At 37.9% G+C, this 288,358-nt stretch overlaps 2 protein-coding genes and 2 pseudogenes across 7 annotated transcripts; all 4 read left to right on the forward strand.

The window, feature by feature from the left end:
- The first annotated feature begins 3,901 nt into the window (after window positions 1-3,901).
- On the forward strand, window positions 3,902-193,792 carry MAP4K3 (mitogen-activated protein kinase kinase kinase kinase 3). Of its 4 annotated transcripts, XM_079940535.1 has the most exons (34): window positions 3,902-4,909; window positions 66,663-66,720; window positions 96,647-96,737; window positions 107,500-107,564; window positions 117,487-117,542; window positions 118,132-118,179; window positions 121,204-121,246; window positions 122,774-122,846; window positions 134,694-134,825; window positions 135,023-135,085; window positions 135,171-135,252; window positions 135,354-135,464; window positions 140,016-140,094; window positions 143,615-143,673; window positions 144,948-145,010; window positions 153,186-153,244; window positions 158,885-158,923; window positions 159,172-159,225; window positions 161,689-161,731; window positions 162,937-163,096; window positions 163,963-164,075; window positions 167,090-167,131; window positions 169,437-169,521; window positions 170,936-171,015; window positions 176,329-176,389; window positions 176,471-176,588; window positions 178,354-178,412; window positions 179,418-179,521; window positions 183,756-183,927; window positions 185,749-185,817; window positions 185,896-185,988; window positions 188,887-188,957; window positions 191,457-191,512; window positions 192,186-193,792. In XM_079940535.1, the coding sequence occupies exons 1-34, from the start codon at window positions 4,814-4,816 to the stop codon at window positions 192,271-192,273; spliced, it is 2,685 nt and encodes an 894-aa protein (XP_079796661.1). In that variant the 5' UTR covers window positions 3,902-4,813; the 3' UTR covers window positions 192,274-193,792. The 4 variants fall into 4 exon arrangements, with proteins under 4 accessions (XP_079796661.1, XP_079796662.1, XP_079796663.1 ...); XM_079940536.1 differs by lacking the exon at window positions 144,948-145,010; XM_079940537.1 differs by lacking the exons at window positions 3,902-4,909; window positions 66,663-66,720 and adding an exon at window positions 74,197-74,264.
- A 3,911-nt stretch (window positions 193,793-197,703) lies between these two features.
- Window positions 197,704-252,615, forward strand: CDKL4 (cyclin dependent kinase like 4). Its single transcript, XM_079940390.1, is given in 12 exon segments — window positions 197,704-197,753; window positions 221,511-221,734; window positions 225,148-225,269; window positions 235,567-235,597; window positions 235,601-235,639; window positions 241,575-241,665; window positions 242,778-242,870; window positions 244,291-244,419; window positions 245,851-245,933; window positions 247,642-247,698; window positions 249,942-250,076; window positions 252,277-252,615. Coding segments are annotated over 11 exon segments (1,050 nt in total). The 5' UTR covers window positions 197,704-197,753; window positions 221,511-221,566; the 3' UTR covers window positions 252,379-252,615.
- On the forward strand, window positions 219,756-220,604 carry LOC307196235 (rho-related GTP-binding protein RhoQ-like; annotated as a pseudogene). Its single transcript has one exon. The product of its transcript is annotated as a rho-related GTP-binding protein RhoQ-like (transcript).
- A 16,880-nt stretch (window positions 252,616-269,495) lies between the features above and the next one.
- LOC307196325 (large ribosomal subunit protein eL31-like) lies at window positions 269,496-270,126 on the forward strand (annotated as a pseudogene). Its single transcript has one exon. The product of its transcript is annotated as a large ribosomal subunit protein eL31-like (transcript).
- The last annotated feature ends 18,232 nt before the right edge of the window (window positions 270,127-288,358 follow it).

Consider the following 288,358-nt stretch of genomic DNA (forward strand, 5'->3'; position numbering starts at 1 on the left):
GATAAATAGTTCGGTGTGGGTGATAGTTTTCCAAAGGGACATGATAGGCAAACATTTTCAATCTAGTCACTACCTTCACCCCCCAGCCCAACCCTAGGCATATGGAAATGTTGATGTCAGTATGGCTGGGAGCAGTACTGATGGCGGGGCAGGGATGTTATAATGCTTGGGGACAGTCCCATGCAAGCAAGGACTACCCAAAATGCTAATGAAACCTCCACTGAGAAACACTGTGCTAGGATGTATGCAAGTCTGGAAGCAGAGCTGAATTGCTCAGAATAACAGAGAGGAAGCTGAGAGCTGACACCTGAGGACTTCCATCTCCACCCACTCCCCATGCAGGGTTCCACCTCATCTGTAAACAAATGTCGAGTACATGCTTTCAAAAATATCCATTTACTATCTTAAAAAAATTAAGAAATTCATTTAAAGAAATTAAAAATATATATATAGGTTGAAAAAGAACCAAATTATTAGCCCGAGTGGCATCTAGTATCTTCTTCTTGCTTTGCTTCTCTGCACCTCAGTACTTATCTCACCGTCAAGAAATTATATGAGAACTTGTCTGTAGCCCCAACTTGAGTTCAGGGACCTACTGCATTGCCAGAACCTAATATATGTTTGGCACTTAACAGATGCTCAACAAACATTTCTGAACTATGGCTCTCCAAATTTAAAAATTAGTCCCGAAATTTTTTCTAAGTTTCAACCCTAATTTTTACTAGTGATAAATGTAAAATTTATCACTTATTTCACATTTCTATTTGAGCACCTCTAATTTAACAGATACAAAACAGAATCATCTATTTTGATCCAGTGTTATAACCCTCCCCCAAATAACTCCAGTTCCTCTTACTATGGGAAATGCTATTACCTTTTTGGGATCTTCCCAATAGTCTGAGCCAGAAACCTGCTTGTCATTCATGTCACTGTCCGCTTCCTCACCGTCCAATTATTTCCTAGTTTCCTTCCCTTTTCTCCATCCTAGGCCTCCCTGGCTTTAATTCAAGGTCTCTTATATTATTGCATTTGCTTCCTAAATCGTATCTCCATCCCCATCCTCATAACTGTCAGCCTTTAAAACATTCTAAAATGTACTCAAAATAACAGTAATTAATACTTTGTGGGATTACTATGGTGCCAGGTACCGCTGACTTCTACAGGTATTTTCTTTTCGACTCTTCATAATAGCCCCAGTTTGAAATAACTTCCCAAGGTTGCTCAGTAAGGAGACAGAGACAAGATCTGAACCCAGGTAGCCAGGCTCAGAACTGTGTTAGGCTAGGTTATATAACCTCCTGGAACTTTCTGCCATATTGTTTCACAGACATGTCTGAGTCTGATTCTCCTTCCCTGGCAGATGTAATGAGTCTTTTCTGAGTGAAGTCTGGCTCAGTATTCCTTTCCCAGAGCTGGTGGTATACTGAAAATGTGAATGGTGGCTATATGGTCAATAAACCAAAGAAGTGGATCCAGTGGGTTATTAGACAAGAGGTCCTGAAGATGAAACTGAAAGCTGGGGTGAAGACCAAGGAATTTTTAAGCCACAGATGCACGAGGGATGGGCTAACAGAAAGGTGGTCTGGATATGGTGGCAACTGTTACTGTCCATCTTAGCCTTACATGCTCCCTACTGTGTGATGCTTATGTGGCTGGATGCTTTAAGGACCTGGGGCTAAGTGGTCAGCCTGGAGTATACCACCTCTCCCCTGTTTGTCTGGCAAATTCTGACATATTTTTCAAAATTTACTTTAGCATCATTCCTACATCTTCCTGTCTACATTTAGGTCCCTCCTTTGTTTTTCTCACACTGTTTTGTGAGACTGCAAATTCCTTGAGGTCAGGCACCCTGGTTTTTCTTCTTTGTACTCTACACCACTAGAATCTAATAATCACTGACTCCAATTGAGTAACAGGGAGGCAGATTTTGGCTTAGCATAAGAGAAATTCTTTAAAGTATACTTTAACTACAGACTAGTGGCTAAGAGCTTGGCCTTTGTGTCTTACTACCTCTATTCAAATTTCAGCTTTCTGTATTACCTTGAGTAGCTTAATCTGTCTGTGCCTCAAAAAATGGAGATAATAATATCTATGTCATCAAGTTGTTGTGAGAATTAAATGAGATAATACATGGAAAGTACTTGGCTCAGTTCCTGGCACGCTGTAAGCACTTGGTAATTTAGATTTTTTTTATTATTGTTATGATTATTCACTAGCACTATCCTATACTGAAGCAGGGTACTTCGGAAGCAGTGAGTTCCCTTTCACTGAACGTATTCAAGCAGCAGTAAACCCAGGAGAGATGCTGTAGAAGCAGTTTAGGACTTCTAAGGATGCTTCTAATCATAGAAGAGGGAAGTTATTTCTCTGATTCAAAGAAAGTGTGATCATTAGTGTTACTTCTAGTGAAGCTGAGGAGTGTTAGAATAGAAAAAAAGACATCAGATTTGGCTGTATGTATGTATTACCAACAGCAAAATATTTTATTCTTTGTTGATTGCAAAAGCCCTTTTATTTATGTTGTAACCCATACGGCAAATCAGGCCCTTACATGCAAATCCATGTCTTTTCAAAAGGACTAGCTTGGCCTTGCCAAAATGGAACAAACAAAACTTTAAAGACTGTTTCAGCCCTACTGAAATGTCTTTTCCCTTTGAAAGAAGTCTATTAGTGATGCAAATGCAAAGTTATCTGCACAGAAGATAATCCTTGCAAACAAAACAGTGAAACCATTAGAACGTTCTTGTGCAGCATTCAATCCTGAGAATTTGGCTTTCCAGCATTAAAAAGGCAGAAAAAGAGAGCAGAACTGGTTCCTATTTGAGATCGTTTATTAGGTCTGCTTATCTGAACCCTGGGCTAATTATCCTCATGTTTGGCTTAAGGAGGCCAAACAATTCTCCAAAAGTGGACAGGCTGAAGGAAGTCTTGCCTCTGGGCGAGTGCCTTAAACAGGCAAAAAAGAGGGTCCTTAGCCATGGAATAATATTTATAGTCAGGAGTTTAATTCTCAAGATACCAGAGTCTTTTAAGGTGGATCCATCTAGAAGAAACCCAATGATAAGCATTCACAGGGCAGCAGTGTAAGTAATATGCTCCTAGTACTGATGCTTTAAAATAATTAAAAACTAGATAATTGAAAGTCTACTTGTATAGGTGAAGAGATGGTCATTTTCCAACATCTTTTAGTCAACAGATAGGGCAAACAACTTCTTTAAGAATTTAGTAAACATGCAATCTTACTGTAGGCAAAGAGATGGAAAAGATAAAAATGTACGTGGCAGTTAACTGTAAATAGTTCGCTTGACTATTATTTGATTATACTTATTTTATATTTAACGAGTTTGATAAGACCTAGTTTTTCGGGGAGCCACGAGGCCTTAGGGAATATTAAGGGTCAGAAGGTGTGGTGCCTAAGGGTACTAGGAAACAGCTTCTGAAGCAAAACTCCAAAGCGGTATTGCCGAAGTGGCCATCACCTACCTACTTGATTAAAGCTTTTGGAAATGCCTAGTGGGCAGTTTATTGAAAACAGAAAAATAGCCCTCCATACCCACGGGCTTTCTTGGACAGATAATAAGAGTTGAAGCTGGTGTCCACAAGGCTTGCAATCTGGGTCTGAAGCAGGGTGGGGCTTTGGGTAGTTACGCTGTAGAGCTTGCGGACCATCACAGGTTGACATTTCAGGTATGGGAATGGATCTCGTCCACGCTCCACCCTTCACCCCCACCCCACCTCTCCTTTGCAAGGTTGCTAGACAGCTTGCTGGTCCCCTCCCCCGTCTTTGATAATCCACACGCCTCTGGTGAAGGTCAAGCACTGCTTTAGTTCTGGCCTCTGGCTGCCTCCCACGCCCTCCACGCGGAAGGGCTGGCGGCCGTTTGGCGTGTTTTTCCTCCAGAGCTTCCCATGGCCTACCCACTCCACACGCCTCCCTGGCCGCCCTCCTGACCTGTCCTTTTTTGCACCCTGTCAGGTCAACTCAAAGGGCCCGAGTGTCAGGGGTCGCAGCAAGCGCAGCTCACTTTTTTCAGAGGATTTCCTCAGGACAACAACCCCTTCCCCGCAATCCCAGAAAGTCTGTGGGACTCGGCTGTGTCCTATGTATAGTTGCTTCTAAAAAAAAGTTCGGGACACGGGCCGTCTTGCAAATTAAAACTATACTACCTGCTTAGGATGGGGACCTGATGCGGCGACGTCAGACTTTGTCGCTGGGTAAATGAGAAGCGAATAGGAGCTCCTTTCTGCCTGCCCCCCCTCCGCCGTCCCGGGGGGCAGGCGAGCCTTTTCTGGCACGGCACAGCGGCGGTCGCGCGCGGGTCCCCAGCGCGGGGAAGCCGCGGCCGTTTTGGCCGAATAGGGCCCGGGGACCGGGCCTCGCCAGGCAAGCGCGGGGAGCCGGAGCGCGCACGGGGAGGGCCGCGCGCGGGTCCGGGGAGCGCTCCCTCCGGGCTCGCGGCTGCGCAGTCGGGCGGGAGCCGGGAAAGGGGAGGAGGGTGGAGGAGCCGGAGTAAGGGGAGGGGGAGGAGCGGCGAAGGCGGAAGCCATGTTGGAGTTTCACCCCGAGCGAGGGGCTGCGAGCGTCCTCGGCTCCGTGTGGGTGTGACCCGGGTTCGGCGCCGCGGCGGGCTGCGGGGGGCGGGGACGGTTAGGCCGGTCGTCGTCGTCCGCGGCGGCGGCCGCAGCGTGGAGCCGGGCGATTGTGACCGCCGGGGGAGCAGGGGGCCCGCCGCGGCTCCCACTCTCCGTGTGGCCCCCTGAGCGCCCCCCCTCCCCTGCCCGGGAGGGAGGCTGGGGGCACCCGGGGCCCGCCATGAACCCCTGCTTCGATCTGTCCCGCCGGAACCCTCAGGAGGACTTCGAGCTGATTCAGCGCATCGGCAGCGGCACCTACGGCGACGTCTACAAGGTGAGGGCGAGGGGCCGCGCGCCGCTGAGGCCGTGGGGCGCTGACCCGCCGCGGGGAGGGCGAGGGGCGCCGGCGAGTCGGGGCGCCCGAGTCCGCGCTGCCTGTCGGCGGCAGACGCTGGCGCCCGGGAGCGGTGGGCGAGGAGGAGCGGCGGGTGCCCAGGGCTCCGCGACCGTGCAGAGAACAAAGGGCCAAACGTTTAATCCCGAGATCCCCGGGTCCTTACCTGAGCCTCCCCCGGACGCGCGTTTCCCGGGAAGTGCTGAACGGCGGCGGCAACTCCGCTCCTCACCGCGCGGAGAGGGTCTGCGCGTTTGTTGCATTGGCAGGGTTAGTGCGACGAGCCGGACAGCAGGGGTTTGGCTTATGTCAAACCTGCATGCTCTCCACGGACCTGGGATTGTTCGCGGTGGGTTGGCATCTGCTGCCCACCAGGCCCGGCGATAGTCATTTCACTGGGCAGCGTCCATCGACAGCCCCTCAACCTTAAGCCTCCTAGCATCCGCATACCAGTTTCTTTTAATTTTCCAAGTAATGACTTTCTTTTGTAAAAGAGATCTGGTTAGCATGACTTCTTTCTTCCTTCCTCCCTTCCTCCCTTTCTCCCTTTCTCCCTTTCTTTCTTTTCTTTTTTTCTTTCTTTCCCTCCCTACCCTCCCGTCTTTCCTTCTTTTTTTCTTTCGAAAGAGCAACTTTTTCTCCAACTCGAATTGGACCGTGATGCCTTATTAAACTTGTTTTTGTCAGTGACACATAGGATTCAGCTTTTTTATATATATATATATAAGTGAATTGAATACTTAGGAAAGGTACTGGTTTGGCAAGGTTAGAATTCAAAGCCCATTAGTAGCATAGCATTCCTGTTGTAGAGGGACCACTTCTAAATGTGGCAGATAAATCATGCTCCTCTGGCCAGCTCAACTCTTGGCCTCACAGAGACTGCCAAGAAGAGCAGGCTTGTGCCAAATGTGGCAGCAGTCTTGATTTGGTTGTGTATCTTCTTACTGGTAACTGAAGTGGAACTCCGCCTGTTTCACATAACACCTGAGGATGCACAAAGAAACTTAACTTTACTTTGGAAAGTTGAGTCTTAACTTTATCTTGCCCACCTTTAAGCAGTAGGTTTTTACTTTTACTTCACTTGTAATGCATATGGTAACTTAGATATTTAATACAGTGCAGCCAGTATTCTGCATTAGTCTTGTTTTGTGGATGATTTGCTTTCCATCATCAGTTATATCACCACTTTTCTCCATAGACAACACAGGTGTCTATGTTGTCACCTATGTGACACATCTACTGTGTATAAGGTACTGTGCATCTATCTAAGCACTTGGGTTGTAGCGCTAAAAGAGAGACATGTTCCCAAGTCTTACTTGTTTATATTTTTTGGATAAGAACAACATTAAACAACCATTTAAACAATTATTTTATTGAGTTTTCTTTTGTGCTGCCGAGAGGAGAGGATTAGGATTAGGGTTAGGAGAGTGTATAACAGGAGGACTTCATCTCCGCTGGGGAGTCAGAGGCAATGGGGAGAGGGAATTATGCCAGATAGAGGAAGCATGATCTGTGCAGGCTTGGAGGCCCTAAAGAACAGGGTGAGGATTTGAAAGAAGGCCTATGTGGCCTCAGTAGCCGGAGAGGGAGGATGACCCTAGATCATGCAGGCCTCTTTGGTCTTGTAAGGAGGTGGGACTTCTCTTTAGGACAATAAGGAACCATTGCAGGGTTTTAAGTAGGAGAGTGAAATTAGACTTGGATTTTTACAAGCTTTCAAGCTTTACCTACTGCAGTGTGGGGAGTGGAGATGGGGGGGCAGAGGTAAAGAGCAGTTAGGAGGCCACTGTAAGCATAACCATTACGGTATTGTGCTTGGAATTTGTAGTGATTGTGAAAGTTGAAGTGAGTGAATCCAGGTAGCTTAGAGTTGGTTAAGGGAGTCTGGTTAGGGCTTCCCTGATGGCACAATGGTTAAGAATCCACCTGCCAATGCAGGGGACACAGGTTCAAGCCCTGGTCTGGGAAGATCCCACATGCTGGGGAGCAACTAAGCCCATGTGCCACAACTACTAAGCCTGCGCTCTAGAACCCGTGAGCCACAACTGCTGACCCCACGAGCCACAACTACTGAAGCCCGCGCACCACAACTACTGAAGCCCGCGTGCCTAGAGCCCATGCTCCTCAACAAGAGAAGCCACCGCAATGCGAAGCCTGTGCACCACAACAAAGAGTAGCCCCCGCTCACCACAACTAGAGAAAGCCTGCGCACAGCAACGAAGACCCAACACAGCCACAAAATAATAATAATAATAAATAAATAAATTTTTTAAAAAGGGAGTCTGGTTATATTGAGATGAAAAGTTAACTGAAACTTTGCTAATGTGTCAGGCTTAGGTGGCAGTGTAGACAGTAAGTTCTTTTTCAGTTCTTTACAAGAATAATTGGCCATGTATTTACTATATTTAGAAAAAACAGCTGGTAGTTAAGCCACATGATTAAAACGTAAAAAAATTAAGGCCTGTAATTTCCTAAGGACATCTAAGTGCAGTGCAGGTATAAGTTGATTAATCTTGTCATCTGTTTAAAATAATGATAATGGAAACTAACATTTATAGAGTGCTTATTACTTGCCAGGCACTGCTCGAAGACTTCTCCATGTATTACCTCAGTCCTTACAATAGCCCAATGAAAGAGATGCTGTTATTCACTCCATTTTGCATCAGAAGAAACTAAGGCGCAGGGAAGTTACAGTAACTTGCCAAAGTTCGTAGGTGGCAAAGCCAAAATGTGAACCAGTTTGCTCTAGCTACTGTGTCCTTAACCAGCATATGGGCAGATAATGTATTATCGAATTTCCAGTGGAGAAACGGAGGCACACACTTAGTTTAGCATGTTAGTTGCAGCCACACTCCGAGTTAGAGTGGATCTTTAGGTAGTAGTTAGAATACCTAACTCCTGCTGTGCAGCCAGGCCTCACTGTTTTTGTAGAGTCTGCCAAGTGGACATCAGATAATAGATACTTGATCCCTGCCTGCCAGACTCTTCTAATATCAGGGGCCCAAAGCAGAGAAACTCTGTGTGGTTTTTGGCGTCATATCCCGTTTGCTGAATGACCCAAAGCTTAAACTATTTGTATTTTTGTCTGTATATAGTCATGTTCATGCTATAAAGATAACAGATTTTTTTGTATTTTGCTGTTTTCGATTTTCATTATTTTTACAAATGGTGTTGATTAGAGAGTAGTGCCTTAAAGAATTTTTTTCAAAAGCCGGTATATATAATTTGCTCCTTAATTTGTCAGTATTTAGGTGCTAAAAATGGAATGGTCCAATTAAGTAAGTAAGTTAGAGGCCTAATTATTTATAGTCATTCTTAGAAGGTTGGTGTTTTTAGGGATTTTTATTTTGAAAACTATATCCTATGCAGTGTAATAATATGCTTATTATATTTAAGGTGGCATGGTTTAGTTAAAAAGTACTGAGCTAGGATGTGGAAGATCTAGAATTTATTAGCTCTTTGGCCTTATAAAATCACTTAGCCTCTCAGAGCTGTTTTGTCGTGAAGATATTATTACCATCATATGCCCTTCTGTTTATGGTGTTGACTTGTTTCACTCAACAAATACGTTTTAATTTTTTTGAGGCCAAAAAAATGCAAATATACATTTCCTCTGCACTGTCTTAAAGTACATGAAAATATAGTTTAAAAAGAAAAGGCTTACACACTTTTAAATGTGCTGTAACTCTGGGCTTTGTCTGTCAGATGAAGTATCTGTAGCAGGAGTTACTCAGGGGCTTAGGAGTTGACAGCTAGAAAGGGCTCTGGTTGAGCCGCAGGGGGCCCACAAAACCCTTGGAAATTTATAGGCTTAATGTTGTATGTGTGTGTGTTTTTCTGGAGAGATGGCTTTTGGTATTCATTACATTCTCAAAGAGTTCCATGATCCCAAAAAAGAGAATGAATGAGCTATAGGTTTGTCACTTGAAAGCGATTACTTGGAGAAGCTTGGAGAAGTTAGGTCTTTGTATACCATATCACATTATCAACATTTATCAACATTAGTATGATTTTCACATGCATTATGCTATTTTTTTCTCAGGCAGTTTTCCAGTTTAATTTGTATTATTCCTACCCTTAGAGTCTTCATTTACGGATGTCTTTCTAGATTTATTGCTAGAGAGACGATACTAAAGCTAGAGGTAGGGTAAGGCAGGGTTGTTTTGAAGTACTGGTCTTCATGTGTTTCTCAGGGAGTATCTCATCTGGTCTTGTGGAGTTAGCTTTGTCCCTGTGAATGACTCCTAGATGCCTCCAGCTTGTGCCTTCTGAGTTCTAGCCCATTATCTCCAGCTGACAAATGGAGACAAGGTCAAAAGCCCCAGTAGTGTCAGTTTGTTAAGGCTTGAAGCCTTGGAATCATCTTTTACTTCCAGACTGGACTTCATAAGCATTTTCCAAACTGTGACTAGGGGGCTTCCCCGGCAGTCCAGTGGTTAGAACTCTGCACTTCCACTGCTGGGGGCGCGGGTTCGATCCCTGGTCGGGGAACTAAGAAGATCCTGCATGCTGTGGGATGCAGCCAAACAAGCAAACAAACAAAAAACTGTGACCAGGATGGTCCAGGGAAAGCAGTACTATGAGTGTATCAGAGGCCGAGGAGTCCTATGGTAAAGAAACCTGGTAAACTTTGCTTAACCCAGCAAACTCCAAAGTTACTTGATGATGGGATTCTTCTCTGTAATACCGATTGCTTGTCCTTAGAACTGGTGTCTTGCAGAACATGCTTTGGAAATGTTGATATTGATTTTATCTATGTGTGTTTGGAAGCCATTCCCTCTGAAGCAGAGGCTGTAATGTGGCTAAGCTCCAAGGTAGCACTCACATGGTGATCTATGTAGAGAGACTCTGAAAGCTGACAGGAGAAAAATTGAAGGTTGGACAGTGAAATCAGGAAATTAATTTGTATGTGCAAGTATTTAGTGAATTATGTGTTGACCTGTTTGTAACTCTGCGTCTCTCATGGTATTCCGATTAATATCATCAAACACTAATTCTTTCATTATAGTCAGGATTTATAAGAACTTTTCTGGAAAACTCAGTTCTGAAACCTCGCCTCCTATGAGGGACATGAAGACCTTAAGCATTTAGAAAAGAACAGCTGAAGGAAAATAAAACATGTGTATCCGGATTATGCCCATTTTTACTTTCATGGAGGACAAAGTCTAGAGGGACCAGAGGAAGTGGTCCTAACTTCAGAATGATTGAGTATTTAAGGTAAAGTAAGGTAGAGTTTTCTCGTATCAGTAGTTATTTTAGGTGGAAAATGACAGTGGAACAGATTGTGGGATAATTTCTGTAGATACAAACAGCTTACCTGACTTTGATATGGATCTGATTCCCTAAAGGAGGTACTTACCTCCAAGATTTGATTTGTATGTATATTTACTTGTGAAACAACATCTAATTATTTTGTATTGAGAGTGAGTAGTTAGTCATTCTCTCATGAGAGTCCATTTAACATTCATCCTACACTGAATAGCTGTAATATGAAAGGAAAGGTCCTAGGGACTGTGTGTGGAGTAGGAAAAATGACAAGACTTGGTACTTTATTTACAGGGACATAAATTGTAAACCTACTTTTAGCTATCATAGTTTGAGATCAAAACTGTGTTGATTTCCTCTTTTCTAGCACATTAAATCTCTTACTGGCTGAGAGATTGTCTTGACACTCCATAATCTAGACAACCGACTTCTCTGTAGCACAGCACAGTGATTTTTTTTTTAACATCTTTATTGCAGTATAATTGCTTTACAATGGTGTGTTAGTTTCTGCTTTATAACAAAGTGAATCACGTATACATATACATATATCCCCATATCTCCTCCCTCTTGAGTCCCCCTCCCACCCTCCCTATCCCACCGCTCTAAGGTGGTCACAGAGCACAGAGCTGATGTCCCTGTGCTATGCAGCTGCTTCCCAGTAGCTATCTATTTTACATTTGGTAGTATATATTCAGCAGTGTGATTTAAGAGCAGGTTCTGGAGGCAGACTGCCTAGTTTCACCACCCACTAGCCAATTACCTAATCCTTCTCTCTGTGCCTCAGTTTCCTCAGTTGTAAAATGGAGATGCTTAGAAAAGTACTTGGGGGACTTCCCTGGTGGTCCAGTGGGTAAGACTCTGCACTCCCAATGCAGCAGGCCTGGGTTTGATCCCTGGTCAGAGAACTACATCCTGCACGCGTGCTGCAACTAAGAGTCTGCATGCTGCAACTAAGAAGCCCGCGTGCCACAACTAAGACCTGGCACAGCCAAAATAAATAAATAAATATTTTTTAAAAAGTACTTGGGACAGTGCCTGTCACATAATACTCAGTAATTGTTAATTGTCGGTAATACTGTTTATTATTATGTATTTCTCCTGCTCCTGTCTTCCTGACCTACTCTGCTCCTCGTGCTGCTGCCTCAGTGGTTCTACACTTGCTGTCTGTGCTCATAACCCCGCCCCCCCAATATCTGTATGGTTTGTTTCTTCATTTCCCTCAGGTCTCAGCTCAAATGTCACCTTTTAATGTGCCTGTTCCTTATCATCCTATAAAAAACAGCTCCTCCCCACTTCTGTCTTTACCAGGGATGGATCCAGATTTTGTAGGCCCTGAACTTTATACAGTAATTTGGGTACCCTCATTGAGAAAACAAATAAATTAGAATAAAAAGTTTGGTGTGAAAGTGAATAATTATTTGGAGTTAGAAAAGATGTCCCAACAAAATGCTGTAACCTTAGAGTCAGGTCCCTTTCTTCTGAGGCCTCTTTAGGCATTTGATCAAAAATGCTATCATGTAGTGCTTCCACTGGACTTCTCTTCCCCACCAGAAACATTCTACGTGTTCCAGTAACTTTCAGCACTCATAGAGGCCCCGGGGAAGTGAGGAGGCCTGAACTGTAAGTTTTATTAGCTTTATAAAAAATTCAGCTTTGCCTCCTACTCTCCCTAATTTTCACTGTGGCATGTATCACCTTATATTTATTTGTTTATTGCCTTTCTTTTCCCACTAGAGTGTCAGTCCGGGAAGCTGGTGGTTTTGTTTTGTTCATGGCTGTATCCCCAGAACATAGAAAAGTGCCTAACACATATTTAGACTCTCAGTAAATATTTGTGGAATAAATGAATGAACTGGCATGAGAGGAACAAACCGTGTGCTACTACCTAAGTTTAGAGGAAGGAGATCATTATTTCTGGTTGGGAGAAATCATAGCAGGTTTTAAAGTGGAGATGACATTGGGCTTGACCTAGATCTCTGGCCATAGTGGGTATAGAATGAATTAAACATTGTGGTTTATTATTAGGTCTAAACTAAATCAGTAGGTTTAATGTATCTTCTGCATACTAAGCAATGTTCATAACTTACATGCATATGAGAATACTCTGTCATTTTAAAGTAAAGACATTTAGTGACTAGTGAATATATATAGCTATTACATACTGGTTTTTGTTTTTCGAAAATATGATTAAATTGGACTTCTAATCAGGAAGAGGACTTTGTTCACCAATACCAGAAGGTCTTAGATTTGAGAGATGAAATCATGTTTGTTTTCCACTTTTGTTTTTTACAGTTTTTTTGGTTCTGGAAGATGCCATGTTTCAGAGTTCCAGTTGCCTTGACCTGAGATTTTAGGTTTGGATTCCTAATGTGCCAGTGTATCACCTCCCTTAGTCCTTAAAGTCTATTGGAAAAATCTTAGATTTGACCGTAAATTTAGGTATGTCCAAAGAAGACATTTATTTAGTTTGTTTAAACTCTTCTTAGAAACTTGAGATGGTAAGAACATTCTTTCTGTATAAATCATCCACCTTCTGCTCAAAGAATCTTCTCTTCATTGCCTATAAACTAAAGTACACACCTTTTTTTTAAATTGAAGTATAGTTTCTGTACAATATTATGTAAGTTACAGGTATACAATATAGTGATTCAAAATTTTAAAGCTTATACTCCATTGGTAGTTTAAGCCTGACATTCAAGGCATTGTCCTTTTTGCTCTCTGGGCCTTTACGATGAGAAAGTTTAGATTGGAGGAGGCAGAGAGAGAGGAGGAAAGCAGAGGAGGGAATAGGGGCTGGGGGTGCTTTCCAGGTGAGCATTTAACCACAGGAGTAAAGGGTTAGAGACTGAAAGGGAGGATTAAGTAACATGGAGACTTGTGTTGGGGAGCATGGAGAAGTAAAATTTGCTAGATAAGGCAGGGCCAATTTATAAAGTTCTTGAAAGCCAGGTAAAATTGTGTAGATAGGAAGTGACAGGATGTTGGGAACACTAAGGCTTTTGTGCAAGAAGTAATAATGTTGAAAGTGCCCAGGATTATTCTGGCAATCGTAATGAGAGTGAACCAGAGAGGAAGGACAGAAATATCTGTAAAATAGAGTCTGTTTCAGAATCCTTTTGTACTCTTAAAAATTATTGAGAACACCAAAGTTGTTTATGTTAATTATATCTATTGCTATTGACTATATTAGCAATTATACCTGAGAAATTTTTTAAAATATTAATTTATTAAAAAGAAAAATAAACCTATTACATGTTAACATAAATGACATTTTCATGAAAAATAACTATTTTCCAAACAAAAATTGAGTGAAGGGAGTGGGATTGTTGTACATTTTGCAAATGTCTTTAATATTTGGTTAAATAGAAGACAGCTGTTTCTCAGATGTGTTTCTTCATTCATCCTATTGGGATATTTTGTTTCGGTTGACATGTGAAGAAAATCTGGTCTCTCACATGTATTTATTTGGAAAAGGAGAATATTTTAATAGCCTTTTCAGGTAATTGTGGGTATTTTCCTCTTCTGCATCTCTACAACTTGACAATTAAAAGTTAGTTGCAGGGCTTCCCTGGTGGCACAGTGGTTGAGAGTCCGCCTGCCGATGCAGGGGACATGGGTTCGTGCCCTGGTCCGGGAAGGTCCCACATGCCATGGAGCGGCTAGGCCCGTGAGCCATGGCTGCTGACCCTGCACATCCGGGGCCTGTGCTCTGCAATGGGAGAGGCCACAACAGTGAGAGACCCGTGTACTGCAAAAAAAAAAAAAAAAAGTTAGTTGCAGAGAGAAGATGGCGGAAGAGTAAGAGAGAGAAGATGGCCGAAGAGTAAGATGCGAAGATCACCTTCCTCCCCACAGATACATCAGAAATACATCTACGCGTGGAACTGCTCCTATAGAACACCCATTGAACGCTGGCAGAAGACCTCAGACCTACCGAAAGGCAAGAAACTCCCCACGTACCTGGGTAGGGCAAAAGAAAAAAGGAAAAACAGAGACAAAAGAATAGGGACGGGACCTGCACCAGTGGGAGGGAGCTGTGAAGGAGGAAAGGTTTCCACACACTAGGAAGCCCCTTCACTGGGGGAGAGATGGGGTGGCGGGGGAGAAGCTTCGGAGCCACGGAGGAGAGCGCAGCAACAGGGGTGCAGAGGGCAAAGTGGAGAGATTCCCACACAGAGGATCGGTGCCGACCAGCACTCACCAGCCCGTGAGTCTTGTCTGCTCAGCCGCTGGGGCGGTTGGGAGCGGGGAGTTGAGGCTCAGGCTTCGGTCGGAGCGCAGGGAGAGGACTGGGGTTGGCGGTGTGAACACAGCCTGAAGGGGGTTAGTGCGCCACAGCTAGCCGGGAGGGAGTCTGGGAAAAAGTCTGGAGCTGCCAAACAGGCAAGAGACTTTTTCTTGCCTCTTTGTTTCCTGGGGCACGAGGAGAGGGGATTAAGAGCACTGCTTAAAGGAGCTCCAGAGACGGGCGCGAGCCGCAGCTATCAGCGCGGACCGTGGGGACGGGCATGAGACGCTAAGGCTGCTGCTGCCGCCACCAAGAAGCCTGTGTGCGCGCACAGTTCACTATCCACACCCCCCTTCCAGGGAGCCTGTGCAGCCCGCCACTGCCAGGGTCCCGGGATCCAGGGACAACTTCCCCGGGAGAACGCACGGCGCGCCTCAGGCTGGTGCAACGTCACGACAGCCTCTGAAGCCGCAGGCTCGCCCTGCATCTGTACCCCTCCCTCCCCCCAGCCTGAGTGAGCCAGAGCTGCCAAATCAGCTGCTCCTTTAACCCCGTCCTGTCTGAGCGAAGAACAGATGCCCTCTGGCGACCTACACGCAGAGGCGGGGCCAAATCCAAAGCTGAACCCTGGGAACTGTGTGAACAAAGAAGAGAAAGGGAAATCTCTCCCAGCAGCCTCAGAAGCAGCAGATTAAAGCTCCACAATCAACTTGATGTACCCTGCATCTGTGGAATACCTGAATAGGCAACGAATCATCCCAAATTGAGGAGGGGGACTCTGGGAGCAAGATATATTATTTTTTCCCCTTTTCCTCTCTTTGTGAGTATGTGTATGCTTCTGTGTGAGATTTTGTCTGTATAGCTTTGCTTTCACCATTTGTCCTAGGGTTCTGTCCGTCCGTTTTTTTCTTTCAAAATTTTTTTCTTAATAATTATTTTTTATTTTAATAACTTTATTTTATCTTATTTTATTTTATCTTCTTTCTTGCTTGCTTGCTTTCTTGCTTTCTTGCTTTCTTTTGCTTTCTTGCTTTCTTTTTTTTCTCCCTTTTATTCTGAGCCTTGTGGATGAAAGGCTCTTGGTGCTCCAGCCAGGCGTCAGGGCTGTGCCTCTGAGGTGGGAGAGCCAACTTCAGGACACTGGTCCACAAGAGACTTCCCAGCTCCATGTAATATCAAACAGCGAATATCTCCCAGAGATCTCCATCTCAACAACAAGACCCAGCTCCAGTCAACGACCAGCAAGCTACAGTGCTGGACACCCTATGCAAAACAACTAGCAAGACAGGAACACAGCCCCGTCCATTAGCAGAGAGGCTGCCTAAATTCATAGTAAGTCCACAGACACCCCAAAACACGCCACCAGACGTGGACCTGCCCACCAGAAAGACAAGATCCAGCCTCATCCACCAGAACACAGGCACTAGTTCCCTCCACCAGGAAGCCTACACAACCCACTGAACCAACCTTAGCTACTGGGGACAGACACCAAAAACAACGGGAACTACGAACCTGCTGCCTGCGAAAATGAGACCCCAAACACAGTAAGATAAGCAAAATGAGAAGACAGAAAAACACACAGCAGATAAAGGAGCAAGATAAAAACCCACCAGACCTAACAAATGAAGAGGAAATAGGCAGTCTACCTGAAAAAGAATTCAGAGTAATGATAGTAAAGATGATCCAAAATCTTGGAAATAGAATAGAGAAAATGCAAGAAACATTTAAAAAAGGACCTAGAAGAACTAAAGAGGAAACAAGCAATGATGAGCAACACAATAAATGAAATTAAAAATACTCTTGAGCTTCCCTGGTGGCGCAGTGGTTGAGAGTCTGCCTGCTGATGCAGGGGACGGGGGTTCATGTCCCGGTCCGGGAAGATCCCACATGCCGCGGAGCGGCTGGGCCCGTGAGCCATGGCCGCTGAGCCTGCGCGTCCGGAGCCTGTGCTACGCAACGGGAGAGGCCACAGAAGTGAGAGGCCCGTGCAAAAACAAACAAACAAAAAAAAACCCGAAAATACTCTAGAAGGGATCAATAGCAGAATAACTGAGGCAGAAGAACGGATAAGTGACCTGGAAGATAAAATAGTGGAAATACCTACTGCAGAGCAGAATAAAGAAAAAAGAATGAAAAGAACTGAGGACAGTCTTGGAGACCTCTGGGACAACATTAAACGCACCAACATTCGAATTTTAGGGGTCCCAGAAGAAGAAGAGAAAAAGAAAGGGACTGAGAAAATATTTGAAGAGATTATAGTTGAAAACTTCCTTAATATGGGCAAGGAATTAATCGAGTCCAGGAAGCACAGAGAACCCCATACAGGATAAATCCAAGGAGAAACATGCCAAGACACATATTAAACTATCAAAAATTAAATACAAAGGAAACATATTAAAAGCAGCAAGGGAGGGTTTCCCTGGTGGCGCAGTGGTTGAGAGTCTGCCTGCCAATGCAGAGGATGCAGGTTTGTGCCCTGGTCCAAGAAGATCCCACATGCCGCGGAGCGGCTGGGCCCGTGAGCCATGGCCGCTGAGCCTGTGCGTCCGGAGCCTGTGCTCCACAATGGGAGAGGCCACAACAGTGAGAGGCCCGTGTACTGCAAAAAAAAAAAAAAAAGCAGCAAGGGAAAAACAACAAATAACATACAAGGGACTCCCCATAAGGTTAACAGCAGATATTTCAGCAGAAACTCTGCAAGCCAGAAGGGAGTGGCAGGACATATTTAAAGTGATGAAGGAGAACAACCTACAACCAAGATTACTCTACCCAGCAAGGATCTCATTCAGATTTGATGGAGAAATTAAAACCTTTACAGACAAGCAAAGGCTGAGAGAGTTCAGCACCACAAACCAGCTTTACAACAAATGCTAAAGGAACTTCTCTAGGCAAGAAACACAAGAGAAGGAAAAGACCTACAATAACAAACCCAAAACAATTAAGAAAACGGGAATAGGAACATACATATCAATAATTACCTTAAATGTAAATGGATTGAATGCACCCACCAAAAGACACAGACTGGCTGAATGGACACAGAAACAAGACCCGTATATATGCTATCTACAAGAGGCCCACTTTAGAACTTGGGAAACATACAGACTGAAAGTGAGGGGATGGAAAAAGATATTCCATGCAAATGGAAATCAAAAGAAAGCTGGAGTAGCAATTCTCATATCAGACAAAATAGAGTTTAAAATAAGAACTATTAGAAGAGACAAAGAAGGACACTACATAATGATCAAGGGATCAATCTAAGAAGAAGATATAACAATTGTAAATATTTATGCACCCAACATAGGAGCACCTCAATACATAAGGCAAATAGTAACAGCCATAAAAGGGGAAATCAACAGTAACACAATCATAGTAGGGGACTTTAACACCCCACTTTCACCAATGGACAGGTCATCCAAAATGAAAATAAGGAAACACAAGCTTTAAATGAAACATTAAACAAGATGGACTTCATTGATATTTATAGGACATTCCATCCAAAACAACAGAATACACATTTTTCTCCTGTGTGCATGGAACATTCTCCAGGATAGATTATATCTTGGGTCACAAATCAAGCCTTGGTAAATTTAAGAAAATTGTAATTGTATCAAGTATCTTTTCTGACCACAACGCTATGAGACTAGATATCAATTACAGGAAAAGCTCTGTAAAAAATACAAACACATGGAGGCTAAACAATACACTATTTAATAACGAAGTGATCACTGAAGAAATCAAAGAGGAAATCAAAAAATACCTGGAAACAAATGACAATGGAGACATGACGGCCCAAATCCTATGGGATGCAGCAAAAGCAGTTCTAAGACGAAAGTTTATAGCAATACAATACTACCTTAAGAAACAGGAACCATCTCGAATAAACAACCTAACCTTGCACCTAAAGCAATTAGAGAAAGAAGAACAAAAAAACCCCAAAGTTAGCAGAAGGAAAGAAATCATAAAGATCAGATCAGATATAAATGAAAAAGAAATGAAGGAAACAATAACAAAGATCAATAAAACTAAAAGCTGGTTCTTTGAGAAGATAAACAAAATTGATAAACCATTAGCCAGACTCATCAAGAAAAAAAGGGAGAAGACTCAAATCAATAAAATTAGAAATGAAAAAGGAGAAGTAACAACTGACACTGCAGAAATACAAAGGATTTGAGAGATTACTACAGGCAACTCTATGCCAATAAAATGGACAACCTGGAAGAAATGGACAAATTCTTAGAAATGCACAACCTGCCGAGACTGAACCAGGAAGAAATAGAAAATATGAACAGAACAATCAGAAGCACTGAAATTGAAACTGTGATTAAAAATCTTCCAACAAACAAAAGGCCAGGACCAGATGGCTTCACAGGCGAATTTTATCAAACATTTAGAGAAGAGCTAACACCTATCCTTCTCAAACTCTTCCAAAATATAGCAGAGGGAGGAACACTCCCAAACTCCTTCTACGAGGCCACCATCACCCTGATACCAAAACCAGACAAAGATGTCAGAAAGAAAGAAAACTACAGGCCAATATCACTGATGAACATAGATGCAAAAATCCTCAACAAAATACTAGCAAACAGAATCCAACAGCACATTGACAGGATCATACACCATGATCAAATGAGGTTTATTTCAGGAATACAAGGATTCTTCAATATATACAAATCAATGAACGTGATACACCATATTAAGAAATAGAAGGAGAAAAACCATGTGATCATCTCAGTAGATGCACAGAAAGCTTTCGACAAAATTCAACACCCATTTATGATAAAAAGCCTGCAGAAAATAGGCGTAGAGGGAACTTTCCTCAACATAATAAAGACCATATATGACAAACCCACAGCCAACATTCTCCTCAGTGGTGAAAAACTGAAACTATTTCCACTAAGATCAAGAACAAGACAAGGTTGCCCACTGTTATTCAACATAGTTTTGGAAGTTTTAGGCACAGCAATCAGAGAAGAAAAAGCAATAAAAGGAATCCAAATAGGAAATGAAGAAGTAAAGCTGTCACTGTTTGCAGATGACATGATACTATACATAGAGAATCCTAAAGATGCTACCAGAAAACTACTAGAGCTAATCAATGAATTTTGTAAAGTAGCAGGATACAAAATTAATGCACAGAAATCTCTGGCATTCCTATACACTAATGATGAAAAATCTGAAAGTGAAATTAAGAAAACACTCCCATTTACCATTGCAACAAAAGGAATAAAATATCTAGGAATAAACCTAAGGAGACAAAAGATCTGTATGCAGAAAATTATAAGATACTGATGAAAGAAATTAAAGATGTTACCAACAGATGGAGAGATATACCATGTTCTTGGATTGGAGTAATCAAAACTGTGAAAATGACTCTACTACCCAAAGTAATCTACAGATTCAATGTAATCCCTATCAAACTACCACTGGCACTTTTCACAGAACTAGAACAAAAAATTTCACATTTTGTATGGAAACACAAAAGACCCCGAATAGCCAAAGCAATCTTGAGAACGAAAAACAGAGCGGGAGGAATCAGGCTCCCTGACTTCAGACTCTACTACAAAGCTACAGTAATCAAGACAGTATGGTACTGGCACAAAAACAGAAATATAGATCAATGGAACAGGACAGAAAACCCAGAGATAATCCCACGCACATATGGTCACCTTATCTTTGATAAAGGAGGCAAGAATATACAATGGAGAAAAGACAGCCTCTTCAATAAGTGGTGCTGGGAAACTGGACAGGTACATGTAAAAGTATGAAGTTGGAACACTCCTAACACCATACACAAAAATAAACTCAATGGTTTAAAGACCTAAATGTAAGGCCAGACACTATCAAACTCTTAGAGGAAAATATAGGAAGAACACTCTTCAATATAATCAGAGCAAGATCCTTTTTGACCCACCTCCTAGAGAATTGGAAATTAAAACAAAAATAAACAAATGGGACCTAATGAAACTTAAAAGCTTTTGCACAGCAAGGGAAACCGTAAACAAGATGAAAAGGCAGCCCTCAGAATGGGAGAAAATATTTGCAAATGAAGCAACTGACAAAGGATTAATCTCCAAAATTTACAAGCAGCTCATGCAGCTCAATAACAAAAAAACAAACAACCCAATCCAAAAATGGGCAGAACACCTAAATAGACATTTCTCCAAAGAAGATATACAGATTGCCAACAAACACATGTAAGAATGCTCAACATCATTAATTATTAGAGAAATGCAAATCAAAACTCCAATGAGATATCATCTCACACCGGTCAGAATGACCATCATCAAAAAATCTACAAACAATAAATGCTGGAGAGGGTGTGGAGAAAAGGGAACACTCTTGCACTGTTGGTGGGAATGTAAATTGATACAGCCACTACGGAGAACAGTATGGAGGTTCCTTAAAAAACTACAAATAGAACTACCATATGACCCAGCAATGCCTCTACTGGGCATATACCCCGAGAAAACCATAATTCAAAAAGAGTCATGTACCAAAATGTTCATTGCAGCTCTATTTACAATAGCCAGGACATGGAAGCAACCTAAGCGTCCATCAACAGATAAATGGATAAAGAAGATGTGGCACATATATACAATGGAATATTACTCAGCCATAAAAAGAAACGAAATTGAGCTATTTGTAGTGAGGTGGATGGACCTAGAGACTGTCATATAGAGTGAAATAAGTCACAAAGAGGAAAACATACAGTATGCTAACACATATATATTGACTCTTAAAAAAAATGGTTTCGAAGAACGTTGGGGCTGGATAAGAATAAAGATGCAGATGTAGAGAATAGACTTGAGGACACAGGGAGGGGGAAGGGTAAGCTGGGATGAAGTGAGAGAGTGGCATGGGTATATATACACTACCAAACGTAAAATGATAGCTAGTGGGAAGAGGCCACATAGCACAGGGAGATCAGCTGGGTGGTTTGTGACCACCTAGAGGGGTGGGATACGGAGGGTGGGAGGGAGGGAGACGCAAGAGAGAAGAGATATGGGAACATATGTATATGTATAACTGATTCACTTTGTTATAAAGCAGAAACTAACACACCATTGTAAAGCAATTATACTCCAATAAAGATGTTAAAAAAAAAAGTTAGTTGCAATGTAGAATCCAAGACCTACCATTATGGTAAAACACTTATTATTGGTCTCTGACTTAAAATGGATCATTTTTACCCACGTATGATTTTTTTAACATCATGAACTGGTCATTTGGAAAATATGGATTCATGATGTTATCCAGATCTTCCCAATGTTGCCATGTTTCATTACACAATATCATAAATCATCACTCATCTCATCAGAAAAGTCTTAAAGTATTGATGGTAGATACAAGTTTTCCAAGATTCAAATTTCTCTTTGAAAGTGCTAAATGCATCACATGCAGCAAATACTGTTGTTTTTCATTGAACTGACAGGTTCATTTAGTTTATTTTCAAGAGAATGTCAGATACCTAAACATGAATAATCATGGTTTGTCAGCTGTTCTCTCAAGTAACAACAGTGTTCTGTGGAAAAAGTGGCTTGTTTGGTTTGCAACTCAATCACCGGTGCTGTTCTCTGAGATAAACCAGTGTACTTGGTATGCAGAAGTGTTTATGCATTTCATCAAATAGAATATTAAATTGATAAGTATTTAAGGGTCAAGATTTAATAAAATTAACAATGTTTATGCTTCAATAAGGGGATTCTTAAGTGAAACTGGCTTTTTTTTTTTTTTTTCCCAGCAAGTGCATCGCAGTGAAGAATACACTTGACTGCTGTACATTGTGGGTCTGCTGCCTTGATTTGTGCTAAGGCACCAGCAGTTTTACCACCATTGCTTTTGTATTATTAGTACAGATGTCAACATGGTGAAAGGGGGCCAATAGCATTTCAGTATTATTATGGAAATAGTTTTGACTTTTTGAGACCCTCAGAAAGGAATCCCAGGGACCTCCACAGTTCTTCTCCACAGAACTGTGCTAGAAGATTATGTGGAGTAAGCTAAGGGTAAGGTAAGTGGTGATGGATCAGACAAGGCAAACAGTAGTGAAGAACAGAAAGGAAGAACAGATAGGTGAGAAGCATCTTGGAGAGAAATTCGACAAGGCTTTGTGGAGAAATACAGGGATGGAGAGAGATGATTCAGAGAGGACTTAACAATTTTAAGCCTGATGGAGGAGCACGTAGTTGGTGCTTTATAAATACTTGTTTAAATCAATTAATAGTGGGAGAATGGCATCAATTACAAAGACAGTAAAGTTGAGAAGGGGGAGCTCTGTTGGAGATTGGATTTTCTGTTAGAAAATAGGTATCTTTGAGGTTTTTGGTTTTTTTTTTTTCATTATTTTCTTACTGTGGTTACTCTGAAGAAACAGTAGTAATAATTACTTCCCTTCATTTTTCTGTGGAGAATAACAATTCTTTAACAGTGTCTTTAGGACTAATAGAGGCTGATAAGAGCCAGAACCTTTCTCCCAGGTCTTACTGAGGGATTATCAGGAGGACGTGTAAAACACGTCCTCCTATTGAAGAAAAATGCTACAGATTGGGAGGGTAATTGGTATAGGGGATTAGTGAACGGAACAGTAAAGTATGAGCTAGCTATTTTTATTCTGGCATAAATTTGCAGAGTGTGTTGTATTCTGATTATAACATGTACATTTTTAAAAGAAAAAATAGACAATCAGAAAACTATAAGAAAACAAAATGATGAGTAATCTTACTCCCAAGAGGTGGATACTCTTAGTATTTTGATGTTTCTTTGTAGACAGATATTTTAGAACACTTGTATGTTGTTGCATATTTTAAAAATTAAATTATGGCTTACTTAGAGTGAATGCACAGATCGTAAATCTTTCAGTTTGACAAATAATACAGCTGTGCAACCCATGCCTTTATTAAGGTAGAACATTTCCTTAACCTCAGAAAGTTCTTTTATATCCCTTCCCAGTCATGCTGTCCCCCCTCTTCCCCCCAGCCATTGCAATCACTGTTCTGATTTCTATCACTATAAAAGCTCTTCTAGGATGTGATATAAATGAATCATAAATGGATTACCTTGGCACCTTTGACAAAAATCAGTTGACAGTACGTGTGTAGGTATATTGCACTCTGTCTTGTCCTGTTGAGCTGTTTGGCTATATTTTCAGCAATACCTCAGTCTTGCTTACTGTAGCTTCATAAAAAGAAAGCCTTGAAATCGGGTAGTGAGTCCTACAACTTTATTCTGCTTTTTCAAAATTGTTTTATCTATTTTAGGTCCTTTATTTTTACCATACACATTTTAGAATCAGCATTTCAGTTACATGAAAAAGCCTTCCAAGATTTTACTTTTTATTTTAAAGTAATTCAAAATTCATAGGAAGTTGCAAAAAAAGTACAAAGAGGTCACATGGACCCAACACCCAGCTTCCCCCAGTGGTGATATTTTTGCCTAAATATAGTGCATTATCAAAACCAGGAGATTGATTGACACGATGCAGTTAACTAGACCTTAGTCAGATTTCATCACTTTTTGCAGGCACTCATTTTTTTCATGCCTGTGTGCATAATTTTGTGACATTTTATTATGTATATAACCTACTGGGATTTTATTGGGATTATGTGGGATCTGTAGCTCAATTTGTGGAAAATTGAGATCTTAACAGTATTGAGTCCTTTGATCTGTGAATACAGTATGTCTCTCCATTTATTTAGCTCTCCTTTAACTTACTAATGTTTTGCCTTTTTTTCTTTTTAATTTATAAATTTCATCCTTCACCTTTTCTACTAATATTGTAGTAAAAGATAACTATTATGTAATACTTCTTCAAAGTGGTACAGTAATTGTAATGTGAGGCACATTTTCAGTTTTTATTAAAATCTTCACTGTACTAGTGGTGTCTGACTTCCTTTGATTTAACCTTGAACATTTTTAGCCCTGAGCATATGGACTCTTTTTAAAGTTGGCAAAATGAAAACAGGGGAAATGACTATTTAAAAAGCTGTCCACTTCACCTATATTGTCTAAAGATTAAAACAAAGTCCTTAGAACCTGATTTGTTTTTATGTATGAGATGTATCTGTTTATTGGTGCATATTTTGCAAAATTAATATCTTTTGTGCTTATTAAAGGAAAATAACTTAAAGTTTTCTTCATCCTTAAGTGAAAAATAAACAACATTGTGCTTGATTGTTTAGGAGATCCTAAAGAATTTCGTTCTGATCTTGACGAGCTTATGATCTGATTTGAGGAAACAAAATATGCCTAAATGGAACATCTAAAGAACATTTATAAGGCAGTATTTTAACAATTAAAAGAGCAATCACGGGCTTCCCTGGTGGCGCAGTGGTTGAGAGTCTGCCTGCTGATGCAGGGGACACGGGTTTGTGCCCCGGTCCGGGAAGATCCCATATGCCGCAGAGCGGCTGGGCCTGTGAGCCATGGCCGCTGAGCCTGCGCGTCCGGAGCCTGTGCTCCGCAACGGGAGAGGCCACAGCAGTGAGAGGCCCGCGTACTGAAAAAAAAAAAAAAAAAAAAAAAAGAACAATCACATGTTTTAAATACTACAGAAATTCAATTCAATTTAAGGGAAAGGTGAGTTGGTGTTAATTTGATAAAGATTTTCTGGAAGAGTGAATCTGATTTGGGATCAAAGAAATAATTGGATTTTCATTTGTAGAGAACATTTCATTTATAGAGGATCTTTCATTTGTGAGGGAAGCCATTCCAAAAGAGTAGATATGGATAAAAATACAGCTGTGGGACAGAAGTGGGCAAAGAGATACTAGATATTCTGACTAAAGCAAGGGTCCACATTTTTGAGATGTGATAGATAATGTTTCACATATCCAAGATACAGACAAACAAATGCTTGGAGAACGTGCAACTCATTTGATTTACAGTATAATATTTTCCAGATTCGTTAGGGCCACTCTTGTCTTTCTGATCTTCTTGTGTCACTATTTGGATGGTATCAGTAAGTTTTATTTCCCCCCTTTCCCCTCTGTTGGGTTAAAAGTTATACATTTTATTTTTATACTTTTGGTGTCAAATTTCAATATGCATAATAAACTAATACATCTCTCTCTGTTCCCTTTCTGGTCAGTACATGGACTTGGGAATGATTCACTTCAATTACCACCTTCCTATTTTGTGGTGTTGTCTGTTATTTTGGTTCTATATTGCTTTCTTGTCTCCCAGATGAGTGTTTATTATCATTGTTTTATACATACAGTGCTGTTTTACGGTTACCCATATGTGTTTTCAATTTCTTTGCTCACCATTGTTTCTTGGCATCTTGCTCCATCATTCTGGCTTCAGTTTTCTTCTTCCTAGTGAGCATTATTTGGTAGGGTTCTTCCTCCCTCCCTCTCTCCTTTTGACTGTGTAAAGGTAAACTCAGTCTCTTTTTTTCAAAAATGTCTCTTTTGTCTTAACCTTTAAATCATAATTGAGTGTAGTGTAACTAAGTTGACAGTTATTTTCTCTCAGAACTTTGAAGATATTCTGTTGTTGATGCTAAGAAGTCTGTGGTCAATTTAATTGTTACTTGTAGCTAGCTAATCAGTGTTTTCTTTCTAATTGTCTTTTAAGATTTTTTTTCTTTGACTCTGGTGTCCTTCAGTTTTACATTGATGTTTCTAGATACGGATTTAAATTAAAATATTTGTTGTTTTTCTTTAAAGAGTAACTTGTTTCATCAGTCCTGGAAAATTCTAAGCTGGTGTGTCTTTGACTATTATTTCTTTCCTGTCCCTCTGTTGTTCTTTCTTTAGAACTCCTATTGTATTTTCCTTCTATTTCTTCATGTCTCATAATGTCATGATTTTTTCAGCTCTGTATTCTGTCTTGTATTATTGAAGATATTACTTGAAGATATTACTTGAAGATATTACTTCATATCTTCAGTATCTTCAATTGTATCTATGTCTCATCTGCTATTCAAAATGTCTGTTGCTTTAAAAAAATAATTTGAACTCACAGGAAAAATAGAAGAATAATATAAAGAACTCTTATATATCTTTTTCCAAATTCACCAGTGGTTAACACTTTGCCACATTTGCTTTATCATTTTTCTCTTCTCTCTCTCTCTCTCTCTCTCTCTCTATATATATATATACATATACACACACACACACACACACATATTGTTTTTCTCTGAACCATTTGAGAGTAAATTACAGACATCATGCTCCTTTACCCATACACAACTCAATGTATATTTCTCAAAATAAGTATTTTCACTTAAATAAAACCACAGTACAGTTATCAAAGTCAGAGACTTTTAATATTAATATAATAATATTATCTGATCTATAGACCTTATTCAGATTTCTATCAATGGTCTTAATAATGTCCATAAGAGCATTTTTTCCTCCTAGTTCAGAAACTAATCCAGGATCATAGATTGCTTTTAGTTTTCAATCTCTTTTCATCTAGAATAGTTTTTTTAGCCTTTCTTTGTTTTTCTAGACACTGATATTTCTGAAGAGTATGTGTCATTTATTTTGTAGAATGTTCTTCATTTTCAGAGTGTCTGGTGTTTCCTTTTGGTTAAATTCAGGTGACACATTTGGGGCAGAAGAGTATGTAAGTGATGATGTGTTCTCAGTGAATCATATCAGGAGGCACATGATGTTGATTTGTCCCATTATTAATGTTAGTTTTGATCACTTGGTTAACTTGGATCTGCCAAATTTCTTCACTATAAAGTTGCTATTTTTTCCTTTTTTTTAAATTTTTTTTATTTTGCGTCACGCGGGCGCCTCACTGCTGCGGCCTCTCCCGTTGCGGAGCACAGGCTCCGGACACGCAGGCCCAGCGGCCAAGGCTTACGGGCCCAGCCGCTCCGCGGCATGCGGGATCCTCCCAGACTGGGGCACGAACCCGCGTCCCCCGCATCGGCAGGCGGACTCTCAACCACTGCGCCACCAGGGAAGCCGTATTTTTTTCCTTTTGTAATTATTATAATAAGTAATTTGTGGGGAGATACTCTGAGACTATATAATATCTCCTTCCTCACCTAACTTACACCCATTAGTTTTAGCATCCATTAATGAGTTTTACTTGAATTATTAACTATGACGGTTGCAAAATAGTGGTTTTCTAACTCCATTAATTTCTTCTATATTTATTGGTTGGCATTCTGTTGTGATGAGGAGCTTTTACTTCTTGATTTATTTATTTTTGGACTTACGGATTCTTATTTTATTCATTGGGTTCCAATTAATCACTGTCACTTGTTTTGATGGTCAAACTATTTAAGCTTTAGTTAGCTGGATTCTATCTTAGCTCAGGCTGCCAAAACAAAATTCTATAGACTGGGTGGCTTAAACAACAGAAATTTACTTTCTCACAGTTCTGGAGACTAGAAGTCTAGGATCAAGGTGTGCCAACACGATTGGTTTCTGATGAGGGCTCTCTTCCTGGTTTATAGCTGGCCCTCATCTGCTTTCTTACTGTGTGCTCACGTGGCAGAGAGGGAATGAAGCTCTCTTGTGTCTCTTCTCTTAGGGCACTAATGCCATATGAGGGTCCCTACCCTCATGACCTCATCTAAACCTAATTATCTCCCCCAGGCCCTGTCTCCAAACACCATCACCTTGGGATTAGGGTTTCAACACATGAATTGGGGAGAGGGGGGGACACAGTTCAGTCCATAGCAGATTCAGTTGCTTTTTAAATTTTAATAATTATATTTCGAGAAATTATATTTCTTTTTCAAGTCTGTATTATTTTTGCATAGTTTCTTGTTTTTAGAGTTTTGACCCTTTTTTATAACTTTGATTATTTTAACATACTTATTAACATTCTCTTTCAAATTACGATTCTGTCTTTTCAAATTGGGGGGGATGTTAATCTTTCTGTGTGTTGGTTTGTTGTGTTTGCTGACTCTCACTTGTGGATTTTTATTTTAATTTTGAATTCATCTGAAATTTCTCTAAGAATCTTTTGTGGCTTAAATTATGGAAGTGTCCTTCCAAAACAGTTTTGCTTTCACTCCTATCAGGAACCTCATGAGTCTCATTGGTCTGGGACTAATCTTTATGTTAAGTGCTCAGTTTGGAATTTCCCGCACCTCATGGGTAATGCAAATTTGAACCCCAGACCCAAATGAGTAGCAGGCTCTTGGTTTTGAATTCTTTAAGGGGCTTTGTTCTTTCCTCCCTGCTTTAAGCATCTGTGTACAGAGGTTTTTGTGTGGACATAACTTTTCAGCTCTTGGGTAAATACCAAGGAGTGCAGTTGCTGGGTTGTGTGGTGAGACTGTGTTTAGCTTTGTAAAAAACTGCCAAACTTTCTTCCAGAGTGGCTGTACTGTTTTGCATTCCCACCAGCAGTGAATCCTGTTCCTGTTGCTCCACAGCCTTGCCAGCATTTGTGTTGTCTGTCTTTTGGATTTTGGTTATTTTTAATAGGTATGTAGTGATTTATCTTGTTTAATTTGCAGTTCCCTAGTGACGTTGATCATCTTTCCGTGTGCTTATTTGTCATCTGTTTATGTCATTTGGTGAGTTGTCTGTTCAGATCTTTTGTCCTTTTTAAAATTGGATTGCTTGTCTTCTTATAGTTGAGTTTTAAGGGTTCTCTGTATATTTTAGATACAAGTCCTGTATCAGATACGTGTTTTGCAGTTATTTTCTCCCATCTGTGGCTTGTCTTTTCATTCTCTTAACAGTGTCTTTAGCAGAGCAGAAGTTTTTAATTTAGTGAAGTCCAGCTTATTGATTATTTCCTTCATTGATCGTGCCTTTGGTGTTATCTAAAAACCCATTGCCAAACCCAAACCAAGGTCACCTAGGTATTCTCTTCTAGAACTTTTTTAGTTTTCCATTTGACATTTAGATCTATGATCTATTTGAGTTGATTTTTGTGAGAGGTGTTAAGATATGTGTCTAGATTTTTTTTTTTTTTATTTTTTGCATGTGGATATCCAGTTGTTGCAGTAACATTTGTTGAAAAGATCATCCCTTTTCCATCTAATTGCCATTGTTCCTTTGTCAAAGATCACTTGACTGTATTTGTATGGGTCTGTTTCTGGGTTCTTGTGTTAGTTTGCTGGGCTGGCAAAACAAAGTATCACAGACTGGATGGCTTAAACAACAGAAACTTATTTTCTCATAGTTCCTAGTTCTGGAGGCTAGAAGTCTGAGATCAAGGTGTCAGCAGGGTTAGTTTCTTCTGAGGTCTTTCTCCTTGTCTCATAAATGGCTGTCTTCTCCTGGTGTCTTTACATGGTCTTCCCCCTGGAACTGTCTGTGTTCAAACAAGGGTAGTTTGAGAGTATTAAAGAGTGGTAATTTGGAGTCAGGTATAGCATAGAACTAAGGGAAGTAAGGACTGGGTGTCCATTGAGTCTAGTTAGGAGGACTCACTTGCTGTCTTTAGAGTTGTTTTCTGGAGTGGTTAGAATGGTTGGCAAAGTATCCTGTTTACAAGTGATTCAGAAGGTAAGAGGAGGTGGTGACATCTTCTGTAGTCTCTTGTTGAGGAGGTTGATCCTGTTACTTCCTCCTAGTATCATATCATTTATATCCTTCTCTTAGTGTGTTCCCCAGCAGTACTTATTGAGCATCTCTGCTGAGCTCTGTACCATGGCTGATGGAGATGGTGTGAGCCCTCTTCTCAAGGAGGTGGCAGACTAGGTATATGGGCATAGTACTAAGTAGTTTAATTACAGCATTAACTTGAAGCATTCTTTGATTTATGTATTGAGTTATGTGATTCTTGATAGACATTCAGAAGATCAGAAAATGATTACAGTCCATGGCCAAATAGAAAAGGCTTTTTAGAAGAAACAGAATGAAAGCTAGTCTTTAAAATGTGATTTAGATTTAAATTGGTGAAGTGGAACGACGTTGTAGTTGAGGTGAATATTGGAAAATGAAGACCTGCTGGGGGGAGGAATAAGTAAGAAGGGATCATGCAGGAAACAGGTCAGACTGCATCAAATGATTTGTATTGGGGAATAATGGAGAATATTGGATATTAATAACAACAATAATTATAATAATAGCAAATAGTGTTTATGGAGTACTTACTATGTACCAGGCATGCCCCTGTGTAAACAATGCCTAAACAATCCAAGGGTGAATGGTAATGATGTGAATTAGATTAATGACAGGGCAAGTTTTGGGCATGGGTGGCCTGGAGAGATGGGAAACTTGAGTAGAGTAGAGTTAGATTTTGCACAGATCGATTGAGAGAATATATTTAAGTAGAAAGGTGTTGTCCCATTACCCTCCCCATCCCTACCCCCACCCCCTGCAGTGGTAGACTAGCAGATTGGAAGGGACCAGTGGGGACATGTGGTAAAGAAGGAAAGAGTGCACATGAGAACAAGAATTCTTCAGTGATGGGAGCCAAGAGAAGGGACATCTTTTGCCTGGAGTTTTGAAATGAAGAAGAGCTCGCATCTGACTTCCTCCTCACCTTTAATGTCTAAGGAATTCAAAGGATTCAAGATTCGTGGTTTCAGTCTTTCTTTTGAGGTGTCATATTTGAGTGAGTGAGTGAAATATGCCATGAAAGACCTATGCTGTAAGTACACATGTATGTGAAAGTCGTGGTCTTTTAGGGAAAGGTTTGGTATTACAAGTTACTGAATATGTTCTAGTTGAAACCGTTAAGAATAATGGAGAGATAGTAAGAGCTTACCCACCATTGTTATCAGAGTTTTCTTTCAACACCTGTGCCTCCTTAAAATCCTTTTTTGGGTTCCGTATTCCTTTCAGTGCCTCAGGAATTGGTGACTTATGATCTCCCACTGTCCCTACACAGGAAGATTCACACTTCTCTCCCTCCATGTCATCCTTAGGAGGTGACACAGTTGATGGAAAGAAGAGAACATTGAAGGTACCAAGTGATAGGAAACCCAGATGGACATGGTCATTATTAAAACTTGCTCATCTTTCCCTTCTCTGCTTCTTGCTGCATCTATCCCCACCCCCTGCTCCTTCACCCTTTCTCCCTTTAATGAAAACTCAAACCCCAAACCTTTAAAGAGGGTTGAGTAGAGACTATAAAGCTTTTTGCAGAAACAGGCCACACACACAGTTATGTTTACTTTTTGTATGTCATTCAGTTTGAACAGTAATAGGCCAGTCAGTCACTGTCATTTCTATTTCATAATCATTATGTTGACATTTTTCTTTGGGGTCTCATGTTTCTAGTTAGTGCTGTGATGTTCATTCGCTAACACTACTGGAGTCTGCTAATCGTATAAGATGTTTTGATTTGGAACGTAGAATTTTTTTCTTCAGTAAGCTGTGGTTGCATGAGGCTTGACAAACTTTTTTCTTTTAAAAACCAAAATTGAAGGTTACTGTTAATTACTGGGCAGAGTTGCTATTTTTACAAAAGGTTTGTATTGTTTGTGTTGAGATTTCCTTAGCTGCTTCTATCACATTATAATATAGTATTTGAATTAAAACTTAAAGAACATTTCTATAACATAACCTATATTGTTGTATAATAAGTGATCATATAAAAGGTGTGAAATTTAAATCTGTTTTATAAGATTTCAGACAAAGTACTTTAAAAGTATAATTTAACTTATTTTGGTGGGTTTTAGAAAAGTCTGGAAACCAACTTTACTTAATACATCAGTAAAGGGATCTGGGTTTTCTAGCAACATTGTTTGCAGAATATGATCAGCTGTTTTAGGAGACAAATACCTTTTTGTTTATCTGGCCAAGGTTTAAACTTACCTTTTTAAACTCATACCATTTTAAAAATTTAGTTTATTTTTTAATTCTTTGATAATTGAGATTAAAAATACTTATTTTAGAATATTTTTAGATTTATAAAAAGTCACAAAAATAGTAGAGAGTTTCTGTAAACTCCTCACCCAGTCTCCCCATTTGTTACCATCTCACACGACCATGGTATGTTTGTCACAACTAAGGAACCAACTTTGGTATGTCACTATTAACTGAACACCACCTTTTATTTGGATTTCACTGTTTTTTCCCTAACTTCTCTTCTCTGTGCCAGGATCCCATTCAGAATAGCACGTTACATTTTCTCATCATGTTTCACAGACTTTGTGATGACCTTAATAGTTTTGAGGAGTGCTGATCAGGTATTCTGTAGTGTGTTTCTCCATTTAGGTTTGTCTAATGTTTTTCTCATGGTTAGACTGGGGTATGAATTTTGGGGAGGATGAAGTATCCACGCTATTAATTTGACTTATCCCTGTTGATGTTAACCTTGATCACCTAGCCGTGGTGATGTTTTCTAGGTTTCTCCACTATAAAATTACTTCTTCCCACCTTTCCATGTTGTGCTGTCTGAAAGCAGATCAATAAACATGGCCCCACACTTAGTGGGTGTCGAGGTAAGCTTCATCTTTTTGAGAAAGGGAGTAGCTACATAAATTACCTGGAGCTTTTTTGTATGGAGATCTGTATCTTTGCCCCTCAGTTATTTTATATCAGTATGGATTTATCAATATTTATTTTATATCCTGGGTTATAATCCAGTACTCAGATTGCTCAAATTGTTCCAGCTTGGCCATTGAGAGCTCTTTCACATTACCTCCTATATCCCTTTGATATGTCCCCATCATTTTGTTTTGAACACTTCCTTACTCTCTGGCAGTATAAGATATTTCAGGCTCATCATGTATATTCCCTGCCCCCAGCCTTATGATCAGCCATTTTTCCAAGGACCCCAGGTTCCTTTTATTGGAGAGTAGTGTAAGAAACCAAGATTTGGGCTCTGGGTGTGCTTGTTCTTACTGGTGTGTCATTTCTTCTAGGACCTCTCAGTAGATGGATCTAGGAAATATATATATTTATATATAATGTATAGTTAATATATAAAGTATGTATTATATAATATATATTTATAACATGTTGTATATAAGTATATGTATTACTGGTTCGTGTATACATACATATCTATAGTTTTTTCTGTATTTATATAACTGTATCCATTTTAAGCTAAAGGTGAATTTGTACTGATGTCTTTGAATCTAATCCAGTCCCACATGGTTCATTCTAGCCTTCCCCAATGCTATCTGTAGCCTTCTTCTCTAATAGTAAGAAATCTGGCTCCCACCATCCGCCATCCACTTATGTTTTTGTTCAATTTTAGTATATCTGTACAGCTTTTGAGGAATTGTCACAACTCTGTTTTACAAATTTTCAAACCAAACTGTTCTCATACTTTAAGTTGCTCATTTACTCTTTGAAATAATAATTATTATATATCATGTGCTAAGCAGTTTTCTATGAACTTTTACCGATAATAACCAGTTTTAATCTTAATCTATACTATGATGTGGGATCTTTAATTATCCCTATTTTACAGATGAGAGTAGAGGGACACAGAGAGCTTTAGTGATTTGCCCTAGAGTTCCCAGCTGGTAAGTGGCAGAGTGGCAGTTGAACCCACAGTCTGCCTGTGGAGTCCGTACACTCAGCTACACTGCCAAAATTAGGTGTGTGAAAACACAGAGCTATACATCTGTTATGTTGGTTTCTACTTTTTTAAAAATAATATTTTTTTTGCCAAGGAAGGAGGATTGGAAGTGATTCAGTGATACCAGGAAAACCCCAAAGTATCTCACTGGACATGAGAGGTGACAGTGGTTAGAAAAGAGTACATTTCCTTAAAAAGGCAACCATACAGTGGGACTCTATATTTACTAAAGGAGAAGGTTTGTTATCTTCTGGTTAGTTGAAATTGAGTTTCTGAGGAAAGTAGTTTACGCTTTTGAAAATGTTCTGGTGTGAAACATGGACAGCTCCCCCTTCTCCGCCCCAAACCTTCCTCCATTATTACCAGAGTATTATTTTTTCCTTCTAGTAGAAGCTTGTGGTTCTCACCCTCTTCAAATATGTCCCTTGCACAGAGGGGAAAGGAGTGGGTCAGAACTGCAGTTACCAAAGGTGTTCAGCTGGCCACTGATCAGGTCAAGAACCCAATCAATTGAAGGGATTTCTTTATTAAAAGACCAGAAGCATTGGGCTTCCCTGGTGGCGCAGTGGTTGAGAGTCCGCCTGCTGATGCAGGGGACACGGGTTCGTGCCCCGGTCCGGGAAGATCCCACATGCCGTGGAGCGGCTGGGCCCGTGAGCCATGGCCGCTGAGCCTGCGCGTCCGGAGCCTGTGCTCCACAACGGGAGAGAGGCCACAACAGTGAGAGGCCCGCGTACCGCAAAAAAAAAAAAAAAAAAAAAAAAAAAAGACCAGAAGCATCAAATCTGTTCTATTTCACCAGAGCCTTTCGGTTTCATTGGTCAGCTTATATAGAAAAGCGTAGTTATTCTGGAGCTTTATTTTCAGACACTACCCGTCCACCCCCCTCGCCCCCTTCTCCCAACCCCAACTTTTGACTTAAATTTTTTTAACTGCTTGAGATTAAATTCACATACCATACAACTCACCCCTTTAAAGTGTACAATTCAGTGAGTTGTACAATGATCTGACTTAAATTTGAGTTTTAAAATCAGAGACAAGATAGAGATAGAATTTATTCTTCCGAATTTATATATTTTATATAATATTTTATATAATTCATAATTCTGTTTTTACATTAAGTACTGTTAAGGCATACCAAAGGTGACTATTATTGCCTAACTTTGTTAACTTTTAAGGATTGGAGAGACATTAAAAGCCATTTGAAACGATCAGAATGTGGCTTTTTTTAGTGCTCTTTGAAATAATGTACATAATTGCCTTGTTTTCATCATAATTCCATTTTCCTTTCTTTACTGGCTGTCTCCTTTTCTCCCACTCAGTTTTAAAGGGCATTCAATCCTGTAAACGTGTTTCAGCTAAGTCATAATTAAGCTGAAGCTAGATTCTGTTTATTACTTGTCTACCAGTAGGTGCAAAGGGAAGAGATCTGAAAATTCCCATTTCTTTAGTGTGGAACATGCTAAATTTCTCCTGTTGCTTAAGAAGAGTCAGATCAGTTAGCATAGCAAATCTGAAGGAAACTTTAATCATTAATTCTGATGCTTGTTCAGGTGGGCAACATGCTTTTAAAATGACGACCATACATTTGGAACTGTTTGAGAACCGTATCTTTTCATAAAGCACCTTACTTCCTAGAAGGAGTTTGGACTTTACAAGTACCAGCTGTCATTTCACAGAAAAGAGAACCTGATTGTGAACCACACCCAAGTTGTGGGCCATTGCCCCTGGCTCGTAGAATTACTTATAGACTCTTGAAATTCATAGTTGTTCCCAAAATTGTTGGTGACATTAGTTAGGATTCTCTATGAATTTGGTGGTTTCATTTCAGATAAATGAATTACCATTTATGTAATGAATTACCATTTACATGATATTTGGTTTTCATACAACATTCAAAGTATTAGATTGGTACATACTCTTAAAAGAATTGAGGCACAGTAGGCAGGGTAGGAAGTAGAGATCTGCAAGCAGGTGGCAGTGAAGGTGGGGCATGGGGGCAATTTCTCAAAAACATTACTGACAGATTTTCTTAAGAAAACGTATTCTTCTGAAAAGTTTGCCTAATATTTTTGTAAGTAGCGATTTTGAATTACTGCTTGCCTCTCATTTCCCCCAGAATGATATGTAAAAACTATTTAATAGAAGATTTTAATGTAAAATTCTAAAATTCCCATACACTGGGATTTGACAGTAAGATATTAATGTTAAGAGCAGGATTTTCTTTTTCTATTTCTTTTTCTATTTCTCTTTCTCTTTTTCTTTTCTGCATCTGGGCACCACTAATGTTTAGAGAAGATTGGTGCCTCTCTTTGCTTCTTGTTTCTGGCTTCTGATGCAGAGGTTGGGGGTTATGTTTCTGGTTTCCAGACTTGTCTGTTTCTGTAAAGATTAGCAACACTGCTTGTTGTAAATGTATCAAGACAGAAAGGAACAAAATCATATTTAACTGTGACAGAGAGTTTTAATGCTGACCATGATAGTCGTGTTGTTCGGCTTGCAGATACTCCTCGAGCTTCTCTTCTTTTGGGGTCACCTTGGGAAAGTATAATGGGAAAGTGTGAATCACTGTGTGTGCTGTCAATTTAAAGATGCAGAAACTGATATGAGGGGGAAAGGAATGATGTGCTTTGGGAATGTATCAGAGTCTTGTACGTGCTCTGTAAGAAGCAGGAGATTAAAGCCCCCGTGAGTGGCAAAGTGATCCAAAGCTGGGCTTTCCCAGGAACTTCTTAGTCAGCGTGTATGTGGTGCAGCCTGGACATCTTAATCCAAGAACTCTCCAGGTAGCTCTGGGAAAGACAGTTGCGAGCAGACTCCTTTGTCTGGTGGCACAGTGTGCCTGTCTCTACCTGGTCTTGCCTTTCTTATGAATTTTTCTGATTGTGTTCTCTTCTGTTTAGTCCCTGTTCCTGACACCTGCACATCTACCATGTTTGCTGTTCCATGTGCAGCAAATGGATTCTCACGGTTAATCTCAGTCTTTGTAGTTACTGGCTATGACCCACTTTTGGCTGTTCGTCTTTGGTTTCATGTATTTTGTGGTTGCGCTTGTTTTTATCACCAATACCAGTATCTGACCGCTGACTATCCCCAGTGCGTCCCCCAGGCTGCTCTGGAGTTATCAGATTTCTGCCCTGATCTGGGCCCCATCCTCCAGGTTGTGAGGATAATGGTGGAGAGACATTGAAGAGAACCTTGGTTCCGCTCCTAGCTCCCGCAACACTTAGATAAATGATTGTGGTTCAGTTACTTAACTACTCAGGACTATCGTCTTCTCATCTCTTGCTAAGTCCTCTTTAGTGTGTGTTGGAACTTGGTCGTTCGTGTCATTCATTATCTTCTGGTCCGAGGATGTTAGCTTGGCTCTTTCACTGCCACTGTGTGCTCTTTGATGAATTCCTTTATATCCTGGGTAAAACTGAACATCGGGATACAGTTTCTCCTTTTGCTAAGAAAAAAACCGTATAATCTTTTGTTGGGTCTCCGTACTGGTAAATTCAGGGAGGTAGACAGGAGTTAGTTACGTGTGATAGACAATGAGAAGATGCAGGAATCTTTGGCCGCGCGGCACCACTTGCGGGATCTCAAGTTCCCTGACCGGGGATCGAACCTGGGCCATGGCAGTGACTGCGGTGAATCCTAACCACTAGGCCACCAGGGAACTCCCAAGAAATCTTAAAAACTGTTGAAATAGCAGTTTCATATCAGACAAGTAGATACTGCTTGGTTAGATGGCCACATAGTTAGGAAGTTAGCCTCTTGAACTGGTGAGTTGGATTTGATTTTAAGCTCTGCTAGTTTTTTAGCTTTGTGACCTTGGACACTTAATTTATCTTCTCTATACCTGGTTTCATTTGTTAGATGAAAATGATGAAATAGTACTTACCTCAAAAGGTTATTGTGAGGTTTAAATAAAGCATTTAAATCTTAGTATTTGTTCCTATTACTAATTATGTAAATTTGAGCCTGTATTCATGGGTCTGTTTAGCAAAGCCCTTCTTAGTGTTTCCAGGGGGTTTTTTGGTTTATTTTAGTGTCAGCCTGTCTCAGTCATACTCTCTCTGTCACATCATCCAGGTTTTGTTTGTTTGCTTTTCCTCCTACATAGGACTAATCAGTCTGATTTTTTTTTTTTTTTTTTTTTGCTTGTTTGTTTATTTCCCACAACTGGAATGTAAGCTTTGTGGGATCAGGGACCTTCTGTGTCCTCTTCATTGTTATATCTCCAACTTCTCGTGTAGTCCCAGGAACAGTAGAAGCTCAGAGGAAGACATTAATTGCAACAGTTACCTGTTCAGTGTATCGCTGCAGGGAGATGGCAGTGACTGCAGCTAGGAATTGCGGGCATTTCGCCTCCTCTAGAGCTATTTTGTCATCTTCTTTCCAAGTCCCTGACCTTCTGGCCATCAGGTGACTTTGCCTCTGGAAGTATGTTCTCTGACACAATTCTTACCTCATTTGGTACATTAGTGTACCAAGTTTCCCCAAATTTCTTTTCTGGAACATTAGATTCTTAAAGTGATCCTTAATTAAAGGATTAAAGATTCTGTGATCAAATGAATTTGGGAAACGCTGCTATTCCCTTCCTCCACATGGAGATTCACATTATATATTGGCGTATTAAAGACTCTGAAAAGTCCTATGATAGATGTACTTTCAAACTTTGATCAGTTATTTTCCTAAATTAATTGATCCTAAATGTAAACACATTAATTTCTTAATTTTTTAATTTAATGACTATAATATCCCAATTCCACAGAACACACTGGGAAATGCAAGGCTAGCCTACTTCTAAAGGCCTGCTTTACCCTCTCTCAGTTCCTTCCTATGTAAAATTATAAGGCCAGGAAAATTAAAATGAAGTGCCTTAAGGCATTCATTGTTGTCAAGCATTTAAACCTCCTTCTTTAGCCACCATGTGAATATGGTAACCAATATCGTTGGAATCTGAAGGTGTTATGTCTCATGTCTCCCTATCTGCAGACCTCCAGATTTTTTCAGTGCTAGTAGTCCCAGTTGTTCTTTCCCTTAGATTTGTTTTTTCAACTCGAGAAAACTTCTGTGCCCATGTGTAGAACAGAGATACCTGACATATCTAGAACAAAGTGAATGATGAGCCCTTGACAGATAAAAGTTCATTGGTTCCATCCACTTTCTCACCAATCTCACATGGTCATCCAGGGGAATGGGCTTTCAGAATTTTAAAATTATAGTTTTACCATTTAAGAAAGACACTAAGCATATGCTAACAGTAGCTTTGTGTCCCAACACCTAGCACCATACCTGGCATGTATTTGGCTCCCAATAAATATTTAGTAACTGAACTAGACACTGAAATCATACACCACTCTTTCCTCGTTCTCATGTAGTGAAGTGGAGACACTGGTTAGAGAGGGAATATGAATTGGTGCACTCAATCTGGAATATGCATCACAAGTTTAAAGTATAATTTAAGAAGGAAAAATGTAAGCAAAACACCTGCATTTATACCAGAAGTAAGGGAGTCAAACTTACTGTCTCTCTGTACTGTGCTTTCAAGTTGGATCTCACATAACAGCCTTTGCTAAAAATAGAGGTCAAGAAGATTTTCTTTTCAGATGTAGATGTCCATTTATTTCCCAGTCCTCTTAGGAAATCCACTCTCAATTTAAGGCATAAAATTATATGGAGTATATCTTGCTTTAAAAAATTACTGTTTAGGGGCTTCCCTGGTGGTGCAGTGGTTAAGAATCTGCCTGCCAATGCAGGGGACGTGGGTTAGACCTCTGGTCCGGGAATATCCCACGTGCTGCGGAGCAACTTAGCCCGTGTGCCACAACTCTCTAGATCCCGTGAGCCATGACTACTGAGCCCCCGTGCTACAACTACTGAAGCCTGCACGCGTAGAGCCTGTGCTCTGCAATAAGAGAAGCCACTGCAGTGAGAAGCCCGCGCACCACAACAAAGAGTAGCCCCTGCTTGCCGCAACTAGAGAAAGCCTGCGCACAGCAATGAAGACCCAACGCAGCCAAAAATACATAAATAAAATAAATAAATCTTTTAAAAATTACTGTTTAATTACTGTCTTATATTTAAGAGAATGTTGGCTTCTGTCCATTTTTGTATAACTTTAAGTAAAACAGTATAATGACATAAAAATCTGCTGTTCTTTTAAACACATTTTATTATTTCTAAAAGGTGAATGCCTATGTGAATGATATGGCATGGTCATATTTCATTTGAATGAAAAAATAATATAGAAAAGCATTGCCAGAACATCAGTGTCATATATGAGATATATATATATATATATATGCATCTTTAATGTCATTATTTCATATAGCCTTTTATATATTTCAAATGACTATTCTACACTTTGGTTTAATTGCTAGAATAAGAAAGTTTCATTTTTGAGAAGCTAGAAAGAGTTTCAAAAGTTAGAAAAATGTAAAAAAAAAAAGTTAGAAAAATGTTATTATATTTTATATTATTAAAAGTACTAGTTTATGATATTTACCCGGTCAAAAGTCTTAAAAAAAATCCTTTAAATATTATTTTCATTATTAATTAATGAAATTAACGTTTACCTCTTGAAGACAAATTCTGGTTTTCTTCACACATTGTGTGTTTGTTCCAAAATCAAATAATAAGATTTTTGGCTATTACAATTAAATGGCTATAATGGTTTTCAGTAGAGTGTGTTATTACAATATGTGGGCATAGAATCAAAATTTATATAGATACAAAGTTTTACAAACACTTCTAAGATTTTTTTAATAATACCACTTGGCTTTATGATTATATTACTCTTAATTTTCTAGAACTGTGAAATTCTGTTATTAAAATGTGTGCAAGTTGTTGCATGAACACAGGGCACTCAGAATTCTTGATTCCAGCTCTTTGTGGTATGTCCTGCCAATCCAGCGAGGGTTCTTCTGCTTCTCTTACCTTAAAGCAGTGGCATGTCCTGGAACTGCAAATGAGCCTTGTTGTTAAGACAGATCAGCAGCCTCTCCTCCAGCTAAAAGAAGCCCCCAGCTTCTTTTACTTACCTTCATTATTGTGAAATTTATCCATGTTGTTGAGTGTGTCAGTATTCCTTTTTATTGCTGAGTATTGTTTCACTGTAGGGATAGAAGACAATTTGTTGGGGCTGCCCTGATGGCCCAGTGGTTAAGAATCCGCCTGCCTATGCAGGGGACACGGGTTCGAGCCCTGGTCCAGGAAGATCCCACATGCCACGGAGCAACTAAGCCTGTGAGCCACAACTACTGAGCCCACATGCCGCAACTACTGAAGCCTGTGCGCCTAGAGCCCATGTTCTGCAACAAGAGAAGCCACCGCAATGGGAAGCCCGTGCACCACAATGAAAAGTAGCCCCCACTCTCCTCAACTAGAGAAAGCCCATGCACAGCAGCGAAGACCCAAACATAGCCCAAAGTAAATAAATTTGAAAAAAATTAGATATTTAAAAAAAATAAGTTTGTTCATTCATGGTTCTTATTCATGCTCTTTTTATTTTATTTTAGAAATATTTGCCAAACTCAAGTTCACTAAGCATATCTCTTATGATTTCTTCCAAAGAATTTTTTGAAATCGTTTTTCAGCTTTGTTGATGTATAGCTTACAAACCATAAAAATTACCCAGGACTGTATGCAGTTGTGCAGCTATCTCTACAGTCTAATTTAGAAGGCTTCCCTCACCCCTGAAGGTTTCTTTATGTGCCTTTGATCTCAGTTCAGTTTGATTATGATGTGCTTTAATGTTTTTCTGCATGTTTCTTGTGCTGGGAGTTAATTAAGGTTTCTTGGATCTGTGGATTTATAGTTTTCATCAAATTTGGGGAAAATTTGACCATTATTAAAAAATTTTTTCTGATGACCTAGGCTGCTTGAAGTTGTCCCACAGCTAACTGATACTCTGATCATTTTATTCCAGTGTTTTTTCTCTCTGTATTTCATTTTGCATAGTTTATATTTGCTATTTTTTCGAGTTCATTGATCTTTTTGTCCATGGTGTCTAATCTGCTGTTATTTCTATCCAGTATATGTTTTACCTCAATTACGTTAGTTTTCATCTTTTACCATGATTTGTATCTCTTTCATATTCCATGTTTGTAGTTAATTTGCTCAATCTTTGCTTTCTTTAACATATGGAATTTAGTTATACTGTTTTGTTTCTTTTTGTCCTTTACTATCCTAATAAATTATTATTTATTATCTTATTATTATATCATTTATTATTCTTTATTATCTTATTATTTTCTTGACTCTTTTTTTTAATCAATTTTCCTTCTCATTTTACGGGCTGTATTTTCCTACTGCTTTATGTGCTTAATAATTTTTACTGGATTCTAGACATTGTGAATTTTGCCTCAAGTGTGTAAGATGTTTTTGTGTTCTTATTAGTGTTCTTGAGCTTTGTTGTGTGTTGCAGTCAAGTTACTTTGGAAGAAGATCCTTTTGAGGTTTGTTTCCAAGCTGAGTTAGGTGGAAACAGCAGCAGCCTGTAGCTTAGGACTAATTTTTCCCAATACTGGAGTAATATCTTTCTGAGTACTTTTACCCACTGCCTCTTAAATTATGAGGTTTTCTGCTAGTGGGAACATGAGCTATTCTGCCCCTTAATGAGCTTTGGGAGTTGTTCTTTTTCCTCCTTTCTGGTGGTTCTGTTTTAGGCCTTATGCACTGGGGATCAGTACTGAGCTGAAAACTTAAGATGCAGATGGACTCTCTACAGATCTCTGAAGCGGTCTCTCTGTGTAGTTCTTGGGTACTTGTCCTATGAATTCTAGCTGCCTTGGTTTTCCCATGTTCCCAGCTCCATCTCCTCAACTCAGGGAGACCATCAGACTCCACCTGGATTCCCCCTCCCTGCACTGAGACATGAAAATTATCTCTAGGCTATAAGCTGGGACAGTTGTAGAGCTCTGTAGGGTTTTGTTTTTCTATTTTCAGGGAACAGTGTAGTTTACTGTCTGATGTTCATTGTCTAAAAACCATTGTTTAAGATTTTACTTTTTTAGTTTTTTCAGAGGGAAGGGTAAAACTGGTCCTGGCTACTGTATCTTGGCCAGGTACCATACTTCTGGAAGCTAAAAAACCACTCCATTACTCATTCGTTAAAGGAAGAATTACAATAAAAATTAACAGTAATCTTGTCAGTGAAAAATTGTCAAAACTATGGATAGATAAAGCAGGATAGATAGATAATTTGCAGTTGCTAATTTATTTATTAAAAAACAAGAAAGAACAAAAAAAATAAGCATTCACCCCAGGAATTAGAAAAAGAGCAAAGTCATAGACACTGGAAGACATGTAAACAAAAAGGAGAGACGGAAATTAAATAGAAAAAAAAATAAAAAAGAGAGAGAGGGACAATTGATCAGTAAAACCTAAAGCTGGATATTTGAAAAGACATGCCAAAATGACAAGTCTCTGACAAGATCACCTAAGAAATGAAAGAGAAGCATTCACCCCAGGAATTAGAAAAAGAGCAAAGTCATAGACACTGGAAGACATGTAAGCAAAAAGGAGGGACAGAAATTAAACAGAAAAAAAAAAAGAGAGGGACAACTGATCAGTAAAACCTAAAGCTGGATATTTGAAAAGACATGTAAAAATGACAAGTTTCTGACAAGATCACCTAAGAAATGAAAGAGAAGGCATACATAGTATTTATTGATTGATTATTATTAAGGAAAAAAAGAGGGCATACCTACTAATCTAGCAGATGCTTTAAAACTCATAAGGAAATACTATGAGCAATTTTTGCTGATAAAAGTGAAGGCCTGCTAGATGCATAGATTGTAAAAGTCAAGACAGAGTCCACGCTGGAGATAATCACAGTATTCCAGAGAAGAGATGATGGTGGCCAGAAGCCTAGGGCACTAGGAGTGGAAATGGAGCAGTAGAAAGATTCAGCAGACATTTATAATCCTGTGAGTGGAGAGGTGGAGAGTGTCAGAGAAGAGTTAAGGTGTTGGGTTATAGGATCCTGTCTTGGATGGTATTGTACAATATCATTACACCTGAGGAATAGCAGAAATTGGGGGGGGTGTTGAATTTGAGGTATATGGGGGACAAGTGGCATTGTCTAGTTGGTTTATATGGGTCTTGAACTTTGAAGAGGGGTCTGGGTAAATTGTCTGCTTATGTTGCCACTGGATTGGGTTCTTGTTTCTAAACTCACCAGCTTGTTTTTGTTTTTGTGAACATGCCTTTAAAAGTTCCCAGAAATATAAAATACCTTTTTTATCAGATTAAACCCTCCTCCATATAAGTATTATTTACCCAGTTAGATCTTAGATACAAGAACAAAGATCCTACTTAGAGCAGTCTCTTCTAATAAACACTGAAACGTATGCCTGTAACAGGAGCCCTTACATTTTTGGCACAGTTCTGTGTATGTACTCAGATTACTCTAAGTGATGTGGCTGTGACTTAGATTCTGATTCTCTGGAAGTCATTGCCAGGCTTATCTGACCCTGATCCTAGGCAGCTGGGGCAGCCTTTACTAGACTATAGTCCTTTCATTTTTACCTTTCATTTCACTAATTGGTCCCAAAAATACTTTTTAAATGAGCCACTTTCACTTATGCTAGCAAAGTGCTAAATGTAGACTTTTCTTTCCTCTCTTTCTGGTCCTAAACAAAACTCCCAACCACCCCAAAGATGGAAGCAAGATGGTTTCCATCTTCTTTTTTGTTCTCTTTGGTAGAAGAGACTGACAGATATTGGAAGTGGCCTTTCCTCATGCTTTCATTCCTTCACTGGATTGAAGGCTACAGTTTACCGCCTCCACCCTGCCAGTTGTAGCATCATCCCAGCCTGAACTGCACTGAGCTGGCTGTTATTAAAACCTTTATCTACACTGTCACAAGTATTTACTGCCTGTCCCAAGCGTTTGCTCTTACTGCTGACTTCTTGTTGACATGTAAAGAGCAACTGTGTCTCCGACCAGGCGAACAGTGTGCTTTTGGCCACAGAGTGCAACGTGAATTTTCAAAGTACAAGACGTTCTCTGAATTTAATAGATTGCTTTGAAATTTGCTATGAGCATACAGACAAGTGTGAGTGTGTTTGTGATGCTGATGTTTCACACGATGATTAGTATTGCTGTCATTTTAGTTATTCCTTTAAATATCACTCAGAAGAAGGGCTTACACAATGGTCCAATAAATTTTTTTGACCAAACATTAACCAAGTCACCAGTTTCTTTTTCTCTCTTTATTTCAAATGTAATTGTTAACTTGTAATATTTTGAATAGGGAATATATTTATTTACAGTGTTCAAAATCAAAATGCTATTTAAAAAAATGTATAGGGGCTTCCCTGGTGGCGCAGTGGTTAAGAATCCTCCTGCCAGTGCAGGGGACACAGGTTCGAGCCCTGGTCCGGGAAGATCCCAATGCCACGGAGCAACTAAGCCCGTGTGCCACAGCTACTGAGCCCGCGCTCCTAGAGCCCGTGCTCTGCAACAAGAGAAGCCACCGCAATGAGAAGCCCGCACACTGCAACGAAGAGTAGCCCCTGCTCGCCGCAACTAGGTAAAGCCCGCGCGCAGCAACGAAGACCCAACGCAGCCAAAAATAAATAAATAAAATAGTAAAAAAAAGACTAAAATATAATGAAAACAAAGCAGTGTTATTAAATTCCAGCCTATGAAAGCAGAGGCCAAAATCACCTCTTTTTAATAAAAAAAAAAAAGGATATACCCTGAGAAGTCTTGCTCCTACCCCTCCCTATCTACCACTTCTCCCTAGCCCATTACATGGAACTGTTTTTACAAATTTCTATTTATTCTTTCCGACTTCCTTTATGCAAACAGCTAATTCAAATATATATTCTTGTTTTCCTCCTCCTTTTACTCAAAAGGTAACATACTGATATTTTTCACTTTGTTGTTCTGTTTTTCATTTTTATACCTTGGAGCTTTCTCCATATTAATACAATAAAATCTTCCTTTTTTTTTTGACTGCATAGTATTCAGTTGTGTATATGCCATAGTTTATTCAACTAGTCCTCTGTTGCTGAGCCCTTGAATGTGTTCGATCTTGTGCTATTACAAGCAATTTTGTAGTGAATAACCTTGTTCATGTGTTATTTCATATGTGTGTAGGTGTCTTGTTTAGATTCCTAGAAATGTGTTTGCTAGGTGAAAGGGTAAATGTATTGGTGATTTGGGGATTATTACAGTCCCTTCATATAAGGGTTGTACGTTTTGCATTTACACCAGCAGTGCCTGAAGATCCTTGGAGCACCTGATTCTCCATAGCTTGATGAGAGAGTGGTTGGACTTAGATCAGATTTTGCCTCTGATAAGAAATGCTGTCTCATTTCTGTTTTCATGAGTTACGTTAAGGATTTCATGTTTATGTTACCTTATTTGTATTTATTTTTTAATGTAATCTGTCCATTTTTCTATCAGATTGTTTCTCTGTTTCTGAAAACTATATTGGTCTATTTCTGGACTTTCTATTTTGTCCCATTGGTCTGTCCATTCATTTGCCACTTCTACACTGTTTTAACTCTTGAGGCTTTAAAAAATATGCTTTAATATCTATTAGAGTCGTTTGCTCATCTTTTTCAGAGTTTTCTTGGTGATTATTGCTTATTCGTTTTTCAGTAATTAGTGCAGTATAATTAGTGAAAACCTGATTGTTGACTGTATGTAATGATTGACAAAGTAAACCAAAGCCAGTATCATCAGTAATGGAAAAAGCTACTTACTACGGCCTGGTTAAAACAATTATGAGTTTAAAATGTGTGTGGAAGAGCGAGGGCAGTTGTGTGGTAAAATCTACTTTTTATGTACTTGTTTTAGTTTTGTCAACGGCAAGTTATTAGTTTCCACTCTTAATTTCTGCAATATTTTTAACACGTTGAGAGCCCGGTGCAGGTGAGTTTATTGCACATTATGATATTAGTACTTTATTATGAGTTGGTATTATTTCTTGAATGGAAACAATGGCATCAGCTTTTTTTTTTTTAATGAGTGTCAGAATGCTAGAAAGTTGATTAATTTCAACAGTGTATGGCTGAACTACTAGTATTTTGTCTGCTCTTAATACGAACTCAATTGGACTTCCCTGGTGGTCCAGTGGTTAAGACTCTGTGCTTCCAATGCAAGGGATGCGGGTTCTATCCCTGCTCGGGGAACTAAAATCCCACATGCCATGTGGCGTGGCCAAAAATTTAAAACAAAACAAAACAATAACAAAAAATCCACTGACTCAAATGATAGATTCTGGTTGCTGTCACAGTGGAATCAATACTTTGTTTTTTGCTTCAGATTATTAAGAATTAGGAAATAAAAATGTTTTTTATTTTTGTGTGTTTGTACTTTAAAGGTACAAAATTTCGGTCAAAAAACATGTTTTACACATAATATCAGATCACAGTTGTATCATTAGGGAATCCCTCCCCGACTTCCTTAGTATCTAAATAAGATTCTCTCCCATTTATTCTCACAGCACACATCACGATTTCCAGTCCTGTATCTGTTTTTCTTCCACGTTAGACTATCTTCCCCTAAGAGCTCATTGTAAAGAACATCTTGCACAGAGCTTGACACTCTGTATTTGTTAAGTGAAGCAGTTGATGCATTTTTAAGCTTTCGCTAATGTTTTCCTCAAAAATGAAATCTAGGCACAAGTGACATTCACAAATGAATCTTTAATTTTTATGCCAGGCACTTGAAAGTGTATATGGTGTCTGCATAATGAATATTCATTTCCAAAGAATCTTTTCTGAGTAACATTCTTGGTTATGGGTAACTTGGTGATTAAAAGCATAACTTTTTGGAATCAAGACAGCCTGGGTTCAAATTTGTTAACTTATCTGAGTGCTAGTTATGTCATTTATAAAATAGATTTAATAATGGTGACTACCCCATAGGGTCATTGTGGAATAAGTGAGCTTTACACATAAAGCTCTGACACAATGCCTGGCACATAAGTGCTTGGTAAGTGCTTGGTAAGATGCCGTTCTTTAGTGTTTACTGCTGGTATGGTATCATCATCCTCATGATGTTCTGAGCAGTACTACCATAATTCATATGTTGAATCAGGGACAAAACATTCCCAGGTAGGAAAAGTGTAAAATTACATAAAATGAATATCCTGCTGGGTTAGGATGCTAAAAATATACCATTGGTATGAGTTAATATTTTATTAAAGATATCCCCTCCGCCAAAAAAAAAAAAAAAACCCTTTTGGGAACAAAAAACCCACCTTGTTCAAGCATCATTAGCTTGTTCTAAGCAGATGTACTTTTTGAAGGTTGTAGGATATTTTATAATCCTCAAAGATTGATTATCCTTTTTGAGCTCCTCTGATATTACTAACACACATAAAAGAGGTTACTGGTTTTCATCTGCTTCACACTAGGAATTGTTACTAGAGTGGAAGTTGGCAAAAATCGCTTTAAGAGCCTGGTATCTGCATTGCAAAACTGTTGAAGAGATAGACCATGATCTGAAATGAGTACGTTGACAAACTAACATAATCCTTCTGTCAGTCTTATGAGTTGTTTTTTGCCTTATAATAGTTAATCTTTAAATATGCTTACTTTGAAATGCCAAGATTACTAACTGGAAAATACACGTATATTACTAACTGGAAAATACACGTGGTTTAGTAAAGTTGCATTTCTTCATATAAATCTTTGCCTTTTCAGTTAGAAGCCTTAGGGACATTCTCTCATGTTTTCATGGAAAACCATAAAACTAAAATCTTTGTGCTTTTATTTGGCTCTATGCGAGATATGGTACCACTTAAAGCCTTCAGAGACTGAGAACCTGCCAGTACTCTGAATAATTTCGCTTAAATTGTAGCTGAATTGCATCCTCAGTTTCTTGTGTGCAATTCTTTATGTTGTATGTAGATTGTTGTGGTGCTTTTAAAAGTTATTAGCACAACTTTTTTACATTTTTGCTTTTCTCTTTTTGTTCTTAATCACATTTTACAAAAAAATTTTAAAAATAAAAAATACTGAGAGTCCCTTCCTTTCACCTCCTCCTTCCTGTTACCTATATGTAACCACGGGTTACTGGTATGTGTACATTTGTAGAGCTTTTCTATATGTATGTGAACTGTCTGTGTGTATGTCTGTGTATGTGTATGCTGCATTCTCATACATGTAGTTTTATTTTTAATACTGTATTATCATGCAACTTGCTCTTCTAATTCAACACCATGTTATGGAAATCTCATTATGTCAGTACATAAGGCTTTACTTCTGTGGTGTTTCATAGTATGAATTTCCTATAATTTTATTTGATCATTTTCCTAATGACATTTAGATTTTTAGTTTTATTATAAATATTGCTGCAGCAAACATTTATGTACATATATCTTTGTACATTTTTTAGAATATTTGTGGAACGATTGTTAGAAGTGAAATTGTCAGGTCAAAGGGTTTGTGTTTTTAAATGGTGATATTAAAAATTGTTCCTTTAAAAATTATTTTTCCAACATATACCCCCATCCTGATTATGTGGGAATGTCCATTTTCCTCATATTTTTTCCATCCTTTCATGTCCTTCATTCATGTCCTTCGTTCATTTGAATTTTGCCAAACTGATGTGCCAAAATAATGTGTTAAAAGTGTTAATTTACATTCTTTGATTTTTGCTGAGGTTGATAATTTCTTAATAATATTTATTGTTTAGATTTCATCTATAAATTGCTATTTAGTATCTTCTTTTGTCCATTTTCTACTTAATTATTTTACCATGTAGAATTCTTAATTCGTATGTGGTCAAGTATATTGCTATTTTTCTCTGTGACTTCTGGGTTCATGTTACGTTTGAGAGGCCCTCACTCCCTGATTATCAAAATGCACTCTTTTTCTCTAGTATTTCAGTAATTTTTTTTAAAATTCATTTTTGGCTGCGTTGGTTCTTCGCTGCTGCGCGCGGGCTTTCTCCAGTTGCGGCAAGCGGGGGCTACTCTTTGTTGTGGTGCGCGGGCATCTCATTGCGGTGACTTCTCTTTGTTGCAGAGCATGGGCTCCAGGCACGTGGGCTTCAGTAGTTGTGGCGCACGGGATTAGTAGTTGTGGTGCACGGGCTTAGTTGCTCTGTGGCATGTGGGATCTTCCCGGATCAGGGCTCGAACCCATGTGCCCTGCATTGAGAGGTGGTTTCTTAACCACTGTGCTACCAAGGAAGCCCCTATTTCAATACTTTTGCTTTTTATGGTTAAGTCTTAAAACATCCGAATTTATTTTTGAGTATAACATGAAATAGGAGTTTAACTTTTTTTTCCCAACTGAATAGACAGTTGTTCTAAAAATGTTTTTCATCAGTGATTTAAATTGCTATCTTTATCATATTGTAAATTTGTTCCATTGATCTGTTTGCTTATTCCTGTGCCAGAAATACACTTTTCTAAATACTGTATATTTTTAGTATATGTTTTAATACTTGGTAAAGCATTTTATCCTCTTCACTAATCTTTGAAAAATTTTCCTTGGTTAATCACACATTTTCACTTCCAGATGTGTTTAGAGTTTGTGTAATGGGATGTCACGCCCTTAGGCTATTTGCGAATGTAAGACTTTTAGGCTCAGGTACTCTGCACTTATACAGCAAGGCTTTGATCATATTTATTCTCTGACTTATTTCCCATGTCTGTTATCACTGGCTGTTACTGCCTCTTAACCTTTTCTGTTTACCATTCCGTTCTCTAGCTGCTTACCAGTACATCCACTCGATTGGGTTCTTTGCTTCTGCTTTTCAGCTTTTGTGTGGAGCATCTAAGCTTCTCTACATCTCACTGGCCAATCAGCAAACAAACCATCATAGTATATCTAGTTATGATCTTAGGTTTCTTAATTCTCAGCCCTTTCATTATTGCTGACTACTTAGAGCACACTTCACAAATGCCAAACAAACCTTCTTTAAAAAGAAATCATGCTTTTGGAGCTATATCATTGCTCAGATTTGCAGGAAGTCTGTTCTAATAACTGAGATGTTATTGGATAGTCATTATGGTAGCACGTTTCTGTCATGCACAATTTGAGATAACATACTTACTTGTTTTGCTACCCTTGCCCTAACTTTTCAACTAAGTCCTTAAATGTTGTATTAGGATATAATAGGCCAATGAAATCAGACCAAGTTTGGAATTAACTGGTACGATTAACTACACAGTCTCTACTGTTGGGTAACAGCTTCATGTAAATTTGTCTTTCCAAACCAGATAATTTTAAAAGATTTTAAAAATTTTATCTAATGATTATTTGGTTTGCACAAATGTTATCTAACTAGACACCTATGAAGCTCCTACTTGATTTTAAGTGCTTTCTTAAAGAAATTGGAATTAACTGTTTTTCCTAAATTCACCTAGTATAGTCCATTTAAAGCATATAGATTTTTCAGTATTTTCCCAGTTTATCCAAATTTTATCCAGTGAGTTGAGACAGTGGAAGACAAAACTACTGACTAATCCTCACAACTACAATGAGGTCGTTTACCTCACTTATTATCTTCATTTTGCAGATGAGGAAACTGTAAAAGGTTAAAGAACTTGCTCGATGTCATATAGGCTGCTAAATGTGTTATGTATGTATTCATAATAAATGATGGAGCTGGATCCAACCTCGTAGAACATACCAAGAACCACAATGCTGTATTGCCTTTGTATATATTTGTTTGCAGTTTAATGGATTCAAATTCCATCTGACTCAGGAACGTCCCTTTCCGGACTTTGGGAGGAGGATATATAACTGGCCAAGGGTGTCAGAAACTCATCGTCCAGTTTCCTTACTTTAGCCCTTGCAGACCTGTGTGAGATTATCATGGGAGACCACAAGCTGTCCCGCCAGAATGTGGTACCTGAAAATAATATTCATCAGTACTGGCGAGATCAGTTTCAGTTATTGTCAACAATCTGCGTTTCTAGCCACTGCCATGCCTGTCTCTGTTTGGTCTTGTCTTTGGCCTCATAACTACATTCTCCCTGTCTTAGTCTCTGAACTGGTCTTCTTTTTTCCGTAATCTGCTCTTACATTTCTTTTTCCTGTCCATCTGGCCAAGCTCTTTTTGAGGATATGCTGTCTTCATACTTGGCAGCCTGCGTGAGCTCAGGTCCAGCTTTGTTGGAGAGGAACGGCCCTGCTCCATTATGGTCCTTTCTTGGAGGACTGTCTTAAACACCCTTGGACTGACAGTGCAGCAGAAAACATAGCTATTTATTCCTGAAAATAACTGCTTAAGCAAATAAAATGTGGGTCTTGTTAATTTTGGCTCTGGACAACCACAAACTGGAAAACATGGAATAAAGTAGAATTTTAACCATTTCTGTCCACTCCCATTAAATTACTTTAGTTCAGGCAGTCATTGTTTCAGGCCTGCTCTAACACTGTGTCCTTAGAGATTGTCCTGCCTTCTCTTGGCCCCTCTTTTCAGTTTATCCCCTGAGATCACCAAAGTATAATTGAAGTAAAAGCCTAGCAAGAACAGAAGCAAATAAGATGAGGTTGAAGGGTTCGGGGAACAGAGGAGAAATGTGAAAAAAGTGGTGTATTCATATTGGTCATTCTCCTGTAATAATAGATGGATTTTTAGTGCAAGGAGGAATAATAGTAGAAAAAATTTTATATACTATGATAACAGAAAAAAATGTTTCTAATATCATTGCTAAGAGTGCTTTGTGAAAGTAACATTCATAGATTTCATGAAGCTAAGTTCGTCTATTTGTCTTATAAATATATTTAAGTTTGAAATTTTGTGTCAGGCATAAAGCATATGTATGTTCTACTAATAGCACTGTTTTTAGTGAAAGATAAAAACTAGCCCTCAGATAAAGGCACATTTTCCAGTAATTTGTTCACTCATCCCAGATCTAAACAGAATTTTAAATTTAAAAGATGAAGTTGGCTTTTCCATTTTTTTTTTCATGGATAGATTCTGATTATTACAGGCAAAAATGGGGTTCTCAAATGGATAAGTGCTAGGTTTCATGACTGATGTATTTGAAGGATATATTCTTTTGTAAGATAGAAATTATCTTAACATATTTAAAAATAAACAGAAGGCTGCTAGTGAGACAAAGATTTTATTGGGTAGAATATTTTGTGTCTTTTTATAATTAATCTGTACCACCAATTATCTGAATAAATAAATATTCAGTTTATTTGACATAATATTTGCCACCAGTCAGTTTTCATGGTTTTATTTTCTTATTCACTATATTTGTAGGTGAATCCCTCAGTGATTTAATGAAAACACATTTTCTAACAAGCTCACTTATTTTAGCCCAGAGCAAATTAGGAGGTAGACATGCCCTAAGCAGCACACTGACAGTAAGAAGTAACCGTCGACAACCTGATGACACAGGAGGAAACCGAAACCCTTCAGATTCAACAAGCAGAGCAGTCAGATTTATTTGGAGAAGCGCATCTTAAACCTTGGGTTATGTACACCTTTGAGATACCTGATGGACGCTGTGGACTTTCTTCCCAGAAAGATGCATAAACATGTATCCGGTTACATTCAGTGTCAGGGGATTCTTGGGTTCCCTGAAGCCCATCCTTGGGCCCTTACCCTTACCATGGGTAAGAATCCATGATTTAGTAAATGAGCAAATAGCTTTACATACCTCTGTAGCCTTTAAGAGCATCACTGTATGACGGTTTATGGATAATTGACAATACTAAGTTTACAGAAAATGTTAACATTTGTGCCACACTCTTAATAAATATACAATATTTCTTCTTTGAATTAAAAAATATACATTCTCCACTTAACGTTTATCCCATTATCTGGAAAACTCAGTCTTCATTCCTTAGGGGTACTGGTTAGTGAGGTGGTATTCTGTATTTGCATAAAATAAGCTACATTTTAGCATTTTAGTAATTGATGTCCCAGAGCCTTTTGGTGTTAGTGAGATTATGAGCATCTCTTCCCAAGCCAGTGTTCAGAGCTGTCCAGTTGGTACCTTGTGATCGCCATGGTGGGAATGTTTACAGTGCTGAAATATGTACTGCCAGTCAAGGCTTGCTCTGCCTCTATGCCCCACTCTGGTTTTTAAACATTTACTACATACAGTTGATTTCAGTTACCCATTCAGCAAACATTTTTTGAGGGCCTTTTGTGTTCCAAATACTGTTCTAGGTACCAAGGATACGGCAGGGAATAAAAAGCATTTACTTAAGTGAATATAGTTTTCTAAATCTTAAATTCCCAAATAAAGACAGGGAAGTATTGGGAGTTCCTTAATCAGATCATGGAGGGAAATGTGGAGTCAAACAAAAGTAAATGGATGTCCTTGCTATAGATCTTCAGAATCTTTTAATGTGCTGTTGTTCATTGTTATGCTCTAGGAAGAAAATATAGTATGTACTATTTTCAATACTTACTTACCCAAGGAGCTCTTTTTTTTTTCTTTTCCCAGAACATATCTAACATCTTTTAGAAATATGTTCTGCTGCTCCATGGCAGACACATCCCAGATGTTAGGAATTGATGTATGAAGGGCCTTTACCCAAGGGGTGTAGATCAGAGTGTGGCCAGGATTTCTGAAGACAGACCTTCTCACCATCTGGTTTATGGGTGGTCCATTTGTAGGTTGTAGATTGAATTATTTTACTGATGGTGTCCTGAACCATTCTATTGTATTTTCATTTCCAGTATTTAAATGAAAAAGCATCTTATATAATGAAAAAGCACTGTTCCACTTATACTGTTATTAATTTTAGAAAAATGCTTTCCCTTCTACTCTGCAGTTTCTGATTTGGGGACACCTAACGGTATGTGTATGTGAACTTCTGCCCCCACCTACTCCCTGCTGCTAGATTTCTCCTCAGCACTGGGTATCGCTTGCGCCAGATCCTCTTCCTATATGGGGGTCTCTGAAACCCCATTCATCTACCACTTCACCCTCACTAGGCTGTAGTGTTTCTCAGAAGTGTGGTTGATGGACAGTTGCATCACAGTCACCTGTGTGGTTATTAAAATCATAGGTTCCTGGGTCTCACCTCAGAACCTGTTGATTCAGAATCTGTTATATATGGAGCCCAGGAATCTGTGATTTCAAGTACATCTGCAAGTGATTGTTATTGAATTAATTTCCATGTTGAATTGGAAATCCATTTTTGGCCAGTGTATACAGTATTTCTCAGTTGTAGGTGCTCTTGGCATTTTGGCCAGGACTGTGTCACTGTGTGGCACATTGCAGGCACAGCAGGACATTTAAAATCCTTGGTGCCTACCTGTCAAATGCCGTTGTCATCCCCAGGTACTGGTACGACCCACAATGCTTTCACACATTTCCAAAGACTTCTTTTTCTACCATATGGAGGTAGAATCCTCCTTAATTGAGAATCACTGCTATATACTACTTTTATTACTCTAGAAGTTACTCTTAATAATTTTATACGTATATCTAACCTAAGACCCCAAATTACTAACTGTGCACTTCCCAAGCAATACGAGGCCCTTAGAACATTTTAACGTCAATCACACCTCATTTACATGCTGTTTTGTTCAATATTTGAATTCCAGCTTTTTAAAAATGACATAAATTAGACATTATTATTATTATTGCCCTGTATAGTCATCAATATTTGTTTATATTGACCCAAGATTGCCATTTTATTTGATTTTTACTCCTTGCATTTTAAACTTTCCTTCTGAGTTTTTTTTAATCTTGAAATATACTTTAGAAGAATGTATTGCATGCTTTTTGGTGGTAAGCTTGGTTTTTGTTTGGCAAATAATATCTTTTTGGGAATGATGTTTTTACCTGGGAATATAATTCTAGATTGACTTAATTTCTCTTAGCACAGTATTGTGATTTTTATTGTTTCTCCGAGAAGTCTAATTTATTGTTCCTTTGTAGATAATCTGACTTCTTTTCTCTGACTGGTTTTAAACATCACCTCTTTATCTTTGGTGTTTTGCAGCTTCATATGATGTGTCTGGATATAGATTTCTTTTTTATTTATCCTCCTTATGACTTGTGTCTCCTGAATCTGAGGTCTTATGTCTTCTGTCTATTCTGGAAAATTTTCAGCCGCTGTCTCTTGAAATACCGCTTCTCTCCATTTTTTTCTGTTCTTTTCTTCTGAAACTTTAATTAGATGTATGTTCATCTCTCTTTCACGACATGTCTTTATGAGATAACATGATTTTAAAATGTCTCTTAATCTCTCACATCTTCTGTCTTTGTCTCTTTTTGCTGTTTCAGATCTGTCATTTGGTTTACTAATTCTGTCTTTGTGTCTGCTCCAATTAGGTTTTTTTTTTTTTTTTTTTTTTTTTTTTTTTTTTTTTTTGCAGTACGTGGGCCTCTCACTGTTGTGGCCTCTCCCGTTGTGGAGCACAGGCTCCGGATGCGCAGGCCCAGCGACCATGGCTCACGGGCCCAACCGCTCCGCGGCATGTGGGATCCTCCTGGACTGGGGCACGAACCCGCGTCCCCTGCATCGGCAGGCGGACCCTCAACCACTGCGCTACCAGGGAAGTCCCCAATTAGGTTTTTAATCTCAAGAATTATATTTTTTATTTCCAGAAATTCTGTTAGGTTCTTTTTTTCCTATCTTTCAAGTCATTTTTGTTAGCCTCTTGTTTCTGGTCCATGTATTTAATACTTTCCTTTAGTCCTGTAAACTTCTAAAGCATACTTAACTGTAATTTTATATTATGTATCTGTTAATTCCAAAATTTGAACTTCCTGCAAATTTAATTTGTTGTTTATAACTTTTGCTGCTCTTGTAGTTTGTTTCCTTATGGTTTGATAATTTTGTTTTAATTTCATATTTGGCTAAAGTAATTTAGGAATCTCCTGGGGCATGGATTGAAGGTGCATTTCTCTACAGAAAATTTGCTTCTCTTTCTGTCAGGTGCCTTTCATTACCACCAACCCAGAAACAGCTTAAATTCATTTCTTGGCTTGAGGTTCCTGGTCCTTGCAAGAAGTGTAAATTTATACTCAACTGAGAATAGGCTGTAATTATGAATTTGAATTTTCAGGGAACCCCCCCCCATTCTAGTGATTCAAGCAGTTGTTTTTTTATTCAATCATTTTGTCAATCGACAGACACCCCCTTCCTCCCCTCCGATCACTGAGAGGTGTGGCCTTTCAGGGGCATTGTTGGTTTTATGCAGTGGTCTCAATTCCAGCTTTCACTACATCCAATAAAAATCAAAATTTAAGTCTCTCGATTCTAAGTTTAAGCTAAGGTCATGGCTTTATCTCTTGCTTACCACTCTGATTTCCTTCATTAAATGCATTCAACAGATACTTTTCGAGCGAATGACTGTTTTCTCTTTGTTTTCGCTTCCTGTGGATTTCTTTCCTTGTGTGTCCAGCAGTGCATTTAAAAGAGTACTTGTTCTATCTTATCTGCCATATCTAGGTATTTGTAATGGGAAGGGTTTTCATATCTAGTCTTACATATTTCAAAAAGCAAAACCTCAGGTGATTTTTATACATACCGGAGTTTGAGCACCTTTGGGTTAGAGATGCTGCTTCTGTCACTTCTGTAGTGGGAAGTGGGAATGTGGTTACATGGTCCCTTATGTTTTCCCAAACTTAAGACCGCTATTAAGTTTTATCCACATTATTAGTTCATTTGACATTTGTGGTCTGCCAATTACCATTTAAAAGTGGTTTTTTTTTTTTGTTTTTTTTTTGCGGTATGTGGGCCTCTCACTGTTGTGACCTCTCCTGTTGCGGAGCACAGGCTCCGGACGTGCAGGCTCAGTGGCCATGGCTCACAAGCCCAGCCGCTCCGCAGCATGTGGGATCTTCCCGGACCGGGGCACGAACCCGTGTCCCCTGCATCAGCAGGCGGACTCTCAACCACTGCGCCACCAGGGAAGCCCAAGTGCATCTTTTTTTAAAGTTAATGTGGTAGTCTCAATCTGTTTTTTTTCTTTTTTGAAATTAGCATCATACAGTCCTAGAAATTTAGATCTTTAATCATCTGCTTTTAAGAAACAAAGAGCCATTCAAGTTAATTCAAGTAAAGAGAGGCTATTGTGAAGATACATGTGATAGGGAACTGGAAAGCTGTCAGGAACTCAAGGCAGCTTTGGAGATATGTTTCTTTCTCATGGTCTCTTATTTTTTTCTGTGCATTTGTTCTGTTCTCTGCTCTTTATTGTCTGTCTGCTCACTGTATCTTTCCTGTTTCTTCAAATCTTTATTTGCCCAAGGTCCTACTTGCTAAGACAGTGGCACAACTTTATGGCATCATTTACACACCGGGTTATATTGCATGGTGGTTCAAACTTCTTAGAGCTGTGATGTCTAATACAGTTGTCACTGGCCACACACTGCTTTTAAAATCAAAATGTGTAGGATCTATATGCTGATAATGTTTTTATAAAACATTCATGAAAGATATCAGAGAAAACCTAAATAGAGAGTAGTGTTCATGGATTGAAAGATTCTGAATAGTCAAGGTGTCAGCTCTCCACAAATTGATCTATAATTACAATCAGAATCTCAGCAGGGTTTTTAAAAATTAAATATAGACAAGGCAATTCTAAAATTTCTGTGAAAAGGCAGAGGACCTAGAATAGCTAAAGGAACTTCGAAAAAGAAAAATAAAGTTGGAGGAATCACAATATCTCATTTTTAAGACTTACTGTAAAGCTCTAGTAATCAGGATTGTGTGTGGTATGGGTAGAGAATAGACACAAGATCAATGGATCAATATAGGATCCAGAAATAGACCCACACAAATATGGCCAATTGATTTTAACAAAGATGAAAGGCAATTCAATGGAAGAAAGATAGTCTTTTCAACAAATAGTATTGGAAGAGTTGGACATATACGTGCAAAAAAGAAAAAAAGGAAGGAACATTGACCTAAACTTCACAAAACAAAATTAACTTAAACAGAAATTAACTCAAAATATATCATAAATCTAAATGTAAAACTTCTTCTTTTAGAAGAAAGCATAGGAAAAAATCTTTATGACTTGAGGTTAAGTAAGGTCTTGGACATGATACCAAAAGCATAATTCATAAAAGAAAACAGTTGATAAATTGGACTTCATCAAAGGTAAAAACTTTTGCTCAGTGTGTTAGTTTGCTAGGTCTGCCATAGCAAAATACCACAGACTGGGTGGCGTAAACAATTGAAATTTTATTTTCTCACAGTTCTGGAGACTGGAAGTCCAAGATTAAGGTGTTGTTAGGGTTGGTGTCTCTTGAGGCCTCTCCTTGGGTTGTAGGTGGCTGCCTTCTTGCTGTGTTCTCACATGGCCTTTTCTCTGTGCACACACAACTCTGGTCCCTTCCTCTTATAAGAACACTGGTCCTATTGGATTAGAGCCCATCCGTATGGCTTCATTTAACCTTAATTACCTCTTTAAAGGCCGTGTCTCCAAATACAGTTACATTCTAAGGTACTGGGGCTTAGGACTTCAACGTCCGGATTTGGGGGGCACACAATTCAGTCCATAATGCTCTGCAAAAGGCACTGTTAAGAGAATGAAAAGACAAGATATAGACTGGGAAAAAATATTTGCAAATCATATGCCTGAAAAAGAACTTGTATCTAGAATATATAAAGAACTCTCAAAACTCAACAATAAGAAACATCCCAATTAAAACATGGACAAAAGATAGAAGACACTTCACCAAAGGATGGCAAATAAGCACATGAATAGATGTTCAATGTCATTAGCCATTAGGGAAATGCAGACTAAAATCACCATGAGATACCATCACCTACCTGTTAGAAATGGCTAAGAAGTACAGTTCCAACTTCTAGCAAGGAAGTTCTGGAAGAACTGGAGCTCTCATACATTGCTGCTGGAAATGAACAATGGTACAGCCACTCTAGAAAGAACTTGACTGTTTCTTTAAAGATTATACATATACCCACTATATGGCCCAGTCTCTCTCCAAGGTCTTTTTATAATCTGTACACAGATGTTTATAGCAGCTCAATTCACATTTACCTAAAACTGAGAACAGCCAATATATCCTTCCAATGGTGGTGAATAAACTGTGGTATATCCATACAGTGGAATACTGCTTAACAATAAAAAGGAATAAATTAATGATACATGCAGCAACTTGGTGAAAGAAAATAGTCTCAAAAAATTATATGATGATTTAATTTACATGAAATTCTTGAAAAGACAAAACTGTAGTGGCAAAGAACAAATCAGTAGTTGCCAGAGGTTGGACTGAAGGGAGAATGTAACTTTCAAGGGAGGTTTTGCAGTGCTGGAACTTTTCTGTTTCCAGATGGTTGTTAACTCATTTTATGCAAATCTATGCATGTGTTAAAACTACTAGAACTATATTTTTAAGAGTTGATTGTTTTCCAGTTAAAGCTAAACGAGTCTTGGGGATGTAATGTACAGCATGGTGACTGTAGTTAACAATACTGTATTATATATTTGAAAGATGCTAAGAGAATAGATCTTAAAAGTTCTCATCACAAGAAAAAATTTGTAGCTATGTGTGGTGATGAATGTTAACTAAACTTACTGTGGTAATCATTTAGTAATATACACATATATCAAATCATGTTGTACACCTAAAACTAATACAATGTTATATGTCAATTATATCTCAAATTTTTAAATATTTAAATATCTCAAAAAAATTTAAAGCCTTTCCAATTTAAATGTTGCGTACACAAATAATTAAATACAGCTCAGTTCTTCAGTTGTATTAACCACATTTCAGTTGATCAGTAGCTCCATGTGGCGTGGGACTACAGTAGTGGACAGCGCAGGTATAGAACATTTCCATTAATGCAGAAGGTTCTACTGGATAGTGCTGCTTTAGAGTGGGGGTCAGCCAGTTTTCTCTGTAAAGGGCCAGATAGTAAATACTTCAGGTTTTGTGGGCCACATGGTCTCTATCTCAGCTGCTCAACTCTACTGTTGTATTGTGAAAGCAGCCATAGACAATACTTAACCAGATGAACATGGCTGTGTTTCGGTAAAGCTTCATTTACAAAAACAGGCATGTTTGCTGACCCCTATTTTCGAGAATCTGATTGGCCTATTTCCTTTTTCATGTCAGCTCACGGTTTATTGGTAGAGTGACCTTATAATTTACCATCCAAGTTAAATAAAATTTTAATTATAAATTTGAGAGTGAAAGTGGGCATTGTTAGTAATTCTGCTAGGACAGCTGGCATAACCTGCAAATGTCCTGGGCAAACCAGGAATGTACATCACCCTGGCTATCAGTCTTCCTATGAAGTGGTTGCCTTTGTAGTAGGCTCATACCTAGTCCAAGAAACTGTGGAAAAGCAAACAAAACTATTCCTTCAGCAGGGGCTGTGGGTTAGCCATTTTTCTCTGAAATGAGTATTTATATGGGAGGCACCCTGAGGTTTGGCCCGCCCAGTACACTCAAAATAGCCTGTTTTCTGTCCCTGTGCCTTTGTTCATGCTTTTTTTCTATGCCCTCTTTCCCATCCCTCTTCTGTGTTTGTTGTAATCCAGCCCATCTCTCAAACCTCTGCTTAGGTGGTATCTCCTTCATAAAGCCATCCCTGTAAACAGCCCTTGCAGACTTAAAAGTCGGTACTTATATTTTATAAAATTCACATGGCACAGTGCCTTAGACCAGGTGCCCAGGCCTGGCTGAGCACCAGAAGCAGCACTTCAGTAGCTTTAAATACAGATTCCTGTGTCTCATTCTAAATCTGTTGATTCAGAAATCAGTGGCAGTGTTTTTATTGTTTTGTTTTTAAACTCCTCATATGATTCTTGTGTAACCAGCCAGCTGGTTCAGTATTTGGAATCTGTTAATTTAGAGTTAAATTATTTGATGTAAACATTGACTTTCAGAATTAGAAGGAACCTTCTTAGAAGTAGTCTTTTTTCACTTTCTTGTTTTTAAATTGGGGGGAGAAGACACAAGGAGATTACTTGCTCAGATCCCGTTGCGTGTTACTGGCAGAGCCAGCACTAAACTTTGCATTTTTTCACTCCCATTTCAGAACCTTTCTTCATATTCTCGTTGGACAGCCCCTTCTGAATAGTAAGCTTTGGGTACCAGAAGGTGCTTGTATATCGTAGATGATCAGATTTGTTATTGATAGTTATTTAACTCACTTTATATAACACATAGCACTTTTTTTTTTTTTTTTTTGCTGCTTAATGATCCATTCTTGATTATGTTGTTTACTCCCATTCCCACACTCAAGGAATACTTTTCTGATAATTGGAGATAACTCAGCAGTTTGCATGAAATCATCTTAGAAAAACCTTTTACCAAATTAATGCTAATATGAATGGCTTCTAAAAGTCTGACAGAATCAAACTGAATTTTGGGACAGCTTTGAAATGTAATAGTTTCCAAGAGCTCCTCTAAAACTGAGATCAGCTCTAGATCCGCAGGATTTTTCTCACCAGGTCTAACCTTTCCCATTTGAGAAAGGTTACTGAGGATCTGTGGGAGTGTGTGTATGTGGGGGGGGGGGGGTGCCTAAACTTGAATGGGGATCAGGAAAATTCTTGTGGGAAGTGATAATAACCTAAGTTGAGCTTTAAAAGACGTCTAGAAGTTAGGCCAGGGGAGGGAGTTAGGGAGAGCGTTTGTCTAGGCATTAAGTGCCAAAGGGCAAAAAGTGTGGATAGCATTGGAGATGGCCAGTTGTTTAGTTTGGTTAGAGCATAAAGTGCAAATTAAGGAATGACTGGAAATATAGACAGGAGCCAGGTAGTGAATGGTTTTACAGTAAAATGTTGTATTTCGCAATTGGCTGTCCACATGCAAAGGAGTGAAATTTGAGCCCTGCCTGACACCATATAAAAAGTCACTCAAAATGGATCAGAGACCTAAATGGAAGACCTAAACTATAAAACTCTTAGAAAAAAACATAGGAAAAAAAATCTTTGTGACCTTGGGTTCCAGGCAGTGGTTTTTCAGCTATAATACTCAAAGCACAAGTAACTAAAAATAGGTAAGTTGGACTTCATCAAAATTTAAAAGTTTTGTGCTTCAAAGAACACCATCAAGAAAACAAAGACAACTCAGAGTGGGATTAAATATTTACAAGTCATGTAATCAATAAGAGGCATATCAAGATTTATAAAGAACTCTTACAAGTCAACAATAAAATTGACAATTAAAAATGAGCAAAGAATTGGATACACATTTTTCCAAAGAAATTCAAATGACTAACCAGCATATGAAAAGATGCTCAAGATTGTTAGCCATTAGTGAGTTTTAAGTCAAACCACAGAGAGACAGTACTTCACATTCACTAAGAAAACAAAAGTTAAAAAGCCAGGTAATAATAAATATTGGCATGGATGTAGAGAAATTGGAATCCTCATACATTGCTGGCGATAATATAAAATGGTGCAGCCACTTTGGAAGAAAGTTTGACAGTTCTTCAAAAAGCTAATCATACAGTTACCGTGTGATTCAGCAATTCCACTATTAGATCTGTATCCAACAGAATCGAAAACGTAGGTCCACACAGTGTTCATAAAAGCATTGTTCATAATAGCCCCAAATGGAAACAACCCAAATATCCTTCAACTGATAAAAGGATAAACAAATGTGGAATTGCCATGCAATGAAATATTGTTCAGCAACAAAAGGAATAAAGTACTGATATGTGCCGCAACATGGATGAACCTGAAAACCTTATGCTCAGTTAAAGAAGCTAGTCACAAGGGACCACATTTTGTATGATCCTATGTATGTGAAATATCCAGAACAGTCAAATCAATAGAGACAGGAAGTAGACCAGTACTAGTTGTCAGGGTCTGGGAGGGGGAGGAGTAGGGGAGCGACTGCTAATGGGTCTGGGGGTTTCTTTCTGGAGCAATGAAAATGTTTCAGATTTAGAGAGGAATAATGGTTACATAATTATGTGAATATACTAGAAACTGCTGCATTGTACACATTAAAAGGGTGAACTTTATGATATGTGAATTATATCCCAATAAAGCTGTTATAAAAAGTGCTGTATTTAGTAAGTAATTTAAATTCTCTGATAGGGAATTTGAATTTGTGTCTTTAAAGCAATGGTGTGTACTCCTGAAGAGTTTTAAACTCAAGAACAACGTGATCTGAACATCACTTTCAGAGCATGTGAGAATGGTGGTCAAATCAATGATGTGGCAGAAGAGTGGGTCTAGAAGCTGAGAAATACGTATCCTCAGTTTTCTGCCCTGGGCAGATCTGTAAATTTTATGTTACTGATACTGATTTAGAAATTTTTAACTTTATACGTGGTAATATGTTATAATATTTACTTTGCTCTCATTTTTTTCCTAATCAGTTTCTCTAGGTGATTGAAAAAAGAATAGTAGGTACAGAGTATTAGAGTTAATATTAATTTTTAAATTTACCTGTGTGTAACCTTGGCTGCTGTGAGTTTAGAGACGGCAAAATATGACTTATTTTAGCCAGAGGACCAAGATTCTTGATGAACCATAATGCTTTAAACATCTTCCATTAATAAACGTAAGGATTTTGATGGGGAAAAAGCTCAGAAATTCAGGTTTACCGAGGGTTTTCTGTTATTCTTCTTCCCTTTTTGTGATTTATCTTGTCTGTCAAGTAAGTTACATATTGGAGAATTCCAATATTTTAAAACTTTTTATCCTTTAGAAAATTCTAGACTGATTTAAATTTTGAAAAATTGTATTCATAAGTCAAGCCTATAGTAAATAATTGACTTTAGTAAACTAGTTATCACTCGTTTACTGTCATAGTTTTTCTGTTAAATATGTGCTGGTGTAACCATTAATAAATCTATTTTTAGAAGAGTACATTGTGTACTGCAGCCATTTTGGACACTTTGTGTAACTTGTGTTGTCAGTAGAGATCGTGCCCTCTTGTGGTAAGCTGGGAACAGAATTTCAGCTGTAAAAGTAATCACCCTAGCTTTCTTTGAGTTCATATTTTTTGCTAGTGCATACTCTGAGTTTATTTTCAATAAACAGAAAACAAAACTATAGCAAAATTTTTAAATGGAGAATTGAGAATTGGAGAGAGTAGTATGTTTTCTCTTATTTTATTTGGAGAAGTGCTAAAAAAAGATGTGGGTTAACGGACAGAGTATCAAGGAGGAGCCTAACAGGGAAAAGATTTCTCAGTGTGGAAAGGCAACGCGTTCTGAGAGTGTTTGAGAAGGTTTATGACTAACGTTGATGTGATACCCTGAATATTTTACAGGTACACTGTGCCCCATCCTCCTTAGAAAATGCGCCCAGAATGTCTATTCCGTGTGTGTGTGTGTGTGTGTGTGTGTGTGTGTGTATACCTTCTCATCCTAGGGAAGGGAATAAATATGTGGCACTGTTTGAACTGTCTGTCTCATATAATGGAAATTAAGTTTAGTTTGAAATAAATGTTGAAATCTGTTTTGAACTGCCTGTAATAAGTTGGCATCCTAAGTGTTTATTAGTCATGGGGATATTTTTTCCAAAAGGAATGAATTTTTCCTGAAAATTTTATTTTAATGTTTTCTTAATTTATATTTTTTAATACCTTTGTTCTTCTTTGAGTTTAAAGGTTAAATTTTATATTTCAGCAGTGACTGTGTCCCATATATATCTTCTTAGAAACTGATTTTTTTTGTTTTTTAATGCCCCAGTATTCGTAGAAGGATTCCGATGTTAATGCTGTTATCATCCCTTGTGGGTGATTCACTGATCTTTACCAATCCATTAATAAGAAGTGTTACAACTAAGTATTATTCTCATCACATGAATGAATTCTTCTGTGATCAGGGAATTGCATATATTGATCTTCATTGGTTGATATGAAAATCAGTTTATTAAGTTTCAGTTCATAGTTTAAAATATTATTTTGAAAATTCTGATTCAGTTATAGAACATTTTAAATTGACAAAAATAACTGCCATTTTTATACAAATTGAAAAGACAATTTCTGCTTATTTATACCTAATTACAGCTGTAAACACCGGCAATCTAACATTATGGATTGATTTTTTTTAATATTTATATTTTTAATATGTGGCTTGTAAAGATATATTTGGTTTGTATTAACTGCACTTATTTCATTGTACTATCAGGTGTGTTTAAACAGATGCAGGGAGGTTGTTTTTACAGTTAAAAAATGGTGCTTGCTTTTCATATTATGAAGTTTTTTAATTTACAAGTTTAAAGCTAGTTAATTCAAGATTTTAACAAACCTTTGAATGAATGGCAGTAGAATGTAATGCTTAGAAAAGCTCAGACTCTAGCGTTAGACTGCCTGGGTTAGAATCCCAGCACCGTCACTGACTAGGTAGATGGCCTTGGCAAGTTCTTTAACTTCTGGGTGCTTCAGATTCCTCATCTGCAACAGGGGAATAGTATTAGTACCTACCTCATAAGATTGTTGTAAGGATTAAACGAATTAATATAAAAACACTTAGAGGGCTTCCCTGGTGGTGCAGTGGTTGAGAGTCCGCCTGCCGATGCAGGGGACACGGGTTCGTGCCCCGGTCCGGGAAGATCCCACATGCCACGGAGCGGCTGGGCCCGTAAGCCATGGCCGTTGAGCCTGCGCGTCCGGAGCCTGTGCTCCGCAATGGGAGAGGCCACAGCAGTGAGAGGCCTGCGTACCGCAAAAAAACCCAAAACACTTAGAATAGTGCCTGATGTATGTATACTAAGGTCTGTGCTTCTGTTAACAATATTATTATCACCATTATTAAATTTATACATAGATTAATGTTGAAATTCATTTTGAAGAATGTACTGTTTGTTTTGTAAATATAAATCACTTTCGCAATTCTTGCTTTAAAAGACTTTTCTGAATAATTGAAAATAAATAAAAGCTAAAATTACATTTTATGAAGTTTTTATGAAAGCTTTTTTCACAATTATCTTTTCTTTTCTTTTAGGCACGAAATGTTAACACCGGTGAATTGGCAGCAATTAAAGTAATAAAACTGGAACCAGGTAAATTCATTGAAATTTGGTGTTTCTTATTGCTCTCAACCACTGGATAGCTTTCAGGCTTGTTTTAATGATGTTTGGTCAACCTTCTCTTGTTCCCAACATCTGGCAAATAGGACTAGTGTCTACTCTTTCCTTCACCTCTTTGAGACCTGTAGACTTGTTGCCCAGTTCTTCCCTGAAAAATAGCTAATAATCGCGGGAGGGAGGGGAGCTCCTGAGGAGACTTTGTTCCTTCTGGACGCAGTTGAGCTCCCTTGTCACACGTCGTTAGTGGTGTATTTCCAGGTTAACACTGTCCAGTGATGAGGGGCAGTGTGACGCAGTGGAAGGAATGGGACTGAAATTTGCTGGTTGTAGTCCAGCTCTTCGTGTCCCACTGTCTTGCTCTGTGAACTTGAGCAGGTAACTTAAGCTCTGAGTCTCGGTTTCCTCAATAAACCTAGCTCTCATATTTCACAGGTCGTTAAGGTTGTAATAGCTACCTTCCACCTTTAGTAGCTTGTCAAGCCTCTAGGACTGCTCCATATTTTTCATCTGCTTCAACTGTATTCTATCCCTGAATTCCCCCTGCTACCTGCAAACATACCCTTCCCTCTTTTTCTCCCTCCCACCATAAGTAAGTAAGTGTACTAGTGTCTAGACTGAGTTCCACGGCGATGATAGTGCCTTTCTGAGGGTGCCTTTCAGTATGGGCACAAATACATCCAGTAATTTTTTTTTTTTAAGTGTAGGCAACTTTTTCTATGAAAGTTGAGATAGTAAAATATTTTAGGCTTTTTGGACCACAGGTAGTCTCTGTATACAGTTCTCTCTCTCTTCCTCCCTCTCTCTTTTCATCCTCCTAAAATATAAAAACCATTCTTTGCTGAAAAACCATTCTTAGCAAACCAGGCCACCTGCGCTTGTAGTTTGCCCACCCCTGATTTAGATCATCAGTAGACTTTTTAGAAGTGCTATTAAGATGAAGTTTGAAGGATGTGTTGACTGACTGTGATCAAACCACACTCAAATATAATGAATTAAAAAAATACTTTTTAAGTTACAGGTATTTACAGATTTTTTTATATTCTAATTATATTCTAGCATCACATGACAAAGCTTTTTCTGTTCTCTGAATCTCCTGTTGTTTAGCGGAAATTTGAAATTGACAAAATCTGAGGTTAAGAAATTAAAGGTTTGACATTTGAAGCAGGGCCTCCATTTTTAATCATTAAGAAGTGGCTATGTTATTGATGAAGTAGTCTCTAACTGGTAGCAGTATGTACATACATCATTCCTTCAAATCAGTTTAGTGCCTCCTCTTTCAGGAAGCCTTCCTCCCCTGACCCCTGCCCTGACTAAGATGACTCCTGCAGGAATAGCTCTGGAATACCACTTACCACAGCTGTGCTTCCAGAGTCGTCTTTCTTTGTTCCTAAGTTTTAATTGAATTTGTGTCCACAGCACTCAGCTTAGCGTCGGTGCATAGTACACATTCAGGACATCTTAAAATTTCCTTTAAAAAATTAGGAACTTAAAATCTTATTGTTCATCAAGTCATTTGTTTACTGATTAGTGAATTTTTTGTGTTATGTTCATCTTGAACACTGCCTTGTATATATAGATCATTGTAATAAAATAAAACACAATTAAATAAAAAGAAAAAAGCTTATTCCTATTCTGCCACTCAGAGATAACAAGAGTTACTACCATATATGTTATTAGTTATACACTTAAATTTAGTTTATATTGGATTCCCTACTTGTGTGTTCATAGAAGTCACCTGAATTTTTTTTTTGGCTGCGTGTGTGGCTTGCAGGATCTTAGTTCCCTGACCAGGGATTGAACCCCGGCCCCCTGCAGTGGAACCCGGAGTCCTAACCATTGGACCGCCAAGGAATTCCCCCTGAATTTTTCCGTTTAATTTCTTTATTTTAATTTGTTTATATCCTGTGAGAAATGTTTAACTTGTTGGTGAGCTTGAAGTATATGGCACAGTGGTTAAGTGCACAGACTCCAAAGCCAGACTACTTTGATTCTAGTCTGGCTTGACCACATTGCTTAAGCTTTTCGGATGGACCTCTGTTTCCTCATCCCTAAAATGGGGATAATAATAGTAACTTCCTCTTAACGTTGTTGTAAGGATTAAGTAAGCTAATATATCTAAAGCACTTTAAGAGTTTCTTTAAAAGTTTCTTAATTTGCCATAATGACGTAGCAATTCCACTCTTGTGTATCTACCCACACAATTTTCACACACAGATGTTCACAGCAGTGTTATTCATAATAGACAGAAGCTGGAAACAACCTAACTGCCCATCAACTGGTAAATGAATAGAGAAAATGTGTCCATACAGTGGAATACTGTTCAGCAATAAAAAGAAACAAACTGTTGATACACGCTGTGACATAAATGAACCTTAAAAACATGTAAAAAGTGGAAGAAGCCAGATAAAAGAGACTACATATTATATGATTCCATTTATGTGAAATGTTTAGAAAAGGCAAATCTACAGAGTCAGAAGGTGGATTTGTGGGCTGATGTATGTGGCAGGAGGATTAATAATTAATGGGCATGAGGGATCTTATTGGGTAATGGAAATATTCTAAAACTGATTTATAGTGAACTTGGTGAATTTACTAAAAAAAAATCATTGAATTATGCACTTGATATAGATGAATTACATGATTTTAAAATATGCCTTAATACAGTTATAAAAAATAACCACAATACCATTGTAGTCTCTTACAATATTAATAATAGCTTCTTAATAACAAATAAGTTTCACACATTGTAATTAGTTGATGTGTCTCAAATTTCTTTTATATCCATAGGTTGTGCCTTCATCTGTGTTTGTCTTTTTCTTTGCCTTTTGTTTGTTTGAAGAAACTTGGTTATTTGTCCTGTAGGATTTTCCCTTAGTCGGGGTTTTGCCAGCTGCCCCCCTGTAGGATCATTTAGTGTGTTCTTCTGTGAGTTAGTGGTTAGTTCTAGAAGACTGGTAAGATTCAGGTTTGATTTGGCATGTGGTGGAAGAGGACAGCTTTGTTGGTGGTATTATGTTCTCATTTTTCTAAATTACAATTCTGATATCCAGTCTTTGACATTTTGAAAAACAGAAACTAAATCTGAAATAGTCAAGTGTAGTGGGAATGATTTTAAGAATTTGCATCCAAAGTTGTTTTTTTTTTTCCCTCTTTTTCTTTATAAGTGATATCCAGTTTGAACGTGAAGCTAGATGAAAACTTCTTTGGACATTTGGACAAAATTGTTTACTTAAGTGTGAATTTGGTCTAAGTATCTCACTGGGGCTTCTAATCTTATTCCTGTGGCTTTAATTTAGATTTGATTTTCTCAATTGTTCTTTGATTAAGCATCAGTCTATAACATTTTTTAACTTAAGTTGCAAGGACAATGTTTGATCATTGTAATAAAAGTTAAAAAAATACAATTAAACAAGAAGAAGAAGCTAAACATCATTCATCATTCTGCCACCTCTATAAACACTTGACTTTTAGTGATTTTCTCCAGATTTTTTTGTGTATTTATGTACAGGCATACCTAGTTTTATTGGGCTTCACTTTACTGTGCTTCACAAATACTGTGTTTTTTACAAATTGAAGGTTTGTGGTGATCCTGCATTGAGCAAGTCTGTTGGCACCATTTTTCCAGTAGCTTTTGCTCACTTTGTGTCACTGTGTCACATTTTGGCAATTTCCATAATTCAAACATTTTCATTATTAGTATAACGTGTTATGGTCATCTGTGATCAGTGATGTTAATGGCAAAAAGATTACGACTTGCCGAAGGTTCAGATGATGGTTAGCATTTTTTAGCAATAAAGTATTTTTAAATTAAGGTATGTACTTTTTTTTTAGATATAATGCTATTGCTTAATAGACTACAGTTAGTGTAAACATAACTTTCATATGTACTGGGAAACCAAGAAATTAGTGTGACTTGCTTTATTGCAGTCTTCTGGAACTAAACCCACAACATCTCTGAGGTATGCCTCTACAAACACCTAACATATATACTGCACACACAGAGACACATACACTTACCTACGCAGACCACAAAGGGCCGGGCAGAGTTCAGAGATGGATAAGAATGTACTGAGATCAGCTTGATTTGCATGCTTACTGCTGAACCGGTAAACAAGCATTGCAAAGGATAAGTAAGAGAAGAATACCATGAGTGGGCACAGCTCCCCAGTGCTTCCCCAGGTCCTCAGAGGTGACCCAGACTGGTAGTCCGTGCAGTGCGTGATTTGGCAACCACAAAACGCCTGGCTTGCTGCCATTTATGCTGTCAGGCTTGCGGGTGGACAGCATCAATACTCAGCGAGTGGTGTAACTCTTCTTAGAAAAGGCAATTATTTGTTGTGACACTGTTCAGTAGTTTTGTGTTCCACTTCTTACTATGTCCTCACATCTGTAGCTGGCCTGGCCATTGCCTACCAAAGATGCAAACACATGTGTATGTACATGAGTGTGTTTTATCCATAAATGCGTTGATTTTTTACATTTTCTTTTCATTTGAAAAGCATTTCATGAATTTTTTCTATGTTAGTATTTCTACGCCACCATTTTTTAGTTGGCTGCATAGTATTCAGCAGTATAAATTATAGCTGTTTAATCAGTCCCTAATGATTATAACACTTAAGTTTTTACAATTATAAACCTTGTACCTCTATTTATTATGTATCATGTACCTATGAGGACATCTTTTGTCCTTGTACATATGATTATTTTGTCATGATAAATTAATTAGCTGGTCAGAGGATATGTACATTTTTAGGAGTTTTGACATATACTAGGGATTATGCCTGACATTCCAGGGTTTGATTTTTTGTTTTTTGGTTTTTTTCCTATACCTTTGCCCACAAAAGGATATCATTATAATAAAATCTTTACTCTTGATCAAAAACTGATGCCTTACTGTTAATTAACATTTCTCTGTCTTCCAGTGATTAGGTATCTTTTTTCCCCATATACTTCTTGGCCTTTTATTTTTATTTTATGAAGAGCTTGTTTGTGTCAGTCATTTAACAAATATTTATTCATTGTCTGCTACGTGCCAGGCATTGGTCTAGGTGCTGGGTACAAAGTGGTGAATAAGGCAGACTCTTACCCTTGAGAAGCTTATATTTTAGTTCAAAGTGACAGGAAACACGTAAACAGATAAGATAATTCATGAACTAAAATGAGGTAATGTTGAAAGTGGCCAGAGGCTACTTTAGCCAGTGTGGTTAAGGGAGACCTTCAGAGCAGGTGGCATTTGGGTTGAGACTTGAACGATGAGAAGGCAATAGTCCTGTGACAGTGTTGCAGGGGAGAGCATTCTAGGTGGTCAAGGGCAAGTGCAGTGACTCTGAGACAAGAATGAGTGCTGCAAGGCTGAGGACAGAGAGAAGGCCTGTATGGCTGGATCATTGTGAGCCAGTGGGAGCAGGGTGTGCAAGGGGGCTGGAAAGCTAGTCAGGGACTAGGGTTATAGATGGCCTTGGGCACTGTGGTAAGGAGGTTAGATTTTACTTGAAGCTCAGTGGAAAGCTTTTGGAGGATGTTTGGCCTGAGCAACTGGGTGATACCTTAGGTTCTGTTTACTGACATGGGGAAGACTTGAAGTGTGGATGGAATCAGTAATCCTCTATTTATTATGTATGTTTTAGGCATCTGCTAGATATCTAGTTGGAGATGTTGAATAGGCAGTTTGACACATGCGTCTGGAGCTTTAGGAGAAGTTACGTTATACATACAGATTTGAGGGTCCTCAGCATGTAGGTCGTCCATGAAGCCGTGGAAGTAGATGAGGTTACCTGAGAAGAAAGGAGAGATAGAGAAGGATGGCCCAGGTTGTAACCCTGGGTGATTTCGATACTAGAGGTCCGCTAGAGGAGGAGGTCCCAGCAAAGAAAACTTGAAAACAGGTAACAAATTAGGTAGGAGAAATATCTGCTGAGGGTTTTGTCAGTGAAGCCTTAGAAGAAAGTCTTTCAGGCAGGAGGGAGATTAAACTGTGTCAGATGATGCTGAGGTATGTGGAGTAAGATGAGGACTGAGAATTGGGCATTGGTTTTGATGACTTTGATAAATCAGATTAGTGGTTAAGGAGTGAATGAGAGGAAAGGAAGTGAAGATAGCAAGAAAGATTCTCCTCTCAAGGCCTTTTGCTGAAAAGGTTAGCAGAGAAATGGGGCATTAGCTGGAGTGGGACCTGGAGTTTATGGAAGGTTTTTCTAGAATACATGATACTCAGTTATGTTTTGTGCCAGTGCAGTGAGAATAAACCAGTAGAGAAGAAGAAATAGATGTTGCAGAAGCTAATGCAGATAACTCCAGGAATAAAGTCCGAGAAAATGAAGAGACAGTATCCAAGGCATAAGTCTAAGAGCGAGGAGACTTGATTCATTTTAACAGGAGATAAGGCAGAGGATGAGTATATAAGCAGGTAGGAGGACAGAATTGATAGTGGAAAGATTGGTTATTACCTGATTGTGCCCCTTTTCCTTTTGAACTATAGGACATGGTTATCAAAGCTTTATGCTTTGAAAGGCTTGCCAATCCCACTATTTATTTATACGTATGTGTATATTTTATATACACATATAAACTTCTGACTTCCGTTGTACTTTTTTTTTTTTAACATTTAGATCTTAGATCCATGTAGAATTAGTTTGATGTATGATGTGAAGTAAAAATCGAACTTAATTTTTTTTTCTCAAATAGTTAAATCTAGCTCTTTGGTATAATTGGTTCTGTTCTGGGCTTTCTGTTTTAATTTAAGGAATTGCCTATTTATTTTGTTGCCAATACCACACTGAAGCTAGACTTTAAAATAATACTTGTTCCTGAGGTAGGTTGTTGCAAAGAATATTTTTTATAGAACCTGATGAAGATTAACATAATGATTGATGATGCCATATTGTTTGGATATCAGAGATAGATACAATAATGTAAGATACTCAATGACATCGGAAAATAAAGGATTCCATAAAGGTGAGTTTTCTAAAATCCTCTTTAAATTGCAAAAATTGTTTTAACCATTGTGTTTGTAAATATTTCTCAAATGCATTTCACCTCAAATAACATACTGAGAGTAGTGTAGTTATCATAATGTAACCAATAGTTATAAGTTGTCCTCAGCAGCTCATGACAAAGAGAAATATTGTGGTGCCTCTCAGAAAAAGGCTCTAAATGACAGTGACTGAACGACAATGACATTTCCCCCTCTCTCCGTGTCACTAGTGGCTTTTTTTTGGCCACACTGAGCAGCTTGTGGAGTCCTAACCACTGGACCTCCAGGGAATTCCCTAGTTGCTTCTCTTTAGGTTGGTAAACATTTACTGACATACATTAAGATAGATGGTAAGGCACATTTCTTGATTTTGAAGTCTAGCCCTTTATATCTGCCTCCTCTGTCTCCTGTTTCTGTTGTGTTGTTGGCCAGGAGATTGGACAATCAGATTTGTTAGAATTGCATCTAATGAAAAAGTGAATATGCTGTGAGCTTATCAGAAGAACTTTCCTTTGAACTTTGAGTCATCTCTTACCTTCTCAAGGTACTTTTTGTCCATGCCTGGTTCTCATTTATGTCCTGAAAAGTTAAAGTTAACTAAATAAGTGCTTAGTTTGAAACTTAATCGTCTCTACAATGGGTAGTGGAAGTCAAAGAGAGAGCATATAGCGTAGTGGTTAAGAATGCGGACTTTGGACCCAGAGTGCTTTGATTAAAATTGAGGCTCCATCATAGTAAACTGTGTGACCTTGGAAGATTATTAACTTCTCTACCTATTCTTCCTTTCTGCAAAGTAGGGGCAGTAATAGTTCTGCCTCATAGGGTTGTTGTAAAAATTTAGTAGTTTAATGTATTTGAAGTACTTAAAATAGCTGTAATTTTTATTAATAGGGACTTAAAACTGTTATAAATACATTGATGTATTGTGCAATTAAAATGAATAAAATTATAAGCTATTATGTTTTCTTGTTCTAGAAAACAAATGCAACAACTGATTTCTTATACTGTCTACTGACTTAATCCTCTCTCTTACTATCCACTCCCCCACCTCTCCCCGCAGTACACATGCATACACTCTTACACATGCCATAGAGCTGCTAGAGATACTGAACATGCTTTGGGTGTTAGACTTTTCTTTGTGATACTCTGGGGGCTGTGGAATGAGGCAAGCTTATAAAATTATTTCCTTAAACTTACCTTCTTTCAGTTACTACTCATGTACAGTGAAATAAAGTTCAGGAATTGCCTTTTTTGAACTTAAATATTATGCCTACAGTAGACTATAAAATCCTCGATGGAGGAGGCTTTGTCTCTTAATTATAACCTTGAGACATTGTACAGCTCTATGCACATAAATGTTTGGTAAATATTTTACTGAATGAATATTGTATATGATAAACTAAAACATCCAGAATGATTTTTTTTTATGTGAAAACATTTTTTTATGTTCAAAAAACCCCACAACTTACGAGTTCTGTTCCTAGAGTTCTTATACTTTGTGGAACAAAGCAACTTTCTAACCTTTTGAGCATACCCATCCTACTTGCTGGAGAAAAATATTTATTATTTGTAAGATAAAATAAAATCAATCTCCAGGTAAACAAATTAACCCTTTTTATATGTTTAGTTTGGATCTTTGATATATACATATGTAGTCTTAAAAGTCTATAGGTGTCATGTATATAAGTAACATTAATAGGCTCTGAAGTACTGACAGGTCCTTTTAAAATTAAAAACTAGGGGAAACACAGCTATCATATTGAGTTTGCTTTCTATGTCAGAGGAGGTACAGGGGAGAATTTGTCAGCAGAATTCAAACGGGTCCAGAAATCAGTAGAAAATGATGATGTGCAGAACTTGGCTTAACAGGAATCCACTTTCTTTTTTAAAATATTGATTTATTTATTTTTGGCTGTGTTGGGTCTTCGTTGCTACGCGCGGGCTTTCTCTAGCTGCAGCGAGCAGGGGCTACTCTTCGTTGCGGTGCGCGGGCTTCGCATTGCGGTGGCTTCTCTTGTTGTGGCTCACGGGCTCTAGAGCACAGGCTCAATAGTTGTGGCGCATGGACTTAGTTGCTCCGCGGCATGTGGGATCTTCCCGGACCAGGGCTCGAACCTGTCCCCTGCATTGGCAGGCAGGTCCTTAACCACTGCACCAGCAGGGAAGTCCCAGGAATCCACTTTCTTATTAGTGTTTTTCCAGATGGTAGAATTATTTTTCTTAAATTCACATATCCACATAGCAACTGCAACAGCAACACTAATGGTGATAAAAGTCACAGCAGCCACGTTTTGGATACTTGCTTAGGACAGTGTGCCAGACCCTGTACTGAGCTCTTCATCTGCGTTGTCTCACAGTAATCACGCTGTGCAGTAGGTGTGGTATTATCATCCCCATCTCACAGGATAGAGGCACAGAAAGATTAAGTAATTTGCCTAGGGCTGTATGACAGAGGAGCAAATTTAAATCCAGGTTTATGTCTCCCTAGAGCCTGTGTTATTATGTATGTTGCTTTACAGATGCTTCCTGGAATTTTTAGAATAATTCCCAGTTCTCCAGCAATATTTTTTGAAAGTTTGCCTCTCTACTATAGAGCTCATTATTCATTTATTTTCAATGTTAAATTAAATTTTAAGTTTTTATAGTTTTTAAGAATTTATTATATTTATTTATTATTTTTGGCTGCATTGGGTCTTCGTTGCTGCGCGCGGGCTTTCTCTAGTTGTGGTGAGCGGGGGCTACTCTTCGTTGTGGTGCACGGGCTTCTCATTGGGGTGGCTTCTCTTGTTGTGGAGCATGGGCTCTAGGCGTGCGGGCTTCAGTAGTTGTGGCTCGCAGGCTCTAGAGCGCAGGCTCAGTAGTTGTGGCGCAGGGGCTTAGTTGCTCCACGGCATGTGGGATCTTCCCGGACCAGGGCTCGAACCCGTGTCCCCTGAATTGGCAGGGGAATTCTTAACCACTGTGCCACCAGGGAAGCCCTATAGTTTTTATTTAACATAATTTCAGACTTTAGGGGAAATGTTGAAAGAATAGTACAAAGAATTTCAATATTTCATCAAGATTTCTCAGTATTAATATTTGCTACATTTGCTTTATCTTTTCTTTATCTTATCCACTTAAAGATACCCTCTTCCCCTGAATAGTGTGTATTTCGTTAGAGCAATGAAATGTCATTCATTGCCTTACGTAACAGTACAATCATCAAAATCAGGAAATTAATGCTGCTACAGGGTTGTTATTTAATGCACAGACCTTATTCAGATTTTGTCAGTTGCCCCAATAATACCTTTTTAGGAAAAAGAAAATCTGGGATAATGTGTTGCATTCAGTTGCCAGGTCTCTTCAGTTTTTTTTGTTTGTTTGTTTTTTAATCTGAAAGAGTTACTGAGCCTTTGTTTTGAATGCTAGGTCTGTTTATTGCTACTGATGCATAGTTTCTACTAGGTTGTCTTAAGGGATAGAGCCAGGAAATAGATGTATGTATGCACACATAAATATGTACATACCCACACACCTCTCCCTTCCCTACCCCCCATCTATCTTTATCGAAAACTATGACTTCATGCTTATACCTCCAATACCAGTCTAACACCATAAAGTTCATTCTCTCTTTTCTTTCCATATGTGTAACTTCCTTCTCCAACAGAGGGAAGCCTGGTTTCCATTATCGGTAGTATATTTACTTACTTGCTTAATCCTTGAACATAAAAGTAATTTCAGAATTGTTAACCTATGCCTCTGAGAACTCAGCTACTAACTGGAGGTCATCGTTTGTTTAGAATATTTATCTCTAGGCTGAGGACATATATTGTTCTAAAATCTGGTTCTCCTTTGTCTCTCCCTTTGAAAATTGCATATGTTATTCTGTTGAAGTTTGTATGGTGTATTAGTTTCCAGGCTGCCATAACAAAGTAGCACAAACTAGGTGGCTTGAAACAACAGAAATTTATCCTCTAACAGTTATGGAGGCTACAAGTTGGAAATCAAGGCGTCAGCAGAGTTGGTTCTTTCTGAGAACCCTGAAAAATATGTTCCCTGCTTCTCTAGCTTCTGGTGATGGCCAGCAGCCCTTGGTTGGCGTCCCTTGGCTTTTAGGTGGTTCCAGTCTCTGCCTCCGTCATCACAGAGCAAACACCCTGTGTCCAAATTTCCCCTTCATATGAGAACACCAGTCCTAGAGACTACCATAAAGGCCTCATCTTAGCATGATTACAGCAAGACCCTGTTTCCAAATAGGATCACGTTCACAAGCACTGGAGGTTCAGTTCACCATATCTTTTGGGGGGACACATTTCAACCCATGATACATGACCAATTTATTTGTTTCTGTTTGTATTCATTTTGGGGATGCCTCCTTCATCTTTGATTTTATTTCTTTTAGAGTATTTTTTTAAGTATGTGCAACTTGAACATGATTCAGGGAAGTGTCATTCTTTCATCTTTTTTTATCCTATTCCCACTCATCCGCTGTTGATAACCACTATTTTTGGTCTCAGGTTTATCCTTTCCATGTTTTGTTTTGTTTACCCAAATGAGCAGATACATGAATATTTTCTTATTTTCTCTTCTTTTCTTTTACAAAAGGTAGCATACTATAGCTATCCGTTTGAATTTTGCCCTTTTCACTTAACAGTCTGTCTGGGAAGTCATTCCACATTAATTCTCATTCTGCATAAAACTCCATCATATGAGTCAGTCACTGTTCTATGTGTGCACCTCTAGGCTGGTTCCAATACATTACATTTACAAATAACGCTGCTTGTAAAATTTATGTCATCCATATTGATAAATGCTACAAAACGTTGAACCTCGGAAACGTTATGCTAAATGAGAGAAGCCAAACACAATAGGTCACATACTGTGTATTTCCATTTATGTGAAATATACAGCATAAGTAAGTCCGTAGAGACAGAAGGCAGATTTGTTGTCGCCAGGGGCTCTGGGGAGAGGGGGATGGGAAGTGACTGCTTAGTGGGTATGGGGTCACCTTTGGAGGTGATAAAATGTTTTGACTTTAATTTAAACATCCTCTTGTTTTTCTTGCTGATGTTGGTGCTGTTGACATTTAGGCCACTGGATAGTCAGTGCATCTTTAAACGCCTCCCACAAAGAACAGACCCTGAAGTTTATCATTTTAATGACACTGTGTGTAAAGTATACACTGTCTGTTCACATCTTTTTTTGATTGCCCCGTCAGAGTTAATTTACCTCCTCTGTCTTTCACTTTACAGAGTTTTGTTTTTCTGTTGCCCTGGAGAAAGTTGAAGTCTGATGATGCTGGCGCTAAAGTATCTGTGTGGGAAAATGGGGGGCATGGTCCAGGATGGGAGTGGGTCATAAAGGATGTAAGCCAGAAAGATACTTAGGGCCAGATTGTGTACCATGATACCTTCTATTTCATGCCAGAATGTCTAGAGCTGTGGGTCACTGAAGGTCATTAGAGAGACGACTAATATTTAGTCTGTGTTTTAAAAGATAACAGGCAGTAATGTGGTGAATGTACTGAAATGTAAGTCAGTACTGGAAACAGGGAGACCAGTGAAGAGGTATACTGAGAAGGGTATTAGGAAAAGAATGTGTATGTGTGTATAACTGAGTCACTTTGCTGTACAGCAGAGATTGGCACAGCACTGTAAATCAACTCTACTTCAATAAAAAAAATTTTTTTTAAAGAAGAGTATTAGAGTTCAGGTTAACTGCTATAACAAAGAAACCCCAAAATAAAGTGACCTAAACAAGATAGACATTTATTTCTCTCTCACGTAACAGTTTTGAGGTGAGTCCAAGTTGGTAGTTCAGTTCTGTTCCATGAGGTCATTCAGGGATACATGTTCCTTCCATTTTATGCCATCACCCAGTAGAGCACTCATTCATCTGCTTATGTGAGGTTAGGTCACTGGTATGTCCATCTTTAGCTCGCTGGAAGAGAGACAGGTATTTTAAGGCAAGCAGCTTTTCTTTTAAGGAAGTGAGGTTGGAAGTCACATACCAGTCACATGCTCATTTTTGTGCTAGAACTTAACTTCCATGGCCACACAAATGCAAGAGAGGCTGGGAAATGCGGTCTTTAGCTAGGCAGCTACGTGTCCAAGAAGAAGGAAAGAATGGCCATTGGAGGCACAAATCGCAGTCTACCCCAGGAGGCAATTGGGGTATTATTATGAGGATTTGAACCAGGAGAGTTATAATAGGGCTAGAACTGAGATGTGTTTAGGAAGTAGACTGAAGAGAAGGAATATATTTCCATTCATCTGAGACATCTTGATTACGAGGTGTTTAGAGACTGTGTAGTTGTGTGCAGTTGTTAATTCGATCTACAGGTCTGGAGCTCAGGAGAGAGGTCTTGGCTGAAGGGGTGGGTTTGGAAATCATTGGTGTTTGGTAGTAGTTGCAGTTGGAGAATTTTAAAAAGAAAGAGGGGGTCACTAGTACCAGATGTTGCTGATACGTCAGGTAGAATGAGAATTGATAAGAGGCCTTTGATTTGGCTCTTAGAATGACATGGACCTTTGCAAGAGTAATTTCAGCAGAGTCATGGAGTGAAAAATAGATTGTAGTGGGCTGAGGAATGAATGGAAGTCATGAAAAGGAAGCAAAGCTCAGACAGTTTTTTGAAGAAATTTGACTGTGAAAGTGGGGACTGGTTTAATATAGGAGGAGCAAGGTTAAGGGAAGGTTTTTCACGTTTTTAAAAAAATTAATTAATTTTATTTTTGGCTGTGTTGGGTCTTCATTGCTAAGCGTGGGCTTTCTCTAGTTGCAGGGAGTGGGGGCTACTCTTCGTTGCAGTGCGCGGGCTTCTCATTTCAATGGCTTCTCGTTGTGGAGGAGGGGCTGTAGGCGTGTGGGCTTCAGTAGTTGCAGCACTTGGGCTCAGTAGTTGCGGCACGCGGGCCCGAGAGTCCGTGGCCTTCAGTAGTTGTGGCTCGCGGGCTCTAGAGTGCAGGCTAAGTAGTCGTGGCACGGGGGCTTACTTGCTCCGCAGTATATGGGACCTTCCCAGACCAGGGCTCGAACCTGTGTCCCCTGCATTGACAGGCGGATTCTTAACCACTGCGCTACCAGGGAAGTCCAGGTTTTTCACTTTGAGGTAAGTTTGAGCATGTTTGTAGGCTGAGAGGAAAATGTGAGTGATGATAGAGAGAATAAAGGTATCAAAGACAATATAAATGATGGAGCAAGGTTCTGAGAGGGCTTGGAAGGAGATAGGATCAGGAGGTACCTCTTTTGAAAAGAAAGAAAGTACCTCTTTTGGGATCACAACTTTGTAAAGGGCCAATAGTGGGCACAAAAAAAGATCAGTTTTAAGGTTGAGGAGAAGGTAGCGAAAGAAGATCTTTACATCAGGTCTCCATTTTCTCAGATGTAGGAAGCTAGGTCCATAGCTGTGAGTGAAGTTGAGGTGGGTAGGTATGATATCTGAGGAATAATGGACATGACTTTTTATTGTTGTTTTAAGAGCCGTTGTAGGAAATAGAAGAAACTGACTGGTTAACAGTGGTGGGACTGTTGTGCAGTGTTACACACCTAATTGAAGTTAGAAATCAACCATTTTTATTATTCCCATTGACATAGCTATGCTACTATTCAAAAGCTGTTGCTAGAACATCACCTAAAAACAATATGTAATTAATTTTCACCTATTAAAAGATCTTTTCTCTAGAAATTAGAGTTATGGGGAAATTAGTATTAAGAGAATTAGACAAGGTACTACCCCACGGTAGGTACACTTGTCTCTATTTTATTTTATTTTTATTTTTATTTTTATTTATTTATTTATTTTTGGCTGCATTGGGTCTTCGTTGCTGCATGCAGGCTTTCTCTAGTTGCGGCAGGCGGGGGCCACTCCCTGCCGCGATGCGCGGGCCTCTCATTGTGGTGGCCTCTCCTGCTGCGGAGCACGGGCTCAACGCACACAGGCTCAGTAGTTGTGGCATGTGGGCTCAGCAGTTGTGGCTCGCGGGCTCCAGAGCTCAGGCTCAGCAGTTGTAGCACACGGGCCTAGTTGCTCCACTGCATGTGGGAGCCTCCCCGCCCAGGGCTCGAACCCATGTCTCTATTTTAAAAACTGCTCATTAGTGCATTTCCTGCCCTGTTACATGAATTATCCATCCATGTTACCTTTTCCCCAAAGTCTCAGAGGATAACAAGCATATATTCGTAAATTTATCTTCAGCCTTCCTCATAAAGTGGGTAAAAAAACAAACCTGAGAAATGCTAAACAGTTGTTTAATGAGAGATAGAAAAGAGAAAAACAGTACCCAGATATGTCACTTGATGATCTCATCCGCCTGCAGAAAGTCTTCTTGATTCCCAATGTGTAATGCAAACCATTGACTTATGGCATTTTACTTAAAATGCTGTTAATATAAAATTAATATTTATTGCACTCCCATAATATACCACTATAGAAGCAAGTCCAGTTTCCATTTAAGACTATTGCTTCTAACAGGGCTTACATTTTCTTGATGTTTTATGAATTACATTGTAGTCCCAGAGATCTTAACAATAAAGTACTAACCTACACTTGTTATCTCATATTTTTTATGATAGCCATTCTGACAGGTGTGAGGTGATAATCTCGTTGCGGTTTGATTTCTGTTACCCTGGTGACTAACGATGTTGAGCACCTTTTCATACACCTTTTGGCCATTTGTGTGTCTTCTTCAGAAAAATGTCTATTTAGTTCCTCTGCCCATTTTTAAATCAGATTGTTTGGGGTTTTTTGCCATTAACTTCTGTGAGTTTTTTTAATATATTTTTTGGATATTAACCTCTTATCAGATGTATGATTTTTAGATATTTTCTCTCATTCTGTGGGTTTCATTTTCTTGATGGTCCCCTTTGCTGTACAGAAGCTTTTTAGTTTTTTATCATAAAAAAGGCAAGAGATAAGTGTTGGTGAGGATGTGGAGAACAGGAAACCCTTGTGCACTTTTGGTGGGAATGTAAATTGGTGCAGCCACTGTGGAAAACACTATAAAGATTCCTTAGAAATTAAAAACAGAGCTGCCAGGTGATCCAGCAATCCCACTTCTGGGTATATATCCAAAGGATATGAAAGGATATCAAAGAGATATGTGTACTCCTATGCTCATTGTTCACAATAGCCAAGATAAGTAAACAACCTAAGTGTCTGTGGATCAATGGATAAAGAAGATGTGTATTTATATATACAATGGAATATTATTCAGCCAAGAGAAAGAAGGAAACCCTGCCATTTGCAACAGTATGCATGGACTTTGAGGGCATTATGCTAATTGAAATAAGCTAAAACATTAAATGAGTACATGAACTTCACTGAGGTAAGATATGTTTCTTCAAAACCAGTGTATCTGCCCAAATTGGATATCTTTTGTGGAGAAATTGCTACATAATAAACAAACCAAAAGATAAATCAGCAAGTAACCTCTTTTCTGAAGAGCATAATGTAATCAGTTTAATTAGCAAGCTGTTCTTTACACTCTGACATAAAGTGGAGACAGGAAACTCAAATAACAAGAAATTAAGAATCTGACCATTTATCAGGCTGGAATAGCAGACACAGATAAAACCTCAAACTTAACAGGAAACGGTATTTCTCACAAGAATGATAGAGCTGTAAAGTGTCATAACAAACCCTGTCTTTGAGTGACTATGGCTTGCCTACTCACTGATAAACTTTGCTCTGGAAAATCAGACTATCAGAAACTTCACTTGTGTATAATTATAGCAGCAAGAGTGAAACATCCCATTCTTGCCTGGAGAATTTGCCTGGAGAATCTAAGTGTTTTTGACATAGAGTAGCAGTCTTGATTTACAACCAAGACACACAGCTTCAGATAAGGGGTTTCTGGACACAGCATCCACATCTATCTTAACTTCGTAGTTCCTAAGGAAAGAGGACCTTGGTTCACTTTGCAGTCTAGTCCCTTTACACACAGCTCTGCTTTGCTCTAAGCCTATCTAAACACTGCTTCATGTAAATTTCACTTATACTTTACTCTTTCCCAAATCTTTTTTTTTGAACTTTATTTTATTTTTATACAGCTGGTGGTTCTTATTAGTTATCTATTTTATACACATCAGTGTATACATGTCAATCCCAATCTCCCAATTCATCCCCCCCCCACCGCTTTCCCCCTTTGCTGTCCATATGTTTGTTCTCTACAACTGTGTCTCTATTTCTGCCTTGCAAACTGGTTCATCTGTACCATTTTTCTAGATTCCACATAGATGCATTAATATATGATATTTCTTTTTCTCTTTCTGGCTTACTTCACTCTGTATGACAGTCTCTAGATCCATCCACGTCTCTACAAATGACCCAATTTTGTTCCTTTTTATGGCTGAGTAATATTCCATTGCATATATGTACCACAAATTCTTTATCCATTTGTCTGTTGATGGGCATTTAGGTTGCTTCCATGACCTGGCTATTGTAAATAGTGCTGCAATGAATATTGGAGTGCATGTGTCTTTTTGAATTATAGTTTTCTCTGGGTATTTGCCCAGTAGTGAGATTTCTGGGTCATATGGTAATTCTATTTTTAGTTTTTTAAGGAACATCCATACTGTTGTCCATAGTGGCTATATCAATTTACATTCCAACCAGCAGTGCAAGAAGGTTCCTTTTCTCCACCCTATCCAGCATTTGTTGTTTGTAGATTTTCTGATGATGCCCATTCAAACCGATGTGAGGTGATACCTCATTGTAGTTTTGATTTGCATTTCTCTAATAAGTAGTGATGTTGAGCAGCTTTTCATGTGCTTCTCGGCCATCTGTATGTCTTCTTTGGAGAAATGTCTATTTAGGTCTTCTGCCCAATTTTTGATTGGGTTGTTTGGTTTTTGGATATTGAGCTACATAAGCTGTTTATATATTTTGGAGATTAATCCTTTGTCCCTTAGTTTGTTTGCAAATATTTTCTCCCATTCTGAGAGTTGTCTTTTCATCTTGTTTATAGTTTCCTTTGCTGTGGAAAAGCTTCTAAGTTTCATTAGGTTCCATTTGTTTATTTTTGTTTTTATTTCCATTACTCTAGGAGGTGGGTCAAAAAAGATCTTGCTGTTATTCATGTCAAACAGTGTTCTTCCTATGCTTTCCTCTAAGAGTTTTATAGTGTACAGTCTTACATTTAGGTCTTTAATCCATTTTGAGTTTATTTTTGTGTATGGTGTTAGGGAGTGTTCTAATTTCACTCTTTTACATGTAGCTGTCCAGTTTTCCCAGCAACACTTATTGAAGAGACTGCCTTTTCTCCATTGTATATCCTTGCCTCCTTTGTCATAGATTAGTTGACCATAGGTTCGTGGGTTTATCTCTGGGCTTTCTGTCTTGTTCCACTGATCTATGTTTCTGTTTTTGTGCCAGTACCATATTGTCTTGATTACTGTAGCTTTGTAGTATAGTCTAAAGTCAGGGAGTCTGATTCCTCCTGCTCCATTTTTTTCCCTCAAGACTGCTTTGGCTATTCGGTGTCTTTTGTGTCTCCATACAAACTTTAAGATTTTTTGTTCTAGTTCCATAAAAAATGCCATTGGTAATTTGATAGGGATTGCATTGAATCTGTAGATTGCCTTGGGTAGTATAGTCATTTTCACAGTATTGATTCTTCTAATCCAAGGACATGGTATATCTCTCCATCTGTTGGTATCATCTTTAATTTCTTTCATCAGTGTCTTACAGTTTTCTGCATACAGGTCTTTTGTCTCCCTAGGTAGGTTTATTCCTAGGTATTTGATTCTTTTTGTTGCAGTGGTAAATGGGAGTGTTTCCTTAATTTATCTTTCAGATTTTTCACCATTAGTGTATAGGAATGCAAGAGATTTCTATGCATTAATTTTGTATCCTGCAGCATTATGTGGTTTTTCTCTTTATCAGTTATTTTCATCAGGTGAAATATTTGAAGAGTCATTTTCTTCATTCTCAATCCTTAAAAATACAAATACTGCTATTATAATTAATTTTTCCATATGTTGAAATATCAAGAAGTCAGTAGGATTATTAAACACTTCCTTTATATTTCTGTGTGGTATTAATTATAGTTTGACTATTTCTCCAAAAACTAAAAATTAGGTGCTGGTTCTGTGGTTTTACAAAAAATATTTTATAACTATATGTTGTAATTACTTAAAGCCAATTTTATCTTTTTATTTTTATTCATTTATTTATTTATTTATTTATTTATTTGTGCCGGGTCTTAATTGCAGCTCACCGGCTCCTTAGTTGTAGCATGTGAACTCTTAGTTGCGGCATGCTTGTGGGATCTAGTTCCCTGACCAGGGATCGACCCGGGCTCCCTGCGTTGGGAGCATGGAGTCTTATCCACTGCGCCACCACGGAAGTCCCAATTTTATCTTTTTAAAACCAGCCATTGGATTTCATGGTACCTAGTTTAAGATAGTAATTGGATTTCCTGGTATTCTTGTAGTTTGAGATAATAATTGACAGCTTGTTTAAGGGAATCAGCTCTGGGTAGTGAGCTGTGGTTTTACTGAAAAATATTATTTCCATTTATTGTTTCTGTAGTATGAAATGGAGTTTATAAATTGTGTATTTCGAATGGTACCACGTATCATATTAAAAGGTAAATTAAAACTCGTCTTATAGTTAAAATACTTTTACATATAGCATAAATGGATATTCCCGTTTCTCTGTGTTTAAAATAGAGGAAGATTTGTGAGTGAGTACCCATAACATGGGCATGAGAAATCTTATTTGTTCCCCATAGTTTAAATTTAAATTTTTTCCTCTGGCCATAGGACAGTGTGTGTGTGTGTGTGTGTGTGTGTGTGTGTGTGTGCGCGTGCGTGTGCGTGCGTGTGCGTGCGCGCGCGCGCGTGTGTGTTGAAAAACATAACATTAGATCTACCCTCTTAATAAATGTTTAAGTGTAAAGTGCAGTATTGTTAACAATAAGCTTAATGTTGTACAGAAGATCCCCAACATGATTGAAATTCTAGCCCTACTGAATAGCAGCTCCTCATTCACGCTGCACCCACTACCCCCCGCACCCCCTGCCCAGCTCCTAGAAACCACCGTTCTACTTTCTGTTTCCATGAGTTTGACTACTTTAGGTACCTCATAAGTGGAATCATATAGTACTTATCCTTCTGTGACTGGCTTATTTCACTCAGCATAATATCCTCAAGGTTCATCCATGTTGTTACCTATGCCAAGATTTCCTTCTTTTTTATGGTTGAATAATGTTCCATTATATATATAAGTACAAACACCACATTTTCTTTGTCCATTCCTGCATCTCTTGGCCATTGTGAATAATGCTGCAGTGAACATAGGAGTGCAAATATATCTTTGAAATCCTGATTTTAATTCTTTTGGTTAAATACCCAGAAGTGGTATTGCTGGATTATATGATGGTTCAATTTTTAATTTTTTGAGTAGCCTCCATTCTGTTTTCCATTGCAGCTGCATCATTTTACATTTCCACCAAGAGTATACAAGTGGTCCAATTTCTTCACATCCTTTTCAACCCTTGTTATTTTCTATATTTTTTTTATAGTGGCCATCCTAAGAGGTGTGAGTTGATACCTCATTGTGGCTTTGCTTTGCATTTCCCTTCTGATTAGTGTTGTTGAACAACTTTTCATATACCTGTGGGCCATTTGTAACGTCTTCTTTGGAGAATTGTCTATTCAAGCCCTTTGATTTTTTAATCAGGGTTTGGTTTTTTGGTGGTGTTTTGTTTGTTTTGGGGTTTGTTTTTTTTTTTTTTTTTGCTATTGAGTTGTAGGAGTTACTTATATAGTTTGGATATTAATCTCTTATCAGATATATAGTTTGCAAATATTTTCTCTTATTTTTTAGGTTGCCTTTTTACTCTGCAACAGCTTTCTAGATTAATGTAGTCCCACTTGTCTATTTTTGCTTTTGTTCCTTGTTCTTTTCATATCATATCCAAGAAATTATTGCTAAGACCAGTGTTAGAGATGTTCCCCCCCATGTTTTCTTTTAGGAGTTTTATTGTTTCTGGTCTTGGGTTTAAGTCTTTAATCCATTTTGAGTTGATGTTTGTGTATGGTGTAAGAGGTGGGTCCAGTTTCATTTTCCTGCCTGTGGATATCCATTGTTCCCATCACCAGTTGTGGAAGAGACTATTCTTTCCCCATGCTGTAGTCTTGGCACCTTTGTTGAAAATCCGTTAACCATATGTGTGTGGGTTTATTTCTGGGCTCTCCATTCTGTTCCATTGGTCTATATGTCTGTCTTTATGCCAGTACCATAAGGTTTTGATTACTGTAACTTTGTAATATGCTTTGAAATCAAGAAGTGTGAGGCCTCCAGTTTTGTTCTTCTTTCTCAAGATTGTTTTGGATATTCAGGAACCTTTGTGGTGGTTCCATGTGACTTTTAGGGTTGTTTTCCTATTTCTGTAAAAAATACCATTGAGATTTTTAGAGGGATTACATTGAATCTGTAGATCACTTTGGGTAGTATGGACACTTTAACAATATTAAGTCTTCTAATCCATGAATATGGGGTATCTTTCCATTTATTTATTTTTAATTTATTTCATCAGGATTTTGTAATTTTAAGTGTACAGGTCTTTCCTAAGTATTTTATTCTTCTTTTATGAGATTGTAATTGAGGTTTTCTTAATTTCCTTTTCTGATTATTCATTGCTTGTGTATATAAACACAACTGATTTTTATATGTTGATTTTGTATCCTGCAACTTTGCTGAATTCATTTATTCTAACAGTTTTCTTGTGGAATTATTAGGATTTTCTACATGTAAGGTCATAACATCTGAAAGCAAGAGATAATTTTACTTCTTCCTTTCCGACTTGCATGATTTTTGTTTCTTTTCCTTGTCTCTCTGGCCACAGGACATTTAACATGATCCACAATAGACAAAGAATCAAGAAGATGAGAATTCTTCTGGGTATATCAATTCTTAAATAAGAGCTACTTATTTTAAAATAATACCTATTACAAAACTGTTCCCTCATGTTTATTTTTCCCAGATGAATTTAATTATATTTTTTTATGTTCAAAAATGATTCAGTTGGTATTTTGATTGGAATTACATTAATTCAGAGATTAATTCATGAGACAATTGCCATCTTTACCATAGTAAATTCTTCTGTTCACAAGTGAAGTGTCTTTCCTTTTTTTTTTTCAGGTCTTTTAACTCCCAAAATACTTATAAATAAAGTATTTTATTAAAATGTGGCCTACACATTTTAAAGCTTCTCCTTAGATACACAATTTAATTTGATGTATGTATTCTCATTTGTTAACTTGAGGATTTTTTTTTGTTTCTGGTCATTTTTTTCAGCTGATTTTTGTTTGCTTGCTTTCTAGGAACACAATCATATATATTGCAAATAGTGAGAATTTTGTATTTCTACTGTTCATACCACCTTATTTTTTTCACTTGTGGGTTTCAATTGCTTCATACTTCTGGAATAATTCATTAACTCCTTCAGATTAAGTGCCCCTATTATGTGTTGGGAGACAGTGAATAAATAAACATATAGTATATTAGATGTGATAAGTGCAGTGGAGAAAAATAAAGCAGAGTAAGGGTGTTGTGGAGTTGTTGTGGGTTTCAGTTTTATGTAGGGATATCAGAGATGGTCTCATCTTAAAGGCAACGGTTGAGTAGAGCCCTGGAGGAAGTGAGAAAGCAAGGCAGCTGGGTGGAAAAGAACACTGCAGGTAGCTGAATAGAAAGTGTAAAGGTTCTGAGTCAGGAGCTGTGTATGATATTCAAGGAAGAGCAAGGAGGCCAGTGTGGATGAAGCAGAGTAAGAGGGAGAAGAGTAGGAGAAACGATGTAGGAGTACAAATAACAAATCATACTGGGTGATAATAATAGAGGTAATAGTTATTAAACATTATGTTTGAGGCCTTGTTCTATGTACTTAACAAGTATTCTTTCATTTAATCCTTACAATAACCTTAAGAGGGAGACGCTGTTATCTCTGTTTCATAATGAGGAACCTGAACTCAGAGAGAGAGAATATGAATACGAATGAATTTGCCCAAGATCATACAACCAGAAAGTTGTGAAACCAAGTTTCATAGTTCAATATATTTATTTTTTGGCCGCACCACGCAGCATGAGGCATCTTAGTTCACCGACCAAGGATCTAACCAGGGCCCCCTGCAGTGGAAGCTTGGAGTCCTAACCACTGGACTGCCAGGGAAGTCCCCATAGTTAAATATTCTGATTCCAAAATATATGTCCTTAAACATGACACTGTGCTAGACATGGTGAGTCCAGCAGCAAAGTATAGATTTAATGTTATAGAAATGAGGGAGTTATCCATTTCAGTGAATGACAACTCCATCTTTCCAGTTGCTCAGACCATAAATTTGAAAGTCATATTTAACTCATCTCATTTTCCCGTACTCCACCCCCAACCAGACTGAACCGGTTAGCTCTGTCTTCAAAATAGATCCAGTTGCTGATCACATTTTGTCATCATCTTGCTCCCACCCTGGTGCAAGCCACTGCACATCTCCAGGGATTAATACACAGTCTTCTAGGGACTTCCTTGGTGGTCCAGTGGTTGGGACTCTGCGCTTCCACTGCAGGGGGCACGGGTTCGATCCCTGGTTGAGGAACTAAGATCCTGCAAGCTGAGCAGCGGGGCCAAAATAATCTTCTAAATGATTTCCCTGCTTCCACCGTTGCTCTACCCAGCAGTCAGAGTGATACTTTTAAATCAGATTAGCATGTCAGGTCTTTGCTGAAAGCATTTCAACAGATTCCTGTCTCAGGGTAAAAGCCAAAGTGCTCATATATGATGTGCCCCCTCTTCGTCCTCATCTTCTACACTCTCTCCCAGCTCACTCCGCTGCAGTCACAGCAGCCTGCTCACTGTTCCTAGAAAAAGCTGAGCAGCTTGAGCCTTTTCAGTGGCTCCCTTCCCTCATTTGTATCTTCAGTCAAATCTCATCTTCCTCACCTGCTCTCTTTAGCCATTCCTACTAAATCCCTATTCCCTCCTGAGCTTCATTTTTCACCTTAGTACTCAACACCTTCTGATGTGCTATACAATTTTACTGATTTATTTTGTCTATTGCCTGTCTACTTACATTAGAATATAAGCTCTGAAAAAGTCAGGGATTTTTGTTTGTATTATTTTTTACTGATGCAGTCCCATTGCTGGCACATAATTGTTCAGTAACGATCTGTTGAATAAATTTTAAAAAAAGATAAAGAAAGAAGGGAGTTATTTAAGGTTTGACTTTAAGCTGTTATAGTTATGACTGTGCACATTTTATGTCTCCTGTAAGTTTCTTAAAGTCAAGGAAAGTCTTGTTCATTTCTGGAACTCTACTCATGGTCTCCAGTACGTTCTCTTTTATATCATATTAGCTGCTCAGTGTATGGTGGTTGTTGAATGTCTTCTCAGCAGGGAACGTCCTAAGAATAACTATTCATCTTTACCCAAATGAAAGCATTAGATATTTTCACAAATAATATATATACACAAATACACACTCACACACATATTTCTTTACATACTTACATGCTAAAAGGTAAATCAGATCTATAACAAGTTAGCTTCCTTTACACTCTTTAAAAATTATAATTAAAAGTATTTTCAATTCTAATCTCTATTGTTAGTTACCATGTAAATTAACTTTTGATACTGCAAAGAATTATTTCATTATCATGACACTTGTCAAGACACTTCTGGAAAACCATGGCAGCTTCTGAGAGTCATGAACATGTTAATCATTTAGAAGAGAGATATAAAGATGACTAAAGGGACATAAAAAAACAAAGAATTGAAATAAGAAACAACAAACAAAAGGTAATTGACGGTGACATGTAAACTTGTTTCCTTCATAGGGGAAAGAACTACAGAAACAGAAGATACACAGTTTACAAATAGACCAAGAGTTGGTTTCCTAAAGACTTGTCTGTTGTTTCACCTCCCAATACAGATAATCCTTACGTTTCCCCTGTTTGTTTTTCATATAACCTCTACTTCCACTCAGTGTGCAGATACACATCAGTTGCTTTCATTACAATTACTCGGACTTAGATACATAAACTGTTAAAAAGCACAAAATGGTAACGCTACCTCCCAGCCAGTAGTTCTGTTTCAACAGCTTTACCATATTTATCTAACAAGAGTGATTGTGTAATTATTTGCTTTATTGAATTTTTTGCTTATTTTTAAAAAATGTGAGTGGATAGTTTATTGTCAACGTGCTTATGTTAATGATAAGAAGAGTAGGTCTTATAAACTTAATACAGTTGATGCCAGTGAAAATAATTAGGCATACCAAAAAGGCAGTTAGTTGGTTATCAGTTTGATCTAAGATTATGTATTATTTCGTCAAAAAAAAAGTAAATAACTGTATGAAATGTTGGAAATACCGTGATTGTCAGTTTGTATCTAAAAAGGCAAGAGGGCCTCCCCAGTCGCGCAGCGGTTAAGAATCCACCTGCCAGGTGGACATGGGTTCAAGACCCGGTCCAGGAAGATCCCACATGCCACAGAGCAACTAAGCCCAGGCGTCACAACTGCTGAGCCTGTGCTCTAGAGCCCATGAGCCACAACTACTGAGTCCACGAGCCACAAGTACTGAAGCCCACACACCTAGAGCCTGTGCTCCACAACAAGAGAAGCCACCCCAATGAGAAGCCCGTGCACCGCAACAAAGAGTAGCCCCTGCTTGCCGCAACTAGAGAAAGCCTGCGTGCAGCAATGAAGACCCAATGCAGCCAAAACTAATAATAAATAAATAAATAAACAAACAAACAAGGCAAGGAAGTATTAGGGAGTCTATGTTTTATTGTAGTTTTCAGGGAGAGACCCACCCCCATAACATTCAAGTGTCCTTTTGCTCTCACATATTTGACTAAATATAGCTTTTTACAGGAAAGCATTGTATTAAAAAATAAATTGTATAAAAAATAAAAGCAAATAGAAATGCCTATGATCTTGTTCATTATATCTGTGCTCTATTAGAGGGACAGAGTCTCGTGTTTGTTAACCCACTAAAACATTTGTGAAGCCCCTCCTACGGTTTGGACAACCTTTTTCGTAAATGGATGGTAATTATATCAGTTTAGGATAATGCTAACTACTGTAATAACTAAGCTAGATCATAATATAATTTTATTTCAAGTTTATGCAATAGTTTAGAGCAGATGTTCAAGTTGTTGGATGACTTTCTTTCTTTGGGTGACTCAGGGACCCAGACTTGCATTTTCTGGGACCTCACAGTGTCATGTAGCCTGCTAATGGGAAAAGAAAGAGTAGGAAAATGACACATTATTTTTGCTCGCATTCCATTGGCAAGAACTGTTCTCTTTGGCACGTCATGTTGACTGGGAAATGTCTTTTGATGGGATAATTGCCTCCCACCAGTAACTTCCACATTATGGAAGGGAGAGCACAGATTATTTGTGAATGGCTAGCCAGCTCTGCCAAAGTGATAATGTTGATAGTAATCACGTATTAGTTTCCTGTGGCTATGTTAACAAGGTCTACAAACTTGGTGACTTGAAACAGCACAAATTTATACTCTTAAAGTTCTGGAATCTAGAAGTCCAAAGTGTGTTTCACTGGGTCAAGATCAAAGTCTTAGCAGGGCTGCCTTCCTCTGAATACTCTAAGGGAGAATCCATTTCCTTGCCTTTTCCAGCTTCTAGAGCTGCATTCCTTGCATTCGTTCATTCTTGGCCTCTTCCTCCATCCTCAAGGCCAGCAACATAGCATCTTGCTCCTTGCCTTCTTATAGTCAAGTCTCCCTCTGCCTCTTCTTATAAGGACACTTGTGATTACATTAAGGGCCCACCCAGATAATTCACGATAAACTCCCCATCACAAGATCCTTAACTTAATCATACTTGCACGCCCCTTTTTGCCATGTATGGTAACATTCACAGGTTTCAGAGGTTAGGACCTGGCCATCTTTGGGGCCATTATTCGGCCTACTACAGATAGTTAACATTTATTGAACACGTAGTATTGTGTCATGTTTATTCTGAGAACTTTGCATGTGTAAATCTGTATTTTTCTGCCTGTCTACTTGATTTATTCATGATCTGCTCTACTTGTAGGCTTGCTTATTTTTCTCAATTAGGTTTTGTTTTTATTTTTGCCATCCTTTGGAAGATGTATTCTTCATTTTAATGTCAAAAATTTTACCGAAAATTCATAATCTCTCAGAATTGGAAAGAATTTTTCAAAATTATCTAACCATCCCATTGGGGGGGCTATTAATTTATCCTTTAGAATGTATTTCTCTTGAACTTTGAAGAAAGTCCTTTAACTCTGTTAGGCTCCTTTGGATTAATTAATGTATTAAACTGCTTTCTTTTTTCCTACCCAAATCTACCTTTTTTCAGTTACCTTTAAAAATCAAATTGTGGAATTTTTCTTTGGATTTTTTCCCCACAAAAATACTGAATTTAATTTGGCCATTGTCATAATCACGTGGGGATGACTTAATAGGACAAAAAGGATGCACTTTGTATCAACAACATTTCCTGGGAAAGACATGGTTGAAGGCTTAAAAAGCCATTCATAGATTTTAGTGAAACCACAGGAGTAGCAAACAAACAATTGTATAAAACATGCTAATAACTGGATGAAATTAAACCCAAAGCAGATGCTCCTGATTTAGAGTCATCATGTAGTAGAATTATGTGCTATGATTATGATTATGCTCTTATTATGATTCATTCAGGTAACAACTTCATTGATTGCATATTAGGTGCTAGGGATACAGAAATGATGAAGGTATCAGTCCTGTCCTAGATGCTGTAACATTCCAGTGAGGACATAGACATGAAGACATTGATGCAGTGATGCTTACAGGTATAATAGAAACCACAGCTCAAGGTGGCTTAAACAGTACAAGGAGTTTATTGGTCATGAACAGGTATATCTGAAAATTACCAGGCAGATGAGGCTTCCTGTAGTAGCTCAATTACACTGGTCATGTGCCTTCCTTCTTCCCCCCTTTTCGTGTTTCTTCTCAGTGTTTTCTGCAGGTCAGTGTTATTCTAAAGCTGGCTGCCTTGGAGGTTGTGTGACGACTAACAGCTTCAGGGCTGCTCCTAGAAAGAGAGCTGCTGTCCTCTAACTATTAAACTAGTCCTAGAGTTCAGGCTGACTGTATCAACTTTGATCTCATGTAACCCAGTCACTGAATTGGGGAAAAGTATAATCGAAAGGCAGGTGAAAAGCAAAATTTAGAACTTTCAAAGTATTTCATATATCCCTGAAAATTGGAGTTCGTCTCATTATGGCCTTATTATGTTTATCTTGGATTTTTCTTAATATACTGAATCAGAAATTCTTACTGGTGGGAAGTAAACCCAGAAGATCCTAGTTCAGTGATTTTCTTTTGAGATTTTGAAGGCATAAAAATTTTCTATTCTCCCTTTGGAAAACTTTGATTTTGTACCCATTTCATTGCAGAAATTACGAATCTGACATACTGTATCTTCTCTACTACTTCTTCCCTTGTCACTGGGGCAGTAAGGTTGGTTTTGATACTGAGTTCAGATGGTTCATGGTTAGGCTACTTTCAAGCCTGTTACATTTACAGTAGGAAAATGCCAGGCCAGAAGTGTCAAGGGCTTGCCATAACAACCTCATATTTACAATTTAAACTTTAGTTTGGGAAACCTGTTTTTGATTCTGCCACTAATATACATTTAATCAGGCTATTCATAGTATATAATGCTTGAAAAACTGAGTTAGTAATACAAAGCTGCTTTGATTTCAATGTAAGCACGTCCACGTGTTCTCTTTCTGCTTAGTCTCTGGTTTACCACATTTGCATTCATGGCAGTTCTGTCTCTCTCCATGACAAATGTTCATTCAGGAACCAGGAACATGTGTGACACTGTTACAGGACTGCCAGATCTTATTTTGAAGAATTTGGGCAGGGAGGGAGTAGAAGGAGAGAGATACTTGCTGATAGTCTGACCAGACTTAAATACAATCCCATTCTACATCCCAGCACAGCTGGAGCAAGGCACTTGAATACAGGATAAGCCTGTGGCAGGGGTGGTGGTGCGGGGGGGGGGGGGGCTTCTGGTAAACCAGTACTGCTAGAGTAAGGCCTCTCAGCTCTACCAAAAGAGCTGTGGAGGTACATTTGATAGTCTCAGTGTATAAGGGTTCCTGCCCTAACTTAAAAAAGAATTGCTTCCTTGTGCAAAATTATATTAAATGTTGGGACTTCCCTGGTGGCGCAGTGGTTAAGAATCCGCCTGCCAATGCAGGGAACACGGGTTCACGGAGCAACTAAGCCCGTGTGCCACAACTACTGAGCCTGCGCTCTAGAGCCCGCGTGCCACAACTACTGAAGCCCACGTGCCTAGAGCTCATGCTCCGCATCAAGAGAAGCCACCACAGGAGAAGCCCGCACACTGCAACGAAGAGTTGCCCCTGCTTGCCACAAGTAGAGAAAGCCCACACGCAGCAACGAAGACCCAACGCAGCCAAAAATAAATAAATAAATAAAATTATATTGAATGTTATTTGCTAAGAAAGGGAAAACATAATGTATTTCTAGTGAATTATATGATGGCATAATTGTAATAATAGCAAATGCTTATCTAGTGCTTACTCTGTGTCAGATACTGTTCTAAGCATTTTACATACATTAGCCCACCTAACCCTTACAATAGCCATATAAGATAGATTATTATTAGTTTTATCCCTATTTTACAGAGGAAGAAATTGGCACAGAGAGGTCAAGTAACTTGCCCAAGTTCACACAGCTTAGTAAGGGACAGAGTTGGGATTTGAATCCAACATAGTCTGGGACCAGAGTTCATACTTTTTAATCATTGTACTTTACTTTCTGTCAAGATAGGACTGAAATTGTCATTAAAAATAATATCAATAACATTTTTTATGTTTTGAAAGAAATCGACATTTTGAAATTTACCTACTAAATATTCAACTTGCTTATTTTTTATTCTAGGAGAAGACTTTGCAGTTGTGCAGCAAGAAATTATTATGATGAAAGACTGTAAGCACCCAAATATTGTTGCTTATTTTGGAAGCTATCTCAGGTACATTGTTTGTTTCCCTTATGAAAAGCAGTAATGATTTCCATCACCTAATACATTTAACAAAATAAAGTTAGCTCTAATACCAAGTTTTGTAGTTTTCTTCATGCTTTGAAAATAAGATATCTTCATATGAATGGAATTTTTATTTATGACCTCTTTATGTTAATTCTGTACCCCATACCATAGTCCATGATTTGTCTGTTATACTCTTGGGAATTCTGGGTGTAGTTTCAGTGAGGAAGCTGGCAAGTAAAAACTGACTTTTATGGTTAGTCTTCCTGTGGTAGACCAGAGATCTAAATACGCCATTCTGTTGCCCCTTTCTTCTAGTCTTGGGTGAATTTACAAAGTATATCTGTTGTTTTTATTAGAACCTTTAGAACGTTTTTTTTTCTTTTGTGCTTCTAGCCTCAAAGTATTGCATCATCCCTTCCCTTCATTTTATCCAGAGGACTAGGAATTATAATTATTTTACTAACTTCTTATTTTCCCAGGTCCTAAAGTGAACTTAGAAGGACTGAATTTGCCGCCCCTTGTTTTGGTTTGGCAGGACCAAGCCAGGTTCCCCAGGTCATATTCCATAGGGGATGACCTCAAGGCCAGATCTTGCGTTTCCATTCACTTCTGTATGCAGTTGAGTTGAGCACTGTGACCTAGTTGTTTCCAAGGTTCCTTCCAAAGGGGAAGGATTAGAGAATGTTTTCTTAGGTATTTAAAAAACTCTTCTGTTTGGTTCCCATATACTGTAGGGTAAGAATAAGGATGTATCTTATTACAGCTCCCATTCTGTCTGTGAGCCAAGTACAAAACACTTCTTTTCTGATGCAGGCACAGCATATGGAAAAGACGGGGCACTTCTGCCCTCTCTTCCTTCCAGCTTGTGAAAGGCCAGGCGGACCAGCTCTTCTTGATTCTAACCGCTCTTGGATAGCTTTGATTGTCCACCTTCATCGAGGTCAAAGGGTGGGTTTAATGGGACTTTAGTTCACGTAGGGACAGGTGCTACCCCGAGGTCAGTGGCTGTTAAACATTTTGAATGGGTTCTTTAACAGCCAGTTTAAAACTGTTTTAATGGTGGGTGGTTCAGACAACAACCTAACAACAGTTTCTGCATCAGTTTTTATCTTATGGACAGACCCAGCACAGGCAGTTACTCCATCAGCTCAAAGAAGTCCCTTACAATCATTTAAGCTCATGATACAAATAACTGATTTCTGCCAACACATGTAAATTGTCACTTCAAAACAATTTGTTTCACTGTTATTGGTCCTAACAAAATGATCCTACTTAGACTCATTTGGGAGAAGCATTACAAAGTTTTCTTCCCCCAAGAGCAAACAGATCTTTTTTTAAGAGTTTTTGTGTTTCCCCAGGGACATTGAACTGAGAATTTCTCAAACATGTTCTGAGTCTTCCAGAAATATGGGACCATCCAAAGCCTAACCTGTTATTCCAGGAGATCCCCACCCACTTACATGGCAACCTTGGTGTGGTGAAATGAGCATGATCTTTTTGCCACAGAGACAGTAGTATAGTTGGTAGTTTAGAGCTTGAGTTCTGGAGTCAGGTTGGTTGGGTTGGTTGAGTCCTGACTCCATCACTTACTAACTTTGTGACTTATGGCAAATTACTTAACCACTCTGTGCCTCCATTTCCTCATCTATAAAATAAGGATAATAATAATAGATACATGATGTGATAACTACAAGGGTAGTTGGTAAGTATAAGTAAAGTGTTAAGAACAATGGTTAGAGCATATAATAAATGCTCAATAAATGTTAACTTGTATTGCTACTACTATTGCTATGATTACTATTACTGTTAACTGTTTTTTAAATACCGTCAGGTTAGTGCCTAATTTGATCTTTTCAACAACGCTCTTAGGAATATTACTCTATGGTAAATATTATTTCCATTTTACAAATAAGGTGTTTGAGAGTTTCACATCGAGTATTTAGTTCACAGTCTCATTTCAAGTTATTGACAGAGGAGGGTCCTAGTTCTTTCTGTGGTATTGTGCTTATGGATCACATGACTTTTGACTTGGCCTTTCTACTGCCTTGCCAAAAAAGCTGACCAAATAAACTTCCAGTACTTCACACCCACCCACCCCACCCCTCAAAATTCAAAAAGTAACATTAAGCTAAACTGGACATTTGACTTTCTGGGTTACTTAGGCAAGAGCCTTCCCACACAGGTTAGGCAGCAAAACGTTTGATCTTGTTACCGGAATACAGAATTCCTTCTGGGTTTGTATTCATTTTTGTTGAGACTTGGGGCAAAATAGCACAACTCTGTAGTAACACACTCTTTAACCTTAACCATGAGACATGCTACAAGAGAGCCAATTTGAGGTTATGCCTAACAACAATTGTACTTACTTTTAGATATCAGGAACCATGTATTCTGACTGTATTTTGAATATCCTTTTTTTTACAAGTAAACCTTTTAAATTGAAGCATAGTATACATACAGAACAGTGTGCAAGTTTCTGTTTTGTGTGTAACTCGATGGATTTTTTTTAGAGGATACTTTTATTTTAATCTAAGTATAAGGATACAGAGAGCAAAACTGCCCAGAAACCGTCGTGAAACAGACAAAATTAGGGTCATTCTTTTTTTTTTTTTAAATAAAGCGTGTTCATTTGGAGTTGTATGATCTGATATAGGAAAACTGATTTAAACATATAATTTTATTCTGTAACGTATAGTTGATGAAAGTGATACAAAAGCAATTGGTAGTATAATGTGGAACAGCGATTAATCCTCTCTTTCTTTAGCTCTTTTCTTCTATAGAAATTCTTCCCTGCTTCACTAATTAAAGTCTAGACTCAGGCAAATTTGGACTATGGGATAATGATTAGCCTTGTGGGGTGTTAGAGCTAGAAGGGACCAAGAGGTCTTGTCACTTAGCCCACTTTTTTTTTTTTTTTGCTGATAGAAGAGAGACTGCTGGATAAATGACTTCTTTAGGTTATCCAGCTACTCATTGTTGGTGCTGGGATTTAAACCTGGCTCTGCAGGTACCTAGCCAGCAGTCTTTTTGGTGTACATATTACTTAGTCCAGAAATGGCAGATTTAGTCTCAGAGGGAACATGGTTTCTTGGCTTCTTTCTCATTACTGAATGAGTTTTCAGAAGGCAATGAGCTTGTTTGTTTGAACTTGATACAAACCCCCTAAAATATATACTGTTCTTATTGACCTTCTTCCTTCTATCTTGTTGCATTATAGCCTATTATAACAAATTTGGACCAAAAAATTGAGTAAACTGAAGTAACGTGGTTTGACCATTAATAAATTTCCCCTCCAGGAAATCAGACTTAACCCTATGAATTTACTGAATAGATGACCAGCAAATAATTAAGTTCAGAAGCGTATTTTATAACAGGGTTATAGTGAGCTATGCTCACTTCCCAAAGGAATATTGAGACTGAGCTCCTGTAAGAAAGAGAAGCCTGATACTCTTGATGGGGCCGTCCTTACTTGCTCTTCAACATCATTAAAAGCCTGTGTTTATTAAGTGCCTAATTACACATACTGTAAAACAAGAACTGGATAGAGAAAACTTTTTTCTGAAAGTTTAGAATTTAAAGTAAATAGACCTGGTGTGGTAAATATTTTTATCTGTGTATTTCTGTGTGTATATTTACAAAACAACAGATTTAAATCACCATAGACCTATTCTTTATTCTCAGTAGAGCTAAACGATTGCTTCTTTTAAGCAAAGAATGATCTTAACTTCAGATTCTTCTAAGCATTCCTTCGCCCAGCATATCCTTTAAGAATAAATTAAGAAAATTGGAACATTCCTTTCTAGTCTGAACTCATAATGCTCAGCTTTGACGAACAGCAAATGATCCTCAAAAGATGAGCTGTCAGAAGGTCAGATCCATGCACCGAAAACACTTTTATTTAGATCAGATATTTTAAACCTTTGAAATCCAGAGTAGTAGTTTAGATGAACATGATTTAACTCATAGTAATAATATATTTATGAATCATCACCACTTACAAAGTGTGTTTACATTATTTCTTAGGATGTCTAGAGTGCTGTATTGATTTCTGGAGATGTTAAGATAGATAAAACAGTCCTTGCCTTTAAGGAGCTTACTATTGAATAGAAAAAATAGACATGAGCAAATAATTGCAATGCTAGGTGCAGTAATCATTTTGACGTAAGATATAAAGTGATAAAGATGTGGTAGAATATCTGATTTTGTCAAAGGGAATCAGAGAGAGCTCTTTGAATGATGTTATTCCCAAATACTGGGTGTTAGAGGATTAGTATGCATTTACTGTGGTGTGTATATGTATGTAGAAAATTGTAATTTCTGACAAAGGAAATGGATGCATGAAAAAATCATGAAGTGTTCAGGAGATAGCAAATAATCTCATATTACAGTTTAAGGGGAAAGGGTGTAGTTCAGCAGGTTAAGGCTGTGGAGATTTAGGCAAAAAAGAAACCTTTTATGCCTTAATTAGGACCTATATGTATTGAGCATACTTGTTGGAAGGTTTTAACACAGAGGTAGTATATTCTATGGGGGAATGGACTTGGGGTGTAGGGTATTGAGACAAGGAGTCAGTTAATTTTATACGGTACATTTATTACAGTAATCCAAGAAAGAGATGGTAGTCCCCTGAGTTATATAGAAACTGGAAGAAATTTTTTTTCTAGAGCCAGAGACAGGACTTGCCAGGACTTGTAGTCCCTTGAGTTATATAGAAACTGGAAGAAATTTTTTTTCTAGAGCCAGAGACAGGACTTGCCAGGGAAACCACAGAATCTTAACTGAAAATGCGTTTTTGAATGCTCACACTATGAAAATAAAGTAAGTTAAGTCACTTTAGTTTATACCCAGCTACTGTCTTTTTTTAAAAAAGGAAACTTAATCTTGGAATATGTTAGATTTACATAAAAGTTGCAAAGATAGTACAAAGAGTTCTCGCAGCTTTCCCTGGTGTTAACATCTTACATAACCCTGGGACATTTGTCAAAACTAAGAAATTAACACTGGTACAATATGTTAGCTAAACTAAGATACTGCATTTGGATTTTACCAGTTTTTCACTAATGGTCCTCTTTAAGAAATTTGGTGGAACTACCTTATGAGATACTTCTTTATACCAGTATTGCTGGGGTATTTCTACGGAACATCTGTTCAGAGGGATGCTGATATGTGAAAAAATGGGTCTATGGAAAAAATAATTGGGGGATGTAGCGAACTAAACAAAATTAGAGAAGTTGTATTTCTTCTTTCTCTTCTTCATTTTCCCTCTGCCCTCTGCTCTGTTATCTTTTCCCCTTCTTCCTCTTCTCCATTCTCCCCTTCCCAACATTCCATCCCCTTTCTTCCCCTCTTTCTAATCTTCCTCCTCCTTTTCCCACCTTTTCTTCCCTCTCCACACCTCCTCCTTCCCTTTCTCCTTCTATTCTGTGCCCCACTCCCCCCCCCCCCACAGGATTTCTCAGAGACCTTAAAATACCAGTGGCGTTGTTAATTTCCAAGAGAAGAGAAGACTGTAGTATATGACATTTCTAAAACTGATTTAACTGTGCAGTGGTTTCTTTTGGGGAACATACTTCACATAGGACTGCTGTCCAGTGACCCGTTCTTTGTCAAATATTATGCCAAACTGGGAGTGTTAAGTACAATTATAGAGAAATAGGTCACCTTGTATCCTCTGAATACATAGCTACCCCTCATTGTTAAAGGGGAAGAAGGTGGATGGGTTACGTATAACTTTTTGGAATGCGGTCGTTTTTGCCTATTTGTTTAAAAATGAACCACAACATTTTAATTCAGCACACATTAACATGAGCTATCCTAAACTAAAACATCTAGCAGTTATTAAACTTTTCGTTTTTCACATTGACAGTTGAGGTTACAGTTGAATTATTTTGCTGAATGTGATGGAGTAGCCATTGGCAAGTGCTTTGGTCAACAAGATAGCCTACAGTAAAGTACAGGGTACAGCAGTGTGGGGCATGACTAGGCATCCTGTCCCGGGAGAGTGACTGGTCTGCTAGTTTCTAGCAGACGTTTGAGAGCTGTTTATCCTTGGTGATCATGCTCATATTTTATTTTTCTTTTTAAATCATGTTATATTTGGGCAAAATACATAAATAATTATACTTAGTTCAGTGTGGGAAGATTAAAAGGTGTGTTTTAGAAATGATAACCTCTTTAATTTAATGAAATAGTTATTAGAATGTTAGTTCCTATATGCTCTAGTAAACATTGAACTAGAAGATGAAAATAGTGAACTTTTCCCCCCTCTACTTATTTTTTTATTCCTTGTCATATAGAAAGATAATTTTACAGAATAAGAAAGAAGAATTATAAGGATTTGTTGAGCCAGAGAATTAATAGTGATATATTGTATATTTACCTCAGTGATTAATTTTATTTTAGTTCAGATACCCAGGGACAAAGATTTTGTAATTTATTGGCCTGCATCAAATGGACTGATCTGATTCAAGTCCTTTCCCGTTAGGCAGATGGCTTGGTGAGTGACCAAAAGCAAATGCAGATTTACCATCACAAGAGAGACATTCTTAGAACAGATGGAAGTCATTTTTCTAATAGACTCTAAATATTCAGGCGTTTTTGATAATAGCAGACTTAACTAAATAGAATGTTGTAAAGGTAAAGTGTTTTAGGCATCTTAAAAGGTAAAGTATTAAATATATAATTATGATTTTTTTTTTCTCAGTCTGTAAGTTGGAAAGTCATTTTACATAGAGTGAACAGAAAATTGTGTTTTTAAGCAAGGTGGGAAAGGGGGTAGACCAGCTTCAAGTAGAGGATGGTATAATATTGAAATATGTAAGAAAGCAGAGAACTCATTTCCTGCATCCATTTTCTTTACAAGGAGAATTGTTTTCAAACTGGAAAGGGTAGGAAAATAATGCTTAATAAAAGCATTATTAAGAAGGAATTGAAGTACAGATAGGTGACTAGATAATTATAGAGCACCAGACACTTTAAATGAATGTAAGCCTTTTAGATTTATATAAATTATATCTCATTACTATACTGAAAATATAGCAGACATGATTGTCATCCACTGTCGGTGAGTGTCTTGACAAATAGGAGGGGTGTCAAAAGATTAGTGATCAGCATTGACCAATTTGCAAAGGAAAGGAAAAGGTGATTTCTAGAAAATACAGACTGTTAAACTTGATGTCAGTCATCTGTCCCCAGCAAACATCTAAGATAAATTATTAATCACATAATTAGTGAGCGCTTATAGGAAGGAAGTGGTGATTAGCATTACTTTAGTAAGAAGTTATGTCAAATCAATCCCATCTCTCTTCTATTTTTTTTCTTAAAAAAAAGAAAAAGGCAAGTTTACTTAATTACACCTTCGCTGAGTTCCAGGAGCAGTTTAAGGTGCCTCACATAAATAAAACACAACAAGACAAAATACAACAAAAGGAGTAGAAAACAGCTTACGTTCATTGGGCGTATAGTCCAGGTCCTTTACTAAGCAGTTTACTTATCCTGAGCAGACCCCAAAACAATTCAGCCAGTTTCTGTGAGATGTGAGAAGTCCCTGCTGCCTGTTGCTTAAGCCCTTGAGGCAGGAATTTTATATGAAAGTTTCATGTGCAGCAGATGTGAAAATATTTTAGAGCAGTAGTTCTCAAGCACTTTGGTCTTAGAACCCCTTTTATTTTACACTCTTAAAAATGATTGAGTACCCCCAAAGAGCTTTGGTTTGTGTGGGTTATATCTATTGATATTTACTATATTAGATATTAAAATTGAGAAACATTTGAAACAAGAATACATAAGCACATATTCCAGTAACTGTCAGAGGGATGACATCATCATCACACTTCCTGCTCCTGTAGTGTCTGGAAAACTCCACTGTATTTTCAAGACAGAGTGCAAAGGGCAAATAATTTTTAGTGTTGTTATGAAAATGAGTTTGACTTTGCTGACCCCCTGAAAGGATCTCCAGGACTCTCAGAGGCCTCCAGACCGCACTTTGAGAATCACTGTTCTAGAGGAAGGACTCAGTCTAGAGAGATCAGGCTATGAAATCCTGCATTACACATATTAAATTGGAGTCTAAGCATCATTTCAAAGAATATTGGTTGATAGACTTGCCAGTTTTATACCTCAGTTTAAGCAGAGGCACAGAGAGGTGCCAAATGGTCATTCTGAGCAGTCTACGTAGTTAGAGTGCCATTCATGTCACCAGTGGAAAAGTTACTCCTAATGCTCCTTAAGCTCATTAGTAAACTCAGTAGTGCAGGTCCACATAGTTTATACGCAAAGCTCTTGCTCCTGATTAGGGGCTTTCTAACCAACGACTTCTGGAGCGTGGGGTAGGAGGGGTGTATTTACACTTAGAAATAGTGTCACAATAGTGTCTCCAATTATTTTAAGTAAAATAATTGGAGAGCTAATAAGATGCATGTGAAAACTTCTTTTTTTTTCCTTTTAAGGATGAAATTTAACAAATAAGGACAAGGTCCTGTGCATAGTTTCAGTGAACCAGATATACAAATAGGGAGCTAGAAAGGAAACTCATCTGACCACTTCTATGTAAAAAAAGATATAGAGGTTTTAGTTAACTTCAAACTGCAAACCAGCAGTTGAATGCAGTTGCTAAGAAGCTGAAGTTAATAAGAAATAGAAGTGTTCATATAAAGGACATAATTGTTTGATTCTCAGGGGGATTTAGATTTCTCCCTGTGTAGCAGTCACCAGTCATAAATGCCTTCATCGTTTCGGATGAGACCATGCATCTGCCAGCCCCCAGGCATCCATTCTGTGAGTTATTCAAACCAGGCCACTGGGCAACTAGGTCATACTTTACCGTCAGCAGTCATGACTCAGTTTCACTGGTATGTGGACCACCTGTGAATTTGAGGTCCTGATTTCTTTCTCTGGGCTTCACTATCTTCAGCTTTGCCTCTAGAATCATGGTACTTTTTACTCTGTACTCTTTTAACTTTGCTGACCTTCACACTGACAGGTTGTGTTCCCTTGATATATGGTGCATGGTCCATCACACCCAACCAAGTCAGCTCACCTCTCAGGTCTGCTTAATCACACCACCACTGCCGTATGTGGTCCAATCCTGATAACAGCTCCACTTGTTAATGCACTGTTCATGCAGTATTCAGACTAGTACTTGATTCTGGGTGCCACATTTTAAGAGACATTGACAAACTAGAGACTATCCAGATGAAAGTAACTAAACTGAGGAATATACAAACCAACCACTGTTTTACAGGATGACCTCAGCCTATTCTAGCTTCACTTCCTGCCATTCTCTCTTCAGGTAGCCTGAGTTCAACTCACGCTAAATCACCCACGGTCTCTAAAATGTGTCATCAAATTTTCATTCTTTTGCACAGGCCCTTTCCCTGTCTCTTAGTGGTGAATTCCTACTTTAACTTCAAGACCCAACTCAAATGTTATTTCCTCCCTTAAAATTTCCATTGACTCTCCTAATTATTTTTACCTCTGGGTTCTCACAGAACTTTATACATGCCTGAATTGTGCATTAATCAAACTATAATACAGTCCAAGGGTCAGCAAACCTTTTCTGTAAATGACCATATAGTAAATATTTTAGGCTTTGTGGACTTCGTATGTTTCTCTGTCACAGTTGCTCACCTCTGCTGTTTTAGTACAAAAACAGCCATAGATAATATGTAAATGAGTGAGTGTGACTGTATTCCAACATACCTTCACATGGACACTAAAATTTGAATTTCACAGAATTGTCACATGTCAAGAAATAATATTCTTCTTTTGAAACCACCCCCCCAACCGTTTAAAAATATGAAAACCATTCATAGTCCCTGGGCTATACAAAATCAGGCAGCAGGCTAGATTTGGCCCACTGGCCATAATTTGCTGATCCTGGTACTAATCGATTTGTTTATTATTTCAATTACTCATGCATTCATTCATTTATGAAATAAGTATTCATTTACTGGTATCCTTCTAGGCACTGTGAATGCAGTGGTAAGAGACACCAACATATTATTAAGGCAGAATCTTTCTTCCGTGTTAGACTGAGCTTGCTGAGTTCAGAGACTTTCTATTCCATCTCTGCCCCCCAAGAATAGTACATTTCCTGTTACATTTTGAGATGAAGTAATGAATGATTCAACAAAGGAATAAGAGATTATGGTTTTGCTAATTATTTCTCCTGTGGCTATGTGGTTATGCTGTCTTATAATGTGAATGTGAAAGAGAAATGCTACTAAAGACAAGTGAGTGATAAATTTTTAACAAAGGTTATTTTGGAAAGATCTTTGTTGAGTCTAGATATGAGGGTAAAGTTTACATTTTGTCTGTTTTGTCAATGAGAAGAGCCATCAAAGTGGTACACTTTGAGATGTATTGGCTATTCTCTGATGAATCTTCTCTATGTAATTTTTGGTATGAACCTTTTAATTAACATTTAACTTTTATAATGCAGTCATAGGGTAGATGGATAAACTGTGAGGGAGGGGACTTTTTAACTAAAGGGACATTTTCTCTCATTTGGATGTGCCAAATGACATCTTTACATCCTACAAATTGTGTATTTTAAGGATTAAATCCTTGGTTTGAGTTACAGCAACACATTATGTTAAGTAATTCGTTTACTCATAGATATTAGCTTTTCTCTTAGCACATTGCATTTATGTGGTTTTTCAAGGTATTGGCATATGACCTTAAAATACTTGTTACTTCAAATAACTTTAATCATGAAAATGTGATAATGCTTATTTTCTTTTTATAGGCGAGATAAACTTTGGATTTGCATGGAGTTTTGTGGAGGTGGTTCTTTACAGGATATTTATCATGGTAAGACCAAAGTATATGTGAAAGAGATTAAGTAGAATTTCTTAAAATACAGTTATTTACTATGTTAAACATTAATGTTGTTTTGAGGAAAGTGTGTTTTATCATTATGCTATTTGGATACATAAGGATATTTAAGATATATACAGACGAAAGGAGCATTCACTTTATAAGTTGAGAAATTACACGCAGTTGAATTATTTGCTAATTCTAAAGAAGGTATATTATATATAGTTAGTTCAGTTGGAATAGGAAACAGGAAAGGATAGATTTTCTGGAACTGTTTTAGAAGGCTTAATGAAGAAAGTGGGCTTTAAATTGGTCTTTAAAAGATAGGTAAACCATGGATACAAAGAAGAGACACAAGTGTACTCTAGCAGCACAGTGATGTGAAGGTGTGACATGTTAGATCACTCTCACTGGTCTGTCTGGGGTGTATTTGGAGAGTGTGGTCAGATCTAGAGAGCCTTGAAAGCCAGAAGGAGAGACTTGCCTGGTGGTCCGGTGGTTAAGACTCCACACTTCCACTGCAAGGGGCACAGTTTGGATCCGTGGTTGGGGAACTAGGATACTGCATGCCGTGCCACATGGCCAAAAGAAAGCCAGAAGGAAAAACATGGGAACATTTCTGCTTCATGAAAAGTTATTTCTGAGACTTCCCTGGTGGCACAGTGGTTAAGAATCCACCTGCCATTGCAGGGGACATGGGTTTGAGCCCTGGTCTGGGAAGATCCCATATGCTGCAGAGCACCTAACCCAGGTGCCACAACTACTGAGCCCACGTGCCACAACTATTGAAGCCCACGTACCTAGAGCCCATGCTCTGCAACAAGGTAAGCCACCGCAGTGAGAAGCCCATGCACCGCAACAAAGAGTAAGCCCCGCTCGCCACAACTAGAGAAAGCCCACACACAGCCACAAAGACCCAAAACAGGCAAAAAATAAATAAGTAAATAAAATAAAACAATTTTTCAAATGTATTATTAAAAAAAAAAATTGAAGGGCAGACAGCAGAAGCAAGAAGAACTACAGTCCTGCAGCCTGTGGAACAAAAACCACAATCACAGAAGCACAGACAAAATTAAAAGGCAGAAGACTATGTCCCAGATGAAGGAACAATATAAAACCCCAGAAAAACAATTAAATGAAGTGGAGATAGGCAACCTTCCAGAAAAAGAATTCAGAATAATGACAGTGAAGACGATTCAGGACCTCAGAAAAAGAATGAAGGCAAAGATCGAGAAGATGCAAGAAATGTTTAACAAACCCTAGAAGAATTAAAGAACAAACAGACAGAAATGAACAATAAAACAACTGAAATGAAAAATACACTAGAAGAAATCAATAGGAGAATAACTCAGGCAGAAGAACGGATAAGTGACCTGGAAGACAGAATGGTGGAAATCAACCGCAGAACAGAATAAAGAAAAAAGAATGATAAGAAATGAAGACAGCCTAAGAGACCTCTGAGGCAACATTAAATGCACCAACAATCACATTATAGGGGTCCCAGAAGGAGAAGAGAGAGAGAAAGGACCAGAGAAAATATTTCAAAAGGTTATAGTCAGAAACTTCTCTAGCATGGGAAAGGAGATAGCCACCCAAGCCCAGGAAGCACAGAGAGTCCCAGACAGGATAAGCCCATGGAGAAACACACAGAGACACATTGTAATCAAATTGACAAAAATTAAAGACAAAAATTATTAAAAGCAACAAGGGAAAAACGACAAATAACATACAAGGGAACTCCCATAAAGTTAACAGCTGATTTCTCAGCAGAAACTCTACAAGCCAGAAGGGAGTGGCATGATATATTTAAAGTGATAAAAGTGAAGAACCTACAAGCAAGAATACTCTACCCAGCAAGGTTCTCATTCAGATTTGACAGAGAAATCAGAAGCTTTACAAACAAGAAAAAGCTAAGAGAATTCAGTGTCACCAAACCAGCTCTACACGAAATCCTAAAGGAACTTCTCTAAGTGGGAAACACAAGAGAAGAAAAGGACCTACGAAAACAAACCCAAGGGCTTCCCTGGTGGCACAGTGGTTGAGAGTCTGCCTGCCGATGCAGGGAACATGGGTTTGTGCCCCGGTCTGGGAGGATCCCACATGCCACGGAGCGGCTGGGCCCGTGAGCCATGGCTGCTGAGCCTGCGCGTCCGGAGCTTGTGCTCCGCAACAGGAGAGGCCACAACAGTGAGAGGCCCGCGTACCACAAAAAAAAAAAAAAAAAAACAATTAAGAAAAAGGTAATAGGAACATACATATTGATAATTACCTTAAACGTGAATGGATTAAATGCTCCAACCAAAAGACACAGGCTCGCTGAATGGATAAAAAAACAAGACCTGTATATATGCTGTCTAAAAGAGACCCACTAAAGACTTAGGGACACATACAGACTGGAAGTGAGGGGATGGAAAAACATATTCCATGCAAGTGGAAATCAAAAGAAAGTTAGAGTAGCAATACTCATATCTGATAAAATAGACTTTAAAATAGAGAATGTTACAAGAGACAAGGAAGGACACTCCATAATGATCAAGAGATCAATCCAAGAAGAAGATACAACAATTATAAATATATGTGCACCCAACATAGGAGCACCTCAATACATAAGGCAAATGCTAACAGCTATAAAAGAGGAAATTGATAGTAACACAGTAATAGTGGAGGACTTAACACCTCACTTACACCAATGGACAAATCATCCAGACAGAAAATTAATAAGGAAACACAAGCTTTAAATGACACAGTAGACCAGATTTAATTGATATTTATAGGACATTCCATCCCAAAACAGCAGATTACACTTTCTTCTCAAGTGTATATGGAACATTCTCCAGGATAGATCACATCTTAGGTCACAAATCCAGCCTCGGTAAATTTAAGAAAATTGAAATCATATCAAGCATCTTTTCCAACCACAACACTATGAGATTAAAAGTCAATTACAGGGGAAAAAAACCGTAAAGAACACAAACACATGGAGGCTAAACAATACACTACTAAATAACCAGGAGATCACTGAGGAAATCAAACAATACCTAGAGACAAATGACAATGAAAACACGACGATCCAAAACCTATGGGATGAAGCAAAAGCAGTTCTAAGAGGGAAGTTTATAGTAGTACAATCCACCTCAAGAAAAAAGAAAAATCTCAAACAGTCTAACCTTACACCTAAAGGAACTAGAGAAAGAAGAACAAACAAAACCCAAAGTTAGTAGAAGGAAGGAAATCATAAAGATCAGAGTAGAAATAAATGAAATAGAAACAAAACAGTAGCAAAGATCAATGAAACTAAAACCTGGTTCTTTGAGAAGATAATCAAAATTGATAAACCTTTAGCCAGACTCATCAAGAAAAAGAGGGAGAGGACTCAAATCAATAAAATTAGAAATGAAAAAGGAGAAGTTACAAGAGACCCCACAGAAATACAAAGCATCGTTAAGAGACTACTACAAGCAACTCTATGCCAATAAAATGGACAACCTGGAAGAAAGGGACAAATTCTTAGAAAAGCACAACCTTCCAAGACTGAACCAGGAAGAAATAGAAAATATAAACAGATCAATCTCAAGCACTGAAATTGAAACTGTGATTAAAAATCTTACAAGAAACTAAAGTCCAGGACCAGATGGCTTCAGAGGTGAATTCTTTCAAACATTTAGAGAAGAGCTAACACCCATCCTTCTCGAACTCTTTCAAAATATTGCAGAGGAAGGAACACTCCCAAACTCATTCTACAAGGCCACCATCAGTCTGATACTAAAACCAGACAAAGATACTACAAAAAAGAGAAAATTACAGACCAGTATCACTGATGAATATAGATGCAAAAATCCTCAACATAGTACTAGCAAACAAAATCCAACAACACATTAAAAGGATCATACACCATGATCAAGTGGGATTTATCCCAGGGATGCAAGGTTTCTTCAATATACACAAATCAATCATTGTGATACACCACATTAACAAATTGAAGAATAAAAACCTACTGATCATCTCAATAGATGCAGAAAAAGCTTTTGACAAAATTTAACACACATTTATGATTAAAACTCGCCAGAGGGCTTCCCTGGTGGCGCAGTGGTTAAGAATCTGTCTGCCAATGCAGGGCACACGGGTTTGAGCCCTGGTCCGGGAAGATCCCACATGCCACGGAGCAACTAAGCCTGTGTGCTACAACTACTGAGCCTGCACTCTAGAGCCTGCAAGCCACAAGTACTGAAGCCCACGTACCACAGCTACTGAAGCCCACACACCTAGAGCCCGTGCTCCACCACAATGAGAAGCCTGTGCACCACAACAAAGAGTAGCCCCGGCTCGCCACAAGTAGAGAAAGCCCGCGTGCAGCAATGAAGACCCAGTTCAGCCAAAAACAAATAAATAAGTAAATGTATTAAAAAAAAAAATACTCTCCAGAAAGTGGGCATAGAGGGAACCTACATCAACATAATAAAGGCCCATATATGACAGACCCACGGCAACCATCATTCTCAATGGTGAAAAACTGAAAGCATTTACTCTAAAATCAGGAACAAGACAAGGATGTCCACTCTCACCACTCTTATTCAACATAGTTTTGGAAGCCCTAGCCACAGTAATCAGAAGAAAAAGAAATAAAAGGAATTCGACTTGGAAAAGAAGTAAAACTTTCACTGCTTGCAGATGACATGGTACTATACATAGAAAATGCTAAAGATGACACCAGAAAACTACTAGAGCTAATCAATGAATTTGGTAAAGTTACAGGATACAAAATTAATGCACAGAAATCTCTTGCATTCCTATACACTAACAACGAAAGATCAGAAAGAAATTAAGGAAACAATCCCATTCACCATTGCAGCAAAAAGAATAAAATATCTAGGAATAAATCTACCTAAGGAGGTAAAAGACCTGTACTCAGAAAACTATAAGACACTGATGAAAGAAATCAAAGATGAGACAAACAGATGGAGAGATATACCATGTTCTTGGATTGGAAGAATCAATATTGTGAAAATGACTATACTACCCAAAGCAGTCTACAGATTCAGTGCAATCCCTATCAAATTACCAATGGCATTTTTTATGGAACTAGAACAAAAAATCTTAAAATTTGTATGGAGACACAAAAGACCCCGAATAGCCAAAGCAATCTTGAGGAAAATAAAACGGAGCTGGGGCTTCCCCGGTGGCGCAGTGGTTGAGAGTCCGCCTGCCGATGCAGGGGACATGGGTTCGTGCCCCGGGCTGGAAGATCCCACATGCCGCAGAGCGGCTAGGCCCGTGAGCCATGGCCACTGAGCCTGCGCATCCGGAGCCTGTGCTCCGCAACAGGAGAGACCACAACAGTGAGAGGCCCAAGTACTGAAAAAAAAAACGGAGCTGGAGGAATCAGACTCCCTGACTTCAGACTATACTACAAAGCTACAGTAATCAAGACAGTATGGTACTGGCACAAAACAGAAATATAGACCAGTGAAACAGGATAGAAAGCCCAGAGATGAACCCACACACCTATGGTCAACTAATCTATGACAAAGGAGGCAAGAAAAACAAAAAAAAGTTATTTTCTGAGAATATTTTTTTTAGGTGTGTGGCTATTCTTCATATTTGAGAAAATTTTCCTTTTTATTAATGACATTTTGATTTCAAAGTTTTAGTGAAAATTGAGAAATATTTGTCATCATTTTGCATTGCAGAACATACACGGTATTTCTGGAAGCTTGTTATAAATTCAAAAAGCTGTTTTCCCCTTTTTTTGTCTTCATTTGGACTAATTTCTCTACTATTGTTTCCACACTTACTGATTTAATTTCCTTCTTCCTGAAGATTTTTTCAGCTAGGCCTCTAGTGGTAAACTCTCAGTCTTTGATCCTCATTCTTAAATGATAGTTTAAGTGGGCATAGGCACATTTTCTCCGTTGACAGGTATTTTTGTTAGCATTTCGAAGATGCTGGACTATTGTCTTCTAGTTTCTGTAGTTCTTGGTACTTTCTGCTGACTTGATCCTTTACAGGTAATCTTCCTTTCTTTGTAATTGCTTTTAAGATTTTTCTCTTTATTTCTGGTGCTTCTAGTATCTAAATGTAGATTTACTTTCCCTGCTTGGCACTTGAAGTGCTTATGTCCAAGATTTTAGTTCTTTTTTCAAGTCTGACAATGATCAATTATTATCCCTTCAAATATTTTCTCCTTCAGGTTCTCTGATCTCTCCTTCTAGAATTTCAGTTCGATGTACGTTAGCTCTCCATGTCTCTTAAAGTGAGCTTCATTTTTCCACTTTTTAATCCCTCAGAGCACTGAGGGTACTCGTAACCATCTTCCAGTTCACTGATTGTACACCTAATTTGGTGACCATATTTTTCATTTCTAGAAATTGTTTGGTTCTATTTCACATCTCTTTCCATTTTTTGTCTTATTCTTTCCTTGTAATTTTTCATCCCTTCTTTTATATCTTTAGTTTATTTAAGCATACTTATTTTTTAGTCTTAGATTATCTGGTAATCCCATCAGATATACATGATTGGTCTTAGGTGTCTGATTCTGTTTTCTTCATTAAGAAGCAAGAAAGCCAATTTAGTTACAGAGATAGGTTGTCATGATTGTTATTCCATTTCATCCCTCTGATGGAAGTAACATAGTGATATGAATCTGTTAGTACTGATTTGTTTATACAGCAACTGGGTCAGTGGAAGAAATAATTTCGTATTAACTTGGATGCTCTCAAACATGCATGCTAAGAATATACAGGCTTATATGCAGCCCCAAACCCTGTCTTTCTCTGTATGCACACCTCTGATTGCACCCAGGTTTCTACCAGATAACCTCCTCATGGCAACGTATACTCCTCTTTGGCTGTAGTCTACACTGCTGTCTACTTGCATCACCATATAAAACATACACCTCCATTTCTCTGTGTGTGTGTCTCTTTCCTCCTCTCCTCTCTCTCTTTCATCATGTTGTCATTCTATGGGGAGTAGAATAAATATCCTGGATTACCTTATTTGGTGAAAGACAAGTTCTACTTTTCTAATTACCACAGTGCTTGTGGGTTTTTGTTTGTTTCTTTGCTGGTGTATACAAACCAAATTTGATCCATCATGCAAAAATTTTTTTGATTAAAGCCTCCTTTTTAAAATTATTTCCACTTATTTATAAAGTACCATTAAGCCAAATTTTATATTTTCTCTTACGTCCATCATTTACTCCAAATGATTGTTTTAAATTTAACTCTCCTGAAAGGAGAACTATATTAGTTATCTATTGCTGTATAACAATGATCTTAAAATTTGTCATCTTAAAACAAACATTTATTATCTCAGTTACTAAGGGTCAGGAATTCAAGAATGGTTTAATTGGGTGATTTCCCTTGCAGGACAGGGCAAAACATGCATAAGACATTTGGTCCATGCCAAAAATCCTTGAAATTTGGTCCTGTCCAGAATGTCCATGAGCATATTTGGTTCATGCCACATGGTTTTGGACAGGACCAGATATCAAGGATCTTTTGGCATGGACCCAATGTCTTATGGACATTTTGGGCAGGACCAAATATGAACAAATATCAAGAGCCTTTTGGTGTGGACCAAAAGTTTTAGGGAGGTTTGGGGCAGGACCAAATGTCTGCAAACTGGATGATTCTAGCTCATGGTCACTCGTGAGGGTGCAGTCAAGCTCTTGGCTGGAACTGTAGTCATCTGAAGGCTTGACTAAGGTTGGAGGATTTGCTTTCAAGATGATTCACTTACACAGCTATTGGCAGGAGGTCTCAATTCCTTGCCACAAGGATCTCGCTATAGGACAGCTTGAGTGTCTTCACAGGATGGCAGCTGGCTTCTGCCAGAGGAAATGATGCCAGAGAGCAAGGAGGAAGCCATAAAACCTTTTATGATGTAGTCTCAGAATTTGCATTCTGTTACTACCACCACAATTTGTTCTTTAAAAGCAAGTCATTTCTGTCCAGCCCACACTCAGGAAGGGAATTAAGTTCCAGCTCTTGAGGGGGATGTATTAGAGAATTCATGGACATATTTTGACCACGAGGGTGAGGGCAGCAGGGCAACTTTTGACTTTACATTTTTTCATGAGTTCCTTCTCCTCTCCTTCTGCTTACTTTTTCTTTGAGAACTAACATTAGAACCTTTTATTGTTCCAACATAATAGATTTTTTGTCTCTATTTTTCACTGAACATTTTTCTTTCTGTTTAATATTGTCCTTTAACAACTTTATGCATTGTTATATCATTTATGGTGAATTTTTTTTCTCATTTGTTTCATAATTTTGAGATCATCTTCAGGGGGAATTCCATATGGCTTTTGAGAGTGTGTCCTTCCGACAATGTTGGATTTTTTTTTCCCTGGGACCCCAGTGACCTCATTGTTTTCTATATATATTTGAACCCTAAACCTGAGTGAAGAAGAGGCCTTTTAAATTCTAAGAGGAAACATTTTTTCTCCTGTCCAGATCCCAGGCCGTGACACACAAATCCCTAGTCATCTGCTGCTAGTCCACTATTTTAATGAGGGTGTAGCCCTTTAAGGATTCTGGTTTTATGTGGGTGTTTGTTTTAACTCTTCTTCTACAGAGCTGTAACCTTTTCTTCTGTGCCCATGTAGGGGATAAAACTAAAGCCCTAGCTTACTGAGATTGGCCTTCCCCTAAGAGACAACTAGACTATTTGTCATTTTTACCATTCTGTTTTACATTTTTGTTTTTGCGTTTGGCTTCTGGACAAGTCTCTGACTGTTTATGAGCTTAGCTAGGCATTTAAAAGATTATTTAAAATTTTTTTTCCTGGTGTTAACTTTCAGGGTTTTCAGGTTATCTTATTTGCTGTATTGTGGGAACACACATCTCAAGAAGGCCTATCTTACTGGATGAGAGTAGGCTTACAAGCCACGGAAGTTAGTTTCTATATGGTTTATCCTCATTTAAACTTAGTCTTGTCCCCGAAAGAATCTAAGTGAAATAGATTTCTCTCTTCCACCATTGTAAAATACAAGTACTCTGAACTACGCATCTTTACAAAGCTGTTAAGTTTAGGTAAATGGGAGATCGCTGTCTAGCACGTGATTTCATGGTTGGAATTTGATTCAGTTTCTAGAATAGTTTTTCCTGCCTAACTTAACTTCTTTATTCTAAAGTGATTTAATAGCGAGAAAGAGAAAACTATTTAAATGTTTTTCATAAGTCGAAAGATGTGCACAGAGGAAATATTCAAATATTATATGGTTAAGCTATGTATATTGATATGGAAAGATGTCCATGATAAGTGAAGAGGCAAGTTTCAGAATTGTATGTGTAATATGATTCCATTTATGTTTATGTGTTTGTGCACTACATACCTGTACTATATAAAACATGTATGCATTGAGTCATCTGGTAGACTATAGGCCAAACTATTGGTATTGTTTATTATTGAGTAATACTGGTTTGGATAAGGAAAAGACCTGTCTCTGTTGATTGGAATTTTTTTATATTGAACATGTATTAATTTTATATCTATAAAGCTAATAATTTTAGGGGAAAAGTATTGATTTTTAACCTAGTCAATGTTACATGTCAGTTTTTTTAAAAAGCTTTAATAAAAACTAGCTAAACGTCTTGGCCATGCTTTCTTTCTTTTAACATTTAAGAGGTAATATGATCAGGTGTAAACATGAAAATGTAATTAATTTCAGTGACTATTTCAATGTTTTATTCATTCCACAAACACTGAATAGCTTTTCCATGCCAGGCACTGTTCTAAACACTGGGGATACAATAAGCAAATCAGATTTTTTAAAATTCCTTCCCTCATGAAGCTTACTTTTTAGTAGAATTTAAGTATATTAAGTCTATTGCTTAGTGGAACTTGTAATCTTTGTCTCTTATTGAAAAACATACTTTGACTAATTTTATTAACATTAATTTTTTTCCTCTTATAGTAACGGGACCTCTGTCAGAACTGCAAATTGCATATGTTAGCAGAGAAACACTACAGGTAAATTCAATGTTAATTAAAAAGTAATGTTCTTTATTAAATTAAATGTTTAATTATTGTGCATTACCTGTTAAGCAGAGTAAGGATTTAAATATTCTAGTTTGGTAAACTCTTGAATTTAATACATTTCAAAGTTGTGTAGTAAACTCAAATTATATTTGCAAATAAACACGTTAAAGCTTCAGTATCATAATGTACCTCCTAAAATTTAAGCACTATGGATTGGTTATTTATTTTTATGTTCCTCTTAATACCAAAGAAAAGCTTGAAAATTAAGCATTCTTATGGGATTGAAACTCATTCTGATACAAATTGGATATTTACTTTTAAAAAGTTATTTCAAACTATTTGCAGAGTTTAGTGAAAATTATTTCTCTTAGGAAAATTAGTGGTTCAGACTGAGCTCCGCCTCTCATTTTCTCGATTCTTTTATCTTTTCGGATACTCTGGTAAAATAAAATGATTATCACTAGTGCTTTCTGTGATGAGTAAATAAATAAGACAGAATACTACTCATTGATGACTTTAAATCCCAAAGGGTGTCTGTAGTAAAGTCTTGTTAATTTTTCTTTTTTTTTTGAAACTCCAGGGATTATACTATCTTCACAGTAAAGGAAAAATGCACAGGGATATAAAGGTATATATCATATGTTTACCTAATGGCCCTCTCTTCATTTTTAAATATTCTGACCCCAAACTGTTGAGCAAAATTGTATCAGTTATTCTGTTTGATGAATTTGTTATCTTAATATGTTACTATAATAAAATTGAGTGATACTTTGAAGGGTTTATTAATTTTTTTAAAGCAACTCTATTGAGATACAGTTCACATACAATAAAATTCACCCTTTTAAAGTGTACAATTGTGGATTCATGTTTTAATAACACATTTTAGCTTATTTGTAGTTATTTATTTATAAAATGCAAATTAGGTCCATAGCTTCCATTAAGTTACAGTCTTTAGGAAGTTTCATGCTTTGAATATTGTAGTAAACTTTGGCAATCTTAAGGAACTGTCATTAATAATGTATAAAAATGGATAAACTAAGCCTTGACCTTTTCTGCTGGTCTTTAACTGGCAGAGGAGAGCAGGTACACGGGCCATGCTGTGGTAAACCACCCCTATCCTGGGACTCTGAGGTTATTTCCAAAGATACTGCCGTCTTCCCAGCCTGGATATTTTCTCTGTTGTTTATTTTTTCTTTTCTTTTCTTCTTCCTCATTCATCTTACCTCCTGCTTTTTCTTTCCCCCTTTTGTTTTCTCTAACATAAAGGTTCTAACCCTTCTTTGCAGGGGATGTGGGTGTGGGAATCATGTGCTCTTTGAGTCTGATGAAAGCCATGGACTCTCTCCTCCAAAAATGCTCTTGTGCACATGCCTTCAAATTTTGCATGAAATTTCAGTGGACTCTCAGATCACCTGCTGAGATCCTCTACCCTAAGTATTGTTCATAAACCACTTAAAAGACATAAGCAAAGAGCCTTGGATTCAAAGGTGGGAGAGATCCTAAGAAGATAAGTGTATCAAGAAAGATTCTGTGTCATTGGCACTTAAATGATCTGGAAGGATTGATAGATTTTTGTCAGAAATGGAAGTTGGAATGCCTTCTAAGCAGAAGGAACAGTGTGAGCAAAGATACAGAGGTCAGAAAGTGTGGGGTCATTTTAGGGGGTATAAAGGCTGTACCATATAATTGAAGAGAAGAGAATGTAGGAGAGTGATAAGAGATGGTGTTGGCCAGGAGGTTTGGTGCTCCACTATGCAAGAACTCGTGCGCTGGACTTCAGAGTTTGGGCCTAATTGGATAGATTCTAGCCATCACCACTATTTCTACCCTGTCTAAGCCACCATTATATTATATCTCACCTGGACTTCTGGACTAGCCTTCTAACTGGTTTCCCTGCTCCCATTCTTGAGTGATCCTACAGTCAGTTCTCTACCTCACACCAAAGTGACCTTTGTAAATCAGATCTTGTCACTCTCCTGCTTATAAACCACGGTTGGCTTCCCACCATACTCAGTACAGTATTCAGATGTTTTTACCGTGGCCATTAAGGTTATGCATGATCTGGCCCCTGCTTTCCTCTCCGACCTCATTTCATACTCTTCTTCGTTTTACTCATTCTGTTCTAGGCACACTAAACTTGGAGTTCCTGGAATATGTTGAGTTCATTCTGGTTCCAGGACTTTGTATTTGCTGTTACCTCTTTCTGGAATGTTCTTCTAGATTTTGGCATGACTCTGCACCCTCTCTTCAACTAGATCTCTGCTTAAATATTCCTGCCTTAGGGAGGCCTTCCCTTCCTGCTTTATCTTCAGAGTGCTTATCTCTACCTGGCTTTGAATCATTTATTGGTTCATTCATTCGTGTGTGTGTGTGTGTGTGTGTGTGTGTGTGTGTGTGTATGTGTATTTGTTTTTAGATTTTCTTTCTCTCCTGCTTAGATGTAAACTCCTTGAGAGCTGGAACTTTTTCATTACTATAACCCCAGAGCTTCAAGTAGCATCTGGTTGCTAGTAGTCTCAGGGAGAGAGGGATGAATGGACACCTAGATGGATGGATGGAAGAATGCATTATAAGTGCAGGTGACATGATATAAACTGTAATTTAGAAAAATTAATCTGGAGCTGGGGAAAGACCAAACTGAAGACTCTGGCAGAAGTCTAGATAGCTAGGGCCTGATTCAAGTTGAAATCCCTACTCTAGTTTCTTTTTCCTTTTTCTCATTTCTCCCATTACTCCTTAGAGTTGCAGTAATATCAAGGGGTGCAGGTTTGGGTTATTTCTTCCTCTTTTGGGGGCTGGAAGGGGCTTCCTAGTATTTGTTACCCCGACCTTATACTTACAAAATTGATTGCATCCTGAACCATAGCGGATTACTTTTGCTTCCTCATTTAAAAGTTGCCCAGAGGCGGGACAGGGGTGGGGAGCCTGTAGTACCTTTGAGAGGCAGTATTTCTACCTCCTCCAAAAGCTCTCAGTTTTTTGAAGATGAAGTCATTATTATCACCTTCTTCTTTGAGCTTAGGTCAAGAAGCAAAAGTGGATAAAAATGCTGCTAGGTCATGCAAACAGGTGACATTTTAATTCTGTGGGACTGTGCCTAGTTGTTTATGTATTGAATGGCCCCATACTCTGGGCAGAGACACATTAGGATAGACAGCCCCACAGACTAAGTAGTAAGGTTCAGTCTTACACATTAGCATTGGTTCAACTGATGTTAAGTACCTAGAAAGGGAGATGTGTTTTGGTGGATTTGGACAGGAAATGGCAATGAAGTTTAACATGTAATTCAAGGAACTGAATAATGCCATTGTAAGGTAACAGTTTAGTATAGTGACAGCACTTAATCAGTAAGAAAATAGCATTCAGATTAAAACTAATATGCCACTTTCATAATAACATTCATATTATTTTAATAGCAGCTTTTTGCAAGGCAGAACATTATGTAGGGATAGTCAAATTGCCTAAAAAGTGGACAGTAAATTTTCCTATGAATGTAATGGTTTAACATTTTAATTGGGCCTACTATAAATCGTCAGTATTTCTAGGGTTAAGCCTGCCACTTGTGATTATTTTAAATATATATATTTAATCTTCTATATGTGCTGTCTGATAAAATGTTTCCTACTTTAACTAAAATGTTCTCACTTTGAAGGGAGCTAACATTCTGTTAACGGATAATGGTCATGTGAAATTAGGTAAGTAAATTTTAATTTCGTCACTTGCACAAATTTATTCCAAAACATAGTAAGTTTATGTTTTCCTCTCCAGGACTAGGTTTCCCCTCCCTCAGCAGCATCTATATATCTTTAGGTGGAAATCTCACTGCGGGACATGACATATGTAATCTCTCTGTATCTATTTCTTCTTCTCTTAAGTGGGGATAAAGTCTATCCTTCACATGGGACAGATTCATTATAAAGATATAGTGAAATAATATCCCTTAAAAATTCTTTCACCTCTAACCCTAGGAGTGGGACTTCTAGTAAGAAATCTATACGAGATTACCTTGTGACCAAAAAATAAGGCAAACAAACAAAAGCCAAAAACTCAGTAATGCAAAAAATCCTACCTGCTTACACAAGCTTTTAAAATGAAACACTGTATTAGTTATATAAGAACGTAATTTAGATGCTGAATCGTGCTTTATTTGAAACTGTAACTTTTATTTTGTAACTTTTGATTGTCAAGTTATCAAAATAGTTCAATACCTAAATAATAACTTAATCTGAAAGTTTAAGACAGGAAACATGTACAGTATAGTAACTTTATAAACAAAGTTATGTCTGTTAGATATTAAATGAAGTATTTAATAACAAATATGAAAATTATTTTGAACTACATATCACTATAAAATCAAAATTCAAGCAAATATTTATCTTCTAAAAATATGATTAAACTATTTTGACCTATAGCCTATAATAGGGACTAATCAGATTTAAAAGTATCATAATTTACGTATAATAAAATTTTCCTAAGCTACCTCTAAATATGAGAAAAGCAGTTATCTAACTGTTGATGGCTTAGTGAACAGTTTCCATCTGCAATTTAAAATTTGTGTCAATATTATGTGCCTTACTCAAAGGCATCCTATATATAATATGTCTTAGTTTATAAAGATTTAGAAATCATCATTAAAAAAACTAGAAAATATTAGAACTCAATATACTTAAAAAATAGCAACATAAAAATAAACTGACATAAAAATAAATTTCTTGATAGTGATTGTTATTGGTATTAGAATATATTGCTAAGGTAAGATTTTGGGGAATATTCTGTTTGTCTTTTCACGGTAGATAGATTTACCAATAGAGATTTTGTTTTTTTTAATGTCAGTTGTTATGTGTCTGGCAGGAAGTGAATGGAATGTATTCCTACTTAAGGTCCCTTCCAGTGATTTTCCTTGAATTTCAGGTCCTGGGAATTAGAAATTATAACATTAAATCTGGCAGGTTAGATTCTCTCAGTTGTCTCTTCCTCATCAAAATTATTTGATCTTGACTTTTGTTGTCATTTGATTCATGTGGGGATGTATGGGAATCCATTTGGCTATCATACGCACTATTTTGTGATATTTTAATGCTAGTCCATTAGAGTTACAAATTTTAATGTGATGTTTGAGAATATCTCATTTCTGTGAAATTAATTTAATGGAAATAATTATATGTTACTTTTAAATAATTTTACTTTATTTTATTTTCTAAACGTGTCTCTTTTTTTAATAGCTGATTTTGGAGTGTCTGCTCAGATAACAGCTACAATTGCCAAACGGAAGTCTTTCATTGGTACACCATATTGGTAATTGTATTTTAATTGATAATTTAACTTTTTGTTTTTCTATCATTATTGTATGCAGTGTTTATTAAAAAATAGACTGAATGGTCAAAATTATTAGGACTAAAACAGATTAAGGAAGTCAGCAACAGGCTAAGTAATTTAGGCATATATACTTTTGGATGAATTACAATACATAGCCATAGAATATTCTCCATACTATTTTTTTTTTTTTAACATCTTTATTGGGGTATAATTGCTTTACAATGGTGTGTTAGTTTCTGCTTTATAACAAAGTGAATCAGTCATACATAAACATATGTTCCCATATGTCTTCCCTGTTGCGTCTCCCTCCCTCCCACCCTCCCCATCCCACCCCTCCAGGCTGTCACAAAGCACCGAGCCAATATCCCTGTGCCATGCGGCTGCTTCCCACTAGCTATCTACCTTACTGCGCTACCATATGACCCAGCAATCCCACTACTGGGCATATACCCTGAGAAAACCAAAATTCAAAAAGAGTCATGTACCAAAATGTTCATTGCAGCTCTATTTACAATAGCCCGGAGATGGAAACAACCTAAGTGCCCGTCATCGGATGAATGGATAAAGAAGATGTGGCACATATATACAATGGAATATTACTCAGCCATAAAAAGAAACGAAATTGAGCTATTTGTAATGAGGTGGATAGACCTAGAGTCTGTCATACAGAGTGAAGTAAGTCAGAAAGAAAAAGACAAATACCGTATGCTAACACATATATATGGAATTTAAGAAAAAAATGTCATGAAGAACCTAGGGGTAAAGCAGGAATAAAGACGCAGACCTCTTAGAGAACGGACTTGAGGTTATGGGGAGGGGGAAGGGTGAGCTGTGACAGGGCGAGAGAGAGTCATGGGCATATACACTCCATACTATTTTTTATTATGTGGAAAGGGCTTCAAAGATTGATATGCTTTTAGGAACCTTGATATAGTTCCAGTTTTGCCAAAAAAAAACCCAACTCCTGGTCCTACACATATTACATGTATTTTCACAGATTAGTCTGTATTCTGACGAATTTTTTAACATTATCTTATTCACAGTATTCCCTAGCTCAAAACTTTTTGACATATCTTGGTTGCACACAAGATCAAGTACATATTTCTTGGCATTTGGAGTCTTCCGGTGTCTGGCCTCTGTCTGCCTCATTAACTTTATTTTTTTTTAATTAATTTATTTTATTTATTTATTTTTGGCTGTGTTGGGTCTTCGTTGCTGTGCACGGGCTTTCTCTAGTTGCTGCGAGTGGGGGCTGCTCTTCTTTTTGGTCCATGGGCTTCTCATTGCGGTGGCTTCTCTTGTTGCAGAGCACAGGCTCTAGGCACGGGCTTCAGTAGTTGTGGCGCGTGGGCTTAGTTGCTTCGCGTCATGTGGGATCCTCCCAGACTAGGGATCGAACCCGTGTCCCCTGCATTGGCAGGCGGATTCTTAACCACTGCACCACCTGGCAAGTCCCTGCCTCATTAACTTTAAGTTCTACTAGTTTCCTCCACAGACCTTCCTCTCTAGCCATGTTTTTGTCTGCTGGGTGTTCTTTGATCATTGTATACAAACTATCTTATTCATGCATTTATTTGTTCAATAAATGTTTTTACCACTTACTATGTGCCAGATATGCTGTTAGTCATTGTGCATATAGTGGTGGATAGGTATAGAGCTTTTTAGCACACATGATTCCCTTGAAGTAAGGGCACTCTGGAAATCTTAACATTCTTCAGCTTAAGTGCTACCATTCCTCCCCCAGTGCCCTCCTGATCTGCCTCCTCAGCAGTGGGATAGCACTAATCTAGATGACTTCTTTTCATGTTTAAGATATGATGTATACCATTTTTGATATTTGTCTTTTTATCAAACAGGTACATACTTTAAAAGTCAAATACTGCTAAAGAGACAGATAAATTCTTCTAGTTGTGTCTTCTGCCATCTGTAGCATTATTATTATTTATAGGCTTTTTGTTACAATAGGTGAAGATTTTATTAATAGTTCTCATCATTCAGTCTTCTTATCCTTTCAGTGTACTTGCTGAGTCAATTATTATACTACTTTACACTTAACTGTCTTTAAAATTTTTTCTTATATCTAATAATTCTTTTATTTGCTTAGTTTGTATTTTTTATCCTTGGCCAAGACTTCCATACCTCCCCATATTCTGCAGTCTGAAAGATGCCTCTATATAATTTTCCAAGCCATAAATAGTCCTGATTTGGGGAGGTTTTATTTGCTTTGTTTTAATTTGTTTTGTTTTGTTTTTATTAAAGTTAAGTCTTCCTGGGGTCCTCCTCCCTCCTATTCCAATCTGAAATGTTTATTTTCTAGGATTTTTCCATAGCTTCGCCTTGGGAATTCATTTCCTGGAATCCAGGTCTTCTTCCTCCTTCATAAATTTCTCCCTCTCTCACGTTTTGATAAATTCCTGAGAAATTTGAGGGGTAAAAATTTTTGAGACTCTGCATGTCTAGCCTCACACACACACGATTGATAATTTGGATGAATATGGCATTCTAGGTTGGAATTTTTGAAGCATTGCTCTAGTGTCTTTTCTCTGATGTTGATGGGAACTGTGGTGCCATTATGACACATGATTTTTATTTTTAACATCTTTATTTGAGTATAATTGCTTTACAATGTTCTATTAGTTTCTGCTGTATAACAAAGTGAATCAGCTATACGTTTACATGTATCCCCATATCCCCTCCTTCTTGCATCTCCCTCCCACCCCTCTAGGTGGTCACAAAGGACCGAGCTGATCTCCCTGTGCTATGCAGCTGCTTCCCACTAGCTATCTATTTTACATTTGGAAGTGTACACATGTCAGTGGTACTCTCTCACTTTGTCCCAGCTTACCCTTCCCCCCGCCATGTCCTCAAGTCCATTCTCTATGTCTGCGTCTTTATTCCTATCCTGCCCCTAGGCTCATCAGAACCATTTTGTTTTTTTAGATTCCATATAAATGTGTTAGCATATGGTATTTGTTTTTCTCTTTCTGACTTACTTCACTCTGTATGACAGACTCTAGGTCCATCCACCTCACTACAAATAGTTCAATTTCGTTTCTTTTTATGGCTGAGTAATATTCCATTGTATATATCTGTCACATCTTCTTTATCCATTCATCTGTCAATGGACACTTAGGTTGCTTCCATGTCCTGGCTATTGTAAATAGTGCTACAGTGAACATTGTGATACATGTCTCTTTTTGAATTATGGTTTTCTCAGGGTATATGCCCAGTAGTGGGATTGCTGGTCATATGGTAGTTCTATTTTAGTTTTTTAAGGAACCTCCATACTGTTTTCCATATCAGTGGCTGTATCAATTTCCATTCCCACCAACAGTCCAAGAGGATTCCCTTTTCTCCACACCCTCTCCAGCATTTATTGTTTGTAGATTTTTTGATGATGGCCATTCTGACAGGTGTGAGGTGATACCTTATTGTAGTTTTGATTTCCATTTCTCTAATGATTAGTGATGTTGAGCATCCTTTCATGTGTTTGTTGGCAATCTGTATATCTTCTTTGGAGAAATGTCTATTTAGGTCTTCTGGCCATTTTTGGATTGGGTTGTTTGTTGTTTTGACATTGAGTTTCATGAGCTGCCTTGTATTTTTGGAGATTAATCCTTTGTCAGTTGCTTCATTTGCAAATATTTTCTCCCATTCTGCGGGTTGTCTTTTCGTCTTTTTTATGGTTTCCTTTGCTATGCAAAAGCTTTTAAGTTTCATTAGGTTCTGTTTGTTTATTTTTATTTCCATTTCTCTAAGAGGTAGGTCAGAAAGGATCTTGCTGTAATTTATGTCATAGAATGTTCTGCCTATCTTTTCCTCTAAGAGTTTTATAGTGTCCAGTCTTACATTTAGGTCTTTCATCCATTTTGAGTTTATTTTTGTGTACGGTGTTAGGGAGTGTTCTAATATCATTCTTTTACATGTAGCTGTCCAGTTTTCCCAGCACCACTTATTGAAGTGGCTGTCTTTTCTCCATTGTATACCCTTGCCTCCTGTGTCATAGATTAGTTGACCATAGGTGCGTGGGTTTATCTCTGGGCTTTCTATCCTGTTCCATTGATGTATATTTCTGTTTTTGTGCCAGTACCATACTGTCTTGACTACTGTAGCTTTGTAGTATAGTCTGAAGTTAGGGAGCCTGATTCCTCCAGCTCCATTTTTCTTTCTCAAGATTACTTTGGCTATTCGGGGTCTTTTGTGTTTCCATACAAATTGTGAAATTTTTTGTTCTAGTTCTGTGAAAAATGTCATTAGTAGTTTGATAGGGATTGATTTGAATCTGTAGATTGCTTTGAATAGTAGAGTCATTTTCACAATGTTGATTTTTAATCCAAAAACATGGTATAATCTCTCCATCTGTTTGTATCATCTTTAATTTCTTTCATCAGTGTCTTATAGCTTTCTGCATACAGGTCTTTTGTCTCCTTAGGGAAGGTTTATTCCTAGGTATTTGATTCTTTTTGTTGCAATGGTAAATGAGAGTGTTTCCTTAATTCCTGTTTCAGATTTTTCATCAATAGTATATAGAAATGCAAGAGATTTCTGTGTATTAATTGTGTATCCTGCTACTTTACCAAATTCATGGACTAGCTCTGGTAGTTTTCTGGTAGCATCTTTAGGATTCTCTATGTATAGTATCATGTCATCTGCAAACAGTGACAGTTTTACTTCTTCTTTTCCGATTTGGATTCCTTTTATTTCTTTTTCTTCTCTGATTGCTGTGGCTAAAACTTCCAAAACTATGTTGAATAATAGTGGTGAGAGTGGGCAACCTTGTCTTCTTCCTGATCTTAGTGGAAATGGTTTCAGTTTTTCAGCATTGAGAATGATGTTGGCTGTGGGTTTGTCATATATGGCCCTTATTATGATGAGGTAAGTTCCCTCTGTGTCTACTTTGTGGAGAGTTTTTATCATAAATGTGTGTTGAATTTTGTCAAAAGCTTTTTCTGCATCTGTTGAGATTATCATATGGTTTTTATCCTTCAATTTGTTAATATGGTGTATCACATTGATTTATTTGCATATATTGAAGAATCCTTGCATTCATGGGAGAAACCCCACTTGATCATGGCGTATGATCATTTTAATGTGTTGTTGGATTCTGTTTGCTAATATTTTGTTGAGGATTTTTGCATCTATGTTCATCAGTGATATTGGCCTGTAGTTTTCTTTTTTTGTGATATCTTTGTCTGGTTTTGATATTAGGGTGATGGTGGCCTCGTAGAATGAGTTTGTGAGTGTTCTACCCTCTGCTATATTTTGGAAGAGTTTGAGAAGGATAGGTATTAGCTCTTCTCTAAATGTTTGATAGAATTCGCCTGTGAAGCCATCTGGTCCTGAACTATTGTTTGTTGAAGATTTTTCATCGAAGTCTCAATTTCAGTGCTTGTGATTGGTCTGTTTATATTTTCTGTTTCTTCCTGGTTGTCTTGGAAGGTTGTGCTTTTCTAAAAATTTGTCCACTGTTTCCAGGTTGTCCATTTTATTGGCATAGAGTTGCTTGTAGTAGTCCCTTATGATGCTTTGTATTTCTGCAGGGTCTGTTATTACTTCTCCTTTTTCATTTCTAATTCTGTTGATTTGAGTCTTCTCCCTTTTTTTCTTGATGAGTCTGGCTAATGGTTTATCAATTTTGTTCATCTTCTCAAAAACCAGCTTTTGTTTTTATTGATCTTTGGTATTGTTGCCTTCATTTCTTTTTCATTTATTTCTGGTCTTATCTTTATGATTTCTTTCCTTCTGCTAACTTTGGAGTTTTTTTGTTCTTCCTCTAATTGCTTTAGGTGTAAGGTTAGGTTGTTTATTTGAGATTTTTGTTGTTTCTTGAGGTAGGATTGTATTGCTATAAACTTCCCTCTTAGAACTGCTTTTGCTGCATTCCATAAGTTTTGGGTCGTCGTGTTTTCATTGTCATTTGTTTCTAGGTATTTTTTGATTCGCTCTTTTTCTTCCTCAGTGATCTCTTGGTTATTTAGTAGCATATTGTTTAGCCTCCATGTTTTTGTATTTTTTACAGTTTTTTTCCTGTTATTTCTATCTAGTCTCTTAGCATTGTGGTCAGAAAAGATACTTCATATGATTTCAATTTTCTTAAATTTACCGAGGCTTGATTTGTGACCCAAGATATGATCTATCCTGCAGAATGTTCCATGAGCACTTGAGAAGAAAGTATATTCTGTTGTTTTTGGATGGATAGTCCTATAAATATCAATTAAGTCCATCTTGTTTAATATGTCATTTAAAGCTTGTTTTCCTTATTTATTTTCATTTTGGATGATCTGTCCATGGTGAAAGTGGGGTGTTAAAGTCCCCTACTATGAATGTGTTACTGTTGATTTCCCCTTTTCTGGCTGTTAACATTTTCCTTATGTATTGAGGTGCTCCTATGTTGGGTGCATAAATATTTACAATTGTTAAATCTTCTTCTTGGATTGATCCCTTGGTCATTATGGAGTGTCCTTCTTTGTCTCTTGTAATGGTCTTTATTTTAAAGTCTATTTTGTCTGATATGAGAACTGCTGCTCCAGCTTTCTTTTGATTTCCATTTGCATGGAATATTTTTTTCCATCCCCTCACTTTCAGTCTGTATGTGTCCCTAGGTCTGAGGTGAGTCTCTTGTAGACAGCATATATATGAGTTTTGTTTTTGTATCCATTCAGCCAGTCTGTGTCTTTTGGTTGGAGCATTTAATCCATTTACATTTAAGGAAATTATCGATATATATGTTCCTATTACCATTTTCTTAATTGTTTGGGGTTGTTTTTGTAGGTCTTTTCCTTCTCTTGTGTTTCCTCCCTAGGGACGTTCCTTTAGCATTTGTTGTAGAGCTGGTTTGGTGGTGCTGAATTCTCTTAACTTTTGCTTGTTTGTAAAGGTTTTAATTTCTCTATTGAATCTGAATGAGATCCTTGCTTGGTAGAGTAATTTTGGTTGTAGGTTTTTCCCTTTCATCACTTTAAATATGTCCTGCCACTCCCTTCTGGCTTGCAGAGTTTCTGCTGAAAGATCAGCTGTTAACCTTAAGGGAATTCCCTTGTATGTTATTTGTTACTTTTCCCTTGCTGCTTTTAATATTTTTTCTTTGTATTTAATTTTTGATAGTTTGATTAATGTATGTCTTGCCATGTTTCTCCATGGATTTATCCTGTAATGGACTCTCTGTGCTTCCTGGACTTGATTGACTACTTCCTTTCCCATATTAGGGGAGTTTTCAACTATAATCTCTTCAAATATTTTCTCAGTCCCTTTCTTTTTCTCTTCTTCTTCTGGGACCCCTATAATTCAAATGTTGGTGCATTTAATGTTGTCCCAGAGGTCTCTGAGACTGTCTTCAATTCTTTTCATTCGTTTTTCTTTATTCTGCTCTGTGGTAGTTATTTCCATATTTTATCTTCCAGGTCCCTTATCTGTTCTTCTGCCTCAATTATCCTGCTATTGATTCCTTCTAGAGAATTTTAATCTCATTTATTGTGTTGTTCATCACTGTTTCTTTGCTCTTTAGTTCTTCTAGATCCGTGTTAAACGTTTCTTGTATTTTCTGCATTCTATTTCCAAGATTTTGGATCATCTTTACTATCATTACTCTGAATTCTTTTTCAGGTAGACTGCCTGTTTCCTCTTCATTTGTTTGGTGTGGTGGGTTCTTACCTTTCTCCTTCATCTGTTGCGTATTTCTCTGTCTTCTCATTTTGCTTAACTTAATGTGTTTGGGGTCTCCTTTTTGCAGGCTGCGGGTTTGTAGTTACCGTTTTTTTTTGGTGTCTGCCCCCATTGGGTAAGGTTGGTTCAGTGGGTTGTGTAGGCTTCCTGGTGGAGGGGACTGGTGCCTGTGTTCTGGTGGATGAGGCTGGATCTTGTCTTTCTGGTGGGCAGGACCACGTCCGGTGGTGTGTTTTGGGGTGTCTGTGAGCTTATTATTATTTTAGGCAGCCTTTCTGCTAGTAGGTGGGGTTGTGTTCCCATCTTGCTAGTGGTTTGGCATAGGGTGTCCAGCACTGGAGCTTGCAGGTTGTTGAGTTGTTGAGACCTGGGTCTTAGCATTGAAACAGAGATCTCTGAGAGCTCTCGCTGATTGATATTATGTGGGACCAGGAGGTCTCTGGTGGTCCAATGTCCTGAACTTGGCTCTCCCACCTCAGATGCTTAGGCTTGACACCCAGCTGGAGCAGCAAGACCCTGTCAGCCACACAGCCAAGAGGGCTCCGCTCACATCACCTTACTTTTCCCTCTTGCCACTGGACTATGTGTGGACCGCCGCCCCATCCTCATCACAGAGGGATGCTTTCATATAGGTAGATGTGGAAGGAATGCGTCACACACTGGTGGAGAGGTGGGGGGGCTGGCAGCTGATGGGCTCCAAAACTGGCTGAAACTGTCGACACATGATATTTGAATGTAACCCCTCCCTACTAGAATCTTTTTGATGGTTTGGTATTACATGGTAGTGTACTTTAGAATATTTTTGTTTGTTCTTTTGTCATTTTTACTTTTTTTTTTTTTTTTTTTTTTTTGCCGTACGCGGGCCTCTCACTGCTGTGGCCTCTCCCTTTGCGGAGCACAGGCTCCGGACGTGCAGGCTCAGCAGCCATGGCTCACAGGCCCAGCCGCTCTGCGGCATGTGGGATCTTCCCAGACCGGGGCATGAACCCATGTCCCCTGCATCAGCAGGCGGACTCTCAACCACTGCACCACCAGGGAAGCCCTGTCATTTTTACTTTTATTCATTGTACTTGGCATTTGTGCTTTTCAATCAGGATTCGTGCCTTTCAGTTCTGGGAAGTATTCTTGCATTACTTCTTTGATAATTTCTTTGCTTTACTTTTTCCTTCTCTCTCTTTCTGAAACTCATTAGTTATATCTTGGATCACTTGGATTAATCCATTAATTTTCTGTCACTTTTTAAAAGTCATTTTTGTTCTTATTTCTATAAAATTTCCAAAGCTTTTGAGACTCATGCTTTCATGATGGAGGCTTCCCTCAAATGTCTAGTAACCCTTTTCTTCTGGTTTACATTGAAGAGCAAGGCACTTAAAGCTGATTTGTAGCCGTGTGTGCATGGGATGTAGCATGTAAACCCAGTTTTTAGTGTCCTGGAAATGAGTAAGTGAAGGAAGCTGAGGAACTCATTGTTATACACAGACTTCTACTGCTCGCAGCCCCTGCTCCCCTTTGTTCCTGATATGTCTGAGTCTGAAGCCCCTCGTCCAGTTTCTGTTGGTCTTTATCCAGTAGGAATGGGGAAGGAGTAATTGCTGGGCCTTAACAGATGAGAAGAGGAATCTGGTGGACTAACTATTCATTATTTAGACTTGACATTTGCAAATATACCTGTTTTCAACCTCAGGCTTAACTCTGCTTTTGTAAGTTTGTAACCCTAATTTGTCAGCCTTTCTGGGATTCTTAGGGGCTGAGAACCAGCTAGTTGGAACCTAGTCATCAGTAAAGTAGTAACTGACGTACATTAAATTTTACATATTTCTGGGGTTCTTGGCTTGCTAGTTGGTCTTGTCCTCTACACACACTTAGGTTTGTCCTTCCTCCTATTTGCCACATCATTTACTATTATTTCATTTCCAGTCCAAATATGTCTTCTGGATTTTTCAAAGGTGATACGTTTATATTTCTCTTTTTTGTTCTTATTTTTCGGGGTTGATTTCTGAGAGGAATAAGAGCTTAAAGAGCTATCTGTTATTATTTTTAGATACTCTGTCTCCTCAGTTTGATTTTAAACATCTGGAGGAACTCTCATTGAATCTCCAGGGTCTAGCATGATTCTCTACACATGCTTAGTAAATGTTTGTTGATGATAACTGATCTCCAACTGAAGCTTCAGAGATAAAAAACTAATGTCATTCTTCTAATGATAGAGTAGGTAGTATCTTGGGAGCATGTGAAATTGCGAATTAGGCAAAATAATGTTTTGGAACACTCCGACTCTTCAACTCTCTCTAGTATCATGTCTTTCCCACCTAAACTCTAGGGATATAGGATAGAATGGAATCTCTCATTCATTGTGACTAAGGTTGGCAGTTATTCAGTTAATCAAAAAAGTCTGTGGAATTGGCAAATCTCAAAATTAATACACTACACATGTACCTTAAACATTTTATTTCAATTTAAGTATGTGAGTGTACTTTTTTTTTTTCCCCCAATCATTTGATGTAGGACCAAGGCCTTTCCTTTGCGTAGATAACTAGTTAGATGTAAATCATCCACATTTCCTGGTTTGTGTTTCTCTAAAATGCAGCCACATACAAAGCATGTGACTTTTCCAGTCAGGTTTATTGAGGTATAAATTTAGACTCATTAGGTGTACAGTTCTATGAACTTTGAGACACTCTGTGGTAGTGAAAAATGCCACCACAATCCGTGTAAAACATAGGTTCCCATCACCCAGGAAAGTTTCCTTTTGTGCCCTTCTCGTAAATTCTTTTGGCCCGTCTCTAGCCTCTGGCAACACCTGATCTGATTTCTGTCTCTACAGTTTTGCCTTTCCCCCAGTGTCATACAGATGGAATTATGCAGTCTGTAGCCTTCCTAATCTTTTACAGCTATCATTTTCTTAACCTCATTTGCCAGATTTTTTTGTTTTTTTTGTCTTTAGAAACTTGTCTTTAACAAGTTTTTCTAAAGCATACACTTTAATTTTCATAACAGCTTACTCTTTTTACCTTCACAATAAATTAGTTTTTATTATATTTAATTAGATTATTTATAATAACAAACATAACAAATAAACAGGTTCAGAGATGACTCAGTTGATTGCGGTAAGCATGCAACTTAACTGGCAGGAGTACAAGTGCACTGGGTGGAATCTTTCACTCATATTTTTATAGAGGAAGGGAGAACATCAGCTGCTGTGGCCAGCTAGTTAAGAATATGTCACCAGTGTACTTCCATCCTCTACTGGGGCATTTCCACAGCTGGCTGGACTCTAGCTATCAATAAAGATTAAAAACATTTTAAGACCAAGCATTTAGAAAGTTAGAGGGATTTTCTTTTTTGGTTAACTTACTGACATATTTGACTTTCCTGAAATCATACCAGGAAAACAAACATAACTTGTAAGGCTGCCTGTTTAACTCACACTTTTGATATGTAAGAGTTCAAATGTTTATCTCAAGTAGTTCTTTTCAAAACTACTGCTTAGGATTTGAAATTTTTTATATTTGAAAATCAACATAATTATTTAATGAAATACAAATTTATAGAGGTATAATTAGAATAAGACTACAGTAAAGTTGAAAGAAACAAGAAAAATACTGAATTCAGGTAACTTTCATCTGAATAAATATATATTTTTAAAAGCACTCATTTTTATAACTTTTCACCAACCACTTAAGTTTATAGTAAATGTGAGTTAGGTACTACATGAAGATTCTTGGTGCCCCAATAAATAGTATTGGTCAAGTGAAAACAGTCGGAGGCCAGATTGCAGTTTATTGACGTAAGAAGGAAGAGCTAAAAATGATAAGTTATTTACTACATGTTATGTCTCTGTAGAATTCTGCATGTACAGAGGAAGAGAGAGATTGGGATATGGACAGATTGGTACATGTCGCTCTGTTATAGTTGTAAATTTTTATAAACCTTTATCGTAAATAGCTTAAAGTAACAAAGGAGAAATCAGGAGGGGCTTGGGATGGAGAGTCTTATGAGATGTTGAGATCTTGGGAAATATGAGCCATTTAAGTACTACATACTTATTTTTCAGATGTCAGGGCCTAAATAGGCCTCAGCTTACATAGTGATGGTGTGCCTCTGATGGGAATAAGAAGGAAAATGCAATAAATAGATTTTTCTTTTCTGGACTGTTTCCTTCAGGATGGCTCCAGAAGTCGCAGCCGTTGAGAGGAAAGGCGGGTACAATCAGCTTTGTGATCTCTGGGCAGTGGGGATCACTGCCATAGAACTTGCTGAGCTGCAGCCTCCTATGTTTGACTTACACCCAATGAGGTCAGTGTGTCATAGTTAAAGAATCCTGTGCTTAAATTAAGGTCGCCTCCCCCCCTCCCAGTATTATTTATTATGTCATGAACAAGTAATATTCTTAGTCTTGCCTTACCTTATTTGGGAATTATAGTAATAGAATTAATATTATATATTAAAATATGCAATCTTAAAATGCTGTGTAATGGTTGTTGATTTTTCAGAGCATTATTTCTAATGACAAAAAGCAATTTTCAGCCTCCTAAACTAAAGGATAAAATGAAGTGGTAAGTATTTTTGTGTTATTTACTTTTATAGTCATGAGCAAAAAAATAATTGAAATTTTAAAATCTGATTTTCAAAATTTCTTAGGTCAAATAGTTTTCATCATTTTGTGAAAATGGCACTTACCAAAAATCCAAAAAAAAGACCTACTGCTGAAAAGCTACTACAGGTATTATTTTTGCCCTGAAATATATCTTTTTTCAAAATATAAAATGTCACTCAAACAGACTTCTAATAAGTGTTCTGTACTATGTTATTTTATTTTTATAGCACCCGTTTGTCACACAGCCTTTGACACGGTCTTTGGCAATCGAACTGTTGGATAAAGTGAATAATCCAGATCATTCCACTTACCATGATTTTGATGATGATGATCCTGAGGTAGGAACTGTTTTTACCAAGTAGTATATAACATACATGTATATATGTATGTACATCTGAAAACTCAGTTCTTTTAAGTTCTGAATCTAGTTTAAATCAACTCTTGAGGGAAGATTAGCTCCTTGACTTTGGAAGTCATGAGCTGGATTTTTCCTGTTGACTACTTATAGAGTCTGTTTTCTGAAAATGGCAAAGGCAGAATTATCTAATCTACTTCTTGAAATTACTGTAGTTTTTTTAAAGTAGTCATTTTAGATGAAGTTGCAAATAAATAATCCATTGTAAAAGAGAATGAAAATGGGAAGCACCTACACAAGATGTTAGAATATACATAAAATTTCTGTTCCATTTTCTTCTCAAAAAGAATCCTTGTACAATACTTCATGAGTTATTAGTGGTTAGTAGAAAGTATAGGATTGACTTTGTTAGTGACTATTACCCTAATTGTCTGCTGTAGACGTGTTTAAAAATGAGCCAGTGTAGTTAGAGAATTAAATAACCCTAGTATCATGGGAGCATTGGTATGAGTGGAAGCTTCACTTCGGCTGGCATATGTAACATTCCTAACTCAGCTAATAATTGTGGCACCTAAGATAAACTCAGTATATGTGACATGTCAGAATTCTGTTATTGGGTCTGTAACTGAGCTGGATAGCCTTGAACTTGACTGGCTTTTGGAAGGTTCTTAAAATGGTGTAAATTCCATTGATGATACTGAAGGAATGATAGCTCTCAGTGGTCAGAAAGGTGGTCTCAGATTGTCTTAGGTAAGAGAGAACCTTTCTATCAATTCGTCATTGTTCTAGCTTGTCATCTTTATACAACTATAAATAAGCTACTATCCCTTTGTTTAAAGGTCTGGAAAAGCATTTGAAAACAAAAAACTTAAGAATTGTAAAGTATTATTGACTTTATACTAGGGAGAAATTGGGTTTTGTTGTTTTGCTTTATAAATTCTTCTATAATTTAATATACAGGTGTTCCTTCATTTGCATGGTAGTAAAGGACTGTACAAATGACCAAGTAAGGTGAAATCCTGCAAAGCGATCTTTTTTTTTTTGAAAGGATCCAACAGCATTTTTTTGCATGTAAATTTATTTATTTATTTATTTATGGCTGCATTGGGTCTTTGTTGCTGAGCGGGGCTTTCTCTAGTTGCGGTGAGCAGGGGCTACTCTTCTTTACAGTGCACGGGCTTCTCATTGCGGTGGCTTCTCTTGTGGTGGAGCACGGGCTCTAGGCGCGAGGGCTTCAGTAGTTGTGGCATGTGGTCTCAATAGTTGTGACTCTCGGGCTCTAGAGCGCAGGCTCAGTAGCTGTGGTGCACGGGCTTAGTTGCTCCGCAGCATGTGGGATCTTCCCGGACCAGGGCTCGAACCCGTGTCCCCTGCATTGGCAGGCGGACTCTCAACCACTGCGCCACCAGGGACGTCCCCTGCAAAGCAATCTTAATACTCAAGGAGAAAAATTATAATTGTTTTGTGACCTTAAAAAATTTGTGTTAGAAGATTAAAAACTCTCTTGTCAGTTTTAAATGTATAGGGGAATGAAAAAATAGTAAAACTAAAATTTTATTTAGTACATTGTAAAGTATTAGAACCTGTGAGAATTGTTTCTTTTCTTTGTTTAAAAAAAAAAAACCACTTCCATGGATTGTTTCATTATCAAGTAGTCTGTTTATTGAGTAGATTGCATAGTGTTTGCCTTCTTCTTGTCATATAACTTTATGACACAGAACAAGTATCTTCTTTATGCTTTGGTGAATGTCAGATTCCTTTCTAAGTTCAGATCAGCTTCCAGTATTTTATCCTTTGAACTTTCAATGCATGAAATAATCTCAGTATTCCTGTGATGTGAAATTTTTTGCTAGCGCCCCTTCTTTTGGGGCACCTTCATCCTTTTTATCAGAACGTCTTTCTTCACTTATGTCAGGTTCAGCCTCACTAAGTTACCCTGGCTGTGTGTCCACAGTCTCTTGAACAGTGGCAGCGTCAGCATTCTCACAGTCAGCTATTTTCTCCTGTAACTTCATTTATGTTTGATTCAAACTTCATTTCCAACATTATCCAGAGTTATCACTTTCTGTTTCTTTGCAGCAGTTTTATCTTTGTTGGCTAATTTCTTCTTTCAGTTACCAATTTTTGTAAAAATGTCACATGAGTATATTATCACTGAGAGACAAGGAGACAACACAACTACACACTTTGCTGTCTGTGCATGAACTGAATAACAGATACTCAGTGACCAGTCACAGACAGACTTTGAAAGTAGTGACGTGATGAGTTACGGATCATGATGTGCATCTGTTATTCACATAGTGATCTGTGGACTGACAAGCAGGCAGTGAAGTTTGTGTTTTATGCAATTATAATTAATATACTGAATGTTGATAAGATTAATATACTGAATAATATACAATTGTTATATAATATTATACAACTAATAAACTAGTGACTGAAATTTGAACCATGTTATAGAGGACTAGTGTAATTTAATTATATTCTACTAACTGAAATTTGTGCATATCAAGACTACAGGACGAGGACCTCCTGTACTCTTTCAGTGCACTAGATGCTGCATTGTTGTCCCTTACTTCATCCTGTTTACTTGTTGTGCTGAATTATAAAGTCCTTTAAAATGTGTTTAAAGAGGAGAAATAATAAACCAAATATAGAAGCAACCTGTGGAATAAAGATTCTTCTGAAATGTTCTCATATAGCAGAGAAAGAAATTTCTCCTTATCAAGACTATGTTATTAGTATTATAATTGTTGGATAGGGAGGAGGGTAACTTTTCTTCCCACCATAGTTTAAGATCATACTTTCCCCAGAGAAATCTATAGTAATTTATACATACAGAATACTACAATATATGTTATACATAATAGGTAGTATCTGAGTCTTATTATTTGCAAATGATTTGTAATTATAATTGCTGAGTACTGTGTTGTCACTCAGAATTTGAATGTGTCTAACTAGCATTTCGGTACTTGCTGTGATACTATATAATACTGTGTGGAAATTGAATTCTCTTGAAAATATTGAGCATGTGTACTAGTTCTACTTTAGTCTTTAGTTGTTTTAGTTTAGTATACATTATTCACAGTGGAAGAAAGTTGACTTTTCATGTAGGGTTCCCATGTAGTTTCTATTTGAGAAGTACTACACATTGAAGTAATTGTGATTAATAGCATTGTCTTCTCCTGTATGTTAACCCATGTACTAGGTACAGCATTATAAGATTTAATAATTTTATAATTGCACTGTTGAAGCTGGGAAAGTAAAACTGTTCTCATAGAAAGCATAGATTTCATCTAAGTTCACTGATAACAGCAGTATGTGTGACTAATCTAACATGACACCTATTTTTGCTTGTTTGTTTTTGCTCCAAATATTGTGATCAAAAGTCCAGGGTTTTTCTTGTTCTGTGGCTAACTAGCTGAATGTCCTCATCTATAAAATGAAGACTGATACTTGTTTCACAAGTTTATTTTGAGGACAGAACGAGCTAAGGTACATGAAAGCACTTCGTAAACTACAAATCACTGTGTACATGTAAAGTTTAAATACTTAATTTTTAAAATTATTTTTGCTACTGTTTTACTACATTGGTGTTTTAATATTTGGGTCTTAGATTCATATATTTTTATTTCCTGAGAGGTGCCTACACTGAGAATAGTTATCTCGGGTCCTGTTTTTTATTTGCCTTATAGAGTCTTAAGAATTTGAGCTCAAATGTTTATGAATTACATTTTCCAAAAGATATGTGTAAGAGTGTATCTCCTTCAAAGGTAGTAAAACTTCAAAGATAGTGTTTCACACACAGAAGAAAAAACCTATTTGGTACATGAAATAGATGCTGGCATCACCTCTTAAAGTGAAGCCTTAGAGTGTATAGAATGGAGTTGCAGAAGCTTTTCAAATAGGGCCTTTTTTACTCCATAAGGTTGGAGGAATGTCCATGAATTAATAGTAAGAAGAACTCATCCCCACTTCGCCTACCCCCCAGGATATTTCTCTCTGAAAGTGACAGTACACATAGAGAGATTTTAATAAAATAAAAGGAAAGAAAATAGAGTGCTGCTTCTACAAGAAAAAGCATTAAGGTGGGGAAAATGTTGTGTTTACTAGGTAAGAAGACCATAAATCATTAATGCCTTTAGCATTATTTCATTTCATTTATCTCATCCTTCTTGATATAAGAAGTTGAGGCAGATTTTTTTTCAATTACAATTTTCTCCTCTGCAACAGGGAAAGCTAGCTGCAGCTTTTGAACAGCTATTGTGTTGTTGAAATATTCAATTTTGAATATTTATTTCTATTCAACTCATAGAACATTTATTGGGAACCTGCTGTGGATAACGTATATCCCTAATCTTAAGCTCCCAGTTTGAGGAGTAAGAAGCTTTCAGTTTCTGGTTGCCATTTTTTAAACAAATATTAGCAAAGTTGTATTTTGTTCCCATTTTTATATGAAGAGAAGTATTTCTTTCATATTTGGGTAATTCTGTGGACCAGACTGTGGCTTGTCATTGATTTTGTTCTTTCCTAGCCTCTTGTTGCTGTCCCACATAGAATTCACTCAACAAGTAGAAATGTGAGAGAAGAAAAAACACGCTCGGAGATAAACTGTAAGTGTATCCTGTACACAGTTTATAATTTAACAATAAAAAATAAGATTTCAAGTTTTAATTTAGTTGCCGTTATTTTTGCTTCATTTTCTTCCAAGTAGTTTTTCTTATTAGATGCTTTGAAAGGTAGAGTTTAATTAAGGCAGTAAGAATTTCATTTTCCTTACTCCTGAGGACTTTCTGGTGGTGTCTGGGGGCGTGTATTTATGTTGTTTGGGAAGAGGAATAAAATTCCTAGAATAGGCAGGATAGAAGTAATCAAGGCAGTGCTCCCTAAACTTCCATGTGGATAGAACTTGCCTAGAGAGCTTGCTAAAATGCGGTTTCTGATTCAGTAGATCTGGGGTGAGACCTGAGGTTCTTTACTTCTAACAAGCTCCCAGGTTAGATAGAAGCTGATGGTCCAGGAGAGCCAGGAGAGGGAGAGGTCTGCACATGTAAAAGCTAAGTAAGGTTAAGTAGGGACAGGCACTATCACCATTTAATAGAAAACAAAAAGAAATGCAGAGATGAATAGATCTGCCTGTGGGATGGAGTCGTACACCTGGTTAACAGCAAGCCCTAGATCTCTCGGCTTCCAGCCCAGCGATCTTTCGCAAACACGGCTCCACTTCAGAAACCACGTCAGCACGCCTGTGTGGCTTTCACACTGCAAGTCCTTTGTGAACCTTCCTTTGGAATTTTGGCTGGACCGTACGCTGTGTTAAGTTCTTGGCAGAGTTTGTTGCTGAAGCTACCTGGAAATGCTCTTAAAAGAAGGAAATTCTTGAAAGAAAGCACCATCTAATTTACAAAAAGCCCATGACTGGGATTTGTACTTTGCCTACAGTTAGTTGTGTGACCATATAAACTTAACCTTTAAAGCTCCCTCTGAAGCCATGTGATTTAAATTTGCTAATTTTTCCCCAAAAGTATTTTTCTGAAAATGACAACCTTAGCATGTGAGCATTTCCCATTATTTTATTTTTTTTTTTTGCGGTACGCGGGCCTCTCACTGTTTTGGCCTCTCCCGTTGCGGAGCACAGGCTCCGGACGCGCAGGCCCAGCGGCCATGGCTCACGGGCCCAGCCGCTCCGCGGCATGCGGGATCCTCCCAGACCGGGGTACGAACCCGTGTCCCCTGCATCGGCAGGCGGACTCTCAACCACTGCGCCACCAGGGAAGCCCTCCCATTATTTTTTAATGTACAAAAAGTAATTACAATACATCTTTGTCATTTCTTTAATAATACAAAAGGTGATTAGAGCTGCCTTTGCAGTTAGAAAACCTTATGTGTTCAGTACTACTGAAAATCTAAAGTACTTTCTATCTTGTTATCCAATTCTGTTTTTAAATTGTATTGTCAGGCCCTTTACTGCAAAGTGCAGTTTCCTGTTAGTCATTCTTTACTAGTTTATATCAGTGATTCTCAGCTCCTAACTGCACATGTGTGTACATGCTATTTGAAACTATAGATGCCTTCACCCTAGTTTTTCTGAGACTCTGATATGCCCTCCTTTTGATGGACATCTTCTCTTCTCCTGTGTTTGCCAGTAAGAAAGGTGTTGTATCCCTCTAGTATGTTGAGGTAGCAACAGGATTAAAACCACCACTTCTTACAATTTGTGGGTTTGATGTTTGAGGCTTTAAAATCTTATGCAGTGTTGTAGTATCTGCTTTCTTAGGATGTTTTATGATTTTATGTGAGATGTGATATATAGAATAATCAGTCATGCCATTGACGATAAAGGCAGGCTTTAGAGAAAATAATTTATTTTAGTATTTGTATACATTTGTTGCTCTTGATAAGACAAGAGCAACAAGACAGCATCCCTGCACCCCTGTACTTAGTGATTATGCAGTCTGGTGGAAACAGGCATGTTCACATGTGATGATAACACAAGGCAGATAATGCATGAAACTGTCCTCATGTAATTTTATTACAGATTTAATTTTGCCATTTGATGACAAGTTTAGGTGAGAGTTGTTCAATAGGGCCTCTGTCAACGTGATATATGTATATATATATGTGTGTGTGTGTGTGTGTGTGTGTATATATATATATAATATGTTTTAATACCTTAATAAAATCTATTTTGTAATCTTTGATATGTGATCATATGTGCACAGGTTTGAGGAACCCATTATTGAACAGCCTACTTATCTCTAAGGGCCAGAATTTGATATCTAGTGCGTAACAGCTATAAAGCATATACATACTTCTTCACGCACCTGGAGATCTCGTAGGGCTGTGTTTCTCAACCTTTTTTACTTGTGCCTCCTATTGCTAAATATTCAAATCTCATGATCTCCTTTATTTGGCATTAACATTCACAGTAAACCATACATACTAAGCTAAAATCAAAACAGTTATAAAACGATTGTGCTTTGAAATCTCACTCGCTTCCCTGCCTCGATTGAGAACTGCTGTTTTGGCTGAGCTCTTACTAGTTGAGCGGTGATATTATTTGTGACTGTCTGTTTTTCTTCTTTTTAATGTTTTATATTTGTGCCTCTGCTTTTATCTCAGTGGTCTTGAATGCTGTACCCAGGTTATAAAAGTAGATAATGACAATGATAATGAGATACAGAAATTAAAGGTAAAGGTAGTGAAACATTCATTAAATTAGAATAGCAGGGGGAAGGGTGAATGTAGTACAGTCAATTTATGTTGGCTCTAGTATTTAGTTTATACTTTAGCTGCAGAAGTGTAGTTATTGTTGTATAACAAATTACCCCAAAATTTAGCAGCTTAAAACAATAAACATTTATTATCTCACACATATTCTAAGGGTCAGGAGTCCAGGACAGCCTCGCTGGGTGGTTCTGCCTCAGGGTCTGTCATGACAATCAGGGTGTCAGCTGGGGCTGCAGTCTGCCAAGGGCTTAACTGAGGTGGAAGATTTGCTTCCAAGGTTACTCACGGAGCTGTTAGCCCAAGGCTTCAGTTCCTGGCAGTGTAGCCTCTCCTTAGGACTGCTCACAGCGTGACTTCCTCCAGAGCAAGTGATCCAGTAGAGAGAGCCCAAGACAGAAGCCTTATCTCTGAAGTTATATGCCATCATTCTGCCGTTTTCGTCTGGTCACATAGACCACCCCAGGGAAGTGGGAAGGAAGTACACAAGTTTATGAACACCAGGAGGCAGGACTCATTAGAGACCGTCTTGCAGGCTGGCTTTCAGAAATAGCTCTGCCTGAATTGCTGTCTGTACACCGAAGTACTGAGTTAAGATTGTCTCTATTTTATGCTGGGTCACAGTGAAGTAGCACCTTAGATCCTGACTGTAACGTACACGTAATTTTGTTAATCATCTTTTTTTTTACTACAGAAAAGGCCTAGGATTATTAGATTAAGCTTTAACAGCTTAGACTTTCTTGGGTTTTTTCCAGCGAACAGATTCTTTATTTAAATCTTTGGATTGTGATCAGTCTATGGTAGATGGTAAAATTAAATAGGTTTTGCTATGGGAGTAACTTTTAAAATTATTGTATCATTAAAAATATGGAAACAGATGAAGGCTTTACTGTTTTTCTCTTTTAGTTGGCCAAGTAAAGTTTGATCCACCCTTAAGGAAGGAAACAGAACCACATCATGAACTTGTAAGTAGTGTAGTCTTGGAATCTTAACACTGAAAGTAAATGTTTTAATTAGTCTTTGTGATATGTTGGTACTGACTACAAAAGCTAGTTATTAATATTTTCAAAGCATTTGGGGAAATAAAAAGGTAACTAATTCTAAAATTTGGAATAAATAAATCTGTGTTGCTGAGATTGAATATTTTCAAAATTATTTTAGGAGAAACTTACTAGTTTCACCATTCGTTGATTAAATGTTTTTAATGCTAGCCTTTTTTTTTTTTTTCATTTTTGCTTTGCAGTTTTTGAGGGACTTTTTACATATATATTTATTAGGATAAATGCCACAATTTTAAACTACAGTGTTGGGCCAGTAATAGCATATCTTCTAATTAAATTTATGGGCAGTTTTTTAAGAGTGTAAACCACCTTTTCTAAATATCAGGACAGAATCCAATCTCTTTGGAGCAACTGAGACTCAGGAGAGACTAGGTGTACAGAGCAGATTAAATTTATCATTTACTTACAGATTGCTAAAACATTCTTTTCATGATTCTCTTTTGTTAATTTTTTATATACCCCTTTCCAGATATATGATAAAATATTAGGTGTAGTCTCAGAAGCAAAATGCTGTACAAACATTTGAGATGTTAATATTCTATGGAAGAATAAAAAATGAGACTTAAAAAACAAACAAAATTAATCCTAATGAAATTACTTAACCAAAGCTCCAGATTATATGTTTCATTTTTTTCCCTTTTCTGCTTAATAATGAGAAGAAAGTAACTGTTAATGAACGCTCAGAATTGAAGTGGGAACTTTCTTCTTAAATGCTTATTTTAACCCACTTGACTAAAGGCATACAAAGGGAGTCTTTAGCCTTTTAACTTAAAGAGTTGCTCTAATTCAGTATACCAGCATGGAGGAAAGGAATGCTAAAGAAAAATTCTTAAAATGATTATGTTATAATACTTAAGACTGACCTTTATGTAGAAGATGGAGAAGGTTTAGAAGAAAACATAATCATGATGTTTATAAATGCCAGTTGTTATTTTCTGCTTCTCTTTTTAACTTACCATTGCATGTTTTTAAATTCTGTACTAATTTAGTAACTGTATTATAGAGGAAAGTTGTTGCACTGTTGCTTTTTTAGAAGCTCCTTAATCTGATTTGACTTTGCATTTACCTTAATAAAGTTATGTTAGCAGGACTTACTTCACTTGTGAGTTTCCCATTGTGAATTTGTGGCTTTTAGTCTAAGTGTTAATAACTTGGGTTTCTTGGTCTCTGCTAAACAGCCCGACAGTGATGATTTTTTGGACAGTTCAGAAGAAATATACTACACTGCAAGATCTAATCTGGTATTTCTCATCTTCTGATTTTCTTTGTCAGCGTTGTTTTAGTCTTAATTGCTTTCAGGGTTTTTTAATCAAACATTTTGTCCAGTTTTAATGAACCGGTTTAAGCATTGTTTTATAAGGTCCTGCCAGTTAGCAACCTACCATATATAAAGGATGATAGCAATTTTTTCTACACATTAAATAAACATATTTACTCGAATATATTATAACGTTACAACAAGAAGTTAAAGTTTTTTCTTTTTTATAAGAACATTTTTTTTCTCACTCAGATATGGATTTTTTCTTTAGAAATTACATTTCCTTATAAAAATGTCCAGTTTGAATAATGTGACTTGTTTTAGTGAACTAGAAACCATCCATATATATACATATCCATATATTACAAAAATAAAATATATATAATTTAAAAAAATAATTTACCCCTGATTAACAGTGAAATCAGTCTCAGATAAAATTTAACTTTGTAGCATTATGAAGTATCCAGTTTTCTCAGGCCAAAATTTGGGTTATAAAAACTCCCTGAAGTTATAAATATTAAGGCTCTCTTACCATTAGGTAAGAAAAGATGGGCAATTAACCCTAGTAAATATTAAATAGTACTTTTAATAGTTGCTATTAGATAGTTTTTTCTAGTTCTGTAGCTGGCCAGGGCCCCAAGTTGCCTCCATATTTACTCCTAGATTCCACTTTTCTGCCTTTTCAATCGAATTTTCCTACTCTTTCCTCCCTTTCTGCCTTAATAACATACCTCTTTCAATTCTGGTTAGTTGAAATGATTCTTTATATAAATCCCTATATCTATGCCCAGTAACATTTGTACAACATAAAAGAGATTTTAGACATAATTTCTCTTTTAGGAAAGTTGCAGTCTTGGATCAGTGGAAAATATTTGTATATATAAACTCTTAGCCATGCAACAAAATGTACAGTGCATTGCCCAAATTTTTTCTGGTGGTGACTATTGATGAGGAAAGGCTAACATATAATAGGTACTATGGAAGTCAAAGAAGGAAGAAAGCTTTTGGGTTAATATGGTTCATCTGCCTTCTGGGAGGGACTAAAAGACTGATTGCAATATTTTATAGGAACCATTATATATTTTCCAGGAAAATAATGGACAGTTGACTACTAAGTGTCATGGGAATTAATGTGGGAACAGTCATTGGCACAGTTCTGAGAGACGGCAGATAAAGAGCTGAAATTATGGAATGGTCACACTACTACTAGAATTATGGGATTAGCTCAGAAAAGGAAGATTGAAGTCATCAAAGAGAAAATGATAGATGAAACCATGAGATTGCATGTGTTCCCCAGTTAGGTCTGAAGAAAGAAAGTACAGAAAATTGGTCACCGCAGGGGTGATGCCTGTTTTACAGTCAAAAGTAGAACCAGCGCTGGAGGTGGGAAGAAGCAGTTGGAACACTAGAAGAGTCAGTAAACGGCCCAGAGAGGCCAGAAAGCATGAGGCCAGAATTAACCATGTGAGGGGACAAGTGAGGTGCAGTGCCTGAAGACAGCACTGCCAGTGATTTCTGGACTGAAAATTTCTTCAGAATTAGGCATATGTAGGCTAGAATGACAATAGTGACATTTGTTGTGGAAATAAAAGACCACAGAATCAAAAGTTTAAATTGACTCTTTTAGGTATTAATATTCTCCAGGAAAAAACAACATCAAAACCAGAAATATACTACTTATAGAGTTACAAATATTCTTTTCTCTACCCTGTGTGTAACTAGCCTAGTAACTTGAGTGAGTTATCATGGCTCTGTTCCCTAGAACTACCTCCCACACCCCTTACATAATCAGTAGTTTCTTATGATAGAGGGAGCAGCTGACAAGGGAGTCTTGTGACAGAGAAGGGCTTTAGGGACAATTAACTTGTGGATAGTTCTGGCAGAAGAGGGATGAATGAAATATTTGTCAGATCCTACTATTTATAAAATCAACCTTAAAAAGCCCACTTTTAATGATAAAAGCTAACACTTACCTAGAAGTTTTTTTAAACCAGGCTTTATATTCTAAACACTTTAAATATGTTAAATTTTAATCCTTGTTTTACAAATAAGGGGATTTAAAGTGCATAGAAGCTGAAATCGACTTTAACCACCCAACTAAATAATAGTGCAGCTGGGGTTTGACCTAAGCACCCTGGCTCAACAATTCCACCTAAACCACTATTGCCTCTACCCAACAATGGCAATATTTTTTTCCCACTAATACTGGTCTTGTGCTCATGCTCTCTCTCTTTTTAATCAACATATATGTTCCATAGTTATTTTTTTATTGTAGTAAAGTATGCATAACATAAAATGTACCATTGTAACCATTTTTAAGTGTACAGTCCAGTGGCATTAAGTACATTCATATTGTTGTGCAACCATCACCACTGTTGATCTGCAGAACGTTTTCATCTTCTCATGCTGCAACTCCTTACCCATTATACAATAACTCCCATTCTGCCATTCTATTTTCTGTCTCTGAATTTTTCTGTACTCTAGGTACCTCATGTAAGTGGAATCATACATTATTTGTCATTTTGTGACAAATAATGTCAGTGACTGGCTCACTTCACTTGGCATAATGTCATAACATCTTCAAGATTCATCCATGTTGTAGCATGTGTCAAAATTTCTTAAGCCTGAATAATATTTCATTATATGTGTAACCACATGTTGTTTATCCATTCATCCATCAACGGACACTATTGTGAATAATGCATCTGTGAACCTAGATATACAAGTATCTGTCAAGTTTCTGCTTTTAGTTCTTTTGGGTATATAACTAGAAGGGGAATTGCTGGATCATATGATAATTCTATGCTTGATTTTGGGAGGAATTACCATACGGTTTTCCATAGCCGCTGCATCATTTTACAGTTCCCACCAGCAATGCACAAGGGTTCCAATTTCTCCACATCCTCTTTGACGCTTGCTATTTTCTGGTGTGTATGTATGTGTATATTATTGAAGTATAGTTGATTTACAATATTCCATTAGTTTCAGATGTATAGCATAGTGATTCAGGGTTTTTTTTAAGATTATGTTCCATTATAGGTTATTATAAGATACTGGGTATAATTCCCTGTGCTATATAGCAAATCCTTTTTGCTTATCTATTTTATGTGCAGTAGTTTGTTATTCCCATACTCCTAACTTTTTTCTCCCCCTTCCCTCTCCCTTTTGGTAAGCATAAGTTTATTTTCTGTGTTTGTGAGCCTGTTTCTGTTTTGTAAATAGATTCATTTGTATTATTTTTTAGATTCTAAGTGATATCATATGATATTTGTCTTTGTCTGATTTATTTCACTAAGCATAACATTCTCTAGGCCCATCCACGTTGCTGGAAATGGCAATGTTACATTCTTTTTTATGGTTGAGTAATATTCCACTGTGTGTATATACCACATCTTCTGTTGATGGGCACCTGGGTTGCTTCCATGTCTTGGCTATTGTAAATAGTGCTTCTATGAACATTGAAGTGCATGTGTCTTTTCAAATTAGTGTTTTTGTTTTTTGATGTGAAGTGTCCATAATTATTTCAGTCTCCTACTTTCATAGTTCTAAAACCTTAGCACTGTGAACAGGATTTCAACTCTTAAATACTAACTGCTGGCCACTGGAAACCTGATGGACCCAAAATGTCTGGCTGTCATCTTAGTAGACAATTGGCACCAAGATGACAGCCCTAAATCTTTTGGGACCAAAAGAAACATTTACCCCCTTAAAGACCTTGCTGCCTAAAACTTCCATATCATCAGTGCTTTCTGATTGTTTTAAGTGCTAAGGGTATTCATCTTATGATTTTTGTAAATGAATTTAGAATCATTACTATAGTAAAGGTTTTTTTTTTTTAATCAGGCAATCATAGTATATGAAACCAGAGAAACAGAGCTTGAATTTTAACATTGTTAGTGAGTAGAAAGGTCTTTAAATTTTGAAAGATGCCTGAGTTAAAAAAGCAAAGAAAAAAACTCAGCAAAATTCCATAATAATAAAAGTTTTGCCCATAACCATAAGAATGGATATAGCCGGTCTACAAGATGCTGTCTTTACATTAAAAGGTATTACACATCTGTTCAGCTGCTGCTAATTTTTTCTAATTTTCCTAGTTCTACTAGGCATTTTGGCCCATATACCAGTGAAGAATATATTGAAAGGTAAGAACAGTTGACCCTTAAACAACAAGGGGATTAGGGACACCAGCAGTTGAAAATCCGAGTATAACTTTATAGTTGGCCTTCCTGTGACTCTGCATCTTTGGATTCAGCCAACAGCAGATCACGTGATGTTGTAGTATGTATTTATTGAAAAAATCAGCATATAAGTCGACTCATACAGCTTAAACCCATGTTGTTCCAGGGTCAACTGTATATGTAAAGCACTATGTTAATTACTGTGGAGGAACATAAGTAGTGACATAATCATTGCTCTGAAGAAACTTACAGTATTCCTGAAAAAGTAAGAATAAAGTATTTAGGTTATAATTAAAAACATGTCCAAAAGATATACCCAATTTATCATTATCAGTAACCATAACAGAAGTACTACAAGATTACCCCTGAATTAGGTCAGAATTGAATAAAGTCTATAAATAAAGTTAAATTTATTCTGGAAAAGAAACATCAACTTTGTTAATTTTAAATCTGTTAAACTACTACTTACTATAAAATTTATGTTGTATGGTCACTTTTCTTACCTATTATATATGAAGCAATCTCTAGGGAAAACTCACCTTCATAATTGCACAATTACAGGACATTTTCTAGAGTATCAAGACTAACCTGCTTCAACTGTACTTCAGTAAAATTTAAAAAGAAAAAAAAAAAAACTAACCTGCTGATATTCATTTCCAGCCTTGCTATACAAAAGTCATGTTTATTCACTTTGAGTCCCCTTAAGTATTCTGCTTTTATTAGTCAGAACACTGCTTGTTCAGTTAGTGTTCTGACCCTACTTGCTTTTCTTTTTAAGAAATAAGAATTAGCGAGGGTTTAGTCTCTTTTTACTTCTGTAAATTATCTACCACATTAAAAGGTGTCTCCTAACACCTTACTTGTGTGCCATATTTTCTCATTTTTTTGATGAGAAAAAATTCTGCTATTCTCTTTTTTCTTGGTTAAAACATATTGTTAAAGTATTTTTTCTTTAGTGTTTTTGTAGCCAACTGTAACAATTCTTTTGACTTCCTGCTGTTTTCTCATCAGGTATAGATAGACTTTGTAATCTCCAGATGGGTTTTAAAAAAAAAACAATAATAAGATTTTCTTGGTCATGTAGTTTTCTTTTCCAGTGTTCCACGCCACATCCTCTGTTCTTTTTCAGCTCTTGCTGGGACCATGTCTTCTTAGAGGCTCTATACGAGTTCACAAGTACTCCTCTATTCATTAAAACACTGAAGTTAGGACTTTCTGACCCCAAAAGATATTTTAATTGGGCTTAGGTTGACCATCTTAAATTTTTTGCTGAGTGTTCAATTTGAATCTGTACTGGGCTATTGCATGTTGCCATCCATGTTGTTACTGCTTTGACTTTGTGTAGTTAAACACTGTCATTCATTAATAAGTTGATGCCTGATTTATGCTACTAAATTTTTTATGTCTATCCTGGCATGTTCAAATGTATTCTTATTTAGCTTATAAAGAATGGCCATGTTTTACCATCATTTTATAGAGTTATTTTGAGTGCTTTTCCAAGCATAACTTTGGTAGCATTTTTCTATTACAGAATAGAGTCCAAGTCCTTTTGGAAAGCATTTTAGATCAGTCTTTCTTAGACTACCCTAAAGATACGTAAATGACTACTAACTTTGCCCAAGTTTCCCTTTTCTTCCTTTCCTTTTTATTTATTCTCATTTTTCTTGTCTGATTTGCTGTCTGAATTCCTGCCATATAATAAGTGCTTAGTAAATAATAGTTGAATTAAATGAGATTAACTACTTATTAGAAGGACTTAGTGCAATCCTTTTCCTTGATGACATGCCTAGCACATGGGTTTTGTTTTTGTTTTCTTTCCCTATGGATGCTAAAACATAACTTGATTTACGGAGAAGGAATTAATAAAGAATGAAACCCTTTCCATTTTAGCTTTCCTGGTAGGGCTTAACACATGCCACATTTAATCATCAGACCTGGATCTGTCAGCAACTTCTCCCCATCCTGAATGTTATTCTGTATGTGAATTTACAGTCCATTTTCTATTAAAATATTTCATTAGTTATTTCAGATTCTTCTCTTACCTTCCTAAATATATCAGTTGATTTTTTTTAAATTATTATCATCAACCTGGTAACTGTCATGTAGCAGATGAGCTAGCTATGCTTAGGACATATCTATATTTATATAACACAAGCCATGGCCACTCTGCACAAATTACGCTTTTGAAAGCTGTCATTTGATTAAAGGCTTAACAGATTATATTGGCTAAAGAGGTTGCTGGTCTGGTAGAAGGGCCCAGTTATGCATAGCTGAAGAAAATGAAGTTGAATTCAGAAAGGTATTCATTGAGATTAGTACTTTTCTTTACTAAATACCGAAGCTTAAAGTCGCCTATATAAAGTCATGACCACTTAAATAGTGCAGCATAATAACTGTGTGGCAGTCTTATGATAATAGCAATTTCATCCTATTAAGATCTATCATTACAAATTAAAGAGAACAGGTATCCGAATTTCATTAGAATTTTATGTGATACCAGTGTGACAGTTCACTAATCTTTTTTGTTTATGATGTGTTATCTCTTCTGTCACTGGTAAGAACATACATTATTATGCATGGAAGAACACAATTATTGAAGAAGACAAAATTTGAGCCTTGTCTAAACCAGGCTTTTGGCTTTTGGCTTTTAACTTTTCACTTAAATGTGATGTATTGCTTAGAAGTCTTGTATTTCTAGGCTTAGTATTTGTGTGATCTATAATTATCTATGTATATCTTAATGAGGCTGAAGTGTTAGTTATCTGTTTACAGTAAAATAAACAAATGGCATTTGAACACGCATTTTCTTAGGGCCTAATTAGTGTGTGCCAGGTACGATGCTAGACCCTAGGCTGTGGGGAAAAAAGATGGATTTAACAATTTTCCTTTGTTTGAGGAGCTTATAGCCTGGCTACTATTTTTATAAACTTGTAAATAAGTTAATTAAAAGTCAGTGTAAACGCTAGAGGAGAACTATGTGTTAAATGCCGTGGAGTCGCGAAGAAGGTTACACCTATCTTCCTGGACAGTCTTGGAAGGCTGCTCCAAGAAGGTAACTTTTGCATTAAGTCCTCATTGTGCATCTGGCAGTATCTTGTAAAACTAGATAGCGCTTTAAGTACACTATATTCTAATGAAAATAAAATTCATTTAAAATGTTAAATATTCCCCCTTAATCATTAAAACGGTGCTTGAAATACAGTGGGAGAAAACGAAACTGTACTTTCTGTGGTTGTTGGAAATCATTTTTTTTCCTCAAGAAGGCATTTCAGTTGAGCACATAGATTGTTAGTTCCTTTAAATTTCAGTTCTTAACTCTACAACCTGCAGCGTTCAGTGGAAATGTTTAAATAGTTGAAGAACTGCCTTAATAATATTCGTTTGAAGTTTTGCTACTTAACTCTTTAAAAAAATATTTAAAGTCCTTAAATTTAGTTTATAATCTTGTGCAATTTCACATGTATAATTCACTTTGAAAGACCACCTTCTTTTTAACCTTTAAAAAATTATTACCTGCATGAAGCAGTAGTAGAAATATGTGAATGTGTATATATACATAATTATTGCAGATTTTATATACAAAGTCAAACCAAGATTTTTGTTGCTTGTTCTCTTCTGTAATCATTTTTGCTTCATTATAGCTTGAGCATAAATACTTTTTTCAGCTTTTTTCATTCCAAAAACTGATTTTTACAAATGTTAATTACAGTAGCAATAACCATAAATGAAACTTGCATATGGTGTTCAAACAAGTTCCCAGGAAAATTTTGGTAACTTAAATAATAAAATATATAAATTAAGACTACAAACTTCTGAAATCTTTTATTGTTGGAAGTCCTACCTTGCTTTCTTTTTAAGAACATATAGCAATACAGATTTATTTGAAGTCTGGGGTTTCTCTTTTAAAGACAATATGCGTTAGTGTATCATGATTTGTGATACACTACTATCTTGCTGAATATTTTATTCTGTACTATTAGGATCTACAACTAGAATATGGACAAGGACACCAAAGTAGTTACTTTTTAGGTGCAAACAAGTAAGTAAAATTCTTTTAAAATTAAATTTAAGAATACTTAAATTGCCTTAAAATATGTTATATATTAATTGTATTTTAAATATTTACAGTAGTAAATTGTACTAGTCTGGTAGATATATTTTATAATATGCTTTTAACTTTTCTTTATTACTGCCTTGCTAATCATCTACTCAATAATTGTCATAATGGGGAGAGTCACCTTAAATCTTTTGTATCAAGCTACTTTGTAGACCTTACCTGTTAGAGAAAGTAAGTACATTCCAACTAAAGATGAGTATATGTTTCAGCAATTTATTTCTTTTATTTGCAAAGTTGACCTGTTTATTACTTACAAAACTTGCTTTGGTACATCTCCCAGATGTGTTGGCCTATGAAAACAGATGGAAATATTCACACTCTTTAAAAATCTTTGTCTTAACTTTTTAGCTGTCAAGAGTCTTTTAAAAAGTAGATAGCCATTAAAATATGTCTAAAGGTTTAAAAGTTATTTATTTTATGCAAGAAATAAATCCAGCGGTTGTTTAAGGTCTGCAGTATACCAGGCACTGTCTAGGTGGTGCAGCACGGTGGTGAAAAGGCAGCTTGCAAGGTGTAACAATTTAAGATGTTCGTAGGCCTGAATTAGCAAGATATGGGGACAGGACTCTGCTCTTCCCCGTAGAGTCTCATTTCCTGAGTTCATGGATGAACTATCATTATAAAAGCTAATTTATAGGGAAATATTTAAATTGCCAAAATCTCCCAGCTATATGTAGATATTATTTCAATAATCAGAACTACTTAAAATTTCCAAATATAATTTCAGTGACATTAGAGGGTTGAGACATATTATATACCCATATTTTAGTTAAAATATGTTAATATCTTAAGTTAAGCAGGTGACTAAAAGACAGGCAACTCAGATTTAGAGATAATAACGCAAAATCATGTTTCTTTTTTTATAAACGAAATGTTTAAATACTCTTTTCTTAACCCAGAAACGACTTTGAATGACAAGCTAGAGAAATGCATTAGTTTTGATTTTGCTGAACTTCAGTTAAATAACATGAAGTTTTTGTTTTTGTTTTAAACCTTATGTTTCCTAAAATGGAAAATAAGTCTAAAATTTCCCTGGTTGAAAAATGAAATTTTATCAAAATAGTAACATTTGCTGTTTATAGTTTGTCTTGATTTGTTGATGGGCAACAAAGGAAAGTTTGTCTCATAATGGGTTAGCAAATAAATTCTGATGTGTTTTTGTGTTATTTTGTCTAAATTTCAGGTCACTAGTTTTAAGGATCTTGTTAGCAAAGTTTGATGTATTTTTAAGAGATTGTATAATTTTGAAAAATATTTCATTTACTTTGGTTTATTTTAAATATATTTTTATATTATATACTTGCAAAAATACCCCCAAAATGGCCTATCATTAAATGCTTTTCTAGATTCCTTAGTCCCCATTGTCTGATTTTTTGATTGTTAGACATTTTCATATTATATAGTTACTTTGGCTAGGTAAATGTTAATAATTTCCCCAACCTTCATTTTTTGATTAATTGGATCCCTGCTTAAGGAACTTTATTCTATATAACGAATCACTGGCAAGGTAGGTTGCCCCAAAGTTTGCCCTGGCTGTGTTTCGTGTACAGGTATATACATACATGTGACATGAGCATGGATGTAGCACTTCTCTTACTGTACTGCTATGTCTGCTTTATTCTTGTGACTAGGCAGTGTTTTAAAACTCACAGGATTTCCTGCTTTCTCCGTAGGTGATCAGGCAGACAGATTTCCATTTATGGGTTTCTGCCTATTCCAGACCACGCAGGAACTAAGTTTGTTTGTTTTTTTAACAGAATGCATATGTGTTTTGACTTACTGGGTTGTTTTCTTTTGAATTGTTATTATTGGGGTCAACTTTTCTGACTATTTAAACCAACAAAATACTATTTTTAAAAGAAAACTCTATTTCTGATTTTGTTTTTAATGTAGAGCAAAAGTTCTAAAAATAAATTCTCTTCTAAAGACTTAAATAATAGTGAAAAGAAATTCCTGGCATAATTAAGTATAGTAGTAGTAAATGCCAGATCCAGAGTCAGAACTGTCTCTTGCTATAAACTGTGTAACTTGGAGAAATTTACCTCAATTTTCTCTAATAAATGGGGATTATAATAGTACCTGCCTCATAGTATACTAAGGGTGAAATGGAATAATCATTGCAAAGCATTTAGCACATTTAGGGTTTAATACACATTAGTTGCCCTTATTTGTAGTGTTTACTCAGTAAATGTTGATTGTAAGAGCAAGTGAATATGAGAGAATAAAATTGGTTTTTGGTTTTAAAGAAATAGGGAAGTTTTTTGGTTTGTTCTCACATCTAATCAGGGCAGTACTTACAGATTGTTTTGAGTCAGTTAGGCAATTTTGAATGGTTCTAGTAACCAGCAGCTAATTCAAAGATGCCAAAAACTTTGGTGGTGGTTTTTGACTTCTCTCCCTATCAGTTTCTTCACTTTATCAGTTAAATCTATGATCTATGTTTGCATGTTTTTCCATTTTTAACCTCTTCATCCAGATTTTCTGGTCATTTTCAGTTGACTTAGTAGTTCAGTATGAGGGCATCATTTTTGTTTTGTTTTATTCATTACTTTCTCAGAATTCCATAATAGAGGAATCCAAGTAGACCAGTGAATAGTGACATTATTTATTATGTCACATCCAGTATTGGTGATTAAATCAGTATCACATTTTTCTCCAATGCTCTCAAGATACGGTATAAATGAACCTTTATGCAAATTAGCCATATTTCATTTTCTCTTTTATAAAAACTGAAAAGCAAATCATATTTTCTACTTTTCATTAAGACTTCATGAATTCTGTAACTTTATTAACAAAATATCGTAACACATAGTAGGAAATTTACAAGTAAATGAATTTAAAAATATACATATGAGTCCCTAGCCTTAGGATAGCTGCTTTTTCATGTTCTCTTATTCTTACAGAACGTATACTCCCAGGAAGATAATGTTTTAAAAAGTAGAATGCCATATAAGTCCAACTAAATATGGTAAACTGAAAATAAACTACATTTAAATTCTCCTCTTAATTATTTTCAAATGCTAATATTCTCTACTGGAAAAAGAAATGGCTCGAAAAATATTGTCACATGCTTAAGAAAAAGTTTGTTTTCACATCTTCTAAGATGATGTGAAAGCCCACTGTACAGTTCAGAGATATTACATTTAATTTGGTAAAATAATTTAAAGCAGTGCTTCCGAAATTTTTAGTCTCAGGATCCCTTTATGGTCTTAAAAATTATTAAGGATTCCAATGAGCTTTTGGTTATATCACTTATAAATATCAATATTTATAGTACTGGAAATTTAAACTGAAAACTTTTCAAAATATTTATTTATTTCAAATAGTAATATACTCATTCCATGTTACCATAAAAAAAATTTTGTGTGTATTAAAAAATTCCTCATCTTTAAGAAGCAGTTCAGGGACTTCCCTGGTGATCCAGTGGTTAAGACTTCACCTTCCAATGCAGGGGGTGTGGGTTCGATCCCTGGTCAGGAGCTAAGATCTCACATGCCTCGTTGCCAAAAAACCAAAACATAAAACAGAAGCAGTATTGTAACAAATTCAATGAAGACTTTAAAAATGGTCCACATCAAAAAAAGTCTTTAAAAAAAAAAAGAACCAATTCAAATGCCACCTCTTAATGGTACCCTCTTTGCAACACCACTTTGTTCCTCTCATGAGACTTAGAAGCAGCTTTAGATATGTCAGTATAATACAGCAAACGTTTTGTTGAGGACCACAAATAACATTTTTTATGAAGAATAGCTGTTTTTTTCCTGAAACAAAATAATATTAGTAAGAAAGGTGGCATTGTTTTATATTCTTTGCAGATCTCCTTAACGTCTGGCTTAATAGAAGACAGCTGGATTCTCATATCTGTTACTAATCTATTATGATATCATACATCTCATAGTCTCCAGAAAACTCCAGCGTTTCATTCTCAATGAAATAATAAGAGTGAAAAAAGAAAGAAAAAGAGTGAATTAAGAGTAAAAAAAGAAAAAAAGTGCTTTAGGTTATGAAAATAGTTTTTTTACCTTGCAGACCTCTTACCGGACCCTATAGGACCCCCAGGATCCCCAGACCGTGCTTTGAGAATTGCTGGTTTAGAGAAATGTAACTTAGTTGATAATAATAAAGAAAACACTAATTGAGTACTTACTGTGCTCTGAAATACTATTCAAAGAAATAATTAATTGTATCTGCAGATAAACATTTTGACATAGGTACTATTGTAATTCCCATTTTGCTTAGGAAAATCAGAGTAACTTATCGAAGGCCACATAGCTTACAGTGGCAGAGGCAGGATTCAGATTCAGGCTGTCTTTGCTTCACAACCTGTCATCATTTTGCTATACTGCCTCTAGGTAGAAGTCCTGTCTTCTTAGAGCTAGTCCTTGAAGAGCTTTGTGAATAGGTAATACATTTGACTGAAGTACCTTAATTTTTTTATCTGCAAAATAGGATTTGCAATTAGTTTATGGTTTTCCTATGTCATTTACAAGTCCAGATTTAAAACTTCTTCACTTTTTAATACTTAAATTGTTATTAAACTATCCTAATTAAAACATTTGATGGCTAAAGTCTATTCTATTAATTATTCATACCAGCTAACCATACCTTTCAGTTTCTCTGGTTTTATGCTTTGATAATTCTGAGGGCAGTTTTTTCCACTATATATAGGAAGGGGAAATGATTAGAGGAGAGTAAATTTTCTGCTGAATCACTTTTACCACAGTAATCTGTCAGTAACCGTATTTCTATCTCGTTAGCTTTAAGAAGGCTATTGAGTTTCTGATGCTTGAAGAGTATAATATAGGAGGTATGTTGCATGAACTTGCAGTGAAAAGAAGTAAGGGAACTTCAGGAATGCCGTGAGTTCTCTCTTACGTTCCTGAATATCAAAGTTTTATAAATTGCTCCTAATGATAAAATCCTCGCACCTGGTCTGATACAGGCTTAGTCTCCCAAAAGTGTAAATGTGTTTGCCAGTACACCACTGGAGAACAGATACTTCAGGTAAGTGAGTGTCTTCTGTGAAAGCAAAGTGCTACTACATTCATGTATTCACATCACATGCATGCATGCTTTTGCAGAGATCCAACACGTTGAGTTTCATTTTGTAGGATTGCCTGAGAGCATGATGTTTTTTTAAAGTGTGTCACCTTTCTTACATTAAGAAAAAGAAAATATAATTTCAGGTGTCAGGTAGAATATTCCAGGTAAAATTTAAATCCTGGAAACCCCTGACTATGACCCTGCAATTATTGTTTTGTCAGTCCCAGTTGTGACATTTCATGGTGGGTTGTCCTTTGTCTGAATTGGTATTTTTCAATAAACACTTGGATTTATTTTGTTCATTTAAAATACATGTATAAAGACATTAGCAACAGAAAATAGATACCTCATTAAATATAACCTGATGTTTTATGGTATAACGATGATCGTTACAGCAAGTTTTTAGTGAATAGTAAAAAAGTGTTTTAAATTTATAGATAAGGTTAAAGTGATGAAAAATTGTACTTAGTATTTCTTTGCTTTATTCACATTATTTTTAATTTTTATTTTTCTCCTAAGGAGTCTTCTGAAGTCTGTTGAAGAAGAATTACATCAGCGGTAACTTTAATTTTTAATTAAGCTTAAAATACTTTGTTACAGATGAGTAAAGTCCTTTACCCCCTTCTCTATCATGTAGCCTAAGATTGTGTTGTTGTTGTTGTTTTAATATCCTGAATCCTGTAAAGACATAGAAATAAAATTCTGTCCTACAGTAGCCCTTCCTGCATTTTCTAAAATTTCTTCTTAAGCTGTTTTGGTGGTAAAGTCCATTTGGTAACAGTGGAATTATCCTTCTTTATCCTTAGAGGGCATGTGGCACATTTAGAAGATGATGAAGGGGATGATGATGAATCTAAACAGTAAGTTCTGTTTCCATTTTTGGTAAAAGAAAAAGTGTCATTTGACCTGATTTAGTAAATCTGGCAGCTTAATATTGAAGTAATTTTAATATCATTAATAATATAGTATCATGGGTTGTACCACAGTTTCTTTCCTTTTCTCTGTTCTAATTGTATTAGTCGGTTCGGGCATCCTTAACAAAATACCATAGACTGGTTTTTATTTCTCATGGTCTGGAGGCTGGGCTGCTGGACAGTTTAGTTCCTGGTGAGAGCTCTCTTCCAGGCTTGCAGGTGGCTGCCTTCTCAGTATGTCCTCAGATGGACTTTGCTCAGTGTGTGCATGCAAAGAGAGAAATCTCTCTCCCTCTTTTTATAAGGCCACCAGTCCTGTCTGATTAGGACCTCATTCTTATGACCTCAGTTAACCTTAATTACCTCCCAGAAGCACTATCTCCAAATACAATCACATTTCACTGTAGGCAGTTAGAAAGAACCAAGCCTCTCCTTCAGCACTTGGCTTAGAAATCTCCTCAGCTAACTATCCGATTTCATCCCTTGCAGATTTTCCTTCCACAAAACACTAGAACATGAACACAATTCATCCAAGTTCTCTGCCACTTTATAACAATGATTACCTTTCCTCCAGTTTCCAATAACTCGTTCATCATTTCCATCTTGAGACCTCACCAGAATGGCCTTTAATATCCATTAAAGGACATTCTGTTAATGACTATTTGTGTATTCTCTAAGAAGATGGAAGCTTTCTCACCGGCTCTCCTCTTTTCTCATTGACCTCTTGCTCTTAACGTCTATACTTCTAGCATGTACCCCCAAACTCTTCCAGCCTTTACCTATTACCCAGTTCCATAACTGCTTCCACATTTTTATGTATTTATTACAATAGCACCCCACTTCTTAGTACCAAAATATGTCTTAGCTCAGGCTGCCATAACAAAATATCATGGACTGAGTGGCTTGAACAACAGAGATTTGTCACAGTTCTGGAGGCTGGGATGTCCAAGATAAGGTGCCCACAGATTTAGTTCCCGGTGAGGGCCCTCATCCTGGCTTGTAGGCAGCTGCCTTCTTGCTGTGTCTTCACATGGCCTTTTCTCAGTCTGTGCACAGAGAGACAGAGAGAGATCAAGATCGAGATCTCTTCCTCTTCTTATAAAGCCACCAATTCTGTTGGATTCGCTCCCCACCCATATGATCTCATTTAACCTCAGTTACCTCCTAGAAGCCCTGTGTCCTAATACAAGCACATTGGAGGTTAGGGTTTCAACCTACAAATTTTGAGTGGACACAATTCAGTCCATAGCACAAGTTGATAAAAAAAGAACTTTGAAAAACATTTACAAAGACAGTAAAACATATCCTGTAGTTTAATGTTATAAATTAGTCAGTAATAGCTGTAATTATTACTACAGCTACAAAGAGTCTTACTATATAGTTGATTAAATTTCATCTGATATGTTTCAAATAAATAATTTGGATATAAATGTATTTTTGAGGGGAGAATATTTTCACTTACGTAATTATTAATATTTAGTCCTTTTAGTTTTGGGGGTTTTGTTTTTTGTTTGTTTTTAAAGAAAGATGCAGTTTCATGGTAGAGTGACAGAAACACCTGAGAAGCAGCTGGGGCATTGATTTTCCTTTCTATCTCACCACTCTGTGACCTTGAATCAGGTCACTTAACCTCTCTGGGCCTCAGTCTCCTCATCTGAGAGTATATGCTCCATAATCTTTTAATTTTTAGTACTTCTAAAACTCCAGTTCTGAGTTGTAAGGAATCTTAGCTTCAACCAAAATATTCTGCCAGTAATTTCATAGAGTATGTATATAGCTTTTGATGAGCTTCATCAGAGATATTCCATATCTAACAGTAAAAATGAAGCTTACATTGTAATATATTTTTATATCATTTTGCTATTTTTCCTTAAACCAACTGTTGCTTGTGTTTTTATATTATTTACCTTTCAATTGATATAAATTGGAATTGTGGCTATCTTTTCCAGTTTTAATTACTAAAATAATATTTGAAAACAAGAAAGCATATCTAGGGCTTCCCTGGTGGCACAGTGGTTGAGAGTCCGCCTGCCAATGCAGGGGACACGGGTTCGTGCCCCGGTCCGGGAAGATCCCACATGCCACGGAGCAGCTGGGCCCGTGAGCCATGGCCACTGAGCCTGTGCGTCCAGAGCCTGTGCTCCGCAATGGGAGAGGCCACAACAGTGAGAGGCCTGCATACCGCAAAAAAAAAAAAGGAAAGCATATCTACTCAGTTACTTTTGAATAATACTTCATTTAGCATAACTTGAACATTTCACAAAGTATTTTGAAAATCGCTCATAACCTTAGAAAAAGAAACTTGTTTATACAAAATTTTCTTCCATATCTTTAAAAAATAATCATATTTTAGTAATGATTTGTTTGTAAAATGACGAGTTCTGATTCTAAGTGTTTATGTTTTTATAGTTCAACCATGAAAGCAAAAGTTCCACCTCCTTTGCCACCAAAGGTAAGCAGATTTGTTTCTCGGTTTGAATTGTGTATGTGTGTCTGCCACTTTAATACTGTATTAATACTTACTCTGTGGCTTATTTAAACTTGGGATCCACAAAGAAAAGTCATGAAGAAGTTACTAACCATGATATAAGTAGACAATTGTGATTGTTTTTGTCTTTTTTAAATCATCCAACTTGTCATTTGGTGTTTATTCTAAATAATAAGTTCCAGAAATTTGTACATGAAAATGATTAAGTTAATGGATTAGTATTTCACTTGGGTTAGAAAACTCATACTTTTAATAAGATTTTTTTCTTCAAAATCTATAATCTACTAGCAACTGATTAAGTTCATATGCATAGCAAATTCTAATTATAAAATGGACTGTTTATAAAATGAGTTGTAAGGTTTGAAATCAATTATAAATTGATTTATAAATGAGAATTGGAGTCTGACCAGTCTAGATATCCAATGTATTACTATATTTTGTTTTTATTTTACTTTTAAGAAAATCACGATTCACCCAGGTAAATAGGACTGTTCTTGCTTGTTCAGTTTTACGTTAGCAGAAATACAGAGATCTGAATTTCAAAGAGATAAGTGCTGAGCAGTCTTCCTAATAAGGGACACATTATAAGAATTTATAAATTCTCCAAACCTTCAGCTGACTGAAGGTTTTTCCATTGTCTGCACAGAGTTCCCCAGGTATCCCATATTGCTGAGTTAGTATTCTCTCATTTGATAAAATTTTAATTGGCATCTTCTTCTGCCCCCTGTCTGAAAGATTAAGCATTAACATAAAAGATAATGAGTCACCTTAAAGAGACAGTTTAGATTAGCCTTGTAAGGAGCTGAACTTTGATTAGCCTGAATGTTTAAAATAAAAGGAGACTCATCTAAATTGGGGATCGTAAAGACCAGAATATTTTTATTTGGCAAGTCTAAGTGGGCAGGCTTGTGCGGAATTAATAGAAACAGGTCTTTTTTTTTCCTGAGAAAATATTTTAGGTGTACATTTTTAGGATATATATTAAGATTACCTGAACCAGATAGTTGAATAATCCAATAAGAGTTGAAACTCGACTAGTAAACACAGTTTGCAAGCCTCTGATATATAATAATATTTACTTCAGGGCAGATATTCAGTATTTTTCACGTTTAATGAAACACGAATAATTTCATGTTTAATCATTGGTCTCCTTTTCTGTATTATTTCAGCCTAAGTCCATATTCATACCACAGGAAACTCATTCTACTGAGGATGATAATCAAGGAACAATCAAGAGATGTCCCACATCAGAGAGCCCAGCAAAGCCCTCCCAAGTTCCACCTAGGCCACCGCCTCCCAGGTTACCTCCACAGAAGCCTGTTGCTTTAGGTAATGGGGGAAGGGAAGGTGAAATAAGAATGTTGCCAGGTTTTCATAATGTGTGAAATAAATGGAGGGACTCCTTTTAAGAGATTATTTGAAATTCCTTTGTGGAAGGGAGAAGGAAGGCAATGGCTCTAGAGATGTTTTCTGCTTTTTGCCTCATAGTTTGAAGTGTTTTTATGACAGGATTACCTATGACCCAGTCTGGGATATTTTGCCTTTTCTTTCTCATTTCATATCTAGCCTTCCCTCTTTTGGAGAATCGTTTGTACCCAATTCGTTATATATCTAGAGTGTGGCAACAAAAGAAATTAAACTCTGAACCAACAAGGAAAATGTGTTTGGTCCTAGGCTACTACTGTTTTAGAAAAAGAAGAGGATACCTTGCCTGACTCCTTTATTTTATTTCATTTAATCATTTTTAGAAAAATGATTGTCAGTATTTGCTAGGTATTTGCCTCCAAAGTAATACTAGAAGGTACTGTTTTAATACTGTAAAGTGTCTTGTGTGTTATGCAAAAGAAGCAATTAAAAAAAGAGCAACTAATGTTTCTTGGATAACAGACTATAAATTGCCCCTTTCCTGAAAGTACTTATGTATTCAGTATTTCTTTTCTTTTTAACACAAATATATGTACTTAGATACAGCCTGAATTTTAATTTGCATATGTGAAAGAAATAGAGATAAAAGTAGAAGAACATATATATAAAAGACTTTTTACAGTAGTAAATATTCTGATAGGGTAATCCCAAATGAAGGCTGAAACTGTCCCAGAGATAATATTTTTTGTTTCCTACTTGATAATTTTCTGAATGAAAATTTTCATAAAAATTAATCCTTTTCTAATATATTTAAATATATCTTACTGAAGGAAATGGAGTGAGCTCCTTCCAGTTAAACGGTGAACGAGACGGTTCATTATATCAACAACAGAATGACCACAGAGGCACAAACCTTGCGAGGAAAGAAAAGAAAGATGTACCAGTAGGTATTTATATTCATAAGCTCTACTTATATGTGTTTCCTTTTTCACTATTAAATTAGTTTTGCAGTTATAATTGATGGAACTCTAACAATTATATAGTTTAAATTTGTATGTTTATATTTTAATATATGAATTATAATGATAATAGACTGTTTAAATCTTGAAAAAAATGACTTCGCTATGGTAAACGTGAATGAAAGCTTTCTACTCTTCAAATTATTTAGGCCAATTTGTTATATTGCATATTATAAAATGTGACCTCTGCATACAGATAAACACTTAGTATTCTTATGATTGTTGAGAAAATATTATTCTTGTTGATTAGAATGATTCTTATACATTGCTTTTACAGTCTAATGAACTTACTGAAGGAAGGACATGGACAGATAAGGAAAGCCATAGCTTCTACCTCAGGACAAATTTCTGTTACATAATTTGTGATATTACTACTCTTACTCAAATAAAATAGCTAACAAGGAAGAAAAATTAAGATTATTTTCTAGTAGATATAAGATATCACTTTAGGAAAGGTGAAGTTAGCCTTACCAGCTATTCCTGTTACAAATGTTAGATAAAACACTATGACATAACTACTAAAACATAAATAGAATTTATCAGGGAGATTAAAAATTGTTAACATTTGTAAAGAATTTACTCTTAATCATCAGGCAACATTTGTCCATCATCATAGAACTTAAAACAAAACAAAAAAAAATCCTTAAAATTCCCAATTCAGCGGTTGCCAACAAGATCACAAGACAGTATTTTGGGGGAAGTTTTTGTGTATAATGACATTGGTTATTTTTCTAGAAATTTACAGGACATATGGTTATGTGCATACAGCTATACTTTGTGCACTAAGCACATTGCTAGAGGCTTTTGTTCTGTATCTTTCATAAGATTTCACTACAGATATGACATACCATTTTTTATAATTCAGTTAAAGCACTTGACTGGGGTTATGCATTGTAATTTGTGAAACTTAAGACATTTTTAACAAAAGTGAAATGTCCTGTAGGAATAATAGGATTTATGAAGTCTGTCCAACTGAGTAGTGCCTTTTTGCTTTCATCAGTTTAAATTTTAGCAGCCCTGCTAATGTAGTAGTATAAAAATGCAGCCTAATGATTTTGCAACACAGTATAATAACCTTTGAGAGATGAATACATTTTTTAATTTATGCACTTTTAATTCACTTTTTCTATTACCTTATTTTATCAGGATAAGGAACTAGTAATTAAACTAACAGTCCCAATAATTCTGAAATAAATATGTCATGACTGTATCAGGATAAACAGTATCCCTGGTATATTGAAACATGATTACAGTTTGTGCAGCTTCTTGAAATTATTTACAGCCAATTCTGTCGGTACTTAAGTTAAATCTGACAGAACATTCAGAGCTCCCTAATTAAAAATGATGTTTTGCTAAAATAGATGATATGTGATAAAAAATAAGTACATAAATCATTTGCAAAATGGAAAAAAATGATCAGAAATTGATGGCAGTATTAGGCTGTACATCCTCATAAACATATCTACAAAGTAAAATTTCATAGTCTTAATTTTAGAAATGTCTAAAAGTTACTCATGTAAGTAGTACTACACAGAATATTTCATTTGTATCATGTATATGAAATCAATTAACAGTAGCTTTTTAATTTTGGTCTCATTTAAACAATTCTGATTTATATGAGATTGAGAAAAAATTATAATGTCATTCCTTAAAACGCTGTTAAGATTAACCTCAAAAGAAACCTAGACTTTCATTAAATTTACGTTTAAATTATAATCTCTCCCAAGGAGATTCCTTCTCCAGGGATAAATCATATACCCCAGGAATGTAGCCCCTTGGAGAAATTTCTGGTACTGTTGAGAATATTGTAATAGATGAGCGATGTGCTGTTTTTCCTCTCCTTAAATTATCAGTATACTATGACCAATGATTCATGCATTTGAGTCCATCAAAATTTAAAACTTCACTTGACAAAACACTCTGTAAACAAGGTTAACATAATGTGCAGACTAGGAGAAAACATTTGTAATATATATATAACAGATAAAGTATTTAAGTCTAGATATATAAGGAGCTCCAACAAATAGATAAGAAAAAGGTAACTCAGTTAAAAAAAAAAAAGGGGGCGGGGGTGGGAAGAATTCACAGAAGAGGAAAAACTGTTTTTTAAAAAGATTCTCAACCTTCCTAGCAATCAGTGGCATGCAAGTTAACGAGAAACACAGGAGAAAACATTTTTTACTCCTGTAAAAACTGTTATCAGTTTGAGAACATTAAGTGTCTGTGAGACCATAAGGAACCAGGACTCCCGTACATTGCTGGTGGGAGCGATATGAAGTGGGCACTTGGAAAGGCAGTTTGGCAGTCAGTATCCACTAAAATGTAAAGGTACAGACCCCATATTCCAGAAGTTTCACTTCTCACAACATACCCTTAAAAAAAACATTCACACATGTAGTAAGGTATGTGCAAGGGTGATCATTTCCACATTGTTGTTATAGTAAAAATTTGAAAATAATTTTAAATATCCAATAACAATTAGGGAATTGCTAAATAAAGTATGTTATATTCATACTGTGCTGCAGTTAAAGCAAATGAGTCAATGTACTTATGCTGTCCAAGACCCAATGTTAAGGCAAAGAACAAGTTGATAAACAGTGAATAACTGTTTATGTTCTAAAACACACACAAAAACAGTATTTCTGTGGGGACATGTATATAAATATGTGCAAAAAGGTCTGGAAGGATACACAAATACATGAGTACATATAATTGCCTAGAGAAAAGTTTGGAAGGATACACAATAAACCATTTTGGGGGCCAGGTACTAGGAATAAGTGGAGTGTGAAAGGATTATAGGGGACTTCAGTATTATCTATAATGTTTTGTTTGACCAAGAGAATGTATTCATGTATTTTATTCTGATACATGTGTTTGAAATACAGTACTGATATACCAAACAACAAGAAGTATAATCATGCATGTGTTCTTTTTCTAGAAGCCTATTAGTAACGGCCTACCCCCAACACCTAAAGTGCACGTAAGTATAAATACCAAATAGGTTAAGTTCTCAAACTAAATACAATGACAAATAACTGCTTGAATGTGTACCTTTGGTTGGATTTTTTTGCCTGTTTGAAAGAATCCATTATTATTGAAAAAAACTAAAAGATTGCTAATTTACATATTAATTGATTATATCTGAAAAGTAACTTTTCAAAAGAAAATTACGATAAATTATACATTTTAAAAAGCTGCTTTATTCAAAAATTATTAATATTTTCTTTGCACATATTTTTGAAGGAATGTGAAAAATCCACAGTTATCAAAAACATAGAATTTTAGAACTAGAGGGAACATTGAAGGAGCATCTGGCCCAAACTCTATTTTTTGCCCATGAATGAAACTGAGACCCAAAGATCTTAGTCACCAAGATCACAAAACAGCACCCAACTCTAACCAGACCTAGAACTAGAACGTAAATGTCCTATGTTATAGTCCTTGTAGGTTTTTTATATCTATATATACCATGCTGTCCTTTTTAGGATTAAAATGATATTAACTCAATGTAATTTTAGGTTAGTATGGATAGAACTACATTTTCGCTGATACAAATCTCTAATCTAAAACCTTATGTAATACTAGTTTAGACAATGTCCATAATTTTTCTGGTTTTTAACCTCCCAACTCTACTATTTAGCCTTTTTACTTTTTAACTCTACCTTTTAATTAGTATAAAGATCTAAATAATCATACCTCATTTTACAAAAAGAAGTTTTGAGTGTAAAGGGCTCCTGAGGCTAGAGATTTATGTATACAATAGGGATGAGATTTCCTGTTGGCTACAAGATGAAATTCCTTTATCAGATATACAGTTGACAGGGAAGAGCTGATAACTATGGACCAACTATACAAACTAGCTTTAAGTTGGGACTGGTTTGATTGTTTTGTACCTCATTTTGTCATTTGGATTTTTAAGGGGTTTAGCAATACCTTAATATGTGAATTTTGGTACCTATCTTAAAGGATAATTATCAGGGTTAGTTAAGTGATATAATTTCTGCCCTACACCATAAAAACATTTTTTATTGGTCTCCTACCACCTGGTGGTATTGCCAGGCTATTGTTCTTTTCTGGGAACTAAAATCTTAAAAATACTGGGTGGGGGACTTCCCTGGTGGCGCAGTGGTTGAGAATCTGCCTGCTAACGCAGGGGACACGGGTTCGAGCCCTGGTCTGGAAGGATCCCACATGTCGTGGAGCAACTAGGCCTGTGAGGCACAACTACTGAGCCTGTGCATCTGGAGCCTGTGCTCCGCAACGAGAGGCCGAGATAGTGAGAGGCCCGTGCACCGCGATGAAGAGTGGCCCCCGCTTGCCACAACTAGAGAAAGCCCTCGCACAGAAACGAAGACCCAACACAGCAAAAATAAATAAATTAATTAATAAACTCCTACCCCCAACGTCTTCAAAAAAAAAAAATACTGGTTGGTAGGTTTCTGTGAGTAAAAAGGAAATCTTAAGATTTAATATTTTGATTATTTTGTGTTAATATTTTTAATCCACTGTAGTCAACAGTAATCGCTCACAGTATTATCTCCCTGTTGGTAAAGAAAACATCCCTGCTCTAAAATGATGCACGATGCTGTCCTTACCACATATTTCTGTATTCTTTTTTCCCCAAGTTTTTGTTTGTAAAAGTAATTAAATGGGTAAGCTTTCTTGTATTTTTTTATTCTAACCAGAACAATAATTTCAAAATTAACATCTTACTCTTTGAATATCAAAAAACGTTCAAATGAGTGATATTATTTTTCACTATAAGGTATTTATTATCTGAAAGGTTTGTAAATAAGCTTGATAAATAAATATTAACATCAAAAACTAAAGCTTTTTGTTGAATCCTTCCAGGGAAAATAATCAGATTGCTCAACTTTTTTTAAAAGTACATCTCTGTTTTGAGATTAAAGTCCGTATATGAATTTCAAATCAACCATACCTTTTCCACTTTGTAATATTAAATTCAGTGCTTAGTGCTATTTTTAGGCTCATGAAACCAAGTAAGAAAATTTTCACCTTTGTAGAGATTATAATTTCCTTCTTACCAGAGAGTATTGTATTACTCTTAATGTGGGACGTGTAAGTAATTCTTCTGTAAGCAATTATTGTGCAGAATTAGTTGCTATTACTGCTTTGTTTATTTGAGAAGATAGGAAGCATAAAATGATTCTTCTAAGTAAAATCTTATATCATCTGACAGTTGTGCCTGAAACCTTTGTGATACCACTGTAAGGCAAATGACTAGGACTCGTTAGATTTATTTGGTTATTTTTTGTTTTTTCCAGATGGGTGCATGTTTTTCAAAGGTTTTTAATGGATGTCCCTTGAAAATTCACTGTGCAACATCATGGATAAACCCAGACACAAGAGGTAGTACTATATATTTTTTTATCTGTTATCTTTCTGATTGTTTAGTGTTTTCATGAGACCAGGAAAGCACTCAGTTTTAATCACTTTCTGCGTACCTTTCTGAAGAAAATTTTGTTACAATTTAAAAAGAAATGTTTTTAAGGTAAATATGTTTCTCTATGTTATTAGCAGTGTTTGAGGTGACACATGGTATTAAAATTTCACTCTGTAGTCACCATATCGATATACTGAAACCATATACTCTGTGCCATCTGTCTTTATAAAGATACACGTAGAGATATGTACAAACGTATGGTCTCTCCTTCTCTCTCTCTCTTTCTCTGTCTCTCTCTCACTCACACACACACACAGAGGTATTCTTACTAAATCTTTCAAAAATCCAAGCTGTAGGTACTTTTATTTCACAGGTGAAGGAAATGACACTCAAGAGAGGTTCATTGGGCTTCCCTGGTGGTACAGTGGCTGAGAGTCCGCCTGCCGATGCAGGGGACACGTGTTCGTGCCCTGGTCTGGGAAGGTCCCACATGCCGCGGAGCAGCTGGGCCCGTGAGCCATGGCTGCTGAGCCTGCGCGTCCGAAGCCTGTGCTCTGCAATGGGAGAGGCCACGGCAGTAAGAGGCCCGCGCACCACAAAAAAAAAAAAAAAAAAAAAAAGAGAGAGGTTCATTGTTTCACAGCCAATCGGTAGTAGAGCTGCAGTTTGATCCCAGTTCAGTACTGTCTGACCACAAAGCTTATGCCTTTAATCTCCCAGTACTAATCCTAAATACTGTGCATTATAGGAATGTTCTTGGCATTCTAAGTTGTTCTCAGGATACTTCAGTTTAGCCTGGAGAAGTTCTTCACCTGCTGTTTTATATTATCATAAAAACTGATCAAACAGAACCATGGCCAAACTTCTAATATCTTCTAGAAGATATTGAGTACCCTAGCAAGCGTCCCAGTTTTAGTTAACTTTTTAAATAGGCTGTAGTCAGATCTTGGTTTTTCTGATGTCATGTTTATAATAATAGCCCATCTGCAAAAATACTTTGCGTCTGTATCAGCTGGTCTTGATTTGCATTCTGTATGTCAGTTGCACGTGATCCCCTCCAAGAGGGAATTTAGAAAAGTTGCTGCAGATTCTCTGCCAGTCCTTAGCACCCTCTGATGAGTGAGGAGTCCTAGCATGCCATTCTTCAAAACCTCTTTTCATAAAATTTTCTTCACTGCTTTGAGGCTAATATTTGCATATTACTCAATTCCTTGAGCTAGAGTTTCTAACTACTTATTTGCATTAAAATAAATACTACTTACAGACCACAGTAATTCTTTTTTCATATATTAATACATATATACTTAATTTTAGATTATATAAATTCTTTTAAAGAGTATTTTATATATCAAAATCAGTGGATTACCTTTGTCATTTCAGATCAGTACTTGATATTTGGTGCTGAAGAAGGGATTTATACCTTGAATCTCAATGAACTTCATGAAACATCAATGGAACAGGTATGTTATTTTGTATTTTTCCTTTTTTTTTTAATTCTTAAGTTATTGTACACAGACACTAAACAAGAAATGTTGCAGTGCTATGATTTGTTGCCTCTTTTGTTCGTAAAACCTTCCTAGAGCATATTTTATTCACCAGGTGCTAAAGACACACAAGATTAGTCCTCACCTTTAAGTAGCTCATGATCTAATAGATGAAACAAACATGTAAACCAATAACTGCAACACACTTCGAGTTAGATGTCACAGTAGGAGTGAGTACAAAGTATAAGCCACAGAGGTGGGTATCGCTAGCACCTCCTGTGGGGAGATGAGAAGGAGAGAGACGTTTAAGATGGACCATAAATGATGATGAGTAGAAGGTTAGAGGATAAACATGAAAGAGCATGGCAAGCATGGGGAACTATGAATGGATAATTCGATTGGAGTACAGAATGAGTGTAGAATAGTAACAATAAATGAAGGTGGATGGGTAGGCGGGTGCCAAACCCCAGAGCTTTGTGTAACATGCTGATGATCAGATCTGTGTTTTAGAAATATCTGTTTGCATTGTGGTGAGAGGTGAGACTAGAGATTATAGTTAAACGGTAAAGAAGTGTTTAGTCAGAGCAGAAGTGGAGAGGACAGAGGGGGAAAAATGGGGTTTGGAATTGTATGGGGACATTTTTGATTGTCACAATGACTTAGAGGAAGCTTTTGGCATTTAGTACCCAGAGACCAGAACTGCTAAACAACCTACCCACAAAAATGATGATAATGATGATGGTATTAATAGCCAATACCTGTATAAATCTTATTACGTGCCAGATACTGTTTTTAAATGCTATTAATCTTCACAGTGACTCTTAGAAGTAGATACCGTTATTATGCTCATTTCAGATGAGAAATCTGAGGCTCAGAAAGTAGCTTTTCAGAGATCCCACAGCTGTTAAGTGGCTGAACTGGGATATGGACCCAGGCGAGCTGGCTCCAGAGTCCATGTCCTTAAATACTTCACCATACTGCCTCTCCCACTTGTATCACTTCTATAGAGAAACACAGGACTTAGAGAATTAAAGAGCTAGAATTGGCCAGACTGAATGACCAGTTCAACAAGGAGGTTAAGAAGTCTAGGTTGGGGCTTCCCTGGTGGCACAGTGGTTGAGAGTCCGCCTGCTGATGCAGGGGACGTGGGTTCGTGCCCTGGTCCGGGAGGATCCCGCATGCTGCGGAGCGGCTGGGCCTGTGGGCCATGGCCGCTGAGCCTGCGCGTCCCAAGCCTGTGCTCCACAGCGGGAGAGGCCACAACAGTGGCCACGTACCGCAAAAAAAAAAAAAAAAAAAAAAAAGAATGGAAGAAGTCTAGGTTGACTTCAGTTTTCCAACTTGAGTGACTGGATGAGTGACAGTACAACTTGGCAGGATGTGGTATACAGAAGGAGAGGTCAGTTTGAAGGGAATAATGATGCATTCAGTTTGGTAACGTTGAGTTTTGGGTGCCTGTGAGATGTATGACTAATTCTCCATTATTAATATAAATCGATTACAAATAAAATAGAAAAATCCGTAAGTAATGATAATTTCTTCAAAACTAAACATTTCCATCTTTTCTCATCACAACATTTTTTTTTTTTTTTTTTTTTTTTTGCGGTTTGCGGGCCTCTCACTGTTGTGGCCTCTCCCGTTGCGGAGCACAGGCTCCGGACGCACAGGCTCAGCAGCCATGGCTCACGGGCGCAGCCGCTCCACGGCATGTGGGATTTTCCTGGACCGGGGCACGAACCCGCGTCCCCTGCATCGGCAGGCGGACTCTCAACCACTGCGCCACCAGGGAAGCCCATCACAACGTTTTTTAAACAGATTTTCTAACAAGATCCTTAACTGATATACTTACTCTAAATCTTAATCTGGAAGGAGGTATACAGTGAAGTGACTGAAAAACACATATGAACTAGGGAAAAAAGAAAAGGATCTTGTTATTTATAATAATTAGTAAATAACAGTCAAAAGTGGTAAAATTTTTTGGATATAATAAGATACCTAAAAATCATAGTACTGGTAACAATATTAATTGTAAGGAACAAGACCAATGTCATGTTTACATGGGGTAAGCATTTATCAACCTAATTTAAAGGGCTGTTAAGTGAAGGTACCTTCAACCCCCCCCCCATTCCCACTCTGCAGTAACTCCCCTTCTTAGGTGCTTTAGCATTTGAAATTACATTATTACGGTAATATTTTCTGAGCTAAACATGCCCATCAAGGTGAATGTTTTCCCTCCCAGAGGAAGCCTATAAGAGTAGAGAACACGTATGTGTGAGATCTTAAGTTTTTCCATCTTCCTGTGAAATTGATTATTAGGCTGATTTTCTCTGTACTCTAAGGAAAGAAACTGGGTGGCATGAGTCAGCTAGATAGGGGAAGATGCTGAAAGGTGAGAAAATGACACAGAACAGGGTCTTGATTTACAAATCTTTTTCTGCTGTTATTATTTATAGCTAGCATTTATGGAGTGCTCAATGTACGCCAGTCTTCTAAGCATCTTACACCTACAAGGAACATCGTGTTCACTCACCGCCGCAACAGTGTTGGGATAGGAGCTCCATTTTACAAATAAGAACACTGACACACAGAAATAAGTCAGTTATCCAAGGTCGCAGAGTCAATGAGAAAGCAGCTGTCTAAATCTAGGCAAAATACAGAACCTACTCTTCCTTTTTTTTTTTTAAATAAATTTGTTTATTTTATTTATTTTGGGCTGTGTTGGGTCTTTGTTGCTGCACGTGGACTTTCTTTCGTTGCAGCGAGCGGGGGCTACTCTTCGTTGCGTTGCACGGGCTTCTCATTGCGGTGGCTTCTCTTGTTGTGGAGCACGGGCTCTAGGTGCGCAGGCTTCAGTAGTTGTGGCGCATGGGCTCAGTAGTTGTGGCTCGTGGGCTCTAGAGCACAGGCTCCGTAGTTGTGGCTCACAGGCTTAGCTGCTCCGCGGCATGTGGGATCTTCTCGGACCAGGGCTCGAACCTGTGTCCTCTGCGTTGGCAGGTGGATTCTTAACCACTGTGCCACCAGGGAAGTCCCCAGAACCTACTCTTCTTAAGCACTATACAGCTTTACTAAACTGATTATTTCATCCAGAGCCTATTTTGCTAAGAGAAGTAGGCATTAGAAATCTAGAAAAGCTTTAGAGTTTTATTAAACGTGGCTAAAAATGAAAATCCAAAGTGGAAATCCAACACGTAATAAAACTTTGCATAAATACTCTTCCATTGTCCTTATGTTTATATTACCAAAGGAATTTGTGTCTTACCCTGGTACTTTATACATGCTTGTATTAAATAAACTCACTTATATTTACAAATATATAGTTCCATGATAAATTTGTTTGGTTTGGTACTTGTAGTACTTTGTAAATATGTATTTTTATGGAAATAAACTCACTTCAACACTGAATTAAATAAAAATCAGTTTCTTGCTACTTTGGTAACATGTACTGGTATGTGACTTGGAATTAGTCATTGCCCTTTTTTTTAATCTGCCTAATTTTCTCAGTATAGCCAATGAATTCTCAATTCTTCTGTGAAACTTTTATGAGAGCATAAACCAGGAAATGTTGTTTATGTTCTTGCAGTCTGAGGCATGGTTATAGGCAAGTTTTCTAAAATTAAAAACCACTTGGCGGGAGGACTTCCCTGGTGGTGCAGTGGATAAGACTCCACACTCCCAATGCAGGGGACCCAGGTTCGATCCCTGGTCAGGGAATTAGATCCCACATGCATGCCTCAACTAAGAGTTCACATGCCACAACTAAGGAGTTGGTGAGCTGCAAGTAAGGAGCTCAGCTGCTGCAACTAAGGAGCCCACATGCCACAACTAAGGAGCCTGCCTGCCACAACTAAGACCCGGCACAACTAAATAAATACATACATACATAAATATTTTTTTTTAAAAACCCACATAGCAGAACTTCCCTGGCAGTCCAGTGGTTAGGGCTCTGCGCTTCCAATTCAATGGGATTGAATCCATTGAACCCAGGGGGCATGGGTTCAATCCCTGGTGGGGGAACTAAGATTTCACAAGCCACGCAGGACAGCCAAAAAAAAAAAAAAAAACATAGCAGTGCCACATTTTACTTGCTTGGAGACATTAGGTGTTTATGTGGGTACATTTTGCAAATAAATGAAACAGGTTTTATTAAAAATAGATTTTACTTTGTTTCTCACCCTTTTATTATTACTTCTGTTTTAATTATTTAAGACCATCATTCTGACTTTTAAAGGCTTTTTTAACGTAATGTCCTTAGAGGCCTTGATATGTTTCATCATTAGTCTCTTCCTTCTTTCTGTTCCCTACCCTCATCCCAGTCTGTTTTGGAGTAACCTAGTAGGAATTGGCAGGGCAAACCCAGCAACCAAACTTGTTAAATCACAATGCTTAATTACATTCATCAGTGGTTCTCAAACTTCAATATGCAACAGAATCACCTGGAGGGCTGATTAAACCGTAGATTGCTGGACCCACCTTTAGAGCTTCTACTTCAGTAGCTCTGAGATGAGGTCCAAGAATTTGCATTTCTCGTTTCTAACAATGCCGGGTGATGCTGATGGTGCTGGTGCAATGACCACTTTGAGAACCACTGATATGCGTATGAAATGTGTTAATGAGAGCAGTTGTTTTTTTTCCTTCAAAGTATATGTTTCATGAAATCCCCTTCTTTACCCTAAATACTAATCACCTTAAAGCTTACAGAGAGGTGTCTCCCAGTTCTTATGTGCTAGATTTCAGTAATGAATTCCATATATATGTCCTTTATGATTTATAAGTTTTCATCATATTCTCTCTTGGCCTTTTTTTCCTCCATACCTACTATTTCCACATCCTGTGTTTCACTACACCGTGATCCTTTTTTCTCTTCTGCTCCAAAAGCCATGCATGTCCATATGCCTAGATAAGACCGTTTTTTGGAAGTACACAGGAGAGTCTTAATTATTTAAAACCCCAGAACCAAAATAAAGGAATAGACATTGTTTGAAAATGTCCTTTTCCCTGTGTAGTTTGGGATTATGTAGTCCTAACCATAAGGAGAGTGGAGCTAATCATGTCATGTTGGAACTTAGATAATGAAATTACACTGCTAATTTATTTTTCTTCCATATAAATATGTATGTGTAGCATCTTGTTTTACTTGCCTTATAAAATGAATTTCTATTAAAAATAAGTTTCTTTTTTAAGAACTGGCCTAATGATATGATAGCTACATGGTTAATATGTACATATTTACACTGCTATTATCTATTATCCTTTGTAAACTTTGTGCTTTTTTTTTTTTTAAATCAGCTATTCCCCCGAAGGTGTACATGGTTGTATGTAATGAACAATTGCTTACTATCAATATCTGGTAAGTCTTTCAGTTTTTAAATACCTTACAGTTGCTCCTATTTATGTTATCAGCTTTTATGACATATATTTTTCTCTGCAGGTAAAGCTTCTCAGCTTTATTCCCATAATTTACCAGGGCTTTTTGATTATGCGAGACAAATGCAAAAGTTACCCGTTTCTATTCCAGCACACAAACTCCCCGACAGAATACTGCCAAGGTAACTGTACATTTAACTATGTTTTCATCCTTAGAGATAATATGTTAATTCATTCTAAAAAATAGATATACTACAGAAATTGAAAAAGCACGGGTTTGTAGAAATCACGTGTAATGAAAAACTGTAAGAAGTAATGTATTTTTACAAGTGTTTATCACATTCTTCTAAAATTTTCTGCTTTATACTTTCTACTTATATCAAGCATTTTCTTTCTGAGTTTTTAATTTTTTTTCTACAAGGTTAAAACTATTTTTTTTCCTGTAATTTGCTGGTAATTTTATGTCACATATAGTGTTTTTGACTTATTTGTGTCAGTCTGAATAAAATGAATTTTCTCCAAGTAGTTTCTAAACTTAGAAAATTTAAGTGAGTTATTAAATGAAGATTTTTGTTAGAAGATAATTACTACTTAGAAATCGAGATTTTTGCTTTTCTGCTTTCAGGGATTTTTAGTTATGTTCTTTCTTCTTTTTGGTTATTATTATATTGGGCCTCATTTGTTGAGTAAAAATCTTTTGAGTTTGGTATAAACTGTATTTTACAAAAACTTTATAATGTAACCATTCTTCCTTTACAATATTAGTTGTAAAGCAACTAATGTAGAACCTTAACTTTTAAGTACCTTGAAAATCTATTGTTGTTAATTGCTGAGTTTACAGTATAGCTAACATTTGCCCCTTCGTGCACAAAAACTTTTAAAAGATTAACTTTTGGATGAAAATCATTTTAAAATACACTGTAAGCTTTTCTGTCTTTAAAATAGATTACACTGAGTTTAACTGGATCTTTTCATGGTGACTTAGTTATGATTATGAACTTGATTTATTACATTTGTATTATAATATCTGTAGTTGGACTTAGGGATATTGCTCCTATAACTAGTCAGGAAGTTTCTTTCTTCCTGTACAGTTTATGTGCCCCTCTTTTTCTCCCAGCTGCCACTTTGTGCTGTTATTTTTCTGCCTACTTAAAGTATGACTCCATTCAGGTTTCTAACTTGATAATCCTAAATTCCTGTCAGCATGGAAACTGACCTCCAAGCTTTAAAAGTAAAGAGCCCCCAAAAAATGTAAGGCACATAAATGTTAATGCATTAACTTTTTGATATCGTTTTGTCAGAATAGAGACCTATTCTTACATCAGTTTGTGGCTCATCTTTTTACTTTCTCAGTGGTGTCTTTTGGTAAACCAAAGTTAATAATGTATTAAACAAATTCATTCAACAAATTGAATGCCACTCATAGTTTGAGGTGCTAAGGATATAGCAGTGAAAGAAATATCAATTTAAGTTTATCAGTATTTTCCTGTATGATTTATTTTTGCATTTTTAAAAGAAATCCCAGGACTTCCGTGGTGGTCCAGTGGTTAAGACTTTGCCTTCCAATGCAAGGGGTGTGGGTTCCATTCCCCACGGGGAGCACATGCCTTGCGGCCAAAAACACAAAACATAAAACAGAAGCAATATTGTAACAAATTCAATAAAAAGACTTAAAAAAAAAAAAGAAATCCCAAGGTCGTATTCTAAAATGTAAATATTTTATAGGTTTGTTTTTCATATTTAAATCCTTAATCCATTTGGAATTGATTAGGGGGAGTTGAGAAAGATATCCAATTTATTCTTATTTTTAATAGATGATCTGTTATGTCAGGACCAGTTTTTAAACAACTCATCTTTTCTCCACTGAACTGTAACAGTACTATATTTTCATATACTAACTTTGCCTACATGTATTATATATTCATTTCCATTTCCATTTCCATTTAGGAAATTTGCTGTATCAGCAAAAATCCCTGAAACCAAGTGGTGTCAGAAGTGTTGTGTTGGTAAGTAAACTGTCCAAAATCATGTAGCTCTCCTGCTTTGCAGAGTGGGTAAGAAGATGCTGTGAGGCACATTTTTAAATCTAGCGTAAAACAGTACTACTCCAGGACGTTCTGCCAGTAATAGTTTATTTTTCCCTTTTAAATAAAATACATATATTGGTCATTCTATGTTCATATAGTACCTTACACATGTAGTTGTTTTGCAGATAATTTATTGACTAGATAAATGGAGAATGACTTTATTACAGTACTTGATCACATCCTGTTCTCTAAGGAGCCTGTTACCGATCGTTCACCACTTTGCTTTGTAATGGCTTATGAGGCTACATTTACTCACTCAGCATACTTATTATTTATTCTCATACCTTTAATAGATGAAACGTTATGCTTGTGATGTGAAGGTTATAGTCTCCCTGATCACACACCACTAGCCAAAAATCCTCCCCAACCCCCCCCGTAACAACTAGCTGGTTGATTTGCATTTAGGGAAAACCAAAAACAGTTTCCTTTCCTCCCTTAAAAAACTCAGAGGCAATTCAGTTTTATTATTTGTAAACCTGTTATCTTGAGATTTGATTAATGTCTTCATGTAGTGCGGCCCAAAGCATTACTGCCTCTGAACATGACTACCAAAAAGCACCCTGAATCACCTGCCCCTACATGTGCTGCAGCTATCAATTTGGGAAGTTCTCCCCAAACCTACTTAGACCCTTTCTTCAGGATCTTGCTAATCTCTCTGCTACCACAAGACCTCAAGTTCTTCTTCCCGCCCCCAGGCCCCATAAGGACCAGCATTTTCACTTGGGAATACAAATAAAAATCCTACAAATGATAAGGGAGTTTCCTGCTACTACCTGAAACAGCATTTCTTTTTCACTCTGCAGTCTAATTAAGAAATTGAACTGGCAGTCAACTTTTGTTGTTTGTTTTCGAAGTATGCAACTGTTACTGTAAGGACTTTTTTGTATTATAAGAAAACTTACATATACTTTTTTGCCTTGACAGTGAGAAATCCTTACACAGGCCACAAATACCTATGTGGGGCACTTCAAACTAGCATTGTTCTATTAGAATGGGTTGAACCAATGCAGAAATTTATGTTAATTAAGGTAAGCATGAATGTCAACCTAAGTCATTTTTAGTATAAAAGCTTGTCAGTTTTCCTGTTCTTTCAGAAACTTTTTTTTTCCAGTTAATTCTCAAGATTTAATGTAATAATTTTGGATTATATGGCAGAGTGATGAAAATCTGCCCAATTATAAAAAACTCAGTTGGCCTGATAGAAGTTTTGAAAGAGACTAGATAAATAGTTCAGGGATATGGCAATGGGAGCTGGAAATACTGGATCACATACACAGTCTGATGTCAAGAACAGGAGGTACTAAGAGAGCAGTGAAATATTGTTTGAATATGTTCTCTGGTTGACCTGCTCTATCACAGCAGAGGGACAACCTGCAGGTTGGCATTTGGCCTTAAAAAGTCAAGGGATAACCATAATGAAGGGGAAATTATTTGTTTTGGATATATGCCTATGTATTAATTTTCCCAGTCCTTCCCATGGATGGTGTTTTGTGCCTTAGTTTCTCTAGAACCTTTAAAGGAAAAAAAAAATTTTTTGGCCACTCTGGGCTGCATGTGGGATTTTAGTTCCGTGACCAGGGATCTAACCCATGCCCCCTGCAATGGAAGTGCAGAGTCTTACCACTGGACCACTAGGGAGGTCCCTTTAATGAATATTTTTTAAAACATTTAATATTATTTAGCTATAAGTTAAATTTAGAGGAAAAACTAACTTAAGATGTATGAAGTGCTGGCTCAGTCACCCCAAGGAAATACCAAATGAATTTTTTAAGCTATTTTCTTCACTATTTTATATAGATTAAGTAGTCTTATTTCATGAGCATTTGATATCCCCATAGAAGTTGGGATCGGAATATAATTGGAGTGCATTCTTCCTCAATTATATAATATAGAGTTAGGATGTTTAAAGTATGGGCTTCTGTTATTTAAAATTTTATGAGTGACTGGGGAATCTAGTTTTAATTTTCACATCATTATTTATTAACCTCAAAATTAACTAGGGCTAAAGAAATGAAAAAAAGAGTTTCAAGAATTTACCACCCATTGAGGTAATATTTCCACAAATAAATTCACTGAAACAAAAATTCTTTAAACCAAAAACTGAAAGGGAAAATAGCCTTATAAATTATCCGAAGCAGAGCTGCTGAACCCAGCCCATTTCTGGCCACATGGTTTTGTTCTCAGTTCCTCTTTGTTCTTGCCTGTTTGACAAAAAGCATGGCGTATCCTAGATTGAGTGGTAAAGTGTATGTAGTTATTTTTCTATAGCCCTTTCCTTCCCTGTCTTCCTCCTTAGTCTCTTTTAGTATGTCCTTCCTTTTCCTTTCATTCCTAACCTCTATCAGAATGAAAACAGTTTCATTACATCAGTTGTTCATGGATACTAATAGTCTGATTAAACCTTAGTATGAATGAATTTTATGTGTTACCTGATATGTTAAACTATTTATCCTAATACGTAATGAAAGACCCTTTTCTCTGTTAAAGGAATTTTATGTATTAAGAGCATGCAAGAGAGAAAATATACTTTGAAGACATGGGAAGCTTAAAAATTATCCATCCATGTCTTCTCTTTTCCAGGTAGATGGTACCAGGGAGCTTGCCCCTGACTGATGAGGCCTGTTGCCAGTATTCTAGGATGTTAGACTTACAGTACAGTTCTACTTGCAGGCCTCCTTCACGACTTCTTGCTCTTCCCACTTTACTTAAACTCCCTGAGCTACATGCCCCTATTTATTTCCCTTCATCTTAACCCAGTTCTTTCTCTGTGTCTCTTCTTCGAGATTTCTATATGTATATTTTGTTTCTATGTTTGGCATTATCTCAATTAGTATTTTTGATGTTTTCTATACTACGACTCTTACCAGATATGTTCAAAAACATTCTTATGCTTTCCATATACTTCCTCCTCATGAGATTTCTGAGTAAGTTTTTGCTTCTCTAGACTACGTTTTCAATATAAATAAAAATTATAAATTGAAGCAGACATTCATGTACTTATTACGAATCAGGCAGAGTGTTGTTTAACTAGAGAGATAAAGAGTAAGATGTAGTCACTGCCCTCAAGGACCATCACCAATAGCGGCTGGATTTTAAACTGTTATATGGGAATCCTCTTCTGTTAATGACTTATACATATTGTTTAGTTATTGTTGGAAGCTAAGTAGAAGTATTCACAATGTGTTGGTTTTCATATTTACTGAGGAAAAACTACGGGAGCATTTGTTTTCTTCCTGTCTTACTGCTCTTTCCACATTTCAAAGAGAATTTTTTTAAATGTTTTACCTTATTAAAAATAGGACAGATTTTATCCATAGCATATCCCCAGGTGGGAATGCTCCCAGAGAGGGTGTTTGGAGAGTATTCGTGAAGGAGTGTCTAGACCTCTGGGATGGGGGCACTTGGGCATTCACGGGGAAGGAAGAATGTGGGAACAACAGGTGTGCACAGAGCTTCACGTTCCAGCCATGAGGACCACACTGCATCTTCTGACACTTTAAGACTAGTAGTTATGGGAGCCCCATTTCACCTGTTTATTTTCTCTATCATTTATTTTCTTTAGAATTTACAGTGAGTTACCAGAGTAAAAAATAAATCAGGGGGCTTCCCTGGTGGCGCAGTGGTTGGGAGTCCGCCTGCCGATGCAGGGGACGCGGGTTCGTGCCCCGGTCCGGGGGGATCCCACATGCCGCGGAGCGGCTGGGCGCGTGAGCCATGGCCGCTGGGCCTGCGCGTCCGGAGCCTGTGCTCCGCAGCTGGAGAGGCCCCAACGGTGAGAGCCCCGCGTACCGCAAAAAAAAAAAAATAAAAAAAATAAATCAGTTTCAGTAGTTTTTAGAGATACTAACAATAGCCATTTGGGAAGTATAATGGAAACACGGCCCATTTATAAGAGCAACAAAAATATAAAATATATTAAGAGTAGACTTAATAAAATATGTGTTAAGACCAATATATTTTTTAAAAACCTTTTTATCGTGAAGAAGAACGTTGCTAGCACCTCAGACCTCCCCGTGGCACCCCCTACAAAACAGCTGCCTTGTTTTCCATTTTTACCATGTAAGCATGCACTTCTAAACATTAGCATTAATTTTACCTGATACTTCAACTGTATACAAGTAGAATCATAAAGTATACATTCATTTGGGTCTCACTTCTGTGCAACATTATATTTGTGTAGTTGTTGGATATACCCATAGTTTGTTCGTTTTCACTGTGGTCTAATTTCCCATTGTGTGAATGTGTCATCATTTTATCCATTCTACCATTGATAGGCATTTGGGTTACTTCCAGTTTTTGTTATTCTGAGCAATGCAGCTTGTGCATATTTTTGCATGTCTCCTGTGGGTGCATGTAGTCATGTTCTCTAGCGTGTATAACTAAGAGTGTTATTGCTGGGTTCTAAGAGATGTGTATCTCGGCATTAATAGGTATTGTAATTAACCATTGTGGGCACACCAGTTTATACTCCCACCATCAGCGTTAGGAGCATTTGTTTGCTCTTCTCTGAGTAACCCTTATTATTGTCGTTCTTCTGGCGGGTGTGTATGGTTATCTTGGTTTTATTCCCTGATTACTAATGAAGTTAATGTTTTCCTCTATTTTTCCAAACTTTCAGAGTGTGAATTTAGTCTCTTTGTAGCAAAATAAAAATAATTTTAAACTTATGTAAAATTAAAGTGGGTTGCATTTTAACTAAGTTAATTTATTAAATAGAATCACTTGAAATACAGGGCTAAATTTCTCTTATTTGTGGTTGTTTTTTTTTTTCTGTCCACACTTCTAAGGGGAATGTCTCTTGCTCATTAGCATTTCAGTTTTCTCATCCATGTTTGCTCAGCTGGTTAAGAAGGCAGAGGAGTAGTACTGAAGCAGCCTGGGATTAGGAGAGAGGAGACTCTGCCACACAGGGTGGGGGGCAGGGGGGACCCTGGGCCAGCCACCCAGTTGCTGGGTCTTAGTTTCCAACTCTGAAAAAAGAGGGTTGGACAGGTGATTTGTAAGTCTGTTTCACCCCAATATGCTAAAAGTGTGTGGTTTTTAACTTAAAATTTTTTTGCAGTGCTTAACCTAAATTCTTTATAAAGATACTTTCTTATTTAGATTTTCTGCATACCCTGAGTTTCTGTGCAAAGAAGCAATCTTTATAGTAGAGAGTACTATTTTATATATTCTCATAAAACTAAAAATTCTTATTAGTGTTCTCATGAAATTTTTTTTGCTTTTGTTTTCCTTTGTTTAATATATTTTGGTTTTTTCTAGCACATAGATTTTCCTATACCGTGTCCACTTAGAATGTTTGAAATGCTGGTCGTTCCTGAACAGGAGTACCCTTTAGTTTGTGTTGGTGTCAGTAAAGGGAGAGACTTCAACCAGGTGGTTCGATTTGAAACAGTCAATCCAAATTCTACCTCTTCATGGTTTACAGAATCAGGTTTGTGATTTTTAATGAATTATTAAGTAATAAATTTACTATATCTTTCATTAGGCAAAGGTTATTTTTAAAGATCTTGCAAAGGCCCTTTGTTAAGAGTCTTTGGCAACTAAGGGAAATGTTAAAGAACCAATTTGCCAATAAATATTGATTAGTCAGGAGTTTGTTGGAAGCCTGAAAGAGTGTTCACAAAAGGAAAAGAATTGAGACTGAGTTTTTTTGGCATTGAAAAAAAATGATCACAGACGTTCACAAAAGTCTAAAGACAATTTCATGGCTTGCTGAATCCCAGGGGACTTGAAACAGCTTTCCTTTGAGGACACATTACTGAAGGAAAACATGGCCAGCCCTTGACAACATTATTGTGGCTTCTCTTTGGTGCCCCTAAGTTCTGGGTTAAAGAGAACTTAGGCCCATCTTCCCTTTGAGACACGGGGTGAACTCCTGCTTTCTAATCTCTTCCTCCCTATTTAACAAGAAGGGATTGTTGGTTGATTAATATTTTATTTAGTGAATTTCAGTTGTCTTAGTTCTCCCAAGCATTTTAATTTTAAATCCTTTTCTACTAATTGTTGAACGAAGGGCCTCATTTCCTGACAAAAGAATTTTGTCCCTTCCTTCCCAGGAACTTTTGATTACTTCTCTTACCATAATGAAATCCCTTTATTAGAAGTTAAACATGACAAATATAATTCATCTCTGGTTTTGAGATGATGAGACAGAGTAAGAGACAGAAAGTATGTTTAGGATTTTGTATCAGCTGAAATTATAAGCTAGTGGTTTCCTAAACTCTACTGCACATTAGAATCCACCTGAGAAGCTTTTAACACTCTTGATACCTCAAGTCACACACACCCTCGATTAAATAAGAATATCTGGGGCCAGCAGCTGGGTGTCAGCAGATCTCCAAATGATTCCAGTGTTCGGGAACTAATTGTTATAAGCAATTTGTAAATCTCATTTTCCTGGCTTTCTATCTAGTAATGCTAGACTGGCTTCTTGACTAATTTTCACCAAGTGTGTAAGAGTCACAAAGATCTCGTTGACCTGATGTACAGGAGGCCTATTCCATATCCTTCCAACCCTGGTTAGTTACAGAAGTACCAGGTCTAAAATACGTGTGAAGGTCTGAAATACAGCCATCCATGGATTTATTAAGATTCTAAATACTGTAGGAAGTAGAAAACAGGCAAGCTAGACTTTGGATCAGACCCACTCTCCAGAAACAAAGGCCTATAGTTTAGCAGTTTCAGTTTTGATGTTCATACAAAGCTTGGGATATCCTACTTTTTGCTTCCTGGAAAACTATGTCATTTAAACATTTTCAGTTTGTGAAAACTTTCTTAAATCATTATTATAAAAATAGGGCCTCTATGCATTTTTAGGGTGCTTCATACTTCTCAAAATACTTCAGTTTTCTTAACTCATTTGGACCTGAAGTTATTTGTTTGACTCTCTGATTCATTCATTCAACAAATATTGAGAAGTATGTACACAGCACAGCCCCTGGCCTTCTAAGCTTAAAATCAGAAATTAATCATTGCCATAATATAGAAGATTAGACTCCTAATTTCACATATGAATAAAATAGTGGCATCACCAAGAGTAATGACAATAGCTAACCCTCCATTAAGCACTCACTTAGTTTAGCTCTTGCATCAAATTTTGAATCCAAGCCGCCTGGCTTAACCACTACATATGTACAGTTAAAAATATATATCCATTTCAAATTCAGTGATGTTCAGAATTCTTCTTTTTTTAATGTCTCTCCTTTAACTATTACTGTTTTCTGTAAGTTTTATCAAGTTTTTTGTGTTGTAGATACCCCACAGACAAGTGTTACTCATGTAACCCAGCTGGAGAGAGATACCATTCTTGTATGCTTGGACTGTAAGTTTTTATTTATGAATATCTTATCTTAATGAGTTTTTTTAATCTTAGTTTCTGAGTGACTTTTTTTCTCTCTAGGTTGTATAAAAATAGTAAATCTGCAAGGAAGATTAAAATCTAGCAGAAAACTATCATCAGAACTCACCTTTGATTTCCAGATTGAATCAATAGGTAAGCCAGAGTTTTGTGTTTCTTGTTTGATTGCATTATGAACTGCTTAAAATAATTTGTCTAATAATAATTTGAAATTATAAAAATATATTACTAAGGGCTCATTCTTTTAAATTGTAGGATGTAATGAATATGAGGTAAATATCAGTCTTTGCTTTTACACATTCTCTAAAATAGTTTAACAACCGTGACATAATCTGTAACTAATGTTATTTTCCCTACAGATTTGGCATTTTCAAAATAAATAATTAAATATCATTATTCATAACCTAGTTGTGAACTTCCATTTTCTCCAGACTCCTGCACAGTTCCCCTATAAGTACTTTAAAATTTAGTACTCAGTATGGTCTATTGTATTTTTGCTGTTGTAGCTCCTGATCAGAGAGATCCATAAGGATGTGGAATTCCCTTCTTGCCGTTTTTACATTTTGCTTGATGAGTTTTTTCTGAAAACGGATTTCTTACACAATCAGTATTCTAAAATGATTACATTCAGGAAAAGTAAGGTGAAATGACCACACACAGTTTTTCTGGTGTCCTTTATCAGTAAAGATACTTGCATGTATATGCATTGGCGGACGGTAGGGCCAAGGGCAGATAGTTCATTTGCTTATTCTTGGTCCTACTTTTATTCTTTCTCCCAGTTAGAATGCCTCTCTCCCAACAAGCAAACACTGATGATAATAAGAAGTCAGTTTTGAGGGACATCTGCTCAAGATGTTAAAATGGAATCCATATTTAAAAACACATAGCTAGCTCAATAAAGAAGACAAAGAACAGAAACTCAAACTAGTATGCACTCCTGAGTGGTAAAGAAGACTAGCAGTGTCCCACAGGAGATGGGGAACCAGAGCCAGGCTTGTGGTTTGAGGTGCCTACTAATCAAGACTCTCCCCACATAAGGCCTCGTGGTTTTATAGGGGATTTTTATCCACCGTTGAAAGAAGGAATCGTTCCTGTGCTCTACAGACTGCTTCAGATTGTAGACAAAGAAGGAATGCAGAATAAATCAGTGTTTAACACTATTGATACTAAAATCAGTTAAATTATACAGAAAACAAAATTACCCAATCTCATGAAAATAGATTTTGGAAAATCTGTATAAAATACTAGCAAATAGAATTCCATATCATCAAATAGTAGACTTTACCTCAGAAAAGCAAAGATGGTTCAACACCAGAAAATTTATTTATGTAATATAGCACATTAAAGATTAAAAGCGAAAAGTTATGTAACTCTTCAGTAGATGCACAAAAAGCATCAGTAAAATCTGTCATTCATGATTTTTTTTTAAAAAAAACAACTTTTTAGAAATTAGGAGTAGAAGGAAATGTCCTTCATCTAGCAAAGCCTATTAAAAGTATTGTGTTTAATGGTTAAACTAATTCCCATTAAGCTGGAGAATGAGATAAGGATGTTTGCTATCATCACATTTCAACATAGTCTCATTGGACTATGAAAAGGGAACTATGAGGATTAGAAAGATATAAGTAAAAAGTCCTTTTTTTGCTGATGGTATGAATATCTACTAGAATATACAACTCTAAACTGTTAGAACCAATAAGAAAATTCAGAGTTGCTAGATATGAGTAACACAAATGGATAGCTTTCTGATATGCCAGTAGGACATGTAATCAAACATATTTAAGACCATCATCTAGGAAATTCCAAATTATTGTTTAAAAGCATAAAAGAAGATTTAAACAAATTAACTACACCACGTCCATGGATAGAAACACTGAATATGGGAAAGATGTCAGTTCTTCACAAATTAATCCACACATTCAGTGCATTTGCAATAAAAATCCCAGTAAGGTATTTTCTGCCACTTGATAAGCTGATCTTAAAATTCATATGGAAAATCTAAAGGCCAAGAACAGTAAAATACATTTTGATGAATACTTGCCCTACTTGATATTGAAACTTACTATAAATCCATAGTGATTAAGACAGTGTGGGATCAACACAGGGATAAATAGAAGAGGCTCAAAAATAGACCTACGTGTAATTGGAAATTTACATCATATGTCAGTGGGGAAGTGAGGTCCTGTTCAACAAATGATGCTAGTACAATTGGTTATCTGCAGGAAACAAAATCAGACTTTTTCCTCACTGAATACACACAAAAATATATGTTAAATATGTAAATACAAAAAGCAAAACTAGAATTTTTAGAAGGCACATATGCCTGTATCCCAGTAATTCTATTTCTAGGTGTCTACCCCAGAGAAAATTTTGTACATGTATTTAAGAAGAGGTACAAGAATGTTTATTGCAGCATTTTTGTAACAAAAAAATTAGAAACATCATTTGGTTCATCATACTAAATGTATGGAAGTTGGAAACATCCAATATAAAGTTTACACTGATAATGTGAACTTGTTGTGTTGTAATAGTAAAAACATGCATGAGAACAACAAATACCAAGTACATAACAGTGGTTATCTCAGGGAGGAAGGAAAGGTTAGACTACAACTAGAGTAGGAGTTTATAGGGATGCTGGCTGTATTCGTTTTTATTTAAAACAAAAAGCAAATATGGCAAAATGTTAGCATTTGAGAGTTAAATGGTGGATACATGTGTTTTTAGGCTATTCTCATATTTTTCTATGTGTTTGAAATATTTTATCAAAACAAAAATTTCTATAGCAAAAAATATTTTCAGTGAATTTTCTTTTTCTTATCAAAAAGATGAGTAAGGTCTGTATAGTATTTATGCTATATAGTATATACTGTGTAGTTCTAGGCAGTATGGTAAAGATGCCATTATAAATATGGAATGACTAACACTAGTTATTAATTGAAATATTGTTATGCAAGGTAGAAAGAGGGATGAAATAATGCTTATCAGTTGAACTCTTGTACTATTAACAGTAACTGAGCTGTTCTTGCCTGCTAGTTTGCCTGCAGGACAGTGTGCTAGCTTTCTGGAAACATGGAATGCAAGGTAGAAGTTTTAGATCTAATGAGGTAAGTAATCTTTTAAAAAATTATGTCCATTAAGTAGTCATGAAGCATTATCAAATTCTACATCACACAATATTCTTTAACTTTGGAAAATTCCTGATTGATGCAAGGAATACTTGATTTGCTAATTTTATTGATATTTTCTGTATTCAATCTAGTGATAAAATTAATGGCGCATACTTTATAGCAACCTCTCTCTGTCCATTCAGTCGAACAGTTTCAGTGCATATTTTATGTGCTTCCAGATAATCACCCTTATATTCAGAACAAGAACTTCCTAAATACTGCTAACAGTGAGCCAACTCTGATTTTCTTTCAACTTTCCCGGGCTGTCACCTGGAACAAGAGTACTGATGGAGGCTCTCTCTGTCTTGAAGCACCTTTTCTATTTTGTATTTCAGAAATAATGACCAATGCAGACGATAAGTAAAGGGTTCCACATTTCTCTTGAAGCCACCTTGCCTATTTCTGGTATTCTTATCTCCTTAGTCCTTCCTACCTTAATTTAACTCCAGGAATAATTGAACTCCAAGTCATATGCCGTGTTCAATTCAGTTCATCATTTATGCCAGAAAGTGCTGGGGTTATAAGCATGAACAAGACTTGGTACTTTCCCCCTAGAATATTACAGGCAAGTAAAATCATCCTAAGTTCTTTCAATAACCCCAAGCCAGTCTCATTAGTAACTTTTACTTGAGCGTTGGCGGGAAGGGAAAACATTAGGTGCCTCAAGCAAGAAAATAGCTCATTTGTGTTTTAAACTGTCGGTAGTTAAGATCAGCATTTCTTCTAACCAGTAAACAGTATAGCAGAATGATCATGAGCGTGGGTTCCTGAGGAGACACCCGGGTTCAGTCTCAACTCTCCTGTTCAGTAACTGTGTGACCTTGACATATCACTTAACTTCTCTTTGCCTGTATTTTTTCATCTGTGAATTGAGGATAACAGCATAGTACTTATTTCATAGGGTTGCTAAGATTAAACAAAAGGAAGTATGTGATGTGCTTGGCACAATGCCTGGCCTATGGTAAGTATTCAAGAAAGGTGGATGCCAGTATGTTTCTTTTTTTAAGATTTTTTTTTGTTTTAATGTGGACCACTTTTAAAGTCTTTATTGAATTTGTTACAACATTGCTTCCGTTTTATGTTTCGGTTTTTTGGCCACAAGGCATGTGAGATCTTAGCTCCCCAGCCAGGGATCGAACCTGTACCCCCTGCATTGGAAGGCGAAGTCTTTAACCACTGGACCGCCTAGGGAAGTCCCCTACCAGTGTGTTTCTAGGATTAATTCCCGCAAGAGGGCTCACCTCTCCGGAAGATTTTTTTTTTTTAATCACCTGAGGGAATGGAGCCTGGAGATAAGAATAGTCAACAGCTAATAAACACCAGGCAGAGAAAGAAAGGCATCATAGGATACAAGAGAATGGTTTAAAAAAGATAGTTTGCTCAAACAATCACCTGAGGGGCTTTTTCACACTACATAAGCAGCCCTTACTAAATACAACCTCTCCAAAAATGCTATGTCCTTCAAGTAGGCAAATCCCAAAATATTGAATACTTTGAAGATCATGATGATGAACCGTTACTGCTGAAGTGAGCATGTTGTATCCTTCAGGTGTGCTAAGTTACAAAAGAAGTCAAGAATCACTGACTGCTGTTTCCAGAATAATTTCAGTTTCAAAATCAAATTGTTTTCTCAGCCTACCAAATTTTGGGGAGAAGCTACTGCCATTATAATTGGGAATGTTTTGCTTTCAGTAAGCAATAAACAATGGGTTTCTCTTTCTCCTGTAGCCTTAGTCTTAACTCCCCAACTGGGAATGGTCACACTGAGGACTTCTTTAAGGACATATGCCATTAGAAAATATTATTTCAGGAGACTTGGAAAGAAATGGGAAAGAGAATTGTTATCTACTGAGCATTTCCTTAGCTAGGCATTATACCCATTAATACTTAAAAGAATACTGCAAGATACCACTGCAAAGTAAACACTGTCTATCCCATTTTGCAGAAGGTAAAACCGTTTCCAACAAATTACATACCTTGTGCAATTGTCACAGCTAGTAAGTGGGAGAACTGGGATTTAAACTGGAATCATGAGTTTGTCCCATCATACCACACTGCAGCCTTTTAAGTGAAAGGACCAGACCTAAGTGGCTTACTACTGCAAGAGTCTTGCTATTAGCATTAAGATGACTGACAGGAGGTTTCTGATAAATAAAACGGACTAGGTGCTTTGCTTTTAACTTTTTCCGTTGCAGTCTGTATGCCAGCAAATGGTTTACTACTCTCATGTTTTATGATTAATTCAAAATTAGCCAAATTTTTCCTGGACTAACAAATGGATGCACTTACGTGCTGATTTAACAAGTTAACAGTCATACAGGGATCTATTTCCATCTTAGGACTTATGCTTCTCTTCTATAGAGTTATAAATTAAATGTCCATGTAAAATTTTATGCCTTTCATTTCAGAAATTAAATTGATATTTTAATTGAACAGGTAACACAAGAAATTTCAGATAGCACGAGAATTTTCAGACTGCTTGGATCTGACAGGTATGAAAAGGAGTTGTATTAAATACATAGTTCTAAACATGTTTTATAAATCCAACATGAAACTGGTTTCTTTTTTGAGAGAATTGAAATTTCTACAGTAATATATTCAACATTATATTTTTCATAATATAAGAATTCACAGGTCAGAAAGTTATGAAACCTTTGAGAATGTGCCTGATCTTCCAGTTACCAAGAATGTATAGATCTGTCAGTACTACTTTTGCATTAATCGTAATATCTAAAGTATGATTTACAGGACAAGAAAGAGGAGATACCATATGCTAGCAAACAGAAAAGTTTTCAGTTTTAGTACCAATAGGATTTGGAGTTCTATTCTGATTTACTTTCTGATTCTTGAACTACAGATTGTTTTCAGAATTCATGATAAGAATTAAGTTCCCCCAACTTATTCCTAGTACAGGTTTTACCCCTCTGACTCTTAGGACAGCACTGGCTTAGAGGTGGGAGGTGGTGGGCAACAAAGGTGTACTTCCCAGAGCTGGAACTGACTCTTCAATCATAGTGATTTGCAAATGGTTTCGGCCCACATATCAGATAAGGAGCATTTATTAGAGGCATACAATGAAGAAGCAGTGGAAGAATTTTCTGCTAACATTAGTTTTCAAGAATAACTTTGTTTTGTTGTATGTTTTTTGTTTGTTTGTTATTTTAGGGTCGTGGTTTTGGAAAGTAGGCCAACCGATAACCCCACGGCAAATAGCAATTTATACATCCTCGCGGGTCATGAAAACAGTTACTGAGAAATGCTGTGCTTCGACAGTTAGCTCTAGAGAGAAAGAACACTACCACTGCAACATTAACGGATGCTCGAAGCTGTACAAAAGCTGCAGTTACCTGGCTTCAGTTGCTTGTAATTTATTGTGGCATGAGACAAGATGGGGAAATGTTTTGTTTTAAGTGGTATGGATATATTTAGCATATTGAAACCACACAAGTGCTTAATTCACTGTTATGTAATCTTTGTACATATAGGCAGTATTTTTCTGTGAAACTTCATATTGCTGAAGACATACACTAAGAATTTATGTAGATAATGTATTTTATGAGATGTACAAGTTAAGTGTCTTATCTGTACAGATGTAAATGTTGATGAAAATGCAATTGGGATTGATATTTTAAGAATCCTTTAGTATATTCTTGGGTGCGGCTATATTACAAAATGGGATGCTGGCAATGAAACCGTACATTTAACACTATTGTATTTTTATTATATGTAATTTAGTAATATGAAGATAAATCTTGTAACTTTTAAAATTGCAATGGAGGCTGTAATCATTTTATAATCTTGTTTTTAATTTTAATGCAAGTACACTGGTGTGTTTATATTTGCACAAAGTATTGATATGTGATGTATTAAGTCACAAAAGTAAGCTGTGACATCGTCAATATGCATTTGGCTCCCCAGCATCTTTTTAAAATGTATTTGGATTGTTTTCTATGTGAAACAAACCAATTAACCCCCTGTTGTAGTAACTGATCTTTTTATATTTCAGCAGAATCCTGTAAGATTGCTTGTCTGTGCTTAAAAACAATACCTTCGAAAAAATTTTTGAATCACAGAATAGCGGTACCGTGACGTAGCACTGCAGTTGTCTGAATTACAGTATGCACAAAGTATAAGTTAGCATTATCAAAGAGTCCACACTAAACATTTCTTATCATCACTTTGAAGAACTATAACATTCCATAGAGCGAAGTGGTTCAAATTTCTAGTGGGATTTTTACTTTTGTTGGCCTTATTTTATGATCATTTTCATGTTTCTTTTGATTTAGAGTATTAACACTTGGCCAAAATAATTTAGTTACTACCTCATATAAACAATATAATGGTTACTACACATCACAGGAACTTAGTTTTGGTTAAAGTCATTTTTGATTGCTTTTTTCCAGTGGAATATGTATATACCAAGTTTTAGAAAAATGCACACTTTGGCTCTTTTTTGCTATATGTTCTTTATATTTTAATGTGAATATATACACAAAGAACAAACTAAATTGTGATTTATGTTCTTCATTTATTTTAATTGACAGTCCTTTTAAATATGTTCCTGATTGTACATAGTGTAAAATAAACATGTTTTTTAACATGCTGTTGTATAGTAGCTTGTCATCCGGCTTAATCTGTATATAGTGAGACTAAAACATATTAAGTAGAAAAAGTTTTTTAATTATTCTAAAATCCTTAGGTAACCATTCTGATCCTTCAGATCCTGATTTTTTATTTGGTCTGTCTCCTCAATTTCATAAAGGGGTAATATTCCCACATTTGTGAAAAGGGCATCTTTTGTAGAATCTTCAATTTCCCGATCAGGAAAATTGGTGAAACATTCATAATCTTTTGGTTAGAGCGGGGCTTGGCAGACTGCACTTCTCAGCCCAATCCTGCGTAATGCCTACTTTTATAAATGAATTTTATTGGAACAAATTCGTTTGCATGTTGTCTATAGCTGCTTTTGCAAAAAATACAGTTTCCCCCAAAAAACTGTATTACCCACAGAGCCTAAAACATTTACCATCTGACCCTTTATAGAAAGAGTTTGCTGACTCCTGGGTTAGAAAAAGGAAGGGAGAATGCAGTTCTGGAGGCAAGGCGGGGAAGATTATATGTGGGAAGAACTGGGTTGGGGATCACGAGGTGACATTTCTACTCTTGTTAATGCTCCTGCCTGTTGTTAGGACCTTGGATAATTAACTCCAGAACAGTTTCCTTATCTAAAAATGTGACTTCTAAATCATACAGTTGTTAATAATCATAGCAGTTGTGTACATTTATCACTCTGCTCAAATACATTCTGACTAATCTTAGCATTAATAACTGAATAATGACTGTTTTAAAAACACATCTTTATCAGTATAACATTATCATCAGTTTATTGAAAAACAGACTCATGAAAAAGATTTCCAAGAAATCAATATTCTGTCCTGGGCATTTATTGACAAGGTTGTTGATCCTTTTTCTGGGCCACTGTTTTTTCTAATTTCCAAGTCCTATAAATTATATAAAGGGTCACATCTCAAAAAAAATAAACTTTCACGTTTAACTGTCAAGCATTTCAAAATATTTCCAGAAGATAACGTATACAACTGGTTGTGTGTTATCTATACAGACCCCTGGAATCAGTCTTTGAGAGAGAGGCCCAGTAACCTATGTTTCTGTGAAGTTGTACAAATGATTTTGATGTGCAGCTCTTCATGAGAACCACTGGCCCGACATTGAATTTAAATCAGTGTTTCTGAGTGTGGTCCAAGTATCACTCGCCTTAGAATAATCTTTGATGACACTTAAGAATGCGATAAGAATGTAGCCACTAACTTCTGAGTGAGGATCTTTATTCACTCAAAAGGAAGAGAGCCACTGACTGAAATGTTGGAAAAGATCTGTTTCATCTTCATTGAAGTTTAAAGCTGTCTGTCTTGTTAGCTAGTTTCTTAGACATTGGTGTTGAGAAGAATGAGATCAATTGTTTCCGGGCCTTATTGGCATCATTAATCTTGCTAGTATGTCCCCAATTTCAGTAGAGACCAGGAAATAAAGGATAGGTATCCCTTTTTACCATTACTAGAAGAAGGATAAAAGTGTGCTATATAAAATATAATAATAAGTGCCCAATGCATGTGTTTGTGCTGTTCCACATGCTATACATAGATTCTCCCACTGAAGTCCCAGAACAGCCCAATGAGGTAGGTAGGTATTGTTAACACCATTTTACAGATGAAGAAACTAAGGCACAGAAAGATTAAAAAACTTGCCCAAGAATATAGTCGGGAAGTAGTAGAGCTAGGATTTGAACCTGGGCACTCAGTTCAAAGTGTATACTCTTAACTACTGTGCTAAACTATGTACCACACAGAATATATGCAGTATATTCACCACCCTCTAAAATACACTCTAGCATTTCTCCCCTGAAATTAGACTTATTTTCTCCAGGAATTGGATTTCAAATTCTGATTTTCACTGTCTCTTTGCAGCAAGAGAAATTAACTCTGTCTTAATTTTTCACTTTATCAAAAAGGATTTTCCTTATTCAAAGTGTTTTGTATAAGAATAAAAGGATTTGCATGTAATTAATTTTACAATTAAAGCTTATGAAATATGTCTAGTCAAAACTCATTACAAAGACTTTCTTTTAGTTTGTTCTTATGAGATAATTACTTAACTAACATACATTGATCATTTACAGTAGATCCAAGCTCTTTACTGGCAGTGCGGAAAAGATGGAAAATCATCATTCCCAGTATTCCAGGAGCACACTTGGATGAATAAAGATAGATTTAAAGAACAATGCAAAAGGCTGTGCCTAATTCTGGTTTGGGAAAAGGAAAGCCTTTGTGCAGAACGTTGTATGTAAGCCAGGTTGTTGATAGATGAAGAGGAGTGTATCAAGTGCAGAAAAAAATCAGGGTAGGGAGCTGTAGGCTAGACTAAGGCATATGCAAAAATGCCGCTTGTTCAAGGAATAGTGACGTTAAATGCGGCTGAGCTTAGAGTGTGTGGAGCAGAGTAACAAGGCGTGAAGCTAGAAAATAGGGATGGGCCTGATTGTGAAGAGCTTTCTAATGAGAAGAGTAGCTCTAATAGTCAACAGTTATGGAAACTGCAGAGATCAAATACCATGAAGATGAAAATAGCTGTTGGCAAAAAAATAAATAAGGGGGAGGGACTTCCCTGGCGGTCCAGTGGTTAAGACTCAGTGCTTCCATTGCAGGGGATGCAGGTTCGATCCCTGGTGGAGGAACTAGGATCCCACATGCTGCGTGGTGCGGTCAAAAAAAGAAAGAAAGAAAAAAAAAACAGCCGTTGGGTTTGTACCTAAGGTTATGGTGATCTCTTGTATCCTTACTGAGAAAGTTACCTAAATAGCATGATGAGGGCAAAAATGATAGAGAAATAAGTTGATGTTAAGTTTACCTGGGAGTATGTTTGGTCTTGAAGGAGGTAAAGGTTTGTGTTTTTGTTTTTATCTCTGTTTTTTGTTTCTAAAGATGGGCAGAGATTAGAACATATTTCTAAGCAAATGAAGGAAATGGAAAATGGAAGATAGATGACAAAAAGGGAGAAGCGTTACCTCTGAGGGAAGAAGGGAAGTATCGACATCCTAAATCTGGGCATGATGGAGAGCATTTTACTGATGCTAAACAAAGTGTGTATGAGCTCGTTAACAACAGAGATAGTGTTTCCAAGTTCCTCTTGGAAACAAGAAGGGTAGACTGGCAAAAATTATCTATTCCATTGTTAATACCTATACCTCCATATAGCATTCGTCACATTACTTGTTTGCTTGACTTGATTCCCCACTGGGTGGCAAACATGTCTCTCACTCTGAATCAGCCCCACGTTAACTAGTACGATGCTTGCTGAATTATGAAAATGGCAGCAGTGGACCACAGGTAATACATAAAACTGCTTGTTACCAAAAAGCCTACAGAAGTCTGCTGGAAAGCTATTTGGACACCGAGGCGGAACCGAAGAGTAAAGATTAATAATAAGAGGATCTGGCTACCCGAAGGTCTCTGCCCAGGCAGGAAAACGAACTTCTGTAACTTCAACGTTTATATTTGCTTAATTTTAGTGCTCCCGAGGACTTGGATAGGAACAGGACTTGGTATAATCACAGTGTTATGGAAAAGTGGTTAAAACGTTTCCCGAGTGCCTCCTTCAGGGCAGCTTAAAAGGGTTCTCGGGGGCTTCCCCGGTGGCGCAGTGGTTGAGAGTCCGCCTGCCGATGCAGGGTACACGTGTTCGTGCCCCGGTCCGGGAGGATCCCACATGCCGCGGAGCGGCTGGGCCCGTGAGCCATGGCCGCTGAGCCTGCGCGTCCCGAGCCTGTGCGTCCCGAGCCTGTGCTCCGCAACGGGAGAGGCCACGACAGTGAAAGGCCCGCGTACCGAACAAAAAGAAAAGAAAAAGAAAAAAGGGTTCTCGGAGGAGAAACTGCTGCTGCGTTCACACTCTGCCGTTAAGGGCTTGCCCAAAAGTGACCCACCGAGATGCTGAGATGCTGAAACCAGGCCGCGGGCTTCCCCTGCGGCGGGCGCCGGGGAAACCGGCTCCGGAAGCCGCCCTACCCCGAGCGGCCTGAGCGTCCGGTTGCCAGGGAGACGCCGCGGCGGTGGCGCACGGGAGTCGCTGCGCCGGGGGGCGCTTCCTGCGCACTGCGTCGCGCGCTGGAGTCGGGCTGAAGGGGCTGCTCGAGACTGTCGCCGTCGCCTTGTCCTCGCCGTAAGTGCGGCGGCCGGCGGGCGGGGTCCGGCTGTGAGGAGGGTCGGCGCCGGGGGTGATGGAGAGAGAAGTGGAGTCTGGATGGAGGCTTCCAGAGAAGGGGAAGTTCCCTGAGAGAAGGGGAGCGGGGCAGCCTTGCAGTTCGGCGGCCTCTGGAGGGACAGGCAGGGGTGGGGGGGGAGGGGCTAGAGGTGACAGTGACTCCCGCGGGCCGCACGACCCACCCGATGCGGGCCCCTGGGGAGCGGAGCGGCTGCGCTTTGGGAGACCCCTGGTGTGGCCGAGAAGCTGCACTGTCATTAAATGTAGAGTCAAGACTAGTTTAGAGGCCTGGAAATCAAGTGGCTTATGCCAGACGTCCAGATCCGTTATGTGTTCACATGAAATGTGAGGCTTTTAAACAAAATTAGTTTCTTGGATTATGTAAATTATATGGGCTTTGATTTTCTGGGGATGCTTTTAGTTAATCCTATTGTACTATCACTAGGACAAGTTTATAAACACGTGTGTGTACTTTTGAAGTTCTGCGATTCAGTATTATGTTTATAAAACAGATGCAGAATGGTTTTATAGCCCACTTTCCTGGTCAATTTTATTAAATATAATTGCATGTTTGGTTGTGCTGGAAACAATAATAACAACATAGCAGACTGACTTGTAGCCTGTAGAATCTGTAACTGGTCTGGCCTGGTCTTGAAAAGGTCTCCTTACCGCCCCCCCTCATTCCTAACGCCACTATTTACACAAGTTTCCTCTAAACTTTTAGATTAGGAAATTAATGTGTTTTTTCACCCCATTTCCTCTCCGTTTCTTAATTTTGTTTTTTTTCTCTCAGCGTGTTCTTTAAAGGCTGGCTAGAGCCCTCATGACCTGCTTTTGTGATACAATTGTGGAAAATAATCTGCCTTCAAGTGTTTTCTCGGTTTCTATGTGCATCCTTTTGCAAATCCTCAAGACTAAGGAAGTTAAATAGAAAATTTTCAAAGAATTTAATAATCCACTCAATTATCTATTTTATCTATCTTCCTATATTCACCAATCGGCCCAAGTCTATACCTGCTTTTGCCTTTGTACACAGAACTTCGTTAACTTAATACTCAAATATTTGGTAACTTCTGAAGTCAGGAAGCCCTGCAGCCAAGAGGTACATAGGTTCAGACTGAAGGTGACTAATGATTAGGAAAATTATTTTCTTTTTTTTTTTTTTTAACATTTTTATCTATTCCCTGCAAGTAGCTATCTCACTGTTTCATCTTGATTTCCTGACCAGGTACTATTTTAACAATCAAAATGTATTACTGCCTTTGCTTAAAGAAGAAAGACATATTTAGTGGAAAGCTTAGAGAATAAAATTATGGTAGGATTACAACAGACAGGTTGAGCACCTACTATGTGCCAGACAGTGGGCAAACAAGGCACATCAGGTGTAATAAATAATGTGTAAAAAAGGAGTCGGGGAACTTAACTCAGTATGTGTGGAGAGAAAGAGCTTGCCTTTGGGGATTGGGGAGGGCTAAGCAGAAAAAACACTTGACTTGAACTGCAAAAGATCAAGAGGATTTTGAGGTCAAACCTTCCAAGCAGCGGTTGGTGTACGTAGAGACTTAGAGACTTGAAAGTGTTTGGGGAAGAATCTGAGAAGCACTGAGGGAAAGGTCCATTGGGACCAGGGTGGAAAGGACTGTAAATATCATACTACAGTTTGAACTTTATTCTGTGGCAGTAGAGGCCATAGCCATTTTTGAGGAAGGACGATTATACTGATGACTGAGAAAGATGTTTTTGTTTTAATTGAAATATGCTGAAAAAAAAGTGATTTGAGGGGCCTCCCTGGTGGCGCAGTGGTTGAGAGTCCGCCTGCCGATGCAGGGGACATGGGTTCGTGCCCCGGTCCGGGAAGATCCCACATGCCGCAGAGCGGCTGGGCCCGTGAGCCATGGCCGCTGAGCCTGCGCGTCCGGAGCCTGCGCGTCCGGAGCCTGTGCTCCGCAACGGGAGAGGCCACAACAGTGAGAGGCCCGCGTACCGCAAAAAAAAAAAAAGTGATTCGAAACTTTAGTCCCACTATAGGTTTTTAAAATAGCTCTCTTTTGATATAATAATTTCAAAACTGCAAGCATAGTACAATTAACTCCCATACATTTACATTCATTAATTGTTTACATTTTGCTCGTTTCCTTTCTATCTCTCTCTGGGTATATATATATACACACATATATATGCATATTAATTTTTCTCTACTGTTTGAGGGTAAGTTGCAGACATCATGTCCCTTTATCCTTAAATAGTTCAGTGTATATTTCCTAAGAACTAGGACACTTACATAACCACAGTAAAGATTACCAAAATCAGGAAATTTGATATCTGATCCACAGTCAATATTTAGGTTTTGCCAGTTATCCCAGTATGCTTCTTTATAGCTCTTTTTTTCCCCATTCCAGGATCAAACCCCAGATCCACATTACATTGCATCTTCACATCTCTTCAGTACTGTTCAGTCTGGAACAGTACTTTGACATTTGTCTTTCATTTGTTAAGAACACAGACCAGTTATTTGTAGAGTGGTCCTCGATTTGGCTTTGTCTACTGTTTCCTCATAATTATATTCAGGTTTTGCATTTTTGGCAGAAATATCACAGAGGAGATCCTGTCCTCAGTGGCTCATTTGACTCTTCTAGAAATTGCATGTAAATGGAATCACATAATATGTGTTTTTTTTGTGTGTGTGATTTTTCTCAGATAGCATTATATATATATATATATTTTTTTTTAATGTTTATCACATTATAGCATGTATCAGTACTTGGTTCCTTTCTATTATTTTTTAATTTTTATTGGAGTGTAATTGATTTACAATGTTGTGTTAGTTTCTTTGTTCCTTTCTATTGCTGAATAGTATTTCATTGAATGGATAGTCATTCATCAGTTGATGGACATTGGTTTGCTTTCAGTTTGGGGCTCTTATGAATAATGATACTATAAATATTTTGGGAATTCCCTAGCAGTTCAGTGTTTAGGACTCAGCACTTTCACTTTTGGGGCCCGGGTTCAATCCCTGGTAGAACTAAGATCCCGCAAGCCACCGGGCCAAAAAATATATATATTGATATATATTTGCAAACATGTCTTTGTGCAGACATATTTTTTAATTTTTCCTAGATAGATACCGAACAGTAGAATTGCTGTTTACATTTAACATTTTTTTTACATCTTTATTGGAGTATAATTGCTTTACAATGGTGTGTTAGTTTCTGCTCTATAACAAAGTGAATCAGTTATACATATACATATGTTCCCATATCTCCTCCCTCTTCCGTCTCCCGCCCTCCCACCCTCCCTATCCCTCCCATCCAGGTGGTCACAAAGCACTGAGCTGATCTCCCTGTGCTATGCGGCTGCTTCCCACTAGCTATCTGTTTTTCGTTTGGTAGTGTATATATGTCCATGCCTCTCTCTCGCTTTGTCACAGCTTACCCTTCCTCCTCCCCATATCCTCAAGTCCATTCTCTAGTAGGTCTGTCTTACCCCTAGGTTCTTCATGACATTTTTTTTTCTTATATTCCATATATATGTGTTAGCATACGGTATTTGTCTTTCTCTTTCTGACTTACTTCACTCTGTGTGACAGACTCTAGGTCCATCCACCTCACTACAAATAACGCAATTTCATTTCTTTTTATGGCTGAGTAATAGTCCATTGTATATATGTGCCACATCTTCTTTATCCATTCATCCGATGATGGGCACTTAGGTTGTTTCCATCTCTGGGCTATTGTAAATAGAGCTGCAATGAACATTTTGGTACATGACTCTTTTTGAATTCTGGTTTTCTCAGGGTATATGCCCAGTAGTGGGATTGCTGGGTCATATGGTAGTTCTATTTGTAGTTTTTTAAGGAACCTCCATACTGTTCTCCATAGTAGCTATACCAATTCACATTCCCACCAGCAGTGCAAAAGTGTTCCCTTTTCTCCACACCCTCTCCAGCATTTATTGTTTCTAGATTTTTTGATGATGGCCATTCTGACCGGTGTGCGATGATATCTCATTGTAGTTTTGATTTGCATTTCTCTAATGATTAATGATGTTGCGCATTCTTTCATGTGTTTGTTGGTAATCTGTATATCTTCTTTGGAGAAATGTCTATTTAGATCTGCCCATTTTTGGATTGGATTGTTTGTTTTTTTGTTATTGAGCTGCACGAGCTGCTTATAAATTTTGGAGATTAATCCTTTGTCAGTTGCTTCATTTACAAATATTTTCTCCCATTCTGAGGGTTGTCTTTTGGTCTTGTTTATGGTTTCCTTTGCTGTGCTAAAGCTTTGAAGTTTCGTTAGGTCCCATTTGTTTATTTTTGTTTTTATTTCCATTTCTCTAGGAGGTGGGTCAAAAAGGATCTTGCTGTGATTTATGTCATAGAGTGTTCTTCCTATGTTTTCCTCTAAGAGTTTGATAGTTTCTGGCCTTACATTTAGGTCTTTAATCCATTTTGAGCTTATTTTTCTGTATGGTGTTAGGGAGTGATCTAATCTCATACTTTTACATGTAGCTGTCCAGTTTTCCCAACACCACTTATTGAAGAGGCTGTCCTTTCTCCAGTGTACATTCCTGCCTCCTTTATCAAAGATAAGGTGACCATATGTGCGTGGGTTTATCTCTGGGCTTTCTATGCTGTTCCATTGATCTATATTTCTGTTTTTGTGCCAGTACCATACTGTCTTCATTACTGTAGCTTTGTAGTATGTTCTGAAGTCAGGGAGCCTGATTCCTCCAGCTCCGTTTTTTGTTCTCAAGATTGCTTTGGCTATTCGGGTTCTTTTGTGTTTCCATACAAATTGTGAAATTTTTGTTCTAGTTCTGTGAAAAATCCCATTAGTAGTTTGATAGGGATTGATTTGAATCTGTAGATTGCTTTGAATAGTACAGTCATTTTCACAATGTTGATTCTTCCAATCCAAGAACGTGGTACATCTCTCCATCTATTTGTATCATCTTTAATTTCTTTCATCAGTGTCTTATAATTTTCTGCATACAGGTCTTTTGTCTCCTTAGGTAGGTTTATTCATAGATATTTTATTCTTTTTGTTGCAGTGGTAAATGGGAGTGTTTTCTTGATTTCACTTTCAGATTTTTCATCATTAGTGTATAGGAATGCCAGAGATTTCTGTGCATTAATTTTGTATCCTGCTACTTTACCAAATTCATTGATTAGCTCTAGTAGTTTTCTGGTAGCATCTTTAGGATTCTCTATGTATATATCATGTCATCTGCAAAGAGTGACAGCTTTACTTCTTCTTTTCCGATTTGAATTCCTTTTACTTCCTTTTCTTCTCTGATTGCTGTGGCTAAAACTTCCAAAACTATGTTGAATAAGAGTGGTGAGAGTGGGCAGCCTTGTCTTGTTCCTGATATTAGTGGAAATACTTTCAGTTTTTCACCGTTGAGGATGATGTTGGCTGTGGGTTTGTCATATATGGCCTTTATTATGTTGAGGAAAGTTCCCTCTATGCCTACTTTCTGCAGGGTTTTTATCATCAATGGGTGTTGAATTTTGTCAAAAGCTTTCTCTGCATCTATTGAGATGATCATATGGTTTTTATCCTTCAATTTGTTAATGTGGTGTATCACGTTGATGGATTTGCGTATATTGAAGAATCCTTGCATTCCTGGAATAAACCCCACTTGATCATGGTGTATGATCCTTTTAATGTGCTGTTGGATTCTGTTTGCTAGTATTTTGTTGAGGATTTTTGCATCTATGTTCATCAGTGATATTGGCCTGTAGTTTTCTTTCTTTGTGACATCCTTGTCTGGTTTTGGTATCAGGGTGATGGTGGCCTCATAGAATGAGTTTGGGAGTGTTCCTCCTACTATATTTTGGAAGAGTTTGAGAAGGATAGGTGTTAGCTCTTCTCTAAATGTTTGATAGAATTCGCCTGTGAAGCCATCTGGTCCTGGGCTTTTGTTTCTTGGAAGATTTTTAATCACAGTTTCAATTTCAGTGCTTGTGTTTGGTCTGTTCATATTTTCTATTTCTTCCTGATTCAGTCTTGGCAAGTTGTGCATTTCTAAGAATTTGTCCATTTCTTCCAGGTTGTCCATTTTATTGGCATAGAGTTGCTTGTAGTAATCTCTCATGATCTTTTGTATTTCTGCAGTGTCAGTTGTTACTTCTCCTTTTTCATTTCTAATTCTATTGATTTGAGTCTTCTTCCTTTTTTTTTTGATGAGTCTGGCTAATGGTTTATCAATTTTGTTTATCTTCTCAAAGAACCAGCTTTTAGTTTTATTGATCTTTGCTATCGTTTCCTTCATTGCTTTTTTCATTTATTTCTGATCTGATCTTTATGATTTCTTTCCTTCTGCTAACTTTGGGGTTTTTTTGTTCTTCTTTCTCTAATTGCTTTAGGTGCAAGGTTAGGTTGTTTATTCGAGATGGTTCCTGTTTCTTAAGATAGGATTGTATTGCTATAAACTTCCCTCTTAGAACTGCTTTTGCTGCATCCTATAGGTTTCGGGTCATCGTGTCTCCATTGTCATTTGTTTCTAGGTATTTTTTGATTTCCACTTTGATTTCTTCAGTGATAACTTCATTATTAAGTAGTGTATTGTTTAGCCTCCATGTGTTTGTATTTTTTCCAAATCTTTTCCTGTAATTGATATCTAGTCTCATAGCATTGTGGTCAGAAAAGATACTTGATACAATTTCAATTTTCTTAAATTTACCAAGGCTTGATTTGTGACGCAAGATATGATCTATCCTGGAGAATGTTCCATGAGCACTTGAGAAAAATGTGTATTCTGTTGTTTTTGGATGGAATGTCCTATAAATATCAAGTAAGTGCATCTTGTTTAATGTATCATTTAAAGCTTGTGTTTCCTTATTTATTTTCATTTTGGCTGATCTGTCCATTGGTGAAAGTGGGGTGTTAAAGTCCCCTACTATGAATGTGTTACTGTCGATTTCCCCTTTTATGGCTGTTAGTATTTGCCTTATGTATTGAGGTACTCCTATGTTGGGTGCATAAATACTTACAATTGTTATATCTTCTTCTTGGATCGATCCCTTGATCATTATGTAGTGTCCTTTTTTGTCTCTTCTAATAGTTTTTATTTTAAAGTCTATTTTTTCTGATATGAGAATTGCTACTCCAGCTTTCTTTTGGTTTCCGTGCATGGAATATCTTTTTCCATCCCCTTACTTTTAGTCTGTATGTGTCTCTAGGTCTGAAGTGGGTCTCTTGTAGACAGCATATATATGGGTCTTGTTTTTGTATCCATTCAGCCAGTCTGTGTCTTTTGGTTGGAGCATTTAATCCATTTACATATAAGGTAATTATCGATATGTGTGTTCCTATTCCCATTTTCTTAACTGTTTTGGGTTTGTTATTGTAGGTCTTTTCCTTCTCTTGTGTTTCTTGCCTAGAGAAGTTCCTTTAGCATTTGTTGTAAAGTTGGTTTGGTGGTGCTGAACTCTCTCTAAGCTTTTGCTTGTCTGTAAAGGTTTTAATTTCTCCATCAAATCTGAATGAGATCCTTGCTGGGTAGAGTAATCTTGGTTGTAGGTTTTTCTCCTTCATCACTTTAAATATGTCCTGCCAGTCCCTTCTGGCTTGCAGAGTTTCTGCTGAAAGATCAGCTGTTAACCTTATGGGAATTCCCTTGTGTGTTGTTTGTTGTTTTTCCCTTGCTGCTTTTAATATGTTTTCTTTGTATTTAATTTTTGACAGTTTGATTAATATGTGTCTTGGCGTGTTTCTCCTTGGATTTATCCTCTATGGGACTCTCTGTGCTTCCTGGACTTGATTAACTATTTCCTTTCCCATATTAGGGAAGTTTTCAACTATAATCTCTTCAAATATTTTCTCAGTTCCTTTCTTTTTCTCTTCTTCTTCTGGAACCCCTATAATTCGAATGCTGGTGCATTTAATGTTGTCCCAGAGGTCTCTGAGACTGTCCTCAGTTCTTTTCATTCTTTTTTCTTTATTCTACTCTGCAGTAGTTATTTCCACTATTTTATCTTCCAGGTCGCTTATCCATTCTTCTGCCTCAGTTATTCTGCTATTGATCCCATCTAGAGTGTTTTTAATTTCATTTATTGTGTTGCTTGCTTGTTTCATCTTTAGTTCTTCTAGGTCCTTGTTAAATGTTTATTGCATTTTCTCTATTCTGTTTCCAAGATTTTGTATCATCTTTACTATCATTATTCTGAATTCTTTTTCAGGTAGACTGCCTATTTCATCTTCATTTGTTGGGTCTGGTGGGTTTTTATCTTGCTCCTTCATCTTCTGTGTGTTTTTCTGTCTTCTCATTTTGCTTATCTTACTGCGTTTGGGGTCTCCTTTTTGCAGGCTGCAAGTTCGTAGTTCCAGTTGTTTTTGGTGTCTGTCCCCAGTGGCTAAAGTTGGTTCAGTGGGTTGTGTAGGCTTCCTGGTGGAGGGGACTAGTGCCTGTGTTCTGGTGGATGAGGCTGGATCTTGTCTTTCTGGTGGGCAGGTCCACGTCTGGTGGTGTGTTTTGGGGTGTCTGTGACCTTACTATGATTTTAGGCAGCCTCTCTGCTAATGGGTGGGGTTGTGTTCCAGTCTTGCTAGTTGTTTGGCATAGGGTGTCCAGCACTGTAGCTTGCAGGTCTTAGAGTGAAGCTGGGTACTGGTGTTGAGATGGAGATCTCTGGGAGATTTTCGCCGTTTGATATTATGTGGAGCTGGAAGAAAGAAAGAAAGAAAGAGAGAGAGGGAGAGAGAGATAGGGAGAGAGACAGAGACAGAGACAGAGAGACAGAGAGAGAGAGAGAGATAGAAAGAGAGAAAGAAAATAAAGTAAGATAAAATAAAGTTATTAGAATAAAAAATAATTATTAAGAAAAAAAAATTTTTAAGTAAAAAAAACGGACAGATAGAACCCTAGGACAAATGGTGAAAGCAAAGCTATAGAGACAAAATCACACAGAAGCATACACATACACACTCACAAAAAGAGGAAAAGGGGGAAAAATCCTAAATCTTGCTCTCAAAGTCCACCTCCTCAATTTGGGATGATTCGTTGTCTACTCATGTATTCCACAGTTGCAGGGTACATCTAGTTGATTGTTGAGCTTTAATCCGCTGCTTCTGAGGCTGCTGGGAGAGATTTCCCTTTCTCTTCTTTGTTCGCACAGCTCCCAGGGCTCAGCTTTGGATCTGGCCCCGCCTCTGCGTGTAGGTCACCAGAGGGCATCTGTTCTTCGCTCAGACAGGACGGGGTTAAAGGAGCAGCTGACTCGGGGGCTCTGGCTCAGTCAGGCTGGGGGCAGGGAGAGGTGCAGATGCGGGGCGAGCCTGCAGCGGCAGAGGCCGGCGGGACGTTGCACCAGCCTGCGGCGCACCATGTGTTCTCCCGGGCAAGTTGTCCCTGGATCCCAGGACCCTGGCAGTGGCGGGCTGCACAGGCTCCCTGGAAGTGAGGTGTGGATAGTGACCTTTGCTCGCACACAGGCTTCTTGGTGGCGGCAGCAGCAGCCTTAGCGTCTCATGCCCGTCTCTGGGGTCCACGCTGTTAGCCGCGGTTCGCGCCCGTCTCTGGAGCTCCTTTAAGCAGTGCTCTTAATCCCCTCTCCTCGCGCACCAGGAAACAAAGAGGCAAGAAAAACTCTCTTGCCTCTTCGGCAGATCCAGACTTTTCCCCGGACTCCCTCCCGGCTAGCCGTGGTGCACTAACCCCCTGCAGGCTGTGTTCACGCCACCAACCCCAGTCCTCTCCCTGCGCTCCAACCGAAGCCCGAGCCTCAGCTCCCAGCCCCGCCCACCCTGGCGGGTGAGCAGACAAGCCTCTTGGGCTGGTGAGTGGCGGTCGGCACTGATCCTCTGTGCGGGAATCTCTCCGCTTTGTTCTCCGCACGCCTGTTGCTGTGCTCTCCTCTGCGGCTCTGAAGCTTCCCCCCTCCGCCACCCGCAGTCTCCGCCCGTGAAGGGGCTTCCTAGTGTGTGGAAACCTTTCCTCCTTCACAGCTCCCTCCCACTGGTGCAGGTCCCGTCCCTATCCTTTTGTCTCTTTATTCTTTTTTCTTTCGCCCTACCCAGGTACGTGGGGAGTTTCTTGCCTTTTGGGAGGTCTGAGGTCTTCTGGCAGCGTTCAGTAGGTGTTCTATAGGAGCAGTTCCACGTGTAGATGTATTTCTGGTGTATCTGTGGGGAGGAAGGTGATCTCCGCATCTTACTCTTCCTCCATCTTCCCCCTCTCCTACATTTAACTTTTAAGACATTGCCAAATTGTTTTGCAATGGGACTGGGCCATTTTACATTCCCACCATTAATATAAGAGTCCCAATTTGTACATATCCTTTATCAATACTTGATATTGTCAGTTTTGTGGATTTTTGCCATTCTAGTAGGTATGTAGTGGTTTCTTATTGTGGTTTTACTTATTTATTTATTTACTGGCCATGCCACATGGCCTGTGGGATTTTAGTTCCCCAACCAGGGATCGAAACTGCACCCCCTGCAGTGGAAGCTCAGAGTCTTAACCACTGGACCGCCAGGGAAGTCCCATTACTGTAGTTTTAATTTATATTTTCCTTGGCTAATAGCATCCTTTCATGTGCTTGTTAGACATTTGTGCATCTTCTTTGCTGAAATGTTTATTCAAATCTTTTGCCCATTTTTAAATTGGATTGTTTGACTTCCTACTGAGTTGTATGAGTGCTTTATGTGTTCTGGATACAAATCTTTTATCAGATATATGATTTGCTAATATGTTTTATTCCATCTGTGGCTTGTCTTCATTCTCTTAGTGGAATTTTTTTTTTTGTTTGAAAAGCAAAAGATTTTAATTTTGATGAATTCTGCTTTATCAGTTTTTTCCTTTATGGATCATGCTTTTGTTGTCATATCTTAGATAACTTTGCTTAATGAGATTACAAAGATTTTTTCCCATGTTTTTTCCTAGAAGTTGTATAGTTTTAGCTCTTACATTTTGGTCTGTGATCCATCTTGAGTTAATTTTGGTATATTGTGTGAAGTAGCTATCTAAGATTTTTGGTTTTTATTTTTGTTTTGATTATCCCAATTGTCCTAACATTTTTTGATGAAAAAAAATATTCTTTCCTCATTGAACTGCCTTGGCATCTTTGTCAAAATCAATTGATCATTGATCAAAGTGTTTATTTCTTGACTCTGTTTTGTTCCATTGATGTATATGTCTATCCTTAAGCCAATACCATACTCTTGATTTACCATAACTTTATAATAAATTCATTTTGGTGGCTTCTCTAGTTACGGAGCATGTGCTCTAGGCACGCAGGCTTCAGTAGCTGTGGCACGCAGGCTTGGTAGTTGTGGCACACGGGCTTAGTTTCTCTGCGGCATGTGGGACCTTCCCAGACCAGGGATCGAACTCATGTCCCCTGCATTGGCAGGTGGATTCTTAACCACTGCACCACCTAGGAAGTCCCTATAATAAAATTTGAAGTCAGGTAATGTACGTCTTCCAAGTTTGTTCTTATCCCAAGTTGTTTTGGCTCTTCTGGGTCCCATGTATTTTCATATAAATCTTAGATTAATCTTGTTGATTTTTACCCAAAAAGAAGCCTATTTTTTATATAGGGATTGAATTTACTCTATAGATGAATTTATGGAGAACTGACACCTTATTGAGTTTTCCAATCCATGACCATGGCATTTCTCTCCTTTTATTTAGATCTAATGCAATTACTCTCAGCGAGGTTTTAATTTTCAGTGGACAGGTCTTGTACTTCACTTGTTAAATTTATCTGTAAATATTTTATTCTTTTGATGTTATTGTGAGTGGAATTGTTTTCTTAATTTTATTTTCAAATTGTTTGTTGCCAGTATAAAAATGTAATTTTTTATTGTATACTGATATTATATCCTAGTACATTGCAAATTGGTTCATAAGTTATAGTAGCTTTTGGTAGATTCAGTAGGATTTTTTATATACAGTAGCATGCCATTTCCAAATAATGGCAGTTTTTCTTTCCATTTCCAATCTATATACTTTTAATTTCTTTTACTTGACTTACTGCACTGGTGAGAACTTTCAAAACTGTGTTAAATAGAATTGGTGAAAGCTGACATCTTTTTCCTCAGTCTTAGGGGGAAAGCATTCAGTTTTTCACCATTAAGCATGATGTTAACTGTAGGTTTTTCACAGATGCCCTGTAGGAAGTTCCCTTCTCCTACAGTTTGTTGAGATTTTTATTGTGAATGGTTGTTGGGTTTTTGTCATATCTACTGAGATGATCATGTCCTTTGTCTTTTATTCTATTAATATGGTGTTTTACATTATTGATTTTCAGATATTAACCATTCTTACATTCCTGAGATAAATCCCTCATAGTCATGGCATATATCCATGTTATATGTTTCTACTAATTATTTTGTTGAGGATTCTTGTGTCTATGAGAATAATGATCTGTAGTTTTCTTGTGATTTCTTTTTCTGACTTTGTGTCAGGGTAATATTGGCCTTATAGAAGCAGTTGGGAAATGGTCCCTCTTCTATTTTTTAGAACAGTTTGTGAAGGATTGGTATTAATTCTTCTTTGAATGTTTGGTAGAATTTATCTATGAGGCCATCTGAGCCTGGGATTTTCTTTGTGGGTAGATTTTTAATTACCAATTCAGTTTCTTTATTTTTTATGGGTGTAATCAGATTTTCTATTTTTCCTTGAGTTACTTCGGTATTTTGTGTCTTTTTAGGCATTTGTTCAATCAAGTTGTGTACTGTGGTTGCATAAAGTTGTTCATAATATTCTCTGTTAATCTTTTTATCTTCTGTAGCGTGGTTCTGATTTTAGTCATTTTTCTTTCTTTTTTCTTAGTCTATCTAGATAAAGGTCCATTAATTTTGTTGATCTTTTTACAGAACTAAATTCTTGTTTTATTGATTTTTTGCTATTGTTTTTCTGATGAAGAGTCAGTCAGTAAGCATATTGCTGTTCCCTTGTATGTAAATGATTCTCTCACTGTTTCTGAGATATTCTCTTTGTCTTTGGTTTTCAGCAGTTTGATTATGATGTATCTAGGTACGGATCTCTTTGTGTTTATTCTATTTGGGGATTTATTAAGTTTTTGAATCTGTAATTAGTGTTTTCCATTAAATTTAAAAAGGTTTTGGCCATGATTTCTTCAAATATATTTTTCTGCCGCTTTCTTTCACTCCTCTCTTTCTGAGAATCTCATTACTATTGACTTTTATTTAAATTTTATTTATTTTATTTTTGGCTGCATTGGGTCTTCATTGCTGCATGCGGGCTTTCTCTAGTTGCGGCATGCGGGGACTACTCTTCGTTGCAGTGCGCAGACTTCTCATTGTTGTGGCTTCTCTTGTTGCGGAGCATGGGCTCTAGGCGTGTGGGCTTCAGTAGTTGTGACTCACAGGCTCTAGAGCACAGGCTCAGTAGTTGTGGTGCACAGGCTTAGTTGCTCCACGGCATGTAGGATCCTCCTGGACCAGGGGTCAAACCCGTGTCCCCTGCATTGGCAGGCGGATTCTTAACCATTGTGCCACCAGGGAAGTCCCTCATTACTATCGAGTTTTGTCCCACAGATCTCTGAGGCTCTGCTCATCTTCAGTCTTTTATCTCTCCTTCATATTGGTCATTTTCTGTTAATCTATTTTCAGATTTACTGATTCTGTCTTCTGCCATCTCAAATCTGCTGTTGAATCCATCTATTGAATTTTTCATTTCCATTGTATTTTTTGACTCTAAAATTTCCATTTGGTTCTTTTTTATACGTTTCATTCTTCTGTTGAGATCCCCTATTTATTAAGTCATTGTTGTCATATTTTCCTTTAATTATTTAAATCATAATTTGTGTAAATTATTTGATCATATTTATAATAGCTACTTTTGAAGTCTTTGTCAACAAAATCCAACACCTGGATCCCCTCAGAATTCATTTTTATTGACTCTTTTTCTGAGTATTGGTCACACTTTCCTTTTTCTTAGCGTGTCTCATAATTATTTTTTATTGAAAACTAGACATTTTGGATAAATATTATACAGAAATTCTGGATTCTGATTTTGCTCCCCTGAGGATTTTTTTTTTTAAATGGGTTGATTTTTGTTTCTGCAAACTGCCTGTATTGCAGAATCTATCTCCTCCCAAGTGTATGGCTGCTAATGTTTCTGTTCAGTTTTTTATTTTTTTAGCCTGGCTTTCTAGAAGTCACCACTGTCTGCATAGCTTAGTGGTCACCAATAATTTTGACAGTGGTGGTACTCAAACACCTCCAGCCATAAGTCTTTCATCTCTTCTAATGGATCAGCGTGTGGGTTGGAGAGTGCATTCAGAATTCAGTCATCCTCAAACCTGCCCAGCTTTAACTTTTCTCAAAGCTTTCTCAGGTCTTCCCTGTGTATGCCCAGAGTTTCCCAGTTAGCCAGAGATGTGTGGAAAGTTAATCTAGCCCTTCTATGGTTCTTTCATTTTCAGGATCTTCCCATAAATTTCTGGCTATTCTACACCTCACCCCAACTAGAACCACATTTTCAGGCTTGAAAAACTGGTTTCTTTCCCATTTGATTCATACTGAGTATTTAAGCATTTCACTGACATTGTTGTCACAGGTTTTCAGCATCTGAGCCATATCAAACACATCCCCTCAGGAGAGAGGCTGCTGGCTCATGGCCAGTCCACACTGGTAATACTACTACACTCACTGAGCCAAGGTAGAGGGGTAGATGACGGATGGCAGCAGCCTCAGGCAAGAAGCCACTGACTCCCCCTGTTCTTAAGTGGGGTTCTAGCAGCTTATCATAAATAAATACTTCTCCATTTGCTATTGCTTTTGCTCGATTTCCAGATCCTTAAAATTGTTGCTTTTGTTTTTTGGAGAGTTTTGCTTGGTCTTATACGTGTGTTTTAGGAAGAAGATTTGCCAGTCTCTTTACCCCACCATAGTCAAAGTCTGACCCCTTGTGCTTTTTTGTGGGATTTTTTTTTTTTAAGTAACTTTATTTCCTATACTGAAACCAGTCTAAATTCTCAATCCCTAATTGGGCAAATTTTGGTAACCTCTATATTTCTAGGAAATTATCCATTTCATTCCAAGTTTTCAAATTCATTTGCATAGATGCCTGCAAAATAGTCTCACGATTTTTTAAAAGTTCTTCTGTTTTGATGGTTATTCCCTCTTGTCATTTCTTATTTGCATATTGTTGTTGTTTCTCCTTTTTTCCTTCATTAAGTTAGTTAATGATTTGTCTATTTTAAATTTTTCAAGGAAGCAGGATTTGGGTTTATTAATTAGATCTACTATTTTTTGTATTCTCTGCTTTATTAATTTCTGTTTCAATTTATTGTTTCCTTTCTTGTGCTTTATTTTGGTTTATTTTGTGTAGTTCCTTTTCTATATTTTTAAATTTTGAACTTAATTTGTTAATTTTTAGTCTTTTATTCTATATGTTCGTTTTGATCTCTGGTTTTTCTTCTCCTTACTGCTTTATGTCAGGGTACCTCAGCCATGTCATTATTGACATTTTGGATCAGATAATTCTGTATCATGGGGGTCTGTCCTGTGCCTTGAGGAATGTTTAGCAGCGTTCCTGGCCTCTATGTACTCATAACAATCAGAATGTCTCCAGATGCTGAAAAATTCCCCTGGAGGCCAAAACCACTAGTTGAGAACCACTACTTTAAATGTGTCTCATTGATTTTGATATGTTATATTTTCTTTATCATTTTTTAAAATTTTATTAGTTTAGTTTGTGGTTCCCTCTTTACTCAAGAGGTGTTTAATAGAAGGCTTTTTAGTTTCTAGGTAGAGGATCTTTTTTTATTTATGTTTTTAAATTTTGTTCCAATTTCTAGTTTGATATTTTATGATCAGAATGTTATTTATAATATTTCTATTTTTTGAAACTTCCTGATGCTTTCTTTGTGACCTAATGTATAATCAGTTTTTGTGACTATTCCATGTGTGCTTGAGAAGAAGGTATATTCCAGATTATCAGAATGCAGAATTCAATGTATTTTTCTCCTAAAGATTTACTTTACTGGTTACATTGTTTAGGTCTTCTACATAGTTAAATATTTTTGTTCACTTGCCTTGTCTTTTACTGGATGATGTGTTTAAGTCTCTCATTATTAATTTGTTTCTATACATTTCCTTGCATGTCCTACAGTTTCTGCTTTATAACAGTAATTGCTGTTATCGGGGGCTATTATATCTACATTGTGAATTTTTGCTCTTAGCATTAAAAACTGCCCCCTTTTGTCATATTTAATACTTTCTTAGCTTTAATTTTACTTTGTCTGACACCAGGAGCACAAACTCCTTTCTTATTGTTTCCATTTGTCCTGTATACCTTTGCCTGTCTTTTTATTTTTAACCTTTCTGAATCACTTTATTTTAGGTGTGTCTCCTGCATACACCTTGCTTTGTGAGCCAAATTGAAAATCTTTCTCATTTAATAAATGACTGAAGCCCATTCATATTTATTGATACAACTTATTGTGGTCCCTATTCTGCTGTATTGTTTTATGTTATAATTATTATGTACAGAATGTTAAATTTCCTGTGTTTCTTTATGTGTTATGTTGGATTTTTATTTTTTTAATTTCTTTTAGTATTTAGGAAAGTTTGTATTTTTAAGTAGTTACCTTTAGACTAATACGTTTTGTTTTGGTTTTTTTTTGGCTGTGCCGTGTGGCTTGTAGGATCTTAGTTCCCCAACCAGGGATTGAACCCAGACCATAGCAGTGAAAGCGCTAAGTCCTAACCACCGGACCCCAGGGAATTCCCTAGACTAATACTTTTTTTTAAATGCTCTTAGTCCTTGTTTTCTTATTTAACCTTTTATTCTCTGGTTTGTCTTTTTTTTTTTAATGGTATTTTTTTATTCCCACTTATTCAGTTATCAGTGAACTTATTCTGTTTTCCTTTTTCTCCATTCTTCCAACATATTTTTAGTTGCATTACTTGCTACATTATCAAAACTTATAACATCTATAAGTTGTTTTCCTTATGTATTATTCTTCCACTTGTGTACCTACCTTTGTTTTAGTCTTTAATTGAATACATTAAGTGTTCACTATAAATCCTTTTGCTGAAGTTTTCCCAATCAACTCTTGGTTGGGTGAAAGTTATCCTCATAGATTTTTTAAGAAGGGCTCATGAATATAATATTCCTGGAATTCTTGCATGTTTTAAACTCTTTACCTATAACCTTGATACTTGAAGGACAGGTTGGCCGAGTTAAAATCCTTTGTTTTCACTTTATTCCCTTGAATTTCTTCAAAATGCTGCTGCATTTTCACTTTGCATTGTATGTTGCTCTTGATAAGTTTGATGTCACTCTAATTCTCTTACACTGAAGTTATTTAGTCTTTATGTCTGGAGGCTATGAGAATATTTTCTTTATCTTAATAGTTTTATTCAAACATATCTCTGAGTTGATTGTTCTGGATCAGTTTAGCCAACTACCTGATAGGCCTTTCAATGTGTACATTCAGATCTTAGTTCCAGAAATTTTTCTTGGTTTATAGTTTCAAATATTGGTTCTGTTCCATTGTTTTGTTTTCTTTTTTAAGGAGCTCTAGTTATACCTTGTTGTGTCTTTTTTTTGGCGCGTCTTCCATTTCAACCACTTTGTCTCTAAACTCTCTTCCTTCTTTCCCCTTCCTTTTTTTCTCTTAACTGCTATTCTGCCTTTCTTTAATTCCCATATTAAATTTTTATTTCTATTCTCCTGTTGGCATCTTGTTATTTAGTCTCTATTTCTGAGATTATTTTCCTTTCTTTTGCATTTCTTTCCTGAGTTCAATCAACTATCATTTTATTTTTTCATCAACATTTGGTCTTATTATTTGAGTTTCCAATTTATTTTATTTATTTATTTATTTTTTATTTGCAGTACACGGGCCTCTCACTATTGTGGCCTCTCCCGTTGCGGAGCACAGGCTCCAGACGCGCAGGCTCAGCGGCCATGGTTCACGGGCCCAGCCGCTCCGTGGCATGTGGGATCTTCCTGGACCGGGGCACGAACCCGTGTCCCCTGCATCGGCAGGCGGACTCTCAACCACTGCGCCACCAGGGAAGCCCCCAATTTATTATTAAATTTAATTTTATTTTACATATTTTGGCCACACCGCGCAGCATGTGGGATCTTAGTTCCCCAACCAGGGATTGAACCCACGCCCTGTGCATTGGCAGCGTGGCATCTTAACCACTGGACCACCAGGGAAGTCCCTGAGTTTCCAATTTAAAGTGGCTCTTCCTATCTCCAAATGATTGTTAGAGGATATTTAAATCAGATTTTGTGTTAGTTTTCTTACGCTTCATGGTTAGGTTTCTTTGGAATGATTTTTTTTGGCCATGCTGTGCAGCTTGCAGGATCTCACTTCCCTGACCAGATTGCACCAGGGCCGCAGCAGTGAAAGCTCTGCAATCCTAACCACTGGACTGCCAAGGAAATCCCTCAACCTATTTTTTTACTCCCTTATCAATCACTATTCCAGGGAACTCCCTGGAATGATTTTTGTCAGCTGAGATATTTAATTCTCATTTCCATCCTGTTCTAATAATAGTTTTGTATGGAGATTGCTTTCCTCTGTTTTATTTCTTGGGCAGGTTTTGGCTTGCAGTAATTGACAGCCATCCTAGTTCAAGGGAACCTACTCTGTCACTGTACCAAAGTGCACTTTCTTTAATGGATAGTGCTTTTTTTTCCTTAGTGGTGAGAGGAAGATTTGCATTTCCTTCAGTTTGGGGATTCTCTTTTGTCTTGCAGGATTGCGAATTTATCCTCTTGTTTCTTTTTCCCTTCACTTCTGTAGTCTCCAACAGAGACTTATGCCTCACCCTTCCCTCTTACTCTTCTCTTCCCCAGGAGTAGTGCACCCTGACTGATGCCTCCTGGATACCCTGTACTTTTAAATCACGTCCCTATAGTGAATGCTCAGATCCACCAGGACATTCTCAGTACTTTTGCACTTGTAATGTATTTTTCTCTTCTGAGGAGTGATTCTAAGTCTATCTTAGGCCCTTCTTTTTCTCTTCTCTCTTTTTTTTAAAAAAAATTTATTTTATTTTTATTTTTGGCTGCATTGGATCTTCGTTGCTGCGCGCGGGCTCTCTCCAGTTGCGCTGAGCAGGGGCTACTCTTTGTTATGGTGCGCGGGCTTCTTATTGCAATGGCTTCTCTTTTTGAGGAGCACGTGCTCTAGGTGCACGGGCTTCAGTAGTTGTGGCATGTGGGCTCAGTAGTTACGGCTTGCGGGCTCTAGAGCACAGGTTCAGTAGCTGTGGTGCATGGGCTTAGTTTCTGTGTGGCGTGTGGGATCTTCCTAGACCAGGGCTCGAACCCATGTCCCCTGCATTGGCAGGCGGATTCTTAACCACTGTGCCACCAGGGAAGTCCTCTTCTCTCTTCTTTATAGTTTTTCCAGATCCCATCCCACTCCTGTCTTTGCTCTCTGCAAGGGCTTATAATGGCAGCTCAAGAGATATCTCTTCCAGAATTGGGGGTTTACTTTTCTATTTAAGTTTGTAGATTCCTCTGTCTTCTTGTAATGTTGAAGACATTGGGTTTATGTGGTTTTATTGTTCTGGTTGACTTTTGTAGCTTTGTGAAAGGTACATGGAGAGAGATTCGATTTAAGCAGCTGTCGCTGTCCTTGGCTGCCTCAAAGTTTTCACCATACGTATCTGGACAGGCCATTTAGGTGTAATGCGGAGCAGGTTTGTGAACTTTGGGTAAAGGCAGAGGATAAGAAAGAAGGCATTTGGTTTAGAGTGTACTGATTTTGAGGTGGTTCTGTCCATTCGTGTAGAGATGTTCATCAAACAGTGAGATATTTGGTCTGGACCTCTTTTAAGAGATCAGGAATTACCGCTTCTATAAACGCTGGTGGTGTTCTAGTAAACTGGAATTAAAGCCATAAATTCCTTTGTGGAATTCCTTCCTTGTTGTAACTCCTGCCTGTGTATTTAGTTTCATCTTCCATGAACATATAAGGGCTTTAGGAAACAGATAATATTGAGATGTTACCAGATAAAGTACTATTTTCTGGTGCTCTATTTTATTGTATTCAGGAGTATGGTTGATGTGACAGAGATCTAAATATTAGCCTGAGCAATCAGTCATTATTGAACCTGTTGAAAGAAAAGGAAAATGATAGATCAGTAGATCAGATCACCTACTTGAGGAAAGAAAATAACACAAAGACTAAAACTTCATAATTAAGTTTTTGGCATATTCAAAATTTCCCTCAGTAACCATAGTACCTATCAAGTGGGTTAAATTCATAAATCTACAAAGTTTATGCCAATAACTTTCTAAGGCAAATGCCTAGTTTCTTCTGTCCTCTTCCCAGTCACCTATTACTAGGCTGCAGAAAGACAAATGTATGCATGCTTATATCTAAATACCTTTAAGATAATAATACCTATTTTAAACTACAGTGTAATAATAGTTTTCAGAATATAATCTGTGATGGATTTTCCATGTGTTACTTGAGTGTGTATGCTTAAGTTTTTTTCCTTTTATAAGAGAGAATAGAATCTACAACAACAACAAAGAAATAGCATTTGTATAATAGTGCAGTAAGTAGTCCTTTACCTCTTTTCCCAGTTGTCTGTTTTTATGGTTGCAAGTGAGAGTAGATGGTTTCTTTCTCCAGTGAGATAATCTGTAGGTGGAAAAGACTGAATAATAGTGAAGTAAAAAAAAAAAAAAAGTGTACTCATTTGAAACATGAGAATTTTTTAAAGTGGTCAGCTCTTTCACTCGACATTTCAGTACTCCTAATACCTGGATAAAACGGTCTTCAAATTGTGCATTCCTTTGAATTCACTGAAAGGCAGTATAGTGTACTGATTCAAATTGTGATCTCTGGAACCCGACTGCCTGGGTTCTCATTCCATGCTAACTTCACTGTGCCTGTTTTCTCATCTGTATAATTGAATAAAAATAACACCTACTTCATGAAATATTTGTGCAGATTATTTGTAATTTGCGTAGAACAATGCTATTTAATTGCTACCTATTATTATTAGTATTAGATTATATCAACAAGATTCTGAGGTGGGATTTTTTGAGACTATTTAGAATTTGTGTATTTTTAATTGCTAGATGGATATATTTAATTATGTTGGCCTTATTTGTTATTTAGCATGTAAACCAGTTACCACAAAACTTATGAATGCAAGACAGAAAACTCAAACCTAGTATTTCCATAGAAATCACTATGGATATATATGAAAACATCCATGATGAATTAGAGGAAGCTGTCCTCATTTTTGTGCTTTATTAGTATTTTCTTTAGGATCTAAGAATTTAAGGATCCGTTCCTTCATACATATAAAAGCTAAGGGCAATAAATGATGCTCTAAAAAGATATGGTTTTTGTTTTTAATGGCGGCTTTGTTCAACAGCCCTCTTTCTTCTGTCCACCAGGTGGCAGTAGAGCACTTTGTACCATGTCCTGTTCGCTACTCTTCCTAGTCTCTGCAGTATTGACATGGGTTAGAAGGGAAAAGAAACACCGTACACCAGAGTATGCAGTGTTCCTTCAGCTGGGTTTTGCAGCATCATATTTTAATCATCTTCTTGAAGATAATGGCAACAATAGATTGGATAAGTTTCCTGTCCATAAATTCTTTTAGTTCAATCGAAGTACACACAGACCCATTGTAAGAAACACGTGGAATCTTTGCAGTAGCTGGAATGACTGCGTAGGACTGAACTAAATTAACAAAATAATGTCCAGAAATTTTTTTCCCCACAAGGCTTCAAAAAATGGAGGCAACAGTCGTGCTTTTCCCTCCCCCTATGAATCTTTAGTAAAAGACAAAAGAGTCGCTTATGATCCAGCGGATCCTCCTGGGGAGGCCGGGCCGGGGAGAGGGCGCGGGCGCCGAGCGGCGGGGGCAGCGGGCGGGCGCGGCGACCGGGGCCCGGGCGGGGATCCGGGCAGCGACCGAGGCGGCGGCAGCGCCCCGGGCCCGCCGCCCCTCCCCTCGGGCGGGGGGAACCGCTGCATGGGGCCGGGGGGTCGGCCCTGCTGCGCTGAGCCGCGGCGGCGCCGGACCCCCCAGGCGGGCTGGGGCTGAGCCCGGGGCCGGGGCGGGGGCTCCGGGGGGACCACGCCCGGAGGCCGGCCGGCCGGCCGCAGCATGGCTCACGGGCCCGGCGCGCTGATGCTCAAGTGCGTGGTGGTCGGCGACGGGGCGGTGGGCAAGACGTGCCTACTCAGGAGCTCTGACAAGGACGCCTTCCCGGAGGAGTACGTGCCCACCGTCTTCGACCACTGCGCAGTCGGCGACACCGTAGGGGGCAAGCAGTACCTCCAGGGACTCTATGACACAGCCGGACAGGAAGACTATGATGGGCTGAGGCCTTTATCTTATCCAATGACTGATGTCTTCCTTATAGGCTTGCTTCTCTGTGGTAAATCGAGCCTCATGTCAAAATGTGAAAGAGGAGTGGGTACCAGAACTTAAGGAATACGCACCAAATGTACCCTTTTTATTCATAGGAACTCAGATTATCTCCGAGATAACCCCAAAACTTTAGCAAGACTGAATGATATGAAGGAAAAATCTATATGTGTGGAACAAGGACAGAAACTAACAAAAGAGATAGGAGCGTGCTGCTCTGTGGAATGTTCAGCTTTAACTCGGAAGGGATTGAAGACTGTTTTTGATGAGGCTATCATAGCCATTTTAACTCCAAAGAAACACACAGTAAAAAAAAGAATAGGATCAAGATGTATAAACTGTTGTTTAATTACGTGAGAAACGTCTTTAGTGGCCAAGTAAACTGTCCATTTCTCTCAGAAAGCATATGAAATGCTAAAGCTATACCCAGACCTCTTATAAATAATGAAGCAGTTTAAAAGTTGAAAGGAAAAAAAAGAAAAAAAAAAACAGCCCTGTCCTCAGAATTCTATAAAGTTGATTAAGAATGTTTCTTAAAGGTCCAAGAAGCAACAAACAGCATCTGAAGCCACAATCTATTATAAATACTTTATTTCAACTAGAAGGTACAATCTCTCAGGGGCTTCATAGTTTAAAAAGCTACAATCACATCATGTTGTAACTACATAAAAAACAGTGCTGTTAAGTGGAACTGCCTGGCTTAGACCATATACATGTCTGCACAGTCTTTATGGAATCTGCACAAAGAAATATCTTCTCCCTTTGCTCCAATAAATTGTTCTTGTATGTAAGTTTCTTTCTATTCCAGTATATCCAGAGTGGTGAAGTAACAAGGCCAGCCACGTAGCCAAAGGTTGCTCCAAGCGTGCAGGAGATGGGCCATTCCTGAGCAGAGAATGTATGAGATCGAAAAGAACAAATGTTTTATTATTACTTGAGCACAAGTGTAACCAAAATATTTCTATATTAAAGCTTAATGTGCTTTCTCAAAGAATGCCAAAAGTGTAACAAGGTCATATCTGCATTTATCATGAACACTAAAAATGTACACATTTTAGTTAATGTGCATTCAACTGTAACAAGGTTTCTGGCGATTGTAGATTTAGTTTGATGCTCCCCAAACTGCATGAGATACATGCTGAAATTACAAACTAAAACTTTGGGTCAGACTTTGCCATTAAAAAAGAAAAAAGACAAAAGAGTCATTGGATTATGAAGAGAAGCACGAGTATAGATGTCCAGATATTTTTAAGTGTATTTAAAATTAAGTAAAAATAAACCTTTGGCATCCTGGGCAAATTAGTTTTACATAGTAAACTGTGAGAGCGCTGTCCTTGGTAACGTGGTTAAACTGAGTCATTTTATTTTCCAGGTGCAACACTGTACTGCAAGTCAATCAATACAGTGATTTAAGTCGCTTCAACTCAAATGGAAAAGTATGAGAAATTAGCTAAGATTGGAGAGGGGTCTCATGGGGTTGTATTCAAATGCAGAAACAAAACCTCTGGACAAGTGGTAGCTATTAAAAATTTTGTGGAATCTGAAGATGATCCTGTGGTTAAGAAAATAGCTCTAAGAGAAATACACATGTTGAAGGTAGGTTAACTTCCTCTGTACATCTGTAATATCACTGTACTGGGTGAAATGGGTATGCCAAAATTACAAAGAATTTTAAAGTGATTTTTTTCCCCCATTGGACTGCAATTTCTTTGTATCAGCAATATATAAATTGATCATCACTTTGGACTTTGGCCGCTCTGATGTTTAAATGATATTATGAGCACAGCTATAGACTGTTAAAATTGAAGTCCTGTTCTGATTGGTAAATATTCACTGTCCTAAGTCCCCTCATCCCAGTGTTTATCTCCTCCCCTTCAGCCCTGGCCCTCCCCACCACAACCCCAGCCCCAACGCCTGCCCAAGTCCTTCTCCCCATAAACCAGCAACTGAAAGAGCATCCTGTGGCACAGAGGGGCCCATAGGGCCGTGCCAGGGCCCCTGTAGGCATCTGTATGGATTGGTCCCCGCCTGCGCGCCACTGGTTCCTAGACATATTGAATATCACCCCCCAGCTACGTATACACATTTTACACAAAGGTTTTGTTTTAAGTTGTTTTTACTCTGATAGGATTTGATACGTAAGATTCACAAGTTCTCAATGTAAATTTTTTCCTATCCTAAAAATCGTACAATTTTAGAGCGATAAGAAATCTTAGAGATGCTTGTCATTCAGCACGCTTATTTTATCGGGAAGGAAACTGAGGCAGAGGGCAGTGCTTCTCAAACATAAACGTGAATCAGAATCCCCTGGGGACCTTGTTGAAATGCAGATTCTGAGTCGAGGTCTGGGGTCGCCCTGAGATTCTGCGCTTCTAACAAACTCCCCGATGGCAGAGATGCTGCTCGTCTGTGGACCACACCTTGCACAACAAAACTGTGATCTCCTCAAGAACACACAGCCACAGCCGACCTTTACTTTTTTCTTTTTACGAATTTATTTTTTTATTTATTATTTATTTTTGGCTGCATTGGGTCTTCGTTGCTGCACGCAGCTTTCTCTAGTTGCGGAGAGCGGGGGCTAATCCTTGTTGCGGTGCACAGGCTTCTCATTGCGGTGGCTTCTCTTGTTGCAGAGCTCAGGCTCTAGCCGCGCGGGCTTCAGTAGTTGTGGCACACGGGCTCAGTAGTTGTGGCTCAAGGGCTCTAGAGCACAGGCTCAGTAGTTGTGGCTCACGGGCTTAGTTGCTCCGCGGCATGTGGGGTCTTCCCGGACCAGGGCTCGAACCTGTGTCCCCTGCATTGGCAGGCGGATTCTTAACCACTGCGCCACCAGGGAAGCCCCTGACCTTTATTTCTGACATGCATCATCTGTTTTAGGAAAACCCCAGAAATCCAGTTTTTAAAGGGAGATAATTATTACATTATTTGCTCTTTTCAAGTATTATTTGTAGCAGCTTTCCTCAACTGAAAGGTTTTAGTGTTTTGTTTAAAATATAATTTGATATGCACGGAGTTTTCCAGAGCACATCCATCATGATTTTAAAAACAGTTCCCTGTTCCTTGTAACCAGAAAAGAGCACTGGTCAGACAGCCAGCTCATCACAGAGCTAAGCTACAAGGTGTGTCTGAACCTGGCAATGGGCTGTTATCTACTAGAAGATGCTTTTTATCCACCCCCTCCCACCAAGTCTTCCAGTAAAGTTAATGCTCAGGTAGCACCTCCCGGGTTACAAGTGCCCAATTTGAGGGTGCACTTGAAGGAAAAATAGCCAGATTCCCACTCACTTTGGTCTCTGGTGATGGCTCTCAGAAGGTCCAGCTTTCCTGCCTTTGGTGTGTTTCACCCATGCGTGCCCTGAGGAGATCCCTTCCGTGATAAATCTACCTTACTTTCCTCACATACTCCTGTTATTTAAATTCGCTTTGATTTTCCCCTCCTTATTACCTGTTTTACCTTAGACAAGTCATTGTTTTTCTGAGCTAAGTTAATTTGGTTTGCAAAGAAGATATAAATTGCCTATCTGCCCAAAGACAGGAGACTTGACAAGGTTAAACCTTGCCTTCACATCCAGCTGTAGCATCTGTGAATCCCTGGCTCTCCTGGAAGAGATTATTTCACCCCCATTCTAAAGTTTTTGCCTCAGTACAAAGCAGCTGGCTTATCTGTGTTACCTGTTTCCTCCACTGTTTGCCTTTCTGCTCTTTTAGGCAGTGGAACACGTAGAAAACAAATTGATTTGGTGCTCTGGGCATATCGTTAATGTATAATGGATTCCTTTTCCATATAATCAGGCATATAATCACAGGGTGATTTTTTTTTTGTTCTGTTTTTTTGGTCAAGTTGTGCTTACAGATAAGGGAGAGGATACTGTATGAGTCTCCATACTTAAGACTGTCTACTGGGCCTGCAAAATATTTATTGAGCTTCTACTGTATACAAAATACTGCATTCTCTCTCTTTATATAGCTTTCTGAGTAAATGGTACCAAGGATTTGGAAAGTAGATTTGTCTACTATACTGGGAAAACAAGAGGAAGATGAGTTATAAGTAGGAGTGATCAGATGTCCTGGTTTATAGCTTTTCTCCCAGTGTTCAGTTTGGTTGGCACCCCTTTTTGTCTGGCTAGCGTCTTCTTTAAAAAGCATACTGGTTCGTATGTGAAATTATACAGTCACCTTACCTATAGGCAGGGTGGCCACACGTGCCGATTTGCCTGGGACAGTCCTGGTTTACATTAGTTACCCTGGTTGGATGATAAATTATGTAGTTACTTTAGTGATAGATTATTTTACTTAATCAGGGTTTTTCCTTTGGTTTACGACATTAAACAGAGGCTGCCTTGTGAAATGCTTCAGTTTGGGAATTGAATTTAACAGATTAAACATAAGCATAAGACAGAACAAGAGACTCAGAGAACAGAGATGAAAATAAGATAAATAAATTTAAAACACAGACTAACTGTAGAGACTCCTAGAATATGGAGTTTAATGAGATTTGAGGGTTGAAATCTAGTATTTCTGAGAGCCAACACTAAAGTCCAAGCTGGGTTTAAATCCAGCTGACATTTACATTAAATCTATGCCAATATGATTGGGTATAGATGGGTATTGATGCTTTTTATAGTCTTTTACTCAATAATTCCATTACCATTCTATATTAAGGTCATTTTATGACTTGTGTATTTAGAATTTCCACTAAATGCATAAAGAATTTTTTATTTTATTGCTTAGATTTTAAGTTGTACTTTATTTGCTGTCTCCAGAGAGATCCAAGCAGCTTAGATATCCTTTATTATGGGGTATATTAGGTAAATTCTTAAATTTCTTCCAACTTTAAGATTCTATGATACTAAGAGTAGTTTCTCTTGTGAGTAACTGTAGTAAAATTCTCTGCAAGAGATGCAGAGAGAATGATGAGCAAGGCCTTTTGCTCTTAAAATTGTAAGGGGTCTGGGAGAAACGATTACAGGAAACACATCACCAAACTTTGTATTTCAATTCCTTTGCAGCAATTAAAACACCCAAATCTTGTGAACCTCACTGAGGTGTTCAGGAGAAAAAGGAAAATGCATTTAGTTTTTGAATACTCTGATCATACACTTTTAAATGAGCTGGAAAGAAACCCAAACGGGTAAGTAATCTAGAAACTGAAATTCTGTGTGGCCGGTTCCCAGTTTCATTATGTGTGGGATTAACTATGACAAATTTCACATCTGAGCCCCTTTCTACCCAGGTGTATCTGCTGGCTCTCCCTCTCCAGTCTCAATTTAGGATGTATTCAAAGGGCAAATGACTATTAACCTAGAGTAAATATAATATATAGTATTTAATAGACAAATCTACTGCAAATATAAATCACAATGTATTTCAAGGCTAAATTATATGTTAGATTATCTGAATTCAAGGAATGAAGCACAGTTCAATATTAGGAAATGTATTCTTACAATTCACTAATAGGTTAAAGGAGAAAAAGTACATAAGTTTGATAAAATTGTAAAAGGCAGTTGATAAATTCAACATCCTTTCCTGGTTACTAAAACAAAAAACCTTAGCAAACTAGGATTAAAATACTCTTTACACACACACACACACACACACACACACACACACACACACATGCATGCACACACACAAAAATTCTTCAAATAAATAGCTAATTTTATATTCAATGGTAAAATACTGAAGAAACTGTCACTAAAGTGAGAAACAAGACATAAGAGCTCAAGCCAATGTAATGTCCTAAGAAAAACAAATAGGATATATAATTTTGGAAAATGAGATAAAATTGCCATTATTTGCATGATATTATTATTCAACAAAATCTAACAGAATTACCTAGCGTTACTAAAACTAATGGAATTCAGTATAGTGACCACAGCACTCCAAATTCCACACACAAAAATTAACAGCTTTTGTATCAATGAGTGCTTTAGAAAATCTAGTGGAGAAGGATCCCATTCAAATATCAACAACAAAAAAGTTTAGGAATAAAGGTAAAAAAGAATTGTTCAGACTCTACCTAAAGACAGTTACAAAACTGAGATACATAAGGGATTTTGTTTAAATGAACATATATTTCTGGATGGAAATGTTCATCATTATATAGATTCTGCCTCCCTGATTTATTTATTTATTGCACAAAAATCGAATCAGAATGCCAACTGGTTTTTCTTAACTTGAAAAACTTAGACTAAACCAAGAAAAAAATCTTTTTTAATATTTATTTATTTATTTGGCTGTGCCGGGTCTTACTTGCGGCACACATGGTCTTCATGGACTCATGTGGGATCTTCATTACGGCGTGCATGCGGGATCTAGTTCCCTGACCAGTGTTCGAACCCAGGCCCCCTGCATTGGGAGCGTGGAGTCTTAGCCACTGGACCACCAGAGAAGTCCCATAAACCAAGAAATTTTTTAAAAAGAATAAAGGGAACTCCAACTGCCAAATATACGTCATATTCATTTTAGAGATTCCCTTTGACAAAAAGTACCATAAACAAAACTAAAAAAGAAGTGACAAATTAGGTAAATTATTTGCCAGATGAAGAATTAATATAATTTCATATCTACATATGTAGATTTTGCAAATCATATTTCTAAAAAGATTAACACCCAGTTAGAATATATATTCATTCAGAAAAAATTTTAGTGAACTCCTACTGTTGTTCCAGGCTGGGTCCTGGAATAAAATGCACGTATTTTATTTTTTAAATAAAAATTAATTTTTAAAACAGTTAAAATGATGAATTAATTCATAGTTCAGCTTCATTATGAGCTAAATAGGATTTTGTATTTTGGCTTTAGAGGACAGATGTGTTCAGCCATCATATAAATTAATTTATAAATTAACATACATTTTCATAGAATTAGAAATGTATGATTAATGTCATGTATTGTTCAAGGCCCTGAAAATAAAACCTACAATACATAGAATCCATGTACCAGTTTAACTGAACTGAACATCTTTCTTTTCCTTCTGTACCCTAGGCTTTCCTGCCTATAGGACTTAGCTCATGCTCTTCCTTTAACCGAGAATATTCTAACCTTTTCCACTTTCCCTATCTCTCTCATAATCTTTAAAATGTGAAATCCTAGATATTCTTACCATCTCTGAGATTCCTCTGTCTGGGTGGAATTGCTTCCCTCCTTTGAATACCCATGGAATTTTATTTTCATCCCTGTTATGGTACTTGGCACTTACTACCTTATATGTTTTTAGGTGCATACTCTCTCTCTTCCCAGACTATAAGTTTTTTGAGTGCAGAATTCATATCTAATTCATCTTAATAGCTTCTTTAGTGTGCAGCATTCTGTTATTCACTCACTTCAGAAATATTTTACTGAACACTTCTGCTGGTGCAGAGAATAGAAAGATATAATGGCACAATCCTGCCCTCAAGAAGCTTAAAATCTAATGAAGAGACAGATATTCAAAGTAGCAATTACAAATGACAATGTAGACTGGGTTACCATTGGTGCTCAGGATACAAGAGAGGAGCATCTCCAACATCTGTTGGTCCTGGGGTATCAGGAAGTTTCTGCAGAGAAGGAACCATTTGGGCTGAGACTTTGAAAAAGGGAAGAGTTGGCCAGGTGGACAATCTTGGTGGAATGCCCAGATGTGAGAAAGGACAAGGCATATTCAAGCAACTCTTTTGTTCTGTATGTATTTAGCAACCACAAGGACGTCTGAACTACCCTACTATCCACTCTAGTGGAAAGCGTATTTGGTGTATTTAGTGTGTTTTACTAGTGTATATAGCAGTTCCAGTGTATCCAAAGTGCTTTGGGTCAGCCCTGAGACTTGGGTCTACATAGAGGAATGCAAATATGAACAATGCAGAATAAGCCACTCTTTCTCTGAAATGCTGGGTACTTCCAGATAACAATGATTAATTAAAAACATTCGTCTGCTTTCACGCCCATCTTAAAATCTACTTAAATAACAGCCAAGAGAGTATAAACCCAGTGAATAGTAAACAGAGGTAAACAACCAGACAGCATACATACCAAGCCTATTCGACCATTGTTTATTAGGGTAAATTCACAGTTTGAAGAAATAACTGGTGTGTAGATATGAGATGATCAAGGTAGTGGAAGTGTGGGATGAGACCTGTGGGATGGTGAGATAGTCATGAGACTTGAGGACTAAATTGTATCATAAAGAAGAACTAATTTAACACTGAAGTAAGATGGTGAAAGTGTACTGCTTCCCCTGCCAAGTGAAAGCTTCTGGTGTCCTCTACTTGGATAGAGGGAAAAGCATTTGTTAGATCAATGGCTGCATACTGAGTACTGAGACTGTGTTGGATTTGCTCCAGTTAAGAAACTACATGTACTTAAACAACTGCAACTGGTATCATCTGATTAAATTTAAAATAATCTATTCCCATTCTCTAAGATCCTTCTCTGTTCAAAATAGGTACAATAGGAGGGAATTCCCTGGTGGTCCAGTGGTTAGGACTTGGCGCTTTCACTGACGAGGGCATGGGTTCAGTCCCTGGTTGGGGAACTAAGATCCCACAAGCCGCACAGCATGGCCAAAAAAAACCCCAAATAGGTACAATAAGTAAGCTAATTGGTAATGTGATAGGAATTACCACCCTACCAACAGGAAGAATTTCCCTTTACTATCATTGCACTATACAAAATGAGCTAATCCTGCCTTCAAGAAGCTTAAAATCTAATGAAGATATTTAAAGGAACAATTATAAATGACTGTCAGGGTGTGAAAACTACCATATGGGTTTATAAAACTACAGCCATCCACTTCTGGCTGGCGGCAGCACATCATGTACATCTGTAAATCGTGTTTCAATTTCTTTTTTTTAAAAAATTCAGCTTTACTGAGGTGTAATTGACATATAGAAGGCTTAATTTCCTTCTCAATTAACTGATCATAGATAATTACCCATACGACTGTGGGTGTGGATTGGTGGAGGATGGCGGTGAATCATGAGCATTAGGAAATGCATTAGTTAGAAGAACACCAGCATCGTGTCCTAGATATGAAGCAGGGAGAGTCTTCCTTTGAAATGGCTTCCTGATTTCCTGGGGATGATTGGCGCCCTGGATGGCAGAGGCCAAGAAGGAGTGCTTCACTTCCAGAAGTTACTGTAATAGGCAACAGAGCCAGAGTGGTGATCAGAATGGTTTGGTCTGACCATGGGTTCTCCCACACAAAGGAGATGGGCGGGTCACTAAGGTTCTATTTGTTCTACATAAACTAGTAACTAGAGGCCTGGCTTGAGTCACCATAATAGCCAGTTTGCAGACCCAGGGCCTCATGAATAAAGGGGAGCCAGCAGCTCTCCTTGGGGAATAGCCCTGCAATAACATCGTATGTATGTACTTAACTCTTCCTCATAGCCTACCCCAGGGTGGTCTGTGGCCATTTACCAGGATAGTTGTGTACTGGGAAAAGAGAGCTACCCACTCTTTCAGGAATTACTGGTCAGTGCTCTGCAGTAAAGCCAATCACCAGTGACTTTGAAAGCCACTGTGGTTCACCAGTTTGTGTGTGTGTGTGTGTGTGTGGTGGGGGGGGTGATGGGCAGCTTAGTGAGAGTCAGGTGGCAAATGAAATTTTGACTTGAATCCATCTCCTGGCAGTCCTAGAAAGTCCAGGAATCCATCCTTGGGGTTATTTCCCCATTTCCTAACTGGATAGTGGAAATAGGTGCACTAGCAAATGGAACAAGAGCCACTTGGCTCTGAAGGCTGCTATGGTGGGAGGAGCCTAGTAGAAGCGTCTGGCATGCTGTTTCTTTACCAAAATAGAAAACTGAAAGCAATACTGCAGATTTGGGGACGAATGTAGATTAGTGCTACCATTAGATACTTTGGAGAGACATAGAGGAGCATGTTGCCTGTGACAAATCCTCTCTAACACTCCTGTCTCCTCAAAACTTTGGATTTCTTCCTCCTCATTTTACCAGTGAATTTCTGGCATTGCAACTTCATTTGGCACAGGCAACCATTTAGTCCAGGTTCCAATCAACCAATGCAGCAATCACCAAATGCAGCGATCAAGCAGTGCAGCAGTCAAACCAGTGCAGCCGTCAACTAGACTCACTCCTAGCTGCTCCAGGGAGTTTACTGAAACAGGCTCGCTAACAAGTGAGCCCATACTGTTATAATCCGCCCAAGTCTGAAATCTTGTTTCCTCCTCTCTGGTCCTACACTTATGAAATCCATTTCCACATACATTCTCCAGTATAAATTAGCATAATTGTATAGTTCTTTTTGCTGTGTAAATCTTCTCTCCCTCTCTTTGACTTTGTAATAGCCCCCTTGGGATATGCTGGGATCTGACTTTAGTCAAGGTATGGAGACCTTGACGGGTAGCAGGGAAAGGAGGCTTGAGGAGAATTGGCAGCACCCCCCATGCAGCACAGCTGCCTCAAGTGAGATCATTAGGGGGGTCCTCAACAAGGCAAAAGCAGCCTCATCACACAAGCTCGGGGGCTACTTCACATGAGAAGAGACCTTTGGCAGGAAGTTGGGTTGCTCTTAGTTCTATGAATACTCCCAAAGTGCCACATTTCAATTCTCAAAGTATATCTCTCAGTTAATTAACTGAGAAATTAATTAACCTCACATAAATTCAACCTGTGTTGTCATTTAGCACCCTGCAGGACTATTCTCGGCGTCCGATTTTTCAGTCATCTCAGGGTAATTCCAATGGTCAATGGAGTGAGTCTTAAAAATACAAGAAATAAGGGCAACCATTGAAACTTCTGGTTTCCTAACTGCCTTGAACCAAAATATCAAAGCCCTAAAGCTGTCCTTTTGTTTTTTCTTTAATTTTTCCAGTGAAGTGAGAAACAGCCGGCCCAGCCCGCTTTTCTTTTATTACTTTCCCATATGTTCCCATATTGTTCAATCACATTCAGTCCAGCAAAGCCCTGCCCTGAATAGGCACTTCATTCCAGATGACCACAGGTGATTATGTAAATAATTGGTTCATCACTGGGTGCCCATTTACCAGTGTTCCAGCCACTAATGGTAATTAGATCCCCCTGCCTTCAGACCCAGCTAAGTCAGATAGCCTACATTCCCAAGGCCTTGACTTTGTTTCCCATACCCACTTCTGGTATCATATTCTGAACTAGTCAGGATTCAACTACAGAATTCACTCTAGCTAGTTAAAGCAAAAGAGGATTGATTACAGGGTGTTAGTTTATACAGTTTCTGAGAGTGCCAGTGAAGGAAGCTTAGTTGAGGACCTATTAGGTACCTGTTACTGTTCTAGGCCCCGGAGCTACAATAATGGACAAGGTAAAGCCCTTGCAGAGTTACAAGCCTTTGGAGAACAATAAAGCACACTGAGGGATTAGAGAATGCCTGATGAGGGGCGTAGGTGGAACAATAAAAACAAAGCTTTGAGGTCTGTTCAGGGAATAGCAGAGGCTAACTGGGCCAGAGTGGAGGTCGGTGGGAATGTGATAGGAGATGGGGGTGGGGAGAATTAATAGAAGTGAAATCATTAAGAGGCTGGTAGGCCACAGTAAAGGTTGGATTTTATTCTAGGATAACAAAGGTTTACAGAGAAGGACTCAATTCATCTTGGGTACTGATAATGAAATCAAGTTTTCCATGTCAAGTTATATAACAAACTAAAACAAAGATAATGAGCTCTGATGTCAGCGCCAGGATTCCCCTGAATGGCTAAGAGAGCAGCCTCTGAGTGACCCAGTCTGAATTCCCTGACCCTGTCACCCTTACTAACCCCTACAGGCTTGAACCAGAATGTCTAGTTTTTGCTTTCAGGCCTTCACTATTCCAGTATTTGTTTGTGCACTCACCAAAGTATACTATTTAAACACAGAGTATCAGTTGGTTTCTACAGAAGGTTTTATTTCACTCCAAAGTGCCTTGAAAAATGCTGAGTGTGGCTGAATGATGTTGCAATGCTCTACCTTTCTGGAATGAACACTGTGTGAATCTGTATTCTCTTTGATAACTATCTCCTCTTCCTAAGATCAGTGGTATTTGTTTGTAGTTGTTATTTTGTATAAATGTTGTTTTGCCTAAAATGGAATCTGCCTTCTTGGAATCTGAGATCACGGAAGGATTCTGTTTTGAACCGAAGCCATGACTCTTCCTGTGAGGTGCCCTTAAATACCCCTCTTTCGCAACAATAGCTGGGGAGTTTCTTAGGACATTGCTTCATGCCTAACTCGGTGTTACTAACACTAGTAACCAGGGTTCTGCCAGTCTCTGAACCCTTGGCCCTACCTGGTTTCCCAGTTCCAGTACTGGATCCTGGTGCCTAGAGTCCATGGACCAGCACAAGCGTTCTGTTTCTACATGAATAGGGCCATGTGTTACTCTTGCCAGTTCCTCTCAGGATTTTTTTTTTTTTTTTTTTTTTGGCTGCGATGGGTCTTCATTGCTACGCGCGGTCTTTCTCTAGTTGCAACACGCGGACTTCTCATTGTGGTGGCTTCTCTTGTTGCAGAGCACGGGCTCTAGGCGCGTGGGCTCGGTAGTGGTGGCTCGCGGGCTCTAGGGCGCAGGTTCAGTAGTTGTGGTGCACGGGCTTAGTTGCTCCACGGCATGTGGGATCCTCCCGGACCAGGGCTCAAACCCGTGTCCCCTGCATTGGCAGGCGGATTCCTAACCACTGTGCCACCAGGGAAGCCCTCCTCCCAAGACTGAGATCCACTGCCTTCCCTCCACCTCTACCAGCCTCATCTAAACCACTAGATCTCACCTGGATTATTAAATTAGCCTCTGAATTAACCTCCCTGTATCCACTCAGCCCCAGAAATCCATTCTCTATTTATGTCACTTGCCTTCTTGAGTCCTTTCAATGACTTCCCTTTGAACTTAGAGTAAAGTGCAAATTCCTGACCCAGATTGAGAAGGCCCTCGGGGGTCTGGCCCCCGCCAGCCTCAGCAACTTCACTCACACTTTAGCCACACTGGCCGCCACACTCCCAGCTCTTTCTCACCTCAGGGCCTCTCCGCATCCTCTTCAGGCTCTTTGTGTCTTTGCACTGGGTGTCAGCCCCATCTACTCACCTCGTCTGACCCCAGACCCTCATATCCTGAACCTGTGTTTTAATACCCAGGCTCTTAAGGGATAGACTTCTCAATAAACTTGTGAGGTATTATTCCAGGAAAAGTGAAAGCACAAATAACTTGCCCAAGGTTATAAAACTAGGAAGCAGCACGGCTGGGGTTTGAACTCTGTGCACAAATGGCTGTACTATTCCTTCTGCCTCATTAAAAAAATATAAATAATGTAGTCTCAGGCTTGGCTCTTAGGTAAAGGAGGGAGAGGATAAAGTTATACCAGAATTCAGTATAGGAAATAAAAACCACTCCAGACATTTTAAGTGGAAAGGGACTTAATACTGAGAATTAGGTGCTTTCACAATACTGAGAAGAGCTAGAGTCAAAAGGCTGCCACCAGATCCCTGATGCCAAGGGCTTGACACCGTCACTGTGATCTGAGATGGGGAAACTGCTCTGAGCAAAATACCTCCATTCAGTTGTTGCTATTTCTTGGTGTTTACCCAGACCTAACGTGTCTTGTCACTGGTGCCATACCTGCGTCACACACAGGCCAGCCCACTGTTCTGCAAGACCAGCTCCATCTGCACGATAATGAGTTCAGTTTTTAAAACGTGATCTAAACACATGATTTAAATATCCAAATATGATAAACTATTAAAACTGAGTGATGGGAGTGTTTGGAATATTAGGTAATTTTACATTTTTTAATCAAAAAATCCTTACAGTAGAACATTTAGTGAAAAAAAAAATCTTGTGTTTTCAGATTTTTGAAAATATGCCAACAACAACCTCATCTCCGCGAAGAGGGCTGAAAAGCAAACAACACACTGAGAAAAATATTTACAGCATCTATGTAGACTCTGATATACATTGAGTCTTCATAAATCAATTTAAAGAAGAGTAACTAGACCAATCGAAAAGCAATAAAGGGCATGAACAGAAAATACACAAAAGGAGAGAAGTTTAATGTTCAATAATGTGAAAATTAAAATCATTAGTAATTAATGAAATGAAATTAATGAAAACCAAAGTGAGATATCTTTTTATTTTAACCACAGCTTGGCAAACGTAACACTGGCAAAACGGAATGTTGGCAAGACAATGAGGAGATAGGGACTCAAGTGCACAGATGCTTGGTGGGCGTGTAAATATGTACAACCTTGCTTAGTGAGGGTAGTTTGGCCGTATGTAACTATGAAGGCATCATCCTGGGACAGTGATGTGAGCAATGGAAAGACATCAACAGAAAAATTAAAGGGAATGTAATTGCTGCAATTTATAGAAATGGTTACACAAAATACACTAAGTACTCCCAGACAGAATACAAGTTGCCCAGATCCCCAATTCCCCAATGGAAAACACTCCCCAATATTTTCCACAGAGTGAGGAATCTTCAGGGGCAAGAAGCTCCCAGCCTCCCATTCTCAAGGGCCCTTTATTCTCCCCAGCCTCCCCTGGCTGTGTACCTGCCTGCTTACCAGGCATAGGTAACTTATAAACAACCCTGGCACATGCTTGAGTGTTTACCACCAATGTGAATTGGATGAATTGAAGGTCAACCTTCGAGAATGTCTTTTTTCCTGCAAAACCAAGTCTCAGGTCTACCTGAAGTTACTTGCAGGATCAAAATGTAACATGTGCCTACCATAGGTCCCAGAAATCCCACTTCTAGAACTTACCTTAAAAAGATAACTGCACAACTTCCATAGATGGATGAGTAGATATTCACTGAAGCATTGCTTCTAGAAATGAAAATCGTGTCAGGCCTAATTGCTCATCAATGGGGACTAACTAAGTAAATTATGATACATCCATATAATGAAATCCTTGGCCACTGAAATATATGTATACATATTAGTATCTGTACCTCAATGCATAGGATGTTTCTGAAAGAGGCAGGGGAAGTTGCAGAGGATGAAATGATTGGCAAGGCAGGTATGAGAGAATTCTTCATGGATATTCTTTTAACTTTAAAAATATTGAACCATATGAATATATTTATTTAATATTAAAAGGTAACTACAGAGAGAGACAGAGACAGGGAGAGAAACAGATTCCTAAAGGGACAGTCACTATAAGTTACAGCAATTATTTTGAGCTAGCAAGATTTGAGTCAACACTTTTTATTTCTTTACTTTTCTATATTGTTTGAATTTTCTTGATAAGCATGGATCATTTTTACAGATGTAAAAATTTCAAATTACAAAGCAAAAATTATATAACCAAAAGAAAAAGTAGTAAAGCAATTTTCGTTAAAACATTAAAAAAAAAGATTTCCCAGACTCCCTTTGCGCTGCATCCTTTGGCCATGACAAGCCCCGCCCATTCCATTTCTATTCCCAGTTCTGCTGCTGAAACCCTATCATAGGAGTTTTCATTTCCTTTTTTGTTTTTTCCCCCAGAGTTGCTGATGGAATGATCAAAAGTGTGTTATGACAAACACTTCAAGCTCTTAACTTCTGTCATAGACATAACGTAAGTAACATTTTCTAACGTATTTGCTGATTTCTTCATGATGACTCTTCTACTTAGCTCAGGGGTCTATTTGAAGAGCTAATGACAGAGGGAAAATAAGGACCAAAAGAGCCAAACAAAAGAAAGTTACAGAATATGAGGAAAAGTAATGCATTATTCATAGCCGTTTTCCAATTTCTGTAAGAATCGAATTACTCCTTCCTTATAAATTAAAAGTTTGTATAAACTTAATGTTTCTTTTTGCCGCAATACTGATTCCTATAATTATTTTTAAATTGGATTAAAATAAGTTTTCAGGATATCAGAGGTGTAACCCTCCATGGCACTTGATTTTGTTTTGTTTTTAATGTCTCTTAAGTCTTTTATTCTATAGCAGTCCCCCTTCCCCTACCTTTTTTTTCCCCATCATTAATTTTTTACAGCCATGGGTATCAAACTTAAGCATGCATCAAAATCACCAGGAGGTCTTGTTAAGACACATTTTGCTGGGCCCATTCCCAGAGTTTCTGATTCAGTAGGTCTGGGATAGGACCTGAGAATTGGCATTTCTAACAGTTTCCCAGTTGATACTGAAGCTGCTGGTCCTAGAGCCACACTTTGACTACTCCTGTGTTATAGAAATCATTTTGGCCGATTGCTTCCTATGTGTTAACTTAACTTGTTCTTTCACCTGTATTTGCTATAAATTGGTGTTTATATCCAGAGGTTTGATCATACTCAGGTTCAGTTTTTTAGATAGGAATGCTTCACATATAGTGCTGTACACTTATTGCATCAGCATCATGAGGCATATATTATGTCTGGTTGTCTTTCCCACTTTTGATTGTCTTAAAATAGATTAGTGGGTTCAGGAGGTGTTCATTTGATCCCCTCCATTATCACTTTTCCTGTCAATCTTTTTTTTTTTTTTTTTTTTCCGGTACGCGGGCCTCTCACTGTTGTGGCCTCTCCCGTTGCGGAGCACAGGCTCCGGACGCGCAGGCTCAGCGGCCATGGCTCATGGGCCTAGCCGCTCCGCGGCATGCGGGATCTTCCCGGACCGGGGCACGAACCCGTGTCCCCTGCATCGGCAGGCGAACTCTCAACCACTGCACCACCAGGGAAGCCCCCCTGTCAATCTTTTATTTCGTTTTAGCATTCATAGATAATTATTACCTCTCTCCAGGATTTCATTAGGGTTAAAAGGTGGTGATTTTCTAATTCTGTTATTCCTTCTGCATTTGTTAATTGGAATTCTATGGAGAAGAATTTACCATCATGGACTCTGGCTACTGTAAAGTACAGTAAGATAAATATGTGATTATTCCCTTTGTTTGTCAATACTCAAGAGTGATGAGCCAGTGTGTTAGCAGCCTCCAAGAGTGAACAATGAAGGGTTTTGGGGAGGTGTAGGGTATCGTTATAAACGAATGGATTTTATGTATTTGATGTGTTTCATTCCTTTGCAATAATTGTTCTCTCTGATGTTCAAATCTTAGGCCAGTGGGAGCTTCTTTAAGTAGGCTCTTGGGTGCTTTTGCTATAATGATAGTTTTTAAAAAATAACTCTAGACCTTTTGCGTTGGTGCCTACACGGAGGCAGTGTTGAGGCAAGGATACAGACTACCATATGGTCAATTTTGATGCCAGCAGAATATCTATCATAGTAGTCTAGGATTGCTGAAAAAGAGTACAGGATCATGGAACTAAATTTCAATACTTAGGGAAAGCTTCCTTTAGCTTTAAGAAAGTCAGTGAAGTTTTGTTTGTTTGTTTGTTTTGTTAGGATAAGTCAGAAGCTTTTATTTTCTATTGATAGAGTATAGAGGGATATTGTCCACAAGATACATAAACCTGTTTTTCATGATGCAAATTGTACTTTCACATAATTACTAAAGATGCTGCTGAACTGAATGCACATCTCTGTTGCTTTTCACCATGCTCTGAGAGGTATTCAAGTTCACCTAAGTTTGTTGCTAGAGTTTTATGGGTAATTAAAATGATTGTTTAAAAATTCGTTTTACCATAAGTGTTGTACGTTATCCCTATATAATCAGACATTTTCCTGTGTACTGATTATAAGCTTGAATACAGTGTCTGTGGCTGATTTATCTTTGTATCGCTTTAGCCTAGCATGGATCTTTTTATATAAAAGGTGCTCAGGAAACATTTATTGAATAACTGGATGAAGGAATGAATGAATGAGTGGGTCAGTCAATCAACTTACCTACCTGATTACTACTTACTATTTCCAGTGGACCCAAACATTATTGTAGCTCAATACAACTGCCACCATTTCTTTCTCTGCTTGGAACAACACGTTCTGTACCTTAAACTTTGAAATATTGAAAACCTCCAGTTTATAATCTATGGCCTTTATTAAAAATGGATAATTTTTCAGACAAAATTTCTTCCTCCAACGTGGAAATTACTTCTGAACTCTGGTTATCCCATTTTCTTATGCTGTGGTAAGCTTTTATGTATCTTTTTTTTTTTTTTAACAAACCTATTGTCTAAAATGCACACAGAGGAAAAAAAATCTAAATCATATGTAAGTTGTTACAATACTACATCGAAAACCTTTATACTCTCCTTATTTTAAAGGAGCCCTCATGATACTCTCAAAGAATAGAAAAGGCAGTCTGACCCAAGTGGTGTTGCTGAAGATTCCCAGCTTTCAGCCTGTGGTGACTATGACTACCTTTTCATCTCCAGAGTGGTGATCCTACCAAGAAAGGAAGGTTACGGTAGTAAGGGATTAAGGCCTTGCTACTCAAAGTGTGGTTTGTAGAGATCACCTGAGAGCTCATTAGAAATGCAGGTTCTCAGGCCCGTTCAGATCTGACTCAGAATCTGCATTTTAACAAGATCTCCAGGTGATTCATGTGCACATTAAACTTTGAGAAGCACTGGACTTATGAAAATACCTACTCATTTTGTTCTTTTTTTACCCTATAATATGGCTAGATTGAGGTAACTAAAGTGACCATTTAGCATCATTGTCAACTCATGAATTTTTATATATTTGACATATCGATTAGAGAAAAACAACTTCATATCTGGGAATTCCCTGGAGGTCCAGTGGTTAGGACTCTGCGCTTTCACTGCCGTGGGCCCGGGTTTGATCCTTGGTTAGGGAACTAAGATCCTGCAAGCCACACGGCGCAGCCAAAAAAAAAAAGAACTTCATGTCAAAATGACAAAATTACAGTGACTTCCAAAATATGAGTATGTCTGGCTGTAACATCCATCATCATCTTGTTGATATCAATGACTTAGTTGTCAGGGAGGAGGTTCCTTTCCTCTCTCATTATGAGTATCCATCCATAAGGCTCAAAGAACAACCTTCTCAGATGTCCATTCAGGCTGTATAAAGAAGCAACTTCTAGTAGGGAAGCTTCCGGAGATGATTCCTAAAATTAAGGGTCAGGTTTAAAATACCATGAATACCTCTTCTTGCTGGCTTTTGAGATTGTAAAAATGAGATTGCACATCAGCTGCAATAACCCAGTTTAAGCAATGTTTGCTAAAAGCTGTGTATGATACCCAAGTTTATCAAAGTGTTTTGGTTACACTGACTTGCAAGTTATTGCTCTTAGGTGGAAAATAAGCTGATTGCGAGAGGCATTACAGAGTTTGCACTGAGTGCAGCTTTGCAGTGGAGAAAGTGAATATTGTATGTCTAAGCATCTTCTGTTCTCCATACTCTGCTTCTTACTGTTCCAGTGATTTTTACTCTCTTTTTCTTTCTTCTATTATATAATACTCCATCTATCCTTCTTTTTTTTTTTTTTTTTTTTTTTTTGTGGTACGCGGGTCTCTCACTGTTGTGGCCTCTCCCGTTACGGAGCACAGGCTCCGGACGCGCAGGCTCAGCGGCCATGGCTCACGGGCCCAGCCGCTCTGCGGCATGTGAGATCTTCCTGGACAGGGGCACGAACCCGTGTCCCCTGCATCAGCAGGCGGACTCTCAACCACTGCGCCACCAGGGAAGCCCTATCCTTCTTTATTTGTAGCTTCTCTTACCTGCATTACACTAAAAATTTTTTCAGATTCTTTGGGACATAATCAATACTTCATTTGCCTTTGTATGTTTGGGTTGGAAAATAAGTAGCTGTAAATTTCACATGGATTTGCATATTTAAATAGGCCAATAGACAGGTATCAATGTAAGTCCATTTACTTAGTAATGACACATATAGTACAGAAATTTTAGAATCTGATGCAAACTCACCTGAGGGATATAACCTATTCTTATTAAATCACTAATTATTATAGGTGAATATGATGCAAAGTGTTAATCCAGTTTTCATAAATGTGTTGCTTTAAAAGGTAGGATGAAAACTATGCTGGCCTATATTATAACAATGTATTTTTAAAAATTAATATCTAGGGCCTTAGGACTTTTAAGAGGCCTTAAAAAGTTTCTTCTAACTGCTGGTTGTACAAATTATGAGACAGTTGACAGTAATTGAGACAATGCAAACAAGCTTCTAGTACCAGTGCCGTTTTTGTGACCAAAAATGAATTTAGGGTTCAACATTTTCTCTTTTTAGATAGCTATTATAGAAGAAACAAAAATTATTTCAAAATTGTCAATTTGACAGGAATACTTCAAGAGACTGACAGCACAACAGAGAAGTGAGGCAGAAAGAGCTGATTGTTGTGGTACTTAATCCGGAGACCGTCGGTAGCCACCTGCAATCACAGGATTGTTGCAAGGATGAACTAATTCATGTAGAAGTGCTCTGAAAAGTTCAGAGCTCTGCATGAGGGCTGAGGTGTACAAGAAGAGCAACATCATTTTTATCTGCGTGCTTGTTTGGAGGGAGGATAACCTGGAAAGCTAAAGTTCTGAAGAATAGGGCCTGAGTTGTTTTCTCCTGGGGCATCCACAGCATGGAATAGCCATTTCTGGACTAATAGTGAGTGGGGCTCACTCAGCCCACCTCCACCCACACCCCCAGCTTAGCCCTCTCACATCCAGGAAGGAGCACCTGCTTCACTCAGGGTCCTGGGGTGTTGCAGCAAGCTGTAAGCTCTCCACACATAGAGGACTCGGAGGGGAGAATGCCTCCCGCTGGTGACCCGCTCTCCCAGGGGCAACTCCAACAGCATCCTGTGGTCACGTTTCAAGAAAGCTGTTAATGGTTACAGATTAGTTGGGGATACTCATCCCCTGAGGCCGAATATTTGGTATCTCTTGTTAATAGGTGACCGTTACATCCCAGCTTGCCCAGGACAGTTGTGGGCTGTTGTCCTCGCGTAGTAATTAATAGAGCTCCCTTTCACACACCCTTCATAGAGCTGGATGATAAATAAGATGGTCACTCTAATGAATTTTGTTTTTGCTGTCATTCAAACGTTTTTCCAGTTTCTCCAATCTGCAATATTTGTGCAACCTGCATTGTGATTCTTGGGGGGCAGCCATTCTTATTAGGAGCACTCTGAGTGTTACCTCGTTCAGGGTTACCTCATACTTGATTTACAAGGTTGTGTTAATTACTGCTGTACAACAGAGTGACTCCGTTACACATATATATATATTATTTTTGTATATCCTTTTCCATTATGGTTTATCATAGGATATTAAATATAGTTCTCTGTGCTATACAGTAGGACCTTGTCTCATTCAGGGTTTTACCTCTTACTGTTTAAATAGGGCTCAGTAAAAAGTGGAAAAAATAATTATATGATACTGCCTTCTCAAAAATATTTTTTTCAGTTTTCCTATCTGATAATTATTTTAATTTCTTTCCTAATATAGCAACTTTTTTTTCTTTTGGTATAAGATTTACAAATTAAAAAATGGCAATTTAAGTTTTTAGAAAAATGAAGGAAAACCATATTTGTGTTTATCTCACAGGCTTTGTTTATCATATAAACTAATAGTTAAGTATTCATTATGCTTCATTGTCTTGATGACTCGGGGAAATAATTAAATATTTTCTTACAGTGTATTCACAGAGATGTAAAACCTGAAAATATTCTAATAACTAAGCAAGGAATAATCAAGATCTGTGACTTTGGGTTTGCACAAATGCTGAGTAAGTAGCAATTTTTTGCTAACTTATCCAATTCAGATGATTATGAAATGATACAGTTAAAATTCTTACTTTAGATACTGAATGTATGCTGATTGTTATATTGTTATTATTCAAAAAGGGAAATTTCACTGTAACCTTTTAGTCAGTACATCAGTTCACACTTCACCTCCATCCAATCAACTACAATTTATTGGATGTCACATTTATGTACTTTGCCCCATAGGAAAGGAAAAGAACTACAAGATGCATTTCTGGTCTTCATGCACTTATAATCTGAAGTAAAAGAAACAAAAGAATAATACAAGATGACTGGCAATAAAGTACTAAAGCGAAAGGGCAGATGGTTCCCTGGAGGGAGATATTAACGTGGTCTAGAGTGGTTGGGAAAAACTTCATGGAGCTGATGAGACTAGGAGAGTAAACAGAAAATGACAGAGAGGATTCAGAGACAGTGCTGAGAAAAAAGAAGTCATCCCAGAGAGGGAGGAACCAAGGGAAAGGGGGACAAATAATGATGTCTCCTTGAATCTAGAGCTGTGCAGCAGGCAAAAAACATGCATTAACAACAGATACACTGCACGGGGGCCATACACATAATCAATATCCTGATAGGACCTAAACACAGGTGGCTTGACAATGCATTGGGAGGCTGGTTTATACTTGAAATTACACTGTAGAAATTCTCCCTACCCCCTCGCCCCAGTCCTCTCTTTTTAGGATTATATAGATGTTAACTAGCTAAGATATCTTTGGAAGTTGAATTTTTTTTAATTGAAGTATATAGTTGATTTACAATATTATGTTAGTTTCAGGTGTACAGTATAGGGATTCAGTATTTTTGCAGATTATACTCCATTATAGGTTATTACAAGATAACGGGTGTAATTCCCTGTACTGTACAGCATATTGCTTATCTATTTTATACATAGTATGGGGAAGGTGAATTTACTATCTGAGAACTGTTTACTCGATTAGTGCCTCACTGCATGAACTGTTAGGAGTATCGTGGCTTCTGAGAATTACTAAAGCTGATCTGAATGCCTGACTGCTCTTGGGAGTAGCTCCTCTCTTGGGAGAATGTGACCCACCTGATTTGACTGATGCATTTGCAGTTCCAGGAGATGCCTACACTGATTATGTCGCTACAAGATGGTACCGAGCTCCTGAACTTCTTTTTTTTTTTTTTTTAACATCTTTATTGGGGTATAATTGCTTTACAATGGTGTGTTAGTTTCTGCTCTACAACAAAGTGAATCAGTTATACATATACATATGTTCCCATATCTCTTCCCTCTTGCATCTCCCTCCCTCTCACCCTCCCTATCCCACCCCTCCAGGCGGTCACAAAGCACTGAGCTGATCTCCCTGTGCTATGCGGCTGCTTCCCACTAGCTATCTACCTTACGTTTGTTAGCGTATATATGTCCATGCCTCTCTCTTGCTTTGTCACAGCTCACCCTTCCCCCTCCCCATATCCTCAAGTCCGTTCTCCAGTAGGTCTGTGTCTTTATTCCTGTCTTACCCCTAGGTTCTTCATGACATATTTTTTCTTAAATTCCATATATATGTGTTAGCATACGGGATTTGTCTTTCTCTTTCTGACTTACTTCACTCTGTATGACAGACTCTAGGTCTATCCACCTCATTACAAATAGCTCAATTTCATTTCTTTTTATGGCTGAGTAATATTCCATTGTATATATGTGCCACATCTTCTTTATCCATTCATCTGATGATGGGCACTTACGTTGTTTCCATCTCTGGGCTGTTGTAAATAGAGCGGCAATGAACATTTTGGTACATGACTCTTTTTGAATTTTGGTTTTCTCAGGGTATATGTCCAGTAGTGGGATTGCTGGGTCATATGGTAGTTCTATTTGTAGTTTTTTAAGGAACCTCCATACTGTTCTCCATAGTGGCTGAACCAATTCACATTCCCACCAGCAGTGCAAGAGGGTTCCCTTTTCTCCACACCTTCTCCAGCATTTATTGTTTCTAGATTTTTTGATGATGGCCATTCTGACTGGTGTGAGATGATATCTCATTGTAGTTTTGATTTGCATTTCTCTAATGATTAATGATGTTGAGCATTCTTTCATGTGTTTGTTGGCAGTCTGTATATCTTCTTTGGAGAAATGTCTATTTAGGTCTTCTGCCCATTTCTGGATTGGGTTGTTTGTTTTTTTGTTATTGAGCTGCTTGTAAATTTTGGAAATTAATCCTTTGTCAGTTGCTTCATTTGCAAATATTTTCTCCCATTCTGAGGGTTGTCTTTTGGTCTTGTTTATGGTTTCCTTTGCTGTGCAAAAGCTTTGAAGTTTCATTAGGTCCCATTTGTTTATTTTTGTTTTTATTTCCATTTCTGTAGGAGGTGGGTCAAAAAGGATCTTGCTGTGATTTATGTCATAGAGTGTTCTGCCTATGTTTTCCTCTAAGAGTTTGATAGTGTCTGGCCTTACATTTAGGTCTTTAATCCATTTTGAGCTTATTTTTGTGTATGGTGTTAGGGAGTGATCTAATCTCATACTTTTACATGTACCTGTCCAGTTTTCCCAGCACCACTTATTGAAGAGGCTGTCCTTTCTCCACTGTACATTCCTGCCTCTCCTGAACTTCTTGTGGTAGATACCCACTATGGTTCTTCAGTCGACGTATGGGCTACTGGTTGCATTTTTGCAGAGCTCCTGACAGGCCAGCCACTGTGGCCTGGAAAATCAGATGTGGACCAACTGTATCTGATAATCAGAACACTGGGTATAAGTGGCATTTTATGGCTTACAGAGTTGCTAAAGTGTTATAGTAGTAGTATGTCACTGTAATGAACAATAAGACCTTTCTTTCTTCTCCAAAGTGCTACTCAGGATGGCTGGTCTGGGTTGTAGCCAAAGCCCAACCCTTTTCTCAATGTGTGGAGCCATAACTTGTGTCAGTGAGGAGTTTTCAGATGCTTTTCCAAGTCAAGTCAATTAGCCGTAGAATAAACTATACATTTACTTACCTTATCAGCCTAAGATAGGGCTAAGGATATGAGTCAGCTGCATAGAGCTTACTCTAAAGATATTTACTCAAATGCACTTTCTATCCTCTGTAAAAGAGGAATTTTCCCTTTCCTCTAGCACAGGGGTCAGCAAACTTTTTCTATAAAGGGCCAAATGGTAAATATTTTAGGTTTTGCAGGCTATACAGCCTCTGTTGCCACTCCTCAAATCTGCTTCTTTATACTTAAGAATTTACAAATTACTTTCACACACACCATCTCTTTCAGTCTTAAGAAAAGCCCATTAAGGACATTATAACATTTTTCATTGTGCCTGGTTTTACCAACGAGGAAACTGAGGCTCTGGGAGCTTCCATGAGTGGCCTAAAGCCCTACAACTAGTTAAGTGCAGAATAAGAATGGACTCAAATGCTCTCTTTCATGAGCTTTCATCACGATGCAGCGTCCTCAGCACTTGTCTACTTCCTGGTTGGAAGAGAACATAACCCAAAAGATCAGCTGCAGCTTTACGCCAGCAGCATGGATGGAAACAAAGTGATGGGTGTTTATTAATCCCTTCCCATGGGCTCTCCTGGCAGCATGGCTGCTGGGCAAGGGAACTACTGCTGTCTGGTCTGATGCAATTCCCTGTGTGGTCCCAACACATTCTGCTGGAGAATTCCGCAGCATGAAAAGTGTGGGGTAGAGTATCACTACAGGCCACACCTTAAGCTTCTGCTGTTTAATTGATTTCCTGCAAGGTTGTGGAAATTCACATTAGGCAGATGTTAGACAGACGAGTCTGAATCCTGGGTCTGTCACCTAATGGCCATGTGACTTTAGACAGCTGATCAAACCTCTGAGCCTCATTCTCTGACTGGGACAGTATAAATGAAAAATAGCGACGATTGTGAGATGGTTATGAGATTAAATGGGAGCATATGTGTAAAGCCCTCCAGACCACTTGCTTACCTCCTCTTCTGGTGGCGGCTGAATGGCAGACCAAACCATGTGTGGCAAAGAGAGTTCCTTGGGAGCATTGACCTTACCTGAGAAGGTATGTTTTTGCAATGACCCATTCCTCCCAAATCTGGAGGGAATGATCAGGCTCAGTATTTCTTTCACATCTGGACCTCAGAAGTTAACCATTTAAGCATTATGTTACTTTTAGTAAATTTTTCATGAGTTATGTGGTTTGTATTTAACAGGAAAACTAATCCCAAGACATCAATCTATCTTTAAAAGTAACCAATTTTTCCATGGCATCAGTATTCCTGAACCAGAAGATATGGTAAATTGCTCGATTCTGGTGTTTTGTTATTTGTGTTGCTACTTTCTTTAAAGGGGTACTTGTTTCTTCTTTAATGTTTGTGCTTTGGGCTCCTGTTTTCCTTACGACACACTGACACAGGTCAAAAAAACTATGTAAAAACTACATAAAATGAACCAGGAGAATGCTTTAAAAGTTTACTTGCCCTATGTATTCAAAGATTAGTTCAATTTTAAATTTGGAAGTGAAAGTATGCTTAGTTCCTTCATAAATACCGTGATCCTTTTATTTTTTTATTTTTTATTATTATTTTTTTTGCGGTATGTGGGCCTCTCACTGTTGTGGCCTCTCCCGTTGCGGAGCACAGGCTCCGGACACACAGGCTCAGCGGCCATGGCTCACGGGCCCAGCCGTTCCGCGGCATGTGGGATCTTCCCGGACCGGGGCACGAACCCGTGTTCCCTGCATCGGCAGGCGGACTCTCAACCACTGCGCCACCCAGGAAGCCCCCGTGATCCTTTTAATCAAAACACTCTGGTACCTTGCCCTGAAATAATTATTTTCTCATAAACAGTACTTACCATAGTTGTCTCTATTTTGAAAAAAAAAATGCATTCTCTATTTTCTTCAGCTTCTGACACAAAGCTCAAATCAATAGAAACTATTTTTTCACAACATATATTTCCACATGGAAGGTCATTCCACAAAATGATCCTCGTTGTATCCAAATCAAAACTGCAAACCACAATGATCACCTCTGCACTCTTCCTGTGGTCTTTGCCTTTTTGTGGGAATCTACCAATGACTACTTGACCCTCTTACTCTCTGTAGTCATTGATTTCCTGTCTGTGTTACCTAAGTTTGGGCTATGATCTTTAAAACTCTGTATGATCTAGATTCTGCCTGTAGAATGAAAGGACGGTCAGGGGAAGCCTGTGCCACACTCCAGCTGTGCTGGAGGTGGGGAGAGTCTGCTAAGCCAGGTCATGATTTATGGCACCTGTGAACCATCAGATTCAGGTGGTCCCAACTTCTCTAAACACCCTGTTCATCTTAAATTTATTTCGTATAATACCTTGATTTATGTACTGGATTTCTTTTTTAGTATATTTGTTAAGGCTTTTAACAAATACAATAAGAGGTTAAAAGTTGAATTACAAGTCTAGAGGTTGAATTACAAAAGATTATTTATATAACATGTTTGATTTAAAGACTAAAATACAACAAATTCACATGTACCTGCTGCCTAGTTAAGGAAGGAGAATATTGCCATTGACTTGGAAGCTTCTCACTCCCCATGTACTCTTCCTCAATCCCATTCTCTTCCCCCCTTACTATTCTGAATATTGTGTTCATCATTCTGTTGCTTTCCGTAGTGCTCTTAATTATGCAGCTCAGTGTATTTTCATTAATGCTCAAAGCATTTCTGTAAGTAGATCAGGCATCCCTGTAAGTAGATATTAGGGTACTGTTGTAGGATTTCAGAAGGGGACATTTAGCACGAACATTTACCAAACACTAATTGCAAAACACCGTGAAGTTAATAGCTTCAATTTTTCCCAATACACTATACAGTAGTGTAAAATTATGTAAAAATATGAATTTAAAAAATCTTCAAAATCTAACCTACTAGGGGGTCTTTCTCCAAAGTATTCTTAATGCTAATATATTTAAAATATCCATTACTTTGTTGTTAGGTAACATTGAAATGCTTTACTTTGTTTTTTAGGAAACTTTTGAAGAAAAGTTCTCAGATGTGCATCCTGTGGCTTTGAATTTCATGAAGGTACCTAAGCATCAATTATAACCATTATTGACTGCAAGTCATAATGATTGAAGCTGGTAACTCTAGGCAGGGTGGACAGTAGGGCAAATAATGCCAAGGTAAAAATGTAGTCATTGAAACAGTTAAGGAACTGTAAAATAATTACAGTTAAAGGAACATCAGTGGTTTAAACAGTAATCTTTCTAACATATCCATTAAAATTAGTAGAAGATGAAAGAGTATAATTAAGGTCTGCCATGATGAAGACCATACTTCTGCATTCATTAGGAAATTTGACTGTTAAGTCAGTATATTCAAGACTATGGAAATTTATGAGGATAAATGTACTCCTTAAATTTGAAGATCAAGAATTGTGCTGTAGGGCTTCCGTGGTGGCGCAGTGGTTGAGAGTCCGCCTGCCGATGCAGGGGACACGGGTTCGTGCCCCGGTCCAGGAGGATCCCACGTGCTGCGGAGCGGCTGGGCCTGTGAGCCATGGCCGCTGAGCCTGTGCGTCCGGAGCCTGTGCTCCGCAGCGGGAGAGGCCACAACAGTGAGAGGCCCGTGTACCGCAAAAAAAAAAAAAAAAAAAAAACGAATTGTGCTGTAGAGGGAAGAGATATGGGGATATATGTATAGCTGATTCACTTTGCTATAAAGCAGAAACTAACACACCATTGTAAAGCAATTATACTCCAATAAAGATGTTAAAAATAAATAAAATAAAAATTTTAAAAATAAAAAGAACTGTGCTGTCCAATATGGTAGCCACTAGTTACATGTTACTATTGAGCACTTGAAATATGGCTGATTAGAATTGAGATGTACTATATTTCTATGAAAATTACTTTAAAAAAGAATATAAAATATTTCATTAATAGTTTTTAAAATATTACATGTTGAACTGATAACAGTTTGGATACACTGGATTAACTAAAATTTTAAATTGCATTTTAAAAACATCAGTAGAAGATCAGGCAAAATCAGAACCATGCAGACACCAAATATAGCCCCTGTACCAGGGCCAAAAGAGATAGTCAAACAAAGGACAAATTCTAATAAAAAGCAGAAGAAACTCATCTATGACCAGTATGCCATTCATGCTTGACCAACTGAGGCCATGCTAGAAAGTGTGCCTCTTCCATTCAGTGTGGACGCTGAAAGCCTTTAGTGGTATAGGGATGGAGATACTAGTATGAGTATCTATCTTTAACAACCAATTAAGTTATATTTATAGCAATGACTTCCATACCACTAATCAGAATGACTACTCATCAGAATGAGCTTTTTAAAAATATACATTCTAATAAATAACCTCAGATTTACAGAAGCAGAATCTCTATGAATAGGACCTTGGAATTTGTATCGTTAAGCCTCCCCTTAGGTGATTATGATAAGCAGCCCAGTTTGAAACTCTTCTGATCTAGAAAGTAGAGCCATCTGGATGACCTAGAGTCAACTTTGTAGACCAGCCTTTGTGCTAGCGCTGGTCACTACCCAGGTGCTATCCAGGGTGCTGGATTCCTTCAGTATGAGTCCCCCTGAGACTCAGAGGCCGACACCTCTGAGCTCTCAGACTGCCCTTACCACTGCTCCACTGGACCTCACCTGCCTTCTACCTGTCTCACTGCTCTGACTTGCCCTAACCTGCAGGCCCTGTCCTGGAAGCCTAATTCTCCAGCCTTGTTCTGGACAGGTTGTTCTGACCCGCCTGCAATTTAGCAAACCCCCCGAGGGGTTGGTGGAGGATAGGTCAAGCCCTGTAAGCCCAATCCATTCTCAGGTGGCTTCTCAAACTTGAACAGGTATTAGATTCACCCTGAAGGCTTGTTAAACACAGATTGCTGGGCCCCACCCCCAGTGCTTTTGATTCAGTAGGCCTGGGGTTGGACCGAAGAATTTGTATTTCTAGCAAGTTCCCAGGTGATGCTGATGTAGCTGGCCTAGGGACCACATTTTGTGGAGCCCTACAAACTATTTGCTTTGACAAGTGATAAAGAAATGTCATTGGTGAAACGCACCTGACCTACATTTACCCCCTTTGAGACATTGAATGTTCATCAAATCTACCCTCAAAAGACTTTGAAAGGGCAAAAGAAGAGCAATTCCAGTTATTAACAAGTTCCAAGTACTGGATAATATACAAAGTTGAAGATTTTCTAAACTCGTATTTGCTCTACCAAGTTATTATTCAGAGTTTTTGGGCACAGTAACAAAACAGGCTCCTCTTTTAATATCTTGTTTGCTCTTCCCGTCTTCCATAGGAGTGTCTGAGGATGAATCCAGATGACAGGTTAACTTGTGCCCAACTCCTGGAGAGCCCCTACTTTGATTCTTTTCAAGAGGACCAAATTAAAAGAAAAGCATGTAATGAAGGAAGAAACAGAAGATGTCAGCAGGTACCTCCATTCAAAAGTTAAAGTGCTGTAAAAATGATTCTTTATTTTCCTTCTCTACCTTTCAAAGTGAGACTAGGCGGGCACCAAGATCTTCTCTTTGCACTGGTTTAGTTGTATTTGTTTGTCTAATAAATATTGGTGATTGATGTCATAAAACCATAAAACTATGAAAATATACAGATTGTCACAAAATCTTATTCCAAATACACTTAAGTTATTGCACAATTCTTTTCTTACACTGATTCAATATCCCCCCTGCCAGGTCATGTACCCAAAACACAACAGTTTCAAACAAGTAAGCCCCAATTACAGCAGAATTGAGTTTGACCAGCATTATGGAAGAATCCCGGTACCTTCTGTAGCCTCCAGATGCCCAGTAAAGGAAACTTGACTCTTCTGTCTTTTCACCCGTGGCAGGCACCTTAGTCTGCCTTTCCTAGGCTTTTCCTGGTAGCCAAGGACAAGCTCTGGACAGATACAAAGAGCTGAAACTCAGATATCTGAGAACCAAATCCTGTCCTAAAATGTTCCAATATTGTAGAATAATACAGTGAATATAAAGACGAACACTGATTCTGTAGCTTATTAGGCAACTACCATTTACTTGCAAAACTCTGAAGTTAAAACATAAACTCCAGGAAAGTAGGTTTCTTTGAGGTTGGATTTTTTTCTCCTCACCTGTATCCCCAGCACCTAAAACAATATCTGTTACATCAAAGGTACTTAATAAATATTATCCAAATAAATAAGTAGGTGAACATTGCTCATTAATAAGCCAAGATGGTAATTTTCCATTTTTCAGAAACTGACAATTGTCACATTTTGCGTTTGCTTAATCCTCCACCTCTGATCTACTTTTTTGTTCATTTATCTTCTCATTAGCATCTTTACCATAAAGGAAGAAAGTGGTCTCTTTCAATAGTTAAAATAGAAATTTGTTGGGAGAGAAAGATGTATCCAAAATCTTTATCCAAAATAAAAATCCAAATTTGTATTACGTAGGTCATTTTACCTTTAACTGTTCAAGTTACATGTTTGCAAGTTAAGCCCAATAGAGTTTACTTAAATAACCAAAAAATTAGGGTTTGTTCAAATGAGTCTGAGGCAGCAATTTGAAATACAGTGTGAATTTTGTGTAAAAACACTGTCCCCTCAAAAACGTCTCACCAACTTCCCCAGCTTTGTCCTGGGAGGGTGGATGGCGGCCCTGATCCATCCTGCATCTTGGTCCCTAATCCACTTTCCACCACGCTCACCTCCAGGTGGGTGAGGACGCTGCTCTCCCTTTAAGTCTCCAGTTCACAGCTGTGCTGCCCTTTAATACTTTGTGGTCCAGCTGATACAGATCAGGGACTTTACAGAAGACCTTCCCAAAGACCCAAGACAACAGAAGGAAAAGAAACACCAAGAGCAGCATGCACCTAGAGAATGTCATTTACAAAGATGATGTCATGTTCTCCGTGCTTAGCCATCTGCATCCTGTCCATCTCTATGTGCTAGCCCCACCAGAGCCCTCACCACGAGACCATGCCTAGCCGCCTCCCTCCTCCAGGTGAAGTCCATAGAGAGCAAGGCCAAGAGAAAGACAGGGATGTCTTTCAAGGTCTGGTTTTCTTTCTGAGGACACACCTCTTTCCTAGACATTTTACCATACCAGAAAATAAACTAAAAATTCATAAAGATCCTTTCATATAGTGTGGTTTCACTTTGTAAGTTCAAATTTCTACCTAGCTCTTAGTTTCTGTATCTCTGAGTGGATAACCAGCAATTTCCCAAAGACTAAATATTGTTTAAAGTTGATAGTAAAGAGGTTTTAAATCTTTGCTGTTCTGCCAGTATCCTAAAATTAATATCCAAAATTGAAAATTTGAGATGGGTAGAATGTAGACTCTTAGAATTATTGTTTAATAGCTGGTGGACATCTAACTTTTAAACCCTGACTAAATACTCATAAATGAGTTTATTGAAATAAATCATAGTACATCTCTGAGCATCCTAGAATAAATCATAGAAACAAATTTTCAAGTATCAGAGAATCACAATTTTTGGAAAAAGTAACCCTGTTTAATTTTAAAAATTGATGTCTTTTGACATCTTTGCGCCATGTGTATCCTTTTTGTTTTATCACCTTTAAATCAAACTGTACCAATAGGAATTATTTTCAATTTACTTTCCTATTTTTGTCTTGTTCTGCTATTAGAATCAACTGTTGCATCTCATACCAGGAAGCCACATCTCCCCCACACCTGATGGAAGAAAACAAGTCTTCCAGTTAAAATTCATTCATCTTCCAAACATTTAGTTCTTTCAAGTGGAAAGTAATTTAATAGGTACACATTTTTGTACCAGAGGAATAGGGATTCTCAGTGTTTCAAATGCAAATGAGCCATATGAAAATTAAGATGCTTTCTACAATTGTTTTGCTCTGATCATTACTGATTCCTCTGCCCATGCTTTTTACATGCCAACTTTATGTTTTAGAACATTTTCTTTAAATGTTACAAAGTCTGAACCTGCACATATGGAGGAGACATTTTCAATTTCATCAGAGCAGCCCCTCTTGAAGCAATGTGTATCGAGAATTTGTGAGCTTATACTTTGATTTATGAGAAAGATTTACATTTATCATCTTGCTTCAGCTGACCACATACTGTCTTAGAGCAGTATCAAATAGCTTGCCTAGCTGTTGTTTGTGTAAGGAATAGCATTATGTTTCTGCATTTTAATTCACTCTTATTGTAACCAGGTCTGTTGAGTAATGCTGGTGTTTTATTTTGTGTTTTTTTATTGGTGTGGTAAGGGAACCTTGAAATGTCATCTAGGTTTATCCCTTAATTCCAGGGCAGACTCTACTTTCTCTGTCTCATAAGACATTGACAATTCTATTTTTAAAGCTAGCTAGAGAACATGCCATACACTTACATAGAAAATAGTGGATGAACCGCAAGGAATTACCATCCTTGTGACATCGTGCCCTAGGGTGATTGACTGCTGACTCTACTGCTCTCCTTTGGTGCATCACGGTTCCTTATCCTTTTCTCCTCCTGACTAAATCATCTCAGTACCTAAACCTGTCCTCCTGGGTGTATTTTCTGCATTGTCAACACTCTCTTCCAAACATTTGCATCCATAGCCTCTATAAACTTGTGCAGCCCTACACTCGGGCATCATGGTCAGGTCAAGTTTGTAAACACGAGAGCAGGAAGATTATCATTCAATTAACTTCATTTTGTGTCTCTTATCCAAAAAGACACAGACAAACAAAACACCTCAATAAGTGAGCTGAGGGCTTCCCTGGTGGCACAGTGGTTGAGAGTCCGCCTGCCGATGCAGGGGACGCGGGTTCGTGCCCCGGTCCGGGAAGATCCCACATGCCGCGGAGCGGCTGGGCCCGTGAGCCATGGCCGCTGGGCCTGCGCGTCCGGAGCCCGTGCTCTGCAACGGGAGAGGCCACAACAGTGAGAGGGGCTGCGTACCACAAAAAATAAAAAATAAAAAAATAAGTGAGCTGAATTTATGTTGGGATATTTTCCCAAGTAAACTTGACACACACACACATACATACATACATACGTATATGTAAATATATGTTTATAATTATAAATTTTGAAGCATCATAGTAGATGCCTTTTATCCTGGACATCTAAAAATGATACCGACTGTTTGAAAGTACTTTTAGTTTGCTAGCAAGGAACTCATGTAAAATAATAGCATGAGGCTGTCTATCATCACTGTCTGGCATAAAGGCACAAAATAGTGATGTCTCTATCAATAAATATTAAGATTATTTCATTAAATTTTTTCTGCTTCTGCATCTGGAATGCTTACCTGAATATTGTCAGATTTTGCAAATTATGCATAATTCCAGAAATTCCTTGTATTTGGCACCAAGGCACCAAGCATAAATTGTTATTAAGAAAACACAGTTCCACCTTATGTTCATCTCTAAAAGTCTGTTGCACATATAAATATGGCTCTGTAAACTTCCAGAGAGTCTCATTCAGTTACTTGGGTGCATCTCCTTTTTTTTTTTTTTTTTTTTTTTGCTGTACACAGGCCTCTCACTGTTGTGGCCTCTCGCGTTGCGGAGCACGGGCTCCGGACGCGCAGGCTCAGCGGCCATGGCTCACGGGCCCAGCCGCTCCGCGGCATGTGGGATCTTCCCTGACCGGGACACGAACCCGTTGTCCCCTGCATCGGCAGGCGGACTCTCAACCACTGCACTACCAGGGAAGCCCAGGGTGCATCTCTTTATTAAGGAATTATGGCATCTAAACAATAGTTTCTTGCTCACTGGAAGGATATTTTAAGTGGGCTTATTTAGCCATTTAACGTACTCAGTGTGAATATAAGCTGCTAGGATCTTCTTTATTTTCATCTTTTTATCAGAATGTGCCTCTTCAGATTTGTATGTTTCTTGCATTTTTAATAAGATGATACCAAAGGTGCAAGGGCAATGAGAAATAAAAAATAAAAGACAACATTGATTAAAGATTTCTTTTTAGCTTTCATAGTGCTTTTATCATTGAACCCTTCTTATTGCCAAACCATGCATGCTGCTCCAGCTCTCCTAAATGTACATACACATGTAGACTATATATATATATATATATATATATATATATATATAGGGTTGGCCAAAAGTTTGTTTGGGTTTTTCTATAACATCTTACGAAAAAACCACAAGGAACTTTTTGGCCAACCCAGTAAAATATATATATATATACACACACATACACAAACATATATGCAGGTATTAAGAAGACAGCACAAGACTCCATTATCCATTTTATAACTGTGCTTCAAACAACAGTGGAGTTTTGGACAGGGGTTGGTAGGGTGACTGTCTTCCCTTAATTTTTGCTTACATTTAAGAATCAATTCAAACTAGCAGTTCTCTCAATTTTTTTCCTTAGACAAATCCATCGTTTAGGTATCACTGAGGAGAGGAGAGGGGAAAGCATCTAATGCTTAGAAGAATGTTCCGGTGCAGTCATATTAGCTTGAAGAAAAGGAATCTTCTGCTGACATTTGCATACTTATCTCTCCCTGGGTGGCCCAGGCCCCGGAGCACTACAGCTGCCTGTATCACTCAGGGGCACATGTCTCAAAGTGAGACTCTTTTCGAAGTGCGTATTTCTCACCTCCGTACTTCACAAATTCCCTCGCATTTCTCAGCCACATGGAAGACAGTTGCACTTGTGCCCAAATTAAGTAATGACTTTTGTAAAAGTTATCCTCAGCAAATAGGCTTGCCCCAGGCTCTGTGCAGAGGCTCATGCGATTCTATAACCATGTGTTTCCTTTTACAGTCTTGCACAGTTTCTGGCTTACCTGGGACTTGTCTCACCCGTGCCAGCTTCCAGGCTTTTTAATTTATTTATAGAGCTCTTTCCTGGTGCTGTCCAAATGCTACACTGTCATGGTGAGTGACGCCACCTAAATACTCCTTTTCTCCACCTCAGTGAGACCTCTTGGCTCCCTGGTTTCCTCAGACTTCCCACACACGTGTATCTGGGAATCTCTAAGCTGCTTGCTTGCTTTTTCTTTCTTTCTTTCTTTCTTTCTTCCTTCCTTCCTTCCTTCCTTCCTTCCTTCCTTCCTCCCTCCCTCCCTCCCTTCCTTCCTTCCCTCCCTTCCTCCCTTCTTTCTTTCTTTTTCCCTTTTCTTTCTCTTTCTTTCTTTCTTTCTTTCTTTCTTTCTTTCTTTCTTTCTTTCTTTCTTTCTTTCTTTCTTTCTTTCTTTCCTCCTTCCTGCCTTTCCTCCCTCCCTCCCTCCCTCCATTCCTTCTTTCTTTTTTCCTTTCTTTCTTTCTTTCACAGAGCACTTTACAGAGAATTAAAAGTGCAGACCTTACTTATTCTTAGTACTCCTGCTTCTTCGGGGGTGGGGGGTAAGGAAGTGCGCCGTAGAAAGGACATTTGATTCAGCTTGTGTCAGCCCCGTAGGCCTGTTTGCTCAGACTCTGTCTTTGGTCTCTGTTTCAGTCCCGGTGATACCTGAATGTGATTGTTCTGACTTGTTGCAATCACGAAGCCCTTGAGGGGTCACTTTCTGAAGATTGTTTTAACTAGACTGAATCATTAAAAAGCGGTGTTCAAGAGGCAACTGTTGAATGCTTTGGATTAGGGAGATGATTGAGTAAAGGGTAACAGCAAAGCTCCCAAACGGGGAATGAAGAGGTGATCAGGGAGATTGTCCTTCTTCTCAGGTAGCTCTCTCACTCTTCTTTAGTGCTCTTGCAGGTTCCCCAAAATACAAGACGTAAGAAAATTAATATGTTATTTTTAATAAGATGAAAACATTTTCAATTCCGAAGATGTTGTATGGTCCTTTAGCATACTTGCCACAGAATTGCAATTTTTCAAAAAGACACTTTCTTAGTCATTTGTCACCACCAGGATTTCCAATCCTGGTTTTGGAACAACCTGAACAGCACAGAGTTCTCCGAAAGAAAAAAATCTTTTTTTTAATTGAGACATACTACCAGAAGAGGGATGATCCTAAAATTCTACAAACAGTAAAATCTTGAAAAATTTGGGCCTTCCCTGCTGGCGCAGTGGTTGAGAGTCCGCCTGCCGATGCAGGGGACATGGGTTCGTGCCCCGGTCCGGGAAGATCCCACATGCCGCGGAGCGGCTGGGCCCGTGAGCCATGGCCGCTGAGCCTGCGCGTCCGGAGCCTGTGCTCCCCAACAGGAGAGGCCACAACAGTGAGAGACCCGCATACCCCACCAAAAAAAAAAAAAAATCTTGAAAAAATTGAAGTGTCAGTATCAGGTATTAGCTAAATCACAAATATGCCAATTTCTAATGCACATAGTTAAGACAAAGACAAAATGCCGCTCACAAGTTAAAGTGATATTCTGGGTATGTGTGTGTATTTGTTTTCTACTGGAATCGATAACAACTTCATTCTTGTTTTAACGGAAGACTGGAAGTCTTTAAGAGTGGTAGTTTAGAGAATAATAGAAATATCATTTGGTCTGCGAGTGGCCACTGGGTTCTAGGCCTGGCTTGCAGCTCTCTGTGTAGCCTTGTCACAACATGTAACTTTATTTTGCCTTCATTTTCTCATTTGTAAAATAAGAGAGTGGATAAACGAGGTGATTTTTTTAGGCTCCCCTTCAGCTCTAAACTTCTGTGATTCTCTATAGCACATGGTGTTTGCGTCCTGGACATATCTCCCACTAGAAGAGGCTTTCTAGAGATTGTTTAACAATATCAAGATAAATTTTGCTGTTTATGATCTATCCAGGAGCAAGGAGATTCCCTCTCTCTCTCTCTCTCTCTCTCTCTCTCTCTCTCTCTCGCCTGCTTTCTTTCATACTCACACTAACACACACACAACATCAATTGTGCTAGTTCAACAAGTCAATAGCAGTTTACAGACAACCACCTAACAGAGGTTAAATGTTATAAATGAAAGTGGATTTTAAAGCTAATTATCACTGGATTTTAATTAATGTAAATCAAACAGGTATGCTTTCAAAATGCAGACTAACATGTAATCACTCTTTGCTGTTTTAATCTAACTCTAATTAGCTTGGAAATGACATATGCTGTGAAATACTAATTTAAGATAACCATTAAGGCAAAGAACATTCCGTACATTTCTAACTTCAGTAAAACTTTTAGTAGTTTCAGTAGATGATAACTTAATGGAATTCTACAAATAGATCTGAATTATATCTTTTATATATTTCAACAACAGGGACGCAGGCTCAGTCAACCTTATACTTAACTTATTGTTTAAAGCTTATAATCAAGCCAAGAATTGGTTATCCTATTTAACAGGAATATAAATGACTTCTATTTATAAAGTTAAAATTCTTCTTTTCTGTTGTGAACACTAGTCACTGACTGTATCTCTAAGTATTGTTATATTGAGGATGTTGTATGTCTACTTAGGATTTTAGAGCATATTTGTATAAAAACATGTCCATTTCAAATCACATGAAATTATAACTATATTTCAACTAGCACTGATAATTAGCATAATGGCAATTTATACTCCTAGAAACAATTCACTACAAAGCAGTTTTAGCTGTATTATGTTACATATACATAATATTTTTAGAATTTTTCTTAAGATATTTGGAAAACCTAAGGATGGGATTAACTACTTAGGTGACTTTATGTTTGAATATATAACTTAACCTGAATATGTTCTTTAGCTTATTTTAATAAAAGAACTATTTCTGTCTCCTAATTTCTGTTCAACTCAGCTATTAGTCCATTGTCTATTACTTTGTATTCAAGTGAGAAAAACTGTCATCTCCATATATAAATCCCAGAATTTGTTATTTAGTTTCCTATCAGTTGGAATTTCTGAACAGCTGATGTGGCAGATTATTCCTTTTTTTGCCTGGGGCTGGGAATTTTACAAATGGAAAAACTAGCAAAATCTTACAAATGGAAAAACTAGCAAAATCTTTCCCAGTCTGACTGGCTAGATGGTTATCTCTGAGAACATCTTTACAACTTTACTTTGAGGCTGTAAGATTCTTTTTCTTTCAGTTCAGATATTTCTCTGGCCCTTTACAATACTTAAACTACAAGATATGAAATGTTCTTGTATCTTCAAGCCCAAGCTATCACAACAGTTTCTGTTGTAGGTTTAAAAAGGCAAAAAGGCTTAAGACCAAACTTAGACTAATGATCAAATGAGAGAAAAACAATTGGTAAAATGATGAATGAGGTCACTATTTAAATATGCTTCAATTCTTTCATTTTCTTTTGAACTAACCTTTCTGCTTTCATTATTTTTAATGGCACTTATATAAAAAGAGTGCAGCCAGTTATTTCCAGCAGTAACTGCAACAATTTCAACCCACGTCAGTTTTACCGTGACACTTTGCCAGTCCTCTTATCAGGAGGTGAAGTCTCCCTCCCTCTCCTCATCTTGTGACCTGTGTCTTCCTTAGATGCCCTGTGCCATTTCTGGGCCTAGCCCTTGAAAGCCCTGGCAGCTTCTGCCTTCTCTCTCTGGGGAAGCCAGCGTCCATGCTGTAAAGATGTTTGGGCTAGATACTACTAAGTAATAAGATACCACGTGGAGAAGAAGAGGCTGCTGGAGGAGCACCAAGGGGCCAATCATGTGAGTAAAGCCTTCCTGGAACTTCCAACTCTAGTGTAGCCACCAGCTGAATGTCACCAAATGAGTGTCCCTAGCCAGCATCAGGTAGAACAGGATAACTGCCCAGCTGAGCCCAGTCAACCTACGCAACTATTAAGAATAATAAGTCAGTGGTTTTAAACCACTACTTTTCAGGTTGGATTTGCTATGCAGCAATAGATACCTGAAAGAGTATGTTTTTAAATTGTATACCATTGCAGTGGAGAAACATGCTCTCAAATTTTGTGCAAACTTAAAGTAAGGCATAAGGTCTGATGTTATTTTTTTTTAATTTTAATGAAGTATATTTGATTTACAATGTTGTGTTAATTTCTGTTGTACAGCAAAGTGATTCACTTATATATATTCTTTTTCTTTTTTTAATTTTATTATTTGGCTGCATCGGGTCTTAGTTGTGGCACACGGGATCGTCATTGCAACTTGTGGGATCTTGCATTGCGGCGCACGGGATCTTTCATTGCAGCGTGCGGGATCTTTCATTGTGGCGCGCAGGCTTCTCCCTAGTTGTGGCGTGGGCTCCAGAGCACACAGGCTTAGTTACCCCATGGCAAGTGGGATCTTAGTTTCCCAAGCAGGGATCGAACCTGCACCCCCTGCATTGGAAGGGGGATTCTTAAGCACTGGACCACCAGGGAAGTCCCCTGTACTACATCTTCTTTACCCATTCGTCTGTCAGTGGACATTTAGGTTGTTTCCACATCTTGGCTATTGTAAAGAGTGCTGCCATAAACATAGAGGTGCACGTATCTTTTCAAATTATGGTTTTGGGGTCTGATGTTATTTAACCTAGAATTAAGTACGTACTCTAGGGACTCTGAAAATCATTCTTCCCTGTTACCCGTTGGCCTCTACCTTTGAATCTCATTTATCTTAGTCAAGGCTGCTGTACTTCCAAGGGGGAAATCATCTTCTCATAAAGCAGGTATAACCACCCCATGTGGGAAATCTAAAGCACCATAATGAAGAAATGGTCCAGACATTGTAGTCTACGAAATTCTTGCTAGAAATCTGCTTGATTTCTTCACAGTGATTTAAGAGGAAATTTCCTTCTTTTTGCATGAAAAATATTCACATCCATGTTAGACAACTGGATGGATGCCAGAATACTCATTTTCTACCTTTTGCCACCTCCCCCCCCCCACAAAAAATAACCACTCAGTCAGTTTGGGTCCTGATGGGTGTTTTTGAAGCAGTGCACTTCACTCGTCTTCCCACTCACTAGACATCACCTAGATCATCTTCTGGCTCTTAGGGGAAAGACTAATCACACTGAAAGAGCTTCTCCTCGTAACCAAAGATCTCTAGCACTTTTGACTATTCAAGATAGCTGGTGCCATTGTCTTTCCACATTTCCCCTCTTTCTCTTTTAACTGCAAAGACATCCAACCAGAGGTGATTATGGCTTTGCCACTTATAGGTCATGACCTTTGATAATCAGTGTCTTCAACTCTAAAATGAGAATTTTAACACCTGAAGTTGTTAAAAGTATTAACTGAAACAATTATGTTAATACACTTTGTAACATAAAGAGCTATGTAAATGCCAATTATTATTTTTAATACCTTCTAGAACTTTTGAATACATTTACTTCTACAGTTAATATGTAATTCCTTGAAATAAATCTACAGAGTTTTTTAAAATACAGTAGTTGCCATGTTCCCTCCCAAAGAAGTGTGAGAACTCATCCTATTCAACGGCTCCTGTCTTCCATTTGGTGGCTCTTGTATTTCCAACATGAAAGGATCTTACCTTCCAGCAAACAAAAATGTCAAGTTTTTCTTTGTATACAATTTAGTTTATTGGCACTATTTTAAATGTCTGCTTATTGCCTAGCAAACACTACCAAGTACTAGGAAGAAACAGAAGTAAAGCCCTCAGTGGAATATGTAGCCACCAAGAAGAATCAGCTTAATGGGATTTAACCAGAAAGGCACAAATGAAAATCTCACCAGAAAACCTAAAGACACCAACACCAGCATCATGAAATTATCTGACCACGACTCCAAGAGATTTCCTAAAGAGTTGGAATCATCAGAGATAGGAGAGTTGGCTGGGGAGGTACAACTAAATTTTGAAGAAAAAGCACTTTAGGTATGGGAATACACAAAACAAATTTAATATTGTGTTTTGTTAAACAGCCCAGGATGGTTAGTTATAGGAAACTCAACTAGAGAAAAAGCAAGAGATCCAGGCTAGAGACACGAATCTTAATTTAATCTCTATATTCTAGCAACTGAAGTTGTATAAACAATTTTTATTCCTGAGGCAGTGAGGAAGTGCCGTGAACGAGAAGGAAAGTCAGGCCTAATCTTTGAGATATACTTGCACTGAGAGGAAAAAGGACAGGAGGGAGAATTGTCAGAGGCAGCAGGCAGAGGAAGAATCAGTATTCGTCACTGGTCCGGCAGCAGTCCCCATCTGAAGATCTCCTTTCCACCATTCCTCCCGTCCTCTTTCCTAATTATCCTCCTGTCTAGCCACACCCCTACTTTTCTTGGATTTGAATCCCTATCCTATGTCTTCAGTTTCTTCCTTTACCAAATATCCGTCACTCCACTCTACTCTGGCAAAGACAGGCTCCATTATCCAATTAACTTCCTCCTGGATTTGCTAATCTCCTACTACCAGTACCTGTAATTTTCAGGTCAGAGAAAAACATCCTGAATTTAATTTTCTCTAATATAAGAACCCCCTGTAAAACACCAGCACTATCTTATATAAACTAAATTTGGAAGTAGTCTTAGATTGGATTCAAATAGATCTATAAGATATATTTGTTTTAAAGACTGACATCTCATTGGATGTCATACACTCTGTTATTTCTTCAGTGTAATCCCCTTTAGGGGGGAAAAAAAAACCCTCACCAAAATTGACTCCATCAATGTTCCCTCTAAATCATGGGTTTTTAGCCATGAGTTGGCTTCAAGGGATCCATTGGAAGTCCCCTCCTCCGTTCCCAAATCCAGATTGCAAGTGTAACCGAGGGCTATTATTGCCTCAAACTCCAGAGAGCTTTGCTGGGTTAATACCTGGACAGCTCACAGTACCTCTAATCTAGGGCAAAGGACCTCTTCCCCTTTGCCCTGCTACTTACCAGCTTGCCTTTCCCTGCATCTCGAGCTCTTTATGACTTGAAATAGGGCAAAACCATGACTAATTCCACCTTACAGGCTGACTGGCCTAGAAGAGATAAAAATCCCTTCCTCATTCTGTCTTAAATAGTTAACATTTAGAAATGCATCTAGGTTCCAAAATAACCCCACTGAGAAGCTATTAGGGAGAAAAAGTACCAGTTAGAATTTTTGTGTGAATTTGTTTAAAGGAATAGCTTTCACAAGAGCTGTTTGTCATCAGAATGTTGAGAAAATAGAGGTGTGGGCTAAGGTAGGTGGGACTGTCGGGTGGCTGGAAGGCAACATGAGGGCAAGGGGTCTTTCTTTAGGGATTGGGAGTGAAGGGCAACACAAGGGGTGAGAAATGGAGGTGGAAATATGCCTACCACAAACTGTGTCCGCTTTGAAACTTTATCAGTGCCATCTCTGGACATCATTTCTTACAAAGAACATGCATCAAAGCAGCATGCGGAGGTGGACATACCTTGGGTTCTAGAGCCAGATCTGCTACTAACTACATTGTTTTGAAGTGTTCCCTTCTCTCTCTGGCTGTAATAAGGAGCAGTCAAGCTCAGTGTTTTTAAGGATCCCTCCGGCTAAGATATTTTGTGAAGTGACATGGACAAAAGGCTGTCATCTATCTCTTGTCTTTTTCCTGTGTCCTCTTCCACTCTGCTTTTCTCAGGTCTGTGGACAGAGTAATGGCCTAGCTAAGGATCACACTCTATCTGCTTCACAAAGAAGGAACTCATCCTGTGTCCTTCCACTTTCCTGATCTACTCTGGGGTCTCCTTTCTCCCTTCTGTCTGCTGCAGAGAGCTAGCTCCTTATAGGCAAATGCAAAGTCCTGGGGGTGCACTTGCTTTGCAAGAGCCCGGCTTTCGTTTTGTAAGCAAACCAAAGATATCTGAGGTATTAGATGGTTTATGTTATTCAGCACTGAGCTTGGGTTTTGTTTTGTTTCGCCTTGGAAAGCACTTCAAACTCCTTGTTGCCATAGATGATGGCAACACCATAAATAGATGAGCTGGATGCCACTCTGAACTGGAAGAATACCATTCTTGCCCATAAGTGCACAACATGCCCTTTGATCAATAACATCGACAAAGAAGACTACACATGGCTGAGAGAATAGCTGTTAAGCACAAGTGAAATTGAAACTTCAATTTTCAAATTGCACAATTCCTAAGGATTAAAGTAAATCCTTGGCCAGGATCCCAAGAAGACTCCATCTAGCAGCATTGCCAGGGGATTTTCCGGCACTCTCAGTATGTAAAATCCCAGAACATGATTTACAGTACTTTTATTTTACCTCAACTTGCTAACCACATTACCTTATCTTGCACAAATTTACAACGTGTTTTTTGTTGGTTTTTTTTTTAATTTTTCAGAATTTTTAAACCCATAAGGGAGTGGTAATAACCAATGCAGTTGAATATTTTAAGAAATTTGACAGGATCAAAGCTAGAGAGAAGCATTAAATAATGATAGAAATCTCAAGCCTTATGTAGTATAAAGGAAAGAAATATTTTAAATCAATATTCAGAATATAATGCAGCGATCATATGTTGATATACAAATCATTGACGAATTATGGGGGCAAATTATGGCTTTTTCGATTCATCCTTAATTTCACCAATTTATGCATTTACACATGTGTATTATTACTTCTTTTCTGTTGGCTTTTATGTTCTTGATAGATTAACTGGTCCAAGGGAATTAAATTACAGTCAGCTCTTATCGGATGTCAGGCATCGTACTGGATGCTTTATATCAATATAAATACTCCCTTATATACTCTACCAAACACCATAGGAAGTAGGTATTGTTAGCCACATTTTACAAGTAAGAAATCTCAGGTTCAAAGACATAGCCAGAAAGTAGCAGAGCCAGAAGGTAGCGATCTAAAAACTTCAGAAAACTTCCACCAAACTTTTCACTTATTTTTGCATTTAAAGGTGGTAAGTGTTTAAAGGTCTGAAGCTAACCCTAACCGTAGCCCTAACCCTAACTCTAACCCTAACCCTAACCCTAACCCTTGTTTTGGGGCATTTTCAATTTTTGCTGAATTCTTATATCCTGATATTTGTAATTTCCCTAAGGCCAACCTTAACTAAAATAACTATGTAAAAACACTGTGTCCTTACCTAAATAGCTAGTCCCAAACTATAACAGGGTGTTTGGTCTCTTTGCCAGTAGATCTCATCACATTTGTAAACGAAGGCATCTGCATATTCTTCTTCTGTATATGCAGGGTCTAGCTCTCACCAAAGTGATGGTACTGAAATTATCATGAAACGTGAGCAGTCTGAACACTACATAAAAAGGTATAATTTAAAACAGAGAACTTTGTGAGATTACACCAATCTTCTGATTTTTACAGATAAGGAAGCCAGAACCTTGAAAAAGGTAAAGGACCCAAAGAAATGTCAAACATAGATTAAATATGTGGTCAAAACTTTGTTTTATTTAACTACTTGTGTCTCTTCATTGCCTTATTTGATCATGGATTTGAGGCAGTTTCTATTTATAATAATTATAAAATAAAATGAGAGAATAATTTCCTAAAGCAAGAATGATGAATTGTTCTAAAATTAGAAAGTGGTGATGGTTGCACAGGCTATGAAAATACTGAATGACACCGAATTGTGTACCTAAAGAGTAAATTTTATGGTATATGAGTCATATATCAGTAAAACTTACTTTTTTCAAAAGAGCAAGACTTTATTTCTTTTAATAGGTTAGAGGATAAAACAAAGGATGGGTGACTTTTTAATTTTTATTTATTTTTATTATTTACAGTCTCTCTTCTCTATTCCATATTAGAATATCACCAGTGCATTGGCCCATCATACTAGCTTAATGAATCAAGAACATTGATCTATTGCCACTAATTCTCAGTTGTGGAGTATTAGACCAGGTTTCAGAGTTTCTACTGGCGTTGAAAAATTGTTTTTGAACAAGATTCTGGAATATATTTCCAAAGAGAATGCATTTTTCCCATGAGAAATCTCTGAGTAAATTAAAAGCCATAAACTAAGGGGTCTTGTTGATTTCTATTAAGAAATAGAAAGTTAAATCTGTTGCCCTTATTATACAGGCATACATTTGTATACAAGCATACATTTCAAACAAAATCTTTTAAGATTAGTACACAGAAATTGATCTAGGAATCCTCCTTCAAAATTTTTTTTGAATATTTTTTAACATCTTTATTGGAGTATAATTGCTTTACCATGGTGTGTTAGTTTCTGCTTTATAACACAGTGAATCAGCTATACATATACATATATCTCCATATCTCCTCCCTCTTGCGTCTCCTTGTCCTTCTTCAAATTTATCATAGAATATAACGAGCTCAGAGAAAGACTTGAAAACAGAGATATTCATCCTAGCATTATCATTATTCGTAGTAACGAAAAAGCTAAAACAAATCTAAATGTCCAACAACAGGAGAATTTTAGGTAATAGTGGAATATTGTACAGTCCTTTAAAATGGTGTTTTTATGTATTTTAAAATCTATATTAATTTTCTGATTACAGAGATAATAACAATATACATATTATTTTAAAAATTTAAACTGCCAAACATTTCCACACAACTCCTTCTCTTAAGACATAAACAAAATTAAATGCTTGGTGAATATTTTATATGACTATCCTATAATACTGCTTTGCAACTTGCTTTGTTCACTTCATAATGAATCTTTGCACATCACTTTCTGCACATCTCCCTCACTAGCTTGTTTTTGTTTTTGTTTTAACATTGTTAAAAATTATTCAGGACTCAGGGAGATGTTCATGATATAATGTTAAGCGAAAGAAAAAGCAGACTATAAAACATTAAATATGGTATGGTCCTAAATTGGGTAGGAGGGGGAGTGGCAAAGATTATACACAAATTCATATAAAGACTGAAAGAAATACAACAAATTGTTAATTATGGTTAATTCTAAGTGGTAGAATTGTGAGCAACTTTATTTTCTTCTATCTAATATTTTATATTTTCCAAATTATCTATGATGAGCATGTTAAAAATAGCACTGGCTTTTTCTGTTTCCAAAAATAATTTTGGTTTCTTGTAGGCAATCTGGAAAACGCAGATAAACCCAAATAAGAAAATAAGTCACTCACAATCCAACTGCCCTGAGATAATAATCGTTGTCTTTTAGATACATTTTTTTAAATTGGGCTCTACAATGTTGTGTTAGTTTATGCTATACAACAAAGTGAATCAGCTATATGTATACATATATCCCCTCCCTCTTGGACCTCCCTCACACCCCCCATCTTACCCCTCTAGGTCATCACAGAGCACCAAGCTGAGCTCCCTGTGCTATACAGCAGGTTCCCACCAGCTATCTGTTTTACACATTAAGTAGTGTATATATGTCAATCCCGATCTCCCAATTAATCCACCCCCCGCAAACAACTTTGTGTGTGTTTGTATTTTACAAAGGTAAAATTACGCTGGCCATAATTTTTGTAACTGACCTTTGTCCCTTTGTCACTTAAATGTAGTGTGAACGTTTAAAAAATTTCACTAAACAATCTTCTACAAAATGTTCTTTTGGCTCCACAGGACCATAATTTATACATAGGATTCAGTTATTACCATTTTTGCTTTTATAATTGATGTAGTGAACACTTGTATGAATAGATCTTTGTGCATATATGCTGTACAATATTTTCACCTGGATAAATAGCTAGAAATGGAATTGCTGAGTCAGATGGTCTGCAAAATTTTAATACTTCTGATACTTATTGCCAAGACATTCTTCAGAAAAGATTTAGCGAGTTTTCCTCCCAACAGTGGAATGAAAAAGTGGTCATTTTCCACACCTTCAGCACTGCCAGGTGTTAGTAATCTGGAAACTGACTTTTATTATTTTTTCTCTTAGAAGGAAAATGATAAATTTTTTTTACAGAAAACTTAGAATGTACAAATAAGCGAAGAAAATAAAAATCATAAGGATATCATCAACCACTGATTCTTCCTCTGTCTATATATATGTGTGTGTATGCACATATGCATATGTACTTTTTTTTTTTTTTTTTTTTTTTGGCGGTACTCGGGCCTCTCACTGTTGTGGCCTCTCCCGTTGCGGAGCACAGGCTCCGGACGCGCAGGCTCAGCGGCCATGGCTCATGGGCCCAGCCGCTCCGCGGCATGTGGGATCTTCCCGGACCAGGACACGAACCCGTGTCCCCTGCATCGGCAGGTGGACTCTCAACCACTGCGCCACCAGGGAAGCCCCATATTTACTTCTTAATAAAAGTAAATCATGTAATAAATGGCAGCTAATACTTATTAAGCATTAACTATTAGACTCTGTGCTATGTGTTTAAAGTGAATTATCTCATTGACTCCTTATGCCTTTATATAAGAGTACTTTTAGTAGTTAATATGTCTATATTTTAAAAAGGAAATCTGAGTAGAGGGATTAAGAAACTTGCCTTAGGTTATATGGTTAATATGTGGCAGAGCTGAGATTAAACTTTTAGTTTTTTTAAAGTTTCCTTGTTCTTATGTCTATTATGAACCCCTAAAAGGTTTCATATTCCCTGTCATGGGGGATGGCCAACTTTGCTAAAAGCATAAGTACTGACCTAACCCTTTTACTGAAATAAGAGTATTTATTATTTTGAATTTAAAAGATGCTTGTGTATAAATGAGTGGATGAACAAAAAAACAAATAAGGAGGGAGGTACGTAGATACTGTACCCTCCAAGAGATGGAGCTCAGTTCCCCTCCCCTTGAGTGTAGGTTGCACTTAGTGACTCTGTTCCAAAGAATAGAGCATGAAAAGGGAACATATAGTGACTTCAGAGAAGAGGGACCTGGCAGAGCCCACCTACCCGTGTGATCCATGTTTACATCACCAGGGATCAGTCTTCATGGTGATGACATGGACCCCCTGATCTGGTGCGAAGAGAAGGGTCCTTCCCCTCTGGTATTCTTCCCGCAACCCCAGTAGAGTCATGAGAAAAAAACATCAGAGAAACCCAAACTGAGGGACAGTCTACAAAATACCTGACCTATACTCCTCAGAACTGTCATAGTCGTGAGAGACAAAAACTAAGAAATTGTCTCAGATCAGAGGAGACCAAGGAGATATGACAACCAAATGCAATGTGGGATACCAGACGGGATACTGGAACAGAAGAAAGACATTTGTGGAAAAATTAGTGAAATCCAAATAAAACCTGGAATTTAATTTAGAGTAATGTACCAATGTTGGTTTCTGAGTTTTCACAAATGTAATATGGTAATGTAAGTGTTAACATTAGGGGAAACATCAGCCATATCTCTGCAACTCTTCGTAAATCTAGAATTATTCCAAAATAAAAATTTTTTTTTTTTAAGGAATGGATGCTTGTTTCAATACAAACACCACTTGTGCGTAGCAGAAATAAGATTCCAGCTCTGGCAGGCTGTTCAAACTATCAGGGTCTGAACCAGTCTCCTCTCTTTTTTTTTTAAAAATTATTATTATTATTACTATTTTGGCTGCACCACGCAGCATGTGGAATCTTAGTTCCCTACCAGGGATCAAGCCCATGCCCCCTGCAGTGGAAGCATGGAGTCTTAACCACTGGACCTCCACAAAAGTCCCAGTCTCCTCTTTTTCTGTTCTTGCTTCCCAGTTAAGGATCCAGTGTCCAGCCAGAGTGTGACCAAAAGGAAAAACTCAGATGAGGCAGGGCAGGCTGATCTCTAGGGCTTGCTCCCAGGGATACAACTAGTTTTCCTGTTAGGGTTTTTTTTTTTTTTTAATATTTAAGAATTTATTTATTTATTTGGCTGTGCTGGGTCTTAGTTGCGGCATGCGGGATATTTAGTTGCAGCATGTGAACTCTTAGTTGCAGCATGAAGGATCTAGTTCCCTGACCAGGGATCAAACCTGGGCCCCCTGCATTGGGAGCTCAGAGTCTTAGCCACTGGACAGCCAGGGAGGTCCCAGGGTTGTTTTTTTTAGTTTCTGCAGAACTGAAAGGCCTCTGGTCACTCTTATTGATTAGTCCATTTCTCTGATATATTTCTAACTCAATTATTAGTGAGCAAAAGGAGGTGGTGGTGAGGTCCACTCCTGGGTTGACTTCAAGCAGCAGGGGCTGGGGTACTCCTACTTCAGTGCTGGCTGACATCACAAATGAGCATGGAAAAGAAAACTGTGTTAAGATTATCAAGCAGTTCCAACCTGGTCTCAGCAAAATGGCTCCCACAGAGAAGGGTGGAGAGGATAAGAAGGGCTGTTCTGCCATTAACAAGGTGGTGACCAGAGAATACACCATCAATGCTCACAGGTACGTCATGGGGTGGGCTTCAAGAAGAGTGCCCCTCAGACACTCCAAGAGATTAGGAAATTGCCTCGAGAGAGGTGGGAAATCCAGGTGTGCACATTGACACCAGGCTCAGCAAAGCTGTCTGGACCAAAGGAATAAGAAATGTTCCATACGGTATCTGTGTTTGGTTGTCCAGAAAATGTAATGAGGATGAAGATACACCAAACAAGCTCTATATGGTGGTTACCTGTGTACCTGTCACCACTTTCAAAAACCTACAGACAACATGGATGAGAACCAATTGCTGATTGTCAAAATCGTAAAACTGGGAAAAAAGAGAGAGAGATCACCAAGTACCCAGAGGACAATATAACCCTGTTTGTTATCTTTAGCTGGACTATCTCTCCAATATTTCTTTAGATCATGAACCAGGGCTGTTTCCCTGGTTACAAAGGCCAACTCAGTAGGACAAAGGGCACAATGGTTGTGTTATTCCAGGAATTTGTAATGGCAAATGCCAAGCTTTCACGTGAATATGTGTATGTGTCCTGAGCATTCGGAAGAGACTATTTGTAGACTTGTAGATTACTACAGCTCTCAACCACTTTGTAAACTGCTGCCTTATTTTTTCCCCTTAATAAATCATGAACATCTATTCATGTTATTAAATGTTCTTCTACAAATCTTCCACAAATGTGATCTTCTCAAAATGACTAAATAAATTAAGAGGTGCACATCAAAGGAATACTCTGCGTATTTGAAAGAATGAGGTAGTTCTCCATGTGCTAATATTGAACAATCATATTCAAGAATTAAGTATAAAAAGCCAAGGGCAGAGCAGTGTGGATAGCAAGCTACCATAAAAGAAAAAATGTATATGCATATATATTATTATATGTAATGTATATATGGAAGACTGTCTCCGGAAGGATTGAAAGGGAAACTGATATCAGTTGCCTTCAAGAAGGAAACTCAGTGGCTAGAAGACATGGGTGTAAAAAGGTTAATTTTTTTTTTTTACTGTATAGCCTTATATATCTTTTTAAAAAATTTTGTAAGACACTTATGAATTATTTAAAGGACTAATTTTTAAAAATTACAACATTATAGTTAGTGCCTGCCTAGTACATACATTAGGTTATTTCCAATTATCACTATTATATATAACGCTTCATGCCACACACCTTAGTAGCTAAATCTTTGCCTATATTCTAATTTCCTTCCAATAAATTACTGTAAGTGAACTTGCTGAATCCAAAGGTGGGAACAGTTTTAGGCTTTTGGATATGTTTTGCTAAACTCTCCAGAAATGAATGAACTTACATATTTTATTTCGCTACACCCTCACACTAACAAGAAAAAGGTTCTATTTCTTTTTACCTTGATAGGATAAAATATAATATAGATGTGTATATTTATTTATTCCATTATATTTTATACTATATATATATATATATACACACACACATATATGTATAATTATATGGTTTGTTTTGCTTCGTAAGGAGCGCATGGATGGTAAGATTTAAGTGCTTTCATATGGGAGTACATCTTCATAGTTTTTATCAATTATAGATTCTAGAGTCAGAATAATTTCCTCTCACAACTGTGAAGACAGGGCTCCATTACCTTGCTGGTCTTAAGTCTGACACTGTCTGACTTGGACCCTTTGTAAGTTACCAGATTTCTTTCTTCCCCTCTGGAAGCTTTTAGAGTTTGGGCTTCATATTAATCGGCTTTCACTAGATTAGGCTGCATGACAACCTCAAAATCTTAGTAGCTGACAACACCAAATATTTATTTCCTGCTCCTGTTACTGGTCCGTGGCTGCAGTGTGGCTGCCGCAGCTCTTCTCCAGGTGGTGGATTGAGAATGGGCTCGTGCGTCTTCTCGTTCAGGGATCGAGGCTAAAGGAGTGGCTCCCATAGGGGCTATGCCCTTCTCATGGCTGAGAGCCCAGGAACAAAACGCCTGGGGGAAACTTGCAGTGCCTCTAGAATCTTCTGCTCAGAAATGGTACAGGTCACGTGTGCTCACCATGTGATGCTTAAGGCAGACCTCTGAGCCAAGCAAATCACAGGAAAGGGGGTGGTGAATAAGCCTTCTCCTTGGAATTCTCAGCTTTCTTCTAGGAAGTGTCCAGACATAAGTTCAGCTCCTTAAGTTTTGCAAAACTTTGACTCATCTAAAGCAATTTGTGGGTAATAGTCTTTACTAAGCATTGGAAGAAAATGAGAAGGCAGAGGTGGGGTATTTATAGCAGTGGCACAAAAAAAGAAGTTCAAATTTGAATCTGGACATTCACGGGCATAAAAGTCCTTTGACTCCTCTCCCGCAAAGGTCTTTTTTCTCCCACTCACCCCATGCAGCAACCGTACATCTTGCTCTCCCCTCTGTCCTCCTATCTCTCCTCCTCACCCCCGCCCTCTCTTCAGTTCTTGGAATTTGGGGATTGATATTCTGGAACTTGAGCAGGAAGCAGGTGACCTGACAGAGGAAGATTAAATGTGTCTGTCTCAGTTATCTTTTGCTGCCTAACAAACCACCCCAAAACTTAGCGGCTGAAAACAGCCCTTTTATTATCTCTCCCAATTCTGTGGGTAAGCTGGAGCCCCGCAGGATGGTGATTTCCGCTGGTCTCAAGTGGGGTTCTGATGCTGCTGCAGTCAGATAGCTGTGGGGCTGGAACCTCCAAATGGCTCCACTCACATGTCTGGCTGGGAGGCTGGGCCCAGGTGGGCCTCTCTCTCCTGGTGATCTCTCCACAGAACGCCTCCAGCAGGGCAGCAGGCCTTCTACACGTTTCTCAGGCCTCCAAAATATGCAAGAGCAGAAGCTACCAGGCCTGCCTAAAGCCTAGGCCCAGAACAGGTAGGCTGTCACTTCTGCCACTTTCTGCTGGTTAAAGTGAGTCCCAGGGCCAGCCCAGGTTCAGGGTGGCAGGGAAAGCACAGAAGCATGGCTGGAGGCCACCTGTGGAGAAGAACACCACAACGCCTGAACACAGCAGCTAATAGGATTCATGCCCTTGTTAAGTGTGCTTATAAAGTAGTAATAAAAGTTAATAGCATCTAGCATTATTAAATATTAAAGTATTGATATTAAGCTGAATATTATTACTTTGTTTTTGTTTGTTGACTGAAGATTTTGATCCCTTTTATCCCTCATTTCCACCATCCTTCCCTTCCAAATAGATACAACACGATTTAGTTCCTCTGCTGGATACCTTCATACCTTTAATTGATTTTTTTAATCAATCAACTACACTCAGTTCATAAGGTGAGAGATGTTTATTGCAACATCATCTCGCCTCTCTTTACCTAACTTCTGTCTGCTGTAATTTGTAACGTTGAGGTTGATAACATTTACCATGTTCTGCAATCAGACTTGTTTTCCATGCCTCTCTGTAGACTGATTCTAAAAGTTCAAAAACAGTAGGCAGTCAGGGCAGGTCTTGGGGACCACTGCCAGAACTCGTAATTGGACTTTGAATGGGATGAGGAATCCTTCAAGTCCTCTTCTGCTGTGTCCTCAGCCCTGACTCTGCTGGCCACCTGCAGTCAATGTTTTCTAAATGAAAGAAAGGAGGGGAAGGAAAGATGGTGGGGGGAAGCGGGGGGAAATCTGTGGCAATTTTAATCCACCACACCTGCTGCGGAGAGGGTGGGAGTTCAAGGTGGGGCGATCTGACCAGGAGTACCATGGAGGACCATACCGTACTGCTCACTGTACATCTGAATAGAATGGTATGACTACATTTCCTTTTTCCCTAAATGTTGCATGCAAAAAAAAAAAAAAAAAAAAAAAAAGTTTTACTTTTATTTGATTAATAGCTAAGTATGCATAGGATTCTGTATTAGAAATACCTTCCCCCATAACTTTATAGGCATTGTTTCATAGTATTCTAGCATCCAATCATGCTGACAAATTGATCAATTTGATTTTCACTTCTCTACAGATTACCTGTTTTTGCTTTTGTTTGTGAGTCTGTTTTCTCTGTTTTCTCCAAGTTTTTAGTGCTCCTCTCTTTACCTTTAGTCTTCAGAATTTTTACAATGCTGAATCTAGGTGCAGACTTGTATCCTCCCCTCCTCCCCTCCCTCCCTCCTTCCCTCCCTCCCTTCCTTCCTTGTTCTTTCATGTCTTTCCATATGTGGGCAAAGCGTGTTGATTGACAGGTTTCCTTGAAGGCGAGCAGCTGAGGAACAGGCTGGAGTTCCTAAATGCCGACATGCGGGGCTTTGTTCCATTGCATTAGAGGGACCCCCTGTGCTTTGTGTCAGGGTTGGGTGGGAGTGATAAACGCTTGTTGCCAGGTGTTTCTGCGAGGCTTCAGGGAGGCAGGTGGGCGGGGCTGGCTGCCCCACGTGCAGACGGGAATGAATACCAGTCTCTCCGGTTCCCCATCTTACTGCCTCTTTGTACCTGGCATTTCCAAGCCACTTTGCCTAGGTTCTTCAAGGCATATCCGCTTTCTCCAGAGCTGTATCCCTTCGTCCATACTCCACACTGTAACTCTTTCCACATTTCATCATTTAGCCTCTCCTTATACGTTAGCCATCTTCTGTAGACCTGTTGAAATCTCTCATCTGCTGTGGCTTCCCCTCCAGTTCTCTTTGTTATTTCAGGTTTCTTTGAAGCTACTCAAGCAGAAAGCCTGAAGTCTATCAGATTCTCTGCTTCGAAAGCACAATGTCATATAAAAGATAAAAGGGGGACAATATCCACTATTCAAGAAACCTTTTTCTTCCTCTCCCTGTGTTCCTTTCTTGATCCCTCAAATAGCATCTATGATCTTTTGAGAGAGTGGAGGATGAGCCTGCACCTTTTCTTCCACCTTAGCTCACCCACTCTTTCTAAAGAGGAGTAATCGTCTGATGGGTGAGGTCAAGAAAAGGGTCTTGCGGCTGGACCCCTTCTCGTCTTTCTAGGGTCAGCCTGTCCTCAGCAGACCTGAATTCTCTCTCTTTAGGCTATTCTGTCAATGAGTCCAATGTTAGCGGAGAGCAGTGAAACAGCCCTGGGGTTTGTCTCCTGAGGTGTTTTCTCCATCTAGAAAAGAAAGTGATATCATTACCCATTTCTGATGGCATTACCCTTCAATTTTTATTAAACCTGTATTAAAATATTATTAAATATTTTTTATCCATTCAGAACTTAAGTGCAGAGTGCTTACAAGGAGTGTATTAGAATGATGGATGGATTTCTTGGTTTGGGGTGGGCTTGAGCCAAAAGAAGTGTGATAACTTACAAAAAAACAGAACACAAGAGTTATGCAGAGTTATCTCCAAGTGGCTCTGGGTATATTTTATTATCCACAAAATGGAAATAAATATTTTCTGAATTCAGAAAAAGCAAAATGTCAAAACACAGTGTAACAAGGTAACTTGATGTGAGATGAACCTCAGAATGTTTTGAACTCTTAGGGGAGAGAGACTGGAAAAGAATAGACGGAACTTGGTTTAGGCTAACAAGGGCTTTTGGTGCCTCAGTGTAATTTATGACTAAATAACTCAGACATTGAGAAATATGCTGACATCATATTTATTTGCCATTGGCTTTTGCTCTCTGTTTGGGGGGGAAGAAGATTTCCCATAGAGGAAATTGATATTCCACTATTGACCATCTTTACATCAGATAAAGAAAGGCCCAAAGTGCTTTCATTATAGGGTGGAGCCGTAGAAGGGGTAAAGCAGGCCAGCAATAAAGCAAAGCAAAGTGGGCCTGGTATGGGCACTGCAGACTTATCTGCTAGGCTGCTGCCTCAGAGCAATTTCCTTCCTTTGTCCCCAGATTGTAATGTTTCATTAAAGATTGTAGCGTGGTATTGATGTACAGTGAAAAATTAGAGAACTTTCATATAGATGTGATGGAGCAGCTAAGGAAAGAACAGTCAAGGGACAATAGCCAAAGTGACTGTACTGGAGTAAAAACCTAACATCTGTAAAGAGAGACTCCAAAATCCAGTGGTTCAAACTACATTTAAGTTGACCTCTCTGTCACATAACAGTCCAAGGTGGCAGTTCCAGATTAGCGGACATCTCTGCTCCACACAGACACTCAGGGACCCGTGTTGGTGGGGACTCTGCCATCCTTTACATGTAGCTTTCAAGGTCAGTCTAGTCATCACCAATTAAGCCAAAAGGAATGGTGAGGAGGGAAAGTCCAGTGCCAGGAATTTCCTCCTAAGTAAGGGAGATGGAACTTCCCCACATCACCCTTACTCTTGTTCTATTGGTTGGAGCTTTGTCAGCACACCTAGGAGCAAGGGAGGCTGGGCAGTGTGCTCTCTGGGCAGGGATGTCCAGGCTACATCTCTTTTCTGTGGAAAAGAGGGTACTTAGATCTTGATGGGCAACCAGCGTGCTCTGCTACTGTGGTCACAGCAGAGACCAGATGATGCCTGTGGAGTAATGAGCTCAGCAAGGGGGCTGTGATGCCAAAGGGGCAGGGTGGTTGCTTGAAGATTTGACTAGAGCAGAAGACGACAAGAGAAACCTATTCAGGGACTTGCCTGAGGCAGTAAGAGCTGGGAAACACTTTAAAGGGGGTTAATTTCATGCAACGAAGTTGGTAGGGATTCATCATCCTCATTGGAATGACAAATGATTTTTTTTTCCTTTGCTTTTATTGAGAGGCAATGTGAGAGAGTGGAAGGAACAAGGGGCTTGGGATCAGAGGCTGGGCTTAAACCTTAGTTCTACCTGCCACTTAGCAACTTCGAGGTTCGAAGTTGCTCATTTTCAGTTTCCTCATCTGCCAACTGATAAGACCCTTCCTCCTTAGCTTGCAAGATTGTTGGGAGAGTCAAGTGAAACAGGATTTTAAAGTCCTTTGTAAACAATAAAATATCATGCAAACATAAAAGGGCTTATAATAGTAATAAACTTAGTTGGTTTATCCTGCTGTGAAATGACATAATGCAAGAATCTAAGCATCAAAACCCATAGACCTTTGGCAAACTCTACTCCGCAAGTGAGTGTCCTGGATTGAATTTAGTAGTTAGTAGTTTTCATGCTGCCTCAGACCCATTTTGGAATGAGGCAAGGTTTATATAAAAATATTAACCAAGGATCATAAATCTGAAGGAACTGAGCGATAAGCCTTTTTGCTTCCCATTTTTTGCCATTTGGATATGTGACCAGAAGGTACCCAATATCTAGCAGCATTGTCTTGAGCCTACCAGAGTTTTCCTTTCGCAGGTCTTGGGTAAGGAAGGAACTTTAGAAGTGATAACTTCACCGTTCATCTTCAGCTTCTAGTGGTCATCTCTAAGAAACAGAACCTCTCTGTATATTCAATTTAAAAAAAGGCAAAAGAAAGAAGGCTCCCAAATAAACCCCAAACCAAAATGCCAGCCATAAAGAGTGAAAGAAAGAGATCAAACATTTTTCTTGAGGGGAGTTTTTCTTCAAGGGACTCTAACATCTTGAACCTGTCCCCTCAGGGACTCAAATCCTTATCAGAGGCAGCCATCAGTAAACTGTGAGAAAGGCCATTTGCCTCTGTCTCTAGACCTTTTGCACACAGTCAGGTTCGCACTCATAAGGCAGGGACCCATGGCATTTTGCTTTCCCATTTACCCTAATGAAATCCTGTTCCCAGGAAAGGAGCCGAAGCAGTCATTCTTCTTGGGATGTCACTGATTAGTAAAGCATATATTTTACTTCTTTTTAATGTTTAACAAGGCAAAACTTTAAGCCGAAGGAACAGATCTCTACTTGTGAAATTTCAGGCATCCGGCAGCTGAGTGCATATGTGTCCATTTCCCAAAAGTCTCAAAAACACTTGTTATAAATTTGTATCTTTACCAATTTGTTAAATGAAAAATGATATCCTGTGTTTTTTGAAAATATTTATTTATTTTGGCTGTGCCGGGTCTTAGTTGCGGCACTCAGGATCTTCATAGTTGCAGCACTCAGGATCTTCACTGCGTCATGCAGACTTCTTAGTTGTGGCATGCATGCAGGATCTAGTTCCCCGTCCAGGGATCGAAACCGGACCCCCTGCATTGGGAGTGTGGAGTCTTACCCGCTGGACCACCAGGGAAGTCCCGATATCTTATGTTTTTAATGTGTATTTCCTTTAATTATGAGCTTTTCATATATGTTATTGCCACTTGTGTGTCTTCCTTTGAATGTTGCTCATTCCTGTCCTTTTGTAGCTGGGTGGGAAGAGTACAGGGCAGGGAGCCAAAACACCAGGGAGTCAGCCCCAAACCACACACCTCAGACCTCAGTTTCTTCAGCTGTAAAATGTGGAAGACTGTCCAGGTGACCATGATGTTCTTGAAGAGCTCTAAAATGCACAACTTACCACAGAATGACCAGTTTCTATAATTTTTGCTTAACAATAACCAATCTCATAGACAAACGTAAAACCAGAGCCAAAATCTTCTATTGCCTTTCCAGGTTTAATAAACAAATAGGGATGATTCACCTGGAGTCTGTATTTGCATCAACCAAGCCAATTTGCATCAGCCACTCAGGCCTACACCTCTTGTGGCTAATTTCAAGGTGAGTTTTTACCTGAGGCCTTTATTTGTTTGAGTTATGTTTATAGAAATTAGCTTAATAATTGCCTTTCTTAGGACTTCCCTGGTGGCGCAGTGGTTAGGAATCCGCCTGCCAATACAGGGGACACGGGTTCGATCCCTGGTCTGGGAAGATCCCACATACCGCGGAGCAACTAAGCCCGTGCGCCACAACTACTGAGCCTGCGCTCTAGAGCACACGAGCCACAACTACGGAGCCTGCATGCCACAACTACTGAAGCCCGTGTGCCTAGAGCCCGTGCTCTGCAACAAGAGAAGCCACCACAGTAAGCCCACACAACGCAACAAAAAGGAGTCCCCGCTTGCTCCGCAACTAGAGAAAGCCCGTGCTCGGCAAAGACCCAAAGCAGCCAAAAATTAAATAAATAAATAAATTTATTTTTTAATTGCTTTTCTTAGACATTATCTACTACATTTTCCTTAACCGTGAGAATAAGGCTACACTAGATTGTATCTGCGTTGTTTAAATACTATATACAACCTTAACAGGCACACTGTGGTTCAGATGATGAATTGTTAAAATAAAACAAGTACCTGCCACTCACCTGATTCAATCCAGACACATTAATAGAAATAAGTGGTGGCTAAAATACCACAATTCTGGTTAAAAACATAATTACCTAAAGTCCTACTTTCTTTTCTTTTCCATTGTGGTTTATTACAGGATATTGAATATAGTTCCCTGTGCTATATACAGTAGGACCTTGTTGTTTATCCATCCTATATATAATAGTTTGCATCTGCTAGCCAGTCCCAAACTCCCAATCCATCTCTCCCCTGCCTACCTCCTCCTTGGCAACCACAAGTCTGTTCTCTATGTTTCTGTTTCGTAGATATGTTCATTTGTGTCATATTTTAGATTCCACATATAAGCAATATCATATTTGTCTTTCTCTTCCTGACTTACTTCGCTCAGTATGATAATCTCTAGGTCCATTCCTGTAGCTGCAAATGACATTATTCCATTCTTTTTTACAGTTGAGTAATATTCCATTTTATATATATATATATATATATATATATATGCCACACATCTTCTTTATTCATTCATCTGTCAATGGACATTTAGGTTGTTTCCATGTGGCTATTGTAAATAGTGCTGCTATGAACATAAGTGTGCATGTACCTTTCCGACTTATAGTTTTGTCCAGATATATGCCCAAGCGTAGGATTGCTGGATCATAAGGCAACTGTAGTTTTTTGAGGAACCTCCATGCTGTTTTCCATAGTGGCTGCACCAATTTACATTCCCACCAACAGTGTAGGAGGGTTCCCTCTAAAATCCTACTTTGGAGACAGGCAAATAGAAGTTCTGCACCTACATTGAGATTTTCCTAGTGTAGATTCTACCTGGTAAAGAAGTAGAGATGAAATTCTAGATGCAAAGGTCCAAAAACTCTAGACTTTTTCCAATAAACCCACACATACATAGGCATATACTATTCTCGACAGATTTTTTGCTTCCTGATTTTTGTTGTTTCTTTTGAAAGATTGCTGGAAAAATATATTACACTTGCCTGTTTTCCACAGCCTAGTCCAGAATATAACAGCCAGAGTTAGGAATGACATTAAAAATAAGGAAGTTAAATGATAATTAAAGCTCTCCAGAGCTGTGCTGTCCAGTAAAGTAGCCATAATGTGAGCCCTTGAGATGTGGCTGGTTCTAACTGAAAGGTACATAAGTGTAAAATATGCTCTGGATTTCAAATACGGTATGAAAAAAGAGAATGTAAATATCTCATGATTAATTTTTTATCAATTGCATGTTAAAATAGTATTTTGGATATATTGGGTTAAAAAAAGTTTTAGCATGTACTCCTAATATACATATACATATATACCAACTTTTAATAATACACATATAAACACCAAGCTAAATCATGTGCATTAGAAAATATTTATTTTAGTTATTATTGGTAGAAAAATTTTGCTCTTATGAAAAATATCATTATTAGTGATAACAATATAATTAATAAGAGCAATATAATTGAATATGCCACAATTTTTTTTTTTTTTTTCAGTACGCGGGCCTCTCACTGTTGTGGCCTCTCCCGTTGCAGAGCACAGGCTCCGGACGCACAGACTCAGTGGCCATGGGGTCATGGGCCTAGGCGCTCCGCGGCATGTGGAATCGTCCCGGACCGGGGCACGAACCCGCGTCCCCTGCATCGGCAGGCGGAGTCTCAACCACTGCGCCACCAGGGAAGCCCGTAATTTTTTTTTAAATTTATTTTATTATTTATTTTTGGCTGCGTTGGGTCTTTGTTGCTGTGCATGGGCTTTCTTTAGTTGCGATGAGCAGGGGGCTACTCTTCGTTGTGGTGTGTGGGCTTCTCGTTGCAGTGGTTTCACTTGTTGCAGAGCACTGGCTCTAGGAGCACGGGCTTCAGTAGTTGTGGCACATGGGCTCATTAGTTGTGGCTCGTGGGCTCTAGAGCGCAGGCTCAGTAGTTGTGGCGCACGGGCTTAGTTGCTCTGCGGCCTGTGGGATCTTCTCAGACCAGGGCTCGAACCTGTGTCCCCTGCATCGGCAGGCGGACTCTCAACTACTGTGCCACCAGGGAAGCCCACAATTGTAATTTTTGATTTAGCACTTTGCAATGAAACAGTCAGAGGTCTGGTTCTCTGTTCAGTGTTTTTAAGTTTACTTAAATTCTGTCAAAGCTAAAAAAATACTTCAAAACAATATGTAGAAATATATTATTGGCTAAGTTTACTAAATCATAATACTTATTTTTCAACCCTATATAATAATTATATAAATGTTTTATTGAAATTTGGTTAAGAAAGTTTTCCATTTTCCCTAAGGTCAATCAGTTATTCTTAGAAATTAATTGGATATTGTCAAATTCTTATTTTTCACAAGTAAGTTAAAAAACCTATTGAAACTCTTCCTTTTTAAGATTTTTAAACATGTTAGAAAATTATGTTTCCAATTTTTCCATGTGTGTACATATGCAGGTTTTTATTTAAAGGTATAATATTGTTTGAGGTATTTAAAAAGCCATAAAATGACTGGGACCCACTTAAATGAGGTACCTAGAATAGACAAATTAATACAGAAGGTAGAATAGTGGTTACCAGAGGCTGGGGGAGAGGGGAATAGGGAGTTATTATTTAATGGGTACAGAGTTTCAGCTTGGGATGTTGAACAAGTTCTGGAAATAGAGAGTGGTGATGGTTGCACCACACTGTGAATGTACTTAGTGCCACTGAATTACACGCTTAAAAATGCTTAAATGGTAAATTTTATCTTTTACCACAATAAAAAACAAAAAAGGAACAAACTACTGATACATGAACAACGCAAACAAGAGACTTGTCATCTCAATGACATTATACATTATGTTGAGCAAAAGAATCCAGACACAGAAAGGAAAGTGCATATTGCACGATTCCATTTACATAGTTTCAAAACAAGTCTACCTATCTAACCTATGGTAATAGAAATCCTAACAGTGGTTACTTGGAGTTAGGCTGGGGTGAGTAAGATTGATTGGAAAGAGGCACAAAGGAACTTTCCAGAGGGATGAAAATGCTCTATACCTTAATTGGATTTACACAGGTGTCAACTTAAAAAAAACACACAACCAAAAAGTTGAGAGTTATGTTTTATTATTTGGGGACATTACTGAGGACTATATAGCCCGAGAATCAGCCTCTCAGATAGTTCTGAGGAACTGTTCCAAAGAGGTAAGGGAGGAGCCAGGCTATATAGGAGTTTTTGTTGGAAAAAACAAAAGGAATGTGTAGTAGTCCAACATCAAAAGATTACCGCTAATCACAAAAAACAGACATCTCAAGTTAATGATTTTAGTGTTTTTCTATGTATAGAAAGATGCAAGAGTCTGGGCTGTCAATTATTCCTTTGATATGCATCTCAACTATCTAGAGCCCGTGTTCAGTTTATCTCCATCCTGAAATCCCCTCAGGATTCTGATTGGGGGGGTGGGGGGGTGGGGGGGCCTGCAGTGGCTGATGGCTTGATGGAGGGCATAATTCATTGTTTACCTGAATGGCAGGCAACAGTCTTTGTTTACTGAAATGACAGACAGCATTACTTGTCCACACAGGTGTATGCAATTGTCAAAACTCATGGAACTGCGCATCTAGTATTCATGCATTGCGTTCTATGAAACAATATGACAAAATAAAATAAAACCAAATTAAAATGTTTTAAACTGAAAATTTTAAAAATTTAAAAATAGGGTCTTCCCTGGTGGCGCAGTGGTTGAGAGTCCGCCTGCCGATGCAGGGGACACGGGTTCGTGCCCCGGTCCGGGAAGATCCCACATGCCGCGGAGCGGCTGGGCCCGTGAGCCATGGCCGCTGAGCCTGCGTGTCCGGAGCCTGTGCTCCGCAACAGGAGAGGCCACAACAGTGAGAGGCCTGCGTAATGCAAAAAAAAAAAAAAATTTAAAAATAGAGTTGTGAGACATTACAAAATAAAATGGTACTGAAACAGGAGGGAAGAGGGCAGGGCACAACCTTTAAAAGAATGACATTGCCCAAGGACATGACATAAACTGATTAGAACCAAATAGGTCCAAGATGGCAGACAAGTCGACTTAAGCCTCAGGATACATTCATTGTAACACACCAGCATGATAAATGACACACCCACTGGCACCATGACAGTTCCAGGGCCGACCATAAATGTCAAAAAGTGGGCAGTGGCCCAATTCCTGAAAATCCCCACCCCTTCCCCAAAATAGCTGGAATACTCCTCTTACTCATTAGCCTATGAAATTACCCACCTCTATAAAAACTGACATCCCCATACCCTGGAGCCGCTCTCTCCTCCTGAGATGGCCCACTCTGTGTCCGTGGAGTGTTTCTCTCTAAATAAATCCACTTCTTACCTATCACTTTGTCCCTCACTGAATTCTTTCTGTGATGAGACATCAAGAACCTGAGCTTCATTAAGTCCTGAGACCATGTGTGTGATCTCAGTTAAAAGACCATGGGTTCATGTTCCAATCTGGGTTTTGGCCAGGCTCAAGTCCTGGCCTGTGGGTTCAAGCCCCAGTCTGAGATGCATGGTTTCAGTACAATAAAATAACTGCTTCAAGAATTTAGGTTTTTTTAAGTAGCTAGAGCTCATCTCAGTGCTCAGGGGATGTCAACATGAAAAATCCAGAGATCTCAAGAAGAACTTAAAATATTTTCCATTGTTCTTTGTTTGTTTGCTTTAGGTATTGAGATGACTTAACATTCATCAGGAAACAACTGAAGTAGTAGAGAATGTTAATCTCAACTCCAGAGTACGGTATTCCCCCATTATCCACGGTTTTGCTTTCTGAGGTTTGTCCCCAGAGGTCAACAGTGATCTGAAAATATGAAATGGAAAATCCCAGAAATAAACAATTCATAGGTTTTAAATTGTCGGCTATTCTGAGTAGTGGGATGAAATCTCGTGCCCACCTGCTCCATCCCATCCAGGACATGAATCATCCCTTTGTCCAGTCTATCCCTGCCTGTTAGTAGCCATCTTGGTTATCAGATTGGCTGTGCGGCATCACAGTGCTTGAGTTCAAGTCACCCTTATTTTACTTAGTAATGGCCTCAAAGCACAAGAGTAGTGATGCTGGCAGTTTGGATATACCATAGAGAAGCTGTGGAGTGCTTTCTTTAAGTGAAAAGATGAAAGTTCTCCAAATAATAAGGAAAGAAAAAAAAAAACTTATCCTGGTGTTTCTAAGATCTGCAGTAAGAACTAATCTTCTATCCGTGAAATTGTGAAAAAAGAAAAGGAAAAAGGAATTCGTGCTAGTTTTGCTGTCGCACCTCAGACTTGCAAAAGTTATGGCCACAGTGCATGGTAAGTGCTTAGTTAAGAGGGAAAAGGCATTAAATTTGTACAATAAGATATTTTGAGAGAGAGACCACATTCACCTAACTTTTATTACAATGTATTATTATAATTGTTCTTTTATTATTACTTATTGTTGTTCCTCTCTTACTGTGCCTAATTTATAAATTAAACTTTATCATAGGTGTGTATGTATAGGCAAAAACATAGTCTATTTAGGGTTCTGTACTACCGCAGTTTCAGGCGTCCATTGGGGGTCTTGGAACATATCCCCCACAGTTAAGGGGGGACTACTGTATTGCTTTCCCAAGTTATCTCCCTTATGGTCCATGGATTCTTGGGAATTTTCTGATTTTAGAAAAATACTCCCTTACACACTAGTTTTACTCTGTGGCATTCTATTTAGTGGAGTTTTAATTTCAAGAAAAAGAAATTTAGTCAGAAAAATATCCTGCTTGGGTTTCTCCTGAAAAAGGCCTAAAGGATAGATTAACTCATCAATGCAAACTAAAATGTAAATCCCAAGCAAACCTTCTGGGAACCACACCCAACTTCCTGGGTAGCAGGGCAGAGCCTGGGGAAATGGGGCAGCCAGGACTGCAGGGGGTAGGAAAAGAGAAGGGGGAAGGGGATCGCATTTGTTGAACCCTTTTTCAGGACATACAGTATTTTAGGAACTTTACTGTAATTGTGTCATTTAAAGAATATAGACAAGAGTATGGAAAAGGGATTCAAAAAGAGGTTAAAAAAAAAATTCCTTGGCTATCTTTACCTACCAAGTAGAGTCATATCTTAGCAGAAGCCAACAATGACAGATTCCAGGAAGGACTGGGTGGAAGTGGTTGCCAAGAAGAGTCACCTGCTAGGAACTCTAGCACCTCCTCACCATGCCCCACCCTCACCCCTCCAAACAGGGGGCTGAGCTTTTGCAAGACTTGTCTAAACAGCCAATAAAAGAAAATGTGTGTTTAATTTTGGAGAAAAGGCCTGCTGTTTTACATGATTATTTTTAATTAGCTATTTTCTGGAGGTTGATTAAATTTGGAAATAATTGAATCTTGGGAACTATTGAAGAACCTCAGATTGTAAACCCAGGGCTGCCTCGGGAATCTGGGATGCATTGTCACCCTGTGACCAATTGCCAGTCGTGAAAACAAGCATCTTTTGTCTACAGAAGAGATGGTGGTCATGCAAATTTTTCTAGTTCTTCTCCGCTTAGAAAGAGAATCCCATCTGGCTGACTTCTCTTTTTTCTCCGGTTCTCCTGTATGAAATATGCAAAACACAAATGCCTGAGCTACCAGAGCAGCAGATTACGTCGCCTGTATATTGAAGATAAAATTGAAACATGGCAAAAATTTAAAACCTGCCCTTGGGAGAAGCATGTAAAAGATACTTTATTTGCATAATGATATAAAAATTTTAATAAGTCCAGGATAGAAATAATTATGGAGAAGAGAAGAAAATTATCAGTTTGAAAAATTCAGTCATAACTATAAGAGAAATAGTTGAAGAATCTAGAATATTTAAAACTGGGATGTGAACTCATTTTAAATTTTAAAAAGTTAAGATTTTTTTATATTATATATCTAATCCAATTTTCAAAGCATTTTCATGCCTAATAATTTTCATATTATCTAGACTTATTTTATAGATGAAGAAACTGAAGCTCAGAACAGTTTTGCCCAAGGTTATACCTGAGTTGTAGTTGGAACCTACATGCAGGTCTTGACATTCAAAATCCCTGGGCCCTTGTCACAGCATCCCACTGCTTCTGTTGTCTTCCTAAAAATATTATGAAACTAAATAATAAGTTAATCATAGAGCAAGCTCTTTAGTTAATTATAACAGCAACAACAACAAAAATCCCATTTACACGGGCAGAGGAACTGAATAGACATTTTCCCAAAGAAGACATACAAATATCCAACAAGTACAAGATGAGATGCTGAACATCACTAATCATCGGGGAAATGCAAAACAAAAACCACAGTGAGCTCTCACCTCACACCTGTTAGAGTGGCTATCATCAAAAAGACAAGAAGTAAGTGCTGGTGAGGATGTGGGGAAAATGGAACTTTTGTGCACTGTTCATGGGAATGTAAATTGGTGCAGCCATTATGACAAACTGTGAAAGTTCTTCAAAAAATTAAAAACAGAACTACCATATGATCCGGCAATTCCACATCTGGGTATATATTTGAAAGAAATGAAAACAGGATATCAAAAAGCTATTTGTGCTCCCATGTTTATTGCATCATTGTTCACAACAGCCAAGGTATGAAAACAACCTAAGTGTCTATCAATGGATGAATGGATAAAGAAGATGTGGTATATACACAAATGAAATATTATTCAGCCATGAGAAAGAAGGAAATCCTGCCATTTGTGACAACATGTAAAGACCCTGAAGGAATTATGCTAAGTGACATAAGTCAGAGAAAGGCAAATACTATATGATATCATTATATTTGGAATCGAAAAATGCTGAACTTGTACAAACAGAGTAGAATGGTAGTTATGAGGTGCTGGGAGTGGGCGAATTGGGGAGATGTTGGTCAAAGGGTACAAACTTGCAGTTAGAAGATACGTTCTGAAGATCTGATGTACAGCATTATGACTATAGTCAACAACACTGTGTTATATACTTCAAAGCTTCTAAGAGACTATACCTTAAATGTTCTTACCACAAACAAGAAATAATTATGTGACCTGATGGAGATGTTAGCTAACACTATATTGCAATATTAAGTGTATCTAATCATATTGCAATGTATCAGATCAACATGTTGTATACCGTACATTTATACAATGTTATTTGTCAATTATATCTCAATAAAAGAAGAAGAAGAATGCCAGCTAATAAATGTTCAATAGATGACGGAAATTTACCATATTGCAACCCCAGTGTTATAATTCATCCAAGCAGGGATTATCTAAATCAGTTCTCAAATGTCACTGTGCTGCAGAATCACCTAGACACTTGTTAAAACACAGATTACTGGATGCCATCCCCAGAATTTAGAAGGTCTCGGGTGGGGCCCAAGAACTGGTTTTTCTATCAAGCTCTCAAGTGATGCTGGTTCCAGAAATATACTTTGAGAACTACTGATGTAAACGATTGGGGGATGGGTTGTTGAGAAACAGGTTATTCACACAAACAAGGGTTATTTAAAACAGAAAACACTTAAAAGGGAAAAAAAAAGAAATGAATCAGAGTGGGAGAAATTACCAACATCTTTTTCTGACTAAATTCAGATACTGTTCACGTTATCTGATCCTGGAATCTCGAGATCTGAAGAGGGCAGGCCTTCCCTAAAAAGCCAGGCAAGATCACATCTAAACTTTAAGAGCTTTTTAGGACCAAGGATTCTATTTCTATTTCCACTATTAACAGACTTGTTTGACCTTGGGCAAGAACTTGGCTTTTCTTTAGGCTCTATCTAGTTTAGTTACAAAATTAGGATCTTGAACTAAGTGTTTTCCGTGGGCTTACTGGCAGAGTGTTACAAAGCCTGAAGAAATTAGGCTGGAAAAAATGACTGCATCCTGCAGCTCTGAAATCAGAAAATAGCAATAGAGAGACACCATCTCTAGTGAAAATTATTTTTATAACATTGCATCAGGGATTTCTTTTTCTAAGAAAGATGCTTATCTTAGCATCTTAGCAATATAGATTTTAAAGGAATGTGAACAAGAAATATTGTTAGACAAGTTTTAAAAATCAATGTTGCTGCAGCCAGTCTGCATTATATAGGGGGTTAGAAATCACTTTACTCTGCAGAAATAAATAAGTAAATAAATAAATTGCCACTTTCTTGCTAGATGTAAAACCATAAACCACTCTTGTAAAGTTTTGTGCAGTAGTGAGGTAGCTTAAGGGAGACCTGATCAGGAAACAAATATGTTTCTTTGCTACCAACTCTCTGTAAAAAGCAGCTCATTTATAATCATTGCAGTTTAGACAGGTCCCAGGTTTATCTCCTTTATAGACTCTCCATTCCAGTCTTGAGGCCATTCTGAGGAATAAATGGAGTTGGAGCTACGATGGGCATCATTTGAAGGGTCCTCAAAGACCATCTTCTCTTGACCACAACAAGGAAAACACCTCAAGGACCACCAGAAATACACAGTGATGCACAGTTCCCATCCCTGAAGTGTAGTGCCAAGCGTGTAGACAGCTGGAAATACTGAGACTTGGTAAGGCTGACTATCTCAGATTTGCTGTGCTCATTGTGGACTGCATGTGAATCACAGCTTCTGTATGAGAAGGTTATAGCTATTAAGTGTTGATGTGAAACTTGAAAGCAGCTTTGCTGGATTCCTATCAGAATCCTGCAGAAAGTCAGCCACCTGGGTTCTAATCTGCTGTAAAAGA

The sequence above is a fragment of the Stenella coeruleoalba genome (assembly GCF_951394435.1).
Source record: "Stenella coeruleoalba genome assembly, chromosome: 13".
Classification (NCBI taxonomy): domain Eukaryota; kingdom Metazoa; phylum Chordata; class Mammalia; order Artiodactyla; family Delphinidae; genus Stenella; species Stenella coeruleoalba.

Bases quoted from the DNA above. Each gene is read 5' to 3' on its own strand.
- MAP4K3 (XM_079940535.1), top strand. From the start codon at position 4,814: ATGAACCCCTGCTTCGATCTGTCCCGCCGGAACCCTCAGGAGGACTTC. The intron at 122,847-134,693 runs GTAATTGTATTT...TGTTTCCTTCAG, and splicing joins TTCATTGGTACACCATATTG to GATGGCTCCAGAAGTCGCAG. The intron at 171,016-176,328 runs GTATGTTATTTT...TTTTTAAATCAG, and splicing joins ATGAAACATCAATGGAACAG to CTATTCCCCCGAAGGTGTAC.